The sequence below is a fragment of the Phacochoerus africanus genome, chromosome 1 (assembly GCF_016906955.1).
Source record: "Phacochoerus africanus isolate WHEZ1 chromosome 1, ROS_Pafr_v1, whole genome shotgun sequence".
Classification (NCBI taxonomy): Eukaryota; Metazoa; Chordata; class Mammalia; order Artiodactyla; family Suidae; genus Phacochoerus; species Phacochoerus africanus.
This window is the reverse complement of record NC_062544.1, coordinates 240,631,915-240,920,272: the sequence shown is the minus strand read 5'-3', so window position 1 is coordinate 240,920,272 and position 288,358 is coordinate 240,631,915. Positions and strand designations below refer to the sequence as shown.

The 288,358-nt window shown below is 38.3% G+C and overlaps 2 protein-coding genes across 12 annotated transcripts; one reads left to right on the top strand and one right to left on the bottom strand.

The window, feature by feature from the left end:
• Window positions 1-68,295: 68,295 nt before the first annotated feature.
• ST3GAL6 (ST3 beta-galactoside alpha-2,3-sialyltransferase 6) lies at window positions 68,296-139,735 on the top strand. Of its 9 annotated transcripts, none has more exons than XR_007136672.1 (14): window positions 68,296-68,431; window positions 87,975-88,120; window positions 93,930-94,075; window positions 100,398-100,497; window positions 102,849-102,926; window positions 109,557-109,660; window positions 110,677-110,740; window positions 123,012-123,107; window positions 126,267-126,453; window positions 126,560-126,697; window positions 126,869-126,934; window positions 130,073-130,225; window positions 131,224-132,350; window positions 138,899-139,735. XR_007136672.1 is itself a non-coding variant. In XM_047793940.1 (14 exons), exons 5-14 carry the CDS (start codon window positions 100,409-100,411, stop codon window positions 131,308-131,310), a joined length of 1,062 nt encoding a protein of 353 aa, XP_047649896.1. In that variant the 5' UTR covers window positions 68,371-68,431; window positions 87,582-87,689; window positions 87,975-88,120; window positions 93,930-94,075; window positions 100,398-100,408; the 3' UTR covers window positions 131,311-133,466. The 9 variants fall into 9 exon arrangements, 8 of the variants coding, with proteins under 8 accessions (XP_047649909.1, XP_047649923.1, XP_047649888.1 ...); XM_047793940.1 differs by lacking the exon at window positions 138,899-139,735 and adding an exon at window positions 87,582-87,689 and having other exon boundaries at window positions 68,371-68,431; window positions 131,224-133,466; XM_047793953.1 differs by lacking the exon at window positions 138,899-139,735 and having other exon boundaries at window positions 87,975-88,116; window positions 131,224-133,466.
• On the bottom strand, window positions 135,685-223,498 carry DCBLD2 (discoidin, CUB and LCCL domain containing 2). 3 transcript variants are annotated; one of them, XM_047793910.1, is made up of 17 exons: window positions 223,148-223,298; window positions 222,955-222,973; window positions 207,761-207,988; window positions 174,666-174,803; window positions 161,358-161,409; window positions 158,991-159,063; window positions 158,293-158,426; window positions 156,301-156,341; window positions 155,241-155,456; window positions 154,394-154,518; window positions 149,094-149,244; window positions 148,210-148,296; window positions 147,940-148,065; window positions 143,575-143,668; window positions 139,468-139,517; window positions 137,396-137,533; window positions 135,685-136,657 (listed from the first exon to the last, which is right to left on the bottom strand). In XM_047793910.1, exons 1-17 carry the CDS (start codon window positions 223,163-223,165, stop codon window positions 136,188-136,190), a joined length of 2,160 nt encoding a protein of 719 aa, XP_047649866.1. In that variant the 5' UTR covers window positions 223,166-223,298; the 3' UTR covers window positions 135,685-136,187. The 3 variants fall into 3 exon arrangements, with proteins under 3 accessions (XP_047649866.1, XP_047649861.1, XP_047649875.1); XM_047793919.1 differs by having other exon boundaries at window positions 136,217-136,444; window positions 136,573-136,657; window positions 222,955-223,301; XM_047793905.1 differs by having other exon boundaries at window positions 222,955-223,498.
• Between the last annotated feature and the right edge of the window lie 64,860 nt (window positions 223,499-288,358).

Below are 288,358 nucleotides of genomic sequence, written 5' to 3'. Positions count from 1 at the left end.
CTCACTCAGTGGGTAAGGATCTGGCATTGCTGCAAGCTGTGGCATAGGTCACAGAGATGGCTTGGATCCAGCATTGCTGTGGCTACAGTGTAGGCCAGCCACTGCAGCTCTGATTTGACCCCTAGCCCAGGAACTTCCATGTGTCACATCCATTAAAAGAAAAAAAAACTAAAAGAATGAGCAAACATTAAAAAAAAAAAAAAGAACAGTTGTAGATGCAGAGATCAGCAGGTGGTCACCAAAGAAATGTGGGAAGAGAAAAGAAATAGGGGAAAGAGATTTCAAGGTACAAACTTCTGGTTGCAAAACAAGTCACAGGTATGAAATGTAAAGAGTGGGGAACATAGTCAATAACTAAATGATATCTTTGTATGGTGACATCACAATTAGACTTAACATTGTGATCATTTTGAAATGTATAGAAAAAAATCACTACTTTTTGTAACAGAAACTAACGTAGTGTTATAGGTCAGTTATACTTTAAAAACATGCAAACTCATAGAAAAAAAGATCGAATCTGTGGTTACCAGAGGTCGGGGGTGCAGGGAGGGGAAGTTGGATGAATGCAGTGAAAAGGTACAAACTTCCAATTATAAGATAAATAAGTACTAGGGATATAATATACAACATGATAAATAGAATTAATGTGGCTTGTTAACATATGAATATTAAGAGTAAATCCTAAGAGTTCTTATCACACAGTTTTTTTTTTTACTGTTTAATTTTGTATCTATACCAGATGATGAATGTTCACTAAACTTATTGGATAATCATTTTATTATGTATATAAAGAAAAACATGGCTTACTCCTTAAGCTTATATGGTATTGTATGTCAATTATAATTTCAATACAACTGGAAGAAAAAAAGAATATTGGCCACAGTATAAAAAGTACTGAAAGCTGGAATAAATTACAGTGCCCTCTCTTCCAAAAACAAGGAAATGGAAAACTACAGCAACCCAATTTGGACAGGACTACTAATGGCCTCTGACCTTCAGGAATGAAGGTTTACGTCACCCATAGATAAAGAACAATAACTATCTGAGATGATTGCTGAAGGGAAAAAGAATACAGACAAGGTAGTAAAAGAAAGTCGTTATAAATACCAGGTACAGCTATGTGACTAGTCAGAAATGAAAGCTATACTAGCCATGAGTACGTACTCATTATTAAGGAGTATTAATAAGAAGCATTTCTTCCTATTGTTTTATTATGAATACATTTGCGTATATATACAGTTGACCCTTGAACAACTCGGGTTTGAACTGCACGGGTCTACTTATACATGAATTTTCTTCAATAGTAAATACTAGAGTACTACACAGCCTGTGGTTGTTTGAATCCACAGATGCAGAACTGCAGATGTAAACCTCAGATGCAGAGAGACAACATTAAGTTACACACAGATTTTCAACTGCAAGGAGGGTCAATGCCCTTAACTCCCTTGTTGTTCAAGAGTCAACTCTATATCTTTGTTTTCTTTTCTCTTTTATTCCCTTACCTTGTAACATAGATGTATTGACTTTATATAATTATCACTTTTTATTGCTTTTATATCTATATATATATATATTTTTTTTTTCTTTTTAGGGCCATACCTGCAGCATATGGAAGTTCCCAGGCTGGGGGTTGAATTTGGAGCTGCAGCTGCCAGCCTGTGCCACAGCCACAGCAACATGGAATCTAAGCCATGTCTGTGACCTATACCACAGCTCAGAGCAATGCCAGATCCTTAATCCACTGAGGGAGGCCAGGGATTAAACATGCATCCTCACGGATACTAGTTAGGTTCTTAACCCGCTGAGCCACAATGGGAACTCCAATTATATATAAACATTTATTTAATATAAGAGTATTTAAGTTAATAAGATTTCAAAGAAAAGAGTGAACATCACTAAAGTATATTATCTTCTCTTCTGGGGAAAGGGTTAACGCATTTTGGGTTGTATGCAGAGGAGTTATATCGCATTAAGAAGAATTATGACCTTGTCTTTATTTTGAGATTAGGTATGGTTGAAGGATATGGGTATGGGTGCCTCGTTGACACAGGTGGGACTTGTGATGGTTAATTTTATGTGTTAACTTGATTGGGTCATACAGTACCTAGATATTTAGCTAAACTTTTTTCAGGTGAATCTGTGAGGGTTTCTGTGAATCTCATTTCTAGATGAGATTTGCCTTGAATTGGTGGACTCAGTGAAACAGATTACCCTCTTCCCATGAGTGGGCATCTTCCAAATCATTGAAGGCCTGAGTAACACAGAAAGCATTCTGCCTGACCCCTGGAGCTGAACATTGGTCTTCTTCTACTGCCCTCAGATTTCTTGTGTTTCCAGCCCGCAGACAGCAAAGTATAGGACTTTTCAGCCTCCATAATCAAGTGAACCATTTTCTCAAAATAAATCTCAGATATATCTATACAGACATAGCTGATATTATTTACTCATTCATTCATTTATTCATTCAAGATTTACTATGAGGAACTGGTTCTTTTGATTATGAAAGGTGATAAGTCCCACAATCTAGAAGGATATATGTAATCCAATTGGTTCTGTTTTATTGGAGAACTCTACTATTCCAAAGTATTCCTTTCTTCATTTTTCTTACTTAATATGCCATATAGATACTTCACATAATACCTGGTCACATAAATTGTCATAACCCATAAACTCCAGATTAGAATAAAATTTGTCTATGCCTCAATTTTATTTGTCTTTTGGGTTGAACCAGCAACAACAAAAAAAGCTAGGGAATTCCTGTCGTGGCTCAGCAGTAACCCAGTTAGTATCCATGAGGATGCAGGTTTGATCCCTGGCCTCACTTAGTGGGTTAAAGATCAAGCATTGCCATGAGCTGTGGTGTAGGTTGCAGATGCTCCTCAGATCTCGAATTGGTGTGGCTGTGGTATAGGCCAGCAGCTGCAGTTCAGATGCAGCTCCTAGCCTGGGAACCTCCATATGCTGCAGATGTGGCCCTAAAAAGAAGAAAAAAAAATGTGATACCTAAATTTTTCAAATTATACTAAAGCAAAGGAAGTTACATTGAAATAGATACATGCATACCATACTGGTAGCATTTTAAATACATTCCATCTTTTTGGAAATAGTCTTGGTATCATATGTTTTTGTAGAATTTTCAATTATTTTACATGGCTTCAGAAGCTACCTATTGTTGGAATTAACCAGACATTTACTAATGGGACATGGTTTTTGTTCCAAGGTCCAGTTGGTTGGTTGATAATTTATCTCACCATTTTATATAAATAAAGCAATTTGGTTTTGAAAACTATCAGTAAATCTAAGCTTGATAATTTTTTTTTAATGGCCACAACTGCAGCATATGGAATTTTCTGGGCCAGGGGTTGAATTCGAGCCACAGCTGCAGCAAGGTTGGATCCTTTAACCCACTGTTCCCTAAGTCTGATAATTTTAAAATAAATTTTTCCTGTGAATTTTTCGACCTGTGTTTCTCTAACTTATTTTAAAGTTTACAAATGGTTTCAAGAAAAAAGGCCAGTCTTGGGAGTTCCCATTGTGGTTCAGCGGAAATGAATCTGACTAGGAACTATGAGGTTGAGGGTTCAATCCCTGTCACTGCTCAGTGGGTTAAGGATCTGGCATTGCCGTGAGCTGTAGTGTTGGTCACAGATGTGGCTCGGATCTGGCATTGCTGCGGCTATGGCGTAGGCCAGCAACTACAGCTCCAATTGGACCCCTAGCCTGGGAACCTCCAAATGCTGAGGGTGCAGCCCTAAAAAGACAAAAAAAGAAAAAAGGCCAATCTTATCTCCACAGGACTTAACCGAATTAGAAACCAAGTGGATATACAACAAGATTTCATGATATTGTATGATTGTGTTTTTTCAAATTAGCCCTGGAGAAAAAGGAAAAGATTTACCTCCACTTTTTGCCATTAGCTGTCCTCTCTCCCTACCCCTGATTGCATTCATGTCCTAGCCAGCAACCTGCAGTTCTGGCTTGAAGCCGGAAAAGGAAAAGTAGAAATTTGTAGTTCAGGGCTTACCCTTCTAAAATTTGTCTTCCTGTGCCTCTCAGCACCATATTCCCTTAAAAAGAGCATGTATAAAACTTCCTCAGGAGTTCCCGTCGTGGCGCAGTGGTTAACGAATCCGACTAGGAACCATGAGGTTGAGGGTTCAGTCCCTGCCCTTGCTCAGTGGGTTAACGATCCGGCGTTGCCGTGAGCTGTGGTGTAGGTTGCAGATGCGGCTCGGATCCCGTGTTGCTGTGGCTCTGGCATAGGCCGGCGGCTACAGCTCTGATTCGACCCCTAGCCTGGGAACCTCCATATGCCGCGGGAGCGGCCCAAGAAATAGCAACAACAACAACAAAAGACAAAAAACAAAAAACAAAAATTCCTCAAAAATCATGAACTTCATGATAACCCAGCATGGGGCAGATGAAATACTCAAAAATAAGATAGAAAATGATCACTTTGCCAGTGATTTTAGCAAGTCCAGGTCTTTTTAGCTTCAGAATTCTCATTTGTAAAATGAGGTCATCTGGGTTATCATTTCAGAACCCCTTTTTCTGCTCTAACACGCATCATGGATGATCATCTCATGAATAAAAAAACACTCACTGAGGAAACCCCCCAACATTTTCAGAGATACATAGCAAAGAGAAAGTAATATTTTAATCTCTCAGTTTTATTTTAACATAAGATGAGGGGCCATCATATGTCCACTGAGTGCCAGATAAGAGGTCAACAAATAAGTTTTATTCCCCTCTAGTAGAGTAACTGTTATAATGGTTTATGTAAGCCTATTCTAAAATATTATTATTTTCCATCATTGCCTGTCTCAGGAAATTGGCTATAGTTTCCTGTGCTATACAGTAGGAGAAGCCTGTTTGTTTTTAATATGACAGTCCTAAAAGCATTTACAAGCTTGTGAGTAAAGAAAATTGCCACTTATTTCACAAGAAAATTTGGAGTACATTTAAAAATATTTTTTTCTTCTTCAAAATGAAATTTGATATTGTTATGCTCTCTGCTTCAAGGTAAATTAAACTGAGTAGATCTTTTTATGCCTTGGTACATTTTGACTTCTGATGGGACTCTCTTAAAGGCTAACAGAGCAAAGAAAACCTTGTGCAATGATGGAAATCTAAGATTTAGAATGGGAGAACTTGGTCCTGATTATGCTGTCCACCATGTGATGTTAGGCAAATCATCTGACTTCTAAAGTTCCAGGTTCATCCCATGTAATCAGCTGTACCTCTAAAAACTATAGTAAAGACAAAAGAAGTGAGTAACTTCTTAACTAATATATTGTTGGATTGGGAAAGAAGCATATTCTTACTATAGATAGAAACAGCCTTCATGACACATCTAAAATTACTTCCTACTGATTCAGCCATGTGAATTTGCTCAGAACTGAACATTGAATCTTATTTAATAAGCACCCATTAAGTACCCACTGTGTACTTTGAAGAATTCAAGGTAAGAATGAGATATTGTTTTAGCCTTCAATTTTCTCATAATCTGATTGTCACAGTTTACTCTGGAAATTTAAACTCCTCAGTGTCAAACGCAGAAATCGCATTAATTTTGCCCTCCATTATTCCTTTTTTTAGCTAATTATTTTTCATCTATTTATTTTTTATTTCTTTTAGATAATGATTTATATTTTTTCCATTATAGCTGATTTACAATGTTCTGTTAATTTTCTACTGTACAGCAAGTGACCCAGTTACACATACATGTGTACATTCTTTTTTCTCACATTATTATGCTCTATCATAAGTGACTAGACATAGTTCCCAGTGCTACACAGCAGGATCCCATTGCTAATTCATTCCACAGGCAATAGTCTGCATCTATTAACCCCAAGCTCCCAATCCATCCCACTCCCTCTTCCTCTTCCTTGGCAACCACAAATCTATTCTCCAAGTACATGATTTTCTTTTCTGTAGAAAGGTTCATTTGTGGCATACATTAGATTCCAGACATAAGTGATATAATATGTTATTTGTCTTTCTCTTTCTGACTTACTTCACTCAGTATGAGAGTCTCTGGTTGCATCCATGTTGCTGCAAATGGCATTTTTCATTCTTTTTTATGACTGAATAGTATTCCATTGTGTATCTATACCACAGCTTTTTAATCCAATCCTCTGTCAATGGACATTTGGGGTGTTTCCATGTCTTGACTATTGCGAATAAAGCTGCAATGAACATGTGGGTGCATGTGTCTCTTTCAAGAAAGTTTTGTCCAGATATATGCCCAAGAGTTGTATGGCTGAGTCATATGGTGGTTCTATGGATAGTTTCCCAAGGTACCTCCATACTGTTCTCCAGAGTGGTTGTACCAATTTACATTCACACCAACAGTGTAGGATGGTTCCCTTTTCTCCACACATACCCCCCAGCATTTGTTATTTGTAGACTTATTAATGATGGCCATTCTGACTGGTGTGAGGTGGTACCTCATAGTTGTTTTGATTGGCATTTCTCCAATAATCAGTGATGTTGAGCATTTTTTCATGTGCTTGTTGGCCATCTGTATATCTTCTTTGGAGAAATGTCTATTCAGGTCTTTTGACCACTTTGCAATTGGGTCGTTGGCTTTTTTGCTGTTGAGTTGTATAGGTTGTTTGTTTATTTTAGAGATTAAGCCCTTGTCAGTTGCATCATTTGAAACAATTTTCTCCCATTCTGTAAGTTGTCTTTTTGTTTTCTTTTTGGTTTCCTTTGCTGTGCAAAAGCTTGTCAGTTTGATTAGGTCCCACGGGTTTATTTTTGCTTTTATTTCTGTTGCTTTGGGATATTGACCTGAGAAAACGTTCGTAAGGTTAATGTCAGAGAATGTTTTGCCTATGTTCTCTTCAAGGAGTTTGATGGTGTCTTGTCTTACATTTAAGTCTTTCAGCCATTTTGAGTTTATTTTTGTGCATGGTGTGAGGGTGTGTTCCAGTTTCAATGATTTGCATGCAGCTGTCCAGATTTCCCAGCAATGCTTGCCGAAAAGACTGTCTTTTCCCCATTTTATATTCTTGCCTCCTTTGTCAAAGATTAATTGACCATAGGTGTCTGGGTTTATTTCTGGGTTCTCTATTCTGTTTCATTAGTCTGTATGTCTGTTTTGGTACCACTACCACACTGTCTTGATTACTGTGACTTTGTAATATTGCCTGAAGTCTGGGAGAGTTATGCCTCCTACTTGGTTTTTGTTCCTTAGGATTCTTTTGGCAATCCTGGGTCTTTTGTGGTTCCATATAAATTTTTGGGTGGTTTCTTCTAGTTCTGTGAAAAATGTCATGGGTAATTTGATAGGTATTGCATTGAATTTATAGATTGCTTTTCTCTGCAGAAATACTACACGCCAGAAGGGAGTGCAAGATATATTTAAAGTGCTGAAAAGAAAAAAATTGCAACCTAGAATACTCTATCCAGCAAGACTATCATTTAAAATAGGAGGAGAAACAAAGAATTTCTCCAATAAACCAAAGCTAAAAGAGTACAGCAATACTAAACCCATACTAAAAGAAATACTGAAAGGGCTTCTGTAAATAAAATTTTTAAAAAGCAAGAAGGATTGTGATGGAGGAAATCACATTTGGAAAGCAATCACTTAAATAAGCCAGCATACAGATCTAAACATGAAGATGTAAAAAAAAAAAAAAGAGAGAGAGAGAGAGATCAATGTCATACAATGTGGGGAAGGAAAGTAAAAAAATATAAATTCTTTTTTTTTAATTTTAATGATGCTTTTTAGCCTATATAACCATCAGGCTACAGCCGGCAGATATAGAAAGGGGTTAACATTATTAAAAAACAGGGCAACCACAAATCAAAACCAAACATTCCATTCACAAAAACTGAAAAGTACTCAAGCAGAAAATAAGTGGAAAACATCCAACCAAAAAAAGAAAAGAAGAAAAGAGAAACATAGAATCAACTGGAAAATGAGGTTTAAAATGGCAATAAATACGTATCTATCAATAATTACCTTAAATGGCAATGGACTGAATGCTCCAATCAAAAGACACAGAGTGGCAGATTGGATAGAAAAGCAAAAACCTTCAATCTTCTGTCTACAAGAGACTCACCTTAAGGCAAAGGACACGTATAGATTGAAAGTGAGGGAATGGGAAAAGATATTTCATGCCAATGGACAAAATAGGAAAGCAGGAGTTGCAATATTCATTTCAGACAAAATAGACATTAAAATGGAAGCCATAAAGAAAGACAAAGAAGGACACTATTTAATGGTTAAAGGATCCACTCAAGAAGAGGTATTACTGTCATCAACATATATTCCCCAAATATAGGAGCACCCAGATACCTACAACAAAAAATAGCAGACATAAAAGGAGAAATTGATGGGAATACAATCATAGTAGGAGACTTTAACACCCCACTCACATCAATGGACAGATCCTCTAGACAGAACATCAATAAGGTTAATTGATAATTGAGAATCTAAATGATACAACAGAAAATTTAGACTTAATCAACATTTTCAGGACATTACATCAAAAAAATTAGAATATACATTCTTCTCAAGTGCACATGGAACATTCTCAAGTATTGATCACATACTGGGGCACAAAGCTAACTTCAACAAATTTAAGAGTCTAGAAATTATTTCAAGTATCTTCTCTGACCACAATGGCATGAAACTAGAAATCAACCACAGGAAAAGAAATGAGAAAAAACACACTACGTGGAGACTAAACAACCTGCTACCAAAAGACCAATGAGCCAATGAGGAAATCAGGAAGGAAATTTAAAAATATCTCAAGACAAATGATAATGAAGACAAAACCACTCAAAATCTATGGGATGTTGCAAAAGCAGTTCTCAAAAGGAAATGTATAGCAATATAAGCCTTCCTCAAAAGAACAAAAATCTCAAACTGACAACTTAACCCACCACCTAAATGAACTAGAAAAAGAAGATCAAATGAAACCTAAAGTCAGCAGAAGAAAGAAAGTCATAAAGATCAGAGAGGAAATCAATAAAATAGAGATTTAAAAAACAATAGAAAAAAGCAATAAAACCAAGATCTGGTTCTTTGAAAAAAATCTTTTTTTTTTTAATTTTCATGGCCACACCCATGACATATGGAAGTTCCTGGGCCAGGGATTGAATCTGAGCAACAGCTGTGACCTACACTAGAACTGCAGCAATGCCAGATCCTTTAACCCACTATACTAGGCCAGGGATGGAACCTTTACCTCTGCAGAGACACAAGCAACTACAGTCAAATTCTTAACCCACTATGCCACATGGAAATTCCTTTTTTAGTTAATTCTTACTTAAATACACAGAATAAAGGTAAGAGCTAAAAACAAGCATAGGTGGGCATTTGTACCAACATTCTACAAAATTTGTAACCTCATTTAGGAAGTGGATATGCATACTGTGAAAGTCTTCAATATTAATTGCTTGGAGATGATATAAATAGCTTTATAATAGCAAGGAAGAAGGGAATTGTTATGACCCAAGGGGTGAAAAGGATGGAAGAAATGCAAGAGGAGCAATTTATTATTTTTATCATTTTTTTTTATTTTAGGAAAGTTATAAAAATGTGCTTCATTTTGGCTTAACTGAGAGTTAGCATTACTTGATCTTTAAAATATTTACTTGCAAAAACTTCTTAGTATACAGGAGAGAAATAAGGAATACCAATTGAGCTTTTCCAAAATTATAGAATACACCATGACATTAGCCACTCAGATACTTGAATCAAACCAAAGAAGAGGCTGGAAAGACCGGCAAGATGTGTGTGAACTCCAAGTTGTTAGTAGCATTGAAATTGATGTACTATTTCTAGCAATATATAACAAGAACCGTAAAAAGAGTCACGGTTTTTGACCTAGTAATCTTACTATTGGGAGTATATTTTAAGGAATAAATGCTGTATATACCTTTGTAAAATAGTAGCGTTTGCAACAGCAAAGTACTGGAAACAATCCAATTGCGCAGCAGCTACACGACGGGTAAGAGAACCCGTGTAACCATTAACAATACAAATATGCAACTGCAGAAAAGTGAATGCAAATCTATCTTAAGTATAATCAATGTAACTATGACTGGATAAAATCAATGTATTCATATGTATATCTGAGGAAGCTATCCAAAGATTGTAAACAACTCTTCAATATGAAAGCATACTTTTTTCATTTTTTAAGTTTTATTGAAGTATAGTTAATTTACAAGGCTGTGATAATTTCTGCTGTACAACAAAGTGACCCAGTCATACATATACACATATCCATTCTCTCTCAGATTCTTTTCGGACATAGATCATCACAAAATACTGGGTGGAGTTTTCTGTGCTATACAGCAGGTCCTGGTCAGCCAATCATTGCACATACCTCAGTATGCATGTGCCAGTCCCAAAGGACATCCCTCCCATCACCCCCACCTGTCCCCTTGGTAACCATAAGTTTTTCAGTCTGTGAGGCTGTTTCTGTTTTGTGAAAAAGATCCTTTGTATCCTTTTTTTTTTAAGATTCCACATATAAGTGATATCATGTGATGTTTGTATCTCACTGCATGCAAATTTTTATATCTGACGATTTAGAGATATAATACATACAATACGAAGTGTACAATTCAAGGGTTTTAAATATATTTATAGAGTGCTTATTTTTTATAATTATTAAAAATTTTCTTTTTTTGAGATCAGTAGACCTAATTGCCTTCGACAAAGAAAAAGTCATATTTCGATTTGTTTAAGAACTATTGGAAAATTGTTGTTACTATACCCATGTGATGAGCATAATTTCCACTTAATATCCAGATAGATGTCCAGGAAGTCCATGAGACTTTATTATTTTTTTTTAATGGCTATACCCCTGGCATATGGAGGTTCCCAGGCCAGGGACTGAATCCAAGCTGCAGCTGTGGCAACAATGAATTCTTTAACCACTGCACTGGACCAGGGATTTAACTCATACCACTGCAGAGACCCAGACTGCTGCAGTCAGGTTTTTAACCCACTGTGTCATAGCAGGAACTCCCAACAAGACTTTAAAAGAAAATCCAAATCCATTGCTGACGGTAAATCACTTCTTTATTTTCTGGCTCACATAAGGTTTGTGCTGTCTGCTCCCAGCAAGTTTAAATTTACAATGTCCAACATCAATTCCAGGGCCCACAGTCTCTAGAGCATTCTGCTTTGGAAAGAAGAAAGGAATAACCTCACATACAAGGCTTTATTCTCAGGAATAAATGTGGTAAATGTGGCTTTGGATTTAGACTTGAATTTGAATTCCAGCTCTGTTATTTATTATCTATTCTTAGCTCTCTTACCCCAGTTACCTCATCTGTAGAATGGGGCTAATGACACTTACTTTCAGGGTAGTAACCAACATGATGAATACAAAGCCATTTAGCAGAGTAGCTGGAATGTTGGTGAGGTTTACTTACTGGTGTAATTACTATAATTACTAATCCTATTATATTAGTAAAGACCCAAATACACACAGTGCCTTGTTTCTCAGACCACACCAACCCTGAGCAAAACAATTAAGGGCCTGAGTTACATCTAAGGAAGTTTCTCAGCACCCCTCCCATTTTCCTTGGATGCTCTTTGTACCCCAACTCAGGCCATGTGCCATTTCAGAAAGAAGGGGAGTCCTACCACCTTGTCCTTCTGTGCATGTCTGCATGCACATCCACAGAGCTGTTCTGCAGCTACAACACTTCCACCACTAATCTTTCTCTAGCACTGATGACCTGCCCCTCAAAGTGCCACCACCTCATCCCAAACACCTGGTTCTGCTTTTCTTCCAACTTTTGGGAAATTCCCAAGGATGGTCCTGTTCTTTGGGGGAATAACCCAGCCTCACCAGCCTGTGACTATAGAATAAAGTGAAAGGTCTACTACCTTCGCAGGAGTCCCACCAACCTATTTGCGGGAAAATTCTGTACCCACACACACACAAATCTGCTTAAACTGTGTCCTAAATATTTTTGAAATTGTCCTAAAGTGCTGCCCAAAGTATTTTGGTTATAAATCCCTAGGATTCTTCCAACAGCATTCCTTTAACTCCATTTGTGTGTATGTGTGTGTGTGTGCCTGTGTGTTCTTAGATGTGGGCTCAGAAACATTTCTTCTTATTCTAAAGAGAACTGGCAAGGATTGGGATTTTGAGAGACTGAGCTTCACTTTTACCAAAAAAGAAGTTAAAGGCTTTGTTTTCAAAAACCTAGGCCAGAGTCTAGGAGCTGAGTTGGCTGAAAATTTCAGGATTCCAAAGTGGAAAGAGAATGGAGTGGCCTAGACTTGAAGGCTGAGGGTGGTGGATCCGAAGTGGTGGTGACTCTTCTCACAGGGGCTGCCTGCATGGCCACATGGCAGTGACGTTTCTGACAGTGAAGTATGGTGTGGGATACTCTATTTTGATTGGCTGATAAACAATTTTGACAGTGACAATAAGAGTCAAGACCAGAGTTTCTTCTCAAATTTGCAATAAGTTCCAGGATTCCTTATAGAATCTTGAGATAGGAAAGGGATTCCACCCACTCACTCCGTGAATAAAATTAGATTTTCTGCCAGATTAAAAAAGGATTGTTGGAGTCCCCATCGTGGCTCAGTGGTTAACGAGTCCAACTAGGAACCATGAGGTTGCAGGTTCGATCCCTGGCCTCACTCAGAGTTAATGATCCAGCTTTGCTGTGAGCTATGGTATAGGTGGCAGATGTGGCTTGGATCTCAGGTTGCTGTGGCTCTGGCATAGGCCAGCGGCTACAGCTCCAATTAGACCCCTAGCCTGGGAACCTCCATATGATGAGGGTGCGGACCTAGAAAAGACAAAAAAAAAAAAAAAAGGATTGTCTACATGAACCACATCTTAATCTATTCATCTGTCAGTGAACATTTGGGTTGTTTCCATGTCTTGGTTATTATGAACAGAGCTGCAATGAATAAGAGGTGGATGTTTCTTTTTCAATGAAAGTTTTGTCCAGATATACACCCAGGGGTGTGATACATACAAGGGACTACTATTCATCCATTAAAAAGGACAAAATAATGTCATTTGCACAAACATGGATGAAACTGGAGATTCTCATGCTAAGTGAAGTGAGTCAGAAAGAGAGGGAAAAATACCATATGATATCACATAAATATGGCACAAATGATCTATCTACAAAACAGAAACAGATCATGAACATGGAGGGCGGACTTGTGTTTGCCAGGGCAGAAGAGGAGAGAGAGGAGAAGAACGGGGGGGTTGGGGTTGGCAGATGCAGACTGTTACATTTAGAATGGATGGGCGATGGGGTCCTGCTGTACAGAGAATTGTGTCTGGTCTCTTGGGATAAAACACGAATGGAAAGTGAAAAAAAAAAAGAATGTGTGGCTGGGTCACTTTGCTGTACAGCAAAAATTGAAGGAACATTGTAAATCAACTATACTTTAATAAAAATAAAAATTAAAAAAAAATGAATTGTCTTCCAAGCTTGATGGAAGTGTGCAGGCAGAACAGATTGATTTGATTTAGGGACAAAAACTTTTATTTCTTTCATTTTGGATAAATGGAATAAATCATGTTGGTTACTCTGCTATTTCAGGTACGTTCAACTTGCAGGACTCTGGCAAGTATTCTCAAGCTAAGTGTTGTTCTATTAACTGTTTCCTTGAGAAATTGTATTCTTAAGGCAATATCTGAAAAGCAAAAACAGTTTTACATATTTATATATGAGATTATCTTTCTTTGGAATTTAATTTGCATAATTAAATTCAACCATCTAAATTATTTACATGAGATATTTTCTGTCAAGGCAATTTGTGAATTTTGAAAGAAACTGTGAGACAACATAAACACAGTACAGAACAGAAGCCTTGGAGACAGGAAGACAAGCTATGAGAACTTGAGCAAGTTGTTTACTTCCTCTCAGATTTCATACTTTCCTCTGTAAAATAAAGATATTACATATATTTTTCATCAGGTTATGGTGAAGAAGAAAATGAATACATAAAGTTATGAATTCTTCAGTAAATGCTCTTTTTATCTTTTATCATAACCACAACCATATCATATTTTGATCTCCTTTATTTTAAAATAAATTGTATTGGAGTTCCCATTGTGGCACAGTGGAAATGAACCCAACTAGTATCCATAAGGATATGGGTGGGTTTGATCAGTGGCCCTGCTCAGTGGGTTAAGAATCCAGTGTTGCCATGAGCTGTGGTGTAGGTTGTAGACGTGGCTTGGATCTGGCATTACTGTGTCTGTGACATAGGCCAGCAGCTGCAACTCTGATTTGACTCCTAGCCTAGGAACTTCTATATGCCACAGGTGCAGCCCTAAATTTTAAAAAAGCAATCAATAAATAAATTAATTAAATATATTGTATTAATGTATACCATACAGAAAAGTACCTCATAAGCATGAGCTTGATGGATTATCACAGCACAAACATACCCTTATAGTTATCATGATATCAAGAAGTAGAACCTATGTCATATGATCCTGCAATCCCACTACTGGGAATATATCCAGACTAAACTGTAATTCAAAAAGATTCATGCAAACCTATGTTCATAGGAGCACTATTCACAATAGTCAAGACATGGAAACAACCTAAGTGTCCACTGACAGAATGAATGAAAAAGATGAGGTGTGTATACACACACATGCACAATGGAGTACTACTTAGCAATTAAAAAAAAAATAAACAATGAAATAATGCCATTCGCAGCAACACAGATGGACCTAGAGATTATCATACTAAATAAAGTCAGAAAGAGAATACCATACAATATCATTTATATGTAGAACCTAAAATATTACACAAATGAACATTTATGAAATAGAATCAAGTGCACAGATGCATACAGAAGAGACTTGTGGTTGCAAAGGTGTGGGGGGACAGGTGAGGGACAAATTGGGAGTTTGGGTTAGCAGATGAAAAATGTTATAAATAGAATGGATAAAAAACAAAGTCCTACTTCATAGCACAGAGAACCATAGTCAAAATCCTGTTATAAACAAACCATAATGAAAAAGAATACAAAAAAGAACAACTATATATATATAACTGAATCATATTGCTATATAGTGGAAATTAATACAACATTATAAATTAACTATAATTCAATAAAGTTTTTTTTTAAAAAAAAGAAAGAAATAGAATATAACTAGTATCACGGAAACCCCTTCTTTCCTCTCCCAATTGTTACTCCCTTTACCTCCTCCCCTAATATAACCATTATCCTGACTTCTAACACCATCATTGTGTTGGGGAGATTTGCCTTTTTTTTTTAGATTTTATTGTGATAAGGACACAACATGAGATATGTCCTCTTAAATTTTAAGTGTGCATTGGTGTTGACTACAGGTACAATGTTCTAGAGCAGATCTCTAGAGCTTATTCATTTTACTTAATTTATACTTTATGTCTGTTGATTAATACCATCATCTAGCTTGGCCTGATTTTTAAATCTACACTGAATCATATAGTATGTATCAGTCTGTATCTGGCTTCTTTCAGTTTTTTCTTTTTTTTTTTTTTTAGGGCCACACCCACAGCATGTGGAGGTTCCCTGGCTAGAATTTGAATCAGAGCTACAGCTGCTGGCCTATACCACAGCCATGGCAACACCAGATCCAAGCCATGTCTGCGACCCACACCACAACTCAAGGCACTGCTGGATCCTTAACCCACTGAGCGAGGCCAGGGATCGAACCAGCAACCTCATGGTTCCTAGTGGGATTCGTTTCCACTGCGCCACAACAGGAACTCCTCTTTCAGTTGTTATGTTGATAAAATTCATTCACATTTTACATTGAATAGGATTTTATGCATATTCATTGCTGAAGAGTTCTTCCATTGTTTGAAAATACTGCAGTATATTTACCCATTATGTGGATGAGGATTTGTGTTGTTTCCAGTTTGGAGTCATTATGAGTAGTGCTATGACAATTTAAGCTCATGTGTATGCATTTGTTAGGAATATGCATAAGAACCAAACTGCTGTGTCACATGGTATGGGTACAAACAGCTTTTATATATTCTGCCAAACAATTTTCTAAAGTGCCTGTGCCAATTTTCTCTCTCACAAGCAGTATGAGAGTTCCTTTTCTACCTCTCTGCACTTGGTGTTGTCAATCCCTGGCTTCACTCAGTGGGTTAAGGATCCTGCATTGCTGTAAGCTGCAGCATAAGTTGCAGAGATGGCTCTGATCTAGTGTTGCTGTGGCTGTGGCATAGGTCCTAGCTGCAGCTCCAATTTGACCCCTGGCCCCAGGAACTTCCATATGCCACAAGTGCAGCCATAAAAAAAAAGAAAAAGAAAAAAGAGTCAGGTAGCATTATACAGAAAGTTTTATTTATGCCCTCAGAGAGAGCAGACAGCCCTGGGGTAGGGATTGGCCCCAGCTGTAACTGGATCTTTCCTTATATTCCTATATCCCAGATCTGTTTGGGGACACCTATTCTCTTGCCCCAGTCCCACTAATTTCCTGTCCCAACTCCTGTTGTTGTTTTGTTTTGTTTTTTGTTGTTGGGTATTGTTTTGATCTCTGTATGGCAGGGTGCATTGCATCTTTATTCTCTGATTGGTTCTGGGCAATGCCTTATTTGCATGCTGAACAGATTATGTAGAGGCCGGGTAAGGAATGGATGACATTCTTTCTCTAGCATGAAGTGAGCAGCCCAGGCTGATCAAGGTGGAGGAAGGGGCATTATAATGAGACATGGCCAGAGGCTTTCAGATTTACTCTCCTTGAAGGGGACTTGAAGCCTATAACATGTGTTTGAACTAAATCTACCTGAAACTGATTTTTTTAATGTGGTGTGCAAATGGGATTAGGATTCATTTTCTTCTACATATGAATATCCAATTGATTCGGTATCATTTATTTATAAAAAATCTTCTTTCCTCATTTCTCTGAAGAACCACCTTTCTCATTAATCCAGTATCCAGGTATATGTGTCTTTGGATGCTCTCATTCTGTTCCAGTATTCAATTGCTTATTCTTAACTATTGCAATGTAGTAATAAATATTGATATTTGGTATTATAAATGCTCCAACTCTTTTTCTTCAAGATTATCTTGGCTCTTCTTGGCCCTTGCTTTGCCATATGAGTTTTAGAATTAGCCTGTTAATTTTTTCACAAATCCTGCTTGGGCTTTCATTGGAATTGCTTTACAAGTATGGCTTCGTATAGGAAGTATTTTACATATGTAGTGTGTGAATCTTCCAACTGTTTCTTTCGCTACGCAAAAGCTGTTAAGTTGAATTAGGTTCCATTTGTTTATTTTTGCTTTTTTATCTATTTCCTTGGGAGACTGACCTAAGAAAACACTTATACAGCTTATGTCAATGAATGTTTTGCCTATATTTTCTTCTAGGAGTTTTATCGTATCATTGCCTATAATTAAGTCTTTAAGCCATTTGAGTTTTTGTTTGTGTATGGTGTTAGGGTGTGTTCTAACTTCATTGACTAACATGTGGCTGACCAACTTTCCCAACACCATTTGCTGAGGAGACTTTTTCCCATTTTATATTCTTCCTCCTTTGTAAGATTAACTGACCATAGGTGTGTGGGTTTATTTCTGGGTTCTCTTTTCTGTTCCATTGATCCATATGTCTGTTTTTGTGCCAGTAGTATGCTCTTTTGACTACTGTAGCTTGTAGTATAGTCTGAAGTCTGAACAGGTTATGCCTCCTGCTTTGCTCTTTTTCCTCAGAACTGCTTTGGCAATTCTGGATCTTTTATAATTCCATATATATTTTAGGATTATTTGTTCTAATTCTGTGAAAAATTTTATGGGTAATTTGATAGGCATTGCATTAAATCTGTAGATTGCAAAACCTGGTTCTTTGAAAAGATAAACAAAATTGATAAAACTTTAGCCAGAGTCATAAAGAAAAAAAGAGAGAGGGCACAAATATATAAAAATCAAAGGTGAAAAAGGATATCTTACAATCAATACCACAGACATACAAAAGATCAGTGGAGATTACTGAACAACTATGTGCCAATAAAATGGACAACCTAGAAAAATGAACAAATTCCAAGAAATGTATAGTCTCACAGTCTGAACTTGGAAGAAATAGAAATATGGACAGACTAATTTCCAGTAACTAAATTAAATCAATAATTTTAAAACTCTGAGGGAACAAAAGTCAAAGACCAGATAGCTGCACAGGTGAGTGTGTCAAACATGCATAAGAGTTAATATCTATCCTTCTCAAAATATTCCAAAATATTGCAGAGGAAGAAACACTCCAAACCTCATTCCATGAGGCCACCATCACCCTGACACCAAAACCAGACAAAGATATCACAAAAAAGAAAATTATAGGCCACTACTGATGAACATAGATTCAAAAATCCTCAACAAGATATCGGCAAATCAAATTCAATTATACATTAAAAGAGTCATACACCATAATCAATTGATATTTATCCCAGGGATGTAAGGATGCTTCAGTATCCCAAATCAATCAATGGGATACACCATATTCACAAATTGAAGAATAAAAATCATGATCCTCTCAATAGATACAGGAAAATCTTTCAACAAAATCCAACATCTATTCATGATAAATACTCTTAACAAAGTGGGTAGAGAAGGACCTCTTCTCAACATAATGAAGGCCACATATGACAAGCCCACAGCTAACATCATACTCAATGGTGAAAAGCTAAAAGCATTTCCTCTAGAATCAGCAACAAGATAAAGATGCGCACTCTCACTTTTATTCAACATAATATTGGAAGTCCTAGCGACAGCAATCAGACAGGATAAAGAAATAAAAGAATACAAATTGGAAAGAAGAGAAAAACTGTCACTGTTTACAGATGATATGGTATTGTACAAACAAAATCCTAAAGACATCACCAAAACACTGCTAGAACTCATCAGTAAATTCAGTAAAGTTATAGGATTCAAAATTAATATACAGAAATCTGTTGCCTTTTTATATACTAACAATGAACTATCAGAAAGGGAAATTAAGAAAACAATGACATGTAACATGGCATCAAATAGAGTAAAATATCTAGGAATAAATTTAACTAAGGAACTAAAATACCTATATTCAGATAACGAAAAGTCACTGCTTAAAGAAATTAAAGACAATGCAAACTGATGAAAAGATAGACTGTACTCATGGATTGGAAGTATTAACATTGTTAAAATGACCATATTATACAAAGCAATGAACAAACTCGATGCAATCACTATCAAAATACCAATGGCATTCACAGAACTAGAACAAATAATTTAAAATCATGATAGAAACACAAAACACCCCAACCAGCCAAAACACTCTTGAGAAAGAAGAACAAAGCTGAAGGTATCATGTTCCCTGATTTCAAACTATACTACAAAGCACCAGTCATGAAATAGTATGGAACTGGCACAAAAACAGATACTTAAATCAATGGAACAGAATAGGAAGCCCAGAAATGAATCCACACATGTATGGGAAATTAATCTATGAAAAAGGAACCAAGAATACACATGGGGGAAAGACATCCTCTTTAATAAGTGGTGTTGGGGAAACCTGGACAGCTAGATGCAAAAGAATCAAAATGGACTACTCTCATACAATGCACAAAAATAAACTCAAAATGCAGTAAAGACCTAAATGTGAGACCTAAAACCATAACACTTCTGGAAGAAAAAATAGGCAGTGCATTGGTCTTGGGAATATTTTTTTAGAAATGTCTCCTCAGGCAAGGGAAACAAAAGCAAAAATAACCAAATGTTACTACATCAAACTAAAAATCTCTTGCACAGCAAAGGAAACTATCAACAAAACAAAAAGGGCATCTACTGAGTGGAAGAAGATATTTGCAAACAATATATCTGACAAGGGTTTGATATCCAAAATAAACAAAAAACTCACACAACTCAACATCAAAAACACAAACAATATGATTCAAAAATAGGCAGAGGATCTAAACAGACATTTCTCCAAAGATGACATACAGATGGGCAACAGGAACAGGAAAAAGCACATCACTAATCATTAGTGAAATGTTAGTCAAAACCACTGTAAGATATCACCGCACACCTGTGAGAATGGCTATTATCAAAGAGGCAATAAGCAACAAGTGTTGGTGAGTATGTAGAGAAAAGAGAAACCTCGTGAACGTTGGCGGGAATATAAACTAGTATAGCCACTAGGTAAGACAATATGGATATTCCTCAAAAAATTATAAAAATAGAACTATCCAACAATTCCACTCCTGGGTATTTATCCAAAGAAAACAATGCACCCCTATGTTCATTGGAGCATTATGTGCAGTAACCAAATATGCAACCCAAGGTCCCACCAATAAATGAATGAATAAAGAAAATGTTATATATATATATATATATATATATATATATATATATATATATCTCAGAGTGTTATTAAACTATAATAAGTATATAATACATAAAGCAGAGTATTATTAAACCATAATAAAAGAATTAAATATTGCCAGTTGCAACAATATGGTTGGACTTGAGGGTATTACGCTAAGTGAAATAAGTCAGACAGAGAATGAAAAACACTGAGTTATTTCACTTACATATGAAATCTAAAAATCAAAACAAATGAAAAAATATAGTAAAATAGAAACAGTAATAGGTTGAGAGAAGAAATAGGTGGTTGCCAAAAGGGAGCAGGATGGAGGAAGTAAAGAAATAGATGAGGGAGATTAAAGATGTACCAAGATCAGTTGCAAAATAAATGAATCATGAGTATGAAATGTACAGTGTGGAGCATAGAGTCAATAATTATATAATAACTTGGTATGGTGACAGAACGGGAACTAGATTTAACATGGTCATCATTTTCAAATGTACAGAATTATCGAATCACTATGTTGTGTAACAGGAACTAACATTGTATTGTAGGTCAAGTATTCTTTGAAAACAGACAAACTAATAGAAGAACCATCAGATTTGTTGTTACCAGGGGCAGGGGGGAGGCTGGATGAAGGTAGTTAAAGGGTATGAATTTCTAGTTATAAATAAATAGTAGGGATGTAATGTAAGCATGATCAGTATAATTAACACTGCTGTATGTTATACATGAAAGTTATTAAGATACTAAATCCTCAGAGTTGTCATCACAAGTCAAAAAATGTTTTCCTATTTAATTTTGTATCTATATAAGATGAAGAATGCTCGCTAACTTGTGATAATAATTTTGTGATTTATGTAAATGAAATCATTATGCTGTATACCTTAAATTCATGCAGCACTATATGGTAATTATATCGCAATAAAACTGGGAAAAAAAGAAGACATAATAATGGTAGGAGATTACACTGAAAAAAAAAACCCTCAAAATAGCCATCCATAATACCAATTTAGTGAATGCTATTTATGTTTATTATCTTGTAAAATCTTTAAGATATGCCAAAACCACAATTTAGTCAAAATTGATAACTGCATGCATTTTACTGATTTGCATGGTAGCGATCAGAGTGGTGAGACACTAAGTATTCTGAGGGATCCTGGGGGTGTGGAGGAAGAGAGGAAATAATTATTCAAGAGCTCTTAGAAACCACTCTTCAACTAAGGTCAAATCACACCAATAAATTGCAATGTTATAATCAAATTACTATTTAAGATACTTTTTCCTAATTTAAAGATCCGGAAACCTTCAAAAGTGGAAAACTCGAGAAAAAAAAAAAACATAATTAAAATTTTAAATAGCTGAATATTTCAAATCACTTGGTGTGCATTCAGCTTCAAGCAGCAGAATGCACTACTAAAAGTGGTTTAGAAGACAGGAAATTTTTACTTTACATCCAAGAAGCTGGAGGAAAATGTTTCCAGGTTTCTTAGAGCCAGTCAACAATTCCATCAGGTGGCAGGAAGCTCTAAACATCACCCTTGGTGTTTGGCTCCATACCCTTAGGCTTGCATAATGGCTCTCCCTGTCCCAGGCATCCCACGTAAATACGACAATATTTGGATCTTCCCAGATGAATGGTTCTCCATATGTCACTTTTTTTTTTTTTTACGGTGGAAGTCCTGTTCTAGCCTTTTTATTTTCTACTGGCCAGACTTGAATCTCCTACCTGTTCCCTAGCTACGGGGGGTTTAGTAAAGCAGAACGTGACATTTCCAGCCTGTGTCATAGGAGCCATGCTCTGCCAAGAAGCAAAGGATGGCAAACACAGCAAACACGTTCACTTTTACATATTGGTATAGGTCCCACCAAACATTTCTTTCTTGTAGAGGTTTTATTTACTTTGTTTAAATTGTACTGCACATCAAATTTTGTAAACTACCTTTATACTCCATATTTTACCATAAGTATTTGTTCCATAATATAATAGTCTTTGGAAATTCTATTTTATTTTATTTTTATTTATTTGTTTTTTAGCTTATGCCCACAGTTTGTGGGAGTTCCCAGGCTAGGGATCAAACCTGCACCACAGTAGCAGCACAGGCCATAGCAGTGACAACACAGCTCCTTAACCTGCTATGCACAAGGGAACTCCTGGAAATTTTATTTTAAATAATGACATAATATTCCACACAAAAGAGCACATTCTAACTTATTTAAACTGATAAAAAGGAACATTCTTTTTATTCTCAGAAAACCTACTGGGTAATAAGTACTAATTACACAAGTACCTCTAATCCTTAGAACAACCCCACAAGGTAGGTATGATCATTCTAATGTTAGAAAAGGGGAGGCTGAAACTCAAAGCATTTAAAATTTAGTGGATATTCCTTCTGATATATTGTGGAACAGAGAATTTGATTCCCAAACCAGCAAACATAATATTTATTCAAGATTTTTGGAGGGAAATAAATTAAAACCCAAGTGAATGCCAATTAGTTGAGTTTATTATCAAGCAAAACCAAACAAACAAAACTCTGAATTTATGCAGGTAGCCAGCAAGTGACTACAAAACTATAATGATATTTAGCTATATTAAATGGAACTGAAGCTACAATTCATCATCTTGCTTTTAGTAAACCATCAGCAGCTACATCAATTTGCATCTGTAGTTAAATCAAGCTTACTCTGACATCCTGTTTTTTATAATTCTTAGTCAGGCTTACTCTGATACACTGTCCCTCATAATTCTTTATGGGTACTTCCTACAGTTGCCCCAACACTTTCTCTAGCACATACAATTAGTCACATTCTTCCACATTCTTCAGTAAACTTATGTTAGGTTCATTTTCTTATAGCACCAACAAGAAAAATGCCTCATTTAACTCCTTTTAGCAAAATAAATTTCCTTAGCCCATAGCAAATTCTGTGAACCAGATATATAGATACATATAGATGGTTATATATATATACAATAAAATTGATAAGTAAATTTTGTAAATCTATATATACAGATACTTCCTACAATAGACTTGGTCCATATCCTCAAACACGTTAGAGTCTTTTAGTTCTGGAAACACTGCATACAGCATCTGTAGGTGTCATCAGTTAAAGGTAATACATAAATTAAAGAGGGAAAATAAGAAGGAGAGAGAAAGCAGGGAAAGAAGAAAGAAAGAAAGGTATATATAGGGCAACAGAAGGGCAAAGTGGACAGTGCTATAATTACTGTCAGTTCTGCTGTTATAAAGTCTAAAACAGACCAGGTAGATAATATGAGAAAAAGAATATATGTATATGTATAACTGGGTCACTTTGCTGTACAGCAGAAATTGACAGCACATTGTAAATCAAATATAATAAAAAAAATTAAAAAGAAAAAAAGAGTCTCAGGAGAGGGGAAAGAGATGGAAGAGAGAAATAACAAAGAAACTTCCTTTTCTGACAGTATAGTGGACCAAATACTCAGACAAATCCTCCTTCAGCAACAATTAAAAATGCTGTATAAACCATTAAAAACTTTTATAAAAGCCTCCAAAAAAATAATAAAGCAGACTGGAAAAGAGCACAGGGTGTCTCTGGCCAGCCACTAGGACTAGCAGAGACTAAACTAAACTAACCCTGTCACCAACTGTGTCACCACAGTTTAGCTTCTCCAAGGACACAGCCCTCCTCTCCTCCCATCCAGGGACTTGGACTCTTTTTTTTTTTTTTAACTCAATGAATTTATTACATTTATAGTTGTACAATGCTCATCACAACCCAATTTTATAGGATTTCCCTCCCACACCCCCAGCGCATCCCCCCACCACCCCAAACTGTCTCCTTTGGAAACCTTAAGTTTTTCAAAATCTGTAAATCAGTGCCTGTTCTGCAAAGACGTTCATTGTGTGCTTTTTTCAGATTCCACATGTCAGTGATAGCATTTAATGTTTGGTGTCTCATTGTCTGACTGACTTCACTTAGCATGATTTATAGCAGGGACTTGGACTCTTGATTACAACAAACTCCCTGTCCAGTTTCAGGCACTTGGTTCAGTTTAGTTTATTTTCCTACCTCCTTCCAGGACATATGCCAAGGGGCTTTCCCAAATACCACCTCCTTTTAGTGTTCAGTCCCTGCCTCCCCTGGCTCCCCTTCCCATTTGCCATCTCTGCCTTTGATGTGGGTGGTTCCAGGACAAAGACAACATGAACATATCTCTACACAGCAGAGCCAAATAGGAAATGATACTGGCAGCTTTACCTGTGAGTCCAGACACTTACTGAACGGGGGGCAGACTCTCTGGCAGATGGGAAGTCAGTCCCTTAGAGAGCAAAGAACACTCACAGATCCTCCCAGACACTCTGCTCTGCCCTCTGTCCTTGTTAACAAGGCTGCCCTAGGGTCAGAAATATCTCCTCAGTCTGTCAGGCCAGACCAAGATAATGTTTTGGATTAAGCTTCATGGTGGTTCTTGGCCCCATCCAACTACAGGCCTCTGGGAGGGAGAAGGAAATTCATAAATGTACTGTAGTTTGATATCTGACTAACCAAGAAAGAAGTGTTGGTTTTCATCATTGCTTCATTTTAGATTACATATATTCTCTCTTAGTTTTATCCCCAAACTGAGTTCACCTCTTGGTGGATTTATAGCCTATAGACACAACCGATCTAGAAATTGGAAAAAGGAAGGATTTATTATTACTTGCAGCAAGTAGAAAAAAACACTAGAAACTTTCCCAAAGGATCGTCTCCCAAAACAGTAAAATTAGGGAGGTTTTAAGCTAAGGGTACATGCATATTCATAAAGGGACTTGAGCAGAGAATTCAGCATAGAATTTGGGCAAAAGTGGACAGAGTTCAAGGTTTAGTGGATTGAAATCAAGAGGTTCAACCTCATCCATTCCATCCTCCACTTGTGAGGGGACCTTGGTCCCTGCAGAACTCAAAGACATATCGTCATGGTTATCCCTTGAGAGAAACTTTATCAATGTATTATTGTTTGACTGCCTTCTCTCTATTGCTACATTCCCTTGTTTCCTTAAAAATTTGATTGCTGAAGCCTGTTCAAGGGCAAGCATTGTAGCCAGGCTTGAATCACAAAATGGCTTAAGCCAAAATGGGTTCTTTTATACCAAAAAAGCCATTCCTGTTCCTCTTTTTCTAGGGACCCCATAACCCATCTACTTACATTATATTTTGTTAATAACCCAGCTACAACTTTAGGGTTTATTTGAGACAAAAAAAAAAAAGATGAGTGAATGAAGACGTAAAAAATAAATCTTATTGATGCTTGTGAATACACACACACACACACACGTATACATATATATACATATATGTATATAAAGATTAATGAGTAAATTTTATAAAATTATAGAAAGAATAGGATTTGGATAAATTCAGATCTGGTTTTCATTCTGGTTTCTATGTGTCTGAGCAGAGTGACTTAGGGCAAGTTGGCTAACTCCTTCAAACATCACTCAATTTCTTCATCACTGAAATGAAGGCGACAGTTTCTACCTCAGAGGGATGTTAAGAATTATGAAAGAGGATGTCTACCAAGTGTAACACATAGAGTGATTGAATAGAAATATTAGTTTGCTTCCCCACTCTTTAACCGATCAGCCCAAAAGACTATAGTTTTTTTTTTTAAGTTTTTTAAATAATCAGCAAAGGCATTGAAGCATTAAAACAAATGCATCTTGAGTACAAAACACTTAAAGAGTTTATAATCTAGTTGGGGATATTAAGGCTTAGTTATGTGAAACAATAAGAGAATATTATAAGCTCATAATTTAATTACATGATCAATTGTGTGATTCTGGTTATTGAATTAGTGTTGTTAAGAAAAAAATGAGGAGTTCCCACTGTAGCTCAGCTGAAAAAAAACCATCTAGTATCCATGAGAATACAGGTTCAATCCATGGCCTTGCTCAGTGGGTTAGAATCCGGTGTTGCCATGATCTGTGGTGTAGTTCGCAGATGTGGTTCAAATCAGGTGTCGCTGTGGCTGTGGTATAGACCAGCAGATGTAGCTCCAGTTCTCCCTCTAGCCTGGGACCTTCCATATGCCACAGGTGCGGCCCTTAAAAAAAAAAGTAAAGAAAAATTGAAATAAAAATGGGCTAGGGTTTTCTGTTAGGTAGGTAGGCTTCCTCCCTTCTGGAATCTTCTAGGTCTCCTGGGGAGTAAGAAATAAGTCTGAGTTAACTATATAAAAGTATTAATTTATATTTTTCTCTACAAATATAGACTGACATATATTTGATGACACTTTTAAGGGTGCTTCAGACAAAGTCCTACTAATCCTCTGAGAATGAGCTCAGACTCTCTTTCAAAAACAAAACAAAAATCCTCTTAAGAGTTCATGTTAGAATTAACCTCTCCATTGAAGCCACTTATAAAAACACTTTGCTCCCACTCTATACCTATCATAATGATTACTAAAGTATTTTATGCAGGTGAATTTTCCCATGCTTATTCACATTTAATGAAAGATTCCATCAAAAATTTATGAAATAAGGAGTTTCCTGGTAGCTCAGCGGGTTAAGTATCTTGCATTGTCACTGCTATGGCATGGGTTCAGTTTCTGGCCTGGGAATTTTTGCATGCTATGGGTGCAGCCAAAAAAAAAAATTATGAAATAAGCAAAAATTCCCAAGCTCCTTCCTGCTCCTACTCACCAAAGAAGCAGATACTCTACCAAATACCAAGAATAATTTAAAAATGCACATTCCCCTCATGGAAACAAAACTCCATGGGGAAAAACTTCAAACCTGTTAGACTTTTCATCTTTGTGCATTACTTTTAGAAGCAGTTGATGAAAAACACTGGCAGTTTTTTTTTAAGTATCATCAAATGACTCATGAATCATGGTCCTTTTTGGCCATCTAATATGAATCCAGAGTGTTATTTACCATCACTCTACAAACTATTCTTCTACAGGTCTGTGGCCAATTCTTGCAGCCACATTCTAAGGAATTATGATACTTTTTCTCTCAAGAATCAGATAAAGTAATAAGTATAACAGAAAGACAAAAAGCATCATCTGGATAAGAACCAAATAAGCTTAGCCAAAATTAAAGAGAAAAAGAGAAGAACCTGCATGTTCTCACTCTACTATGTGCCAGACACTGATCAAAACATTTTATAATTAACTCACAGAATCCTTACAACAGTCCAATGGGATTGATAAAAATGTCTTCATTTTGTAGCTGAAAAAAGTGGGGCAAGAGAGATGAAGTCACTCAGCCAAGATCGAAGAGCTAGTAGAGAAAAAAATTTAAATAAACAAAAATTTCTTTATTTTAAAGAATTGACTCACAGAACTGTGGAGGCTGGCAAGTCCAAAATCTGTAGGTTGGGCCTGACAGGCCAAAGACCCAGAAAAGAATCTCTGTCACAGTTCATGTCTGAAGGCCAGTAGAATTTCCTGCTGCTCTGGGGATATCAGTCTTTTGTTCTTTTCAGGGCTTTAGCTAATTGGATGAGGCCCACTCACCATGGAGGGCAATCTGCCTTCCAACAAGTCAGCCAATGTAAATGTTAATTTCACTGAAAAACACCCTCTCAGAAACATCCAGAATAATGTTTCACTACCTCTACATATCTAGACACCCTGGCTTATCCAGGTTGACCCAAAACTGGCCATCATATGCAAATACATGCAGATGTTTTTTATAAAAGATGGAAGATATTCTTTAGTACCTTGGGGATGTAGGTACATTTGTGTAGGAATATCTGAAATCACTTCTTAAGGGCTAAAGATATACAATGCATTGGGCCAAATTTTATATTGACCTCTGGACGTAACTGAAAATTTGTTTACATAAGTAATTCTTGACTATTAGCTTTCTTTGGAGTTGACCTCTTTCTCCTAAAGCCTGAAAGCAAACCAAACAAAAATCGGATTGATCAAGATTTTTCAAGAAAGATGACTCATTTCTGCATATAAATATGCTCTCTGAGAGAACTGGAAATAGTTCTACATTCTACCTTAGCCTGAGCTGGAAATAGGGCAGACTGGACAAAGCATTCAAACTTCTTTGTTTTCCAAAGGGATGATGACAAGAACCAGCACCCTGTCCCCCAACACACACAAAGACACACACACATACTATGTACAAGTGATTTAAAGTTAAATTTGAACAAATTAAAAGTAAAATGGTGTGATTTCTCCCAGAATGTAATGTAATTTCTCTCTCCCTGGTGATGAGAAATTATCTAAAGTACTCATGCAAATACTGTCCAGGGGAATATACCAGACTATCCATTGGGATGCAGGTAGAAGATACCAGAACATATTCTCTTATGAGAATGAGTATATTATATATATGTGGTTTAGTTTAAAATAAATATTTTTTTAAAAAAATTCATGTTGACTTTTGTCCTTGTGATTGTCTACCAGTCACTCACTACATACAGTGTTAATGAGGTTCTAAGGGGTGAATGGAAGGTATGCAATGCCAAGGGCTGACAGTGGCACCCTTTGTCATTGGTTTTCTATGTGTTATGACCATGTGTGCCTGGTTGAATGGATTTATATATTCTAGTTCTGATTTCAACCTAACTAACCCTCACAAAATGAACAGGTGACTGAAAAAACATACTCTGGCAACTAATTGAAGAGGCAATTAATATCTACACAATGAACAATGGGAAGACTGCAGCGCTGACATTTCCTAGTTCTGACACAAACTCATTAGACACATCACCAAAAATATTATTGAAATATCAATTTATATACATTAGCATCATGGTGTATAGTTAATATAAAAATAAAGGCTACTATTTTTTAAATATTTTATTTTTATTTCACTATATCAGTAAATGGCAAAAGTGGCCACAAATTGTATTCATCCTGTATGTGTATCCTTTTTTACCATGACCTTGTATTTACTCTCATGAAGAGGTAAAGTCTACTCTTCTGTCCCTTAAATCTGGACTTGACCATGTGGACAAAGGGATGGTAGAAATAGTTACACAAGCAGAGACTCGAAAAGGGTTTTACATCGGGGCCTGCTTCCTTGCTGCTCTTGGGAACCCTGGAGCCACTGCCTAAAAATAAGCCTAAGTTAGCCTGCTGGATGGCAAGTGGCTCAGTACCCATAGGAGAGCCAGCTACCTGCCAGATATGTGAGTAAGGTCACTGACCACCAGCTGACCCAGAAATCATATACAAGACCACCTGGGACCAGCAGGAGGAATTTGCAGCTGAATCCAATCCAAAATGCTAACCCACAGTATAAGGAGCTAATAAATAGATGATTGTTGTTTGAGGCAACTTAGTTTTGGAATGGTGGGTTACACAGTAAAAACTAACTGATAAAGAAATTACTGCATAGAATTGGGTTGCTATAGAATTGGGTTGCTGTAGCAACAGAAACCTAAAATATATGTCTTGGGTCTTGAGCTGGGCAGAGACTGAAAGAATATTAAGAACCCAGCAGCAAAAACTACAAAAAGGGTGTGCAAACTATTACTGGTAGCTGGAAAAACAGTGAGGAAATTGCCATCGTTAGCCAGAAAAATGACGACATGGATCAGGCAGTTAAAAACAACTGGCACAAAATAAAAAAAAAAAAAAACACAACTGCCACAGTGATGGCCTGCAGGAACCTATAAGATTTTTTAAAATACATATTGCTAATGAATTTATGGATCTTGCAAAATGATGTCCTGGCAAAATGTTGAATGTGGTGATTGATTTCAGTTACCTGCCTAGGAAGAAAGAAAAGAGCTGAAGAAAGAATTTAGAGGGAGTATACAGGAAATAACACAATTTCTCATCCCTAATCCTTTCAGCCAGTAAAATCCCCCAAGTGGAAGAAGCCTGAAGCCAAAGATTGTATCAAAGTGTGGCTCTTAAAGCTTTAGTACAATATTTGAAAGAATTAAGGTGGCATGTAGTACAGCCTCTTGACTATAAAAAGATGATTGGGGGTGTCTGAGAATTTTAAGGCTATTATTCCCACAACAGAGTGGCATGCCCACAGAATCCTATCTCTAAACAATTGTGGGTGTGACATTTTTTTCAAATTTTATTGGGGTATAGTTGATTTAAAATGTCATATTAGCTTCAGGTTTACAGCCAAGTAAGTCAGTTATACATATGGGTTATTACAGAACATTGAGTAGACCTTCCTGTGCTATACAGTAGGTCCTTGTTTGTTGTCTATTTTATATATAGCAGTGTGAATGTGTTAATTCCACCCTCCCAATTTATCCCTCCCCCTTATGGTTTCATCTTTGGTAACCCTAAGTTTGATTTGAAAATCTTTGAGTTTGTTTCTGTTTTATACAGAAGTTCTTCTGTATTATTTTTTATTAGATTCCACATATAACTGACATCATATGTTGATTGTCTTTGTCTGACTTACTTCACTTAATATGATAATCTCTAGGTCCAGCCATGTTGCTACAAATGACATTATTTTGTTCATTTTAATGGCCAGGTAATATTTCATTGTATATAGGTACCACATCTTCTTTATCTAATCCTCTGTTGATGGACATTTAGGTTGCTTCCATGTCTTGGTTATTGTTAAATAGTGCTACAGTGAAAATTGGAGTGCATGTATCTTTTAGAATTATGGTTTTCTCTGGATAGATGCCCAGGAGTGGGATTGCTGGATCATACAGTACTTCTATATTTAGTTTTTTAAGCAACCTCCATACTGTTCTCCATAGTAGTTTAACCAGTTTACATTCCCACGAAAAGTGTAGGAGTGTTTCTTTTTCTCCACACCCTCTCCAGCATTTACTATTGTAGACTTTTTGATGATGGCCCTCTGACTGGCATGAGGTGGTACCTCATTGTAGTTTTGATTTGCATTTCTCTAATAATTAGTGATGTTGAGCATATTTTCATGTGCTTTTCAGCCATCTGTCTGTCTTCTTTACAGAAATGTCTGTTTAGATCTTCTGCTCATGTTTTGATTGGGCTCTGTGGTTTTGGTGTGTGTGTGTGTGTGTTTTTAAACATAGAGCTTGGGTGTGGCTTTTCTTGAATCAAGCAGACTCAAGTCAGATCCAGAGAAAAACCACAAAGTTTAAGAGTTACACTAATGAAAGCACACATGTACTGGGATTGAGAAACTAAATTGCTCAAATTACCAAAAAAAAAAAGGGGGGGGGGTCTTTCCTTATGGAAAAGGAACAATGTCTCAAAAGACAGCCAAGACTGACACAGTCTTGGAAAAGACAGTCTCCAAGACTCTCCAAGAGTTAAGAGTCTTTGAGAACAGTAAAGCAGGGAGATGAAGCTAGATCTAATCAGAACATATTTCCTGCTCCTAGAATGGGGAGATCTAGCAACAGATGTCCTACTGTTACAAACCATTGGCTGCTATGTGTTTCACATACTTTCCCTTTTTTTCTTTTTTAAAGTTTTATTGAAGCATAGTTGATTTACAATGTTGAGTTAATTTCTGCTATACAACAAAGTGATTCGGTTATACATGTACACATCCATTCTTTTTCAGATTCTTTCCCCATATAGATTATTACAGAATATTGGGTAGAGTTTTCTGTGCTATACAGTAGGTTCCTGTTGGCCAGTCGTTCCATGTATCCTCTTCCTGATGGCAGTATCTATTGTAATGATTCTGTCCCTACCCAATCATGTATATTATTGGGTGTGTTGAGGACAGTCAGTCTTTTTTAACAGGTTGCCAGAACAAGAGGAGCCCATCAGATCTGATTCAGATCACAAGATTCCACAGTGTCCTAATGCTATAGTTAAATAGAAATTTTGAGATCTTATGCATAGAAGGAATGGTAATTATTTTGTTCAAAGGATAGATTCCTAGATTGCAAAAATGGCTATAATACATTGCAGATTCTTCCATCAAGATATGTCTATTTCTCCATCCCTTGAATCTGGGGGGGCGGGGTCTTTTGACTTATCTCACCATTAGTACGAAGCACAAGTGATACTGTACAATTCCAGGCCCAGACCACCTTTGCTCTCTCCACTCACATCAATATACATAGGCTACTTATTACGTGATAACAGATGTGTGGCCCAGTCACCCTTGTCACTGCAGCCAACAGCAAACCAACACAAATGCACAGCTGCCTGACTGACTTTTTAGCTGCTCAGAGACACTTGAGCAAGCTGAACAAGCTAGCTGAGAAAACTCCCCATTGATCCTAGCCGGAATGGCTGACCTAAGAATGGTGAAATAAACAAATGGTTGTTATTTTAAGCATAGCAGTGGTAGGCAGGAAATGTTGTCATGTAGTAGTAGGTAAGTGACACAGACACCCAAATGTCACAGAATGAATTATTGATGTCCTGTGCTTTCTCCTCTGATCTTCAGTCCACTCTCTGCCATGAATCAAGAGTCCATAAATGAGTGGGTCTGCTTTGGGCACTGAGGCAGCTCCAGTAGTTATTTAACTGTGTCTGCATCAGCTCAACACCATGTTATTCAATATAGCTTAATAACCATCAAGGCAAGTCTCCCTCGACACACCTTTTTCTTCTTCACGAGAGATGTGGCTATTCTTAAACTTTTGTAAGACTCTGAAAATTTTGGATGAGTTTATCAAGTAGGGAAAAAACACCCTGTTGGGATTTTTTTATTGAAATGTTAGAAAATCCATATATAAACTTGGAAGAATCAATGTATTTTTTATAATGATTCTTCCTGTGTACAAACATCTCTTCATTATTTAGGTGTTCTTTGGTCTCTTCTAGTACATTTATATAATTTCCCACATAAATATAGTGTATATCTTTTTTAGATTTACATATATGTACTTTACATTTTTATTGTTGTATAAATTAGATTTTATAAATTTTCCCAACTGACTATATCAAAGTATAAATGACTCATTAATTATAATTTGTAGATATTCAAATATTTTCTATTTAGAGAATATTCTAAAGACAATAGCTCTTTCTCTCTACTCATTATTATCGACTGAAAGTGTCCAAAGCAGCAGCTGCAAATACAAGAAGAAACAGAGGGAAGAAAAAGAAATGAAGCAAAAAATGTTGCCTTCTTTTACTACAGATTTGCAATTCTGAAGCAGATTGAGTAGAAGAAAGAAATAACTACTTGGACAAGAGTTTATAGTTTTGCTACTACACTTGCTGGGAATGGAGGCAAATTATTATTAGACCAAACCAAACTTTTACTTTTTAAGAGCAACTCTAGGGATCTTGGCCCAACAAGACATTTGCTGTCTTCAATCTCCCAATCCATAAAAGCAATTTAAGCTTTATGAAATAAAGTATAACATATATTTCAACATCAAAATAAAGGTGGGAAAAATAGGAGGTAAGCAAGAACCAAAGCCAACATCTGTCTGAGGGCATCTCCAGACCCTTTGAGTTTTCATCTTGATGACTGCCAATTCTTTTTTTTTTTTCACCTTTTTTTTTAGGGCCTCACCTGTGGTATTTGGAAGTTCCCAGGCTAGGGGTCGAATAGTAGCTGCAGCTGCCAGCCTACAGCACACCCACAGCAACACCAGATCCAGGCTGTGTCTGTGACCTACATTGCAGTTCGAGGTTATGCCAAATCCTTAACCCACTGAGTGAGGTCAGGTATTGAACTGGCATCCTCATGGATACTAGTCAGGTTCATTTCTGCTGAGCCACAGTGGGAATTCCCATGACTCTCAATTCTGATTGGCAGAAGATAAAACTCAGGGACCTCCAAGGTTAGAGGTCTAGTTAGACCACCTCCTCTGTATCTGGGACCCTGTGGGGCAAATAATGGCCCTCCAAAGATGTGTCTGACATTATCTCCTGAACTTGAGAATATATCGTTACATAATAAAGGGAAACTAAGTTTGCAGATGGAGTTAAATTTGCTAATTCGTTGATTTGAAGATATATTATCTATTATCCAATGAATCCAATGTAACCATGGGGACCTTTTAACTGTGGAAGAGGGAAGCAGAAAGCCAGAGTCAGAAAGAATTTTGAAGATCATGTGTTTCTGTCTTCAAAGATGGAAAAAGGGCCGTGAATCAAGGGATGTATGGGACCTCTAGGAGCTGGAAAACGCAGGGAAACAGGTTCTCGCACAAAGACCTCAAGAAGCAGTACAGCTCTGCTAATATTTTGATTTGAGCCCAGTGAGATTCATTTCAAATTTGTGGCCTCCTGAACTATAAAATAATAAATTTGTATTTTTGCTTAAACCGTGAAGTCAGTGATTATTTGTTACAATAGCAATAGAAAAGTAATACAGACCCTAACGGGATAGTGCATTTCCAGAACATTTTCAATATAGCATTGTCTGGAAAAATTATGGCTATGGAGGTGACAGAATAATTTCTATAGTAAATGTTAAAATGAAACACAGATGTACTCAACCCACTCAGAAGTTTAACAAACACAAACTCTTATTGAATTAGATTTAATCAGATGAAAAATGTCTTCTGCCTCTGGGAAAGGCCAGGCAGGGCTCATTAACAATTACATTTACTGGAAAAGGAAGAGCTGAGTCACTATAAGACTGAATCATGAAAATGACTTCAGTTGTTCGGCATAATTCAAATCCATAAATAGGAATAGATGCCCTTGTTAGCAGTTAGTTCCTTCCTCATTTTTCAGATGCTTTGATTTTTTCACCCTAAGCAGAAGAAGCAATTTTTGTTAGTGAAGTGCAGTGGTCCCTTGATATCTGGGGAGATTGGTTCCAAGAGTCTGGGAGTTACCAAAGTCTGCAGATGTTCAGGTTCTTTATATAGAATGTTCCAGGGATTTTCCTTGTGGTGCAGCAGGTTAAGATCCAGCATTCTCACTGCAGTGGTTCAAGTTGCTGCTGTGGCGAGGGTTAAGTCCCCGGCCTAGAAATTTCCACATACCCTGAGAGCAAATTGTATTCCTCTTGAATGCCCTTACCCTTGATCTTGGGACTTTGCTAAGTACTCAGGAACCGACACTGAGCACTGGCAGCTACAACTACTCTGCAGAACCCTATCCTGGTGTATCTTCTTTTCCATCCTGACAGCCCATCAAAACTCAACTGTTACGATTTTTTCATTTATCTGCTTCTGCATTTAGCTCTTATTAGGAAGAAGCTCACAACTAATGCCTATGCAATATGACATGTACATGAATCTGGGATTTTCCTTCCCTCACAGAAGCGGATGATGAGTCAAGACTACTAATTTTTCTCCTCCAGTACCTGTCCAGCCACCCAGGGAGTGTCTTATCTGTCCTTGCCAAATCACTTCCTGGAATTTATTAGAAGGTGGTGATGGGAGTTCCTGTTGTGGATCACTGGTAACAAACCTGACAATTATCCATGAGGTTGCATGTTCGATCCCTGGCCTTGCTCAGTGGGTTAAGAATCCAATGTTGCCATGTTGCATGTTGGCTACATGTTGTGGTATAGGTTGCAGTTGTAGCCTAGATCCTGCATTGCTGTGGCTGTGGCATAGGCTGGCAGCTACAGTTCCCCCTAGCCTGGGACCTTCCATATGCTGTGACCCCTAGCCTGGGACCTTCCATATGCCGCAGGTGCAGCCCTAAAAAGAAGGAGAAGAAGAAGACAAAGAAGATGAAGGAGAAAGTGGTGGTGAAGGCAGAACCTGAGAGGTGGGAGGAGAAAGGAAAAAGATTGTTAATCTTTAAAATAAGGAGGTAAGAGAATTTTGGAAATTTAGAGCAAATGAAAGGTGCTAGAATAGTGCAGGTATAAGATAATGAGAAAAGAGAGGGGAAAGGTGAAAGAGTTGTTGCTGGGGAGGATTAGAGAATCAACTTTAATACATTTCTAAAAACATGAAAATGAGAATGTAATTCCATTTTTATTACTAATGGATAATTAGTAATAAATTATTATTAATTTATTACTAATAATTATATTAAAAATTAATAAGAAGTTAAAAGGGTTATACACTAAGTTTACAGTGACCAAACTCACTTTGGTTTGCCCAGGATTTCCCCAGATTTAGCACTAAAGTTTTAACACCCTAGAATTTCTTCACTCTTTTTCAAATGGACATGGCTGGTTGCCCCAAGTCATTAGTGACTAATAATGGCTTCATATGTGACATTTCCTAAGAGAATAGTAAACCCTCATCCTTCATGAGAATGGTTGCAGAGGATGAAGAGGAAACCATAATGGGTGTTTGATAGAAAAGGAAGAAGAAAGGAGAGAGGGAAAAGGAAGAAAGATGAAACAGAGTGTGTGTATATTCATAAAGGGGGAGTCTTGGTTTAAGGCAGTCATTCTCAATCAGAAATGAGTCTCTCTTCCAGGGGTTATTTGGCAATGTCTGAGATAGTGTGAGTTGTCCCAGCTGACATCTACTGGCATCTAGTGAATGGAAGGCAAGGATGCTGATACATATTCTGCAACGCACAGGATATTTCCCCACAATAAAGCATTGCCCAGCCCAAAATGTAACAAATGATGAAGTTGAGAAATCCTGAACCAAAGGAATGCATCATTAATAGTGGACCAGCACACAACACAAAAACGTGTAGGAGGGGGTTGGAGATGCAATCACAGCACGTATAGAGTAACCCTGAGAAGGTGACTTTCAAGTGTCTAAAATGGTAGACATGCTGCTTTTCCTGACAATAAATCTCATACTCACCCACCTATATCATGAACTTCCTAAAAGATGGACCAAATCTATATGGCTTTGTGTCCCCAAAGACTAGCAATCATAAGTACAGAATAAGTATTGGTGAGTTAATATTATTAAAACAAAACACTTTTGGATATGAACAAAATGGAAAAGGAAATTTAAGTATGAAACAATTTAGTGCTCTGTTTAAGGTTATTTTTCAGTTGGAAAGAGAAATTCTTCCAGACTGTGATTAGTAAAGATTTATGTATTTGCTATTTGGTTCATATTGGACACATTGTTTGTCTAATAGGTCAAATGTTGAATAAGATGTTTCAAATTGAGTTGATGTTAATGGTTCAATCTCTTCCTTCTATGGATCATTCCAGTTTTTACTTCAACATCCTATTCCTGTGCTTCTGGTCTCAATCCTTAAAAGAAATAATGAATGGCCCTGATACTCCCTCACGTGCCCCCAAAGGTACAGTCATGTTTGTACAGAGCTGCATTCCATTGTGGGCTAGGCAGCTGGCGTTCACACACTGGCTGTCACAGTCCTGCTTTCTTTAGAAGATTAGTGGAGGACAAGGTTGAATGGGCTGTGGGTTTCAGTCCTCTTTGAGAAAGAAATATGTGAGATGATATTTTGGACTTAATTTGGGCTTTTTACTGATGGCTAAGCCTGCAATGAGTTTTAACCAGAGTTACCAATAGAAAAGAATTTTAGAATCATAAAAACTTCAAGCTGGCAGAACACTCATAATATCATTTTGTGTAATCCCCTGATTCTTGGACATAATATGCATTCTTGTTTTATTTATTTATGTAAGGCACTTAGAGTTTATTTATTTTTATTGAAGTATACAATATTGTGAAAGTTTCTAGTGTACAGCAAAATGTTAAGTTTTATATATTGATATGCATTCTTTTTCATGTTATTTTTAATTACAGCTTACTATAAGATATTGAATATAGTTCCCTGTGCTATACAGTAAGTCCTTGTTGTTTATCTATCCAAATATATTAGCTCACATTGCTAATCCCTAACTTCTAATTTACTCTCCTCCAGGAGTTTAAATAATTTTCCCAAAATCACTTTCAAAAAGTGAGCATTTTCTAAAAAGTGTGAAAATTTCCCAACTAGCTACCCTAATTGAAATTAAGACTGGGAGTTCCTGTGGTAGCTCAGCAGAAACTCTCTTGGGATTTTATCTCCCATAAGAAATTGTTTAAAGAACATGTGCATCTCAAAAATAAGCCACAGTGTGGAAGCAGTCTAAATTCTAACTTGGAGCTATGACTGCCTACAGTGCAGAAAAACCATTACTTTAGGAAAAGGCAGTCTAGTTCTTTCAAGCAGAGCCCTGACTTCTCCATCACCTCCATTTCAGAGCAGGGTCTCAGCTATGTATTTGCATATATAAATAACTTTTGAGATTGTTTCTCCAGTATTGTGAGATTGCGAGTGCCTGGAACAGGAGTTCAAGTCTACCAGAAAGCTTATTTGCCACTTCTTAAATGATAGTGTCTCCTTATTCTGCTACCCTTGTCAAGGTTTCAGAGGTCTTAGTGGCTCAGTTGTTGTCAGGAACTGCATTTACTCTCCTTCCACAAGCTGGAGGGTGAAGGGAGGTAGGAAGGTTGAACTGGGGTTCAGCATGTTCTAAGGCATGAACATGTTGAAATATCTGTGTGGTGGGAGCTATATTTAAGACAACTGATGGGAAACAATTGCAGTATTATTAGAAACAGTGGGAAGTTCCCATCATGTCTCAGTGATTAACGAACCCGACTAGGATCCATGAGGATGTGGATTTGATCCCTGGCCTCGCTCAGTGGGTTAAGGATCCAGCATTGCCATTAGCTATGGTGTAGGTCACAGATGCAGCTCAGATCCCACATTGCTGTGGCTCTGGCATAAGGTGTCAGCTGCAGCTCTGATTCAACCCCTAGCCTGGGAATATCTATATGCCGCAGGTGGGGTGTGGCCCTAAAAAGACCAAATAAATAAATAGAAATTAAGACTGATGTTTTGTTTATGATTTTAATGTTTATCATGTAAGAAAACTGATAAAATTTTAAAACTTTTTCATATATTTATTAACTAAGAAAACCAAAAATAAGCCTTTTACCTGTTATCGTAATATAAAATTTTAAAAAATAACTATCCTTTCCGAAACAAACAAAAAAAGACAGTGAGAAGAATGGCATTGTTTTACATTTTTGTAACTCTCTTTAATGTTAGCTTAATAGACAACTGGATTCTCATATCTGTACTTTTATTCAATCTGTTTCTTTATACTGTTTTGGTTGTAATTAATGAAGAAACTCCAGTCATATATAGATGAATAACTGACAGAGAAAGAGGTATTTTAATATCCTTTTTCAGGTAATTGATATCACCACAGCAAAGCTTGACTCATCTTTAATAGTTGCAATGTGGGATCTGAGATGATCAGTTGAATCCATATGTGTTATATTTTGGGGTCTTTTGCCCCTTCTCATCTTTTATAACTCCTTATCTATGTATATCTCTTTATATATCATATGTATGTGTCACATATATATGTGTATATATACATACATATTTACTTCATACACACATGTACATGTAGCAAGCACCGTTCTAGCAAGCATCATAAAAAGCAAGCTCCTTACAGGTCCCACCTGATTTAATTCTCATACCAGATTTATAAAAGTAGGCATCCATATCTCCATTTTGTAAATAGAGAAAATAAGGTTCATAAAAGTAAAGTCCCTAGTTCCCTTGTGGCTAAGGATCTGACATTGTCACAACTGTGGTACAGGTGTGATCCCTGGCCCAGGAACTTCCTAATGCGGTGAATGCAGCCAAAACAAAGTCCCCTTTCAGAGTTTGCCTAGGTCACATAGCAAGTAGCTGTTAGACACAGAATATGAATCAGTTATGCGCTCGACCTCTACTATTCCCACTCAGTATGGACAGGCTAAAAATTAGAGATGAGTGGTTATATCAAGCACATGTCATCAACTCCATTTTGCACCTAAGGAAAGTGGGATTTAGACAAGCCAAGTGAGTAATCTAAGATCACATAGGTTGGTAGAGACCCAAACAGGGACTTCAGGCTTCTACAATTCAAGAAATCCACAACACAGTAGTCACATAAGAATGAGAATACCATTTCTTTGTTTATTTTAATTAGGAATAAAGTAGCTAGTATAAATAGGAAGGGTTTTCATTTTCTTGAGACAAATATATAGACGAGTTTTATTTTTTGTTTGCCATTTTGGCCCAAAGTCATTGGATAAAAATTCATATTTTAATAAGCACACACCTGTACACATAACATGCACATAGAAACTGGCACTTTAATCTTCAAAAACTTTTATTTAAAGGATTTAATAACAGTAAAAAAAATCTACCTCACTCAAGGTTTCTTTGTTAAAATAGACAGTCTGAAACAAGTTTCACATATGTGCTGCAGTCAGACCTTTGCAACTTGCTTTCATTGGTAAAGTCAGTTTTTCAGTCACAGTCTCTAAATGAAATCTGGTTCTATCTTGAGCTTTCAAACACAAAACCTCCTGGGAAGTGCCTTGTGTTAGGTGGCCAGAGTCTTTTCTGACACTATTTTACACATTCAAACCTTCCCCTGATGAGCCAGAGTTAGAGGCCAATTTATAAAGTTACTGAAAACAGATTAGAATAAACTACTTCCTTCACTACACACTTTAAAGCTATCATATTACCTAGAATCTCCAAATTCTCTATGCATTTTACATGGTCCTCAATATTCTGGGAAACCAATAATCTGCCTTCCTCTCCCTTCATAGACTCTGCCTTCCCTCTCCTGGGCCATACAAGGTGGCTCACCATTCTCTCTAGTGACCTTGTCATGCCACACTACTGGATTTTTGTCTTCTTTTCTTTTTTTCTTTTTAGGGCTACGCCTGAAGCATATGGAAGTTCCCAGGCTAGGGGTTGAATCCAAGCTACAGCTGCTGGCCTACGCCACAACCACAGCCATGCAGGATCCAAGGCTGCGACCTACACCACAGCTCACAGCAACGCCAGATCCTTAACCCACTGAATGAGACCAGGAATCAAACCCGCATCCTCACTGATGCCAGTCAGGTTCGTTGAGCCACAGAGGAACTCCTTGTCTTCTTTTCTTACTCTACTCCCAGGAGGCTTGCCTACTGGTAAATAATGCTCACCTCAGCATACCATGACCTCAGAAACTGCCCTCAAGCCCCTGATCTACCATTCTCTTTGCTGCATTTGTAGAGAAGATTTCTGGCCCTCTTTCATAGCTTTTATTACTATTAAATCTGCTTGTACGTCTGGAGCACAAGCTCTGTAATGGCAGAGATCTGTTATTCATCTCTGCCTCCCCTGCACTAAGATCAGGGTCTGACATGAAGTAGGTAGGTCTATAGAACTATTTGGTGAACACTGTGTTTTCTGGGCCCATACACTTTGTGATGTTACATTCCTTCTAAACTGATGCTTCTTAGTCTAATTGAAAGAGTGAAGCCTGGAGTCTATTCTCTGGTCTGATAGATATAGGACCTCAGGTAAATTATTTAATCTTTCAGAACCCTTTTTCTGCAAGAGTTTTGGAAAAGTAGTAAAGTTTTGGAGAGTATATTGAAAATATGTAAAGTACCTATCATTGTGACACATGGTAGGTGTTCAACAAAGTTTGGCTATTATTGTAATTTACTTTGTTCCTGTGGCCCCTGATGGTCATACTCCTACTACAGGCTATGAGGGTGCAAGTCACACACCTACCTGGAGAGAGCAGTTATGCACTCAGCAATCTCCTGGTCAGCACAACATGTTCTTTAGAAAATTTCCTGGCCCCAACTTCCCACAAGGATCATTTCACTAATCAATGTCACCATTTAATACTGCCTAATCCCTTGTGCCACTATTTTAATGATAGTCGTAAAAAATGGGGGTCGTTTTCTTTCTTCATCCAGAGATTTCTTGTTCCGACATGCTTGCTATTTTACACTGAAAATATTCTGTACATGTATAAAAGCATCAAACTTTAAAATATAGGAAATGTTGTCTTTTCAGAACCAGCTCTTAAGGGCAGACTAAATGCTGAAACTTATAATTTCTTATCATTAAAAAATGGTAGTACACCATATGTACATATATGTAAACACGTATATGTGTTATGTGTGTGTGTATATATATATATCTCCCAGATATAAAGAGTGAATGGGTTTCTTTGTTTTGTACTGACAGTTTTGGTTAAAAAGCTTCAGGTGGGGAGCTTCTGTCATGCCTCAGTGGAAATGAATCTGACTGGTATCCATGAGGACATGGATTCCATCTCTGGCTTTGCTCAGTGGGTTAAGGAGCCAGTGTTGACGTGAGCTGTGGTGTAGGTTGCAGACTTGGATCCTGTGTTGCACTGGCTATAGGTTGGCAGCTATAGCTCCGATTTGACCCCTAACCTGGAAACTTCCATATACCACAGGTATGGACCTAAAAAAAAAAAAAAAAAAAAAAAAGCAAAAAGTGTTAGCTATGAATAAACCTTACCTGCTTTCACAACACAAAGAACTATCTGAGCCTCCAGTAGTTCAGATGATCAAATAACTGATCGCAGGCTAAATCTTGATGGCAAGGGAATGACCATTTATTGCAGCTACCGGAGCAGAGAAGATACCTAGCAGGAAACAAATAAGAAAACTCTAAGAAGAGGGCATCTTGCTCCAGGACCCAGCTAGTACTGAGCCCCGTAGGAATCTGGACTATGGCCTGGCTGACCCCAGACCCAGGGATCCTTACTCTTGCCTCTCACCATCTAGGGAAGGCAGGATGCAGTGTGTGAGCAGCCCCTTCTAACATGTGGTCCAGCTGCCATCCCTCGTATCACAAAGTACTCCATCTAAAACCTATTCCCCTTCTCACTACAATACTGGTAATCTGATTTGTTACTCTACCAGAACTATACAAAGAAGGAACGGCTTAAAAGAGAGCATCTTTCGAAAGAAATCTCCACCATCTCATGTGTATATGGAGTTAACTGGAGACCAGACAGGTATCTATACATCTGCCAGATAACACTGACCCTGGTAAATCATTTCCTGAAAACAATTTTTTGGTGCTAATCTGAAACTGAGTGATCTTGTCTGGTCACATGGTTTGTGGTCGTTGGTTTACAACTGGATGATATTTATAGTAAAGGGGTTGTGGGGTGGGTGGGGGTGGGGGGCGAACACCACTGTCCTCCCCGCTCCTCAGGCTTGACAGACCATTTGGAAGGGATGAGCTTGTCAGTTGCTGGCAGCAGTTTTCAGGCTGCATGGACTGTAGAAGGGGTTTGAGTCAGTCTCTTATTTCCCATTCTTGAATTCCCTCTGCCAAACTTCTGACTAACTCTAATTTCCCCAGAGGTTTTCCTTTTTTTAAGGAGAAGACATTGTTTTGATTTATCTAGGACTAGGCCTGTATTTTAGGGAGGGAAAGACTTTAAGCAATTTGCATTTGAAATGAGGAAGTTGGAAAAAAAAAAAAAGCCAAAGAGAAGCAAAGTCAGCTGTTTCCTACAAATCCTTGACAACTTCGCAGCTGTTCACTGTTCTTTTGCTTCAATGGAAACTGGCTTCCGCCCTGACCTTATCCTCTTATGATTGCTTTTCCATTCTCCCTCACTGGTCCCAACAGCTGTAACCTCCTCACCGTCATTTTCCCCCCACAAGGTAAGAGTCTGTGTGTGAACTCTGGCACAACTCGGTCAGTTTTTACTCAGTTGTGAGAAAATCTACACTTTTCTTACAATAGCCTTAATAGATGACACTTAACAAATACCCCTTGTTTAATCCTCATACTTTCTCGATAAAGAGAACTGTATTATTCTCCTCGTTGAACAGATGAGAAAAGCGAGACTTTGAGTTTTGAGTCTATGTCGTTTTTCTGACTCCAAAGCCTGTTCTCTAATCCAAAGGATTCCAGGAGTTCCCATTATGGCTCAGTGGGTTAAGAACCCAACTACTATCCATGCGGATTTGTGTTTGATCCCTGGCCTTGTTCACTGGGTTAAGGATCTTGTGTTGCTGTGGCTGTGGTGTAGGCCTGCAGCTGCAGCTCTGATTCGACCCCAAGGCTGGGGACTTCCATGTGCCTCTGGTGTGGCCCTAAAGAGGAAGGATAATAATAATAAACTAAAGGATTCCAAAATATCTTCCCATCAGCAGAGGTTTGTTAGAACAGATATTTCCAGACAGCCAACTCAGAGATCCCAATTGTGTAAATGTGGAATGAAGGCCAGCAACCTGTTTTTTACAGATGTCTCTGGGGAAGGCAGGATTTAAATCTTCACATGCTGGTCCCCGTCGTTATCTTCCCTGCTTGGCACAGGCCCTGCACAATTCTCAATTCTGATTAATCACTCCTTCCTCTGCCTTCTCAGAGCACTCTGTTCTCAAGGCTAGTACAGTAGGAACTGCACTGTGTTAAAATTAGCTGTCTTATTTCTGTCTCCCTGACTAGCTGGGTGCTACTTGATGTCCAGGATACTGATTCTTTTTTATTTCCTCTTCTGAACTGCTCTTTCCACTGATCTTTACATAGCTGGGTTCTCCTTATTACTGAGGCTTCAACTTAAAGTACCCTCCTCAGAGAACCTTTTCTAAAGACCTCAAGAATTAATTCAGAACCCCACCACTCACTCACTGTATCACCCCATTTCATCATCTAGCGTAAAGCACAGAGCTTTGTAGAGTAGCTGCTCAATTAGAACTAGATTATCCAAAGGCAGGTTAAGTACATTCTTAGGGCACCAAAAAAACAGAGGTATTTTTTCTTTATAAAAGAATTTGACATAGGAGTTCCTGTTGAGGCTCAGTGGGTTAAGAACCTCGCATAGTGTCTGTGAGGATACAGGATCAATCCCTGGCCTTTCTGAGTGGGCTAAGAATCCAGCATTGCCACAGGCTGTGGCATAGGTGGCAGATGCAGCTTGGATTCAACCCCTCGCTTGGGAACCTCCATATGCCACAGGTGTGGCCCTAAATAAATAAATATGAAATTAAAAGAAAGCATATAATTATATTTCTAAATTGTAGAAGTCATGTGAAAAAAATTAGGATCTTGCTGGTCTCGCTTCCACTTAACATTATGGCTTCATATTATTTTTACATAGAATTACTTATTGAAAATGAGCTCCAGGGAGTTCCCATTGTGGCTCAGCAAAAATGAACCCAACTAGTATCCACGAAGACACAGGTTTTTATCCTTGGACTCAGTGAGTTGGGGATCCGGCATTGCCATGAGCTGTGGTGTAGGTCATAGATGTGGCTCAGATCTGGCCTTGCTGTGGCTGTGGTGTAGGCCGGCAGCTGTAGCTCTGATTTGACACCTAGTCTGAGAATTTCCACATGCTGCAGGTGTAGCCCTAAAATGAAGAAAGAAAGCAAGAAAGCAAGGAAGCAAGGAAAGAAAGAAAGAAAGAAAGAAAGAAAGAAAGAAAGAAAGAAAGAAAGAAAGAAAGATCAAGAAAGCAAAGAAAGAAAGAAAGAAAGAAAAGAAAGAAAGAAAAATCAAGAAAGCAAAGAAAGAAAGAAAGAAAGAAAAGAAAAGAAAGAAAGAAAGAAAGGAAGGAAGGAAGGAAGGAAGGAAGGAAGGAAGAAAGAAAGAAAGAAAGAAAGAGGGAGTTCCCATCTTGGCTAAGCAGAAAGGAAAGGAATTTGACTAGTATCCATGAGGACACAGGTTTGATTCCTGGCCTTGCTCAGTGGGTTAAGGATCTGGTGCTGCTGTGAGCTGTGGTGTGGAGCACAGAAGCAGCTCAGATCCCACATTGCTGTGGCTCTAGTATAGACTGGTGGCTACAGCTCTGATTAGACCCCTAACCTGGGAGCCTCCATGTGCTGCAGGTGTGGCCCTAAAAAAAAAAAAAAAAGAAAAGAATGAAAATGAGCTCCATGTGTGGGCTTTGAGTCTCTAAAAGTTTTCATCTGGCACTAGTATATGTTCCAAAACATTATGAAAATAGATTGGGCAGGTATTATCTAGTCCCATGTTGAGGAGGTTAAAAAAAAAGATGAGGACGAAGCACATAAAGAGGAAATAGCATCAGATCTCATAGGTTAAAGCTCAGACCTACAAGTCTGCCCCTCCCTCCCTGCTTCAGTCACCAAGTCCAGGCTGTCACCTAGGCTTCTGATCTACTGTCTATAAATTGGAGGTACCAATGACACCCTGCTTGGGTTTGGTTTATTTGCTAGAGCACCTCACAGAACTTAAAGAAACATTTTACTTACTTGATTGTGGTTCATTATAAAAGGATATATATAACTAAGGAACAGCCCGGTGGAAGAGATACAGTGGGCAAGGAATGGGGAAAAGGCACAGAGCTTCCAGGCCCCCTCCAAGCCCACTACTCTCCCCAAATCTACACATTCACCAACACCAAAACTCTCTGAATCCCTTCTTATTGGGTTTAACAGTAGGCACATGATTAAATAATTGGCCAATAGTGACTGGACTCAATCTCCAGCCCCCTCCCCTCCTGGGAGGTCTGACAGTGAATCTGAAAGTTGCATCCCTCTAATCACAGAGGCAGGTGGTTCCCCTGGCAACCATCCACCTTACTAAGGTTAGTTCCCAAAGTCAACACAACAAAGACACTTTTGTTACTCTCAGCGCTTAGGAAATTTGTGCCAGAAATGGGGACTGAGACCAAATATATATTTTTTATTATAAATCACAATATCATACCACTCATTGAGGCCCCAAATGCAACAGCATTGAAAGCACAGAAAATAAGAAGATACAGCATACACGGTTTAGTTCTGTAAAACTCCATAAAATGAATGACGTATAGCTGCAGACTTCCGAAATCATCACCTTCTAGCTAGAAGGGGCCCTGAAAGAAAGGGGAACACCTTGTCTTTTTCCGTTGTGTCTGACTTTGTAATTAAAATTTGACCTGATATTCTTTCCTAGACTTGGGGATGATAGATCAATTTTTTTTTCTCTGTCTAGTTTTAAAAGAAAGGATTCTGGAGTTCCCGTCGTGGCTCAGTCATTAACGAACCTGCATAGTATCCATGAGGGCTTGGTTTTTATCCCTGGCCTCGCTCCGTGGGTTAGGGATCCATCGATGCTGTTGCTGTGAGCTGTGGTGTAGGTCACAAACATGGCTGGGATCCTGCATTGCTGTGGCATAGGCCAGCAGCTACAGCTCCAATTCGACCCTTAGCCTGGGAACCTACATGTGTCATAGGTGTGGCCCTAAAAAGACAAAGGACCAAAAAAAAAAAAAAAAAAAAGATTCTTGTAAATGTGTTGTACTTTACCAATATTCTCAATGAACTTTGGCAAGGATGTGTCTTAGAGTCAAACTACTCTTTCCATAGGTCATGTAAAATCTTTAAAGAAGAGGGATGTGAGAAAAGCATGTCACTATAATCTCTGAGGAACTGTCCCTTTCCAGAACATAAACTGGGCCAGTAAACTGTTTTAACTCATCCTGTATGATAATGAGGAAGAGATGGAGGGGATAGAAGTGAAAATGAAGAAGTGAGAAGCTTGAGGAGATTGTAGGGGTATTAGGAATACATGGTCCTGGAGTTCCCATCGTGGCTCAGTGGTTAACGAATCCAACTAGGAACCATGAGGTTGTGGGTTTGATCCCTGGCCTTGCTCAGTGGGTTAAGGATCTGGCATTGCCATGAGCTGTGGTATAGGTTGTAGATTCGGCTCAGATCCCGCGTTGCTGTGGTGTAGGCCAGCAGCTACAGCTCCGATTGGACCCCTAGCCTGGGAACCTCCATGTGCCGAGGAAGCAGCCCTAGAAAAGGCAAAAAGACAAAAAAAAAAAAAAAAAAGGGAATACATCGTCCAAAAATGATGTTTAGCAGAAATCAGAGGTAGAGTTTTCTCCTCCATGAAAGGGGAGAAAGTTTGTTAATAATTTTTCTGCAACCTTTATTAATTTGTTATTGGTATTGACATATTTTCCTAGTTTGTTCTTGGTCGAATTTTTTTTTTTTTTTTTGGTCTTTTAAGGCCGTACCCATGGCATATGGAGGTTCCTAGGCTAGGGGTCTAATTGGAGCTACAGCCGCTGGCCTACGCCACAGCCAGAGCAATGCCAGATCCAAGCTGCATCTGTAGCCTACACCACAGCTCTTGGCAATGCCGGATCCTTAACCCACTGAGCAAGGCCAGTGAGGCCGGCAACCTCATGGTTCCTAGTTGGATTCGTTTCCACTGCACAACGATAGGAACTCCTTGGTTGAATTTTTTCAATAGGAAATGAATCTGTTTATCAATATGTAGTGGGTTTAATGCATTACTTAAAAATTCTGATATAATATTTTAGACTTGTAGAAATTTTAGGAATTAGAAAATTAATCCTTTACCTACACAGGAATTAATTCTGAAAAAGGATTAATATATATATTACATATAGTTAATACAAATAAGTTATTCCATCACTGGACACCTTATGGTGTAAATTTTAATAGTTGGATAAGTAACATAGCCTGTTAATGATATGGTTTGATCCAAAAGAGCCTGGATTGTCAGAGTTCTAGCCGGCTAGTTGTATTTGCAGGATGCTTTGGAGGCTGTAAGAGGAAAAATGTGACTGACTTTAGCATTGAGTGTGTCTTTTTTTTTTTTTTTTTTGTCTTTCTGCCTTTTTCTAGGGCTGCTCTTGTAGCATATGGATGTTCCCAGGCTAGGTGTCTAATTGGAGATGTAGCCAATGGCCTACACCAGAGCCACAGCAATGAGGGATCCGAGTCGTGTCTGTAACCTACACCACAGCTCACGGCAACGCCAGACCCTTAACCCACTGAGCAAGGCCAGGGATCGAACCCAAAACCTCATGGTTCCTAGTTAGGTTTGTTAACCACTGAGCCACGATGGGAACTCCCGAGTGTATTTTAATATATTGCACATTTATATAATAACTGCCATAGTTTACAATGATTCCAGGGTCACATATTTTATCAGGTAGTCCATTTCATCAAGGATCCAGACCCTTTCTGTCTTCTTGTTCTACCTTCCTCAGATATTGGCTTGACATCTTATAGCTGGAAGAGGAATGGAGAGCTCTCTTTTTCCCCATTTATCTTTTGAAGAGATGAGGAAAACTTTTCCAAAGACCTCCCTCTCCTGCTTCATTGGCAGGAATTGTATTGTATGCACTTTCCTAACCTCTTCAACCACAAAAGCAGTGGTTACCATGGTTGGCTCTAACCAATCCTGATTTACACTCTGGGACTGTATAAAGCTCAGTCTCCCTTAAAGTCTAGGGCCCACTGAGTCCTTAAAATACTTGACAAGGGTACAAGGGATAATGGATGTAAGACTATTCCATAAAGAAGGCAGTGTACCTGACAGTCAGAGGAACACAGAGAAATGTTTATTATCATTCCCCTCCTCGACCCAGTTAAAGGAAACCTTATTGTTCACAAGCTCTTTCAAATATTGAGGTGAATGTTGTTTTTGTCATTTCCATTTGTGCTTGGATCTTTTTTGGAATAGAAGTAAAATAAGTCTAATTTCTTTTTGATGTGTCAGCTGCCCAAACAACAGGATTTAAATGCAGTTCTCATGAAACTCCTAAACCTTTCCCTAAATCTCCTAAGCTAAAGTCCCCCAGTCTCCTCAGTCATTCCTCGGATTCTGTACTATGGCTTCTCACTGCCTATTCCTTCTTTCTCCTCAGTGATTCCCAGAAACTCAACTTTCGAGACCCTGCTCTGGAAGCCTTTCCAAATTCCCTGTGGCCCTTTTGCACTCTTACACTCCACTGTTGTTTTCTCGTTCCTCCTCAGTGCCAGCATACTGAATTCTACATGCCAGTCATTGTACCAAAGGCTTTATCAAGAGTCTCACTTAATCTTCACAAGAACCCTGTGGGGGACAGTTATAGTTTTATCTCAGTTTCATAAGTGGCAAAACTGAAGCACAGAGAGATTAAGTAATTTGTGTAGGTCACACAGTATATAAATGGTGAGGCAAGGATTCAAAACCAGATGATTAGACTCCAGGGTCCTGGCTCAGAAGCACTACACTCTATAGCCTCACATGCTCTATGAGTCCCCAGAGTTCTTCTTGCCCAGTGCCTGGCATGAATGAACACTTCACAAATGTTTGCTGAGTGAATGAATGATTCATGATTTTTCTCTTCTATGTAATATCATTTATCAATTTCTTACTGAAAATGTTATGCCAGTTTTGGAAACACTACTCCAAAGTGTTTTTTGACCAGAATGAAATAAATGGCATATGTGGGAAGCCAGATAATGACACCCCCTCCAAAAAAAAAAAAGCTGTCCACATCCTAATCCCAAGGAATTGTAAATATGTTACTTTAAATGGCAAAAGGAATGTTGCAGCTATAATTAAGGAGATGGAGATGGGAAGCTTATGAAGGTGGGCCCAATGTAGTAACAAGGTCCTCATGAGAGGAAGGCAGGAGGGCCATCATCAGAAAAGAATACTTATTGAGAGAAACAGGTGTCACAGTCAGAGAACGAGAGATTGGAAAATGCTATGCTGCTGGCCTTGAAGGTGGAGAAAGGGCCATGAGCCAAGGAGTGCAAGTGGTCTCTAGAAGCTAGAAAAGACAAGAAAACTAATTTCCCTCTGGAACCTCCAGAAGGAATGCAGCCTTGATGACATCTTGATTTTGGACTTCTGACCTCCAGAACTGTAAGAAAATAAATTGGTATTATTTTAAGTCAGTAAAGTATACTTTGCTCTAACATGGTTTAGTATCAGAAGGAAAGTAATATAGCATAGATACTTTTCTTAATGTGGTTATTATGTTTCTATTAATAACAGCCTAGCAGTGTAGCGCTCTTGATTTTAGTCACAATGAGTTTTCAGAATGCAGACAGATTAATCTAAAAATAAAGATTCTCTCATTGCAGTTTTAAAAAACCTGTTAAGCGGCATCTGCCCCCTCATGTAGCCTACACCTTTTGGCTTGTCACCTCTATCCTAGTGTCTGTGGTTTGATGCTGCCTTGAAGAGGCCCATTCATAAGAAATAACAACCCAGGTCAGTTAATCTTTGACAAAGGAGGCTAGAATATAAAATGGGAAAAAGTCTTTTCAGTAAGTAGTGCTGGGAAAACTGGACAGCCACATGTAAATCAATGAAATTGGAACACACTCTCACACCATGCACAAAAATAAACTCAAAATGGCTTAAAGGCTTAAATGTAAGTCAAGACACCATCAAACTCCTAGAAGAGAACATGGGCAAAACATTCTCTGACATCAACCGTACAAATGTTTTCTTAGGTCAGTCTCCCAAGACAACAGAAATAAAAGCAAAAATAAACCAATGGGACCTAATCAAATGTACAAGCTTTTGCACAGCAAAGAAACCATTAAAAAAAAAAAACAGAATGACAACCTATGGAATGGGAGAAATAGTTTCAAACAATGCAACTGACAAGGGCTTAATCTCTAAAATATACAAACAACTTATACAACTCAAAAGCAAAAAAAGCAAGCAACCCAATGGAAAAATGGGCAAAAGACCTGAATAGACGTTTCTCCAAAGAAGATATACAGATGGCCAATAAGCACATGAAAAATGCTCAACATCACTGATTATTAGAGAAATGCAAATCAAAACTACCATGAGGTACCACCTCACACCAGTCAGAATGGCCATCATTAATAAGTCCACAAATAACAAATGCTTGAGAAGGTGTGGAGAAAAGAGAACCCTCCTGCACTGTTAGTGGGAATGTAAATTGGTACAACCGCTAGGGAAAACAGTATGGGGGCATCTCAGAAAACTAAATATAGAACTACCGTATGACCTAGCAATCCCACTCTTGGGCATATATCCCAATGAAACATTCCTTGAAAGAGACTCATGCACCCATATGGTGGTACCATAGAACTACCATATGACCCAGCAATCCCACTCTTGGGCATATATCCAGACAAAACTTTCCTTGAAAAAGACACATGCATACGTTTGTTCATTGCAGCACTATTCACAATAGCCAAGACATGGAAACAACCTAAATGTCCATTGACAGATGAATGGATTAAGAAGATGTGGATAGATACATAATGGAATACTACTCAGACATATAAAAGAACAAAATAATGCCATTTGCAGCAATATGGATGGAACTAGAGACTCTCATACTAAGTGAAGAAAGAGAAAGAAAAATACTGAAGTGATATCACTTATATCTGGAATCTGATATATGGCACAAAAGAGACTTTGCACAGAAAAGAAACACATGAACTTGGAGAACAGACTTGTGATTGCTAAGGGAGAGGAGCAGGGAGTGGGATGGACTGGGAGTCTGTGGTTAATAGATGCAAACTGTTGCATTTGGAATGGATAAGCAATGAGGTCCTCCAGTATAGCACAGGGAACTATATCTAGTCACTTGTGATGGAACATGATGGAGGATAATATGAGAAAAAGAATGTACATATGTGTGTATGACTGGGTCACTTTGCTGTACAGTAGAAAATTGGCAGAATACTATAAACCAACTATAATAGAAAAAATAAAAATCATTATAAAAAAAGAAAAAAAAAGAAATGACAAATTCCCCCACATCCTTGGGATTGTGTTCTCATCACAAAAGCTAACATTGTACCACATTGGATGTAGTCAGATTAAAAAAAAAAATCTAAATTTCTAAAATACTGTCTATGGGAGAGGAAAAGAAGAGTTATTTCAAGTCAACCCATAAAGCATTTCAACTTCAAAGTATTGAATCCTGACAATCAGTGATAGAAGGAGGTTTCTGACTTCAAGTTAATAGATGGTTGCATTTAGGATATACAATTTTTATTGTTTTGTTTTTCCTACCTATTTAAATTTGTTTTTTATTAATAACCTGTGCCTTGCTATTCCTCCTATAAAACAAAGATATTGTCTACCCCACAGTCCTTTAAGATGACTTTAACTTGGGAAGTTGATATGTTTAATTTCACAAACCATGCTTATTAAAGTGCAATCCCTGGGCATGCAGCATCTGAAATTTCTGGGAACCTGTTAGAAATAAAAATTCCCAGGCCACACCCTAGTCATACAGAATTAGAAACCCTGGGGTGGGGCCAATAATCTGGAGCAATAGTTAGGGCTTGCAGCTATATTGGGTGATGGGGGTCAGAGTGTTAGACCTCTAAAGACCTGTTTGGAAAGGTCATTCATATCTCAGTGGCTAAGAATCCCTGGGTAAGGAGTTCCTGTTGTGGCGCAGTGGGATAAGAACCTGACTAGTATCCATGAAGATGCAGGTTCAATCCCTGGACTCGCTCAGTGGGTTAAGGATCTGGCATTGTCACAAGGTGTGGCATAGTTCACAGATGTGGCTTGGATCCCGCATTGCTGTGGCTATGTCATAGGCCAGCAGCTGCAGCTCTGATTCGACCCCTAGCCTGGGAATTCCATATGCAGCAGGCACGGCCCTAAAAAGAAAAAAAAGAAAAGAAAAAAAAAAAAGAATTTCTGGGTAAGATTTTCTTCTGGCAAATTCTAAGTACATGCATGTGTTATTTTAAGCAAATATAACCCTAGAAAAGGAACATCTTTAAGAAAAAAATAAAACAAGAAAGGTTATCTTCTGGAGGCTGAAGCTTATTCCCTAAAAACAAGAAATGGGGGACACAGAAAATCTTGTGTGCCCAGGAGCCCCATAGGTCCCTGCTCAGTTTCAAAATCATGAAGTATGTATATATCCAAATCCATTCCCACCCACTACTAACATGATCAATTTGCATTGTGATGTAGAATACAGTTGCACTAAGATTTTGATTGCAAAAATACTTGACTTTAGAGCATTTAGCAAAAATATTTGACTTTAGAGCATTTAGATTGCACAGGCTACCTCTGTAGAGATGAAGAAAAGCCAGCCAATAAAAAGACAGAAAATTATTTCAGAAATTGATCTGAATTTTGACTAGAATCCATTTTATTATATCTAAACCAAAACAGACATTATTTTTGGAATCCTATGAAGTACTAACAAAATATTAAGAAATCCTGATAACTATATATTTCCAAGAGTAATAGGGAGCAATTTTATACTAAATCTATCACTGCAAGTTTGCCATGAAAATTTTTTTCTAATTGTAATTCTCATGAAGTAAGTGATGCTCATGTCCACACTTTTATATTCATGGCAGATATTGTGAAAGGATCCCAGCCTTTAGTTTTTTAATTAGATACACGGAGAATCAGATCTACAGCTATTTTGTCTCTGTTTTAACTGGTTTGAGAGATAGAGGAGTAGATGATAATAGAATACTGAAAAAAAGAGTCTTTCTCCCATAAAGACAAACTTGGTTTATTTTATTTTATTTTATTTTGCCTTTTTAGGGCCACAACTGAGGCATAGGGAAATTCCCAGGCTAGGTGGAATGGGAGCTGTAGCTGTCAGCCTACGCCACAGCCACAGCAACACGGTATCTGGGCCACATCTTCAACCTACACCACAGCTCACGGAAATGCTGGATCCTTAACCCACTGAGCATGGACAGGGATGGAGCCCATGTCCTCATGGATACTAGTTGGGTTCATTACAGCTGAACCACAAAGGGAACTCCTAAAAACAAGTTGGTTTTAAATTTGTTTAGCCACTAAGAAAACTTAAACACCTTTCTTTATTGTTGGTTTAACTCATCTTTAATATGCTAGCATGTACTATATGTGGCTTGGAGGTGGGATTAGAACTGTTTTATTTGCCTAGGAATACTATATTCTTGAAACTCAGATTAGTATCTTCCAACAGAACACTGTTTGGGAAAGACTACTTAATTCCAAAAGCAAGTATTTAATTCATTGTGCAATAACATTTATAAAGAGAAAAACTAAAAAGGCCCAAAACACTGCATGAGACTCTGTTTTTACCTGTTAGGTCACTCTTGGATGGATCTTTGGTTTTAAGGACAGTAAGAAAAAGAGTTCTCATTGTGGCTCAACAGGTTTAGAACCTGACATATTACCCACAAGGATGTGGGTTCAATCCCTGGCCTCACTCAGTGGGTTAAGATCTGGTGTCTGGTGTTGCCAAAAGTTGCAGCATAAGTCACAGATGCAGCTCAGATCTGGCATGGGTGTGGCATAGGCTTCAGCTTTTGACCCCCTAGACCAGGAATTTCCATATGCCACAGGTGTATGGCCCTAAAAAGAAAAAAAAGAGTTACCAGATTTCTAGAAGACAATTCAAATATGTTTTTCAAAATTGAAGGAGGCAGAGAAGGTGGGGTCCATTCTCTTTTTCTGTTTGGGCAGGGTGGGGAGCTGGGGAGGCAGAGTGTTCTAGAGAGAGAAAAAAGAAGCCTAAGCAAAATTTGGGGGATTTGCTCAAGACTGGGAAGTGAAAGAGCACGTTGTGGGTCCCCAGGATATTGTCATGCAGAGGGCTGCTCTAGGTGATGGGACCTCTGGCTCTGGGAACCTAGGCCCTGGGAGAGTGATATAAACACCATGCAAGAAGAAAGCACAGGTGAAATGGAGAGGAACAGCTCAACAAGGTGATGTTTGAAGGCTCTTTCAGGATGCTGTTCATTATTAGAATATAAGCTCCAGGAGGATATTTCAAGAGTTTTTGTGTTTCCTCACTAGCAAAATGTATTCCTAGCACCTGGAACAGTGCCTGGCATATAGTAAACATTTAAAAATTACGTATTTAGGAGTTCCTGTTGTGGCTCAGCGGAAAAGAATATACTATCCATGCGGATGCAGGTTCGATCCCTGGCCTCACTCAGTGGGTAAGGATCTGGTATTGCTATGAGCTGTGGTGTAGGTCAAAGGCTCAGCTCAGACCTGGCATTGCTGTGGCTGTGGCTGTGACGTAGGCCAGCAGCTGCAGCTCAGATTCGACCCTTAGCCTGGGAACCACCATATGCTGTGGGTGTAGCCCTAAAATATATATATATATGTATTTGAGATATATACATATGTGTGTATATATATGTATTTGATGACTGGGTGTGGAATGTTAATCACATGAAGCACTGAAACTCAGGTGAGATGGGGGAAAGAAGGAGAGGTCAAGGATGACCTTAAGGTTTCCAAAATGGGAAGGTGGGAGAAAAACATTGTCTCTAATAACCATGAGTCAGCAAAAAGAAAAGCCTGGTTGGGGTGGAAGACTAAAACTTTCAGTTTTCTATTTGTTGACTCTCCTTTTTATAAAGTACTTTGCATACAGTGGGTATGGTAAATACATGTTGAACAGAATACTCAGCAAGCAGTTGCAGGTCCAAGACTGAGAATTAAGCAAGTAGTCAGAGCTAGAAATAGAAGAATCCCAAGACTCCCCACCCCCAGCCCCTGTGGACATGGTTCATGGATCTGGGAGAGATCTCAAATACCCAGTGAGTGTGTGTGGTGGAGAGAGGGGTGACTGAACTGTAAGATATGCATGTTTTCTGAAGTGATGTACAAAAAAAAATTTAGGAATCATTTTGGAGATAAGTACAATTTAGGGACAACTTCTAGGTATTTAGTATTGGATTTTTATTGTTTTCTAGCCTATGAATTAGAATTTTGTCTAAGAGAGTCTCAGTGGCAGGAATGTTAATGCTAAAGGGCCCAGGAAGTTTCAATGGTATTTGGCTTTTTACTCTATAGGCAGTAAAACGTTTACAAGTTTCACAAAATTTGGTGCATCCAATGTCTAGGATCTATTTGGCTTGGTTAAAATGCATTAATTTATCATATGATATGCACAGAGGCATGCAATTAAATCCTGCTTCCTCCCATCCCTCTCACCAAGCAAAACCAAAATTATCCACACTTTTTTTTAGTCCCTTAGGCAGGGATTCAGAAACCCTCAATTTTATGGAATAAACTAAAATGATGACAAAAATGAAATTTGTCAGAATTTGCCACTTTGAGGCACTGCAGATAGCTTCTTGAAATGGTCAGTATATCACCATGTGGTTAATAGGCTTGTAATATCCTCTATTTACATTGGTGGGAATGTAAATTGGTACAACCACTATGGAAAACAGTATGGAGGTACCTCAGAAAACTAAATATAGAACTAGCATATGACCCAGCAATCCCACTCTTGGGCATATATCCAGACAAAACTTTCATTTAAAAAGATACATGCACCCCAATGTTCATAGCAGCACTATTTACAGTAGCCAAGATGTGGAAACAACCTAAATGTCCATTGACAGATGAATGGATTAAGAAGATGTAGTACACATATACAGTGGAATATTACTCAACCATAAAAAAGACAAACTAATGCCATTTGCAACAACATGGATGGATCTGGAGACTCTCATACTAAATGAAGTAAGCCAGAAAGAAAAAGACATACCATATGATATCATTATTTGTAAAATATGGAAGAGATGATCCTATCTAAATAAACCAACAATCAGAAACAGTCATGGCCAAAGAGATCAGACTTGGGGTTCCCAAGGAGGAAAGGGGAGGGAGTAGGATGGATGGGCATTTGGGGCATTTTTTGGGTGCAAACTGTTATATTTGCAATGGATGGGCAATGGGACCCTATTGTACAGCACAGGGAAATGTGTGTGATTGGGTCACTTAGTGGTACAACAGAACTTGATGAAACATTGTAAATCAACTATACTTTAATAATTTTAAAAATAGGCTTGTAATAATCAAGTCATGAGCAGGATGAAGAAAAATTGCTGCCAATATGGCAATCTGAACACAAAAAAAAATGAATGCAAATGCTTACAAGAAGATTCAGTAAACAAAAACTGTAGTAATACAAAGTAGTAGTTTAAATCACTGGGAAATGATTGTCAGTTTTAATCCTTCATTTTATTTTGACTTCTGATGTTCATAAGTAGCTCCTGTATCTATAGGTCTTTACTACTGATACTGGTTCTCCCATATTCATAATATCCTGTAGTGTTCCTGTTGCCAAAATTTGGCCTCTGTCTACCAGTGCCAAATAGAGACATGGATACAGAATTTGGGGTGAAGGAGAGAAATATAGCTTTATTGCTTTGCCAAGCAAAGGGGGACAGAGCAGGCTAATGCCTTAAAGACTGTGCTACCCATTGGGAAGAATTGCAGGGAGTTTTATAGTAAAAAGCAAAAAAAAAACAGGTTTTCAGATAGGAATGAGGATTGGGGCAGACATGCATTCTTTCTTTGCATGGGGGATGGGGGAGTCAGTCATCAAAGCTGATATCAGGAGACCTCGAATGATCACAATGGTGGTCTTCTGGGTCATTGCTTAGAATAACAGCACTTGTGAATAGAGCATATTGATCAGAGATTAGAACAAACTAGGAAAGTTCCTCAAAAACATCATGTGCTAATAATCTTTAACCCACAGCCAATTGTGCTCAGGGTACCCAATCTTTAGCTTATAGGTGACTGTGTTCAGGGTGCAATCAAGTCAGGGAGAAGGACAAGGAGGGGTTCTAATTTTAAAGTATTCATTTCTAAAGAAGCATAAGGAATATAAATTTTCTCTGAGGTATAACTTTTCTATTAGGCATAAGATGCCTATATCATTATGTGTATTCCTTGAGAGGGAACCAGGATCCTGCTCCCAAGCCTGCACTGCTCTTTCTTGACTGTTTCCCCCTTGTCTTTGCTTCTCCTTCCTTCCTTCTAGGAACTCAGGGAATTTCATGAAGGATGAATGAGGCCCATTTCCTAAAAACAAGAAATGAGGCACACAGAAAGGCTTTTGCGCCCAGGAGACCTACAGGGCCTTGCTCAGTTACATTCCCAGCAAGGCATAGAAATAAAGAATTGAGGTACTGCATTTGCATGCTACCAGAAATCTGCTGAGCACATTTTCTCTGGGATGACTTCAATGTCATTATAGTTTCTGCTTCTGCTACTAACATGTTACTGCTTCTGAAAATGGGCTCTGTCCCCCAAAGTGAGTTCAGGTGTGAAAGAGAGCAGCCTGAGCTAGGACCAGTGATGTCTAGGGCTCTGAAGAAAAGTTTCCATAACTTACCTTCTATATATCCCTAGAGAAAACATTCTAGTTTTGGGGAACTGGTACCAGAACAATGGAAACTGAAAATGACTATAGTTCCATTTCAGTTGACTTTTGATACCCATACACAAAAGGTTAATTAAGGCTTCACAGAAAATTCCCACTCAATTAACCGTGGGAATCCTGTGGTTGTGAGTTTTTCCCCCAAAGGTCACACTGTAGAATAACAGTCATTATTTGTTTATATCTTTCATCTCTTGATTAGAAAGGTACTATGTAATGGGTATGAAGAATTTAAACTGGGTTCAAATTTTAGATTTGACACAAATTAGTTCTGGGCCCTTGGACAAACCCTGCAATTCTCCAAGTATTCAATTCCTTATGTAGAAAGTGGGAATGATGATATTTCGCTCACAGTGTTGCTATGTGTAATGAACAAGACAGTCTATAGGTTCACCTGGCATTTGGCAGAAGTATAGTAAATATGAGGTCACACCAGAGTTGTTAACTTTAATCATATGAAAGCCAGTTATTTTACAAGCAAAAGAGAGTTTCTTTGGGAATAGCCAGAGGAACTGTAATTCCAGATTTGTGAACTGTAGCAGACCATAAGCAAATCCAAAGAACAAGGAAAGGGGTTTGCTTTTATAGGGAAGGGTGAAGGGGATTGGGAAGGGCTGTAATAACCAAAGAGTCCATTGGAGGAAGCTGGGAGTCCAAAGTATAGTGGCTTCTCATTGGTTGGTCTGCTACAGTCTATATTGGCTGGACTATCCTTGGGCAAAGAGTTTTCTTCTTGCTGGATAGGGAAGTTGGCAGCAGCTTCCTGTTTGGAGTAATGGGAGCTTCAGATCATAAATGCTCCCTCTATAGGCCTGTCCTGATTCCAGTGTTAGCTGCAGTGTTTTTAATTAATTCCACTTAGCCCTTCTTTTATCTGCTACCCTCTTGATGACCCTGTGTTTATGTTAAGGTGTGACGGCAGGAAGCTGGGAGAATTCCTAGGTATGCATAGGCTAAGGTTCTTGGTGGACTTTCCAGAAACAACTCTGTCTTCCACCAGTGTCTTTCCACTTGATAAGTTAGTCTCTTACAAATATCCTTTGGTGACACAGAAATTCTCTGCAAGTTTGAAAGTAGACAAGTTCCTTTAATTCAAAGGTTGAGAATAACAGGAACCCAAAACACTGTCACAACCAAGGTTCTGCTGAAAACAGTGCACAATCACCCTTTTACAACACAGCTTTTAGAAAAGCTGTGTTTTACAACACACTTCTTAGAAAAACCATTAATGGATCCCCCAACTCTCCAACAAGTAAAGCTCAATTTAATATGTTCCTAAGCAACTGCAAGTACAAATTCCTAAAACATAAAATGTTTCGAAAATTATTTTGTTCAATTACAAATACCTAAACACCTATTGTTAAAATCAAACATTCAGAAATACATAATTTAGAAAGGAAAGTCTTTCCATGAAAGAATCCTCCAGAGGTAGCTGGGGTTTACAGCTCATGTGTAATCCATCAGATACTTTCTGTTTGTGTACTAATATAAGCTATAACTATCATTTCTATTATTTTAAACATATCTAACAATAACAGAATCCTAGTAGACAAGCTGTTTTACAACTTGCTGCTAAATTTAATCATATCTTGGACATTATTCCAAGTCATTGGACATAGGACTAACTCATGGTTTTAGTGACTATACAAAATTCTATAGTACACGTAAACCCTATAACTCCAGTCCCTTACCAATGGCTATTTGAGTCATCCTGGTGCTTCCCCATTATAAGCAAATATCTAAATAGCAATTCTTATACACAACTTTGTACACTTGTGCAAGGATATCTACAACAGAAGTTGCTATAGGTGGAATTTATGCAACAAAGTATATAATGTTTAAAATTATAATTCTTTTTGCTAAAATATCCTGCCAGTTTGTATTCCCACCAACTCACAGGAAAGTACATGTATTTCCACATTGAGTTTTAACAATCATGATTTTTACCAATAAGTGCTAGTGATACATAACTTTAAATTTGCTTCTTGAAGTCAAAACTTTTCCCAAATTTACTAGACTCTAAGCTCTATAGGGTCAGAAATTGCTGTCTGTTTCTCTCACTGCTATATACCTTCTTAGAACAGTGCTTGGCAATAATAGGCATACACATTTGTTTAATTAAGTAGTGTTTAATCTATTTTTCTCTTCAGAGAGCTGTTTGTCCATGCAGTTTGCCTATTTTTCCATTAAATTTTGGGGATTTTCAATTTTTTTTTCTCCTAAGAGCTCTTGGTATAATGGGAAAATTAACCATTTGCTATGTGCTGCAAGTATTTTTTTACCATCTTGTCTTTTTATTTTTTGGTATGTTTTGCCTTTAGATACCCTACATTTTTATTAGGTCAAATGTATTAACCTTTTTCTTCAAATTTCTCTCATGCCTAGTTTTTTCCCACTGCAAAATAAAAACAAGATTCACATTGGTTTTCTTATTCTCTCAGTGTGGATTTAAAGGTTTTGCTTTGTTTTCATCTGATATTTCTATTCAGTCTCTATCAACTAGAAAAATGCTTTGTATAGAATAAAAAGCACACAGGTAGTGAATCACCAAATTAGAAAGTTCAAATTTATACCTAAACAGAGATAACATTTTTATTTTGGACTTTTTACTTTCTTGCCCAAACATATAAAAATAACTTTGTTAGTGTCTTTTTAAAAATTTCAAAATTCATTCATGTACATTATAAAAAGTTCAGATTTAAAGTAAACAGCAAAGAATCCTCCCTCCCTTTCACTTTCTGCTCCTATAATTCTCTTTTTTTTTTTTTTTTGTCTTTTTTGCCATTTCTAGGGCCGCTCCTGCAGCATATGGAGGTTCCCAGGCTAGGGGTCCAATCAGAGCTGTAGCCGTTGGCCTACACCAGAGCCACAGCAACGTGGGATCCGAGCTGTGTCTGCAACCTATACCACAGCTCATAGCAACACCAGATCCTTAACCCACTGAGCAAGGCCAGGGATTGAACCTGAAACCTCGAGGTTCCTAGTCGGATTCGTTAACCACTGAGCCACGACGGGAACTCCTGCTCCTATAATTCTGGAAGAAATCTCTGTCAACATTTGGTATGTAGCCTTCAGAATTCTTTCTTATGTAGTCACAAATACATGCACACTTGTTAGCGGTCCTTTATTTTTCTGCTTGATATAAATGAATCACACTGTATGTGTTTTATGAATTTAGAGCTTCTAAAGCCAATAAATATACTGGAGCTGTCATCACACTGGTGTATGCAAACACACATTTATAACAACTTTGCAATAGCTATATATTCACTGCTAGAATATGCCAAAATCTAATTAGTCACCTTCTGTTTCTGGGCATTATTTTCCTGTTTTTAAACATAACAACAAATGTTGCTGTGACCATCCTTATACATATTTTTGTGTTTCCATGTAATTATCTCAACAGGATGAAGTCCTAAAAAAATGGAATTGCTGGTTTAAAACATACATGTATTTGCAACAGACTGGAATTTGGGAAACGCAGAGAAGCCTTTGTGCCACCCACAGCCCACTCTAATGATTCTATGTTGACTCTACTTCAGGAGTGCTGTGAGAAATAGTTGTGGTTTTTTTTAAGCATGAATTTTTGAACATGAAAATATAAAGTAGTAAATTATTTGAGTGTAAGTTCATGTACACATTGCTCAGCAATTCCACTTTTAAAGATCCCATCTTCTGTTAACACTCCTATGATGTGAAATAGCACAAGTTCAGCTCTGCAAGCCAGTTATGATGAGAGAAAGGTGTTAGTTAAAAATGTTAGGTATGATGAATGGGCTGAGTGCCCTGAGTAAAGTGACCTGTATAACAAAATTTTTAGTCCTGGGACAGGAAGTGAGGAAAGCATCTCCAGACAGATGGACAGATCCAGAGAAGGGGCATGTCAGCTGAGACAGTGGTCCAGGCTTCTGACACTTCTCAGGATTGAACACGAGCTCTAAGCAAGCTGCACCAAGATGCAGGAGCTTTGCACACCACCCCACACAACTCTGGGAGGCATCCCACCATGTGGGGTTCTATGCAGGAGCTGCTCAACAAGCAGAAGGCCCACTCTCTTCGTTGAGGCTAGGAGACAGCTAAGGGATCTCACATCCTTTCCATCCAGTCCTTTCTCCTAGGTCATGTGGCTTGAGGCCAAATTGTCTTCCAATGGGGGAAAGTCAAGGAACTTTAATTAGGGTTTTGAAATTCATGTCTAAAATAACCTTTTATACCAGGCAGCCATTGCCAAATTGCCCTTTAAAAAGAAAGTAGTACTTTATACTTCCTTGAATAATTTTCCTGACACCTTTGACTTGGAAACTCACTAATCTCATTAATGATTTTAGTTTTTGCCAAGCTGATTTCTCATTATTGTCTACATTTTCTTACACAATGTTATTATAAAAAATACACTACGTTTTGCACGCTTGTGGAGTATTCATCATTCTTCTGTGAATTGCTTGCTTATGATCTGCATCCTTTTTTTAAATGGGTTGTCTTTTTTTAAACTGACCCATAAGATTTCTTTATAAGGATACTAACCCTTTCTAATAATACTGCAATTGTTTCCCATCAGTTGTCTTAAATATGGCTCCCACCATACAGATATTTCAACATGTTCATGTCTTACAATATGCTGAACCCCATTTCCACCTTCCCACATCCCCTCACCCTCCAGCTTGTGGAAGGAGAGTAAATGCAGTTCCTGACAACAACTGAGCCACTAAGACTTCTGAAACCTTGACAAGGCTAGCAGAATAAGGAGACACTATAGTTTAAGAAGTGGCAAATGAGGAGTTCCCACTGTGGCTCATTGGAAACGAATCTGACTAGCACCCATGAGGACGCAGGTTCAATACCTGGCCTCGCTCAGTGGGTTAAGGATCTGAGGCTGTTGTGACCTGTGGTGTAGGTCGCACATGCAGCTCAGATACTGTGTTGCTGTGGCTATGGCGTAGGCCAGCGGCTACAGCTCAGATTCAACCCCTAGCCTGGGAACCTACATGTGCCATGGGTGTGGCCCTTAAAGGACAGGGGAAAAAAAAAGTGGCAAATAAGCTTTCTGGTAGACTCACAATCTCACAATGCTGGGGAAACCATCTCAAAAGTTATTTATATATGCAAATACATAGCTGAGACCCTGCTCTGAAATGGAGGTGATGGAGAAGTCAGGGCTCTGCTTGAAAGAACTAGACTGCTTTTTGCTAAAGTAATGGTTTTTCTGCACTGTAGGCAGTCATAGTTCCAAGTTAGAATTTAGACTGCTTCCACACTGTGGCTTATTTTTGAGATGCACATGTTCTTTAAACAATTGCTTATAGGAGATAAAACCCCAAGAAAGCTAGAAGACAGGATTACCAGGATCTTTACCTAGAGTTGCAGAAAGAATTATATGTAAAAAAGATTAGCTTGATCAAGCTCAGCCTTGAGCCAGATATTGTTTAGTACTGAACAACTGAGGCCTTGTGAATGTTTAGAAAACTTCTTTTTATTGTTAACTTATAAGGGGATATTGTACAAAAGCAGCTTCTTGGCTCTTGTGTGGGTGTCTCCAGTCCTGGGGTTCATTTTACTCTGACCTAACTGTGACCTGCTGAAAGCACTTACCTACAAGTAGGTCTCCTCACATAGAGCAGACAGTCCCACATCACTCATGCCAAGAAAGCTGGTACTTGAGACAAGGAATGAGAATTTGGAAGGCAAGCTCTACATTTAGGAAGAAATACTACTTTCTTTTTCTTTTTCTTTTTTTTTTTTTTTGGTCTTCTTTTGGGGCTACACCCACAGCATTTGGAGGTCGAGTTGGAACAGTAGCTGCTGGCCTATACCACAGCCACGGCAAGGTGGAATCCAAGCCAAGTCTGCAACCTACATCACAGCTCATGGCAATGCCACTTCCTTAACCCACTGAGCAAGGCCAGGGATCAAGCCTTCGTCCTCATGGATGCTAGTCAGATTCATTTCTGCTGAGCGACAAAGGGAACTCCAAAATACTACTTTCTTGAACCTTACTCTAGACTTGAGTCTAGGGGTGGTGAATGGCATTCCAAGGTAGTGGGAGAAAACTGGCATTCACCTGGGATACCCTGGGACCCACCTCATGAAAAAGGGTCATTTTAATTCAAAGAGACTGCACCATCCTTAATGGGAAACAAACAAACAAACAAACAAAAAACAAAAACCCTAGCACATAGGGCCAGCCCTATATGTACACTGCCAAAATACTATGATTAAGGGAACTTTAAAAGTCTGCATGTTCCAATAGCCTCTTACTTTCACAAAGGCTGAGTTAAAAATTTATATTGTGGAAAACACTCCCCTCTCATTACCAAAAACAGTATCCCAGAGAGGGCTACAAATTTATAATCTCATTATGCTGCTTAATTTCTTTTGTTTGTTTGTTTGTTTGGTTTTTTTTGTCTTTTTGTTGTTGTTGTTGTTGCTATTTCTTGGGCCGCTCCCTCGGCATATGGAGGTTCCCAGGCTAGGGGTCCAATCGGAGCTGTAGCCACCGGCCTACGCCAGAGCCACAGCAACTCGGGATCCGAGCTGCGTCTGCAACCTACACCACAGCTCACGGCAACACCGGATCGTTAACCCACTGAGCAAGGGCAGGGACCGATCCCGCAACCTCATGGTTCCTAGTCGGATTTGTTAACCACTGCGCCATGACGGGAACTCCTGCTTAATTCTTTATTACCTTCCACAAGAATTCAAACTTTTTACTTAGTTGCAATCATGTACCCATGTAATAATGTATCCTGAATTAAAATAAAAAAAATATTTTCACAGGTCAAAAGCCCCTGCCACAGATGGTTACATAGTTGTATGACATTCTGGAGAGAAAACTGATTTGGGTTCCAGGCACTTTCATATGAATCACACTGCAAAATAGGGAGTGTGACCTTAGGTACCTTACTTCACCTCCTGACTCCAGGATGGGTGAGAGGAACACATATGAATGCATGCAGGAGAGTTGACTCATGGTAGGAAATGACTGGTAGTTAATATTCTTTCTGAATTGATGGGTTTTGCGATAAGCATTGTACCGAGAATTCTTTCTATCACCATCTATTTTAATCCTCCTAACCACCCCTGAAAAGAGGATGTATTATCTCACTTTAGAGGAGACCAAAAAGAAGTCACTGGGGTAAGTCACTTGCTCAAGGTCACTCAGTGGGTCAGTGGAGGAGATGGAATTTCAACTAGGTTAGGGTGAACAGTGCCTTTTTGGACACTACGACTATGAAGAAGTGCAAATGTCACCTAAGAAAATTGGAGGGACTTTCCCCTTTGCGTATGACTGTACAGATCCAAAAGTCTTAGGAAAGCTAGAGGAGAGGAGGTTTAATTTGTGTTTAATTCTGAAAATCGTGAACTGGAGTTCCTGTCATGGCTCAGCAGAAATGAATCTGAGCATGAGGACACAGATTTGACAGCAGAAATGAATCTGAGCATGAGGACACAGATTCGATCCCTGGTCTTGCTGGTGGGTTAAGGATCTGGCATTGCTGTGGCTGTGGCATAGGCCAGCGGCTACAGCTCTGATTTGACCCCTAGCCTGGGAACCTCCATGTGCCTCGGGTGTGGCCCTAAAAGACAAAAAAAAAAAAAAAAAGAAAGAAAGAAAATCCTGAACAAGAGAAGAATAATAAACTTAGGAGAACCTAAAAGAGCAAAGTAAACTCAAGAAAAATGGGCCCAGATAGACAAATTCCATAAACATTTTTCACTACTCTGATGTCTCAGGAACCACGTTTAAAACTGCAAAATCTGTGTGGGTTCCATCAGAGGCAATTTGTAGAAAAGGAAATGATAGGAATTTCTGGACCCTCTGAATTTTTTGATAGTAGACCTGGGAAAATAACAAGTGCTCCTAGGGCTGTTGTCAAAATTAACACAAATACCACAAGGTCCATCACAGATGAAGGACTTTGTTGCAGTGGTGACACATTACTCACTTTTTTTTGGTCTTTTTTTTTTTTTTTTTTTTTTGTCTTTTTGCTATTTCTTTGGGCCGCTCCTGTGGCATATGGAGGTTCCCAGGCTAGGGGTCGAATTGGAGCTGTAGCTGCCGGCCTACACCAGAGCCACAGCAAAACCAGATCTGAGCCATGTCTGCAACCTACACCACAGCTCACAGCAATGCCGGATCCTTAACCCACTGAGCAAGGCCAGGGATCGAACCCGCATCCTCATGGATACTAGTTGGGTTTGTTACCTCTGCACCACGATGGGAACTCCCTTTTTTGGTCTTTTTAGGGTTGCACCCAGGGCATATGGAAATTCCCAGGATAGGTGTCTATTCGGAGCTACAGCTGCTGGCCTATGCCACAGCCACAGCAACACCAGATCCGAGCCACCTCTGTGACCTATACCACAGCTCACAGCAAGAGTCAGAGCCTTAACCCACTGAGTGAGGCCAGGGATCAAACCCACAACCTCATGTTCCTAGTCGGATTTGTTTCCGCTGCACCTCAAGGGGAACTCCACATTATTTACTTTGAATTGCACCCAAATCTGTGGCTCTTCTTCCTGGAGTCATCTGATAGAATGTGATGATGATGTTCAGTGCTCAAAGTCTGGAGTTACTAGTTGAATGTTACTAGACAGTGAGTTATTTCACAAACACTGAAATTTAAAAAGTATTCACAGCTATCCAAGTATGAAGTCATTATTAATATATGCTTTTATCAAGGAAGACCAACTTTAACAAGAGAAGAAAATGCACATCTCACCTTGGTTCTACTCCCTACAGTAATATTTCCGCCAAAAGAGAAAAAAGCACTAATACATTTGTCCTTGAAAGGGCAGATCCCAGAAACACGGGTCTCTCTGACCGCCCCGTCCCTTTCTGCTGGGGACCAAACCGCCTTGCCCCTCCTGGTGTCACCAAAGTCCACAGTGAGTCAAGCAAAAGTGTTTACTTGTGCTGCCTGCCAGCCGGGTGGGGCGGGGGGAGGTACCTGAGCCGCCCCTAGCTTTGGTCCCTGCAGCCTTCCAAACAAACCAAGGAAGGATGGCAGAGTCTCCTAGGCTGTGCAACTTGATCCTCCTACCTTGTCCTGAAGCCACCCGCCGCTTTTTCCCTGCCCTCCCCTCGTGGTGATTTTCCTGTACCGGACTCCAGGAGAGGGCGCGCGGCGGGTGTCTGCCCAGCCGGAAAGGTGGGAGCTTGGCCGCGCTCCTGCCTCGCCTGCCCCGGCGCCCCAACGCCTCCCTCCGCATTGCACCTTCCTCTGCCAACTTGCGGGCGGCCGCGGCCACCACGCATCTGGCGCCAGCCGCCCAGCAGCAGGAGGAGCTTCCCCGCGGCTCCCGAGGCTTTCCACGCTTTTGACTGGATCGAGAGCCAGGAGCTGCGGGCGAGCGCACGCGCTGGCGGGCGCCTCGGACTCCGGGCGGCGCTGCATCCTTCCCTGCTCCCCGGCAGGGTCCACGGAGACTGATTCCTCCCTGTGCCGCCCCTGAGCCGCGCGACCTTCCTCCAGTTCCGCCGGCCGTGGGCTTCGGCGGCCCGATGCTGCAGGCGCCGAGGGAGAGGCAGCAGCTGGCTGGAGAGAGCGGCGGCGGGCGCGTCGAAAGCAGAGGGCCCCTGGCCCGGGAGTCCGGGGCGTTTCTGTGGTCTTCGCGCCTAGGCCTCGGCGGGTAACTCTCTCCGGTCCTCTTTGATGCGGATTTGCATCTCCGGGGAAGGGAGGTTGGGGTGCGGGGAGACCCGCGGGCTTCGCAGCCTCTTCGATTGAGGGTCGGGGTGGAGGGCGCGCTGAGCTTACTGCCTCTCTAGGCACGCTTCCAATCCCAGGAGCCTGCGTGCGCTCGCCCCGCTGGCGCGGGTGCTCGCCCCGGAAGGGCTGGAGGGACACTGAGCGCTTGGGTGAGGCCCACGGGGGTGACGGGCTCCTCGCTCACTGTCGTTTCCGTGTAAAAGGGTCTGTACTCGAGCAGGGGCGACAGATATGGAAGTTTCTCTCGCTTTACCTTAAAATTTTTTCCAAGAAACCTTTCTTGCCGCTACGGTGGAACTAGACCTAGCAAAACCAGTTTCAAGGCATTTTGAAGGACAGGGCGGCGGTGAGAAAATTGCTGGAGCTGGGTTGCCGTTAGGTTTCAAGATCGAGGAAAAGAAACGCGGTTTTGAGGCCAACTGCTCCCGAGCTCCCTGGCGAGCCGCTTTTGTGCTACTATTTTGACTTAAAGGAAAATCTATAGAAAGAGATTATTTTCAGAAACTTAAAAACAAACCCAAAGCACCTTCGCGGGGGTGGGGAGACGGAGTCTTAAGTAGAAGTGCAGCGAGAGGGGTTAGGGACGGGCGTAGGGTAGCGGTTGTTCAAAGACGATGTTTTAAAACAGCCCTTGGGACTGGGGATGAGAAAAATATCTTGAGTGCCAACAAATCAGGAACTACATAAGGTGCAGATTCTAAACTCAAAAAAGTCACACTTGCTTTAAGAGGAACGCCGGCTGAGGACTATAATTAGGTAGATATTTAAGGAAACATAACCTGCCAGAAGCTCCTCGTCTTCTGGCCCCATGGTCACACTAATCTTCAGATCTCTGATGCCCCGCTTTTACAAGGCTAGCTTGGATATTTGACTTTCCAATCTTAAAACTTTTTCTCCCAGCTGCAGACCCAGAAATTATCTTTTTATTTACATGGGGATGTTAAATATTTGGGAGGATCTGGTCAGGCTGCTAGGCTATTTTCCATTTGAAAGCATGCTGATTTGATATTTGTAAATTGATTTGTTGTCGCTTCCTTTTCACCTCACCAACCACTGCTTTTCATACCGAGAACTGCAAAAGAACTACTCAGATTGTTGTCTAGGTTGTGTCTTGGAAAAAGGCTAATTGGCTCAGGGGCACTTTATTTTATTTTGTGTTTTTAGGGAGGCACCCATGGCATATGCAGATTCCCAGGCTAGGGGTCAAATCAGAGCTGTAGCTGCCAGCCTATGCCACAGGCACAGCAACTCAGAATGCTAACCGCTCCTTCAACCTACACCACAGCTCATGGCAAGGCCAGATCCTTAACTCACTAAGTGAGGCTAGGGATAGAACCTGCATCCTCGTGGATGCTAGTCAGATTAGTTTCCGCTGAGCCACGACAGGGCACGTTAGATAATGGCAACTTTGGTTTATGAGAAAGGAACTTTTCTGGAAACTATTTCCCTGTTCTGGCTTTGTAAGCTGTCCTTAATTGTGTGTGTGTTGGGGGAGGGGGGAGACCTTCACTGGTTGCTTGATGGGGCTTCTCTTGAGCAATATTTTTACCATAATCCCTGAATGTCACTGTCCCAGATTGTACCATGTCTCTGTGTTATGATGCCATAAAACGAGACTGTTATTTTGACTGTATTTCAGCAGATTGGTTGGAAATACCTCAATTTGTTCTTATGCCCCAAGTCAATACAAATCTTTGGGGCTCAGAAAGGAATAGACAGTATTGGCAGAAGAATGCCATTAAGAAACATAGCACTTAGGAGTTCCCATCGTGGCGCAGTGGTTAACGAATCCGACTAGGAACCATGAGGTTGTGGGTTCGGTCCCTGCCCTTGCTCAGTGGGTTAACGATCCGGCGTTGCCGTGAGCTGTGGTGTAGGTTGCAGACGCGGCTCGGATCTTGCGTTGCTGTGGCTCTGGCGTAGGCCGGAGACTACAACTCCGATTGGACCCCTAGCCTGGGAACCTCCATATGCCGAGGGAGCGGCCCAAGAAATAGCAAAAAGACAAAAAAAAAAAAAGAAACATAGCACTTAAAAAAATCAGTCTAATTGTTTGTGAACATTGTCCTTTTCAGCTTTTCTCATTCTAAAAATTAGTGGCAGCTGTTCTCTTTTGTTGGTGATATTTCTGTGCTTCAAGTCATATGGAATACAGTGGGAAAGAAGTGAAATAATGCCATGCTTCCCTTGTTTCTCTGATAAGCATCATCTGCTAACCATGCAGATCACCACTTGGCTTCCATAGAAATTATGATTCCATCCAGATTAGAGACCAGAGATCTGTTTAAGTGCATGCTAGAGGTTGCTTATCAAGGAGGTGAGGAAAGCACAAAGCTCAGGTGGCACCATTCTGATCTCCAGTGGGTTCCCATATGCTATTAAATCTTCCCAAGGACCCTATGAAATAGGAATGCTTAACTCTATTTTACAGTTTAAAAAACTGAGACTGCCCAAAGTTAATGACTTAGAATGGATCACATGAAGGTCAGTCACTTCACCTCTGTCTTACACCATTCCAGGAAGCCTCTGTAGCAAACATTCCTCACAAATTCTTCCCTTCATTTGCCTATCTTTCTCCTTTGCCTTCCACACTTGTTTATACACCCCCTGATCTGAATGCACTTTCTTAATTACCCCGCAGGGTGGTCTTCTTGAACAGGTGCTCTGCATACCTTGTCTTTCCTCCTGGTAGCTTCAGACTGTCATCAATTAGTTACCTTCTATCCTCTCCACATCTCTGACCTGCTCCTTGGGTGTGCTGTGTCTGGCCAAATTTCGCAAGGTTGTGTTATTGTCAATGGCTTTGTTCTGAAAGTTCTTTTCATTTCTGAATATATTTTCACTGAAATTCCTACTCATCCCTGTCTGGAAGAAGTCCTCCCAGGGCTACACGCCCACCCTCACAATTGAAATAAACCTCTCCTGTTTATCCCAACTACAGTAGATAACAGCACACACCACAATTTCCAATTGGACCCCGATAGGTTCAAAATAAAAAGTCTTTCATTTGGAGTGAGCTTACTGTGTGGAAGAGGATGTGGGTGTTGGACATTACAATGTTGCAGTAGAAAACTGTAGTATAGTCCCATGTCAGAGTTCCAGAAGCACAGTTCCCCAACCATGGTGGGAGAGCAGGTGTTCGCTCCCCTGGTAGTGACTCCCTGGCACTGCAATCCATGGGAATGCTCACACTTGGTCAGGAACTTGGCTGTCATACAGTTAGGGTAAGAAGAGATGAGATTCTGGGGTGAGGTTATGAGGGTAAAGTAAATTAAGGCGTAATAGGGTCTGAGTCACTCCATGTTCATATTTCATTTTTCTGGATATCTTTTCATCATCCACGGAGAAATGGCCAGCTTACCATTTGCTGCCACACCTTCTGCATTTGACCAGGTCTTGCTTCTTCTTGGATCATGGGGAAAAAGGGGAAGGAAAGCACCCAATCCTTAGATTTTCTTATCATTAGCACTGGAAAGCTCAGTGAAGAGGGTCTCTGCATTCTCTTCTTCCCCCTTACACCTGAGACACAGTGTGCCAATGGCATCATTTTGTCCAGTAGCATGTAGCAGTGTTGGTCTTTGAAGAAGCCTTTAAATGTTGATTTGACCTGATTAGGGATGGAAAGGTAAGGGGATGAGGAAATAGGCTTCTAGATGAGGAAACGGCAAGGAAGCTGAAGATTCCTCCCAGAGAAGGAAGGTTATTCTCACCTTCATGGGTTGTGGAAGCGGGCCCAGAGTTGGTATGGCTGTGGGTATTGGTCATTGTGCTTTGATGGGGAAACAAGGGAGCAGAGTGGTTTTACAGTGGCTCTTAGGTAACTTTCTGCAATCATCTATAAGTTGGGACTTGAGATTCAACCAATATCTACTGAGTGTGAACCATACAACAGAAAATGTTCTAGAGAGGAGTTCCCATCGTGGCGCAGTGGTTAATGGATCTGACTAGGAACCATGAGGTTGCAGGTTCGGTCCCTGCCCTTGCTCAGTGGGTTAACGATCCGGCGTTGCTGCGAGCTATGGTGTAGGTTGCAGACGCGGCTCGGATCCCGCGTTGCTGTGGCTCTGGCGTAGGCCGGTGGCTATAGCTCCAATTCAACCCCTAGCCTGGGAACCTCCATATGCCGCAGGAGCGGCCCAAGAAATGGCAAAAAGACAAAATAAATAAATAAATAAATAAATAAATAAATAAATAAGAAAATGTTCTAGATAGTTCATGCAGCTCGAACAAAGCAGATGAAACACCCATGACAGAGCTTATGTTTTTGTGGGAGATGGACTCAATAATTCAGATGCAAATAAATGGAAATACACTTTACAAAGACAATACAGTGTGGGGGTCTGCCCGAAGGGATGAGAGAAGCCGGTTTAGAGCAGTCAGCTTCTCTGAGGAGGGGATATTTGAAGTGATGTGTGAATATTGAGAAGGAGCCAGTCAAGTGAGGAGAAGAAGGAAGACCATTCTGGGCAGAGGGAACAGCCGCTGCAAAGGCCCTGAGGAATAAGAATTTGGGGTGTTTGGAAAACTTAGAGGTGGAAAAGAGTACAAAAGGGGAAGACAGGAGGAGATGAAGTCAGAGAGGAAGGTAGAAGACAGCTTATGTGAAGCCTTCGAGTCTTAGGCATTGGAATTGTGTTTTAATTAGAATGTGATGTCACTGGAGACTTTGATTTAGAGATTCTGTCTTCCCCTGGTGGTCGATGGGCTTTCCTGTTTCCCTCCCTACTCCCAACTCAGACACACACACACACACACACACACACACACACACACACACACACACACACACACACACACATCACATTTTCACTCTCAGTTGGTTTTTCTTCTCCCCTTTAATTGGCCATCACTGATTCCCCCTTCCTTGCCCTAGGTCAGGGCACAGGATGTCCACACAGAGAAGCAGGACTCAGAGTGTTCCTTTTATTCTCTGAAGTAAATCTAATATACTCACTCATTTTCAACTTTAAGCATGAAATTCTTCATCACTAACTGATTTCTCAGCCTCTCTCCAGACTGAATATCTAGTTGTCTCTAGATTGGCTGGTGACATATGAAACTAGACACTAAAATTAAGCTAATTATCTAGGCAAATCAATCACAGTGATTTTGCAAGATGATGGTTGTCCCAAGAGGGAATATTCTATGCAACAGAGGAAGGTCTTGCCTTGTCCAGGGTGCCCAATCTCTTTCCCCCAGAATATGCAGTCTGTTATGGAGGTACAGTTTCTGGGGAAATGTGCTAGACTCTTGTAACAGTTATCATGTGACTGTACTAAGCCTTAGAAATTTCTATTGTTCTTGTCAGTTTTAGAGAAGCACTTAAATCGTGAATGTTTCTGTTCAAGTCATTATCTCCTAGTAGCACTGGTTTACAGAAATGAACAGAAGCATTTTGTCAGTTATCCTTTGATTCTAGGATAGCCCATCATCTCCAGCATATAACTCTCTGGGGAAGCTTGGTACTCTTTAGAGATGAAGTTGTTTTTGAGATTCCTTAGCCAAATGCCCTTTTCATTTTTTAGATTTACATACTTAACTAAAATATATAATGTACTCATTCTCACTCTTTTTTCCACGTTTTTTCTGTTTCTTTCTGACTGATGTACCAGCATAAAATCTGGGATATGTTTCTGTTTGAAAGGGCAGTGATTATGTCTTGTCCTGTTCACCCTGTGTCCTCTGTACCTAAGGGGGTATCCAGAACATTATAGCCAGAGCAAACCTTCAGTGTGCATGGATTAACTCACAAGATGAATATATTGGCTCAGTTGTAACATCTTTATAACTCTTAGGTTCATCTTTATAGCTATTAGAATTATCAACTTGTCATCTCAAAAACGACCCATTGGAGAAGACAGGTGAAAGGTGAACTCATTCCTGTGTTATGTCTGTATTAATTAAAACCATTCCGGTTTTGAAATGCTTTTCTCTTTTTGGAAATAATATAGTTGTACATAGGCTAACAAGCAAGAAATTGGTATGTGGATATCATCAGATAGATAGTCTCAAATTTGTTTTCATGTACAGTCAACTTTCAGAACAGTTTCATAATTCATAATTTATGATAATTTGAAGTGTTAGTTTGGTTTGTGGTTACATTGCTGAAAAAATAAGTGTGCCAAGAATGTAGATAACAAAATCATTTTCCTCTTTAATAGCACAGCTATAATCTGACACCAGTGATTTCATTCATACCCCTTAGTAAGTAGGCAGAGGTTGGCACTGCTTAAGTTCCAGTGCTTATTATATTTCTAAGATTTCTGTTGGGTATCATTTAACCTAATTGGAGGCACAAACAAATACCATGGAGATAAACAGTTCTTCCCATCAAGACTGCCCGAGCTGGGAGGAGTTCCTGCCTGGCAGAGGAAATTGAGAGGTCCCAGCTGTGGGATCTTGCTGAGACTCACTGTGTCAATGTTTCTCACAAAGAATGGCATCTTCAGAGGGCATATTCCTGGCTAATAGAAATATTCTCTATACATATTTTTAAAGTTCTAAATATTTAAATGTTCTAACTTTTAGATTTTTTTCCCCCTATCCCTCAAGGACATGATGCTATTTAAATCCAGACCTCTTGTCTTCGAGCTGATTTTATGGAGCCTCTCCTCCCCCCATCCTATCGGATTTTACTCCTTTACTCAGAGGGGTTATCAGCCCACTGCTTCCTACAGTGTGGTGGACTTTTTTTTTTTAGGAAATATTCTATTGCAAATATTTAGGCCAGCACCATAGAAGATGTCAGGTTTTTTTGTTTTTTGTTTTTTGCTTTTTAGGGCCACACCTGCAGCATATAGAAATTCCTACGCTAGGGGTCAAATCAGAGCTGCAGCTGCCAGCCTGCACCACAGCCACAGCAACGCCAGATCCAAGCCTCGTCTGCCACCTATACCACAGCTTATGGCAATGCGAGACCCTTAATCCGCTGAGTGAGGCCAGGGATCTAATCTGCATCCTCATGGATACTAGTCAGGTTCTTAACCCACTGAGCCACAACAGGAGCACCTAGAAGGTGCTGCTTTTATTAAAATAATAAGATCAAACATAAGGTATAAAAAATAAAACATAAAATAATACAATATGAAATATAATAAATGAAATCCTTTCATTAAAATCTGTGCAACCCTTCAGTACATATAAGAGTCCTTCATGTGTTAAGGGATAGAAGAGGTAAAGGTAAGGGAATGTGTACATTTACTCTGTTCAGCATAGAGCTGAAGAATACATTTTTTTTTTTCTTTTCAGCTGGACCTACAGCATATAGAAGTTCCCAGGCCAGAAATCTAATCTGAGCTACATCTGTGACCTATGTCACAGCTGTGGCAATTCCAGCTCCTTAACCCACTGTGGGCCGGGGATCGAACCAGCAATGCCACAGAGACAAGCCAGATCATAACCCACTGTGCCACAGTGGGAACTCCCCAGGTTTTTTTAATTCCCTTACTTATTTTTAATGAATAAAATAAAGTTAATATAAAACAGATAATATATAATAATTATTATAATGTAATAAAGATAACATAAAGTTATAAGACTGCACTTAAAATTGGGAAATGGGTTATTCAGTTGCATTTAGATAAGAGCAATGAGATAATAATACAGGCATTTCAACTAGATTTCCAACTGCATTTCAGCAACAGCAACTAATTTAATTTATAAGTTGATTTAATTGACAGACTCTGAAAGTTAAAGGAACTTTTTGTTGTAAATGAGCTTTGTGAGATAAAGCACACTGCTGTCAAGATACCTTGATAGTTGGGGCCAGTATTTCAGGTAAATGTCAAAGCAAGTTAGCTAATCACTGTTGTTTGATCCCAGCTATGCTACATTTAAATGAAAAATAATTGGATTTTTTTTTTATAAGCAGGATGTTAGGGATATGTGCAATTTCTGATCATGAAGTACCTATGAATGTTTTGCAGGTCCTGAATTTTTTGGTAGAACAAATCTGGGCGCTTGTTGCAAAAAAACAAGAAAACCAAAACAAACAAAAAAAAACCTATTATTTTTACAGAGTTGGTGGGTCATATTCTTAGAAAAAGCTTCTATCCAAGTTCTCCAGCAATATTCCTATCCACACACCTTTTATAATAACATTCCTCAAGTGTGGTTTTCATTACGGAAATTTTTTTTGCTCAAAAATCCAGAGAATTTCTCCCACGGGTCTTTTGATTTTTTTCTGCCATCTCATGTTGCTAACTTTCTTTTTACTCTCCCATTTGAACCTGCGGTCACTGCAAACCTCTGAGTATTACAGTTTGGTCTTTTGACAGATACTCAGTGCTATCTCCTTCCACTCCACACTCCCCCATCCAAGCCAGATACTAACCAGCCTTCCTTTTCCAGTTTCATGACTATAATTGCATGAATACCTTGCCTAACTTCTCTGAGCATCACTTTCTTTATCTATAAACATGAAATAATGTCCACATTATGATAACTAAAAAGAAAACATATATCAATAGTTCAGCAGAGTGCCTGCCAAGTATCAAAGGGTTGACATTGTCATTATAGCTGTTGTTATAATTGTTCATCTTTAAATAGTTAAAAATCAACTTTCTCCATAAAGTCTTTCTGTTTGGCCTTCTCCAGTTCTAATTTTTTCTCCAGTCTGTTCCCTCTTAGAATCTGACTTCACTTTGGACTCTATTAATTACTCATGTTGTTGTATTCTTTAATTATTTTTCAGTGAACAGCAATAAATATTTGGGTACTATCATGTTCCAGGCACAGTGCTATTTATAATATAGTGCATGGGAGGGATGTGTGTGTGCACACACACACACGGGGTTCAGGTGCAGCTGGGATGAAAATCTGTTGGTTGAATAACACTGTGAGTTTGTAGAATGAACTAGAGTTAAGAAGTAAAAACTATTCAGATGTCCATTATAAAAATGAACATCTTTTTGTCATTTTTCTATAGTTTAAAAAAATGACAGTTTATCCATTTTCTTTTCTTTTTTTTTCTTTCCTTTTAGGGCTGCAGGTTTGGCACATGAAAGTCTCCAGGCTAGGGGTTGAATTGGAGCTACAGCTGCCAGCCTATGCCATAGTTGCAGCAGTGCAGGATCTGAGTGGCATCTGTGACCTACACAACAGCTCATGGCAATGCCAGATCCTTGACCCACTGAGCAAAGCCAGGGAATGAACCCTCATCCTCATGGATGCTAGTTGGATTCATTTCCGCTGTGCTACAATGGGAACTCCCTATCCATGCTCTTGAAACAGTTTTACATATGCTTTCTTTCTTAGAGGCTTCTCTGTCCTCATCCAAATATGGTGTGAGGGTGGAAAATGACATCTTCCTTGAAGAGCAGAATCCTAATAGATGATTCTGTTTATGGCAGGAAGGAAGAAGGATGGGAGAGAATGTTCCAGGCAGCAGGAACAGCATGCATTGAGACATGAAATAGTGTTGAGTAGGATTGAGAACTGTGCTCAAAGAGCAAAATGTTCAAAGTCAAGCATTTTGGGAGAAGACACAGAGAAAATGTAGGAGTCAACTGAATCACACCCAGAGACCTATGGCCTGTATGTTTACACCTCCCTATGAGGACGCAAACTTGGCCTGTGGGTCTATATAGATAATATATAACAGATTTTGCATGTTGCTTCTAAAGTTGGACTTGGATTTTTTTCATGTTGCATAGAATACATCTCCTCCATTTGCTGTATTTATAAGAAAATAATGAAAACATTAGAAGTGTTTGAAAGATAGAAATATGAAGTATTACTTGAGACTTCTGAAGCATGGGTTCCCATATGAAATCTGAGAGTTGAGAAGAGCTTCAAAGGACAGGGACATCCAAGAAGAACAGTCAAGAGGACCATTACAAATGTACAGTCTTGAAACTTTCAGTACCTCCCTAACACATGTCACACCAAGGAAATTACAGCTTCATCTTCTATAATTGTGTGCTTGATATTTTGTATGTAAAATTTGAGCAGTATTTTGTTTTTATTTCTTTGCATTGCAGTTAAGTTTCAGCTTCCCTTTCCACCCTCTCTTCTCTCCCCCCACCTTTTTTTACCCCCTCCTCTCCTCCCTATTCCCATTTTTAAGACATCATTCATTTTTTAATACATCATTGTTTTTCAGAGCTTAGACAATATCTGATGTTAAATGTCTGAATTATATTTAATTCTAGAAAAGCTTTTGTGTTTTAATTCCAGAAATATGTTTTCTACCAAGTCTGAGTAGTGTCACTGTATTTTAACTCTTCGTCTTTTGCTGTTGGTTTCTCTTGCTTAGAAATTAAGCAATAGGATCCAGAACTCCCTAACCACAAGAGCTTAAAATTCCCAGGGGAGAATTAGATGTGAAAGAAAAAACACTGGAACTTACTTGAGCTGTAATTAGCCTGAAAATGGAATGTGTAGGACAGGTCCGCAAGGAGGCTAGGAAAACAGAGGGCAGGGTGAAAAGCGTCTTAGTGCATATCCAGCACTGCTGAGGGAGGAATGTACCCTTACTATGGGTCTGTGGTTTTTAAACAATTTTTTATCACCCAGGGATTTGACTCTAGAAGTTGTCAATCTGCCAGTTCAAATATATGTACTCCTTGGCATTTCCTTTTTTCTTATCATAAGTGAATTACTTTGGCATTTCTGTTTATACAGCAGCTCCTAACACTTGAACATCTTAGGTAAACTGACCACTTGAGTGTCTTAACTAGCAGGGCTGAGAGGCTAACTCTTGGGTTTGGGCTTCTCCCAGATGATGTCCCTTTCATTCAGAGGTTCTGCCTAGGCTGCCAAGACCTCTATGTCTCGGACAGCTCCAACTTCTCTAATGCTTTTTAGAGTAAAGTTCTTATGGAAATGTATGCAACATACAGAGGAGTACACCAGCCAGGTCAATACATTTCCTCTCAGTAAATACTCCTGTGGAACCTGCCTTCAGATGAAGAACTAGAACGTTAACCTGCTGTCACCTAGTCACCTCCTTAAGCAGAACCACTCTTATGACTTTCACAACCACGGGGTAATTTTTTCTCTTTCCTTTTAACTTGAATGAGCACTCAGGTATCCTAAATGGCTGTACAGGATCAGAGTTCTGGCTGAGGGTTAGGACTGGGAAGCCCCTGAGTGTTTTAAAGGTGCATCATGTCCCTCTAAAAAGACATGTTGAAGTCCTAACTCCCAAAACCTCAGATTGTGACCTCATTCAAAAATAGCGTTGTTGCAGATGAAGTCAAGATGAAGATGACCTCATCTATAGACTTGCATCATTATAAGAAGACAGAGACAAGGGAGATCACTTTGTGAAGACAGTGGATTGGAGTTATCCATCTGCAAGCTGGAGAATGCCAAGGAATGCCAGCAAACACCAGAGACTAGAAAGAGGCCAGGGAGGATTCTTCCCTGCAGGTTTCAGGGGAAGCATGGCCTTGCCAGCTGAGACTTGGATTTGGGGCTTCTAGCACCCAGAATTATGGCCCATGTCTGGACTGGCTCACAGAGTGCCCTGCCTTACCTCTGTTGCTCCATGTCTGTGATGGAGCATAGGAAGACAGAGGCTTCATTACTGTTGTGTGGCGTTGTCTTCATTTCTTCACTCTGCTCTTCACTAGTGTTTTCTGAATGAACAAGTTTGGTTTCCTGACATACCCTAGACCATGCTTTGCAGATCAGCCCTCCATGTTTTCCCACTACTGCCTATCTGGCTCTCTGCTGAGGCATCTTTAAGCCATTTCTAAGACCCAGGCTGGGCTACATCCTCCATCTGGTTTTCGCCAGTTCCTCTGATCTAGAGTCATCTTTAAAAGAAAAAAAGAAAATAGAACTTTTTTTATAAAAATGAAATTCCCTGTTTTCAATTAGTATGGCATGCTGTAAATTCATTTTGCTGCAATTAGGCATATCAAATATTATTTATCCTTTCAGAAAATAAAAAAACCCTCTGATCAAAAGGCAGCCCAACCATTAGACTTTAGTTAGTAAAAAGGAACTATGCAGAGCTTATTAGATGACAGAGTACTTTCTTCAGGAAAGGATTGGATTTAGACTACCTTATGACATATTTCCTATTCTGGACTGAGTGTCTAGTGTGAGAAAAAAAATAAGGACTCTACTCTTGTGAAATCCTGAGGGTGACTCAACAGAGTCAGGCCACTTCCTTTGTCCTTCTTTTGTAGCCTTGCTTCAGAACCCAGGGACTTTCTGGTGGCTTTTGTCTTAAACGCTCTTAGCACATACTCTGTCCCTTTGCCTCTGCCTAAAGTGGCTGCAGAATGGATATGCCTCTGAACTGCCCCTGACTTTCTGTCCAGAAGCCATTGCTTACTGCTAGTAACTACTGGAGAGGTCTTAAGACATTTAAAAACACAGACATGGGGAAGTTTCAAAAGTTTAAGCAGTTCTACTTTTGGTTCTTGGTTTGTTGGTGAGTGCTTATTCTCTTGCTAAGAATCTTTCAACTTCGAGTTTCTGCTCTTCATACAATATATTTTGCCCTTTGAGGGAGAATGCAAAAAAGTTGCATGTTTTAGGCTAATAATCATGTATTCTATATAACATGAATGCTATGTAATAAAAAATAACAATATAGTGCACTTTGAAGCTATAGTTAGCATGAGATAAAAAGTTATGTTTGGTATATTTAGTTATCTATGTTTATATGGACTTGCCTTAGTACTCAGTGCTTAGTACCTAGTGCTTAGTGAGTGCTCTCAGTTCAGACACTTCTTGTACCCTGAGATTTTGGTCCCATGGGATGAATGGATGATAATGTATCTCTTTTGGCTAAATGGATGGAGAGTTGGACAAATGGATGATGAAGCTTGGCCAGTTATTCCACTGAACTATTAGTAGGATAAATTTCAGCTGAGTTCAGAGCTGCCACCTGAAACCTGGGTAGGTTTTTCTAAATTCAAGGGGCTTTCTTGGGCTGGAGACCAGGGGTCTAGAAGAAGTGATATCTCCTTGGCTCATCTGTGGTCTATGCTAAAACATTTAGCTGATTGTGAAAATGGGGCTGAACAGTCTGACTCCATTGTGATCCCCAAGATGCTGAGGTTACTTCTTTCATGGAGAAACCCAGATTTCTTTTTTATTTACCTTCTTAGGGATGGTGTACACTTTGAAAATCTGCTAGAAGAAGAGACTTTTCTGCCCCCTCCTTTCAAGGGAATGCTCTTTTTCAAATTTCCTTTTGCATTTTCTAGATTAGGTTATTTTATTGTGTAAAGGATACAGCCATTAGTAAACACACATCCATATTTTAAAACATCTTCTTTTTGAGGTTTTTTTCAGATTTTTCTTTATATGATATTAAAGTATAGGAATCCATAGATGAGTCTTCACTTGTTTGTAGACTTGACTTCAGTTTACATTGGATAATAAACCTTGTTACAATGTCCATGAGCTAAAAATTTCCGATAATGTAAATAAAACATTGTTTGTGGTCACACTGTTTATATGTCTAACCACTTCAAGGTAAAAAACCTGGCATTTTATTGCTTTGCCTTATTGTCCCCTTTATCCAACATAAATTCTGGCACATAGTTAGTATTTACCAATTCCTCAATTCTGAAGAGAAACATGGTTATCTTTCTGTGGGGTTGTAGCTTGTATTATTTTCTGGCCAAATCACTGAATAAATCATTCCAGAGAAACCTTTAGTTTGTTCATCTATTTGCTCAAATACTCTGACTTTTCTGCCTGGTCAGTGTGGTTATCAGAAAAAGTGGTAAGAAGACTATTTTCTGTATCCACTTTCTCTTCAATATATTTTATTCTCAGCAGGATGATTATAGGTTCATCCTACCTAGGAATGTATTTTCTCATGTAAAATACTATTAACTTTCCATTTTCAGAGGGTCATCATATTTTAAACATCTGGGTATTTTCTATGACTTGAATTATCTAAGATTTATTTTTTTATTATTTTTTAATAGTTATTTCACGAATACAGTTTTTTTCTACTGTACAGCATGGTGACCCAGTTACACATACATGTACACATTCTATTTTTGCACATTATCATGCTCCATCTTAAGTGACTAGACATAGTTCCAAGTACTACACAGCAGGATCTTATTGCTAATCCATTACAAAAGCAATAGTTTGCATCTATTAACCCCAAGTACCCTATCCATCCCACTCCCTCCCCCTCCCCCTTGGCAACCACAAGTCTATTCTGCAAGTCCATGATTTTCTTTTCTGTGGAAAGGTTGATTTGTGGTGTATATTAGATTCCAGATATAAGTGATATCATATGGTATTTGTCTTTCTCTTTCTGACTTACTTCACTCAGTATGAGAATCTCTAGTTCCATCCATGTTGCTGCAAATGGCATTATTTCATTCTTTTTTATGGCCGAGTAGGTTTATGTTTTTTTAAAAAAGACTATGTAAATGTGAAATTTCAATTTTAAAGTATTTCTAGCAATTTGTAAGATTCACCCTATTTATAAACTGTGTGTGCGTGTTTTTGTTTTTTTTTTTTCTCTAGGTTGGAAAAAAAGAGATTTAGCTTCAAAATGATGTTTAGGTCAGCAATTCTCTGAAAACAACCTAAATATCTGCTAGTAGGAAATGGACAGCTTTGCGAGGTATTTGGTTGATAGGATGCTCCACAGAACTTCAGAAGAATGAACCAGACCTTTATACATCAATATCAGTAGACCTCAAAACAGAAAGTGTAGAGTGAAAAACTCAAATCTCAGGATATTAGATATTCGTTTTATAGATGTTACACCATTTAAAACATATTATATACCAGATCACATTTATAAATGTGTGTGTGAATAAAATTAGACAAATTCGTGATAAGATTGCCTCTCAGAGAAGTGGAACAGGATAGGGAGAGGAACATTAATCTCCATTAAAAAAATCCCTGACATGATGTGGTTATTTTGGTTAATGGGCTCAAGGGCACTTGCTATATTAACACTTGGACTTTTTTTTTTTAACATTTCTGTAATGAAAAAATTCCATGTAATATTTCCTATTAAAATAGGAAATGTATGGTTCCACCTAGGAACCATACATTTATCAAGACTCTGAGTAAGAGACTGAAGCTATTCTAATATATCTGTATTTCACAATATCATTCTGTGGAAAAGCAAAAATTGACAGGATGAATCTTGAAGATGAGGAAAACTCCATGTTGATCTGGCTCCTGGGACGTTAGAATTGCTAATGGGTTCAGAATAAAGATCCTGGCAGCAGACCTTCTATTGAGACCTTGGGCAAGTTCTCTAAGCCTCTCCGTTTCCTTATTTATAGAATTGGAATAACTGACCCATCTCAGCACTGTTGTGAGGGTTCTTTGAGTTCCTCCATGTAGTAGGCATGCACCAAAGATTAGCTGATGTTTTCATCCTTACTCCTATTATCAGCAGCCTCAATTCTTCCAGTGAGCTATTTTCATTTTCTCATTAGACTAGAAAAAGAATAACGCTGTTTTCCCTGCATGGAAGGCTTTTCATTTCCACCCTGATGTCATCTGGTTAACTCCTTCTCAGAGGAGTTCTCTGTGAATTGTCAAATTCTTACAAGAAACTCCCTCTCCTTTCCCACGTGGGTCAGTTCCTAGTCATACCACAAATGTAATTTAATAATTACTTGAATAGTAATAACACTAAATAGTATTACCTAATAGTAATAACAACTATTTGCTAATTCCTGACTTTCCTCTGGATTGTAAACTGTTTTTCTTCTTCACTACAATATCTTCAGTGCCTAGAACAATGTCTAGCATTGGGGAATTAATTACTGACTAAATCAGTAAATATAGTAAAGGTGAAAACTTTTAGAGTTAATTTTAACAGGAAATGAATTGACTCTCTCCTCCTCAAGGATTAACTAAGCTAATATCTAGGATTATTTGATTTCATAAAAATACATATTATATGTACTGATTTATTTATAATAATAATTATAAGATACCCCAAATTAAGATTTATTTGTAATTTGGCTTTAGCAGATCACCTAATGGTTAGTAATGTAAATATCATCACATACTTTCAGTTACTGTGGAAAGCAGGAAAATTTCCAAAATTTTATCTTATGATACATGCTCACCTGATTGTTTACCCTCAAACTCACTCACTTTTTTTTCTTTTAAAAATAGCAAAAGAGGAATTAACACACAGGAAATGATACTTCTCCAGGAGCAGAATAAGGTTCATTCACAATAAACTAAATTAATAAGTAGTTTGATAAAAAAGGGCTTTTGTAAATCAGATGGAATGTTACTTATGACTTTAAAGCAAACCATAAAACAGTAAGCCCTTTGGAAGGGGACCTAACAGAGGAAAGACAGGAAACTGGTTTTCTCTTAGTTGTGGGTTTATTTACTCTGGGAAAGAAACTCAAGAATGCTTTAAAATTTGAGGAAGGTCTGTGTGTTCTGATATTAGCATATTTCTCTAGGAAAAACATCATATAGGATTTTGAACTGATTGAAAGCCCACATTTATTAGATAAGTAAGGAGCTGAGCAAAATATGAGCAAGAAAGAAATGGGGACTTTCAAAGCATTAAAGGAATTTTTATGACTCAGATGGGGTGGCGAAATTTCAGGGCAAGAAAAATAATGCAAAACCCTACATTGAAAAAGAATAATAGGAATTGTAGCTTTGGGAGTCTCCCCCATCACTTTTGGAGACAAATGGTTTTATAACACAAATCACTGGGAACCATTATAGCTATATTTTGCTTGTGCTACTTTTCTATGAATTGTCCTATTCTGAAATCATAAGTAAGTGCAGTTTCTAATGCTGAGCATATATTTATTCATTTATTCATTCATTCATCAGAACACACTTATTTGGTTTCAATTATTTGCCAAGCTTGGAGTGAGATTGTCATTTTAAAATTATCTTTTAATGGAAGTCAAATAGGTATTTTTAAAAATTGCATAAAATTGCATAGTTATTGCTCAAAAGTATCACCTGGGGAGGTACAGGAAGATAACTTTTTTGTTGTTGTTGAAACGTGAAGGTGTGTGCTTGCCAAATTCTGCCCACGTAACAATTTAATCTACGTATTAGTCATCTGCCCCCACATTGGGGTTGGAGAACACTTTTAAAGTCATATGGTTAGAAAACTGCTCTTGGGGAAACACTGGTTCAAATAACATTCTGATGCTTGTAAGCAAGCTACATCCACAGCATTGGCAGCACCTGGGAGCTTGCTAGAAATGCAGATTCTCAGGACCCACACACTCCACTGAAGAAGAATCAACAAGAAGGTCAGGTGATGCTAGTGGACATTAACATTTGTTAGGTACTGTTAGCCAAATCCCTCCTAGGTGGTTTTTAGAACAGAATATCTTCAGTAATGGGTGATTCATTCTTCAACAATGCAACCTGTATTATTTTTAGGCAGCCTAAACTTTAGCAAGTTCTTCCTTGCCTGGTTCAAAGCTCAAAGGACTCAAAGTCCTTGAATATTGCATTTACTGGCCTTGGTTTACCCCTCCCCCACACCACCCTGCCCCTCTGCCTTCAGAACCAGGCTTATGTTTCTTTTTGTTTTGCTTTTTTTTTTAGGAGGTTCCCAGGTTAGGAGTCGAATCGGAGCTACACCTGCCAGCCTATGCCACAGCCACAGCAACGTGGGATCTGAGCCGCATCTGTGACCTACACCATAGCTCATGGCAATGCCAGATCTTTAACCCACTGAGCAAGGCCAGGGATTGAACCCATAACCTCATGGTTACTAGTTGGATTTGTTTCCCCTGGGCCACAGTGGGAACTCCGCTAATGCCTCTTTTTAATGAAGATCATTCACGCATGAGAATGGATCATCATGTTCTTCTTTCTGTATTTAAGCTCTTCCAGGTGTAACTAAATCCCCATCTGCCTAGCTGTTCCTTTACCAGTCTATTCTCAGTGGGTAATTTTAAAGGACTTCCAACTTCCAATCTGTGATGGCTCCTTTACTCCAGCTGGTAGTAACTAGCAGTGGGTAAGAAGATGATAGGAACCCAGGAGTCGTACTTCCAGCCATTTAGGGAGAATGATTCTGAGGCACAGACTTATAATTATCCATAATTTCCTTAGGTTCAAAATTCTGGCTCATGGTGGAAACTTCTATTATTATAATTGCCCTAAAGAGCACTGCTTTGCCTTTCTTCTAATTTTAAATGCACCAACTATTTAGCACTTAAAAAGTGAAAAATGCATATAGAAATATATTAAAATAAGAATTTTCTGTTTCTCTATAAATTTTAAAGTTTTAAGGAAAAAATCCCTTGTAATCCACAACTGAGCACATCCACTGATTTTGTTTTTGTCTTTTATTGAAGTGTCAAATGTACAAACATCTAATATATGGACATAATCATAATGACCTCAGTTTTTTAAAACTTCCTTTTCTAGGTAGAATATTTTTTCATGTTACTCTATGATTTTCGTAGTTAAGCATAATCATTTTCTCATTGTAGGAATTTGAGTTCATAAGTGTATTGTGAAATAAAATATGAAGTAAAATATGTGCCATTTTTGGGTTGGTTTTGTTTTTTGATATCTGTTTCCTAAGTTTTTTTTTTTTTTTTTTTGGTCTTTTTATCTTTTTCAGGGCCTCACCCACGGCACACGGAAGTTCCCAGGCTAGGGGTCTAATTGGAGCTGTAGCCGCTGGCCTACACCAAAGCCACAGCAACGCCAGATCCAAGCCGCATCTGCGACCAACACCACAGCTCACGGCAATGCCCGGATCCTGAACCCACTGAGCAAGGCCAGGGATCACACCCATCAACCTCATGGTTCCTAGTCAGATTCGTTAACCACTGAGCCACAACGAGAACTCCCATGTTTCCTACGAATTTTTTTTTTTAAAAAATAACATTTTCTAACACAGAAATACAGAGCATGAAGTTTTTGTTTTGTTTGTTTTTGTATCAGGGTTATTGAGTCTTGGGTAAGAAAATCTGTAGCAAGAGTAGCTTGAGATTTTTTTTTTTCAAAATTTTTTGGAGAAAGTGGCCCACAGTACATTCTTAGACTAGTTGCTCTTCTCACCAACTTCCCACACTTTCTCTCCCCACACTTCCTTCTAGATGTTTTCGTTCTTCTTGACTCTTCCTCATTCTGTCTCCCTCTCTTCCCTTCTTCAGAGTGTTTTCCAAAGCAGCTGCTGCTCTCACCTCTGCGTTGAACAACAAAGCTGTGTGTATGTGTGGGGAGAAGCTGGAAAAGAAGACAGATGGTTCTTTCATTACCAGGTTGCTTTGGATTAGTTGTACTGGATGTAATTTTTTTTCAAGGAGACTGGGCTGGGTCCTGTGGATAACCAGTCATGAGCTACAGTCATTTAATATATGCAGCTGGTTTTGCTGCTGGACTTTTTGTTTTGTTTTTGGTAATTACATCATCCTGTCAAGCATGTTGGGAGGTATCATTAGTGAGTTGACTAAAATAGGGTTTTCATTTAAAAATTTTTTTAGTGGCTTTTTTCTTGGGTAGCCAAACTATTCTTATAAGCATGCAATCTTTGTGTTTTCTTTCAGCACTTCCGAGTGAAGAAGCAGCACAGCATTTTGTCTTGGATAACTTTTAGTGGGGAGGCTCCAACAACTTAGCAGCCAGCCTCCTTTCGGCATTCTGCACCCTCAGACACCTAGGGCCTTTGGGAACCAGATTCCTAAAAGTGTAGGTAAGCATGACTCTTTTCTTAGATGTAAGTTTGAACACTTGAAAAGATATAGTGTTTCCCTTCTGGCAGGTGACTTAAAAATACCCTTTCCTTTTATGTAGCTGCTTGTTAATTTATCTCTTAATAGTTTAACATGTGGTCAGAGGGCCTATGAAACTATGTTATTATGTACCAAGGGCCCTTCAGCATATCCCCAAACTGAAGGATGAAAGTTTTAATTGTTAGTTTTAATTCTCAATGTGAATGGGACCTCTTTGGGATTGTTCTAAATCTATGAGGAAGTAAAAGAGTAACAAGTTAAAATTAGAATATTACATACATCACAACTATTGTAGAAAGCGCTGTTGAGTAGCTGTGTTAGAATGAATTCTAGTTCCCTCTCTGGCTTTAAAAGCTACAATTAATAATAATTTCATTGGAGTACTTTAGTTTGTAGACATTCTTCTTACTATTCCTGGAAAGCCATTTGTAAATATAAGACACCAGTTTATAAATCTATTCTGAGAAAAGTCTGGAGCTCAGATGTCTACCAGGAATTAGCTCCATATTTTACCCATGAATCCATAGGCTTTTTGGTTTGTTGAGGTTCATCAGAGAATAATTATTCTACTAGTAAATTTGTTACTGTTTTGTTTGAAGATCATTTTGTGAAGGACACATTGACTGACAGCATTATGCTTTAGTGGTACTGGTGAGTTTGGATATTTACAATGGTTTTGGGATTTAGTCCTTGGAACCTCTTGAGCTCTTCATTGCTCATGCCAAGATTATTCAAGAGTGGATCCAGGAGTTCCCATTGTGGTTCAGCAGTAATGAACCTGACTAGTATCCATGAGAATGCAGGTTCAATTCGTGGCCTCACTCAGTGAGTTAGGGATCCAGTGTTGCCATGTGCTGTGGTGTAGGTTGCAGTGCCACTCGGATCCTGTGTTGTGGTGAAGGCCAGCAGCTGCAGCTCTGATTTGACCCCTAGCCTGGGAACTTCCATATGCTGCAAGTGTGGCCCTAAAAAGCAAAAAAAAAAAAAAAAAAGGGGGGGGATTCAAAGTCCTTCCCTAGTCTCCTGAGCCACTGGTTTGCAGAACTCTTGAGCACTGTGAACGTAGGCTGAAGAAAGGGTTGTAGGTTTCTTGCTGCCAGAAACATCTTAATTTAATGAAATCTGGGTTGTAATCATCTTGGGGATGTGTGGAACTGCCTTTTCCTGGCAATCCTCCATCTCCTGGCATCAAAAAATGGAAATATTTTAAGTTTTTATAGCCTAATGATGAAAAGTATGGATTCTGGTGTGTGCCTCGGTTCAAATCCCAGCTCTGCCACTTACTGCTTGGTTATCCTTTTGTACATTATAAATTCTCTGTTTAGTGTCTTCTTCTGTATGCTAGGAATGACAATAGCACCTTTCTTAAAGGGTGATTTTGAAGATTAAAAGAATTATGCATCTGTCACTTTAAGCGTTCAGAAAATTTAAACTACTTTTATTGGCATCTGTTGCCTTGTTTATTCTTCTTCCTCCATTTTCAAGTTTAGGTCTGACAGGTAGCTCCTCATCCTTACCTTGTTACATGTTGCTGATTGAACTGGGCATTTGCTTCTGAGCCTAGAACACAATAGTTAATCCCTTTCAACATTGTAATGGATCCAAATCAGAATGTAAGATGAAAGCTATTTGCCAATTCAGATTATTTGTAAAGTTCTTGACTTTATTTCTTGCTTCAAGATGTAAATTTTATATTCTGATTACTAATCTGGGTTATTTATTTGGTTTTACTAAGATTCAGAGCAGTTTTATTAGGAAAAGCATAAAAAGGTATGGCTTCTATAGCAGAGATGGTGTCTAAGATGAGTTTTCCAAATGAATTGCTATTATCTTGAATGTCTTTTGTTTATATTTAGAAGTAGATCAGTAGGTCTTCCTACCACAGATATTTGAAATATTTAAATAATTGTGGAGAAATAATAGCTAGTCTAGTAATGGAAGCTTAATCTTTTGAGGCTATTATTATACAATGTCATTAGTTGTTTAGGATCTTTACCAATAGGTTATGAAGGCAAGCCTTTGTATATGAATGGCTAATAAATACTTCATTAGTTTTAAAAGAATTAAAAACAAGATTAGGCGAGTACTAACCATGTGCTGAATATTTTTCTAAGTGTTTTATGTTTATGGCTTATATAGCTCTATTAGGTAGTATATTTATTCCCATTTCATAGCTGGGGTGTAAAGGGGTTAAGACATATCTGAGGGTCATACCGTTAGACAGAAGCAGGGCTAAGATTCAAACCCAGGATATCAGATTGCCCAGAAGACAACAGTAACACCTAATTGTACTGTTTCAAAGAATAAATTGCATGAAGAAGTAAGATGGAAGGATCAAATTAAAGAAGTCTTAAATGTCAGGCTAAGTGATTTTCCGTGTATTTGGCAGACAATGGGAAGCCACTCACAGTTTTCCTTCAGGGTGGGTGACAAAATGAGAACTGGCCTTTGAGCATTTTATGCTGGTAGAGCCTGTGGGTTGGTTTAGGGGGAAGAGAGATTAGAGATCATTGTTAGTAGCTGAGGAGTAATGAGACCATTGGTGAAGGAAAGCAGATTCAGATAAGAGCTTGAGAACACCTGTTTTTAGGTGTGCCTGCCAAGGAGGAAGAGGAGAGTTAGAAGCTCAGGCAGCAGGAGTGAGACCCAGGGCCATCTATGGGAGGTGTTTCAGGAATATGAAATCGTAGAGATTGGAAAGGATTGGAATGAACCAAAGACTCGTAGTGGGTTATCATTGTGCACCCATGATGAGAGCGGAATCATGCTGGAGGAAAACCCACATCAGAATATTTTCCTGCACTGCTGATGCCACCACAGACTCTGCTACTTATGGGTGAAGTCGCCTTGGGCAAGTTTTGGCTTTTTTCTAAATCCTGTCTGCCTCTTATGTAATATGGTGACATAAGACATTACTCTGTCTAAATGCCCTGGACTCTCTGCAGTCTTTCCAGGTCTTTCTAAGGTCTGTGGTTCCTAGGTCCTAGTTGTGAATAGCACTACTTGGACATGTTGTGAATGTTTGGTGAATCAGTAGGCCCCTTTGAGGTGAATCAGAACGTGATGCAAATGAAGTGTGTGTCCTATAGGGGTAATCTGAGAGGAGTCCTATGTGTTTTCCTTTAGAAATAACAGTAGTGACACTGGTAGCAGATGGAAGGATGAGGCTGTAAACAATATAGGAATTAAAATGTCCAGGGAGTTTACAACGAGACCACAAACACCCTCCATAATGAGGAGGGAAATTTTTCTCAAAGCCGCTTCTTTTCAAAGAGAGTCACACTAGTTTCTTCAGAAAAAATTCTGTTGATTGGAAATTTTAAAAGGTCAAGCCCAAAAGAGTTTTAAAAGAGGTAGCATGGAACTTAGGATGAGCTTCCACTTCCTCTCAAAAATTTTTTGTGAGCCCTGATCCTCTCCACAGGCTGTACTGCTTCTTTCCTCTGGCCTTCTCCTGCAGTGCTTCTCAGACACACAGATCACCTGGGGATTTTGTTAAAACTCAAGAGTTCTGTTGTGGCTCAGGGGGCTAAGAACCCAACATGGTATTGATGAGGATGTGGGTTCTATCCCTGGCCTCGTTCAGTGGGTTAAGGATCTGGTGTTGCTGCAAGCTTCGATGTTGGCCACAGGTGTGGCTCAGATCTAGTATTGACATTGCCGTGGCTGTGGCATAGCCAGCAGCTGCAGCTCCGATTTGACCCCTAGCCTGGGAGCTTCCACATGCCTCAGGTGAGGCCCTACAAAAAACAAAAACAAAGAAAACACACGTTTGACTCAGCACATCAAGGGGTGGAGCTGAGATGCTACAGTTCTACCAAGTTCCCAGGTGACGCTGATATGACTGGTTTGTGGCCCACACTCTGAGAAGCAGGGATCTGAAATATTTATTTTATTTCTCACAACAGAGTAATTGTGCTCGTCTTGAAATAGTGTAACTCACTTTCCCCACCAAACTGTGAGCTCTGTTCCCCATGTCCTAGTAGAGTACACACCTGTAGTGAGTGTTCAGTAGTAAGAGATTAATCCAGTCTTACTTCTGTCAGTGATTTGTAGTATTCATTGGCATCAATAATTTGAATTGTTATAGATGGGGGCTTTATTCTTTTAACTGAGTGATTTAAGCAAATGTGTTTTTCAGATATGGGCACTGGAATGTAATATAAAATTTTCATATAAAGTTAAATAAACATTTACCATATGACCCATGAAAACATGATCACCCAAAGATTTGTGCTTGAATCTTCAATGTAGCCTTATTTATAATAACCAAAATCAAAAGTTAACCAAATATCTATTAGCTTGTGAATTGATAAACCGATTGTGTAATAACATACTACTTAGCAATGTCAACTGATCCTAAAAAGAGCCTAAGAGTTGAGAATCATGTTTTATTCAATGACCCTTCTGAAAACTATAGCCTAAGACACAGCCCCTCATATAACTCCGTGGAACTGTCCCAAAGAGGTAAGAGAGTCAGGAAATAGAGGAGTTTTTGCTGAGAACAACAACAAACAAACATGTTGAACATCAAACAATTACTGTTAATCACAAAAAACAGACATCTGAAATTAATGATTTTAGTGCTTTTCTATGTGTGGGAAGATGCAAGAGTCTCCTTTGATGTACATCTTGACTCTTCCAAGCCTATATCCTGTTTTTCTCCACCTCAGAGTACACTGTTGGGGTTTGGGGAGGACTGGAAGATTGGCTACAGTGGCTGATGGTTTGATGGCAGGCAATGTTGTTGTTTACTGGAATGACAGGCAACTTTTTATTATTTTCTTTTGTACACAGCAATAAAAAGGAAAAAAAAAGAATGAGTTCCTGGTAGAGGTAATAACATGGCCATTTTTTTCAGAAGCATTATACTAATTGAAATATGCCAGAAATAAGATACACACTGTATGATTCCATCAATACAAACTTTGAGAAGGCCAAACTAGAGTGGTAAACAGATCAGGGGCTGCCAGGAAGTGAAGGAAGAGAGTTGCCTACAAAGAGGGACACAGGAACTTTTGAGTTAGATGGAAATGTTCAGTAAAATTTAGGGGTTGTTACACAACCTTATATATTTGTCAAAAGTCATGAAATTGCACACTTAAAAGAGGTGAATTTTATTATTAAAAATTTTTCCCTCAAAAAAGTTAACTTTAAAAGTTGGGAGTTCCCATTGTGGCTTAGCAGTAATGAACCCAATGCAACCCCTGGCTTTGTTCAGTGGGTTAAGGATCCAGTGTTACCATGAGTAGTGGTGTGTGTCACAAACTCGACTCAGATCGTATGTTGCTGTGGCTGTGGTGTAGGCCAGTGCCTGCAGCTCCCATTAGACCACTAGCCTGGGAACTTCCATATGCTATAGATGCACCCCTAAAAAGACAAAAAAAAAACCCAAAAAAACAAAAACAGCACTTTAAAAGTTGGCCACCATCATTAACCTGTTAATAATATCTAATACTCCTTAGAGGCTGTCTTATCAGTGGGACATTAAGAAACAGAGTAAATTTCCACCCTGGGAGAAGAAATGGGTCACTGGGAGAAAATATGAATAAACAGTAGGAACATAAGAAGTTCCCTTAAAAGCGTCTTTGTGTATTTTCAATGGAGCTGAGTCTACAGGGAGAGATCTTGAAAACAGGAACTTCAGTTCATTTATTTTTAGCATCTAATACAGTGTGCTATTAGCTGAATGATTTTTGTATGTCCTGCTGGGCTACTAAATAAAATTCTGCTGAAAGGTCATTTCTCTCCTTTTTATATTCTTTACAGTGAGCACACCCCATTTTCAGGACAGGATTTGGTCATCTGCTTCTGCAGTGAGGGCTCAGCTTTTATTAGATGAAAAGATCTGTCTGTATATACTAAGGAGGAAATCTGGCAAAAGCATTGGCTTTCCTGAAATATTGGAAAAAGAGGTATGTGCATACTTGTAGGAACTAGGTGCCTAGAATTGTATTAAAAGAATTGAGGGAAGAAGAGAGAAATTGTTAGTGATAATTTAGAAATCAACCAGCATGTGTACACTTGGTCCAATTTGTTGAAACTATGTAAGTGGCATTTATGAAAGAGGAAGTGTAAAGGTCAAATTATAATTTTCTGTAAACTTAGTGATATCAGATGTTTTTCCCTTAATAAGTATTAAATAGCAGTGGCTTAGAACTTCAGATTTAAATTTAGCTTTTTTTTAGGTGGTGTAATATTGCATACTACTTAATTTTAAATGTGCTATTCTTTGTCTCTAAACTATGGCCTCTTCACAATTTTCAGCTCCTTTTAGCAGAAGACTACTAATTCCTTAAGATTTATCTCTTTAATTGTGAAATGAACAGTTTTTTATATTATAATGTTACTAAGTAAGTGTATTTTAATAAATGCATACATTTAATGTGTATTATCCCCTTGCTTTAAAAAGGTATTGAGTGGGAGTTCCCTTGTGGTGAAGCAGTATAAGGTTCTGGCATTGTCAATCCTGCCAGAACCTTATCCTTGGTCGGGAACTTCCACATGACATGGGCGTGACCAAAAAAAGGGTATTAAGTGAATATATTAAATGTATGCTGTTACAGTAAAAAATACAGTAACTAAAATTTTCCAGAATGTACAATTTTAAAGTTTTCCATAGGAGCTCCCTGGTGGCTCAGCAGGTTAAAGATCCAGTGTTGTCACTGCTGTGACTCTGGTTACTGCTGTGGCACAAGTTCGATCCTTGGCCTGGGAACTTTCCCATTCTATGGGTGCAGCTAAACAAAAAGGTTTCCCATAATGTACAATTAAAAAATCCATAAATCTCTCTTGCGGTGAAGATTCTAACACCCTTGCTTTCATTGTTGTGTGTGAAAAGGCTTAGGGTAGTGCTGAGGATTTTGTAAGTACTTAATGAGTGGAGCTATTATTTACATGATGATCAGCAACAGAGGGTGGAGGTTGTTGGTATATAAATGAGGCGACTGAACACATTTGGATCATGCCATTAATAATAAGGACCACTACTTGAAAGAGGGAGTTAAAGAGGACTGAGACCCTTCCATCCATCACTGTGAGGTCCTGTGTTTCTCCTTTAAGACTTGGGCTTCACAGAGATGGCTCAGGAGACCCATGGGGCTGGACTTGAAAACCTAGATGTGAATGCATAGCTCAAGCTGCAGTTCATGCTCACCAGGGCATGTGATTGCAGAGAAGGGTCGTACACTGAGGATAAATACAAAGAGGAAGGATGGCAGGTTGTAAGATTTATTGCCAGGTTCAGACCATCTCAGGTGTGTGTCATTGTGAACAGAGCACTGGCAGAGACCTGAGTGGAGAAGGGCCTCTTCCAGGGCTGAATGGACACAGGCTGTCAGCAGGGCCACCTGGTAAGACTGTAGAGGTGAGCCTTGAAGTGGGGGGCACCTGGCTAAGGGGAAAGTTGTGACTGGAATCCTGCCCATGCCAAGATATGTGCCCACAGGGCTATGTGGAGTCGGAAGGGATGTCCTTTTCTAATTTGCACAAAGATACAAGTTAATGAGCATTTTTGTGGCGTAGCAGCACACTGGGTGAACAGAGAGAACAGCAGCAGAGCAAGGCATCTGTCGCCGGGAAAGCAGAGGGTATCAGGACAGAGCGGATGGGGACCTAGTTTACAATCCCAGTGACTAAGGAATTGGAAGCTGGGTTGCAGAGCTGCTGGAGTGACTGAGAGAAGAATGCAGACCTTGGAAAACTTGGATGTAATTCAGGGACCTGGCAACACTCGGGCTGGTCAATGAGATGTCCAAGGTCAGCGTGGGATCAGCATCAACCTGACCAAGCTACTGTGCTGCTCCTCCCAGGCTTCTCAGGCTCCTTTTCTTTGGATCAGGATCAGTCCCAGAGGTTGGGGTGGCACTGAACCTATGATGCAAACTGAGCATAGCGAGGCCAGGCAGCTTGGGTCCATCCATGTGTGTTTCCTCTTTGCAGTTACATGATATTGATTGAGATGCCCACAGGGTTTTTGTGCTTGACAAATAGAACAATGTTTCTGGAATTTTTGCTGAACATGCTTTTTTCTAACAAGCCCTCAGCCATACTGACCCTCAGACCTGCCGTGTCTCTTTGGCTGCCCTTTAGCTCTCTTCCCTGCACCCACATCTGAATTTGCCAAGTTGCTAACAGGAAGTTGTTGGTTCAGATTTTCTCCTTTTTAGCTCCCCACCCCCATGCCTTTTGTCTGGATAGGCAGGGTGACACCAGGAATAGAACTGTAAGAAATAGTCACACTTGAGTCTGTTTCTGCTTCTCACACTGTGTGAGCTGGGACAACTCAACCCTAGAAACTTTAAGTTCCCTCTTTCCTCAAGAAGATCATACCTACACCTCCATTGATCAAGCTCGTTTTGAGCCTTAAATGAAGTGATGGATGTACAAGAATTTTATGAACTTATATAATATACTTTTATTATTAAAAAGAAGAAAAAACTATTGCCAGGATTGAGCTTGCTTTGGCACATGTAGATTATTCATATATTGGGTTAGGTATCATGATTTGAGAAGAAATAGGCATTTGATCTCTGTCAATCCATCCTATTCTCCCTTGATACCCTCTACCCACACTTCAGATGAATAATAGCTTTATGACTTCGACTTTGTAAAGGAGGTTTTATGGACCTTGGCCTTAGCAGCTGCTGCCAAGATGCTGGTATGTTTCGTTTAATGTCAAGATCTGGAAACTGGTTGTTTTGGTGGTTGAAACTATACTGAGGAGGCTTTTTCCCCCCCTTAGAGCAAGACCCTGTGTTAAATTCTAACTGGTTTTCTTTTGAAATCTTTTTGCTCAAAGCAAATTAGTGGTTTTATTCATGGAATTATAACTAGAAGATTCATTTATTTGTGGATATTTTTCCTGTGAGCAAGCAGAGGAACTCCACGTGTTCATCACAAGGATATCCTTTGCAGCTTTGAATTGTCCATGACATGTGAGTGAGTGGTGAAACTTGTGAAATTTTTCCCAGGTGCTGGCTATATGCAGTGGCTCTTCACAAGTAGGTTCATCTTATTTTTTGAAGGAAAATGTTTTTCCTTCCAAAAAAAAAATGTTTTATACTTCTCTGTTTTCAGCTAAACTACATATTGGTGAACGAAAAACAGCAATTTCACTTGCCCATACTTATGTGCTCTGTAAGATAATGTATAAATTTCCCAAGGAATGTGTTTTGAGGGGCCGATAAGCAAATTGAATTGCAAATACTTAGTTCTTTCTTTAGACCTTCATATGCTATCTTAGATGTAAATATGTTTTCAAAAAATTGCTGATATTGATAATTGGCATCCTTGTTGGGTGTTTGCATAATCTAACATTACTCTGGGCGGAATCTTTTATATTTAACTTGAGTATTCAAGCAGGTTGTATGGTGATTCTTTTGGCTTATGCCAAATGCCCTACAGGATGGTCTGAAGCCTGGTAACAGTAATTTCTAACACTGTCTTGGTCCAAATCTAACTTGTGGATTCTAGGACTTAATAGAGCTGCCTAATACCCTCTGATGTCTGAGACTGTCAGATGTACAACACAAAAGGCTTAATTACAGTGTATTTTCACAGTAATCACAGAGTATATAAAGACTTCCATTGTGGTCTTTGGAGTCTTTTGTATTTATGTTCATGTTTGAGTGGCACTTGCATGAAAAAAACCCAAATCAAACATTTTGCTGAGGCCCATTCAGTCAAAGGGATGAGCCACGCCCAGTCCACAACAGCTCCCTATATCCTGTTATCATGAAGCATGGCTCATGGCCTCTGGCCAAATATTATCACTTCTCTCACACATGAAGAGGAATAAGCAAAGCTAGCATTTTTTGAACATCATAGGGACCAGGCTCTGGGCCAGCTATCTTGCTGCCTTGTTTCCTCAGTTAACCACCTCAGCGATGTATCTAATATTTCCAGTGCCTTTTTTACTCTGGTCATTTCAAACCTTAATCTTCTCTATTATGTGGATTTTATCAATTTCTCAAGAAACACAGAACCATACTTTAAAAAAACAAAACAAACAAACAAAAAAACATTAATGATCATGCAGATGCAGTTTATTTCGGTTACCAACAAGAATTTAAGGTGATTTTAAAAATCACAGTACATCAAGATGTACCTTATAGATGGGGGAAGAAAACAGAATAAAGTGGAAAGGGAGGCACAGACCTGACGTGACCTATGCATCCCTTCCCTGCACTACTTCCTTAGCCAGTAGGGAATGCTGGTCTTTCTGCCAAAGCCAAGGCTATTCAGTTCTGTGAGGCCCCTAAGAATACAGTGCAGGCTTCATTAAGCATAGGCCAAGTCTCCCTTTGTCTTTCTCCAAACCTATGCACTATACTGTGTAGGGAAAAGGCACAGCTGGCTTTAGTTTCAGATAACAACCAACCATAAAATATACAGATTTACTCAGCACATAGTTTTGTGTCATAGGTTGTGCCAGACGCCCATCATTTTGGCTAATCTATCTAATAGTCCAGAGAGGTGTGTTGTGTGCCCTCACTTCTCAACATGGGAGGACAGTCAGGTTGCAGGAGGTAAACTGATTTCCCAAAGGCCCCTCCAGCCAGGAGTTATGTGGAGTTGGGCCATGAGTCAGTTCTTCTGATTTCTACCAGTGTTGGTTTGCCGGGGATTATGTCCACTGAATTAGAAGTATGTGTAAACTGAAGTTTGCTTATTTAACGCATTCATTTGCTTCCTTCTGACATAGTCTTCACTTCTAATTAGTTTATAATAGTGGCATGTGGGGGTGGTGGCTGCCTTAATAGCGGTGAGAAGCAACAGCTGACAGCACAGGAGGAGCAACCAGCAGTCCCCACGGGATAATTGCCATCATCTAGCATTACCTCCAGACAGCCCCACACCTTTATGAGCTCCAAAGGGTCTCCACTCTGATGGATCCCAGAACAATGATGACTTTTGTTAGGACGGCCTCACATTATCAAGAACAGCTTCATTCACGTTCAGCAGATTCTACTTGAAGGCAATAGAGTGCTGTAAGACTCTAAGCAGACTCACACCTTCTGCTCTGCCTCACTCCAATCAAGGCTAACAGATCTGGACAGGAATGGGCGGAGGGGTACATTCAAGGATCTGGATGGACCAGAAACTTGAGAAGAGAGGCAAAGAAATAGTACATCTTTTTAAGTGACACACATTGAAGTAGATCTAGTTTAGAAACCTAGGATGTATTAAATTTGTTCTTTCGAATTCTTTAATTAAGTTCTTTAATTCCATGTAAAAGTGAGAACAGACTCATTTCTGCCTTTGAAGCAGAAGTGGGAACTTAAAATGTTTTAGGCTTTAAAAATGCCTTTTATGTTGTAAGGGGAAGTTTTTTTGGGGGTATTTATATTCTAGAGAGGATCGTGTCCAGGTTTTGTTAATGTGCAGTGTACTATACTGTACATTTAGTATACAAACCAGCAAATAACTAGCTAAATTTCCCTGTGTTGTTTTATGGTACATCTAAAACTGTGTAAAAATTGAGGATATGGGAAATATTTTTTAGTAGTTCTTTTCCCCCAGTTTTTTTTTTTTAGGGCCACACCTATAGCATATAGGGGTTCCCAGGCTAGGGGTCAGATGGGAGCTGCAGCTCCTGGCCTACAGTGCAGCCACACCTGCAATCTATACCACAGCTCATGGTAATGCCAGATTCTTAACCTACTGAGTGAGGCCGGGGATGGAACCTGCATCCTCATGGATGCTAGCTGGGTTCGTTTCCACTGAGCCACAACGGGAAGTCCTCCCCTAATTTTTTTAAATGATAAGAAGGACTTTTAGCATATACGGCACTTAAAAGTCATTTAGATCACTGGTGAAGTAAAATGTCTTTTACATCTTTAGGCATACCTTCACTTTCTTTTGAGAGAGGGAAAAAAATAGGCATTTTTTAATTTCTGAAAAAAATTTTGATTTTGAGCAGGTGTATAACATTCGGTTCTGAATGGATTTTTTTTTCTTATCCAATGTAGGAAAGTAGTATGGAAGCCACTAGCTTTGAAACCATGGAAGTGTTTTATTGGTCTAAACATGAATCCTGTTATATTAATAAGAGGATGAGAGACAGGAAAAATATTCTTTCTGCAAATTTAATGGGTGTTTCCAAAATAATGGGCTTACCTCAGTTTCTTCTACTCTTCTCTCTGTTTATTCCATAATGCATATATGTAAGGCATTGTGTCCATCCACCTGTATACCAATCTTGCCTTTTCTTTGGCATCACTCCTTGTGTTTCAGGTGGGCCAGCCATGAGAGGGTACCTTGTAGCCATATTCCTGAGTGCTGTCTTCCTCTATTATGTGCTGCATTGTATATTGTGGGGAACAAATGTCTATTGGTAAGTTTTATTTTTGCTGTTTGAAAATGACTCCCAAACTGGTCTTTCACTTGATACACCAGTGATATTAGAAGGATCTATTTTAAAACAAAACAAAACCCTGTAACATGTTAAGCCTCTTCTAGCCTTTCCATTAAAAATTGGAGTTTTACCATTCTAGTATCCTGTACATTGCATCTAACAGTTTAAATGCTGGTAAGCAACACCTTTTTCTTGACTTTTCAGTGCAGCAGTGGTGTCGTCCATCTTTGGGACATAACATTCTTATTTATAATAACTCATCTTGAATTGATGGAGTAATTCTTGGACTCACTGATACTAGATTCTTAGAGCCTAAAATCCTTGTATTAAAGATTGTTGATAAAATATAGATACTACATATGGTTTCATTTGTTTAAAAATATTTTGGTAAATAATGATATATGTACATTTATAACGATATATGACTTTAACTTGAATTGTCACGTATGAAATTTGAGGAGGCACGGGTAGCTTTATTGCAGAGAAAACTTGTGTAATAAGCTTTTTATTCTTTTCCCTATTGTTGGTCCTTTGGTGAAGAATGAAGTCTTGATGACTTTTAAATGCTTGAATGGGTTGTAGTATATGATATGGAAATAAACCACATAACAACTTCTTGTCTTAGGCAAAAGTTCGGTACTTTTTGCCAGTGTTTCAATAGTAGATCCTAGATCATGTTTCTATTTTTTGTTTGGTTTGGTTTTTACTAGATAAAAAAATAAATTGAAGCTTCTGCATTTGCTTTCATCACTGGTTGATTGAAAAATCATTGTAATGCTCATTATGGATGGAATTTAGGCAAATCATTGTAATGTTCTTTATGGCCACTGGAAAAACCCAGGGCTAGGTGAGTGGGTTTGGCCCTGAGTTTTGAGGCTTTGGATTTAAATACTGAGCCAGAGATCTTAGAAGTAAGATTATACACTGCATGAGGATCCTGGATCTTCCTCTGTCTCTGCCCCATACTTAGTAGTAGAAGACAAGGACAGAAAAGACAGCATGAAGTTTACTAGACTGCAACTTCCCTATAAATCCTATTCTTGATAAAGATTACAATGAAAAGGGCCTGAATTCAGCACGTTTTTTTCCCCTAAGCTAATCCATAACTCCAATTATGGAAAGTACTGTGAAATTACCTCAGATGCATGTTTTGCTGTGAACTTGCTTCCTTAAAAAATTATTTAAGACAAATAATTGTCTTTTTTAAAAAAATAAAACCACCCAAAGCTTATCTTCACAATATCCCGCAACAGCATTTTTTCTGTTTTAATAACCTAAGAAACCAAGTAATGTTGTGTGTGTGTGTGTGTGTGTGTGTGTGTGTATATATATATATATATATATATATATATATACACACACTTCATTTTGTTCTGTGACTATAATTTGGCTTTTGTGGCTTGGTGTGCTGTCCACCGTATTTATGGACCTTTCTTACATGTACATCAAGAGATCTTTGCGTTTGGGGTGGTTATGAAAGATTTTTCTTGGCACACTAGCCTCATAGTTCAGAAACCTAGCTGTTCTAACCATGGGAATTTTGCATCAAAAAAAAAATTAAAGAATGGTTCAGGCTATTTCTTTCAGTTTGAATCATGTGATTTTAGAGAAAACTGATTAGCTTTCTTTCTTAGACTAATTCTTCACGCAATTACTGATCATCATTAATTTCTTCTATTAAGCTGTTCTCCTCTTTCCTGGCTGAGTCTGGATCCTGCCGGCTCATCTCCATCATTGATTTTCATTGTTGTGCTCTGTCTTGTTTCACAATGCCCTTTTAAAATGTGGAGACAGTGCCCCATTCAGGAGACGCACAAGTGCCTAACCTGTGCCAAGAATGGAGGAGAGTTAGGGCTGTAAATATGGGACTTGTGGGGTCCCCAGGTCACAGGAGCTGTGGAACCTGCTCAGCACAGAGTCTCTGTAGGGTTTGCTGCCTGTAGGTATCCCATATGTGGCGTGGAGGACCCAGATAGCCCTGTGCATTTGGGCTGGGTTGCATTTCACGGGCTTCCAGGACTTCTGCAATGTGGGCCTGGTTGTGGCTTCCACAGTGTGGTGATTCTGATTCTCAAAGGGTTCTTTGAGTCACTTCTGGGTCACTTGGCACTTTAGCTTTTTGCAGTTTCTCTTGCTTTGCATCTATAACACCTCAAATGTGTCCAGGACTTGGAGAAGTTTCTCTCATAGTTCAGGGGCTGCTATGATTGCTGTTCCTGGCCCAAGAAGCCTCTCAGTGGTGGGCCCCCCAGGGGTTCCCAGCGCTTTTGCTTTCCGGTGGCCTGGTTCTCTGGTTCTGGTTTCTGACTGACACTATTTTTGTCTCATAGGGTACCACCTGTGGAAATGAAGCGGAGAAATAAGATCCAGCCTTGTTTATCAAAGCCAGCTTTTGCCTCTCTCTTGAGGTAAAAATGCAAAAGAAACTGTGGCACACAAAATGTTCAAAATGTGTTTGGAGTCATTCTCTACACTGGTTTGCTTTTTTCATGCAAATCTTAGCAGTTATAAAGTGGATACCCAATAATTAAGGAAAATGAATATCCTGTGTCTTTGGGGGCTTTTAGTCAGAACTCTGGTTTATATTTTAAGTGAAGGCAGTGAAGAACTCAGTCAGACCAGTATTCTTTCGCACAGGTGAGATGAGAGAGATTTGTTTATGTTTGATCATAAAAAAGTGCACTGTTGGGAGTTCCCATAGTGGCTCATCAGTGGTAACAAACCTGACTAGTATCCATGAGGATGTGGGTTTGATCCCTGGCCTTATTCAGTGTGTTAAGGATCTGGTGTTGCCGTGAGCTGTGGTGTAGGTCGCAGACACAGCTTGGATCCCACTTTGCTGTGGCTGTGGCATAGACCAGCAGCTGTAGCTCAGATTTGATCCCTAGCCTGGAACTTCCATATGCTGTTCCTGGGGCCCTAAAAAGCCAAAAAAAAAAAAAAAAAAGCGCACTGTCCTTGAGGGTTTTGTTTTCCCCCTTTGCTTCCTTGTTATTTTGTGGTTCCTTCTTCCTTCCCTCTACATTAAACTTTATAGTAGACATTTTCCTTTCATAGATGTTTAATCAACTTCATAGAATATAAATAATTTATTGTTCATTATGGTTGTCGGGACTTGTAGAGAATTTACTTTCCCAGCCATAAATATTCTTTTCCTCTGTCACCTCAGCTTTGATAGAGTGCTGGTCAAAATGCTTCCAGATAAATGGAAATAAACGACAGTCTGGTCTGGGCATGTTGACTTGTATAAAACAAATACAAGCTTTTCAGCATTTTATCTTGAGTCAAAAAATTCACATTTTCTTTTTCTTTTATGGTGTTATTGCACCTTTCCATTACTGGTTCTTAGCCTTTTGATGCTACAGGTCCCTTTATTTATTTATTTATTTATTTGGTGCGGGGGGTGGGGAGGGGACAACAAAGAGATTTTATCTGGTTTTATTGTTTAAAGTTTTATTTAAGTATAGTTGATTTACAATGTTGTTATAATTTCTGTTGTACAACAGAGTGATTTAGTTATGCATATACACACATCATTCTTTTTCAGATTCTTTTCCCTTATGGGCTGTCACAATTCTGTGATATGGGTAGATATCACTATCATATCTGTGATATGGGTAGTGATATTTGGGCAGAGTTTCCTGTGCTATACAGCAGATCCCTGTTGGCCAGTCATTCCATATACCTCAGTATGCCTATGTACAGGTCCCTTTAAAATCAGACCAATTATCTGGGAAACTACAGATATATAAAGTATTTTTATATATGACTATAGGTCTATCCATGGGTGTGTGCCCTCTTAGGACCACTGCAAAACTAGAAGAGTGATTTTAAACTTTTTTTAAAAAAGCATGACCCATATAGTAAGAAAGTTTACTTTGGAACTTAGTATTCATATTCATACATATTTATAATAAAAAAGAATTTTTACCCTTCCTACTGCAGACACTTTTATTCTGTTCTATTCACTTTTTAAAAATGTGCTGATCATGACTCGAAAAATGAGTTCATGAACCAAGTATGGGTTGCAGACTGTAGGTTTAATATGCTACTGTAGGAGTTCCCATTGTGGCTCAGTGGGTATCCGTGAGGATGCAGGTTCAATCCCTGGTCTCCCTCAAAGTGTTAAGGATCTGGTGTTGCTGTGGTTGTGGCATAGGCTGGCAGCTGTAGCTCTGATTTGACCCCTAGCCTGGGAACTTACATATGCCACAAAGGGGGGCCCTAAAAAGAGAAAGAAAAATGCTGCTGTAGAATCTAGGTACTCTTCAGCTTCAGAGAAAAAAGATAGTTCCTTTTTGAGAAAACCCAAAGGGGTTAAAGTAGTCATGTCAGTTAGTTCAGAAGGTGTGTAAGTCTGCAGAGGAAGTGACTAGCAGATGCCCATTTGTCATGTAGATAGCCTCCCTTGGAGGCAGGCTGTCTCACTTCCCAGTAACTATGGGGAGGGGCTGTGCTGAGAAGACACCTGCCTTAGCATTAAGCTTGGGTGTGGTTTCAGCTTTGCTGGGCATGGGTTCCTGACTCCAAATAATAGTTCCTTCATGTTTTATAGCTTCAGTTTGTCTTATCAACTGAAAACAAAACAAAACAGCACAACCTGGAAGTTGAGAATTATGTTTTATTTGGGGAGTTTATGGAGACTAGAGCCTGGCATGGCCACCTCTCAGATAGCTCTGAAAGACTGTTCCAAAGAGTGAGGGAGGAGGCAGGATAAATACGAGTTTTTGCTGAAACAAACAGGTAGTCAGACATCAAAAAAATGACAGCTATTCACAAAAATGAACATCTCAAGTTAATGATTTTGATGCTTTTCCATGAAAAGGAAGAAGTAGGTATTAGTGAAATAATTCCCTCGATATGCACTTTACCTAAAGCCAGTATCCTGTTTTTCTCCATCCTGAATTCCCCTGGGGTGCACTGTCTGGGGCAGCTGCAGGGGCTCAGGGGCTGAAGGCCTGATGGCAGCAACATCCTTTGTTTACTGAAATAGCAGATGACATTTTTTATCCACAGTCTAAATTGATTAGTAGGATTTACCTTCCTTTCTGGGCTTTTACTCTGCTCTGAGTAACAACAGCAGAGAAGTCATGCGATATGATCACTATCATGTAATATAACACACTGTAACATACTGCAATATAATGTATGATAATTACACCTAAGGCTGATAACTTGAGCCCCTGCTATGCAGAAGACATGAAGTTGTTGACCAAAAAAAAAAAAAAAAAACCCCACAATCTAAAAGTTAAGAATTGTTTTATTTGGGGCATTACTGAGGACTTTAGCCTAGGATAGGCCTCTGAGATACCTCTGAGGTATTGTTCCAAAGAGGTAAGGGAGGAACCAGGTTATAGAGGAGTTTTTACCCCCCAAGACCCTCCAGGTGTGATCAAAAGATTATTGCTAATGAAAGAAAAACCAGACATCTCAAGTTAACAAATTTAGCACTTTTCTGTGAATGGAGAGATGCAAGAGACTGGACTTAATGAAATCATTCCTTTGATATGCACTTTAACTGTCTAGGGCTAGAATCCTGTTTTTCTCCTCCTGGATTTCCCTCAGGGTAAACAGTTGGGGGCAGCAGCCACTGCTGAAGGCTTGATGGTTTCAACATCCTTTGTTTATTTATTGAAATAGCGGGGGACATTCTTTGGCCACAGTGCTTAACAATTCTTTCTTTCTTTTTTTTTTTTTTTTTTTGTCTTTTTGTCTTTTTAGGGCCACACCTGTGGCTTATGGAGGTTCCCAGGCTAGGGGTCTAATTAGAGCTATAGCCCCTGGCCTACTTCAGAGCCACAGCAACATCAGATCTAAGCCTTGTCTGTGACCTACACCACAGCTCACAGCAGCACTGGATCCTTAACCCACTGAGCGAGGCCAGGCATCGAACCCGCAACTTCGTGGTTCCTAGCCAGATTCGTTTCTGCTGTGCCACAATTATCCAACAATTATCTCATTTACAGAGGAAATGTAAGTCACTTAGCCCAAGGTCGGACTGGCAATAGACTTTAGTCATTAGTCACTATCATTATCACCTCCACCAACTCTGAAGAATAGAGTCTTTTATGCCTTTATCTCCAGGTGCACAGTCCTTTATGGTGTACTTTCCCAAGGAAGCCTGGGAAGATGTTGAATCTCCTCTCAACTTGAAGTCAGGGGACTGACTAGTAAAGCCAGGATGGCACTGAAGTTAATTTGCCCCTACTCTCCTGCCGTTTGTTCCATTTTGTCATGCAGCCTCTTGAAACCCCAGAGGCACTCCACCTGCAGTTATACTAAGGAAGAGCAAAACTGATAAGGCAGGAAAGAAGGGGCCATGTGTAAGAGGTTGAGTAAAAATTAGCTGGATTTGCTCAGTAGAACCTGGACTTCTGGTAGGTGAAATATGGCTCCCTCCTCTCTTTCTTTCTGTCTTTATTTCTTTTGCTTGTCTTTCTTTTCTTTTTTCCTATGGTCTTTCAGTCTTACAATATGTGTTTTACTTATACCTTTTCTTTAATTAAAAAAAAACCACTTTTATTTCTTCCTACTTCATAGTGGTTCCATAAAGAATTAATATGGATTGTTATTAATTAATATGGATGAATTAATATGGATGTTAATTAATATGGATATTAATTAATTAATTAATATGGATGTTCCTGGATTGGAAAAATCAATATTGTAAAAATGGCCATGCTACCCAAAGCAATCTACAGATTCAGTGCAATCCCTATCAAATCACCCATGACATTTTTCACAGAACTAGAACAAACAATCCAAAAATTTATACGGAACCACAAAAGACCCAGAATTGCCGAAGCAATCCTGAGAAACAAAAACCTAAAAGGAGACATAACTCTCCCAGATCTCAAGCAACATTACAAAGCCACAGTCATCAAAACAGCGTGGTGCTGGTATCAAAACAGACAGACAGACCAATGGAACAGAATAGAGAACCCGGATATAAACCCTGACACCTATGGTCAATTAATCTTTGACAAGGGAGGCAAGAACATCAAATGGGAAAAAGAAAGTCTATTCAGCAAGCATTGCTGGGAAACCTGGACAGCTGCATGCAAATCACTGTAACTAGAACATACCCTCACACCATGCACAAAAATAAACTCAAAATGGCTGAGAGACTTAAATATAAGACAAGACACCATCAAACTCCTAGAAGAAAACATAGGCAAAACACTCTCTGACATCAACCTCATGAATATTTTCTCAGGTCAGTCTCCCAAAGCAATAGAAATAAGAGCAAAAATAAACCCATGGGACCTAATCAAACTGACAAGCTTTTGCACAGCAAAGGACACCAAAAAGAAAACAAAAAGACAACTTACAGAATGGGAGAAAATAGTTTCAAATGATGCAACGGACAAGGGTTTAATATATAGAATATATAAGCAACTTCTACAACTCAAACAGCAAAAAAGCCAATATACAATTCAATGGAAAAATGGGCGGAAGACCTGAATAGACTGTTCTCCATGGAAGATATACAGATGGCCAGCAAGCACCTAAAAAAATGCTCAACATCGCTGATTATAAGAGAAATGCAAGTCAAAACTACTATGAGATACCACCTCACACCAGTCAGAATGGCCATCATTAAGAAGTCCACAAATAACAAGTGCTGGAGGGGGTGTGGAGAAAAGGGAACCCTCCTGCACTGTTGGTGGAAATGTAAGCTAGTACAGCCACTATGGAGAACAGTCTGGAGATACCTTAGAAATCTATACATAGACCTTCCATATGACCCAGCAATCCCACTCTTGGGCATATACTTAAAAGAGACAAAACTGTACTTAAAAGAGACACATGCACCCGCATGTTCATTGCAGCACTATTCACAATAGCCAGGACATGGAAACAACCTAAATGTCCATCAACAGGTGATTGGAATCGGAAGATGTGGTATATATACACCATGGAATACTACTCAGCCATAAAAAAGAGTGACATAATGCCATTTGCAGCAACATGAATGGAACTAGAGACTCTCATGCTGAGTGAAATGAGTCAGAAAGACAAAGGCAAATACCATATGATATCACTTATCACTGGAATCTAAAATCCAGCACAAATGAACATTTCCACAGAAAAAAAAATCATGGACTTGGAGAATAGACTTGTGGGTGCCCGACGGGAGAGGGAGGGAGTGGGAGGGATTATTGGATACAACTTGGAATGGATTTACAATGAGATCCTGCTGAGTAGCATTGAGAACTATGTCTAGATACTTATATTGTAACAGAACAAAGGGTGGGGAAAAAAAATGTATACATGTAAGTGTATCTTGGCCCCCATGTTGTACAGTGGAAAAATTAATTAATTAACTAATAAAAAAAGAATTAATCTGGAGTTGAAATTCATCCAATCATTTCTTAAACGTGTGTTGTCTGACTACTCTGTGCCAGGACATAAAAGTGAGAAAAAAAGCAGAATAAAACTGAGGCGCTTCATCAAGTTTTCTTCTCTGTGAGAGTACCTGAGGCCGAACAGGAGCAGAGCAGGCAAAAGAAGACAAATACCCGTAGTTCTTGTTCTTGAGTGAATTTTAATTTAATGACGTCAGGAAAGAATTCAGTTCTAGATGCATCTAACTTTTAGTGTATTTTTATTTTCATAGCTAACTCCAACTTTACACATATAGGACCTTTTCATTTGGGAGTAGATTAGTATCAGGATTTTTATTTCTCCTCATTACTTCATTTCTTCCTGTATATGCCTAGCATTGGTGTTGGCTTGTTTTTAAATTCTGTGTAGTCTCCCTCTCACCCCACCCCACCCCACCCCAAAACTATTATGTAATTTTGGTTCTACTTACTTGGAAAGCATTTACATGCCAAGTATGTAGTTCCATTCTGTATCCCATTCTATGTAATGAATAAATAGTGTTTAACATGATTTTTAAAGAATTTTAAAAATAATTATGTGATCATATATAGTCAATATAACAATAGGAATAACAGAGTTATTTTCAGTTGGGATTTTAATGCAAATATTATAGGCATTTTGGAAAATCACTCTTTATCCTTTTCTTCCAGGTTCGATCAGTTTCACCCTTTTCTCTGTGCAGCAGATTTTAAAAATATTGCTTCCTTCTATGGCAGCGATAAGTTTGATTTGCCCTATGGGATAAGAACATCAGGTCAGTAATAATAATCTTACCCTGCCCTGTTAAATATGAGTGGTGTTTGATGTGAATCACGTTTATATAATTTTAAGGCCTTTTAATCTTTCCACTTCATAATGATATGATTTTGGGATCGGATAAAAGGAATTAAATTTTAACATATAAATCCCCACTCCTTTCGAGGCAGTGTAGAATAAAAGAATAAAAATGGTAGATTTTGTTGTTGTTAAGAAACTGCTTTTTAACTTATGTTTTGCCACTGTATTATTCACCAATTCTGATGTCTTACCTTATATCAGTTTAGAATTAACAGGACAATCCTGCGGGTTAACTTCTCTATCTCCCATTTCAAGTCTCTACCTATGAATTTTATTTTATTTCATTAGAAAGTTCTAGGTTCTTGATCAATCTTTTAATTTAATCAGATGATTATTATTTTTGCTAACTTTAAAGAGAATTACTCCATCTACTAATGGTGAAACAATTTTCTCTCTGCTTATTGACAATTGCTTTGCCTTACACAGCGTTATATTCTAGATTTTTAAGAGACCCTGAAATCCTAGGAGTGACAAGCCTATAGTTTCCTGAATTAGATTCTGCTTATTCAACCAATCCTCTGTGTGGGTGTTGAGTGGGGAAGTGTCAGGGAAGGGTTTGTGTTGCAAATGTATTACAGAGAATTAGATAATCTCTGTGGGTTTTAAACTTGCAAAATATTGATTATACCAATGTCAGCTTCAGAATCATCTGATATAGAATATTTTTGGTTGTTTTTATGATCATTTTCAGATTAAGCTTCTTATTCTTCTGAGGGTTTTAGAATGTATCCTTAAGAGTATTTACCATTTTGAGTGTACCTGTTAAGTAGTGCTGGCTAATGGTAGTTGTAGCATGAATTTTCAGGGCAGAATGAGTTACAGGGGCCTACATCAGTTTGAAATGGGGTTGGGGGAGGGGAGAGGATAAGGTGCTTACTATGTACCTAAGAAGTCATGATTGCTTTTATTCATAATACTTCATTTGCTTTCTAGCCTCATATTTTCGACTCGCTCTTTCAAAACTGCAGAGTTGTGATCTCTTTGATGAGTTTGACAAGTAAGTTTGTTTCCTTGCTTCTGTTTTACTTTCAGTTTTAGCTAAGGAGATTCAAAATATGTACCCTAATGTAAAATATATTCACTCAGGAAGATTCCATAGCTTTTGTGCATAAGTAGAATGCCTAGGAGTTATTTCTATGACACTCGAAATAAACAAACTACAAAAATAATTTAGAAGTTGAGTAATTGGTTGGCTCAGAAGTTTGATGATGTGCCATGCTAATCCCAAGCGAGGACATTTTTTTAACCTGGGTTCATCCTTTTTAGTTGTTGTTAATTGAAGAATTAATTCATACTCCCTATCAGTCAGCTCATAGCCTCTACCATATGTTGGTTCCCATACCGTCCCATATGTCTTCCAAACTGCTCACTCTTGAGGATCTTTTCTGTTTCACTTGAATATTGTATTTCAGAAGCAGATCTCTTCCTTTTACTGAGTTATATTTGAAGGAAGTGAATAGCTTTCTCAGATATACATTTTTTGACTACAGAAGGCAATTGAGTTTTTAGAAAATTTTGGGGTCAGGTTAACCCCCTGGGAATTGAGTTGCCATAGATAGACTTATTAGCAGGTGGATGTATTTTATAGAGGTGGACTTATTTCACAAAGTTTTAAGCTACGCTTTAGAATTTGGCCTGTTGTCCAGTGGGATGGATGATAAGGTTGATGTGCCAGATGTAAGACCATCATTAAAAAGGACAATGGCAGAATGTCCCCTCCTGTCCAAGAGAATAGAGATACTTTTTAGTGAGTGCATAAATGGAAGAGGTGGATAGAAGTGTAAAAAAGTGGAGATAGTTTGCAGAACAGAGCTGGATAGATTTTATCTGAGTCTATCTCATTTTTCTAGAGGCCTAGATTATTGAAGTATAGATTATGTAATAATGTTGGTTCATTTTATTATTTATTTATTATTTTAAAATATTTTTATTTTTTCTATTATACTTGGTTTACAGTGTTCTGTCAGTTTTCTCCTGTACAGCAAAGTGAACAGTCACACACACACAGACACACACACACATATATATATACACACATTCTTTTTCTCACATTATCCTCCATTATGTTCCATCACAAGTGACTAGACATAGTTCCCTGTGCTCTACAGCAGGATTTCATTGCTTATATGCTCCAAATGCAGTAATTTACATCTATTAACCCCAAGCTCCCAGTCCGTTCCACTCCCTCCCCCTTGGCAACCACACGTCTGTTCTTCAAGCCCATGAGTTTTTTTCCTATGGGAAGGTTCATTGTGCCATGTATTAGATTCCAGATATAAGTGATATTATATGGTATTTGTCTTTGTCCTTATGACTTACTTCATTTAGAATGAGAGTCTCTAGTTCCATCCATGTTGCTGCAAATGGCATTATTTTGTTCTTTTTTATGGATGAGTAGTATTCCATTGTGTACATATACCACATCTTAATCCACTCATCTTCAATGGACATTTAGGTTGTTTCCATGTCTTGACTATTGTGAATAGTGCTGCAATGATCATATGGGTGCATGTATCTTTTTCAAGGAAAGTTTTGTCTGGAAATTGCCCAAGAGTGGGATTTCTGGGTCATATGGTAGTTCTATATTTAGTTTTCTGAGGTTCCTCCGTACAGTTTTCCATAGCAGTTGTACCAATTTACATTCCCACCAAGAGTGTAGGAGGGTACCCTTTTCTCCACACCCTCTCCAGCATTTGTTATTTGTTGACTTGTTAATAATGGTCATTCTGACAGGTGTGAGGTGGTACCTTATAGTAGTTTTGACTTATAGTTCTCTAATAAATTTGTGATGTTGTGCATTTTTTTCATGCACCTGTTGGCCATCTGCATATCTTCTTTGGAGAAACATCTATTCAGGTCTTTTGCCCATTTTTCAATTGGGTTATTGGTTTTTTTGCTCTTGAGTTGTATAAGTTATTTGTATATTTTAGAGATTAAGCCCTTGTCAGTTGCATTGTTTGAAACTGTTTTCTCCCACTCCATAGGTTGTCTTTTTTTTTTTTTTATGGTTTCTTTGCTGTGCAAAAGCTTGTCTGTTTGATTAGGTCCCATTGGTTTATTTTTGCTTTTATTTCTGTTGCCTTGGGAGACTGACCTAAGAAAACATTTGTGCAGTTGATGTCAGAGAATGTTTTGCCTATGTTCTCTTCCAGGAGTTTGATGTTGTTTTGTCTTACGCTTAAGTCTTTAAGCCATTTTGAGTTTATTTTTGTGCATGGATGTGAGGGTGTGTTCCAGTTTTGTTGATTTACGTGTGGCTATCTAGTTTTCCCAAAACTATTTACTGAAAAGACTATCTTTTTCCCATTTTATATTCTTGCCTCCTTCGTCGAAGATTAATTGACCATAGGTGTCTGGGTTTATTTCTGGGTTCTCTATTCTGTTCCTTTGGACTGTCTGTCTGTTTTGGTACCAATACCACACTGTCTTGATGACTGTGGCTTTGTAATATTGCCTAAAGTCTGGGGTAGTTATGCCTCCTACTTGGTTTTTGTTCCTCAGGATTGCTTTGGCAATTCTGGGTCTTTTGTGGTTCCATATAAATGTTTGGATTGTTGGTTCTAGTTCTATGAAAAATGTTGTGTGGAATTTGATAGGGATTGCACTGAATCTGTAGATTGCTTTGGGTAGTATGGCCATTTTTACAATATTAATTTTTCCAATCCAGGAGCATTGAATATCTTTCCAACTTTTTATAATTTAAAACTATGCCATCAACCTAGTCAATTTCAGTTTGTGATTGCATATCCACAGCAACCATACATTTTCTAATCTAAAGTGTATATAGCTTTCATCTGTAGAATATTCCTTTGTGCGGACCTTTGGCATATATGCTTTATGTCAGTTCTCTCTAATTTGTACAACCACCCTGTAAATTATCCTTGCTGATCTCCATTTTTGAAATTGAGAAGCCAAGACTAGGCAAACATACACAGTTTGTTATGGCTGGTAAATGCCAGAGCCAGGATGTGATCCTGGCTGGGTCTATCCAGTGCCTGGATGTTTGCTTTAAGAGTGATATTGGTTATACCTTAAATATTTGCAGAAAGCATCTGCAAATATTTGAAAAAATCCTTGGCCCTGTAAATGTGAGTTACTTAGGATTCTCGATGGTATGTGATTAGAAGTTTCATTCTTGGCTGGTTTTTATCTTAGAACTGGCCTGTGCTTTATTTACTTGCTTTCAGAGCCCTTTCCTCCACATGTATTCATCATCTGTATGTGCCTCAGCCAGACTGTCTCCCCTCTTCTTGCTGACTTAGTCTGGTGACTCCCCACCCTTTCTCACTTTGTCACCGAGAATGCTACACTCACACCATCAACCCAGGTCAGGTTCTTCGCATCAGTAGCGTTGGGAGGGAGATAGGTGTGGGTGCTGAGCAGGGATTGAAAATCATGCTGATTGCACAAGGGTTCTTTGGTCTGAAGTTGTCAAGAGATGCAAATAACATCACTGTACAGTCAGAAATTCCTCGGGTATAGAGTGAATGGAGGATACCTGTGTAGGATCCTCCCAGCGTGAGCACAGTGAGGCACTAGACACTCAGCATTGCCAAATTGCTTGTTTGACGTGTTCAGACTTGGCTCCTAGAGACTTCAGAAAGAGTATTTTGTTTGTTTATTTATTTATTTATCTTTTTGTCTTTTAGGGCCACACTCGTGGCATATAGAGGTTCCCAGGCCTACGCCAGAGCCACAGCAACACGGGATCCAAGCCGCATCTGTGACCTACACCACAGCTCATGGCAATAACAGATCCTTAACCCACTAGGTGAGGACAGGGATCCAACCCGCATCCTCATGGATGCTAGTCAGGTTCGTTAACCGCTGAGCCACGACAGGAACTCCAGGAGTATTTTGAAAGTAGGTAAGAGTATATTTATGACAATGCTATTTTCATTTATATATTAACTTTTAGGAGGAATTCACATAATAAATTTTATCTACATTCTACATTTGCCTGAAACCCATGATACAACCCAAAGATAATACCAGGCCAGCTCATGCCTGAGCAATACATTTTAAGTAAATCCCAGAAAGGCAGAATACACTCAACTGCCTGTTGCTATCTCATGGCAACTCAGTCTGTTCCCCAAGTAATTTTTTTTTTTAATGGCTGCATCTGCAGCATATGTAAGTTCCCAGGCTGGGGGTTGAATAGCCTACATCATGCCACAGGAACACCAGATCTGAGCTATGTCTGCAACCTACACTAAGCTCACTGCAACGCTGGATCCCCAACCCACTGATTGAGGCCAGGGATCAAACTCACATCCTCATGGATACTAGTTGGATTCATTTCTGCTGTGCCACAATATGCACTCCCATTTTTGGTTGTTTCAAATCAGAATCCTTTACTTGAATCATGCCCTCAGTGGGATAGATACCATTGTGAATGAAAAAATCTCCAAGTATCCATTGCATTTACAAGATATGACTTTTCCTCTTTCTCACAATTGTCATGTAAATGAAGCCTATGGGTAAGCATTCTCAGGGACCAAGCTTTCTCTTTTGTGACTCTGCTGTTCCTCCCTGTGGCCTTCTTTATAATTCTGCCTGTGAGTCAGCATATCCCAAGTATGGGAAAGAGAAAAATCTCAATGAAATGTTAACCATTTTTTGGTTGTTAAGGCAAAATTCACATAACATAAAGTGAACCATTTTAACAAGAATAATTCAGTGGCATTTAGTACATTCACAATTGTGCAACCACCACTTCTAGATAGTCCCCAAAAGACAAACCACTTTAAAATAATTATTAAAGTAACCTTTTTGTGTTTGTTCTTTTCATGTTCCTCCTTTTACGGAAATACTCAAACTAGCTTTCAGAGGAGTTCCCATTGTGGCTCAGCGGTAATGAACCCGGCTAGTATTCATGAGGATACAGGTTTGATCTCTGACCCCTCTCAGTGGGTTAAGGATCCAGCCTTGCCATGAGCTGTGGTGTAGGTTGAAGATGTGGCTCAGATCCCGAGTTGCTTTAGCTGTGATGTAGGCCAGCATCTGCAGCTCTGATTCGACTCCTACCCTGGAAACTAACATATGCTGTGAGTGCAGCCCTTAACAGCAAAAAACAAACAAACATACTAGCTCCCAGAACTTTGGCAGCAGAGGAATGATTATAATGATAGAAAAGGATAGCTTAATAAAAAAAACAGGTTGGTTTTATTCTTTTGTGGGGAGAGGAGGGGAGTGGGCATGGGCCATCTAAATAGAGTGGTCAGCACTTGTGAAAAATCACTAGAGCCAGCAGGTCAGTTGTAACTGCTCTGTGACCTTGGGTGAGTTTCCGAGTGTCTGAACCTTGGTTTCTTATGAAAGAGGAGGTAGACTGGCACATTATACCATGGCCAATTTTAATAGTTAATCATTAAGTAGGTGTAACCTTTATTCAATAGTTAAGTCAATGAAACCATTGGAAGAAAGTGGATGAAGTACTTCTCAGTATTATTTTTGCAACTTCCTTGGAATTCAGAGTTATTTCAAAGTAGAAGCTTAAGTTGAAAACATATGACCCTAAGAAACTTGTGCATGTGGGTTCATAGCAGCATTGCTCATAATAGCCCCAGAGTGGAAACAACCCAAATATCTAACACCTGCTGAATGGATAAATTCAATGTCTGTTTATACAATGGAATATTATTCAGCCATGAAAAAGAATGCAGTATTGATTCATGCTGTAGCACGAATGAACCTTGAAAACACTGTACCACATGGAAGAAGCCAGTCACAAAAGACCCTATTGTATGACTCCATTTATGTGAACTGTCCAGAATAGACAAATCATAGAGCTTGAAAGATTAGTTGGTGCCAAAGATGGGGATGGGAGTGGAAATTGAGAGTGGCTGCTACTGGCCATGGGGTATCCTGGTGATGAAAATGTTGTGAATTAGTGGGGACTATGTTGCACAGCTTTGTAAATATGCTAAAATCCTCTTTTATTATTTAAAAGGGTGAGTTTTTTGGCATGTGAATTGTATTTCAGTACAACAAATAAAAATCTTTTAAAATGGAGCAGGGAGGATTGAGGTGCCCTCTAGATTCCTTTCTAGCCGCTTTGTTTGGAAGGCACCATGATGCCATCCCTAGAACAAAGGGTATGGAGGGACACAACTCCAGCTCTCTTGGGCATCTTTTCAAATATGTTGCTGCTGTTGATTTCTCAGGACCCGGGTTCCTTGCTATTCTCCAAAAGCACAGCTCACACAAGGTGGTCATGCTTCTTATAAACTTCACTAGTCATTGAGGATATTTTAAGGGAATTACATCTCAGGAAAGCAGTACTTCAAATGTTCCTCTGTTATGAGGTCCTGACCCTTCCTGGCTGTCTGTGGAACTCTTTAGCACCATTTTGCACCCTGGTTCTGAGGACTGTTGCTTTCTCCTCCGTGGGAGCACATCCTTCCATAGCCAGAGCAGCAGAAACCCTGAGTCACAAAATCTCAGTTCCCACTTTAAAAGTACAGGAACCAGTTCTTCACCCCCAGCCACCTCCGTTGCATTCTGCGAGCACACCAGATTCTGTGAAGGGTGCTTGAATACTGCATAGGTAGTTATAGAGTAACTAAACATAAATATCTTACTTAATGGAAGCACCTGTTAAGTCATTTGCTTGCTAAATGGATGGGGATTTAGGAAAGTGGCCTGGTTGCTCACCCAGGCAGAATCCATTATGTCAGCATCAGCAGAACTGGGCTAGACTGGCAACCAGCCAGAGCAGGAACATGGCCTTAGATAACGTAAGACGTCAGCAATGTATTTATTAAAAAGGGCCCAAGCTCTGTAAGTAACAGCAATGTCTGCTTCAATGGACATCCTCTTGTTTTGCATGTCTTTAGGTGACAGCATTTTCAGCCAAGAGGAGGAATGAGGGTGATGGGAGGTTGTGATTCTATATCAACCAAGTGAGTCATATGTGGTGAAGAGAAACACATGTGTGTTCTGTAGCAACTGCTGTAGTCAGAAATTGGATAGAGAGAGAAATAGAAACTGGAACACAGGCTGGAGAAAATGGCCCCATGCAAACACAGAACAACAACATGTGAGAGCTCAGTGATTCCCTTACTTTGTGAAGGGCGTATTGAGATCCCAGAGGTTAGGTCATGAGGCCAAGGTCCCAGAGGTGCTGAATGGGGAAGCCAGAACTACCAGTGAGCTCTCCACCCCCAGGCTGCTGCACAGGGTTTTGGGATCTTTGAGTTGCAAGTAATACTCTTCCTAAGAGTGGTTTGAACAGAGCAAACATTTATTATCTTCCATAACACAGAGATATGTGGTTTGGGTCTGCAGGTCTGTAGTTATAGGTTATAGGGCAGGCCGCCCAGAGCTGCACAGCCTCGATTACACCAACCCAGGGAGTACCCGTTCACACGTGTAGTTATCTGAGGGGCACCCCTCTGGGTGGACTGTGTACGACCTGCTTATCTGGATGGAGTGGCTCTGGTGATAGTATTGAATTAGTGGCTCAGTGATGTCAGAGCAGCTTCTTGGTGGCTCTGTCTTTCCCTTTTAGGTGCAAGATGACTTTAGCTGCCCTAACCTTGTTATCATGTGTCAGTATCTAAGCAGAAAGGAAGGGTGGATAAAAGGAAAGTATTCTGCTCAAATCATCCTCTTGCTAAGAGTAAAATCTTGCCCAGAGCATCTAATGGACCTCCCTAAAATTTATTTCCCAGGGATGGGTCACATGGCCACATCTAACCAACCATTGGCAGAGGAATCCACTCACCACAGCTAGGTTTGTGAATGCAGGGCTCTGACAGCAAGGCAGGAGGGCTGGTGGGTAATGGGAATATGACCAGTGGGATCTGCCAGAGGTTGTTACACTGAAGATGGAGTGAAACACTTTCATGTATATGATGCTGCTGAAGGGAAACCTGAAAGTCAGAAAGCCTTCAGAAAAGCAGACAGACCACAGACCATTTGAAATGGGCAGTTTAGGTTTACTTTCTCTCCATAGTTGGTGTGGATGTTTCACCCCACTTAAGTTAGTAACTTGTCTAGATTTGCCTGACTTGATGAGAGCTATGCCTTTCACCTGGGGAAGTGTAAGTTCTTACCATTCCTTTTTCAGCAGCTTCCCAGATTTTCCATTAACAGGTTCAAGTACTCTGGAATGATTTTGTTTTCTGGGTGAATGATTTGAAGCACATGTATTTCTCTGTTTCCAGGGTGGAGGAATGAAGAACAGGTACCTGCTTCCCCAGACACAAGGTCACACTTAATGTGACAACAAACCAATTTCTAAATTGCACAGCCTGTGAATTAGAAGTTTTAGATTAGCAGATACAAAAATATAAAGGATAATATATTTCCCTTTTAGGGTTCACCATTCACTGCAACTATTTGTGCATGAATGTTGTGTAGATTAAATATGGTTTAGTTATACAGTCACCCAAAGGACACTGGAAGTTACTGATTCACACCTAAGGGAACAGGGGAACCAGGAGCACAGGCCAGGTGGGTGAGGCCAAGGACGGGATGAACCTCTCCTTTGGTAACATGGGGGTACTTGCTGGGGAGGAAGGGAAGCGAGAGATTATAGGGTGTGTGGTTCAGACTGCTTATCTGTTCTATTACACATTTCCTAGAGTCACAGGGGCACCAGCTGTGGGGAAGACATTATTGCCAAAGAATAGGCTTAGGCACACTCATAAGAGAGTTTCAAGTGTTAGGTATGATTTTCAGAAAAATGTCTGGGTCTTTGTAATATCCCTTGCCAGGAGGAAAGTATTTCATTGACAAGATTTCCTTTTAAAGGCATCAGTGAACTTTTCCAATGGTGAGAGGCTTTCCCTACTTCCACCTGCCCCCTACAATGCTGATGGGAAGAAAATAGAAAGGGAAATTCCTCAAATGTGGAATTGAACTGAAAAGCATCTTTTTGTTTTTCCTTCTTAGGGCTGCACCTGTGGCATATGGAAATTCCCAGGCTAGGGGTCGAATCGAAGCCTACGCTAAAGCCAGGCCGGATTCCAAGCTATGTCTGTGAATAGCTCATGACGACACCAGATCCCCAACCCACTATCAAGGCCAGGGATCAAACCCGCATCCTCATGGATGCTAGATGGATTCATTTCCACTGGGCCGCAATGGGAACTCCGGAAAGCATCTTTGGAACTGGAACTGTCTTAAGTGAGGCAGTGTCCATATGGTTGCTTTCTTTTTTCCCCACTAGATGGAGGTTGGAGCGACTGGGGAGAAGGAATGACCCTCTCTCTGGAACTAAGCCTTGGGGCTCCCATAAAAGAGATCTGCTTGCTCCCTCAACACTCCTTTTCTTTTGGTTGGAAGGCTTGGTAGGGTTTGTGAGAGAGATGCAGACCTTGAGTCTGAGAGGAGACCAGAGATGAGACGTGTGAGTTGGACAGATGGTAGCTTCTCTTACTGTGATGCTTTTTGGCCACACATGATCTGGGGTTTGATGACCAACTGTAGTGCCGCCTGATGCAGGTGACACTGAGGGAAACTTCTGGTTTAGTGATTATCAAACTGGCTGTGTGTGGCACTGAGCCGAGTTCCCGCTTTCTGAGGTCAGCTTCAGAGATTATGCCTGTGGGGCAGGAGTCCTTTGTTGAGGCTCCAGGACAAGACCCTTAGGGACACGGTGGTGGCTTGTGCTCCTGGCTCTGCCATGGACATTTGGTGGTGTTGGAGTCAGACAGCCTGGTTCAGGCTGGGGACCCCAGGGCAGGATGGTTGCTGGGAGGGGTGTATCCTCTAGCCTTCTTTCCAGGGTGGAGGGTTAGTCTAGATGCCAAATTATAGATATTCCTCCTTTACCTCCGCACAGGTTACTTCAAAGGAACAGAGCAGTTATTTCCACCCTGCCCATTCCTAACCACTCCCTCCCCAGTGCCCAGCCTCATTTAGCATTCCTGTAGGGAGATAGAGCCAGCCTCTGATTTGCATTAAACTGGCTTGGGGTTATGGAAAGAAAAGCAGCAAGCTGGGGCAGGGGAATTGCTCCTTGCTGTAGAGCATTCCTGGGAGTGTCTGGTGAGGGTGATGGCTATAGACCCAGAGAGGAAAGGGTTTGGAACTTGACCAGTGTGCCCATCTTCTTCAAGCCACCTGGCTGCAGGGCACCTTGGACAGAGTGGCTTCCTACAATTGGGATTTATGTCAAATCTGTATAGAAAGAGCATCTGGAAATGTAACTTTTGTAGTTAAAGACAATCAGATTTTAAAAAGAAGCACCTCTAGAACAGTCGTGACATGTCCATCATGGGAGATTTTAGGGTGTACCCTCCAGGAGGGCTTGCTGGACAGTTGCCCCCCCCCCCCCATCCCTGCCATCTGTGAAACTCAGGATCTTTTTGTAACAGACGTTGATTATTCACGACTTTTTATTTATTTTTATTTTTTATTTTTGTCTTTTTGCCATTTCCTGGGTTGCTCCCACAGCATATGGAGGTTCCCAGGCTAGGGGTCTAATTGGAGTCGTAGCTGCTGGCCTATGCCAGAGCCACAGCAACGCGGGATCCAAGCCACGTCTGCAACCTACACCACAGCTCAGAGCAACACCGGATTCTTAACCCACTGAGCAAGGCCAGGGACCGAACCCGCAACCTCATGGTTCCTAGTCAGATTCGTTAACCTCTGAGCCACGATGGGAACTCCCCAATTCACGACTTTTTAATATTGGAAGCTAAGAGTCTCAAAACATGTAAAAAAGTATTTTTAAGAAGTTTAAGTAGGAGTTCCCTGATGGCTCAGGGGATTAGGGTCCTGCATTGTCATTGCTATGGTGTGGGTTGCTGCTGTTGCGTGGGTATCATCTCTGGCCTGGGAACTTCTGCATGGCACAGGCATGCCCCACCCCACCCCCAAAAGTTTGAAGTGTAAAAACTTATCAAATAACTGGATGAATTAAACAAATTGTAATAAAATAGGTAAATTTACACATGTAGGAATGTGTATTTTGTCTCAACCTGACAGGGCCAACACCTGTCTCCTTTCAATGATTTGGGTATTCCTATGTTCTCTGTGTTTAAATATTCTCCAGCATTTGTGAAATTGTGCTACTCATTAATTTCCCAAGAGGCTTACGGTCTGGAGTTCATCGGGTCTGCTTGATTTCATGGTTCTTAGAAGAAACGCTTTTTCCCTCCTACCTCCGTGTCATGAGGAAAGACAGCTCAGTAGACTTCCCCTCTGTAATTTCGTCACTTAAAGGAGAAGGACATGAGGTGTTTGTCACTCCTTCAGCTTGGCCGGGTGGTGGTGAGAGGTTGGAGTTGGATAGGCCAGCCGTTGTTTGCTGAAAGCTAAACGGACCCAATCCACTGGCCCAGCCTGATGGCGGCCAGCAGCAGGAAGTCTTACTTCACGTCCTACTTTAAAGCTCTTTGTCAGGAATATAGAGTGAACTTTTCATTTGTATTGGTTAAGTTTTAAGGACCAGTACACATTTGGGGAATTGAAGTGAGCCTGGGCAAGTACAAGGAAGCTGCACTTTCCCCACTGCATTCTGAGCTGTCTGTCGCTACACTTAAAAGATGCAGCAATAACCCAGAGCTAGACTATCAGGGGAATGGGTAATGCTGATGAAAAGTAAACACACCTGTAATATAAAACATTTTTTATCAATATTAACAGGCAGACTCCTATGTCAAGGGAGGTTCTTGTAGTCCAAAGTTCTGGACTCAATCCTAGTTCTACCTCTTTGGAGTATGTATTGACTTTGAAATGTTACCTAAGTTTTGTTGTTGTTTTGTTTTGTTTTGTTTTTATGGCCACACCTGTGGCATATGGAAATTCCTGGGTCAGGGATTGAATCTGATCCACAACTGCAGGCAATGCCACAGCTGTGGCAGTGCTGGATCCTTTAGTCCACTGTGCTGCTGCACTGGGGATCGAACCCCATGCCGCTGCAGCGACCCCAGATGCTGCAGTCAAATTCTTTACCCATTGCAGCACAGTGGGAACTCCACCTAACAGCTTTTTTTGAATCTCTTTCTTTATTTGTAAAATGGAAATATCAGGCTTACTTATCTCAGTGGGTGATTATGAAAATCAGAAGAGGATATGTGTTTGAACTGCTAAGAGATTAGTAGGCTAACAATGATGTACTTCCTATGGGGTGCTTTTTCTTCAGTCATATCTTTCTAATACATCCCTAGACCTATAAGTCATAACTGGGTCTTTTTCTATTTGCACAACAAGTTAAATTTGGTCTTGGGTCCCTCAAAGTATGAATGGGTTCTTGGAATCATCCGGTTTTGTAAAAGATGGCTCAGTCTCTCACTCGTCTATTTGCCCAACAGTGTGCCATGTAAGAAGTGCGTGGTGGTTGGTAATGGAGGAGTTTTGAAGAATAAGACATTGGGAGAGAAAATTGACTCCTATGATGTAATAATAAGGTAAAAATATTTTCTCTTTGCTCACTTGGAGTTGTTTCAAAAGGATATAGTTTCCTATTTTAATACAGCTGAGTTTTGAAAGTAAGTGGCGTTGCTTTAATTTGTTTAAGCACATGAAACATTACTCAGGTTGTGGGTGGAGTAGGCTTAGATTTCAAGTCGTTCATTTAGAAAATATCCATGAAGTCCCCTCACTGTGCCAGGCACAGTTCTAGCCTCAGGAGGATATGGCCTCAGGAGGATATAGCAGTAAATAAGAACAATGTCCTTGCTCCCCATGAGGAGCAATGAGGGGAAGAAAACAGTCATTAAATAAATAAGGAAATATAATAATAAATGCCAGTAAATAAGAACAATGTCCTTGCTCCCCATGAGGAGCAATGAGGGGAAGAAAACAGTCATTAAATAAATAAGGAAATATAATAATAAATGCCAGTAAATAAGAACAATGTCCTTGCTCCCCATGAGGAGCAATGAGGGGAAGAAAACAGTCATTAAATAAATAAGGAAATATAATAATAAATGCCATGCAAACAATTGAAACATTTGTGATAGAGGATGATTGAGTGGCTGCTTTAGAATGGATGATCATGTCAAGGGGGAGACATTTAAGCTGGACATCTAAGAGACCACACAGTACCAGCTCTCTGAAGAACAGGAAAGAGTGACACGGGCAGAGATGATATTTCCTGTGGGGCCTCAGGCAGATAGGATGCTGGGTTTGAGAGCAGCAGCAAGAAAAGCAGTGATGTAGATAGGCAGGGAACAGGTTCCTGGCAAGTGGTTTTACTGGGAGTTGAAGAGGTAGGTAAGGAGCAGGCTCTGTAGGTCTTTGTACATTAGGATTCGAGACTGAATTTTAAGTGTAACAGAAAATGTTTGAAAATTTTCAAGCAAGAGAGCAACTCTGGTTATTTCTTTGAAATAGTCTGCCTGTGGCATGGACAATGAACCAGGAAGGACAAGGATGGGAATGAAGAAGCCAGTTAGGTTGCTGCATTTGGGTGTAGAATGGTAGCTTGAAACAGGATTGTCACAGCAGGGAAGGAGCTAAGTGGCTAGACTGAGGCATGTTTTAGAGGTGAAGTTATCAGGATTTGTTGATGTATTAGATGTGAGCAGAGATGGGAATGAAGGAATCCAAGATACCTCCTCCTAGGTTTTCAGTTTGAGATTGGCTGGATAGTGGTACCATTCATTGAGTTGGGGAAGACCAGGGTTCGGAACAGGTTCAGTGGAGAATCAGGGTCTCTGTATGAGAAACCAGGTTTGATATGCTAGTTAGATTTGCAGTGGGTAAGTCAAGTGGGCAGTTAAATAAACAGGTTAAAATTTTCACAGTGAATAGCCTGTAAGCTGTGTTTAAACCATGGACTGGATGAAATTTTCCAGGGAGAGACAGAGAAGAGGGCCCAGGACTGAGCTCTGAAGTACTCAAAACTTAACAGCTGAGCAAATAAAAAAAAAAAGAGTAAAGGAGTTGGAGAGCATCTACCATCAAAGCAGGAAGAATGTCAGGTGATCACAAAAGCCAAGAGAGCACAGCATTTTAAGATAGAGGGAGGTTTCAACCATGACCCATACTGTTAGGAGGTCATGTAAGATAAGGACAGAGGGTTCTCCATGGGGTTGGCAACCTGATGCTCACAGATGCTCTTGACAAAGAAGACTAGGAGGCATGATGTGGGGTAGAAGCCCAGCTGGAGTGGTTTGAGAGAATGACAGGTGAGAAAGTGGAAAAACCAGTATAAGCAACTCTTTTGAGAAACTTCACTGTAGAGTTGAGAAATGAGATGGTAGTGGGAGATGATTATGGACTCAAAGGGGGATCTTGTTTTTATAAAAATAGGAGATTTATTTCTTTCTATAGAGATAGGAGATTCTAGAGCATATTAGTAATCTGATGGCAATGAGTAAAGAGATTGGCGTGAGGTAAAAAGAGAGAGGGGATGGGGTCTAGAGTATAAGAGTGGGTGATCTCTACAATGGAAGGGAAAACCAGGATTGTGGTTATAATTACCCCGAGTCCCATAGGTGCAGTGATGGGAAAATGAAAACATTTCCATTTCTGTTTCTTCATTGAAAGGTTGAAGTAAGGTCATTATTCGGGGTGAGTTTGTGTGTGTTGGGAATGGCTATGAATAGTCTTCTGTAGAGTGGGAAAGCGTCCTGCTGGGCACTGCATCAGGCTGGCCTGGCAATGATTGGGGGTTTTGCTGGTTACAAGTGCCAAGGGTTTCTGTATGGTTACCCTGGTCTCTGTTGATTATTCATTTTGAGCAACTGTGAAAATTTATCCACAAGACGATACTGAAGCACTCACAAATTTCTTTATAATTGTCTAAAATCGTTCACCTAGAACCACAGCAAGCCCTGTGGGAAAAAGGCATGGGCACATTGTGAGAGTCATTTCAAGTGTTATTAAGACTGTTTTATATCGCAGAGTCACTGGCAAAGGGTAAACAGTATTTCTCTTCTAGGGGACACTGTTTTGGAAACAAAGCATTCCTTTTCATAGCATGCCTTCATGGTGTGTGCATAAATAGTGCATGTCTAACCTTGGCTTTGAACATCCACAAACCCAACACTGGATCCTTTGTGATTCTTTGGTTCACACCAGCAATAGTCATTCATTTGGATGTGCTTAGGTATAAATATGGCAATTTTATATTGGTACTTTGTTTCAGAGCAAGACAACTTTGATGGGTCTTCAAATCACCTTAAATGTGACTCTTGCTTGTCAGTCACTTAGACACACGTCCATGTGCTATGTGATTGTGTAACCCTGAGCAAGTAACTATTTCTGTGGATGCTGGGCTTGTCTGGATGTCCTTCAAGGTCTCTCTTAACTTGAATATTCTGTGGTTTTATGTTCCTGTTTTATTCTTTAGTTTTTTCCTGGAGGTAAGAATTATCAGTGGCCCCACAGTTTATTTTCGAGCATAAAAAAGAATGTTTCTCCCTTTGATCAAGTAGCAGTTTCATGAAAGGGAGTTATTTCCTCGGCTGTTACATGTGAAGGACTGGTGGATTGCTGTGTGGCCTTAGAGCAGTGGCTGCACAGCTGCCGGTTTGTCTCGCTCTGAGAGCTCCGAGTACTGTGATGCAAATGACTGGCACTGCACTTGGTTTACATGTGTTGTGTTTTACTACCCACAGAATGAATAATGGTCCTATTTTAGGACACGAAGAGGATGTTGGGAGAAGGACTACCTTCCGACTTTTTTATCCAGAATCTGTTTTTTCAGATCCCAGTCACAATGATCCTAATACTACAGTGATTCTCACTGCTTTTAAGCCTCTTGATTTAAAGTGGCTGTGGGAATTGTTGACAGGTGGAAAAATCGTAAGTTGACACAATTGACCTGCCTTCTGATTACCTTAAGGTTTTTGTTGTTTTTTCCTTTTTAAAAGACAATCACCAGTTGTAATTTCTATGTTCTTTATTTCAGAACACTAATGGTTTTTGGAAGAAACCAGCCTTAAATCTGATCTATAAGCCTTATCAAATCAGAATATTAGATCCTTTCATCATCAGAACAGCAGCTTACGAACTACTTCACTTCCCAAAGGTGTTTCCAAAAAATCAGGTATGTATTTTCCTTTGCACAGTTTCAAGCTAAAGATCTGCCTGGGGTGGGATAGTGGGCCCCAGGGGCTGTTGGAAACTGTATGAGAACCATGACTCATGAGCTGGCCTCTATGGGCCACATCCGAGTTAGTGAAATTAGATACCTGTGGATTTTATCATTGTTTTTTAGATTGCAAGGAAAAGAACCATAAATGGAGGTTTTTTTCTGCCCTTGAGGGATCTCCTGCATGTACAGGTAGCTCATCCGCCACCACCTCCTCTCTAGTGCTCTCAGGGGAGGAGTGTCTGGACCTGTGGGGGTGGTGGGTGGGGAGGTGGGGTGGTGGAGGGTGCAGCTGGTGGGCAGGCTTTGTGCAGAGAAGCCCATCTGGTTTCTTTAATTTTTTCATTGAAAGGAATCTCATTGACTTTGACTCTTGCAGCCCTGCTTGTCTACATTCCCTAGGAAAAAATATTCCAGACCCAAACAGCGGCAGGCTGTGTTTTTCACTGGAAGCTTGAGTAACTGTGTAATGTGATCTCAGCTGAAATGAGGTTTTCCCTTTTGTAATCAGGAAATAAACACACATTATATATCTTTAGCATGATTAAAAAATCTTAAGTATTACATACTTAAAATCAAATAACTTTTATTAAAGAATATTTTTAAAAGAGGAAATCATCCTTTTCTCTTCCCTTCATAACTCAGATGATCTCCCAAGCCTTTTTACCTTTTATATTTTTCTAGACTATTTCCTAGAAAGCACAAACACTTTAATAGTTGTTATTATACCATAGGTATTATTGTTTCCCTTCTCCATTTAATTAACTCTTCTCCTATTCATAGACTTTCAGTTTTGTATCTAGATTTTTCTTCTATATGTAGAAATGCATATGCTTATAGGGATTTTCTGCACACTGTGTGATTTATATAGGAATGACACCTAGAAGTGGAATCCCCAAGTCAAAAAGCATAGTTTAAACTTAAACCCTATTTCATAGTAATTTTGAGGAGAAAGGACAGCTTCCTAGTAATTTCTTTTTGAGGGGAAATGACAGCTTCTTGAATGTATACTTCGTGATTTTTCACTTCTTATTTTCATAAGTGAGGCAAGATCAGATTTATTCCTTGCTTTTCATTGTAGGTAGTGTCCTTAACAACTCAAGCACAAGACGACACTGGTCTTACTTAGAGATGATATGAGAACTAGTTGTAAGTAGGTTGAAGTTCCAGTAGGACCCAGTGTCCCAGGAGCTAAGTGAGGACCCAGCTGTATTAGCAGAGGTCAGCTATGTCAGATGCTGTCCTGGAAACATGGATGTCATATTGATATGGATGAGGATAAGAAAGTCGAAGAAAGCCTGTTTGAATCACATTAAAGAGAACATGAGACATGAGTGAGCCAAGGAAAATTTTTAATGGAGTTTTGCTGGAAAAGGAAGCAGAGAAATGTTTGGAAGAACATAGGATCAAACAAAGGGAGTTTTGGTTGTTTTTTTAAAAAAGACAGATGATAGATGTTTGTGTGCTGAAAGCAGCGATTCCAAGAGGGAAATATTGATGATGAAGAGAGAAAGAAGATAGTTGTGGAAGCAAAGTTGTTGAGAAAAGAGATGGTGTAAAAAAGCATGTACTAGAGGAGAGATTGGCTGTAGGTAGAACAGAGACATCCCGTACACATGGGACTGAACACTGAAAATATGCGGAAAGATGAAGGTAGATTTGGAATTGGGAGGAAAATATAGCTCTTGTCTGATTCTGTTTTCTAAGAAAGGTAAGGATTACATTGCCAATAAGAAGTAGGAAGAAAGGCAGAGCTGATGGGTAGAAAAGTATGAACTTGTCACCATGGAGAGTAGGAATGGAAATTCACTAGGGGTCTGTAAGTGGACTGTTGGACCCTGAATGCCCACTTGAGACTGTAGTCATACATGGAACTTGCGACCAGGAAAGGACGTTTTCTCTTGCCTTGCTCTGCTGCCGGGGTGTGGGTTTAACCAGGGTGAAGATCCTGTCAGGTGATAATATAGGTTCTGTCGGTAATCGGTGCCGAAGGAAATTGAAGGTCTGTGTAAGGGGATGATTAAGGTGGATGAAAGGAAGAAGAGAACTTGAAGAGGGACAGGAGAGGGAAAATGTGACAGGGTCAGTGGTGCTGGATGACTGCTGGGTTTTTAACCTGACCATTAATTTCCTTTTCCTAGCAGTTGGTGAGGGCTGTGATGGGTCACAGAAGTGCATAGGTTTTGGGCTTTCAGACAGATTTGCTTCTTGCAGTTTGATTTTATTGTGTTGCTTTGATTTTTTTCTTTTCCTCAGAATCATAACTTACCATATGTAATTTCCATGAGACCTGTAAGAAATATTTAATCAAAAGGAAATCTTGAATTTTCGTGTTAACAAATTTGATATATTTTGGTTTTGCCTTGGAAGGCCGAGAATTAAAACTTTGAATCCCAAGATCCTTCTGTCAAATCTATCACAGTATTTTTCAGGATATATGTACATGTAAAGAGGATGATTAGTTTCTTTCTAGTTTTTTTTTATCAATTTAAAAACAAAAGAGAGACTTTACTGTGCATATGTACATTTGGAGTCTTCATTTTCTAATAAGATTCTTACCATGGCAATTTGTCATTGTAGTTCCTTGATTAAAACCGTTTTTCCAGAGTTCCCATCATGGCACAGCGGTAATGAATCTGACTAGGAACCATGAGGTTGCGGGTTTGATCTCTGGCCTTGCTCAGTGAGTTAAGGGTCCAGCGTTGCCGCGAGCTGTGGTGTTGGTTGCAGACGCGGCTTAGATCTGGCATTGCTGTGGCTGTGGTGTAGGCTGGCAGGCAGCTCCAATTAGACCCCTAACCTAGGAACCTCCATATGCTACAGGTGCGGCCCTAAAAAGACAAAAAAAAAATATTTAAAATAAAATAAAACCATTTTTCCCTAGAGCAAGTTAAATCATCAGCATTCTAAAATATAACTGTTTTAAGGCTAATTTATATGAAGCCTTTCAGCATGATTCTATCCACTAGTGCATTAAGCTGTCCTTATGTTTCAAACATGGGTTCAACATTCTCAGGCTTTGCGTTTTCCACAAGAAGCGTGTTTCTGAAAACAAGGCAGCAGCATCCTTTTCGATAAGCCTCATACTATTAATGTGATAGGTTGTCTTCTGGGCTGGTACTGCAGTTTTATTTAAAAGACTTTATATTCAGAGTTAAGGTGTTAACTGTTTGGGGCTTGATCCTTAGCACATGTTGAGGGTTTAATTAAAGTGTTTCTGTCCTGATTAAATGTTCAGAACACCCTGTTTTATGAGATTAGGTCACCCAAATATGCTTTGTAAACAAATACCATGTTTTGAATTTTTAAAATTTTCATTTCCTCCCCCAGAAACCCAAACACCCAACAACAGGAATTATTGCCATTACACTGGCATTTCACATATGTCATGAAGTTCACATTGCTGGTTTTAAGTACAACTTTTCTGACCTCAAGAGTCCTTTGCACTACTATGGGAATGCCACCATGTCTTTGATGAATAAGGTAACCTATGTACACTTTGGTGTAATCTTTGATCTTCAGATTTGGAAAGCTTCTATTCTCCCTTCTCACCCTGTCATTTTAATGAGGGAACAGGTTTTGGAGGTCATTGATGGCTTGATAAGTGTTTAAAGAGATACCACATGCTGAAATTAGCATTTAAGTCTATAGAGTTTTTACTACAGCAGACCCTTGGGAAAAATCTCATCAAACCTACACAGGGACCAAGCCTTATTCTAGAAATTGTATCATTACTTGTACTATTTGACTATATAGAAATCTGTTATCTGAGATATGACAGATTCACCTAAAAGCATAGCTGTACTCATACTAATTATTTTCATGTAGTTTTTTTCAGTTAAGTAGATTAGAAGGTCTATAATATGTGAATCCCAGGAAAGAATCTTCCAGAAAAGTTATAAACCTTTATACTAGATAATTCTTCTCTGGAACAGAGATTAATGGTGGTTGATTTGATGTTTAAGATTTTTACTTTCATTGAATAAATGGGAATTTTCTGTTTTCCTAATTACAACTTAGATTGGTGACACCTCGCAAATGACAGGATGAAAATGTTATCTATAGGTTTTCAGTACTGAACTGTGAGTGATTTGCTGTTAAGTATATGGCTATAGCCCATGAAATGAAGCCAGTCCTCTTAAACCCTCATCCCGCAAAGACTATGTGAGCTGAAGGAATGGTATTACTCAGGTTAGAGCGTAACATCGTCAGTTGTGGTTTCTAGATTTATACCATAATTGAGTAGACCAGAGGATGATGTGAGGGAACTTCTTACTGATGGGATGGTTTCAGTGGAAAGAGTGGGCTTTAGGGAAAGCTCTGGCACAACAGTGCGCAATGAAAAAAGAAATTAAAAAGGAAAGACAAGTCCATGACCTATGTCATCTATGGAGCTTTTTAGAGCCAGCACATTCCATTGCTGCTGCTGTTAATTATCTTGAAATTGGGACAGACGGTGATTTTATTTCATTTTTCTTTAGAATGCATATCACAATGTGACTGCAGAGCAGCTCTTTCTGAAGGACATTATAGAGAAAAACTTTGTAATCAACTTGACTCAAGATTGACCCTACAGACTCAGAAGATGATGCTAACAATATTAGTTTTATTTTTATACTGCAATTTTTAGTTTGTTTTTAAAATATGTTGGATGAACTTGTCAAGAAATTATGTATATTAAGTCTGTTGCTGCCTGGTGATTCATAACCACCAGCTTAATTTCTGTGAATATATTTAATTTATGGAAACCAAGATTATGTTTAGTTAAGATATCAGGGAAATAGAAGGTTTCATTGCCTTGTTTTAAAAATAAGCTAGTTTTCTGAAGTGTTTTTAAACATCTTTTTATAGTTACTTCATCCTAGACTTTTAAAGAGATGGGACTTCCTAATAAGTAAGGGGATTGGTTTACCACAACAAAATTTTAATACAACTTGACATTTTGAGAGGTTTATCTGGCCACTGTAAATTGATGGGTAACGGTCATGTGGCAGTGCTCTGACATGGCATACTGGAACCACTTCAGGTCTCTATCTGGATGACTATTTGGCTCCTTTTTGTGGAACCTGATTGATTGGAATCTTAAACCAGGTTTGAAGGGGTGGGTGGCTTTGGAACTCTTAAGATCATATTGGTGTAACTGAGCATTGTTCCCTGCAGTGAAGTAAACCATGATTATGATGAGTAGTTGGGTAGCAGGAAGATTTTTTTTGTTTTTAAGTCCAAAGAAATAGCATAAATATGAATTCTGGATAAGTAAATAACCAAAGAATGCAATTACTAAAGGCTGGTAGCTGCATTATTTTAAAGAAATACAATTTATACAAAGAAGCTGAACTAGGCAAGCTCAAGGAGAAAACTGTTACACATTATTTTTTTTCCTGGCTTAATTTATTCATTAAATTTTTGGAAGTTTATTGCAAGGAAAAACAGAAGATGTAAATGAGTAAACCTTTAAGAAAAGCCAAGCTGTTTCTGGATTTAAATGGTATTCTCATGAAAAATCAACTGTCCGCATGTATAAACTGCGTCTTCAAATGGAAAGCTTACCTAGCATGCAGCAAAGAAGAATCTTGTGGGATGCAAACAAGCCAACTGGACAAAAGTGGTGAGCTAGTCTCCCATTTCATTTTAATGAATATAAGCAATGTTACCATCATTCTATAATATTGGCCATAAAAATTTCTGACTAATCTTAAAATTGAGGAATGTGGCATTTTATATAGTATGAGAAACGACTATAAACCTCAAGGTGGTATATTTAAAAAAATATCTGAGCACGACACATATACAATTTATTAAAAACACATGAACACATTAAAATCTCACTATTTATACAATCTAAATTCTAGCAACATATACAAATACTGAGTGACTACAGTACATGCCGAGGTAAGAAAAGTACATTCTGGGAGAATATAACTGACACTCAAGCCATTTTTACCTATTTCATTACATGATTTGTTTCTACCTTTCCCAGTGCCAAAAAAAAGAAGAGATGAGAAGAAACGAGTCACAATTTGGACTAAATGAGAATTAGTGCCATGGTTGACCTAAAAATATCCAACTCTTATTTAGATCTTGCAGTTTAGGGACTTCAAGTTCAGAGCTGAAAGGCAGAGCTCATAGGTAACTTTAATAAGTAGAGCTTCACTGATTTCTTTTGGGGGGGTTGAAAAGTTTTTGTAGTCCCACCTAAACATATTCATTCCTTCTAACTAACTGTATCGTCTGACATTGTGTTTACATAACCTTTTTGGTCTCCAGGTTGACCGTGTGGAGCCCAGGAAAAGAAATTCAAGGTTTATCACATTCCATAGAATTACGGCCACATTCATATTTAAATGAGCTTATTTTCTACTTTGTGTGGGGGGTGGGGAGAAGGACATGTGTATACATACCATAATTTCAGTTAGTGTATAAATCCTCTACTCATCAGCAAATAAAACCCATTGTTCAATGCAAAGTGCAAATATTTAAGCGAAACTTAAATAACTGGACTAGACCCTACACAATAGTATCTATTTAGATTTTACAGCTTTTAAAATCAGCATTCACAATATCTTATCTTTAACTGTACTGGTTCCTAAGATCAAGTAACAGGGAAGTCAGTGTAATTTTATGAAAGGACCACATTTCCTGCATCCATTGTCTGATTCTATTTTTATAATTGCATTAACAGGAAAAAAATATAATCCAATAAACAACAGTGACTTAAATCTTTTTACATGTTTCAAGCAAAGATAAAAATACAAGGGAATTTTGTAAAAAATGGTTACTTTCACATTTTCAGTTGTTACTTGATTGTCTCCAAAACTGTATATATATCAGAGATATTAATGTTAAAAAAAAAAAAATCCCCAAACAGGAGTTCCTGCTGTGGTGCAGCAGATCAGTGGTGTCTCTGCACTATCTGGATGCACAGTGGGTTAAAGGATCCGGTGCTGCTGCAACTGCGGCTCGGATCTGATCCATGGCCCGGGAGATCCACAGACCATGGGGCAGCCAAAAAAGAAATAAAACAAAAAAACCCTTTAATATGAAAACAAATGAATTAAAAAGTACAAAACCAGAACTTTGTATCCGGCTCAGCTCTTCATATGGAAAGTAAAATATATAATAGCAGTAAAAACTAAATATTTTATAAAAACCATTGGTAGTTCAAGGACAGCACAGTGGCGATAAAAGAATCAAGTCTTAAAACATACATAAGAAAACATCTTCTCAAAAAAAGTTCCGTGGGAAAACAATTAGGTGCACACAATTACACAAAATAGTAAGCATTTGTGGAAAAACGAAAGTTACTGAAGTTACTTCTCTTAAAGCTTCAAACAGGCGTATGATTTGAGAAAAAGTATATTTTTGTGTACTAAGGATGAATAAAAAATAAAGCAACTGGTTTACTCTTCCCACCTGAAAAGGGATGACTGCATTAATATATGTGCTTTACACATTCATATCTGTTTTTATAAAGATATGCATATCGGTTTTTCAGTGAATTATGCCTCAAAGTTTGTCAGAAAAAGGAAAAGCAAACAAAAATGTAAGACCAACAAAATCATACAACCACAAGGCAGGGAGGCTATGGAAATAAGCAGTTCTATTTTGAAGCAATGTTTTATCATAGTGGAGCACACTCATGGAAGTAAAATGAACACTGTAGATCTGCAGTCAAATTTAGCCACTTCTGGCAACATCGCCTGGTGGTGCATGCTACAGGAAATGACTAGAACCTGATGGGGAAGTACATTTCAACGTTTAAGTCTACAAAATAAGGTTGATAGAAGAACGGATGCCAAATTCATATATTTTAATCATATGATTTCTCATATTAACTTACCAGTCTAAAGACTTACTTATTATTTTATTTTGGTCTTTTGTCTTTTTAGGGCTGCACCTGAGGCATATGGAGGTTCCCAGGCTAGGGGGTGAATCAGAGCTATAGCTGCTGGCCTATGCTACAGTAACAGCAATGCCAGATCTGAGCCACCTCTGTGACCTACACCACAGCTCATGGCAACGCCAGATCCTTAACCCACTGAGCAAGGCCAGGGATTGAACCTGGGTCCTCATGGATACTAGTTGAGTTTGTTAACCACTGAGACACGATGGGAACTCCTAAAGGCTTTTAAAGATGGTTTTTTACACTAAGGCTAGTAAACTGCAGACACTTTCTATTTCAGCCATCTGAAACTAGTTCTGGGCAAAAAGTGACAAAGAAGTTGCCCAGGGGCATCAAAAACAAGACAGGAATTTTCCATGGCTAGGATGCTCAAACATTTGTTCCTCAGGTATAATGTAAAGGATGACTCCTGCCTCCACAGAGCTGAAGAATACATGCTAGGTTTATATTTACATTAGTTTACTGTGGAAAACAAATGTTTTCTTCATTTGACTAAAAACAACACCTTGAGATTCGAAGAAAAATCTGTAAATGTAAAACCAAAGAGGGCAAATTCTGGCTACCTTTTTTTGCGGGGGAAGGTAATTTATAGGACTTCTCAGGAATGACTTTGCCTTTCACCACGATATTTTAAGTGTGTATTGTTTACAGTGTTCAGTTAGAAGCCCTCAGCGTTCCACAACCCTCTCTGGAAAAATTCCCTTGCAAATAAAGTTGGGGGTGGAGAATCTCCTGTATAGCTTTTTTTTTTTTTTTTTAATTTGTAGAGTTGTTCTGTTTCCCCTCAGAAACATTAGGGGATCTGAAATAATGAGGCTGATAAAGCAAGGATCACCCATGGAAACAACACTCAAGCATTTATAAACAGAAGAGTGGGGCTGGCCACCACGGGCCCCAGGTGAAACAAGCAGGGATGAGACCAGGTCATGGATGATGAAGGGTTAAAGCTCTCAGCCATGTCAGAAAGTGAAAAACCACCCTCCTCATTAGAGGTCAGTTTCCTAGTACAGATCTTCCTAAGCAAAGATGGCTAAGTGTATACGACTGTAATCAAAACAATGATTGTATTGCTGATTTTTTAATCCAGAATGCAATATGGGAAGAGAAGAAGAAATCATGATAGTACCCACCTTTCACAAAGAGCAGAATTTCAAGCCATTAGACATTTTACGAAGAGTACCATGCTTATTGCCAGAAAGGCTTACAGAGCCATCTTGAGTTCATAATGTACCTGCAGCATTGGTAATAAATACTCAGTGATTTTTAATTCTCTTGAAGTGCATAGTAGGGAGCTTTTTCTGTATTAAAATCATGTTTTACAGTAGTAACAAACAGGAAGTTTGAAATTTAACAAGCAAGTGGTAACTGTGCCATGATGACACTTTTAAAGCAAGATGAGTAGCTTCCTGTACCTCGGTCCTCACGCTTCCCCCAAGCACATCCGTGACAGATCATGTAACACGTTCTATATATTACTACCACTAACACAATAAAAAAGGCCATGTGCTTTAAAATGATGCTTTGTAAAAAGCAGCATCACCTTCAAAGGATTTCCTTAAAGACATCACATTCACCATCCCTCCCCGCTCCTGCCACCTCCTGTGTGCTCTGTGGTACCTGGTACACCAATTCGTCGGGGGCACTTGGGCCTGGCTTCCCACCTTTTGGGGTATCATACTGGGCCCGGGCTGAAGAGCAGCTATCAGTCCTGGAGAGAAGAGTGTTGTATGTTCCCACTAAAGCAGGAGGCTGGTTCCCTGTGGCTTTGAAAGTGGACGTTGAGGGCAGACCAAGTGAACCTGTGGGGTGCCCAGACATATCCATGACGATTGGGGTGGCATACTCAGGCCCAGTGATTGGGAGTGGTTCAGCATAGGCATGATAAACTTCTTGCACAGGAGAGCTGTAAGGATCTAGGTCAGCATACCCGGCTTCTTTTCCTTCTTCTGGTTTAAAGGTGGATCTCTGATGGAGTGTGCCAACAATTCCTCCCACAAGTGGCTGTGCATACTCTGGAAGTCACAAAACACAGACAACAGAAATGTCACGTCATTAACTCAGGGATCTTACAATTGAGGATGGCAGCTGAAGGCTTATACCAAAGCAAACACTTTACGGAGTGTTTGCTATCAACAGAGACCTATGGATTTTCCAGTAAGAACCAACTTCAAAAATTAAAATGAAAGATGTTATCTTGTAGATGTGCCGGAAAGCGTCATTCATGTGGTTTTGCATAAAGAGTGTTTGCCTATGTTCTTCAGATAATATTTCATTGGAAAATAAATATTCTAATACACACTAGTATTAGAATAGTAGTAAATATTCAAATACTAGTATTTGGAATAATGCTTAGAAAATCATTTCACAGATTTTTTTTTTTCCTTTTCAAATACTAGAAAATACTTAAAAATATATATTTAATAGGGAATTCCCTAGAGTCAATAGGGAATTATTGTAAGGCCCACTGTGTCTTTCCTGCTGCCTTTTTAATACCCCCAATTCCCCCCCAAAAACATGAAATTCCAGGTAAACAAAGTGCCCTAAGTTTTTAGAAATTAATATCCCAAATTTATGGATAGAGTATCTAAAACACAAATGACTCTCTTGATGAGCTTTTAAAAAGTGGTTCTACCTTTGGAAAACTAGCTCATCATGAAAAAGATGAAAGATACTGTTAAATCCCAAAGCACTTATAGCAAGTATAGCATTTTCCTCCCTCCACCCGTGGCTCCAGAGCTGCCACTCATTACCTGCAGAGTCCGTCTGCAGCACTGTGGTGACTTCCCTTGGACTCAAGTGATTCACTTCACTACTGCTGTAGCGGACTGGGGTTTCCTCATGCTCCACTGATCTGGCAGGGAGAAACTGCTTCATTCCTTTCCACCAGCCTTCATTGTGATCATAAGCAAAAGAGAATTAATGAAAAGCTATGTCTGAAACAGCAATAGTATATGAGGGGAGAAATCTGGTTGTGTTTAAGCCATTTCTATAACAAATGTCTACACAAACCAGCCTTTATGTTCAAGCTTTTTTTTTTTAATTGTGGTAAAATACACCTGATATAAAATCCATCTTTTATGAGCAAATAGTTCAGTGATATCAATTATATTAATACTGTTGTGCAGGCATCACCAACATCCATCTCATAACTCTTCTTGTAGAACTAAAATCCATACCTAGTACTCCTGATTCTCTTTTTTGCCAGCCCCTGGAACTCACCATTCTACTTTCTGTGTTTATAATTTTGAATACTCTGGAGTTTCTGTCCTGGCACAGTGAAAATGAATCCGACTAGGAACCATAAGGTTGCGGGTTCGATCCCTGGCCTTGTTCAGTGGGTTAAAGATCCGGCCGGCATTGCCGTGAGCTGTGGTATAGGTCGCAGACGTGGCTTGGATCTGGTGTTCCTGTGTTGTGGCCTAGGCAGGCAGTGTAGCTCCAATTCGACCCCTAGACTGGGAACCTCCGTATGCTGTGGGTACGGCGTGAAAAAGCAAAAAAAAAAAAAAAAAAATTGAGGTATTCTAAGTACCTCATACTAATGGAATCATATAATATTCTTCTTTTTGTGACTGGCTTATTTATTTCACTTAGCATGTGCTTAAGGTACATCCACACTGTGGTATACTGCAGAATTCCCTTCTTTTTTAAGGCTTGATATTCCATTTTATGTATATCCCACACTTTGCTTATCTATTCAGTAGCTGACGGACACTTAGGTTGCTTCCATGTTTCAACTATTGTGAATAATGTGGCTATGAACATGGGTATAAAAATATCTCTGTTTCAATTCTTTTGGGTCTATACCTAGAAGTGGAATTGCTGGATCATATGGCAATTCTATTTTCAATTTTTTGAGGAGTCACCAAAAAATTCTGTTTCCCACAGAAGCTGTACTATTTTACATTCTCACCAACAGTGCACAAGGGTTAAATTTCCCCACATCCTTGCCGACGCTTGCTGTTTTCTGTTTTTTCCTGTTTTCTTTTGTTTCCTTCTTTCCAGTAACTTTGGGTTTAATTTGTTCTTTTTCTAGTTCCTTAAGTTGTTCAAGTCTATATTTTGCTTTGATAGAATATCCAGTTCAAAGCAGAACACAATAGAAATCTCTATCAAAAGTGTATACTAGGGCAAATCACTACTATTACAGTATAGCCAGATTCAGTCTGTTACAGCAGTGGTTTTTAATAAATTTAATTACGTTCAAAAATTCTTCCGAAGATCAACTCTGGGATGGTCTGTCCCCACCACAGGTCTTTTCAACCCTAGTCACAGTGGACTGGCTCCTATTAGTCACTCTGGGAGCGAGAAGTGGGAAGGATAAGACCCGGAGAAGGCCCCCAGTGTAACCTGTGGCAACCTACCACCTACCACAGAATAGAAATTCATAAGATATAACTCATGGAAGATTTCACTGACTCGTAAACTGCTGGACTCCACGTGGTAAATATCCACAGCAGAGTGACACACACACACTGTGTCACCGGGACCGCAATCCTCTGCTTCTTACCCAGTGTTCACGTTCACCACACAGAAACCTGGTCTCAAGCTAGACACATGCATGGGGCAAACCAGACAAATTCTCCAGAAGAAAAAGAACAGAATATGTGTTATGGGAAATTCTTACGTTTCATTTCATTACTTATCAGCTAGAAGCGAATTTAGAGAAAAGTAAAAACAATCAGAAGAAGAATGCCCTTTTTCTAATAGTACTGGGGAGTTCACGTGGGCCTGCAAAGGACACTCCTCTGTCACTACTGCCACCTGGAGGGCAGGGGCTTCCCTCTGATGGAAAGAGATGCAAAAGCCATGCATGAAGTACCTGCTCGGTCCCAATAAGGTAAGTCATATGTGCCTTCAGTTTTTTTCTTCCTGGAAAAATACAAGAAAAAAAAATAGCAAATAGAGTGAATTCACTAGCAAGAAAACTCTGAAACTGCAGGATAAACACCAAAGTTAATAATTAGTCAAGAGTACACATTTCTACTTGCTGATCTACCTGGGGGAGGCTTCATTTTCATTTGACTTTCAAAGTTGCCACTGCTGAAGTTCATAAATTCCGGACTTTCAATAAATATTAAACAACTATCTCCTGAGATATCTTATTAGCCAACTATTTGCCACAAAAAAATGGATAAAGGAATTTAAAAAAAGACTAAGTGTGCAGATTAAAAGGCTGAATCAAATCAAGGCCCAACCCTGACATGTGGGTTACTATGGGGAAATCATGTTAGATTTTAGTTTCAAATATGAATTTCACAAATTAGTTGATTCACAAAGTTCACAGAAAAAGCCCTACATTTTCTTCTACATTGTTATTAACATGTTGGTTTTTTCTACAGTCCTTTGCCCCAGAGAAGTTTAAAGTATCACATAATACGGTAATTGCATAATCTTGATTTCTCCATCCTGTACAGGGTAAGCCAACGCTCTCACTAATAATGAGAACAGGATTTTCCATGCCTGGCGGCCAAGGGCCACATGCGCAGTAACAAAGGTTCTCCCCACCTCCTCCTCAGAATTCCAACATATCCTCCCCTGGAGAAACCTCTACCCCTTCCTAACATTAATTGCTATCTACCAAAAGCCTTTTACAAAGAAAAAACTAAGCACACAAAAGGACATTTTCTGATGCTGGCATGTAAAACCAATGAAAATAATGCCCTGCGAGCTAAAGATAAAGAGGCTGATCTATTGTTATCAATGAGGACAAGACAGTTAGGTGATTTGATCAAGATTGCAAATGTGGCTTTCTCAAAGAGCGTGAGCTATGTGCATTTCCTACTTGGAAGCATTCTTTTCCAGTGTAAGACTATGTTTTTATTATCGATACAAAAAGCTGTCTCGTTTTAAAAATACACTACTTCATTATTTCGAAGTAAGGTATAATGTAAAATTCGTGGAAAAGACAGTAGGTCCTGAAGCTATCCAGGGACTGAATTATAAAGAATTTCATGTGCTCCATCTCAGTGTCAAAGCTTTATTTTAGGTTATTCATTACATGTGAAGTACTTAGAACCGTGCCTGGGATGGGTCAGGGATTCAACATATGTAGCTGTTTTATTATTACTTTTCTCCTATTTTCCACAGCCCCTTAATGGTACTTCTTTTATTCCTTGTCACAAAGCCACATATCAGCAATTTCATCTACTGTGTTCTTACAAGTAACTTCATGCCTGCAGCTCAGACCTTCTGTCCTTAATAGGCTCATATTCCACGTGCCTCTCAGGAGTCTGAATGTCCATAGGGTCCTTTGAACACTCTCCCAAACTCATCTCAGGTTGTGCCTCCTGCCTCCCTATCAAAGCTCTACTCCCAGTCCTCACCTCCACACCCCTGGGCTTTACCCACAGAGGATTGGACTTGATCAACAGATGGGTCAGAGGTAGCAGCCTCTGGGTTAAGGGCACAGCTTCTGATGCCTGCACCAAATCTCTACTCTGTGCTGACCAGGGGACCTCAGAAAAGTTACTTATGCTCTCTTGGTCTCACTTTCTTCTATAAAATGGAATTTATAACAATACCTGCTTCACAGGTTGTTTTGAGAAGGAAATGAGTTAAAACATGTAAGGTATTTAGAATAATGTGTAAAATAAGCATTTAATTTTACCCTTTATAAAAATTTGCTGCTGCTGCTATTCTCATCACTATTATTGTTGCTGTCCAGTTACTTGCAAGCATGGTGACCCTTCTTTCCTGGACTCTCCTAGAACCCTTTCCCCCTGCCCCTCCCTCCTGCTCTTAAACTAAGTTTCTGGTTCTGCACAGACAGCATCCCCAGCACCAGAACCCAGACTCCACGCACTCCTCCAGCTTTTTCCCTCCCCTGGAACACACTGTTAGGATGTGGTTTCTTTTTTTTCCTTTCTTTTTTTTTTTTTGGTCTTTTTGTCTTTTCTAGGGCTGCACCTGCAGCATATGGAGGTTCCCAGGCTAGAGGTCTAATCGGAGCCGTAGCTGCCGGCTTACACCAGAGCCACAGCAATGCCAGATCCAAGCCACGTCTGCGACCTACACCACAGGTCATGGCAACGCCGGATCCTTAACCCACTGAGCGAGGCCAGGGATCAAAGCCGCAACCTCATGGTTCCTAGTCTGATTCGTTAACCATTGAACCATGACAGGAACTCCCTAAGATGTGGTTTCTTTTGAGTTGTGATTCCTACTCATCTTATGTGAAACTTACAGGATTTAAGCGATGTTAAGACATGTTACATAGTTAAAATAGAGTCCCAGTGGCGCATGCAAACTTCCCTATGAATTGTTTTGAAACACCTGCTATAGGACTGCCAGTAACTTAAGTGATAAACTCAGAATATTACTTAGATAAGAAGTCCGATGGGCCATATGTGTCAAGGGAACAGACAGAGCAATTGAGCAATTGAGACAGAGCAGTTGAGACTCCTCCCCTGGGTAACAGTTATTCCTTAAAAGGAGGCCACTGAGCCAAGTGACCTGAGCACTTTTTTCTGGAGGCTGGTACTTTTGGGGCTGAGAGCTGTTCCAGATGGATGCTGCTGGAGGACCTGTGGAGATGAGAGGGACTTCCCACTCAACATGTATAAAAGGACCCATGGCTGGACAGAGAACTACTGCTGGTACTGAAACGCCTCCTTCTAGGCATCTCCTAGGAGTGGTCTGTCACCCACTTTCCTACTTTGATTAACGTGCGCTGTGTGCTAATTATGAGTAATAAGCTGAGTGAGTCGTGAATTGAATATTGGCTACTGTTTTATCTATCTACAATCCCATGATTCCTACCTGCTGGGCCCAGGAGCAAACAGGTTCCATGGTGGATGGTCCACAGACTTTGGGGTTCACCACTGGACACCCAGCACATGGCTCAATACTTACTTGGCAGGGAGTAGGAGTTCAAATATTTGTTGAATGGCTAAATAAATTAAGTCCCTCCAAACTGCCAGCCACCAGACCTGACCCTCCTTCTCTCAACTCCTGACATCTTTACTGGTCTAATTGCACAAGCCAGAAACTTTAGAAAACCCTAGCACCTCCTCCTTTCTGAACAAATAGCCAGTCACATGCCCCTAACCGACCCAGTGGGAAACCTCACCCCATCCATCTCTCTCCCTTCCGTATAACTGCTGTTATGTTCCTGCATGGCCTTAGTAGTTTCCTAACTCATCTTGATGCCTCTTCTAGTCTTTCACTCCTCTTCAATCTAGCCTCTCAAACTCCTGCCATTCCTCCTACAATCATCTGATAATATCACCTGTCTGCTGGATACTGCTCAGTGATTTCCCCATCTATAGACTGAAATCTACATCTCTGTCTCCAGAAAGCCCTTCCTGGTCCAGGTGCATGCTGCATCTCGATGGATCTCTCTCAGTGCTCCCCCATGCCAGTGAGATGACTCATGATTCTGCCTACAGTCCATATCCCTGTACCTTCGTCCAAGCTATCCCCTCAGACTAGACCATCCTCCCTTCCTCTAGCCAAATCCAACTCCTCCTTTAAGGCAAAACATGCCAAATTTGAGGATTACACTCTCCTGAAAAGAAGTTTTCAACTAACTCTCATAGTACTTGCATCTGTGTCCCTAGCACTCCATACACAGACCATCAAGCCACAGTATAAGAGTCAGCCCTGCTAAACAATCTGGCGATGAGAACTACACCTCATTCTTTTGGTAAATATTACTACGTACCTATTATGTGTTTCACTAATGTGTTTAGCCCAGTGTACAATGCAGTATTTGATATAATAAAAGTGTTCAGTAACTGATTATGGAATTGAACTTATTCATTTTTTATGGGAATAAAAGAGAAATGTATATATTTTTATTCTAATGACTATCTTAACTCTCTCTCTCACAAAGAAATTGTAGTTCATCTTCTATATTTAGTTTCTATTTCACATTTGGAAATACCCCCACTAGGATAGGCAGGCGAATCAGCCTATCTGTTCTAACCTGTTTCTCCAGTGCCAAGCACACACCAGTATGAGGATGAGAGTGGTGAGGACCATGACCAGCACAGGGACAAGCACCGCGGCCAAGGCTACGTCTGAAAAACAAACAAAATACACATTAATACCAAAGGCAGAAATCACTACAAGAAAAACAGTAAAGATTACCCCATCTTATTCAAACTTAATACCCCAACTTATTCAAAGTTTCCTATCTCAAAAAAAAAAAAACATAATTTATGTAGTAAGACTGAAAATGAGTGGCTTTCGTGAACACACGGAAGTTTGTCACACTGTTTGCTCCACCTTTGTATGTTTTGAAATCACAAAGACAAATGATAAAATGGAAAAATGTATTTTCCGCATGTGTGATAAAGGGTTAATGTGATTACTACAAAATTACAAGTAAAAAATCAACAACAGAAACATCAGCAGATGAATAAGCAACACATTAAGAGCACAGGTGACCATTAAACATGTTCACCTCACTAGTTTTCAGAGAAACAGAAGCTCAAACAAGATGCTATTTTTGCTTATCAAATTGGCAAATATTTAAAAGAACAACTAATTGTTGAAAAGGATATTAGGAAACAGGTTATTTCTATGGGACTATAAATAGACATTATCTTTCTGATTGGCATTTTGGGGCAATATCTATAAAAACCTATACTGGGCAATTCTTTATTAGAATTTCTTCCTAGGAAAAAATTAAGATAGCCTTTAAAGATGTACCTTTTAAAGATGTTTGCTTCTGCATCTGCAGAAGAGTGAAAAACTAGAAGTAATCAAATGCCCAACAATGAAAGGGAGTAAGTAAATCATGGTATCCTTTTTCTAATAAAATATTATTTACCATTTGGAAGTGATGGTGAAATATTTATAGAGATGGGAAGATAAATATATATATAGTGTTAAGGACAGAAACCAAACCTGTGTCTAAACAAGGCAGAAACCAACCCAATGCTGGAGCCTGCAGGGACCTGGCAAACACTTAATTTCCTTTCTCACTCCACAGCTAGGGAATCCTGGTCTGCTTAAGGCCATCAGGAGGCCAGTCTCTTCCTTCACCTAACCTAAAGCTCCTCCTGGCCAGAAGGGTGATGATTAGCAACAACAGCTGATATTTACTGTGTGCTATGTGTCAGACCTGCAATCTACTCCCTATACCTGTACCCAAAGACAGAAAGAGGGTGGTATACAGGGAGGAGACAATAATCAGTGACACCAGGCTTCTGAGCAGCTAGATGGTGGGAACCAGGGCTCAGGGGAATATGCAGGCTCCACAAAAGGGAGTGTCCTAATGGCTTCCACTTTGTGAAGTTGAGAACATAACCGAGAGTGAGTGAAGACCTCTGGGTCAAGGATTTGAAAAATATGGAGAATGTTTCAAATCTGTTCTAGTGCTGAGAACAGACTGAAGAGCTGACCAGGGAAACAGAAAGATCTCCAGATGGTGCTGAGGCCCCCACTGAGGGAGGATCTGGATGTTACAGTGGCACACGTGTGACCATGACATGATTTTCGTCAGTATCATTCTCAGACTGGATGTAAAAATAGAGAAAGAAGTGCATAAAACAGAAAACGTGACTCAGGATAGAAAGCACTAAGAAATTATAAAGGTAAATATGCTTTATCCCTAAAATTTGTGAAACTGTAGAGAGAACAATCAAGCTCAGATGCATATAGTTTGATTTAACTAGAGACATTAAAATATATGCTTAGGTTCAAATAATAATAAAAAGTCTATATACTACCATTCCAAAGAAAAGGAGACAAAAGACAAAAGATCTTCAATCAAAAAGATCTGTACATTGCTACTCTTTTAAAGATTACAGGGATCCTAGTACTGGAAGAAAAGGCTTTAAGGACACTTTTAGTCTTGAGATTTTAAAATTCTATAGATTTTAAGATGAACAACACTTTTAAACGACTGTTCTTCCATCTGGGCATGTGGTCTGGGATTCCGAATGCGTGGTTTCTATAAATTGTGGGATGCTAAAATTGCTTGTCTTTGTCAACTCTTGCTTCTCTCTAGAGTGGACAAAATAAATGTTGCCATCAAGTCATCAGCCACTACAGGCCTCCCCCCGCTGCCCCAACCTGATGTTAACCCTGAGTGAAGTTCAGGATGGGAGAAAACAGAATACTGGCTCTGAAGAGTTCAGACACATATCAAGGGAATAATTTCAATGAGCCCAGATGCTTATATCTTCCCAAACATAGAAAAGCACTAAAATCACTAACTTAAGAAGTCTGCTTTTTGTGATTGGCAGAATCATGATGTTTAACTCCATTTTTTTTTTTGGTATTGAGTCAAGTGTCAGAGATTATTTCTAATTTTTTAAATTGAAATACAGTTGACTTACAAAGTTCTATTAGTTTCAGGTATAAAGCAAAGTGATTCAGACACACACATATACATATATATACACACATATATATATTTTCTTTTTCAGATTCTTTTCCCATATAGGTTATTACAAAACAAAGAGTATAGTTCCCTGTGCTATACAGTAAATCCTTGTTGATTATCTATTGTATGTATAGTAGTGTGTATATGTTATTCCTAAATTCCTATTTATCCTTCCCCTTTGGTAACCAACTGTAAGTTTGTTTTCTATATCTGTGTGTCTGTTTCTGTTTTGTAAATAAGTTCATTTGTATCATTTTTTTTTTAGATTCCACATATAAGTGATATCATAAGACCTTTCTCTGTCTGACTTACATCACTTAGTATGATAACCACTAGGTCCATCCATGTTGAGGCAAATGTCATTATTTCATTTTAATGGCTGAGTTAATACTCCATTATAAATATGCACCACAACTTCTTCATCCATTCCTCTGTTGATAGACATTTAGTTTGCTTCCATCTCATGGCTATTCTAAATAGTGCTGCAATGAATATTGGGGTGCATGTATCTTTTCCAATTACAGTTTTTCTCTGGACAGACGCCCAGGATGGGATTGCTGGATCCTATGGTAGCTCTATTTTTAGTTTTTTAAGGAACCTCCATACCGTTCTCCACAATGGCTACACAAATTCACCATTCTCACCAACACTGTAGGAGGGTTCCCTACATTCTCCTGACCACTCCCAGCAAAAACTCATATATGTCCTGGCTCTCCCTTACCTCATAGGAACGGTTTCTCAGAGTTGAGATGCTGAGAAGTGCTCAGTAAGGCCACCAAATAAAATCTAATTCTTAACTTTCAGGTTGTGCTTCTTTTTTTTTTTTTCTCCCCCCAGTCAACACTAGCTTTTTCTTCAGCATGAGAAAGAAAGTGGTTTGTTTGGGAATACTTTAGAAGATAGAAAGGAAACTGACATGTGGAAAGTTGTAGAGTTATTTGAATCCAGGCAAATTTTCAGAAAATGAGAATGATTAAAGTTCTGTTGTGATACAAGTTACTCTGAATAAACTGTTTTCTCTCCTCTGCACTGTCCCAAAAATTTGTACGCTTTGTTAATCTGCCAGTACTGAAATTAATTCCTCTATGCCACTAATGCTTTTTGTTCCCGATTTCAACTTACATTTTGTTTTCAACAAGTAAAATCAAAGTACTGTGTTTTAGGAGTTCCCGTTGTGGTGCAGCGGAAATAAATCCAACTAGTAACCATGAGGTTGCAGGTTCGATCCCTGGCCTCACTCAGTGGGTTAAGGATACAGCGTTGCTGTGAGCTGTAGTGTAGGCCGGCAGCTACAACTCCGTTAGACCCCTAGCCTGGGAACTTCCATATGCTGCAGGTGCAGCCCTAAAAAGACAAAAAAAAAAAAAAAGGTACTACATTTTTATATATTTAACTCTTATTTGTCTTTAATAATAAAATTTGAAGTAAATTAAGAACAGTATTAATAATCTGAAAAAGTAACCATAAACATCACAGACTAAATTTTTAAAATAAATGTTAACAAAGTATCTTTTAAAAAAAAATATAATTTTCACCCAAACTTGTTTTTTTCTTTCATCCCTTTTTGTTACCAAGTTATTCATAAAATTAATATATAATCAGAAAAGAGTTTGTTTCCTGCTATTGTTAACAGTTATTTCTAGAAAAATTATCTTTCTTAGCCTGAGATGCCATGTGTTTAGCTACCAAGGGAAAAAAAAACCAAAAGAGGAAGCGTGGAATATAGCAGCCATCTCTAAATATTTGAAGAACCACTTTACATGGCACCAGAGAACAGAACTTAGAGCAATGCAGCAAGTTTTTTCCATAAGGAATGGAATCACATTTTTTGCTATACTTAAAAACCACAGAGGGGAAAATACCCTGAGGGTTTAAAAAATGAAATGCTTTTGAAAATTCAGTTAAAAACAAAAACCCCACTACTCTGAACAGGTATTAATTTTCGAATTTGCATACCTTTGGTTACGTTTGGCGTTATAGTAGTATTTTTGATTTCAGGAGTGGCAGTTGTTTGCTCTGTGTGTACAGGAAATTCATTGCTACTTCGAGGTTGTAGTGGTTGAGTAAATTTGGGGGCATGACCTTGAAAAAAGTTATAAAAACTCTTTATTCTTTTATCTATACCAGATTGCTCAAAATAGTTATTTTGTAATGCTTTAGCATATTTATAGAAAATTATACCATAAATCCAGGGAATATCAAATGTCACATTTAAAGCAGGCATACCTTTGGCTATTTTTGGAAGGGCTGTAGTGTTTTTGAGGTCTTTGTTGCTCCGAGGAGGTGGAGGTTGAGTAAGTTTTGGAGAACGACCTTGAAAAATGGTTTAGAAAAATTTATACATTTTGCTTATAAAAATCATAATTAAAAATAGTGATTTTAAATGTCTTTAACATTTCCCAGCATACTTATTTCTGCAAGGTAATTTTAATTCTCAGAAATATGTCAGAAGGATAAATACACTCTGCATTAAATGCACATATATACTGAGAGTTCTGAATTTTTAAATAGTTAAACTGTCTGAAAATAATCTTAGGAAGGAAAATAACAGGGAGGCAGATGCCGTTGAATGGTAAAGCCATAAGAATGTCACAATATGATATACGACTTACTCAATTCCTTTAATAACTATTTATAGAGGGCCCACTATGTGTCAGCACTGTGGTAGTTTTGAGGGACACAACAGCAAAGTACTAAAATATTATATAATTTCAAAGGAAGTTATTCCCACTTTTGATTTATTCAAAGTAAAAGGCACTTAGACTAAGGTGACTGTTACAGTCATCAGCGCTTATGGGATACAAATATTATACTATATAGAACTTGATTAAAAACTGTCAAGATTGAGACTCTGTTTGGAAAGCAATCTCATTGCATTGTCTCATCAGAGATGCCCTCTTTCTTCTTCCACCTGCAATTGTGGAAACCAGTTAGATATCTAAAATTATATTCAATAGGGATAACTATTTCTTTTTAAAAATACCTTTTCAAAGATACTGAATCTAGAGGATAAACACTTACACCCTTACTAATTAATTTCTCTGAGAAGAACCAGGTAATTTTAATTAATCCAGTGAAAACAACATGTCTTAAACACACTGTTGCTTTACCTTTAGGAATAAACTGACATCCAAGCAGTTCCATTTTCATGGCAATTTTCTGCTGCCATTGGGTAGGATTCACTCTAATAAAACGTGCAATAATTGGTGGCAAAAAGTTATTACGCACATCTTGATGATAATCTTTGTTTCCTTGAAATATCTTTAAAAAACAACAAAAAATTGGTACTTTACATCAACAGAGGCCAGGGCTAAACTGCTCCACTGAAACCTGTTTTTGGGTTTTCCTCTGGGCCTTAAATGAGCTCTGCAAAGTATGACAATAAGCATTAATCACTAAGAAAATAAATTATCATAATTTGGAAAAACTATTAAGAAGCTGCACATTCTTCATCAAAAATCTATAAGAGTAAAATATTGAATATAAAAATGACTTTAAGGTGACTTAAACATGACAGAAGTGCTAACCTGGCAATTTGGGAAGAGGGTTTCAATGGCAGTGCACAGTATATTATATTAATAAATTAGTAACTCAAGTCCTGTGGAATCACCAACTATTTAAATATATTAATTTTATTTTCAAAGCAAAGTATAATTGAATTTATGAGGCCGTAGAGAAAATGCTTTACTGTGTCCTTTTCATAATTTTTCTCTCATTAAATACACTGAAAGTGAACACATACTCACAATCACATAACAGATGTATATCTCCATCTACTGGATACACTATGTAAACACAGTTTCCATTTTCATTTCTTATTGCTATTTGAACCAGAAAAGTGACATTGTTTATTGCCTAATTTAATGATAACTAAATAGCCACATTTGCATTATATGAATTAATCATTAGGTAAAAATAGAATTTCAAGCAACTACTTCATTCCCTCCACTATTTCAAGCAAATAATAATAATAGTATTTCACATTCAAACAGCTCTTAATTATTTACAAAGCACTTCATGCAATTAACTTATATGTTCTTCAAGACAAGCCTAGAAAACGGGCAGAACCCAGAAAACTGCTGCTTGGAGAAGGTAAATGGACTTCATAGCCAGTCAATTTAGAGCAGTGATTTCAATTTGTATCTTCTGACTTGAACAGAGGGCTCCACTAAGCAAAAAAGAGCCCTCATTGTTCCTTTAGGCCCTATCATTTAGGTAATTTCTAATAAAGATCATTAATAAATAGATACCTACCTAAAATCAAAGTGGATTTTTATCTGTTAATGTGAGAATGAGTAAATGTTTAACTCCTCAATCCAGTCATTTCCAAGTATCATAACTATTTCTTTTCTGGCTGACTCAAATGGCATTAAGTTATAAACTTCTAAGATGTGTTAATACCATTCATTTTTTAAGAGGTTTGAAGTTACAATAATCTTTCAACAGTTAAGTTTCCATAATTTACTTAGTAACTCTCAAATGAAAGCAATTATTTGCAGTCTATTATATCGGTGGAATGGGAATAGTAGAACATTTTAGGACATAAAAACTATCCCTGAAATCTAACTCCATACTGCAGTCTCATTTTTTCTTCTTTTTCTTTTTGTCTTTTCGTCTTTTAAGGTCTGCAGCTGCAGCATATGAAGGTTGTCAGCCTAGGGGTTGAATCAGAGCTGTAGCCACTGGCCACAGAAATAAGAGATCAGAGCCTCGCCTTCGGCCTACACCACAGCTCACAGCAACGTTGGATCCTTAACCCACTGAGTGAGGCCAGGGGTTGAACCCGCATCCCTTGTGGATGCTAGTTGGGTTCATTAACCACTGAGTCACGATGAGAACTCCTGCAGTCTCATTTTCAAACAAATGTAATGAAAAACATTTTAATTCAAACAGAAAGATTTCATAAAAATTAAGTTAAAAAGATTTGCTATATTTAACTTATGAGCCCCTGTGTAACATGGAGGTTCACAAGGTGCCATGAGGGTAAAACAGAAAAGGAAGTCAAAGCTCTCACTCCCAAGGAACTAGAATTTTATTGGATATTACCAAATATAAATATGGTATCCTATTAAAAAGTAATATATTATAAAAACAACTTGTGGAGTTCCCGTCGTGGCTCAGTGGTTAACGAATCCGACTAGGAACCATGAGGTTGCGGGTTCAGTCCCTGCCCTTGCTCAGTGGGTTAACGATCCAGCGTTGGCGTGAGCTGTGGTGTGGGTTGCAGACACGGCTCGGATCTCGCGTTGCTGTGGCTCTGGCGTAGGCCGGTGGCTACAGCTCCGATTTGACCCCTAGCCTGGGAACCTCCATATGCCAAGGGAGCGGCCCAAGAAATAGCAAAAAGACAAGAAAACCCCAAAAAACTTGCATACACATTCCCATTTTCTGAAAACAAAACCAAAAGTGGTCTCAATCTTTGTGTGTGTGCTCATGCATGTGTGCATGGTTAGAAAGTGTATGAAAATGAAAATACCAACTAACCTTGAGCTGGGAGTAGATGAGGAAGCAGATGCACAAACAGAAGCGAGGCAAAAGATTGTAATTTCATATAACTCAGTGTAAGGGCTTCCACTGCTTCCCATTCATATAATTCAATATAAGAATTTTCCCTTCTACCCATGATAGACTGAAAGGACTAAACTTACCCTTCTCCCTTAAACATATGGAAAATCAGATAAAATATATGAAACAATGGTTTTCAGAGGCTGAACAATAGGCAGCAGAGGGCAACAATCCCAAGAGAAGGCAAACAAATGAGGTGAGCCCTTCTATTTCCAGATATTGCCTGGAGAGAGCCTGGTAGTCTCACAGATGGAGAGGCTATGGTGGCTGGAATGTGCAGGACAGAGTGTGGGAGAGACACAAACCACACAGAGACTTCTAGGATCTGTAGGGGTTTCCCCTTAAACCTTTAAACTACCTGTGGACAGGAACAAAAGCACTGCAAGGGACCAGCAGAACAACTGTCAGAGCTCTATAAGGACAGGCCGGCTCACAACAGAGAGCAGAAAAACTTTATAACAAGGGACAATGGGTTGCATTCTTAGAAGGGTACTGTCTCAGTAGCGGAGAAAAACTAGAACTAAAGCTGCTCAGGTCTTGCCTAATGAAGTTAAAAATGTAAGCCTTGAAAAGATCAAATGATTTCCAAGTAACGTAACTGTATCCCAGAATAAAGCACAGAAATATTTTAAGGAGTATTAAATCTGGCACTAAACAATATAAAATTCACAATGTCTGGTAATCAATCAAAAGTTACCAGGCATGTAAAATAGAACCCGTAATATCAATTAATATAAAAACACCCAAATATAACACACTAGTAGACAGAATTAGTAGACAAGGGCATTAAAAGGGTTATTATACACTCCATGTGTTTTAGAGATAAAGGAAAGCATGAACACGTTAAGGAGAGACATGGAAAAAACTTTAAAAGCCAAAAACTGAAAATCTAGAAATGAAAATACAATATTGGAGACAAAATACACTGGACAGGATTAACAGCATATTAAACACTGAAGAATAGATTACAATATGACACAGATTTTCCAAACAAGACATGGAGAGAAAAAGACAGAAAAAACAAAACAAAAACAGAGCCTTAGTGAACTGTGATACATCTTCAAGATGTGTAATATTCATGTATCCAGAACTGAGGAGGCAACATATATGAAGAAAAAAATTTTTCCAAGGCTGATAAACAGATAGAGGTTACTATAAAAAGGTACATCATAAACAAATTGCTTAAAGTGTTAAAAATAAAATCTTTTTTTTTTTTTGCTATTTCTTGGGCTGCTCCCGTGGCATACGGAGGTTCCCAGGCTAGGGGTCAAATCGGAGCTGTAGCCACCGGCCTACGCCAGAGCCACAGCAAGGACAGGTCTGAGCCGCATCTGCGATCTACACCACAGCTCATGGCAATGCCGGATCCTTAGCCTACTGAGCAAGGGCAGGGACCGAACCTGCAACCTCATGGTTCCTAGTCAGATTCGTTAACCACTGCGCCACAACAGGAACTCCTAAAAAGAAAATCTTAAAAGTAACCAAGGGAAAAAAAGAAACATTACATATTGAGGAACAAAGAGAAGAATGACAGTGGAATTCTTGCCCCAAAAATGCAAACTGGAAAGAAATGCTCCAGCATAATTAAAGCATTTAAGAAAAAACTGACAACCTAGAATTCTATACTCAGTGAAATCACCTTTCAAAAAAGAAGCCAAAAAAGATTCTCAGAAATCTAATTCAATGTTAAGTGTTTTTTAATAATATATAAGCATGATTAACTTGAAATTTCAAAAAATTATATTCTACAAGTGTAACAAATATTATTATAGAAGTAAATACAGACATGCTAATACCAAAAAGTGGTCAAATTTGGGGGCATTAAGCAGAAGTAGGTTAGAGACAGAGACAGTATTGTTATCTGCATCAAGAGGTGAAGACTCACCCAAGACAAAGTTCATATGATGACAAACAGAAGAGAAGAAAGAAAGCCTGAATAACAGCTGAAGAGTTTAGATACATATAAAATATTAAAGGGAGACCCTAGAACTTTTTGAACAGAGATGAGAAAGTGGCAACTGAAAATATCGTAGCAGATCAGATATATGATATGGAACTGATAGTATCATGTAATTGAAATAAAACTCAGGGATGTTGCAAAAAAATGTGCTCATAATTTCCATTTGGGGAGAGGGACTGTTCCAGTTACAAGATCCTTGCGGTGGATGGATCAAGAGCCAGGAGCCCGGATGGAAGTAACACACATGCAGCTGAAATCCAGCTCTGCCCACTCTCTCTTTACCCCTTATCATTTGTTCTGGCACAGTCCATCATTATCATTTTTTTTTTTTTTTGCTAATGAAAACATAGTTCAGGAAATTCTTCAAGTAGAAAAAAAAAAAAAACCAATTGTTTTCTAAGACAAAAGTTGGGGAGGTGATCTTGAAATGCCCTTTCGAGTCTGTAATATCCTATAATTCTATGCCCTTCTGCCTTTAGCTCTTCTGTCTTTTGTCCCCCAGTTGCCTACAGGGTAGAAATCTAGAAACAAATTAAGCTCTCCATCACTCTCTGGATTGATAAGAAAAGCTTTTTAAAGAAAATAAAGTTCCTTTTTGTAATTTCTTAATAAAGTATTTAAACAACTGAATTTAAAATGCAGAGGGGGAAAAAAAATCAGGAAAGTACTTAGTCTTAGAATCATCAAAAAGGACAAGCACTGAGAATTTCCTAACCATAGGCCAATAACTAACACTACCTAAAATAACCAGAAGAGGGCAGAATAAGCCCAAATGACATCTAATTTTCATATCACTCAGAAGAGCTTCTAGGGCTTTTGGCAAAGGCCTCCCCACCCACCCCCCTTTTAAAATGCTCTTTAAAAATACTTTGGTAATCATTTTACCTTATCCTGCTCCACACCAGGCTCTCTGTACACAGTCCATCTCTGCCCATCATCACTGTACAGAACTCTGTAGGCCGACACGTAGTAATTATGCTCCACCATTGTGGAGCCAGTGGTTACAATGCCTGAGAATGGAGAGGTCCTTTTATTAGTGTTCAGTCTGACCCTCGAAGTTTGCTCATCACCGAAGCATAAACACCTAATACGCACTGTTCAATGTCTAAGTGCAGTTTCATCCTAACAATAACTAAATCTTTGGCTTTGTTCCCTTGCAGAGACAGGAAGAATTATAGGCACACATAATTGTATTTTGGCAGCTTGTGTTCATGTCACTGCAAAATATATTTCACCTATTGAGTAAGAATGACTTCCTGAGAATGAATAAAGATTACCGGTATTACCATTACTTTAGTACCAAAGCAAAATAAATCTTTAAAAAAATTATCTAAACCAATCCTAATCAATTATTCTGACCATTTGTTAAATTGCTGTCAATAATATTTATACTTGGCACATGTGGATTATCTGTAGAACTTAAAATGGATTACTTGAACACAAATTTACTTCTCTTCATGACTGTAGATGTTTATTTCAGATGTCTCAAGATCCCTTTACTAAAAATACCTTAAAAGAATCTTATTACAATAAGAAGAAAATAAGAATCAAATACCAAGTTCTCTCCTTTGCCATGCTTTATAAAACCATTTCAATAGTATTATCACAAGGAAAAAAAAACCCATATAATTAAATCTGCAGTGACCTAATTTTCTACAAAACTCTTAGATGTCACCAGGTTTCCAAATGAAATCAGTATTATAAATCATCTACAGTATTATGTCTCTTTAACCTGTAATCTTCTTTTCCTTATTGAGGTCTATTTGTAACCACTGGTATTCATCAGTGGCAAAAGCAGCCCAAGGAGGTCCAGGTTTTTTGAGTCTGGCCTTTTCAGGTTTCCAGCTGTTTTCCTGCCCTGTGTGGTCTGTCCACTCCAGCACAGATGATGCTGTTATCTGAGCATCGGCAATTACGCCAGATTCCATGCCTAGTGTTCCATAACAACCTGAAACAAAGATGAAAGTAATTTGCTTTTCAGGTAGAGACTCAAAATCTATAAACACTTGTTCATGGAAACTGAATTGTACCTCTAATTTAACATACATTATGCTAATTACATACTGTAATAGAGGATTTCAAAATGAGGTAAGTGTTCCTCGGGTCTATGTCTTTGCGTCTCACCAGGAACACACATATTTATTCACAGCCATAACTGAGCACTTAATGGTGGCATGCTACCCTCTCCCTGGGACATCCCCCAGATCAGGGGCAGCTCGCCCCTTTACCTCCTTCAGGTGTTGGCTCAGACGTCACCTTCTCCGTGAGGCCCACCAAAGCCCACTTTAAATGTCTTTTAACCAGTCCCTCCTGAACTGCCTGGCCTCCTCCCTTGCCTTATTTTCTACATCTTTTATGACAATAAACATTCCTTTACGCAATAACTATTTATTGCTAATCTCTTACTACCAGAATGTAAGCTCCAAGAAAGCAGAGCTTTATTCTGCTCTCCAGCATCTGAACAATGCCTGGCAAATGAAAAAGGGTGCTCCACACATATCTTCTGTTGACTGGGAATTACTTTAGACGTATTCAAAAATCCCTTTTTCTATGGAATCTTCCATGCTTACATGATCATCTTCCTATTAATATAAAGCCTCCAGTTTACACCATTCATTAAATTATTAAGTACCTATTTTACCTTATAGTTACTGTGATGACTAAATGGAAAAAGTACAAAAAAACCCACCCCAAACCCCAACAATTGGAAAAATGCCTGACATACAGTATTCAAAAAATAAGTAACTGTTATACAAGTTATAATAAGTTATAAAAATCCATGAGAAGCTTACCACTTGTCTTAAATGTAAAAAGACTTGTAGATAAGTGTCCCCTGAAAGAGAGAAAGGTTTTTTTTTTTTTTTGGTGACACTCATGTAACATGATTTTTCTATATCTTAGTAAAACATTTTAGCTTTTATTTTACTGTATAAAGAACTAAGACTATACTACAACTATACATTAGACAACTGATACTGTTCTTAACAAAAAAAGAAGTCTCATATCTTTTTTTCTTCTTTTTATGGCCACAGCCACGGCATATGGAAGTTCCCAGGCCAGGGAATGGAATGAATCCAAGCTGCAGCAGCAGCAATGCTGGATCCTTTAACCCACTGTGCTGGGCTGAGGATAGAACCCAAGCCACTGCAGGTCTCATTTCTAATTAAGGAGAACAACTTCTGAAATTAGCATGAACAATTTTCTCTATAGGTACCCAGTGTCTAGTTTCATACATGACTATGCAAGTACATCCATGTAACCTTTAATTTGTACTTATTTCTTTTTCATTAAATAGATTGATTTCTGAAACATTTCTGTGGCAAATGCTTTTGGTGAATATATACTAAATGATGTAATTCTCAGAGAAAGAGGCTCAAAGTTCTTGGGGCAAACAGAAAAAAGCTGACTACTAATAAGGGAGATTGCGTTTGTTACAGGAAGTCAAAGGATCTAAGAACAAGAAGTTTCAGTGTCAACGCAGAACTGTATTTGGATTTCAAAGTAACTGGGAGAACAGGTGCTTAGGGAGATAGTTCATCAAACCATAGGTCAAAGGGCCCTAAGGAAATGAGGAATAAAATCACTGAAATCATCAGTGTGTGCTCCGCCTTGGCACAACATTACAACCATTACAAATGGATGCAATCTACTCTTTTCTTTTTTTTTTTTTTTTGGAGTATGAAAAAAACTCTTTCTGGGACTTCCCGTTGGGGTGTAGCACCTCAGATCCCTCATTGCTGTGGCTGAGGTGGAGGCTGGCAGCTGCAGCTCCAATTCGACCGCTTGCCTGGAAACTTCCATATGCTGCTGGTGTGGCCCTAAAAAGGAAAAAAGAAAAAAATCTTTCTAAGGGTCAAACAGTGGAAAAGAATGCAATGATCCGCATAAAACCATCGAGAAGAAACTAGAAGGAAAGACAGCTGACTCTATACCAAGGATGGGCAAACGAGGGCCCATGCATGGCTTGTTTTGTATGGCCAAGAGCTTAGAATGGTTTCCACGTGGTTAAGAGATATGCATGTAGCCCTTAAAGCCTAAATATCTGTTGGCTGGCCTTCTACAGGAAAAGTGTGCTGCTCCTGCTTTATACTATCCTTAGCATGGATCACACTCTTGGCTTCTGAATGAAACTGGCCTAGGATCTGAAGAGAAGCTGCTTTCAATTATGCTTAGTATTGTCTGTAGGACCAAACATATCTAAGATGCAATATTGACAAAAACAGGTCACATGTACTGTTTCCATTTAATGTTTCAACAGCTCTTGCTTTTGATGCCTAATCTATGTTGTATAAAACAGTAGAACATCATAAATACCATGAAAATACATTCTTAAAATAGTCTCTTGGGATAAGAGACATTCAAAATGCTACCTCTGATTTACGTCAAAATGTGATTTCTATTAAAAGTGTTTCAATTATCCTAATCCATTCTGGGTCACAAAGGCTACAGGGAACAGAGTAGTTAGTTGTACCTTCTGATCTTCAAAATGAAGTAAGGATCTGGCAATAAACTTCTAGACTCACTCCAAGCTCTTTCGACACTTAGAAAAGAAGGAAGAAATCACTCCTCCAAATGACTTCCTACCTTTCTGATGAAGAACAAGCCAAGGTAGTACGACCTTGCCTGAGCTCACCAAAACACTCAGACATGGAGCGCACACAACGTGAGTCCTTGTCACACAAACGTTATTTCATCAATGACATCAACAGTGATATTGCTGAGGTCTAACTCGGCCCTGTCCCACCCCCGTGCAACATGCTTATTATAAAGAGCACTATACTTACACCACAGACGTGACGTTGTTAGCCAAAGAACTTTCATAGTACGGGATGCCTTTGCTAATTACAACACTGATCTGGCCACCCAAAATGTTTGACACTACGCCTGCATGCACACCAGCCATGCACAATGGCGAGGACTTCAGGAAGGAAAGGGAAAAGATTACTTTTAAATTTTCTTTTGATAATTCATAAACAAGACACTTATACTTCCTCTAGAAATTAATTGATCTGAGCTGTTTTTTTCTTAACATGGGATTATTAATGTCATAACATAAAACAGATTTCCGCAGGAAAAAAAGAATAAAATGTTACCTATTACTAAAAAAAAGTAATTACTAGAAAATAATCAAGACAAAGATATACAACAGGGGAGTTCCCATTGTGGCTCAGCGGTAATGAACCTGACTAGTATCCATGAGGATGTGGATTTGATCCCTGGCTTTGCTCAGTGGGTTAGGTATCCAGTATTGCCATGAGCTGTGGTACAGGTTGCAGACATGGCTCAGATCCCGCATGGCTGTGGCTGGCAGCTGCAGCTCCGATTTGACGCCCTAGCCTGGGAACTTCCATAAGCTGCAACTGTGGCCCTTTAAAAAAAAAAAAAAGATATACAATAGGTTACATATCTACCTATGAAGAAGTTAAAAAAAATTAAGTTTTATCACAACTTTACCAAGTCTATATGTTTATATCCAACTCACATCTCTGTATCCATGAGGGATTGTTCCAGATATCTCACCGAAAGGAAGCAGACAACCAGCTGGGCAGTACTTGCTATGAAATAAAGACAAGTTAGAGGGTATATAGTGCTGTACTTTCTGGGGAAAAAAACCAAAAAAGTCACTTACCTACTTTTCAGTTCAATGTAAATATAATCTCACCGCTCTGAGAGAACCATCACTTCTAAAAAGCCCTTAAAGACTTCCTTCGATCCACCTATACATATATAACATGTCTTCACCCACATATTTACAAAAATTATCCCTTATTTTACATACTGCTGATTATTTTACTTCACAATGAATGGCAGACATATTTCTACTGTAAGAGCTATTCAGAACATTTAACAGCTAATATCAGATTTTATGGATGAAACATAATTTGTTTTACCATCTTCTACTGATGAAATTTAAGTTTTTAAAAATGTTTGGCATTTATTCACTCGCTCACTCATTCACCTACCCACTCAACACATTTATGCAAAGGTCTATTACATTGTACACTAAGTACTAGGCTACGCTAGGAACTGAGTTTACAAAGGTTAACCAACCAAACATAGAGCTGTCCTCACTGGGTTTACAGTCCCATGGTGGGAGAAGACATTAAATTGATACTCAGTTGAGTAATTAGATTATGATTCCACTCTAAAGAAAAGGCACTCGATAACAATGTAAATCAATTATACCTTAAATTTTTTTTTAAAAAAAGGGAAAAACAAATAAAAGGCACTCTGTGAAATAAATGGGAGGAACTTATCTTAACAAAAATAATACAAACATTCAATGAACTTAACATGTGCCAGGCGGCAGTCTAAGTACACACTTCAGGTAATCCACATAAGAACTCTACGTGGTAGGTGCATTACAGATGAGGAAACGGATGAACTGTGTGCTCGCCCAGGTCACAGAGTGGTGACATGTTCATATTCAGGGTCCTTCCCTGCCTCAGGGGATGGATGGGGCTCTCAGGAAGTGAAGCCTCAGCAGAGTCCCACCAGCTGTCACTGGAGCAACATGCACCCCACTCAGAAGGAACAGGATGGCTTGTGTGTGTCTGGAACTGAGGACGACCAGTGCAGACGAAGTGCAGCGGGAAAGGTAAGGTCATTGTGAGAGAAACTTAGAACAAGGAACAGGGATCAGACCACACAGAAGCCATGGGGGCTGTGTGTGGTAAGGAGTCTTGGAGTATATTTCTAAGTAAAAAGAGGAAGTCAATAAAGGATTTTGTTGGTATATACATAAAATTTGATTTATGCTTTTTTAAAAAAAGGTTATTCTGGCTCCTGGACATAAACGAGACTGGAAGGCCCATGAGTGAAGATGGGACATCATTAGATAGAGAGTGCAGTAGTCCAGATGGGAGATGGTGGTGGCACCACCATGTGGATGGTGACGACAGAGCCGGAGAGTAGAGGGTCTAAGAGAGTAGAGGGCTCTCTGGCAGGGCCGTGTGCCAAACACTCATGACAGGGTGACCTCTGCAAACCAGGATGCCCCGAGTGGAAGAGCTCGCTGATCCACAAAGAGAGAACCATTATTGAAAATAACAGGAAGAGTCTTTGGGGAGTGGTAGCAAGTTGGGGGAGGCGAGTGAGATGGGTCTTAGAAGATGAGAATGAATTTGTTAAGCAGAGAAGAATAAAATGATAAAAGTTAGAAGTTAGATAAAAGTTCTGAGAGCTCAGAGCAGTTTAAACAAGACAGAGACGTTTCAACATGAGTATGTTAACATGAGCCTAGAAAAATGGCCCAAAGACTACCTTGAAGGATCCTGAAGACCAGGCTAAGGAAAGTGGATGACATTTTGTCATAATAAGGAGCTGTTAAGATTTTAAAACAGGGGAGGGATCGAATAGATTTCAGAAAATAACTCAGCAGAATGTGAATGGCAGAAAAAAAGACAGCAAAGGTTAGAAATGGGAAATCAATTATAAGTTAATCCATTCCAGGCAAGAGACAAAGGCATAAAGCAGGAAAGTGGTGGTAAAAATGTCCCCTGGGTAAGAACGCTGAGGAATTCTCCAACAGCCCAGACTGTCCTCTAACTTCTTTTTGAGCAAACATAAATAGCTTGTCTACCTTTATTAGGAGTTCTGCCAGGTTTCAAAGAGTAATTAGTTCTACTTTTAAGTATACTCAAATTCTGCTTTCATATGAAGATTCAAATGCTACAAGCAAGGCAAAATTTATACATGGCAACTCAACGGCTTTAAATAAGTTGATTTACTGATGTCTTAGAACAATATTTATGTGTCACACTATATACATTAATGTGAGGTGCATAAGATGAGGATGAAGTAGATGAAGAATAACATTTAAGAAAAAGAAAGACAAATATGGTCATACCTGAACTCGGGTTCCAAAAAACTGGATGCAGTGTCTAAACAAGTAATTAGATCTAGAAAAACAAAAATAAAAAAACTGATTCAATAATAGTAGATTTACTCTTGTCGAAACACCAACTGTTTCCAAACCTAAATCATATTGTTCTAAATTTCAAAATCTTAACAGCTATCAAGGTAGAACTTTGTGTAAGTTTTTGTTAATCACAATTTCTTTCTGATTTGAAGTATCCTGGTTTCTGGGGCTATGTCTTCCCAATACTGAACACTACCACATCACATGAAGGTATACAGACTAGTGCAATTTATAGACTTGAAGTAGCATCTATAATATATAGCTCCTGAAACAAAAAAATTCTTAGTTATTACACAACTAAAAATGATCCTTTGCTGGATACACATGAGGAAAATAACCCAAGAAAAGTGTGTTAATTCTGTTGCTCTAAATAACTTCTATTCAAAATCTGGTCCACAGACAGGACCAGCAGCAGCAAGTAGCAGCTTCTGGGAAGTCACTAGAAATCCAAATTTTTGAACACCACCAAACCAAAGAATCTCTGGGAGTGGGGCTCCAAAATCTGTTTTAACAAGTCCTCCAGGTAATTCTAAAGCACACCATATATAAGACAGAATTTTAAAAGTGCTAACTTTTTCTATCTCAAAATCAACAAATCTGAGTAAGAGCTAAACTTGACAAAATAAGACCAAGTTCACAGGCTGTATCAAAGGTGGCTTCTGGTTCAAACATTTCAATGGTTTCCTTCTACTTTTAGGACAGGGGGGCAAAGTCCTCAACATGGCCCACAAGGTACCACCTCAGACTGATTTTTTTTTTTGCTTTTTAGGGCTGCACCCATAGCACATGGTAGTTCCCAGGTTAGGGGTCGAATCAGAACTACAGCTGCAGGCCTACGCCACAGCCACAGCCACAACAATGAGGGATCCAGAGCCGCATTTGCAACCTACACCAAAGCTCATGGCAACACTGGATCACTGAGCCACAGAGAGAGGCCAGGGATCGAACACGCATCCTCATGGATCCTAGTCAGGTTCGTTAACTGCTGAGCCACAAAGGGAATTCCCCTCAGACTGGTTTTTGACCCTGTCCTGGCTTTTTGCCATACGAGTCTTTCTGGTTCTCTGCTCTCTAGGCCAGGAGGGAATTTCTACCATCCCTGCATTTGGCTGAGTCCTCTTCAGATCTCAGCTTAACTGTCACAACCACTCAGAAGCCATCCCTGATCTTCACAAGTCAAACTGTGATAGCACACGGTGGGCACTTTTTAAATGAATGGATGACTATTTTATGTTCTCACGGTATCACGGGTCATGTAAGAATGATTTGTTGCAGTTACAGATTATTAGCAATATCATTTTATGATGCCCAGTTTATGGGCAGCAAAGGAGGGTGTGATTGGTCCTTACCTTTGAATCATTAGCATCAATCACCTACGGCATGGCATAAAGGAGGCTTTTGATCAACATTTATTAAATAAATGGATGAATAATAGTTCCTGATTGTTAGCATGTTTGGCTAAGTCCAGTCATGTCCTAACCTGCAGGGGGAAACCTGGAAGAAGGTCCTAAGGTAACCAAAAGGTGATATAAAGGCTAAACCAAGCACTGTGCTGTTACCCAACACACTGATGGAGATGACACCTCCCATGCTTCCTGGCACACTGATGGTACACAAATATTTATTAAGTCAATGGTAAGCATAGGCTGATTATTCTATTCTATAATTCCAAAGAAAAATTATGTGTTTATTATTCAACTGGAATGTGTCAAAAAAAATTAGAGCATGATAACTGTTAAACCAATAGGAAAGTGGTATTTTGAGAGTGATTACATGGATTAATATATACATACCATAGGCACTTGAATGATGATTAAGTTAAATCTATGTTTAGGAGTTTAAGAGGATACATGCCTGTACAGAGGTTCACTACCACCTGGTTGACTGGGAAAAGCAGACAAACTAATTACCTATATTCTATACTTACTCTTGAAATCTTTACACAGAAGCACCAAGAACTGATTTTCCACTTTCCTCTTTTGCCAAAAGAGTTTCCAACTTCTAAGACTAGAAACTGAACTTCTAAGATTAATAGCCTGGGATGAAAAGGTACCTGTGTGGTCCAACATGGCATTCGAACCACAAGGAGACTGCCAGCTGGCCCTGTTACCTTCAGGCCACAGGCCAGAATGCTAGTCAACTGTGGATACACTTGGTCAGAAAAGATCTTTGCTATAACCAAGTCCATGCAGTGCTGAAACTCCAGATTATGCACAAATGTATGTAACTCACAAGAACTTTGCTCTCAAATTCCATGGGGATTAAAAAGAGCTCCCAAGGAGGAAAATATGAACACAAAATTGACAGCTTTAAGGAGAGCCAAGAAGATGAAAGACAGAGAAAGAAAGTCATGATTTCAGACTAACCATTACAACTCCACAAAGACAAAGAAAACATCAATTAAGCAGGGAATAAAGAAGCTTTAAAATGTGTAAATAGACTTCCAGAAAATCACTATTACTATAAAGCTCCCAACTAATAACAACAGTCTAGGCGATATGAAAACAGCTCAAAGGAGACCACCTGACTCAAAGACTTCTCATAGCAATGTATAAGAAGCTATTTTAATGAATGGAATGGAGCTAAGAGTCCAGAAATAAATCCTCAAATTTATAGCCTGTTGATTTCAACAAGGGTGCCAAGAAAATACAATGGAGGTAAAACAGTTTTTTTAAACAAATGGTCCTGAGACAACTGGATATCCATAGGCAAAAAACCGAAACTGAACCCCTGCCTCGGATCATATATAAAAGTTAACTCAGAGTGAATCTAAATTCAAGAGCTAAAACTATAAAACATGTAGAATGAAATATAGGTATAACTCTGGACCTTGGATTAAGCAATGGTTTCTTAAATATGACAGAAAAAGCAACCACATAAAAATATATAAATTGATTTCAACAAAATCTAAAACTGCTGTGCCTCAAAGAATGCAACAATGAAAGAGGAAGATAAACCAAAGAATGACAGAAAACATTTGTGAATCATACATCTGATAAGGTCTAGTATTCAGAATACATGAAGAATTATTACAATCAGACAAATAATCCAATTGAAAATGAGCAAAGGGAGTTCCTCAGGTTAAAAACCTGACAGTGTCCATAAGGATGTGGCTTTGATCCATGGCTTCACTCCGTGTGTTAAGAATCCAGCAGTACCACAAGCTGCAGTGTAGGCTGCAGATGTGGCTCAGATCCAGTGTTGCTATGACCATGGCATAGGCCGGGAGCGGCAGCTCTGATTCAACTCCTACCCCCAGAACTTCCATATGCTGCAGGTGAAGGCCTCAAAAGAAAAAAAAAAAAAAGATAGAAGTGAGCAAAGGATCTAAACAGACATTTCTCTAGTGAAGACATAGAAATGGCCAATAAGATACTCAACATCATTAGCTATCAGGGAAATAAAAATAAAAGTCACAATGAGATACTACTTTTTACCCATTATGATGGCTGAATCAAAATAATACAGATAACCAGTGCTGGCAAGGATATGGAGAAACTGGAACACTCATACACTGCTAGTGGAATTGTGAAATGATGGAACTACTTTGGAAAATGGTATGGCAGTGCCTTTAAAAGCGTAAACACAGAGGTACCATATGACCCAGCAGTTCCACCACTAGGTGTATATTCATCAAAGTTAAAAATATGTGTCCATATTTTATACACAGATGTTTATCAACTGACGAATGAGTAAACAAAATATGAAAAAAATGGTATATTCATAAAATGAAATACTATTTGGCCATAGAAAGGAATGAAATACTCATATATGCTACAACATGGGTCAACTTTGAAAACATGCTAAGTGAAAGAAGCTAGTCATGGGAGTTACCGTTGTGGCGGAGCAGAAACAAATATATGACTAGTATCCATGAGGATACAGGTTCGATCCCTGGCCTCACTCAGTGGGTCAGGGATCTGGGGTTGCCACGAGCTGTGCTGTAGGTTGCAGACGTGGCTCGGATCTGGCACTGCTGTAGCTGTGGCGTAGGCCGGCAGCTGTAAATCTGATTCCACCCCTTGCCTGGGAACTTTCATATACCATGGGTGCAGCCCTAAAAAGCAAAAAAAAAAAAGAAAAAGAAGCCAGTCGCAAAATACCACATACTATTTATATGTGATTTCATTTTTATGAAATATCCAGAATAGACAAATCTATAGAAAAAAAAAGTAGATTAGTGGTAACCTAGGACAGGAAGGATTAAAGGCTAGGGAATGGGGAGTGATTATTACTGACTACGGGGTTTCTTTTGGGTGATGAAAATGTTCCAAAATTGATTGTGGTAATAACAGCACAACTGAATATACTGAAAATCAATGAACTTTATATTTTAAGTAGATGAATTATTTGGTATATAAATCAATTTTAATAAAACTATTAAATATTTTAAAAAGAAAAACAAGCTATTATAAAGTAGTAATCATTTCCTTCCATATGCCACGCATCTCATTGATGGGATAGAATAAGGCTTAGTAAAAGACAGAACCAGGATTGGCAATTCATTTGTTTATTTATTTGTTCATTCACTCGACACATATTTAATGGGTAGGTATTATGATTAAGTTTTCACTGAGGTGCTAGAGATAGAGCAAAGAACAATCAGACAAAAATCCCTGCACATATGAAGTATACCGCCTGTGGCAGTGAGAGAAAACACACAATGTAAGAAAAACATACTGTGTTAGCAGATAATAAATGCTCCAGAAAAATAAAGAAAGGACTGCAGTTAGGGAAAGTTAATGGGTTGCAATTTTAAGCAGAGGGGTCAGAGTAGGCCTTACTGAGAAGGAGCCAGTTGAATAAAACTCCAAAATAGGTGAGGGAATGAGGGATCAGGTTAACTGAGAAGAGGAAAAGAGAATCACAAAGGCCCTGAGGAGGGAGCATGCCTGGATGTCTGAGGCCAGAGTGAAAAGGGACAGATAAGTAAGAGATGATGCCAAATGAGTAAGGAGGAGCCATATCCTGTACCTTCTTGGAGGTAAGGACACTACCCAAGAGATGGGACTGTTGATTTAACAGGATAATACCAATCACTGGGTTGAGAGTAGACTGAAATGGAGAAAGGTCAGCGAGGAACCCCTTACCATAACCGAGGAAAGAGCTAATGGTAACTTGAACTAGAGCATAGCAGTGGAGGCAATGAGACGCAGTCAGACTCTGGTATACTTACATCCATACTTAGAAAAGTGGCTGAGATGGAGTCAAAGGTAACTCAAAGGTTTCTGACATGAGCAAATTAAAAGTACCTAATACGTGTAAAGTGCTCAGAGCAGTGATTATAATAATAAATACAGATTAAGTACTCATTGTCAGCTCAACTCTCAAGCTGGGTCCACTTTAACATGTCTGACTATACCAGAAAGTCAGTGATGTGTTCAAAGTAAAGAGTGGTATATAATTTACTCCATTCCCAAATAAGGGTTTCTGCATGGGAATTTTTTTGGTAATTTTAACCAAATAATTAATACATACAAAAAAATATAACATATATATTTCTATACAAAACACCAAATACACAGTATACTTCATTTGGGTCTCTGGACAATTGAGTGGCAGCAGCTGGAAGCAGAATGCCCTCAGGGGTTCTGCTGAGGCCAAATTCTATTCCCGCATTCAATTCCCTCTTTTCCTGGCACAGCCCAAAGGAAAGTTGGCATCTACAGTGCAGACTGTACACTAGTCTTAGTAGCAGAGTCTAACCCAAAGTGAGTGTGATCATAATTCCTATAAAAAGAGCTGCTCTAACATCTGCCTTCCTTAACCTTAGAAGGCTTTACAGAGAAGGCATGTCTTGGTGGAGTTTTGAAAGCAGGATAATGTGATTGTCAGGAAGAGCATGAGAGAATATCCATATTCAGAAAAGTGGCTGATGATGTTAAGTCTGAGATGGAGTCAAAGGTGAGCCAATAATCAACAACAGGATGAAAGATTTCAGAGTTTTCTTAATAAACATATCAACATCAGATTTTCTAAGACAGCTTTAACTTAGTAATATTATCATGAGCCATAATTAATATCCTATATACAGGCTTTTTTAAAAAAGTGTAGCTCAAGAATGTCCCAATATATAATAACTGCATAGGCTTAGGAACTTCGTAACTGTTCCGCAAAATATTCTTATAAACATGATACCTCATGTTAACCTACATGTAATACCATGAATATATGATAAATATTTTATAAAGTCACAAATCAATCAAATATATCAGCATATTGGTTACTATCTTAGAAATTTTTTTTTTGCCTTTTGTCTTTTCAGGGCTGCACCTGCAGCATGGAGGTTCCCAGGCTAGGGGTCTAATCGGAGCTCTTGCTGCCAGCCTACACCAGAGCCACAGCAACGTCAGATACGAGCTGCATCTGCGACCTACACTACAGCTCACGGCAATGCCGGATCCTTAACCCTCTGAGCAAGGCCAGGGATTGAACCTGCAACCTCATGGTTCCTAGTCAGATTCGTTAACCACTGCGTCACAACAGGAACTCCACTATCTTGGAAATATTTTTGATTGACAGCATCGGCTATTTCTGAGATTGCAGGATTGTAAAAGAAATTTAGATTTTTGCCAATTAATACTCTTGGTTTTGTGTTCTTGAATAAATTGAAAAAAAAAAAAGACTCTCAGTGGTATTAGTACCATCACTCAAGAGTATAAAACTAACCATATTACCTGTAGGGTGTAATTTTTGTCCAGCTGAAGCCATTTATGTCTGAAGGAAGGGGATGCCTGAGTGCCTGTACTTATTCTAATTCAAGAAAGCCTAAAGCACTATAATTAGGTTATTGTACTTATTTATCGGAAAGAAGAAAATACATGAAGCAAGACACTGTATACCTACAATTTCTTTTCCTTTGTTTGCTCTAAATTCTTCAAAATAACAAATTTCCCAGACCCTGAAGGGACATGAAGTTGGGCTTTTCTAATTCACACTTTGTCAGATGACTTGCATAATAAGTGTATGGACAGCTACTCTGTTCAAGCTCTAGAGGATGTGAGACAAGGCTCATCATGTTGCTAAGTTCTCATCAATTTTATTATGTGACCTTGGGCATAATTCCTCATTTCCACCACAGGAATCTGGCATTGATTTGTACCATCTGCAGTCTAGTGAAGGGATATTTACATATATATAATAAAACAGAATTTATTGTTATTCAGAGCCAACTAACATTTACTAAGTGGCAGGTAATTTATGTGGTATTTTACATCTAATCTCGTTTTATGCACGGAGGGTAGAGATTAAATCTTATATTTCTCTTAGAAATATTAAAATGCCATCTATGGAAGCTGAGTCCACAATAGGAGCTCAGGAAAAATTTTCTCAGATGAAAATAGTCAAATTTTTTTTTTAACAGATGATGTAGGCAAGGCTCAGCTGCCTAAGCAGTAAGTAATGTAAGACAGCTTTAACTTAGTTAGCAATATTATCCAAGCAGTTACATAGTTTGGATAGGCTACAAGCTACATATGGATAAATCACCCCCCGACACACACACAACTAAATTCCTATGTACTAAGAAATGAATATAAGACCTATTAAAAGACATTATAAGACATATTAAAATAACATGACATTGTATATTAAAATATAAAAGATATTAAGACATATTAAAGAGTATAATTCTTTAAAATTCTTTTGTAACCTAGCACTGAGAACATTAATAATATCTTAGTAAGTATAACAGTGAATAAATATGTCCCCAGACAGCACAAACACATACCCAGCCCCTTCACAGAATTTCTAACTAAAAAAAAAAAAAAAAAAAAGCATAGAAAACACTAAAGGTGCTCTTCAGGTTATCTGTGAGCTTGAAATAGACCATTTCATAAAATAAATTGCCTCTTTGGGTTACATCACCTTAACAAATTAATTCTATTTATAAATGTTCTTTCCTTGTAAGACTGGTAACATTTTATTCATCAGTACTTTTTTCTACAAACTGATGTCAGATTACAGATATTTTTCTGCATGCATACACACAAATGCTATAAATATTCACTTGCGTATAAATAAGGACAAACAAGGACAAACCTAAAAATATGCATGTAAACTGAGACTTTATTAATACAATCTTACTAAATAGTTCAAAACTTTTTAAATGTTTGCCAGATACAACAATAACAAAAATTAGGGTCACAACAGAAAAGCTAAAAATAGAAATATAGCTAAGTATTAATACTGAGAACAAAAAGGATTCTATAAAACTACTGTACAATTAAGGTAGTAAACAATATAAGGAATTCATGCCCTATTTTCAAAACCAAAAACCACCCACACAGAAAAAAAACAACTAGTATAGAAATCTGGACTCTATTAGAAAGGAGTTCTCTATTCCACCCTATGTTTCATTTACAAGTTAATATAATCTGATGTAAATCGGAAGAAATGGAAAATATTTGCATAAAAATGTGGTTAAAGAATGCAGCAATCAGAAAGTATTTATACTATTGGTGTTAATTCTAAAAATAATCTAACATATAGCAACCATAACCCTGTCAGAGGAGAATATTTCCAGGCTCAGCTGTTCCCAAGTCTTAAGTACAATGTCATCAGATTCTAACAGGTCAGCAGGCAATGAATAAACAAGTGTTTATGAGTTCCAATTAGGGAGTATGCTAATACACCTACACTGGATCATTTTATTTCACAAAAAATTTTAAACTACTTCCCATTTTTTCCTACAAAAATAAAGGTCAACTTTAGACTCCACTACAAAATTTTGGATTCATTAAATCTGAAGTAATGAGGTTTAACATCACTTTTTAAGTGATCATTTCATGTTCTAAAAAAAGGAACATCAGGGCTATCACTTTTCAGCTGGTCATGTACATACACACATGTGTATACACATGGACACACAAATGCCAAATTGATGGCCCATAACAAATAGAGGCTGCACTTTAGAGGACCTGAAGGTTTCAAAGCAAATGCAGGTATGTCTTCTGAGCTCACTGTTCTAGAACTAAAATTACCTTAAAAATTATTGTCCAAAGTCATCCTAGAAATGTTGAGCTTTTTGCAGAAACTGGCTAATCTAGATGCAAAAACAGGAGTTTGGAGCGCTTACTTATAAAACTTATTTTATTTTTCAAGTTCAGTGGTAAATGATGTTTTTACATTTACGTTTTAGAATGAAAACATCAGTATCATTTATTATTCTGGATTAAAGGATCTAAGTTTCCAAGTCTGGACCTGTGAGTGGTTGGTTCTGTCTCTCTTGCTAAGACCCACAGTAACTTAGGAGTTTCTCTCTATAGAACTTCTAAACAGTAGTTGCCAATATGATGCACAGGATATTTCTAGGATCCACATACATCAATTTCAATGAAAAAAATTTTTTTTTCTTTTTAGGGCTGCATGTGCAGCATATGGAAGTTCTCAGGCTAGGGGTCGAATCGAAGATGCAACTGCTGGCACACGCCATAGCCACCAAATCCGTGTCTGCAACCCACACCAAAGCTCACAGCAATGCCAGATACTTAACCCACTGAGCGATGCCAAGGACTGAATCAGCATCCTCATGGATACAGTCCACTGAGCCACAATGGGAACTCCTCAATGAAAATTTAAATTTCAGAGAGTCTAGCTGGAATCTGATGACATTATGACAACTTACCAATCCTCTAAATATTACTAAAGTGCTGAATAATACTATTTTCTGTCTTTTCCTGCTACTCAATTGAAATAGGAAAAGTTCCTTTCATTGGTAGATAAAATCTTTCAAAAATGATGTTTATAGGTGAAAATGAAAAGAAACAGAATGGAAAAGACTAAAAACCACAGCTCAAAGATCATTAAGAATAAAACCACAAACTCAGGTAGGATGAATCCCAATTCTTTGAAATGTTTCCTTGTAGAAGATGTGTTTGGTTCAAAAGTCTTTAAAAGGAATTAAGTCAGAATCTGGCCTAATTCTGGAATCCCTTTTATACAAAGACCTCTTAATTCAACTGAAAGTTTCTTCTAAACAGCCTCTTAACTGGCCTCCCTACAATTTTTCTTCTCTTTCTTTAGCCCATTCTTCAAAGAGCAAGAAATTATAAGAGACAAACATAAACATAAATCCAGTTGTATCACTACTCTGCTCTAACAGCTTCAGTGCACTCTTTTTTCGGGATAAAACTCCAACCCTTACATTTTCTACAAGGCCTTGAATAATGAAGACTTAACCATGCATTGACTTCACCCCAGCTGTGCTGGCTTCTTTTCCAGTTCTCACAAAGCTCCTCCCCACAGTAAGGTCTTTCCACCTGTGCTTCTCTTCTCTAGAATGTTCTTCCTTATTTGTCTAGAAACCTCCAATTCATCCTTCAGTTCTGGGCTCAGAAGTAACTTTTTAGGAGAGCTCTGTTCTTCATTAATCTACTCCTCAAACCCCTCTGGCCTCCTATTGTTTGAAAATTTCTCCATCATACTTAACATACCTGCAATTAAGTAACCATGTTTTTAATGCTTTTTTCCAACCCCATCAGTGTAAGGCCTGACTGCATCTATCTCATTTACTGCTGTTTTCCCAGTATCAGGCATATTGTAGGAAATAAAGCACTGAAGGGAATCTAATTTTGCAATGGGCTCTTGTACAAAGTAATGAAAATCTGTCTGTCTTACACAAAATCATGACTCTATCAACAGCATGCCACACTATAACACTAAGGAGTCTTTGTGACAGTTTAACAAATGAAGAAGCCACTGAAGCAAGATTTTTCACAACCTATTCATTCCCATATACTCTAAGCTTTCAACTAGGATGTTAAGCTGGAGACATGTAGTGATGTTCCTTGAAAATATTAATGGAATTCAGTGTGGCAGCTAAGTTTCCTGGATGGAAACAAACTGAGACTCTCAACCAAAGCCAACCAGCCTTCAAATGAATGAGTCATTACAAGAAATTGTGTCTGAAAGGCCACCCAAGAAGACGTAATACGAAATCCAACCAATGTTCTCTCGAATTTAGCCAATTCACTTTGAATAAAACAAATGCTTGATAAATGGGCAAAAACACTCAAAAAACACTAAGAAAAACTTCAGGAGCGAGCAGTGAAATAAGGATTTCACAAGCTGATCATGATTATGACTTTGGAAACATTACTATAAAGAAGTTTCTGATTATGGCGGATACTTCAAAAAATGTTTGGAAGCTACAGGTCATCTAAAATAGTGACACAGCCATCTGAAATTTGGCAAAGATGTATGTAAGCCTACAATATACAGATTCTATCATCTGAAATGACTGTCAATTCTTAGGAAATTTTAACACAGGACATTTAGGTTTCTGTGGATCAAAAGCTCCATAATTTAAATATCCAATGTAAGAAACTTTTTTTTGAAGAGGAGATACTTAATTTCCAGAGAACTTTAACTCAATAAATAACAAAAAGAGAAAGGAGAAAATATGAAAATGAAAAATAAATCATTTAACCTGATATAGAGACCAAGAAACTTGAGAGAAAAAAAAAAAAGAAACAAGAGTAAAAAGCAAATTATTTTTTATCCTCTCACCCATCAATCCAAGACTTTCAGAAAGTAAAACTGAAAGGATGAAAATCTATCATTTCACTGTGTTTTCTCGCTTATTCTATTGATGGTGGGGGAGGGGTGAGATATGTGTGCATGTACAGTGGTGAAAGCAGGGAAATGAACATCTGCTTTCTGCTCACTGTGTCATATGACTGCAGACACCATATGTGTATTATTAGACTTAGTCCTGACAACTGAACCATTTACAGATGAAGCTCAGAGAGGTCAAATAACTGGTCAGAGGTCATCTGGCTAGTACACGGCAGAGGCGGGCTTTGATTCCAGGGCTATTTGTGCCCCTTCCACAACACCACACTGCCTTAGTTTTCCTAGTTCTGTCAAAAACATTAATTGTACATTTAGCATGTTTCCACCTTTTTTCTTTTTATTGTTCCATCTAAATGAGTTTCCTTTTTCACTCTCCCTGAGAGATTTTATTAGCCTTCACAACCTGTTCCATAGTGTAGTCATTAAGGAAAAGTAGATCTTTCTTCACACAGAACAGCTTTCCTCCTCTTTCTTTCACACTCTTGATGAAACTTCTAATGAGACATATAGTGTTTATCTCAAACCCACCACCATGAGAAGAAACAGCTCGCACTGCCCTTAATCAGTCCCAGTGCCTGGCACTCCCACACCTAGGAGGTTCTTAATTTTCTCATTTGTACAACATAAAGTAGGAGCTAGTTTTTCTTGTCCTTTTTAGTGTGTGTGTTTTTAGGGCTGCACCTGCAGCATATGGAAGTTCCCAGGCTAGGAGCTGAATCAGAGCTGCAGCTGCCGGCCTACACCACAGCCACAGCAACTCAGGATCCAAGCCACCTCTGTCCTACACCACAGCTCACGGCAATGTCGGATCCTTAACCCACCGGGCGAGGCCAGGAATCGAACCTGCATTCTCATTGTTGCTAGTCAGATTCGTTTCTGCTGAGCCATGAAGGGAACTCCTAATTTTTCATTTTAAATGGTCAACTTAGTTAAATCATTGTTGACTATCAAAATAATCATCTATTTTCTACTTTAAATGATTGTTTCCATATATCTTTGTATAAGCAACATTTGAAAAAATTTTTTCATCACAGTACCCCTAATAGCAGAGGGGAATGAATATAAATGCACAGCAGCCAAAACTCAGAAGAGATTCCATTTAAGGCTTGCATTTTAGCTCAGAGATTCAAGAAAATTCTGCATTCTTTTCCACTAATAGCTTTTTCTTTTTTTTTAAATTTCCCCTCTTCAGATTCTAAATGTTAACAATCTAGAAAATACCTAATCTTATTTTGTGAGGTCTCAGAGAGCACTCCCCAGGTTACTCCTGGTGGCAAACAACTCCCTTCTTTGAAGACAATGGTAATTAGGTCTTTAACACAGTATGATAAAGTAGATAATAAAGCTTTAAATTGAAACATTTCATTAATTGATAGATTTTTAAGTTATTATCATTTGTGTTCCAATCTTATAAAGGTAGAAAAATCAGTACTTCCTCTACTAAGGAAAGTTAGGTATATAAAAGGACTTTATATACAGCTAATATACTTAATTTTTAAAATTCTGAAAGTGATCTATTTTTGTCAAAATTATGTATGTATTATTAAGTATTTGGTCTTCCTCTTCTATTCCAATCTCAGATAACAGGTACTCAAAAAAATACTGCAATTGTGCTTTTAGAAACTGTAAAATGTGGGAGTCATGATTTAAAGTGAAAATTACCTTGCTTATCTATAACCGAGTATGAGGCCAAGAATCCTCGTCCAGAAACATGAATTCCACTCATGAACAGCACTGTAATTTCATTGCTTTTTGACTCAATCGAATCATTCATTTGCAATCCCAGACCACAGTATTTGCCTAGGAATGAAAGAAAAGAAGATTATCTGGTATGACTCATGAAGTCAATAATATTTACGGTATAGATAACAGAATCATAATAGCACACCAAATTCGGTACTAAATTAATCTAAAATGATGACTAGGATGTTTAATGATTAAAAACACATTACTCTGGAGAGAAAAAAATCAAAGCCTGGTAATAACTGTTCAAATGATTCAAAAGGAAAAACAGTGTACACAGGCATCACTGACCTTATGATGACTTAATTTCCTGTAAAAGATGTGAATACTCTTTAGAACAGTAACAAGGAATTTTTAAAAAATTAAAGTATTTCATGCAGGCAAGTAGCTTACAAATGAAGTGATGGTCAATCATCATCAGTAGCCTTAACATACTCCCCCACAAGGTACCCCAAGATTCATGGGCCCAGGACACTCCTCAAATCTTTTTCAGAACTTTATGAGTTTCTTCCAAGGATTGCTGTACTTTCGCCAACTCCTTTAGATGATCATATCCAGTTCCACAGCTTCAACTATGATATGACAATTCACATTTTCACCTCTACACACAGCGATTTCTTTGAACTTTAGATGCGTATATAGAACTGCCCACTAACTTTTATGCTTTAATGTCTAAAATACATGTAAAATATTCCTTCTCAATACAGATCTAAGTTTATTAAGAGAAAAGGAAAGAAGAAAAAAGAATTAGAGCAAGATATCCAGCCAATAACTAATACAAATGGGTTTCTTTGTGTGCATGGTAACTTATCTAACAAAATCTGAATAAAAAGTTCCAAAAGTATTTTAAGCTGATCAACATCATTTGAATAAGAGGAATACGTACTTCCACAGACACCATTATTCAAAGACTATATATGATTGTGTGAATAGAAAATCCTAAATAATCAACCAAACCTCCTAACAGAACTGGTAAAGGAAGTATAGTCACAGGGCTAATGTACCAAAATCAATTGTAAACACAACAACCCACTCAAAAAATGGGCAGAAGACCTAAACAGACAAACTCACCAAAGAAGAAATACAGATGGGCAACAGGCACATAAAAAAGATGCTCAAGAATGCTAATTACTAAAGAAATGCAAATCAAAACTATAATGAAGTATCACCTCACCTTGGTCAGAATGGCCATCATCAAACAGTCTACAAATAATAAATGCTGGAAAGTGTGTGGGGACAAGGGAACCCTCTCACACTGTTGGTGGGAATGTAAACTGGTACAGCCACTATTAAAAACAATACAGAGTTTCCTTAAAAAATGAGAAACAGACCTACCTACCATATGATTAAGCAATCATACTCCTGGGTATATATCCAGAAAAGATGAAAATTCTAATTAAAAAAAAAAAACAAAAACATGTGCATACCAGTTCAGAACAGCACTTTTTACAAAGGCCAAGACTTGGAAACATGGAAGTAACCAAAGTTTTATTTTATTTTTTTCCCACTGTACAACATGGGGATCAATTTACTCTTACATGTATACATTTTTTCCCCACCCTTTGTTGTTACAATATGAGTATCTAGACATAGTTCTCAATGCTACTCAGCAAGATCTCCTTGTAAATCTATTCTAAGTTGTGTCTGATAACCCCAAGCTCCTGATCCCTCCCACTCCCTCCCTCTCCCGTCGGGCACCCACAGGTCTATTCTCCAAGTTCATGATTTTTTCTTCTGTGGAAATGTTCATTTGTGCTGGATTTTAGAATCCAGTTATAAGTGATATCATATGGTATTTGTCTTTGTCTTTCTGGCTCATTTCACTCAGTATGAGAGTCTCTAGTTCCATCCATGTTGCTGCAAATGGCATTACGTCACTCTTTTTTTATGGCTGAGTAGTATTCCATGGTGTATATATACCACTTCTTCCAAATCCAATCATCTGTTGATGGACTTTTGGGTTGTTTCCATGTCCTGGCTATTGTGAATAGTGAGTGCTGCAAGAACATGCGGGTACATGTGTCTCTTTTAAGTAGAGTTTTGTCCGGATAGATGCCCAAGAGTGGGCTTGTGGGGTCATATGGAAGTTCTATGTATAGATTTCTAAGGTATCTCCAAACTGTTCCCCATAGTGGCTGTACCATTTTACATTCCCACCAACAGTGTAGGAGGGTTCCCTTTTCTCCACAGCCCCTCCAGCACTTGTTATTTGTGGATTTATTAATGATGGCCATTCTGACTGGTGTAAGGTGATATCTCATGGTAGTTTTGACTTGCATTTCTCCTATAATCAGCGATGTTGAGCATTTTTTCAGGTGCTTGTTGGCCATCTGTGTATCTTCCATGGAGAACAGTCTATTCAGGTCTTCCGCCCATTTTTCCATTGAATTATATATTGGCTTTTTTGCTGTTGAGTTGTAGAAGTTGCTTATATATTCTGGAGATTAAGCCCTTGTCCATTGCATCATTCGAAACTATTTTCTCCCATTCTGTAAGTTGTCTTTTTATTTTCTTTTTGGTGTCCTTTGCTGTGCAAAAGCTTGTCAGTTTGATTAGGTCTCATGGGTTTATTTTTGCTCTTATTTCTATTGCTTTGGGAGACTGACCTGAGAAAATATTCATGAGGTTGATGTCAGAGAGTGTTTTGCCTATGTTTTCTTCTAGGAGTTTGATGGTGTCTTGTCTTATATTTAAGTCTCTCAGCCATTTTGAGTTTATTTTGGTGCATGGTGTGAGGGTGTGTTCTAATTTCATTGCTTTGCATGCAGCTGTCCAGGTTTCCCAGAAATGCTTGCTGAATAGATTGTCTTTTTCCCATTTTATATTCTTGCCTCCCTTGTCAAAGATTAATTGACCATAGGTGTCAGGGTTTATTTCCAGATTCTCTGTTCTGTTCCATTGGTCTGTCTGTCTGTTCTGATACCAGTACCACACTGTTTTGATGACTGTGGCTTTGTAGTATTTCTTGGAAGTCTGGGAGAGTTATGTCTCCTTTTAGGTTTTTGTTTCTCAGGATTGCTTTGGCGATTCTGGGTCTTTTGTGGTTCCATATAAATGTTTGGATTGTTTGTTCTAGTTCTGTGAAAAATGTCATGGGTAATTTGATAGGGATTGCATTGAATCTGTAGATTGCTTTGGGTACTATGGCCATTTTTACAATGTTGATTTTTCCAATCCATGAACATGGAATATCTTTCCATTTCTTTACATCTTCTTTGATTTCTTTGATTAAAGTTTTATAGTTCTCATCATATAAGTCCTTTACCTCCTTGGTCAGGTGTATTCCGAAGTATTTGACTTTGTGAGGTGCAATTTTAAAAGGTATCGTATTTTTGTATTCCTTTTCTAATATTTCATTGCTGGGATACAGAAATGCAACTGACTTCTGAATGTTAATCTTATATCCTGCTACTTTGCTGAATTTGTTGATCAATTCAAGTAGTTTTGGGGTTGAGTCCTTAGGGTTTTCTATGTATAGTATCATGTCATCTGCATACAGTGACAGTTTGATCTCTTCTCTTCCTATATGGATGCCTTTTATTTCTTTTGTTTGTCTGATTGCTGTGGCTAGGACTTCCAAAACTATGTTGAAGAGCAGTGGTGAGAGTGGGCATCCCTGTCTTGTTCCAGAGTTGAGTGAGATGGCTTTCAGTTTTTCTCCATTGAGTATTATATTTGCTGTGGGTTTGTCATAAATGGCTTTATGTTATGGAATGTTCCCTCTATACCCACTTTGGCGAGGGTCTTGATCATGAATGGATGTTGGATTTTGTCAAATGCTTTTTCTGTATCTATTGAGATGATCATATGATTTTTGACTTTTCTTTTGTTAATGTGGTGTTTGATGTTGATTGATTTGTGTATGTTGAACCATCCTTGTGAACCTGGGATGAACCCAACCTGGTCATGGTGTATAATTTTTTTGATATGTTGTTGGATTCGGTTGGCTAAGATTGTGTTGAGAATTTTTGCATCTATATTCATCAATGATATTGGGAGATAGTTTTCTTTTTTGGTGGTATCTCTGTCTGGTTTTGGATTAGGGTGATGGTGGCATCATAGAATGTGTTCGGGAGTATTCCTTCTTCTTCAAACTTTTGAAAAAGTTTAAGGAGGATGGGCACCAGATCCTCTTTATATGTTTGATAGAATTCGCCTATGAAGCCATCTGGTCCTGGACTTTTATTTGTAGGGAGTGTTTTTATGACTTCTTCAATTTCATTTCTAGTGATCGGTCTGTTCAGTTGGTCTGTTTCTTCTTGATTCAGCTTTGGTAGGCTGTAAGATTCTAGAAAATTGTCCATTTCTTCCAGATTGTCAAATTTGTTGGCATATAGTTGTTCATAGCATTCTCTTATGGTTTTTTGTATTTCTGCACTATCTGTTGTGATTTCTCCTATTTCATTTATTATTTTGTTTGAGTTCTTTCTCTCCTCTTCTTAGTGAGTCTAGCCAGAGGTTTGTCAATTTTGTTTACTTTTCAAAGAACCAGCTCTTAGTTTTATTAATTTTCTCTATTGTTTTTTGAATCTCTATTTTATTGATTTCTTCTTTGATCTTTATAATTTCCTTCCTTCTGCTGACTTTATGTCTTTTTTGTTCTTCTTTTTCTAATTCGTTTAGGTGGAGGGTTAAGCTGTCAATTTGGGATCTTTCTTCTTTTTTGAGGAAGGCTTGTATCGCTATAAATTTCCCTCTGAGCACTGCTTTTGCAGCATCCCATAGATTTTGAGAGGTTGTGTCTTCATTATCATTTGTTTCAAGGTATTTTTTAATTTTCTTCTTGATTTCCTCATTGACGCATTGGTTTTTTAGTATCATGTTGTTTAGTCTCCATGTAGTAGGTTTTTTCTCATTTCTTTTCCTGTAGTTGATTTCTAGTTTCATGGCATTGTGGTCAGAGAAGATACTTGAAATAATTTCTATGCTCCTAAATTTGTTGAGGTTAGCTTTGTGTCCCAATATGTGGTCGGCAACCAAAGTTTTTATCAACAGATGAATGGATAAAGATGTGTGTATGTGTATGTGTGTGTAAGAGAGAGAGATAAATGTGTATGGAATATTACCCAGCCATAAAAAAGAATGAAATATTGCCATCTGCAGCAACATGGATTGTCCCAAGGATTACCATACTATGTCAGACAGAAAAAGACAAATTATGTCTGTTATATGTGGAATCTAAAAAAATGATACAGGGAGTTCCCACTGTGTCTAGTGGAAGCAAATCCAACTGGTATCCATGAAGATGTGGGGTTTGATCCCTGACCTCACTCAGTGGGTTGGGGATCCAGCATTGCCGTGAACTGTGGTTTAAGTCGCAGATGTGGCTCAGATTCTGCATTCCTGCGACAGTGGTGTAGGCTGGCAGCTCTAACTCCAATTCAACCCCTAGCCTGGGAACTTCCAGATACCACCGTTGTTGCCCAAAAAGCAAAAAGAAAAAAAAACTATTAATTTTAAAATGATACAAATGAACCTATTTACAAAACAGACTCACAGACTTTGAAAACAAACTTATGGTTACCAAAGAGAAGAGAAAGAGATGAGGAGGGAGAAATTATGAGTATGGGATTACCACATACAAACTACTAAACATGAAATAGATAAGCAACAAATATTTACTATATAGCACAGGGAATTATACTCAAAATCTTATGTAATGCCTATAATGGAATATAATCTGCAAAAAACAAAACTGAGTCACTATGCTTAGACCTGAAACTAACATAGTATTGTAAATCGACCACATTTTTTTAAAAAATCAATTGTATTCCCATACACTAGTGACAACAACCTGAAATTTTTAAAATTTAATTTATAATAGCAACAAAGATTAAAATATTTAAATATACATTTTTTAAAAAAAGTAATTCAAAACTAGTACACTAACAAATATAAAACACTGCTGAGGAAAACTAAAGAACTGCATAAGGAGACATAACCAAATTCATGACTAGAAGACTCAATTATTGTTAAGATGTCAGTTTCCAAACTGATCTCCTGATTCAATGAAATTCATATTAAAACCCTAGTAGGTTTATCTTTTTTATAAATTAACAAGATCAGCTTAAAATGTATGTCTATGGAGATGTAAAGGACACAGAACAGCCAAAACAATTTTAGTAAAGACAGTAGAAAGAGTTAACATCACCTGATTTTTATGTTTTCTGTATAAAACTACAGTAATCAAGAGAATGTGACATCATTTTAAGGACAAATATCTATAATAACCTCAAAGGAGCAGAACAGAGTCCAGACATAAACTCAAATATTCAGTCAACTGATTCTGACAAAAGTGTCAACAGGGAAAGGACAGTCCTTTCAACAAATGTACTAAGCCATTTGGCTATCAGTAAGCAAAATGAACTCATAATTTCACAATATAGATAAAAGTAAGTTAAAATGGATCACAGATCTAACTCTAAGAGCTCAACTTACAAAACTCTTGCACAAGGAAATAAAAAATCTTTGTGGCCATTTGCAGCAACATGGATGGAACTAGAGACTCTCATACTGAGTGAAATGAGTCAGAAGGACAAAGACAAATACCATACGATATCACTTATAACTGGAATCTAATATCCAGCACAAATGAACATCTCCACAGAAAAGAAAATCATGGACTTGGAAAATAGACTTGTGGCTGCTTGATGGGAGAGGGAGGGAGTGGGAGGGATCAGGAGCTTGGGGTTATCAGACACAACTTAGAATAGATTTACAAGGGGATCCTGCTGAGTAGCATTGAGAACTATGTCTAGATACTCATATTGCAACAGAACAAAGGGTGGGGGGAAAAACGTATACATGTAAGGATAACTTGATCCCCTTGTTGCACAGTGGGAAAAAAACTAAAAAAAAAAAAACAAAACGAAACAAAATCTTTGTGACTTTGGGTTAGGCAAGGATTTCTCAGATTTGACGCCAAAAGTATAATCCATTAAAGAAAAATATTAATAATTCAGATTTCATCAAAATCTAAAATGTCTGCTCTTCAAAAGACAACATTAAGAAAAGGAAAATACAGAGCTCCTGCTGTTGGCACAGCAGGTTAGGGACCTGGCATTGTCTCTGAGGCAGCACGGGTTCTATCCCCAGCCTGTGGGTTAAGGATCCGGTGTTGCTGCAGCTGTGGCACAGTTTGCAGCTGCAGCTCAGATTCGACCCCTGGCCCGGGAACTTCCATATGCTGTTGGTGTGGGGGGAAAAAAAGGCAATCAATGGGCTAGAAGAAAAATATCTGCAAAACATTAATCTGATAAAGACTTCATATCTGAAATATGTAAAGAGGTCCTGCAACTCAATCAATCCAATTTTTTTAATGGGCAAAAGATTTAAACAGACACTTTAACAAAGAAGACATACCAATGGCAAATAAGCCCATGAAAAGATGCTCAACAGCATTAGTCTAGAGAAACGAATATTAAAACAATGCAATACTACTACATATCCATTAGAATACCTATAATAAAAAAATCTGACAATGCCAAGTATTAGTAAGAATATGGAGACACTGAAATCTTCATATATACTGATGATGGAACTGTGAAAGGCACAGCCATTTTTGGAAAACAACTTGGCAGCTTCTTAAAATGTTAAACATAAACATACATATTATATAAGCCAACAATTCCTCTTTATCTATCCAAGAGGAAAAAAAACTCTATGTCCACAAAAAATGGTCGTAGTGCATTCCTTTTATTTGCCCAAAACAAAACAATCTTAAATGCAGTATATAGCCATGCAAAGGAATACTGCTCACCAATAAACAGGAACAAACTAATAACACATGCAACAACACAGATGAACTTTAGAAACATTATGCTAAATAGAAAAAGCCATTTATAGTATATTTCTAGGAAAGGCAAGGGAAAAAAAAAAAGAGATAAAATGCATATCAGGCTGCCTAGGACCAGGGGTGAAGTGGGAATTGACTTCATAAGGGTACAAGGGAACTTTTTCGTGTGATGGAAATTTCTAAATCTGGATTTTAGTGATGTTCGCCCAGCTAAATACATTGATTAAAACTCACCAAATTATACTTTTAAAATAGGTGACTTTGGAATATATAAATTATACCTTAATAAAGTTCTCAAAAGAAATAGACACTGAAATAATTTTTATTGTGAAGTGTTTTGTACAAAGAAAAAATAGGTCATAGAATCACACACAGTGGAACAAGTCTTTCAGAGATCTAGTCCAAGCCCCTTGATACAGGTTTTACCCATTAGACAAGTAATACAAGCACCTGTCAAAATACTTTGGGAAAGGAAGAAAAATATTAATCCTTAATCTGGGCCAATATACTAGTTAATTATTTAATTACATTTCCTCAGTTGGTCATTCAAAGGTACTAAATCAGCATGAAGCATTTACTTGCCAACAATTACAGATTCTGCAAGTGGCTCTCAAAACCAGCCAAATTTTTAGAAATTTTTCATGGATAAATAAAAGAGGAATTTCAAAAGTTTTTCTATATGGATACATATAGAAAAGTAAAGTTAATTAAATATTAATCACCATAAAACCCATGTAACATTTATTTTCTAAAACAATCTATGCTCCAGGCAAATAAAAATGTTTAAAAATCACCAGCCCTTAGAAAACTAGAAAAAGCAAAGCAAAATAAATTCAAACTAAGCAGAAGAAAAGAAATAATTTGAATTACAAATCAATGAAATTGAAAACAGGAAACAGGTAGTTAATGAAACTAAAAGCTGCCTCCTTGAAAAGAAAATCAACAAGCCTCTAGTGAGACTAAGAGGAGACAAATCATTAATATCAGAAACGCAAGTGGGCCATAAAAAAAATGAAAAGACAACCTACGAATGGGAGAAAATATTTGTAAACTATGCAACTGACAAGGGGTTAATCTTCAAAATATACAAATTACTCAACAACAAAAAAACAACAACCCAAATGAAAAATGGGCAGACCTAAATAGACATTTCTCCAAAGAAGATATATGGATGGCCAGTAGGCACATGAAAATATGCTCAACATCACTAATTATTAGAGAAATGCAAATTAAAACTTCAATCAGGTGCCACCTGACACTAGTTAGAGTGGCCAAAATTAACAAGTCAACAAATAAAAAATGCTGGAGAAGGTGTGGAGAAAAGGGAACCCTCTTTCACTGTTGGTAGGAATTTAAGTTGGCACAACCACTATGGAAAACAGTATGGAGGTCCCTCAAAAAAACAAAATATAGAACTTTCATATTATCTAGCAATCCTACTTCCAGGCATATATCCAGACAAAACTACAATTCAAAAAGATACCTGCCCCTCCCAATGTTTATTGCAGCACTATTCACAATAGCCAAGGCATGAAAATAACCTAAATGCCCATTGACAGGTATGTGGTACATATATACAATGGAATATGACTCAGCCATAAAAAAGAATGAAATACCATTTACAGCAACATGAATGCAACTAGAGATTATCATACTAAGCAGATGAGAGAGACAAAATATCACGTATATGTGAACTCTAAAAGATGGCACAAATGAATCTATCTGCAAAACAGAAACAGACTCACAGACAGAGAGAACACACTTGTGGTTGCCAAGTGGGAGGAGTGAGGGAGTGGGATGGACTGGAAGTTTGGGTTCAGTAGATGAAAATTATTACATTTAGAGTGGATAAACAACAAGGTCCTATTCTTTAGCACAAGGAATTATATCCAATCTCCTGGGACAGGCCAGATGGAAAAGAATAAAAAAAAGAATGTGTGTGTGTGTGTGTGTGTGTGTGTGTGTATCTGAGTCACTTTGCTATATAGCAGAAATGGGCACAATGTAAATCAACCATATTTTAGTAATAAAAAATGAAAGTGGGGACATCATAATATTAAAAAGGATAATCAAAGAATACCACGAACAACTCTATGCCCACAAATTTGATAATCCAGATAAAGTACACAGGTTTCTTAAAACACACAATTTGCCAGAACTCAAACAAAAAGAAACAGACAATCTGAATAGACCTCTATTTAAGAAACTGAATAAATAGTTAATAATCTTTTAAAAGAGAAGACAATAGGAACAGATGGGTTCACCGGTGAATTTTATCCAACATTTAAGAAAGAAATTATACCAATTCTCTACAATCCCTTTCAGAGGACAGAAGCAGAGGGAATACTTTCTAACTCATCCTATGAGGCCAGCATTACCCTAAAACCAAAATCAAAACCAAAGACATTACAAGATAACTACAAACCAATATTTCACATAAAAATAGATGTAAAAATCCTTAATAGAATATAAAGAAACAGAATTCAATAATGTACAAAAAGAATTACACACCATGACCAACTGTGATTTCTCCTAGGTATGCAAGTTTGGTTCAACAAATGAAAATCAATTAATGTAAACTCATCACCTCAATAGGCTAAAAAACAAAAATCACATCAAATTGATAGAAGCAGGAAAAGCATTTGATAAAAGCTAACATCCATTCAAGATTTAAAAAAATGATCAGTAAACTAGGAATAGAAAGGGAATTTCATCAATTGATAAAGGATATTCACTAAAAGCCTACAGCTAACATCATACTTAATAGTAAGAAATTAAAAGCTTTCCCAACAAGGTCAAGAACAAGGCAAAAATGTCCTTCTTCACCACTCATTTTTAACATTATACTGTAAGTACTAGCTATCACAATGAGACAAAAATGGGGGGAAGATACAAAGGAAAAAATAAAAATATCTTTGTTCAAAGATGACATGATCATCTGTGTAGAAAATCCCAAAGAATTGACCAAGAAACACTCCTTTACATGGAAAGTGATTACAGCAAGGTTAATACGCAAAAGTCACTTGCCTTCCTATATATACCAACAATAGGTAAGTGGAATCAAACTAAAAACACAATACCATTTACATTAGCTACCCCCAAAATGAAATATGTATAAGTATAAATTGAAAAAAATATGGACAAGATCTACACGAGCAAAACCACTAAACTCTGAAGAACAAAATCCTAGAACTAAGTAAATGAAGAGATGTACCATGCTAATGGATAGGAAGGTTAAAAATGTCATGATGTCATCAGTTCTTTCCAACTTGATTTACAGATTCCAAAAAAAAAAAGCACCAGCACATTGCAATAATTAGATATTCACATGTTAAAGAATGAAACTGAACCCAAATCTTACACTACTCATAAAAATTAACTCAAAGTAGATCAAAGACTAAAATGTGAGACCTGAAACCATGAAACTCCTAGAAGAAAACATAGGCATAAGAAGCTCCTTGACATGGGTCTTGGTAATGATTTTTTGGACACAACACATAAAACACAAGCAATAAAATAAAAGTAAACAAGTGAGACTCAATCAAATTAAAAAGCTTCTCTAGAGCAGAAGAAACCATCAATCAAGTGAAAAGACAACCTACAGAAATGGAAAAATATCTGCAAACCATATATCTGATAAGGGTTTAATATCCAAAATATATAAAGAACTTATACAACTTAATACTAAAATAAAACAAACAAAAGTCAATTACAAAATGGGCAAAGGACCTGAATAGACATTTTTCCAAAGAAAATATATGAAAGGCCAAAAAAGTACATAAGAAGATGCTCAACATAGCTAGTCATAAGGGAAATGCAAATTAAAACTACAATAAGATATTACCTCCCACCTCTCAAAATGGCCATCATCAAAAAGACAAGAGATAACAAATGTTGGCAAGGATATGGAGAAAATGGAATCCTTGTGTACTACTGATGGGATTGTAAATTGGTGGGAAACACTAGGGAGGATCCTCCAAGAATTAAAGACAGAACTACCATATAATCCAGAAATTCCACTTGTGGGAATATATCCAAAAGGAAACAAAAACACTAACTCAGGGAGCTCCTGTTGTAGTTTAGCAGGTTAAGAACCCAAAGTAGTTCAATCCCTGGCCTTGATCAGTGGGTTAAAGATCCAGGATTGCTACAAGCTATGGCACAGGTTGCAAATGCAGCCCAGATGTGGCATTGCTGAGGCTGTGGCTGTGGCCTGCAACTACAGCTCCAATTCAACCCCTAGCCTGGGAACTTCCATATGCTACAGGTACAGCCATAAAAAGAAACAAACCACAAAAACAAATAAACAAAAAACCACTAACGCAAAAAGATATCTGCACTGTCATGTTCACAGCAGCACCGTTTATATTAACTAACACATGGAAACAACCTAAGTGCCCATAGATGGATGAATGAATAAAGAAATTGTGGTATATACATATATACACAATAGACTATTACCCAGCCACAAATGATGAGGAAATCCTACCATTTCCAACAATACTGATGGATCCTGAGGGCATTATGCTGAGTGAAATGTCAGATAGAGAAAGACAAATTACAAAGGACATTTTTCACAGAACTAGAACAAAATATTTTAAAGTTTGTTTGGAAGCACAAAAGACCCAGAATAGCCAAAGACATCCAGAACAAGAAAAATGGAGCTGGAGGAATCAGGCTCCCTGATTTCACACTATACACAAAGCTACAGTCATCAAAACTGTATGGTACTGGCACAAAAACAGAAATATAGATCAGTGGAACAGGATAGAAAGCCCAGAATTAAACCCACGCACTTACAGTCAACTAATCTATGACAAAGAAGGCAAGAATGTACAATGGAGAAAAGACAGCCCCTTCAATAAGTGGTGCTGGCAAAGCTGGACAGCCACATGTAAAAGAATGAAATTAGAACACTTCCTAACACCATACACAAAAATAAACTCGAAATAGATTAAAGACCTAGATATAAGACCAGATATTATAAAACTCTTAGAGGAAAACATAGGCCAAACACTCTCTGACATAAACGACAGCAACATCTCATATCCACCTCTTAGAGCAATGACAATAAAAACAAAAATAAACAAATGGGACTTAATTAAACTTAAAGGTTTCTGCACAGCAAAGGAAACCCTAAACAAAATGAAAAGACAACCCACAGAATGGCAGAAAATATTTGCAAATGAAGCGGCTGACAAGGGATTCATCTCCAAAATTTATAAACACCTTCTGCAGTTCAATACCAAAAAAAATGAACAACCCCATCAAAAAATAGGCAGAAGATCTAAACAGACAATTCTCCAAAGAAGACATGCAGATGGCCAAAAAATACATGAGAAGATGTTCAACAACACTAATTATCAGAGAAATACAAATCAAAACCACTATGAGGTACCACCTCACACCAGCCAGAATGGCCATCATCAAAACGTCTACAAACAATAAGTGCTGGAGAGGGTGTGGAGAAAAAGGAACCACATTACACTGTTGATGGGAATGTAAACTGGTGCAACCACTGTGGAAAACAGTATGGAGATTCCTCAGAAAACCAAAAATAGAATTAGCAATTGCTCCAGCAATCCCACTCCTGAGCATCTATCCAGAGAAAGCCATGACTTGAAAAGACACATGTACTCCAATGTTCATTGCAGCACTATTTGCAATAGCCAAGACACAGAAACAACCTAAATGTCTGTTGACAGAGGAGTGGATAAAGAAGATGTGGTACATATACACAATGGAATATTACTCAGCCATTAAAAGGAAAGAACAGCATTTGCAGCAACATGGATGGACCTAGAAATTATCATGCTAAGTGAAGCCAGTCAGACAATGAGACACCAACATCAAATGCTATCAGTTACATGTGGAATCTAAAAAAAGGACAGAATGAACTTCTTTGCAGAAGAGATACTGATTCACAGACTTTGAAAAACTTATGGTTTCCAAATGAGACAGTTTGGGCATTGGAGGGATGCACTAAGGGTTTGGGATGGAAATGCTATGAAATTTGGTTGTGATGACTGTTGTACAACTACAAATGTAATAAAATTCATTGAGTAATTAAAACAAATATTGCGAAAAAAATAAAGTTAAGGTAACTAATAAAAAAAAAGAAGATGGATGTTAGCTGAGCCTACTGTGGTTATCATTTCACAATGTATGCAAATCAAATCATTATGCTGTATGCCTTACACTTATACAGTGATGCATGTCAATTATTTCTCAATAAAACTAGAAAAAAATCCCAGCAAGTTACTTTGTGGATATTGACAAACCAATTCTAAAGTTTCTATAGAGACAAAAGACCAAGAACAGACAATACAATATTGATGGAGAACAACAAAGTTGGAGAACTGACACAATGTGTCTTCAAGACTTAGTATAACTACCATAATCAAGCAGTGTGGTATCGGTCAAAGGACAAACAGATCAATGGAAAAGAACAGAGCCCAGAAATTGATTCATATAAATATAGTCAACTGATCTCTGATAAAGCAGCAAAAGCAACAGACTAGAGCAAAGACAGTCTTTTCAACAATTAGACATCCATAAGCCAAAAAATAAATAAATAAAGCTATATAGACCTTATACTCATCACAAATTAACTCTAAATGGAGACCTAAAGTAAAATGCAAAACTATAACACTCCTAGAAGATGACACAGGAGAAAATCTGGATGATCATGGGTATGGTTATGATTTCTTAGATACAATACAAAAGGCAGAATCCGTGAAATATATATATGATAAGCTGAACTTCATCAAAATAAAAACTTCTGCTCTGCAAAAACCAATGTCTAGAGAAAGAGAAGACAAGCCACAAACTGGGAGAAATCATATGCAAAAGATACCTGGGGTAAAGGGACCTGTCTAATAGAGAACATACAAACATCTCTTAAAACACAACAGTAAGAAAACAAACTAAATTTAAAATGAATCAAGGAAGATATACAGAAGGCAAACAGGCATATTAAAAGATGCTCTACATTAAGTATCATCAGGGAAATGCAAACTAAAAAACGAGTTATTACTGTGCATCTATCAGAATGGCCAAAGTCCAAAAACACTGACAATACCAAATGCTGGTGAAAATGTGGAGCAAGAGTAACTCTCATTCATTGATAATGGGAAAAGAAAATGATACCACCACTTTGGAAGAACGTTTGGGGATTTCTTACAAAGCTTAACAGTCTTAACATAAAATACAGCCATCACACTCTTGGGTATTTACCCCAAGGAGTTGAAAATTTATGTCCACAAAAAAATCTGAACATGGGTATTCACAGCAGCTTTATTCATAACTGCCAAAACTTGGAAGCAACCAAGATGTCCATTAGTAGGTAAATGGATAAACAAATGGTGGTACATCCAGACTATGGAACATCAGTCAGTACTAAAAAGAAATGAGCTATCAAGCCATGAAAAGACAGGAAGGAATTTTCATTGCATATTACTAAGTGAAAGAAGGTAATCTGAAAAGGCTACATATTGTTTGATTTCAACTAAAAGCCATTCTGGAAAGGAAAACCTATAGAGACAATAAAAAGATGAATGGTTGCCCAGAGGTTGTGGGGAGAGGGATAAATAAGCAGAGCACAGAAGACTTTTAGGACAATGAAAATACTCTGCACACTACAATGGCGGATATATGTCACTGTTCAAGAACAAAGAATATTTAACACCAAAAAAGAAAAAAATCTTTATCCAGTAAGGAAATGCAAGTTGAACTCACTATAAAATACCACTTCACACCTACTAGGATGGCAAGAATCAAAAAAGATAGGTAATAACGAGTGTTGACAAGCATAAAGACTGGAAGCCCCATACACTGCTGGTAAATGGTGCAGTCATTTTGGGAAACAGTCTGGTGGTTCTTCAAAAGGGTGAACACAGAGTTGTTACCACATGACTCTGCAGTGCTACTTCTAGGTATGTACCCACAAGAAGTGCAAACATACATCCACATAAAAACCTGTACATGATAGCTCATGGCAGCATTATTCGTAATAGCTATAAAGTACAAGCTAGCCAGCATCTTGAGGTTTCTAGGACAGAATGACATGGAGAGATGGTGATAAATCTGAGAAAAAGAATGATGTGATCTCTTGGAAACAGAAGGAACTGTGAGAATTGAAATGAGTCTACCACATGAGAGAAGAAATGTCTTTTGCTTTTTGGGAGAAGGAAAAGCCGTAATCTCAATGGGAAGCAATGTAAGATGTAAGTGGGTCTTCTCTGTGGAGGCCTGGATGCTGGAAGGTGTCAGATGCATGGTTGTTAACACCACAGGAAAGAGTTGAGTATGAAGAAGGCTTTGAGGAGAAAATAGCTAAGAACTCCATGAAAACCCTGAAAGGAAATAGAGTTAAGGGACCCAGGAAAATGTGGCAGGAGCTAAAGCCAATAATCTCTTTGTAATAATTCTAAATGGAAAAGCTAATAGAACTATAGCTTCTATTTCCTTTATCACAGAAGTTTAGGTTTCTATTTTTTCCATATTTTGGATAATGATGCAATAGATTTGTTCGTATGTACAGCCTTTTGTTTCCATATTTAAAATGACTGTTGAGGCCAGATTTTTTTTTTTTTTTAAGAAATTACAGGGTCATGTTCCTTTCCATAAGAAATATATATATATATATATATATATATATATATATATATATACACACACACACTTTTTTTTTTTGTCTTTTCTAGGGCCGCTTCCCATGGCACATGGAGGTTCCCAGGCTAGGGGTCTAATTGGAGCTGCAGGCACCGACCTACACCAGAGCCACAGCAACTTGGGATCCGAGCCCTGTCTGCGACCTACACCACAGCTCATGGCAACGCTGGATCCTTAACCCACTGAGCAAGGCCAGGGATCGAACCTGCATTAGTAGGATTGGTTAACCACTGGGCCACCATGGGAACTCCCATCATAAGAATTATATTAATTTACATCACTACCTTTACCTTCCATAAGAGTTAACACTAATGTACATCACTACCTTTGAAAGTTTATTTCACGGCAGCCTCATGACCACTTTTTCCCTGTTTATAAGCACTTTTTTTAGGGCCACAGCTGGTATATGTGAGTCCCCAGGCTAGGGCTCAGATTGGCTGGCCTACCCCACAGCCACAGCAACTAGGGATCTGAGCCGCATCTGCGACCTACACCACAGCTCACCACAACGCCGGATCCCCAACCCACTGAGCGAGGCCAGGGATTGAACCCACATCCTCATGGAGGCTAGATGGATTAGTTTCCGCTGTGCCACAACAGGGACTCCCTATAAGTGCTTTGAAAAATTCTATAAACTTCACAAAAATTTACCTTATAATGAAAAAACAATAATCATTCATATATAACCCTATTACACTGAGATAATCACTAGTAATACTTAGAAGGGTACCTCTCCATGCTTTGGCTTTCTCCACCTATTAAATGAAAATAAGATTATTTATCTCATAGGGTTATAATGATCATTAAATGAACATAGATGTATATGTATGTGTATGCATACACACACACACAGTACTGTTTATGTCTTTATTCATCAATTCACATACTCACTCTCTTACTTTAACATTAATTACTACTTAACTGCTTTGTAAAAAGGCTCTAACAATTTATTCTCCCCTCTATCTTTATTAGATAGAGACAAAAGAGACTTGGTAATTTGCTATTTTCTTGATTAATTAGTGAAGCTGAATTTTTCTAATGTATTCTTACTTTTATTTATTTATTTATTGCCTTTTGTCTTTTTTTAGGGCCACACCCATGGCATATGGAAGTTCCCAGGCTAAGGTTTGAATCGGAGCTGTAGCTGCCAGCCTATGCCACAGCCACAGCAATGCAGGATCTGAGCCGTGTCTGCGACCTACACCATAGCTCACAGTCATGCTGGATCTTTAACCCACTGAGTGAAGCCAGGGATCTAACCTGCATTCTCATGGATACTAGTTGGGTTTGTTAACCACCAAGCCATGACGGGAACTCCTCCTCTTACTTTTAGAATTTCCTCTGGTATATGATCCTTTTATGCTACCCCTCACCAATGCCATTTAGAAAAAAAAACAAAAGAAAACTATGGCTATGTTACAAATATGACAAGAGGGAGATTTTTCTGGGTGGACCTGACTTAATCAGGTAGGCCCTTTGAAAGCCAAGTGTTTTCTCTGGTTAATCGCAGAACGGGAAATCTAACAGGCACATGTCAGCTGGCCTAGAAGAAACCAAACATCCATGTGGTGAACTCTCACTTCACGTGGCCGCTAGGAACTGAAAGCAGTTCCTGGCCAAAGGGCAGCAGGAAAATGAGCACCACAGTTTTACAAGTGCAAGGAAGTGAATTCTACCAACAACCAGTGGGCTAGGAAGAGAAGCCTGAGGCAAAGCAGAACTGCATCCCCAGCTGCTATCTTGATTTCAGCCAGGCAAGACCTTGAGCAGAGAATCCATTCATGCCAAGCCCAGACTTCTGACCTACAGAAACTGAGATAAGAAACTGTGTTGTTTTAAGCTGCTAACTTTGTGGTAATGTTATGAAACCACAGAAAACTAATACAATGCGAAATCTGGTGTAAAGTTAAGAATAACTTGCTTTTGGATGATCAATGCTGGAAGAAGTACTATAGCATGCAAGTTGGGATCTACAGCTTAGGGCCTGAATTAGCAGACAGACGTATTTTACTTGACCTTTTGGTCAGTATAGTTTTGTTTTGGTTTTTTTTTTGTTTTGTATAGTTTTGAGCTTAAACTATTCTAAAAATGTTTGAACTACCTACCAAGATTTTCTTAAAAAATAGGGAAACTCCACATACATTCTCAATTTCTGGCTTCTCTTAAAAAAAATCATAAGGAAAAGGAAAAAAAAAAAAGAGAGAGAGACCTGGGCCAGTTTTCAGAATGGTTTTTTCAGAGTGGCTGCCCCCTTTGAAAGAGGAATTGACTCTCTAGTTTGCCATAGGCTCCACCATTCCCTAATGTCCTCAATCTATAGGTCACTTATCATTTATCATTGGGGCAAAGAGCCTAGTCTATTTCACTGTTTATTTTACCTGTCTAGCCCCTGTTGGCAGTGAATTTGCACTCACTTGCATAGAGCTCAGAGATCTTAAAGTTATCATGCCTTTTCTAATACTTATACCAATTAGACTTAAGGCGGATGATGAACAGCAACAAATTAAACTCTGGGGATGGTACATGAAATATTATGTGTTCAAAAGAGAAGAGAGATTCATCTGACATCAGATAGACCAGAGGTGAGGATAATACTGTCACAGAATTTAGGAAACGTGATTTCAATTCTCAACTAAATGAGGATCATTTAATCTAATGAGAGGTGTGGCATGGAACAAGGCTCCTTCTAGGAAGTTATGACTTAGAAAGATAAGGTGGAGAATGGGGAATTATTTGCCAGAGCAAAAGCACCATCAATTGTCTGCCTCTTATAGGTTAAAATAGAACTTGCTTAGAGAACATCATTCTTAATTTACTAACAAACTGATTTAGGGACAGCTTTTTAGTGCCGATGTACAGAAGCACATCTAATCTCAAAAACAAGACTTGGAATTCCCAAATAAAGGCATTTACTGAACATGTATTATTGAGCCCTTGAATATCCAGGCACAAAGCTAGGTATGTGCTAGGGATTCAGTGATGAAACTAGACAGGCGGAGTGCCACCCTCAGAAAACGTAGTGCAGTCAGACAACACAAATGTACAAATGCTGAAGCCTAGTAGATGCAAACTATTGCAAAAAAAAAAAAAAAAAAAAAAAAAAAAAAAAAAAAAAACAAATGCTGAAGCCTGTAAAGTACAGAAGAAGCCACTGAAGTACCAGGAAAATGTTTAGAGAAAATGCTATCATTAAATAATATCCATCAGTATATACATACTTTTTTGTCTCTTTAGGGCCACACCAGCAGCATATGGAGGTTCCCAGGCTGGGGGTCAAATTTGAACTGTAGCCACCACCCTATGCCACAGCAACATGGGATCCAAGCCATATCTGTGACCTACACAACAACTCAGGGCAACACGGGATCCTTAATCCACTGAGTGAGGCCAGAAATCAAACCCGCGTTCTCATAGATACTAGTCTGTTTTGTTAACCACTGAGCCACAATGAACTCCCATCAATATATTACTAAGATTCATCCATCCAATCTCTTTAAAGAGTCTTGTTTCAAGGATCACTGCCTTGTGCTTGCTGGGCCAAATCGAATTGGAGTTGTAAAATTTAGGTACCCGACTTAAGAGTGACTTTGTGTTCTCTTTCTGAATACCTAGGATGTCTTTTCATAATTATTTCTCTTACGCTGTGACCAACAAGTAAGTTGTTTGGGGCTGGATTTAGCATGAGTTTACCTGTTTTAACAAAAATTCACCTGCAGAGGATAATGATAGAAAGGTAGATTTAATTTCCTTTTAAACGATTTAAATATTGGGTATATATTTAAAAAAAAAGTAACAAATATTTACTATGTTTTAAATGAATGCAGTAGTATCACTAAGAATGGATTTGCCTTTCCTTCTAAAATACAGTGGTGACTACTTTAAAGTCTTTTTCTCCAACATCAAGTCATAGGGCATTCTGATTTCAGGGAAGGTGGCTGCTTAGCTGTTATTTTTCATGAATAAATGACAGGTCCAGTATTTGTACATTTTAAAATGAAAAAGGTCCACATGGGAAAATGTACCTTGACACTTTTACTCCTATTTCCCACATACGCAAAGATCAATTCTTGATGGACTGAGGATATAAATGGAAAACAAAGCATTTAAAGGACAATCTTTAGAATATCTTGATCATCTACAAGTGGGAAAAGATTTTAAAAGAGAACACAAAAAATACTAACCATAAAAGAAAAAAAGGAGTTCCTACTGTGGCTCATCAGGTTAAGAATTTCAACTAGTATGCATGAGGATGTGGGTAAGATCCCTGGCCTTACTCAGCAGGTTAAGGATCTGGTGTTGCTGCAAGCTGCAGCACAGGTCATAACTCTGGCTCAGATCTGGCATTGCTGTGGCTGTGGCATAGGCCGGCAGCTGCAACTCAAATTCAACCCATAGAATGGGAACTTCCATATGCCATAGGTATAGCCATAAAGAAAAAAAAAAGAAAAGAAAAAAAGAAAGAATTAATTTGAAAATTAAAATTAAGTTAAAATTAATGTCTTGCATTTACTACACTCACAGAAGAGGGCTATCGTGAACCTACTATGAACTACAAAGCTTGTAAACCACTGAAAACTGACAGCACTGTCCACAGAAATACTGAGCACAGTCTTTATCTACTTAAAAATACAGGATAAAAAGAAAACAAAAAATGAAAATCTTAACAATTCAGTTTATGGAAACCCTTCATCTCCTGAAACAACGGTAAAACAGAAAGAAGCCAGAACACAACACTAAGCTTAAGTAAATGTCCTCTAAACAAGCAATGGGGATATGATAAAACATCTTGAAACAGAAACCTAAAAACTAAGAACAGAATGGACAAATGGTAGGGGAAAAAAAAGTTGGCTGAGCCCAGAAAATAAATAAATACCAAAAAATGACAAAATTATGGCAGAAATGAAGACCATATTACAACATGCACAAGGAAAAATAGATTCTAATGAAAACATGATAATAAATATGGAAGAAGAAAACAAACTGAATGAAAAGGAAATTTAAAAAGTAAAAAGGATTAATGAGAACATGATTGAAGTGAATGTGGTTGAAATGGTTGAAATGGCAAAGAAGGTCCAGTTTTCCTACAGTTAAGGTGTCTAAAAAAGATAACCCAAGACAATGGAGCAGAAATAATATTAAAAGTATAATCCAAGAAAACTTGCTAGAAATAAAAGAAGATCTGAATCTACACACTGAAAGAACTCACTGGATACAGTGAAAACTAACCCACAATGATAAATTTCAATACATATCCTTATAAAACTATTTTACTTTAAATACAGATAATCCTTATAGCCTCTACACAAAGATCAAATACCTTATAAGAGCAAGAGAATTCAACTGCTATCAAACTTATCAAAAAAATAAAAAGTCTGGCAATAATGAAAGAGCATTTTTTAAAAACTCAAAGAATGAACACATGTATCAAGAACTTATATATAAAAGCTGACCCTCAAGTTTCAAGGTAAAAAATTAATAAATAAGCAATTTAAAAGATGCAAGACCTTCTGAACCCATAAGCATTTCTTAAGGAATTAATCTATTCAAAGACAAACTTTACTCAAGATATAACTGGAAGAACTTGAGCAAAAGACTGCCAGTGATTTAATATATTAAATATTTAATATGTTTAAACACTAATCTGAAAAAGTTAGAGATTGAAGAACAAGACATGATATAAGGTTTACGTTATGAATTTATGTTCTGTTAAGAGTAAAAAAGGAGGAAAGAAGGCAAAGGAAAAGAGGCAAGTAGATAGTACACTGAATGTTATATGAATAATAGGAGTGACAGGCAATTAGTATAAAAAATACCATTAAAATAGACAAATCAGACAGCAAAAGCTTAAGACAAGAAGGGATTAGAGGTATTTAAGAAAGTAAAATTGAAAGCAAAACTTAGAACTACAAAATGTATTCAACTCCAGAAGAAAATTAAACAAATAAAAAAAGAAAACAACATAAGGAAATAAGTACAGCAATTATAATGCACATTAATTATAACCTAAAATAATGACAGAGTTGAGACAAAAACATTTTGGTTTTATAAACAACACAAATGGGCTTAACTCAGTTATTTAAAAAAATATTTTCAGTGTGATTCACAAAGTGAGACCTCAAAAGAGATTATATACAAGAAATACACCCAAAACAAAATGATTCAGCAAAACTAAAAATAATGAGCAATGACAGATATATCAAGCAAATGAACACAGGAAGAGACAAGGAGGAGAGTGTGTGTGTGACACCTATGTCAGAGAAGAATGCAAACTAAAAAGTACTAAACATGACAAAGGTGAAACTTTTTAAGGCTATTAGTCATAATTTAAAATGAAGACATTACAATTATGAAGAGCTATGCAACAACTCTTGAATCACCTTTATAAAGGCAAACACCCAAAGAAAGTAAAAAAGAAAAGACACACTAATAAGAGATCAAGTGGATAAAAATAAACATATAGAAAACCTTAATAGCATAATAAGATCTTTTGGATGCATATCTAACTTTATGTCTTGATATTAGAGAATAAAACTTCTCAAGCATACATGGGACATTCACAAAAAAAAAGATTATATATTAGGTTATACAGAAAATATAAGCAAGTTACATAAAGAAATATTACAAATAATATTTTTCAACCACAATGCAATAAAATTAAAAATTATTAATAGTAACAAAGAAAGGTACCTCCGACTGGAAATAAATCTGTTTGTTTTTGTATTATCACGCCAATAATAAACTAAAATAATTATTAGTTAAAAGGGAAACACAAAATTAAAGAATTTCTAAAAAATAATGACAATCCATCTTAAATATACGACCAAAGTAAAACCCACAGCTTTGGATAATTTTATCAGTAAAAATGAAAGGATAAATATAAATTCCTTGCTAAAAGCTAGGAAATAAAATAAGCCAAAAAGTAAGCATAATAAAATAACAGAAGGAAATGAAATCCTAATGGAACTAGAAATAGAGATTAATGAGGCAGACAACAGAAAAAGATTTAACTATAATTAATAAATCAAAATATATTTTGTGAAGAAAAAATTAACATAGGCAAACCACTAACAATCAAAGTGCTAAAAAAGAGAGAAAGCACAAATATACAAAACAAGAAATGATAGAAATAATCAGTGAAAAACACTGAAATAACCACCAGGAAAAACATCATAAGAATCTATTTTGCAGACATGATGACAAATAAACTTGAAGACCTAAGTGAAACTGGTAATTTGCCTGGGAAATAGTTTAAGAAAGTTAAACTCCTTAGGGACAGAAAACTGAAACAGATCATTCTTCTTAATAGAAATAAAGCCTTTGTTAAGGACCTACCCTACCAAAAAAGCACCAGGCCCAGACAGCTTGACAGAGTAAAATATTCAAAGACTAGCTTGTTCAAATGCTCTCTGAATTTTTCCAGAGAAGTAAAGAGGAAGGAAACCTTTTTTTTTTTTTTTTGTCTTTTTGTCTTACTAGGGCCGCACCCACAGCATATGGAGGTTCCCAGGCTAGGGGTCCAATTGGAGCTGTAGCTGCCAGCCCACACCACAGCCACGGCAACACCATATCCTTAACGCACTGAGCGAGCTCAGGGATTGAATCCGCAACCTCATGGTTCCTAGTTGGATTCCTTTCCACTGAGCCATGACAGGAGCTCCAAAAACTTTAAGTTTAATATATAACATCAATACCTAAGCCTGATAAAGAAAATCACAATAAATTGTACACTAATTATCATTTATCAATATTTATGTTAAAATACTAAACAATATAAAGAAATAGAATCCAATACCCTATTGAAAGAACGACACATCATAATCACATGGTATTTATTTCAGGAATGCAAAACTGGCTCAATATTAGGGAATCCATTAATATAACACACTGTGTTAATAGATTCTAGAGGGAAAATCACATAATCTTCTTCATAGATGCTAAAAAAGCCTTCCAGCCAAATTCAGCACTCTTTCCTAATGAAAAACACTACAGAAAAGAGAAATGAAGAGATATTTCCTGGAATTCCGATCGTCCCTCAGTGGTTAACGAATCTGACTAGCAACCATGAGGTTTGTGGGTTCGATCCCTGGCCTTGCTCAGTGGGTTAAGGATCCAGTGTTGCCGTTAGCTGTGGTGTAGGTTGCAGACGCAGCTCAGATCCTGTGTTGATGTGGCTCTGGTGAAGGCCGGAGGCTACAGCTCCGATTAGACCCCTATCCTGGGAACCTCAATATGCTGTGGGTGCAGCCCTAGAAAAAGACAAAAAAAAAAAAAAATTCTGTGTGTACTTAGGATCTGCTTCTGGACTTTCTACTGTGTTCCACTGATTTACTTAGTCACATACCAGAACCCCAGAGTTTTAATTATAGAAGCTTTTATTATGTGTTTTGTTTTTGTTTTGTTTTTTGTCTTTTTGCTATTTCTTGGGCCGCTCCCTTGGCATATGGAGGTTCCCAGGCTAGGGGTCGAATCGGAGCTGTAGCCACCGGCCTACGCCAGAGCCACAGCAACGCAGGATCCGAGCCGCGTCTGCAACCTACACCACAGCTCACGGCAACGCCGGATCGTTAACCCACTGAGCAAGGGCAGGGACCGAACCCGCAACCTCATGGTTCCTAGTCGGATTCGTTAACCACTGCGCCATGACGGGAACTCCTATTATGTGTTTTAAGGTCTGATTGGGCTAGTCTCCCTTTGTAGATGTTTATTTTTAGCATTTTTCTAGGCCTGTTAAGACTGAATGTATCCCCCCAAAAAGTCCCAACCCCTAATGCAACTGTACTGAGAGACAGGGCCTTTACGGGGGTAATTAAGGTTAAATGAGGTCGTATGGGTGGGGTACTAATCTGATAAAACTAGTTCACTCTTGCTCTCTCTCCCTCTCTTTGGGACTTCTAACCTTCAGAAACTGTGAGAAAATAAACTTGTGTTGAAGCCATCCAGTCTGTGGTCTTTTGCTACAGCAGCCTAAGCAGACTAAGACGCTTACTTAATATTTCCACTAAGACCAGAAACAAAGAACGAATGCCACCATCTCCAGTACTGACTGGTGGTGTTAACCAATGTAATTAGATGAATCAATCACAGGCATAAGAATTGGGAAAAAAAGTAGAAAAACTATTCCTATTTGCAGATATGACTGTGTACCTAGAAATCCCTAGAAAATGAGTGATAAAATTAATTGAAACAATAAAAACTCTGTAAAGTAGCAGGATACAAAACCAACAAACAGAAATCAATAGTTTTCATATAATTAGACATTAGAGGACATAATGGCAAAATAAAATGGAACAAAAACACCTCTATTTGCAACTGCAACAAAGAAGACATATAATATTCAGGAATAACTTCCTCAAAAAATATGTAAAAGCTACATGAGAAGAAGTTTAAAATATCCCTGAAAGACAAGAAAATTAAATTTGAACACATGGAAAAAAAGTAGCTCTTGTTCTTGAACAGGATCACTCAACATCATAAAGACAACTTACAAACAACATAATCCCAATAAAAATACCAACAAACATTTTTATGAAGTTGGAGAAATTGACAGATAAAGTTAACAGGCCTAGGAAAATGCTAAAAGTAAACATCTACAAAGGGAGACTAGCCCAATCAGACATTAAAACACATAATAAAAGCCTCCATAATTAAAACTCTGGGGTTCTGGTATGTGACTAAGTAAATAAATCAATGGAACACAATAGAAAGTCCAGAAGCAGATCCTAAGTACATACAAAATGTGAGTGTATGATAAAAGTAGTATTTCAACCTACTGAGGCAAAGGTAGACTTTTAAATGTCTGGGGTAGGACAAGTGGCTAGTTATATGGGAAGAAAAACACAATTAGATGTACACTTCATATTATAACAAGCAAATATCACCAAATGGACCAAGGATCTAAACATAAAAAAAAATGAAACAACATAAATGTACTGATAAGTAAATAAATGTACTAGGAGAAAACACAGGTAAATTTATATTTAACAGAGATTTAGGGAGAGGCTTTCCAATTATAACTCAAAATTCAGATACAAAAGACAAATTTACTACATTAAAAAAATTTACATGGCAAAAAACTCCACTATAAATAAGCTTCATAAACAGTGTCCAAGGATAACTGACAAACTAAGAGAAGTTGTTTGTAGCATTTATCACATAGAGGCTAATAATCACTAAAAGATAATGAAAGAATTTCTAATACCTGAGAAAAACAAAGACCCAAAATTTCACATAATGAGCAAACAACAGGAACAAAGTTATTTTTAAAAAACTGACCTTTAACATATAAATAAATGGTTCAACTTTCCTCAAAATAAGAGAAACTGGGATACAATTATACTGGGATATCACTTCTCACCTATCAACTGATGAAACTTAAAGAGGATGACCACACTCTGTTGGCAAGGCTGTGGAAGGCAAGCCATTTCTATGCGTTGAGGGTAGAAATGCAAATAGGCACAACCCTTGTAGAGGGGAATTTGGCAATAGCTAACAAATCTATATATATTTACCTTCTGAACCAATAATTACACTTCAGGAACTTACTCTGAACTACACCTCCAAGAATACAAAAACACATATGTAGTAAGTTATATATCGCAACACGATTTATAACCATAAAATACTGGAAGCAATCTATATATCCACACATAAATGAGTGGTTAAATAAACCAAAGTGCATTCACACCATGGAGTTGTCTGTGGCTATAAAAAGAATGAGGACTATCTCTATGAACTGAGATGGAATGGTTTCCAGGATACATTGTTAAGTAGGAGAAAAAGCAAAGTAGGAAAGAATGTCAACAGTATATCAGGTTTTACACAAGAAAGGGAAATAAGAAAATCTAAATATATCATGTGTCAAGAGAGAAAGCAGAAAAGATAAAACAAGACTAATGCAACTGGTTAGGTACAGGGAGTGGGTGGAGATGGTGTGGAAAGGACAAAAAAAATGCAGTGCAGTGGGGAAGAATGTCACTTATCTAAGCATATCTTTCTGTACATTTCTGAGAACCATGTTAATGTTTCACATACTCAACAAAAGAAAAACAAGAGAAGGAAAAAACCTAAAATGGAACATGAACAGAAGTAAATGAGTCAAACCATATTACAAATGGATAACATAACCACATTGGAGGGCGGGGGGGACCCAGCCCTGGCAATTTTGAACACAGTATTTAGACTAAATGTCCTGAGGTTAAGCAAGTATGAATTCTAGGTAGCAGCCTTCTTTGATTAGAAGCATAGAGTAGCAATTCTGAAGCTATTTTCTGTGTATTACAGCACTAAACAAATAAGTAAAACAAGTATCTATGCTGTAGACAACATGAGCTAGATATCTGTCAGAGAAGTGATTACCACTACAAAAAGGGAAGGGGTAGAATGAACCCTGTGATATTGGATCAGGATTAAAGCATTAGGAACTCATGCTTTTTAACAAATATTGGAAGGTAAAAATAGGTATAATGTATGAAAATATTTAAGTACATATATACATACACTTATCTACTAATTCTATCTGCTGATAAGGTGTGGCAGCCAACTGGCCTAAACTCAGAGACCAGATCTTGATTTCTAATACTATTTTTCACTAAAAAGAAACAGGATTCCTTCAAGAAATGGCTGATTTTAGGGCTGGGGCAGGACAAGTACAAGATAAATCTACAACATCCTGTGCCAGACTGTAAGAAAATACTTAAAAAGAATGATGAGGACATCACAAAAAGATATACAAGCTAGCTTGAAGAGGATCCCAGTGGAAATCTGGGACAATCTGAATCAAAATAATGATAGTAAACGATGGTAAACAATAGACTAACATAAGAATCCATGAGTCCATACTGACATAAACAAATAAGAGAGATGGAAAAATTCACTTTCTCCGTAGGAAAAAACCTGATAAACATAGAAGGAATGATGACATTAGAAAATCACTACTTGACAATTATTATACATAATAACTGATTCAGATAAAAATCAGTGGGTTAAGAATCTGATTGCAGTGGCTTGGGTCACTGCAGAGGTGTGGGTTTGACCCCAGGCCCTGTACAGTGGGTTAAAGAATCTGACATTGCTGCAGCTGCAGCATATATCACAGCTGGTGCTTGGGTTTAATTCCTGGCCTAGGAATTTCCATATATCATGGGTGTGGCCAAAAAAAAAAAAAATTCCCAGCTCTGCTCATGTGACTTTGGCCAAGTTGCTTCTCTTTGCTGCTCTTCTATTTATCTGCTTTAAGGGAATGTGTAGGATTTAATGGAATCAAGCATGTCAAGGGCTTACAGTAAGAGACACCAATTCTGGAGCCATATTGCTTGGGTTTGAATCCCACTTAGCAATGTGCTAGCTGTGTCACCTTAGGCAAGTTACTCAACCTCTCTGTGCCTCAGTTCTCTCAGTAAATGGGGATGAGGGAGCTCCTGTTGTGGCTCAGTGGGATAAGAACCTGACTAGTATCCATGAGGATACAGGTTTGATCCCTGGCCTTGATCAGTGGGTTGGGGATCGGATGTTGCTGTGAGCTGAGGTGTAAACTGCAGAAGAGGCTCAGATCCCATGTCGCTGTGGCTGGGGCTCTGGCAGGCAGCTGCAGCTCTGATTTGATCCCTAGTCTGGGAACTTTCATATATGCTGCAGGTGTGGCCTTAAAAAGAAAAAAAAAAAAAATGAATGGAGGTGATAAAAGTATGTATCTCAGACTTCCCTAGTAGCTCAGCAAGTTAAGGATCCGGCGTTGTCACTGCTGTGGCTCAGGTTCACTCCCTGGCCCGGGAACTTCTGCATGCCATGTATATCTATCCCAAGGGTTCTTGCAAAGACTAAATAAGTTAATGGATAAAAGTAATTTGAACAGTACATAGTACCTGGCACACAGAGCACTGCATGCATGGTGGTTATTTTCATAATAACCTAAGCCTTACAGAATAAGTATTCCAAAAATGCTAGCAATCATTATCATCATGAAATATCCAATAGTGGCATCACTGCAGCTTTCTTCAAGAGATTTGGTGGTAAAGAGAAAAAAAATTTTTTCTCTTTTTTTTTTGTCTTTTTTTTTTGCTATTTCTTGGGCCGCCCCTGCGGCATATGGAGGTTCCCAGGCTAGGGGTCGAATCGGAGCCATAGCCACCGGCCTATGTCAGAGCCACAGCAACACGGGATCCGAGCCTCGTCTGCAACCTACACCACAGCTCAAGGCAACGCCGGATCGTTAACCCACTAAGCAAGGGCAGGGACCGAACCTGCAACCTCATGGTTCCTAGTCGGATTCGTTAACCACTGCGCCACAACGGGAACTCCTTTTCTCTTAAACTAAGTAATAAGACCTAAGAGAAAGAGATCTACAGAAATAGAAATTTTTCTGAAAACACAAGACATAGGATCATTTATGAAATGAAGCCCTGAGGACCCCAGTTTCTCTTTTTGTAAATACCAATCCTAAGATTTAAGAGTTGTAATTTTAAAAGGCACTTGGAGGAAGGTGTAAGACAGAATGTGTGTCTTTAAATATAACTTTGAACACATAGATACACATTTACATTTATTCTACAGAATGCATTTTTCTTTAATAGCTACTAGGCTTTAAAATACTTAGCTTCTCTTTTAGAGATCCACCCACGATCTCCTCATCCCCCCCCAAATGTTCATTTAAAGTGGAAATCTTAAGCAAAATCCATGAAAAAAATAGATACAATAGAGTGGGAAAAGGTTCCAAATGAGTGGGGATTTTCTTTTTTTTCAGCTGCACCTGCAGTATGCAGAATTTCCCAGGCCAGGGATCAAATCCGAGTCACAGTGGTAATCTGAGCCATAGCTGTTACAACGCTGGGTCCTTAACCACTAGGCCACAAAGGAACTCCTTTGATATTTGTTTTTAAATTTCATTTTTGGACTAATTATCAACAATAACCATCAGAAAAATTATGCCAGCAGATGTCTATGGACCAATATGAAAGGCTGTCTAAATATCACAAGAGAAAAAAAAAACAAGGTGCAAAATAGTTTGGAGATACATATTTATATATGTATAGAAAACGTTAAAATTGAGAATAAAATGTTTACTTTTACTGTTAGAGAGCAACTACTATGTCTTAGACACCAGGGACTAAAGAAAAAGCAAAATGGAAAAGTAAAAATTTAACCCACAATGGAGTTTTCTCATTTTAATATACTCTGCCTAAAAAAAGGGACCAATCTAGAGAACCAATCTTAATCATTAAATACCCCTTATTGATCAGTGAAATGAGTACCATTAAACTAATTTCACAAAGACTTCTGGACAGTTTAGCAATTTAGAAAGTTGTTACATAAAATCATAATAAACTCCTGTATTTAAACAACATTACACATGATTGCTGTTCTAAGAAAACAGAAAATACTTGCTCAACTGCTTTATCAGTCAAAACACATTCTAATGAACTTATGATTTAGAAAACGATGCCATGAGAAACCATTCTTCATTTTCTTTTCTTGATTAATCCATAATACCATCCCTCAGAAGGGAAAAAAAAATCCCTCAAATTAATACCTTTTAAAAATATATAAGCTTTATATCAAAATAGCAACCATTTCTATAGGAAAATTAAGCTCGTTTGAACCTGCTTTTTTTTCAAAAGAGACACTGAGAAAAGATAAAGGAAAAAAGGGATTCTTTACCATTATCACTGGAATCTTGATGTCATGTATTTGTTTCTATCCTACAATTCTCAGAATATCTATCTTAACCAGAACATGCTATTTTTTAAAAATTTTTTATTAGAGTATAGTTGATTTTCAATGTTGTGCCAATTTTTGCTGTATAGCAAAGTGACCCAGTCATACGTATACACATTCCCTTTTTTATATTATCTTCCATCGTGGTCTATCTCAAGAGACTGGATATAGCTCCCTGTGCTGTACAGCAGGACCTCATTGCTCATCTAACCTAAGTGTAATTAAACAATTTTTTTTTAGGGCCGCACCTGTGGGACAAGGAAGTTCCAAGGGCTAGTGGTCAAATTGGAGCTGCAGCTGCCAGCCTATGCCACAGCCACAGCAATGCCAATCCGAGCTGCATTTGTGACCTATGCTGCAGCTTACGGCAACACCAGATTCTTAACCCACTGAGTGAGGCCAGGGATGCTCATTAGCATCCCCAAGGATACTGGTGGGTTCTTAACCTGCTAAACCACAACAAGAACTCCCCCTTTCCTTTTTCAAAAAATCCCACTTAAATATAGTCCTTACAGCTGATAAAATGTGTTTCTCTAGCTCCTTTATTTCCTGTAAACTGCTAAGGGCTTGTGGTGCACTTTTTTCACTATCATTGACTGCTCAGGTGGTACTGTTTACTCCCTCCTATATCACTGCAGGAGGTATTTAACATCCAGTTGTCTTCTCTTAATGTTATAGTAACAGTGTTTTCTAGATCTTAGTCAATTTGAGTTCCTAAGAGCTTATACAAGATCATATATTCATAGCAATATGCATGTGGTGATTAAGCACCCAGGTTAATCAAGAGCTGACTGGGAGACAACAGAAGCTATCAATCAGCAGCCAGGGAAGCAGACCAGGAATTGTTCCTCTCCTAGATAAGAGGCCAGAAAGTAGAGAAGAGATGAAGGATTTGACTGAAGATGGAGAGGGGGCAGAAGATGAACATGATACTTAAAGAACAAGATACTGGGTTCTAATTATAGTTCTAAAAGATGTTCTACACACTTGCACCAATAAATCTTTCCAAATAAACCCACAGAAAATTTTAGAGTTATTTTATGATGTTAGCTCACCAGGACAGACTAACAAAATGTTTTTACCTTTCCTGCTTAATAGACAAGTTCTGATCTCTAAGCCAAAGGCTCTCAACTTGACCTCAAAGTATAAAATACTGAGGTGTGGATCCTACCCAATCAATTCTGATTTACCTCTCTAGGCTGGGGATCAGATGTAGGTATTTTTTAAGTCTTTCCAGGTGACTCTAATATGCAGCCATAACAGAGAGCCACTGTTCTTAGCTAAGCATAAAGACAACAGCAGCTAATATTTACTAAGCATTTATTATGTGTTAGGTACTGTTCTAAGCACTTTACATGTACTACTTTATTTCCTATTTTACAAGTGAAGAAACAGACAGATCAAGTAACTTGATCAAGGTCACACAGAAAGCTAACAGCAGAGTTAGCATTTAACAACAGGAAGTTTTGAGCCAAAGCCCAGGTTCTTAATCACCATTATACACACACTCCTAAGCATGAATTATACTTGTATGCTTTAACTACAAATAAAATGATCAAAGAAAACAAACAAAAAGGAGATAATTAACTTCCTCTTTCTTAGAAGCAGTAGAGTGGGACTTTGCTGCAAAGGTACCAATAGAGGCTTATTAGAAGAGTAAACAGACAGGAATTTTCCCAAAAGAAGATAAAATTTGATATTAATTTCAATAATTTTCAATAATTTCCCTTACATTCTATACAGCATCGTCACTCAATGTTAAATGGCAAATAATGCTTCAGTTTTAGAACACAGGGCACTGATGTATTACATGTACATATACAAGAAAACTTCCTACCTATTTCAGTTCTGCTAACTCCAATTCCGTTATAAATTCTCACGTAATTAAAGTGACAAGAATGAGAATCTTCAATGTCAAAGTCACCAAATTTGATGCGCACTCTCTCTCCCATCTTTACACGGATCTCCCATTCGCAAACGGTGCTGTTAGGATAGGTGTGTGGGTAGTTTATGGATGTAAGGGTTCCACTTTCAGGGCCTAGTACAGTATGTCCACATCCATCACCTTAAAAAAAAAAATTAAAAAAATGATGAATTGTTCTTTAAATCTTTAATTATAAATAATCAAGATTTTTTTGTAAAGACTGTTTTTTTTGTCTTTTTTTTTTTTTGCCATTTCTTGGGCCGTTCCCGCGGCATATGGAGGTTCCCAGTCTAGGGGTTGAATCGGAGCTGCAGCCGCTGGCCTACACCAGAGCCACAGCAACGCGGGATCCGAGCCGCGTCTGCAACCCACACCACAGCTCATGGCAAGGCCGGATCCCCAACCCACTGAGCAAGGCCAGGGATCAAACCCGCAACCCCATGGTTCCTAGTCAGATTCGTTAACCACTGCGCCACGACGGGAACTCCTGTAAAGACTTTTTTAAAATATGTATGACAGAAGACACTTTGTATCACCAACGCCTTCTTTACACTAGGCAACATAGATGACTCAGTTCCTGGTGTATCTACTCACAAGAGACAGGTTAAGTCAACATAGTCAGTAATCACCTTTATGAGTTCAAGGAACTTTCCAATCTGAACTTGGTAATAAATACATATACATGTCATAATAAATTCAGTCTTAAAGGAGTACACCAACTCATAGTAACTGTTCAAAATAAATGTAAACTATAAAAGTGAAAGTATATGATCAGCTTCATCTATTTCCTTACAAGTAACACACTTTCCCTTCTAAAGTCTCTGTGAGAATTTGAGTGATTTCTAAAAACACTCAACATTAAAGATCATGCAGATTACTGACCAATTGCTAAACACTGCCCACTACTTCTTAAAGGCCCTAAAGTAATATTTAATAAAGTTTAATTTTACATACTACTTAAATTTGACTTTTTAGTAGTCCCTCTCCAAAAGCTTCATTTTTCCCTATATAATAATTGGAAGAAATATTACATTTTAATGGTTATTAAAGATTAGTAAAATGACCTTCCTATCTTAGTGGCAGCATTATTTGCTCCATGAATTTCTTCAGCAACTGAATATGGAAACCCAGAAAACTTAACATACTATTTGTAAAAATCAAATATCTGCCTTTTTCCCTTTATCAACAAATTTGTTATTTTACTGAGCACCTGGAAAGAAGCATGCAACACTAGTTAAGAAGTTTAAACTGATGCTCCAATTGCACTGTTTAGCATTCCTTAATGATGGGATTCAAATGAGTATCTTTCTAATAGGAAAATGAATACATCCTTTCACAATAATAGTATTTCCTCCTTCAAAAGAGCTTTTTATAAACACCTTTTGGAAGAGTTCAGAGATTAAAACAAAAAAAAAATTAAAAGGGACACTTCTGAGTTTTAACTTCAATATGGATACAGATGGATCTAACAGAATTTTCTATTATCTTCATTATTTTTAAGAACAATGTAGTGCTGATATCATTTACTAGGACAGATGAAAGTTTTAAAAGCCTACGAATAAGAACTTAGTTTCTAGAAAGTAGTAAATGCAAAATAAATGTTTATAAATTAAATGAATAAAGATACTGCACATTAACCTGATGTTATCTCAAACTAGTCTCAAAACTAGCTTTAATGAACAAACAAAACTTTGTACTTAAGATTCTGATGACAATACTTCATACCTTTTGCTGAAAAATTTTATTCTCAAATCCCTACTAGTACTGTTACTTACTCTACTTTTAAAAGTTAGTCCCAGCAATCTGGCTTCTTAAACAACTCTCTCTCATATAAAGCTTAGCTTTAAACCAACATTAATATCTATCTTCTAAACTTGCATTCACTCTACACAAAAGAACTAGGAATAGCAGTTCAATACCGTAATACATAAAGGCATCATTAAATAAATCTGTGAGTTTCTGTGTGATACACCCACTGATCTTTTGCAAATATAAAACTTAGAATGTTATACAACTCAGAGGAATAAAAATAACCACAAATTTCCCCTGAAACTACCATGAAAATACCTTGAATATCTCTACTGGATGACATCTAAATTAAAAACACAGGGATATAAAAACCTCCCTTGTGAAAATAAATAGATTGCAATATAAATAACTTTTGAATAATCATTAACATTTTTCCTTAAAGAAAACAACAACTATCCTAAGACAGAGTTTCTAACAATATGAAACCAGTCAGAAATGTTCTCTTACTATTGAAAAGATGGAAATGATTTTTCTGGAAGTGTTTCAATCTTTAAAAAGTAGCCACTGAATAAATGAACTAAAAATATAAATGTATTTTCTTTAGTAAATATAAAACTAACGCACTTTTTAAGTGATTAGAAGTGTTGATGGATTTCAGAAAGCCAAGAATTTGCTATTAACAGCTGAATTCAGGACTTAGTAATGGCAGACTGTTGCATTTAATGTATCCTCCACAGGCTATTATTTAACTTAAGGCTGTCATATTAAAATGAATTTTACAAAAAGAGTACAGGCAGAGTGTTAGAGGAGTAATTTTTAAATATCTTTATGATCATATTTATGTTTGATTCTCAATAAATATAAAAATGTTTCTTGTCCTTTCCTCCATAAAGCATGGTTTCTACAGAAGTTAACAAAATAAATAGTAACTGATGAAAAACAGGGCCTTTGCGTGCATGCTAATGAAGAAAACAATTAAAACGGAGCTCTCTTTTTTTCAGTATCTTCTGTAGGGGGAGGACATGAACAGCCCAGATGTAACGTGCCAAGAATGTTCTAAAATATGTGATGGAGTTCAGAGCTTCCTCCTCTTGCAAACAAGATGATATGCACCAGAAATCCAAGTTAAACGAAAGTCTCAAATCTACTGCAATGAACAAGCTTAAATGTTTCATATTTCCAAGACTTCGGATAAGTTTAACCTGACCAGATAAACAGCTTGGCTGGCCTGGCCAAATATCTACTGCTATGAATGACATGTTTAGAATATTCCCGTTGGAAAGGGAAACTAGGCCCGCAGTTTCCAAGTGTTTTTCTCTGTTATTCCAAAGTAAGAAATACATTTAACACTGCGACTCTATATATCTTAAATATATATACTCCTGACCTGGTGTAGGGTCCCTGCCTGCACAATAAAAAACACGGTTTAGGCAACCAAAGGTTGCAATGTTGAATTAAATCAGAGGAAGACCTTGTCTTCACTTTTACCCAAAGCTTCCAGTTTATTTCTACAGTTCTTAACAGCAAAGCTTATTCTACACCAAAATACTTGAAATAGGATGAAATACTTAAAGTAACACTAAAATCTGGAAAATATTATCAACAAATCGCCTAATACACTGAGAGCAGAGGTTTTCAAATGGAGGTAGAGGGCACTAGAGCAATTCTACCACCCATTTGGCAATGCCCAGAGGCATGTCACTACTGGAGGGGGTGAGGTGCTATGGTAGAGGCCAGGAATGCTACTAAAGTATCTTATACTGCACAAGACTGCTCCCCAGAATAAAGAATAATGGATCCTAAACGTCAGATAGTGTCAAGTTTGAGTCCGGCTGACTTAGAGCAAAGGCTAGGACATCTCTAATAGAAGATTTGGGTTAGTTCTTAGCTGGGTTTCCCCTGACCCAAAGGGTTAATGCCATTCTTTTGCTAAGGGTGCCACCTGGGAGAAAGTTTTCCCCACTAGGTCAGCAGTCATATTAAAGAGTTTTATGTTCCCACTTCACTTGTTTTGTTTTGTTTTGTTTGCTTTTTAGTGCTGCACCCGCCACATATGGAGGTTCCCAGGCCATGGGTTGAATTGGAGCTGCAGCTGCCGGCCTACACCACAGCCACAGCAATGAGGGATGTGAGCCAAGTCTGAGACCTGCACCACAGCTCACAGCAATGCCAGATGCTTAACCCACTGAGCAAGGCCAGGGATTGAACCTCCATCCTCATGGATCCTAGTTGGGTTCGTTAACCCCTGAGCCACAAAGGGAACTCCCCCCACTTCCCAATTTTTAAAAGAAGTAAATATAATGCTCTCTTTTTCTTTAGGTTAAAGTGGGGGAAAAAAATTCTTATTAGTCTACAACCCTTAAATATTTTTCTGGGTCAAGAGCCCTTACAGTTAGCATTAGGGTTTGAAAAGGGATGCTAATAGTGTCAGGAATAAGAGTGTCCAGATTTTCTGCTTAACTTTGTAAATGGAAAGAATAATAATCTGTGACTCGGTTATATCACCTACTATTTATTCATTTTCACAAGGCAGAATTGATAATATAACCACTACTGAATAAATAATTTTCAAACTGGATATCATAGAACCAATCCATACACTCACGCTCACCAACAACCCCACACTTCTCCATCACCACCACTGTCAGCTGCCTCTTCTCCTCCTCCCCTTGTTGGTGTCTACCAACTCAACCCTTAACTGACCATAACGGGTAGAGGCTTGTTAATGTAATTTCTGAATTTTAATTTTATTTTAGTAAAGAAAATTAAAAACACTGGAATTCGATTTCATTGCTCCTTTGTTTGGCTGTAGATTTATCTAGGGGATTACTCATAGAACATGTGTTCACTTCCTCTGAAGACTGCCAGATCAAATGTGTTAGGCCAGATACAAATTTTGATACTGTTCCAGGAAAATGGCTGAATATTTTTTTTTTTTTTTTTACAATTTATCCCTTGAGAAAACAGAAAGAACACTAAACATCTATATAACAATGAATTCATACAAAAAAGAACACAAGCTAATTTTAGGCTGCTTTTTAAACTTCAAATCAAGTTTGTTTTTTTGGAAAAATATGTGCTCGTGATGCTGGTTTTATGTGACCCTCCAACTAATCCTTTATGTTGGTCATATCGCTACTAAAAATAATATAATTTACCTTAATTATTTAATTTTATTAATATGAACATTGCATGATTTCTAAAATTACTTTAACAAGAACACAAATAAATGAAGGAAACTTGCATAAAAATGCCAAAAATATAGAGGAAAGTAACTTTGATTACAAACATTATAAATAGGAAAGGTTTATACTTTTCCAGTAAGCTTTCGAGGATTTGTTTTTTGTCACTGTGAACAAGGGAGTCTGACCATATAATTCCTCCAAATAAGTGTCACTTCTGTCACATCTGTAATACATCTGTGAGGACTTCCCATATGGCTCACAGCATAACTACTTGGGGTTGCAACACATCTGTGAGATCTTACAGCAAACTGAAAAAAAGGCTTTTGGAGAGTAAAAAGTGTTCAAAAGGATAACTTGTGAGTGTTAAGCAGTAAATCCTATTTCATTTAATAACAATGAACATGTTTTAATGTATCATTTAGCATTGTGAATTTTTAGACTAAAAAGTATGATATAAGTCCTGTTAATGTAAGATTTCTAAAGTTGTTTAACTACAATCTCAGTAAGTCAATTCAAAATCGTACTTTAATTTTACTCATTTTTTTTAATACTGCATAAGATGGATATGCACAGAAAGTGTAAAGAGGGTCACTGCAGCAATTTTTTGGAAAAGAGAGAGCTCCCAGCTCAATCTTTATTAAGCCCAAACTCATCTCTGCATGCGTGATAATTTACAAAATTGAATTACATGAAGGAATATGAGCTATACAAATCTTCTTCAATCCCCACCAAGGATATACTCTTCTTAAAACATAATGGTTAAGCAAATGGGCTCTAGAGTCATACAATGAATTTGAATGCCCTATCTACCACCCACTGTGACCTTGAGAAGATTGTGTACTGCTGCCAAAGCTGAGTTTTGTAAAATGGGGATACTTACATATCAAACAATGTAGGGTATGAATCAAATGAGATATTGTATGAAAACACCTACTGATGAGGGCCTAATCCATAATAATGTGCTCAATATATTTGAGAGAATTATTACAGTCATAAAAGACTAGAAAGACTTTTGCTTATCTATGTAGATTCAGAACATCTGGCCACAAAGCAGCTGAAGTATCAGAACAATGGCTCACTACTTTAGAAAATTCACAGCAGGTTTAAAGCTTCAAGTACAGTGTCTTATGAGAAGTATAAACCATGAGAATGTAATACTCACTAATCTTCTCCCCCAAGACTTCTACTTCATTTCAGTAACTCATGAAACCACAACCTACACTTTGTTTTCACCATTACTGGAGATTACTCCCACCTGTGAAATCTCAAAAACTTTAATGTCTCACTCTTTTGGTCAGATTCCTGACCCTTGAGCATTCCCACACCCACTGTACTCTTTCTGTGAACTTCTCTTCTTGCTCCCCATCTATTATCTTGCCCTTGCCTCCTTCCTTTCCCCACCCAGCCTGGACCTTGCGTCCAGTGCATGAACTATACCCTTCCCAGTACCTTCACTTCCTGCACTATGTCCTTCTTGAGGATCTGCCTGGCAAGTCCTCCACCCTGGATCAAATGGTCTCTCTCTGTCCAGGAGCTGAGCACTACTGGGGAAAAAAACACTTTTTTTTTTAAATCACGAAATCCAGGGAAGAGTTGTTAGAGTAATCTCAGGCACTCGAAACCACATCTTATCCTCTTATTCAGTGCTTCTCAAAATTTAGTCAACGTTAGAATCACGTAAGGGCTAATAAAGGTTCTCAAGCCTCCATCTCTAGCTCCATAGATTCTAATAAACATGTCAGAAAAATTATCTGAAACTTGGAAATAGGTTTTTTAAAAAAAGTAGGCAACGGATCCTTTAAACGTCATAGAGGCAAAAAGCTTATAAGCAAAATAATGGATTTTTATCATCCATTAAAAGTTCCAGTCTTGGTTACACGTAAATCTACAGATTGTTGTCTGGTAGAGACGCAAATAATTTCCGTGCAGTTGAAAAAATAATCCTAAGTATTATAGTTTATTGTGCTATTGGTCTTTAGCCAGTTTTAGCAGCAACCATAGCCTAAGATTGCCTATAAACTCCTAGTTTCTCAAATATTCTTTGGACACATTTTAATATCTTACTGGTTCCTTCATTAATTGATGAGCTGAAGAAAATCTCTGACATGTGTTCACTTTATATCTGCATGACAGGCATGATTTTGCTTCTTTTTTTTTTGCCAATTTTATCCTGTAAGGTAGCTCTTCAATAGCGCCTAGGAAGGATCTTCACTTTAACAAATTTTAAAACCCTAATGGTTAAGATAACAACAAAAACAACAAATTCTTTCTCCACCCAGTGTTCCCCATTATCTACCATCTTCTTTCTCACTTTTCCTCCCCTCCCCTTTTTCCTTTTTCAGATTATTTTCCCCATAGATTATCACAGAATACTGAGTAGAGTTCGCTGTGCTATAGAGCAGGTCCCCAATGACCAGTCCTTCCATATACCACAGCATGCATATGCCATTTTTTCAGTTCTATACACTTAATGCCTTACTTCTTTGCCTGTTTTAGGTTTAAAATACTGCTTTCAGCTTCCAGGAGGTTGTGGGTTGGACTGTGTCCCTCCTACCCCAACCAAATTATATGTTCCTAATTTCTGATACCTATGAATGTAGCCACATTTGGAAACAGGCTCTTAGCAGATACAATCAAGTTAAAATAAGGTCACACTGGATTTTGGTAGACCCTAATGCAATGATTGGTATCCTTATAAAAAGAGGAAAATCTGGACAGATACAGACACAGGGAAAATACCACATAACTAGAGCCAGAGACTGGCATGATGCAAATTCCAAAGATTGCTACTACCAGAAGGCAGGAAGAGGCAAGGAAGGACCCTCGCCTAAAACCTTTTGAGAGTGCATGGCCCTGTCAATACCCTAATTTCAGAATTTTAGCCTCTAGAACTTTAAGACAATACATTTCTGTTGTTTTAAGCCATCTAAATGTGTGGTAATCTGTCATGGCAGCTCTAGAATATGCAGACCTACCTCTCCAATGAAACTATTCACTAAGTCAGCTTCTGAGCTGCCAAAAGTCAATGGATACTTTTCCATCCTTATCACTTGTGACTTTTCCACAGCATCTGACATTGCTGGCCCCTCTTTCCTTCTTATCTTCCCTCCCTCCTTTTTAAAAGTCTCCTTCCCCATCTTGATTCTTCTTTAACTCTCTAACTGCAACTTCTCCAGAATCTCAGTTGACTCATCTTCTCACTACTGACTGCTGATGCTGCTGGTCTCCAGAGCTTTCTCCACTCTCTGCATGGGGCCTCCCTACCCAGAGACTTCAGTTACCACCACAGAGGAGAGCCCTCCAGTCTCCAGCTTTTCTCCAAATCCTCAAACCTGTCATCTGCTTCTACACTAAGCACTTCCACTCAGAAATTCCACAGCATTTCAAGTTCAAGGTGTCCCAAGCATTCGACAAACATCTTCCACGTACCAAGCACTGAACCAGGTACGAGGAACAAGAACAGACATGACAGAGAGAATTTACAATATAGTAAGATCGATTTAGTAAATAATTTTAGGGACAATGAATACAGGGAAATAATGGGTGTTTTATGGTGTGTGTGCAGGGTATACAGCAATTAATCAGGCAGAAATATTGGTGGGAGAGAGGGAGGTGGAGAGTAAGGAGAATTGCATAAAGAAAAAAAAAACAGCATTTTTAACTGATCTTTGTTCTCTCGAATTTAACTGGTCATTAAGTTCTACACTGTTTCCTTAATATCTCTAAATTTAGTCCCCCTGAACTAGTGCAGGTCCTTGCCCTACTTCTCCAACAGGCTTCCCCACTTTCTATCTTACCTCCCTCTGATTCACTGCCCACACTCCTGTCAGGATTTTTTAGACACCAATTGCATTACAAAGGTCCAGCATTTAAAAATCCTTCAACTGTTCTCCACCCCATGATACAATAAAACTCAAACACTTCAGCAAGGATACAAAGTCCATTATAATCTATCCCCTGACTTCCTTTCCCATCTCATTTCTTGACTTTTCCCACAACCTCTTTGCTCCAGCTCTGGAACTACGGCGACTCCTGCCATGTTCCAACACTCTCTCTCCTCTGCCACTGAACGTGCTACTCTGTTCTGCCAAGAATAACATCCATCCTCCTCATAGCCACCTGGCAAATACCCACTCAATGTGAAACCTTTCTGAAAGCCCTGGTTTTTCTATTTCCATTATCAAAATCTCTACTGTACTTAACATGCTTAATTATGGATATTTATGTCAGTTTCCCATACTAAGCTGTAACACCTTTTGGCAGGCAATGCGTTCTGTTCACCTCAGTAGCCAGAGACGTAGAAATAGGGCATACTAGGCTCTTAACACGTGCTGTTGAATTTAGAAAATAATAAACCCAAACCAAGCCAGTGGTAGATACCTGGTAGGCAAGTGATACAGTATAAAGTACATAGGCTTAGGAATCGGACTTTCCAATTTAAATTCTAGCAGTGCCAACTTTTGATATGATCCTGGCCCTTAACCTCTCTATCCTCAATTGTACATGAGAATAATACCATATACCTCCCAAGGTAATTTTGAGGGTTTAGTAAGAAGGTATGTAAAATGTAGTGGACTCTACAAATGGGAACACTCTCTTTGAAGATGATGCCTGTGTGTGCCATTCTTTCCCTTTGGCACCTACTCTGCAGTTTGTAACACTTTTTATATGACCTCATGCCCCCGGTTAGATCTGATTGGTCATGTGAGGTTGGATTGGTCATCCTTGTCTGAAGCAGATCTAGTCCAGTGGCCACATGACTTTCTCCAGCAACCTTGAGCTATCCAGAACCAGAGAAAGCACAGATGGTGGGGACTGGCATGTGGGCCAGGTTTGGGATCTGTTAAAGACATGGGAAAAAGCATCAGTGGGACGATGGACCTGGGCTGAGACGATCGAACCCAGAGATGGACAAACAGACTGGGTAGAAGCAAACATACCTAAGGATGATGCCACTGCTGATATCTCAGGTACAAACTATTCAGTCTGCCCCTCAATCAAAATCCTCTACAATCTTGTCCCCACTGATCTTCCCAGCCTGTTTCTCATTACTCTTTGACACCAGATTACTGAAGCCATGGGAATGTTCTCCTCTAAGCTAATATTTTGAACTAACATACTTTCTCAAAGATCCTATCCTGATTGAAGAATTTACTCAAATGGAATAAAGAAAATAATGTAATAGCAATTCTGAACAATACAGTAATTACTTCATAAAAAATAAATGTGAAAATTTTTTACATTTTGAAATTTTTGTCTTGTATTTTTTTTTTTTTTCCTCTTTAGGGCTACACCCATGGCATAATGGAGGTTCCCAGGGTAGGAGTTAAATCAGAGCTACAGCTGCCGGCTTACACCACAGGCACAGTAACATTAGATACAAGTGGTGTCTGAGACCTACACCACAGTTCACAGCAACAGTGGATCCTTAACACTGGTTGCCAGGGACCGAACCCGTAACCTGATGGTTCCTAGTCATATTCGTTTCCACTGCACCACAACAGGAACTCCTGTCTTGTGTATTCTAAAAGCATGTTTATGTGTGCTACAATATACTACACTATTAAAATTACAACAAAAATTATGCAGGTGCGTGAATATGGAATTGAAAGGGAGATAAAAATTACAGACTGATAAAGTAGGGGTAATACTATAGATAATAAGTTTTTAGTTTTGAGTAATTGTTATCTTTTTTTTTTTTTTTTGGTCTTGCGCTTTTAGGGCCGCACCTGCAGCATATGGAAGTTCTCCATCTAGGGGTCTAATCAGAGCTGTTGCTACCGGCCTATGCCAGAGCCACAGCAATGTCAGATCCAAGCCGAGTCTGTGACCTACACCACAGCTCACAGTGACACCGGATCCTTAACCCACTGAGCCAGGCCAGGGATGGAACCCGCAACCTCATCGTTTCTAGTCAGATTCATTTCTGATGTGCCAAGATGGGAACCCCATATTTTTAAAATAAATAAAGTGCTAAGGCCATGAGGTTGTTCTGGAGTAAACTGAATTCATGACCCACACAAGAAAAACTGCCAAGTTATCTCACTTCATATTTCATTTAGCAAATATCGCTGGCTCTATAAAGCTTTTCCTGATCCTTATAATTTTATATCATCATTCCACATCCTTCCAGCTAATCAAGATGTGGAAGTAGAAACTATCTATTTGCTTGAAATCAGTTACTATCCAGTGTCACCACCTGAGCTTTCACATTCTAGGTTCATTTTGCGAAGTATAGTCCTAAATTTAAAACCTAACTCTGTAAATTTAGCCTTTCCTCATCATACTATAATCTAATTATTTCCTTCTGGAAATTAATTCATTTGTCTTTTAATTCTAGTACTGGCACTTTCACTGAAAACAATTTCACTATTTTTTTTTTAATGTTGGTCTTCTAGAACAAACTTCTGATGTTCAAACAGTACTATTAACGATCTCCAGAGGGAAATACTGTTTCCTCTTTGCTTATAGCACTGCGAATTTACCTAAAAATCACTAACTTGTAATTTTACAAGTTTTTATAATGTGGATTTTAAATCTGATCATTAACACATATGGAATGTGTACTAAATTTCTAACACCAACCATGCAAAATTAATCAGAAATCAGAGAAAGTATGCTCTGATTTTTGCCTCTGAACAAAAACTACATATAAGAACCCTAATGTTTTATCCCACCAAAAAAAACCAAAAAAAACCCAAAAAACAAAATTCTAAACTAACCTAATATCAATATTGGGTATTACAAATGTTCTTAGCAGAGGGAGATGTGTTCTACATTTCAGACAATTCACAAATATAGTTCAAAAACTATTCCCCTGAATCACAAGCAAATAAAGGCATTATTTAACAGGATGTAAATTTTTTTCACACATTAATTCAAATATCATTGTGAAATTGATGATTAATGATTCTTTTTAAGAATTACTCTTTTTAAGAACCTGATTTGTTATACAGATTTATTAGTCAAGAAAAATCACTACTTTCACAAACATTTCATATTAAGAGGCAGGAACAAGTTAGCCTTAACGGGTTTTTAAAATTAATTACCTGATATTTTACAGCATTCAAATAATATTATAACTTAGAAGGTAGGCAAGCCCTCTGACACAAATAAGGAAGCTGAGGTGAGATGAGGTGACACAAATTACTACAGTCATAAGGTAAACCAGAGACATAAATTCATTCACTGTAGACCCTCAACTTCCTATTAAGTAAATTTATTATAGCAACAAATATGCAATTGGTATAATAAATTTCACCAATTTAAGTTTTCTGGAAAGACATACGTTTTACAGGGGAAAATGCTTTCAATAAAGAAAAGACTGACGGTGAACTTACATCAAACTCAGAACTCAAAATACACAAATATAAGCCATACCTAAAACACCACCATAGTTAAAGAGATGTGAATAAACAGAATTTATAAATTTATTAATGAAATAAGATTGCTTAAAATACATCTGTGCTGTGAAAGGCTGACAAATTTTCAGACTAATGATAACTTTTATTCTGAGCCAAATAAAAAGAAAAATCACTCAGTCAGCAGAAAATCTGCTGAGGAATAGCTACGTATGGCATTAACTGGAATGAGAGGATTATCTTCTGCTACTTCAAAATATCTGAAGGAGTAAAAAAAGTCCTGAAGCACAGTTCTACCTTAACATGCACATTAAATGCATTTCTACCTAGGCTGGCTAAGAAAAAAAAAATCTATGTATCACAAAACATTTTTTCACAGCTTATTTTTTATTCTGACTATATATAAATTGCAGAACATTTGGAAAAGCATAAAGAAATTACCTACAACTCTACCATCAAAAGATAACTGTTATCATTTTGTTATTTTCTTCCAGCCTCCTCACACAGTCTTTTCACAGAGTAAAAACTCCAGATTGTAACTTACAACACGATAGACATTCCCACTACGGAAAATTCTATAGGCATGTTTTAAAGTACTGCTTCTCATTTTGAAATCAGACTTCTTTTTAGGTTATGTGAGGAATCCCAGTGGATACTAAAGCACATCTGTTAGACTAGCAAGACTAAAAACAATTCCACTGCAGACTGCATCAGGGTCTTTGGGTAAGAAATACAATTTTTAAAAATTAGGGAATTCAAATTCCATACAATTCCTGAGTTCAGGTGATATATACCTAACTGGCTCTTACTTTATCAATTTAGTAAGCTCAAGATTAACAATGATAATCAGTTACAGCTATATTATGCATTTCCCTTTGCAAAACTCCAGTGTTTCAACATTTCACTTTCATTAAACTAGGAAATAAATAGATATTCTTTTATCACTGATGTAGAAAACTGAGGTAAAATGAAATGATTTAACAAAATTTACCCAATCAATTTAGGAGAATTAGAAATCAGGTCTTTTTAATTACCAGCATCATTTCTATTTGTGTTAATCTACATTGATTTTTATACAACATGACACTATGAAAGAGAACCAGGTACTCTATTTGCTAAAATGCTTTGGTAAAAACTGAAATTACACTTAAGAAAATATGGTAATGTTGCATGTTTAATTACATCAGGCTGAAGAAATTCTAAAAAACAGTGTCTCATTTCAGGGGTTAGGGTTGGGAGAGACATAGAACTGTTTCTGTACTGTTAAAAGATTTATTTAAACATGATAGAAACATTTTCAGATCTAGAAATACTCTATACAGAGTAACGTTTATATCATTATATTTCTATTTCCAGGTACCTTAATTTCTACGTGTCTGAGTTTCCTTAAGTTTGAAATGGGATAACAATACTTAACTCAGAGGGCTGTGGTAAGGATTAAGTTAACAGACATAACTCACTTAAAACTGTGCCTGTCACAAAAGTAAGACCCAATCAATCAGCGTTAGTCATATAGAAGCCTGTTTTGTTTTTTCTTTTTACCGGGAGGAAAATACATTCACAGGCTCTAAAACTTCAATGGAAGAAAAGATTTCACATTCTGATTTATTAAGTGTTGATGGCCAAGAATTCATTGAAGATGCTCTAACTAAAACCTGAATGCTGAAGCATCTAAATTTTAAGTTACACTGCAGAAATGTGCCTAAATCTGAAAGAGGTCAGTATATCAAATTCATTTTTATCCTTATAGTTAGATTATATTTCCACATTCCTGTCAAAGTTTCAGCATCTTCACGATGACAGGCTTTTATGGCCATGATTCCATACTTCACTGAAAACCATATAAAAGCAACATTAAACTGAACTTAAACATGGAGATCAATCTAAAAACAAATACAAAAAAAAAAAAAAGCCTTCCCAGCAATAAGTAACAATCCAATCCTTATCTTTCCCACTGCAACAAAATGGAAAAATGTGTTCAATAACTGATGCCAAAATGTTTCAAAACTGCTGTTTGCTGCCTGAAAAAGGTACTAAAAAGGGGAGGAAATCAGCCCTGCGTTCTCTTTTCATTATGATGACATTCAGTAAATCATGCACGCTTCTGGAACAGGTTTTTCAAGGATTGTTGCTGGAAAAAAAAGTTTTGTCACTTTCTGTAAGGGCTTGCTTGCACTTTTTAACATGGAACGCTCCATTTGGGCAACACAGCATGCTGCCTTGGGTCTAAGACCCAGTGTCTGACCCAGGCAATCAAGACCACCACCCTGAATATGTAGGGACTGCAAAGGTCATGTTCTAAAGCCAAGACTCCAAGACACCAGAATCAACTTCAGTCACTTTTGAACCTAAGCACTTTCACAAAAGATAATTATCACCACCTGCCCTTCCTGGGTTTAAGATGCTATTTAAGTACCTTCCCTTTCTACTCTGCCCATCTATCCATTTAGCTTAACTTGGGAGGTGCTACATCTCCAAAACTTCTCCTTTTCCTCCCAAAGATGTTCCTCAGAAGAACCCAAACCCAAAAGCAGGACTTCACAGCGGACAGAGTTTCACCTCCTTTTCAGAAAAATGAATGGGCTTCCCAAAAAGTAAAGCCACGCCAACTTGGGGGACACAGACAGCCCACCTTTGCAACTCAGTTAAGCGGGTGCCAAACCAGGTCTGGCCACTCACCGAAGCGCACCGCACCTCCCCAGCGCGCCTGCATATTCTGCTAAAGGCCGGACACATAGCGCCCCGAGGCTCCCCCCGAGTGCCCCCCACCCCCCGCCCCTGTTGCTCCGCGCAATAGTCGGGAACCGCTCACCTTGCTGGGCTCCGGCGTCCTCGAGGAGCAGGAGCAGGATAAGTAAGAGGAGGAGGAAAAGAGGCATGGGGAAGGAGGAGGAGTTGGACCGGGGAGGGAGGGGGTAGGAGCGGGAGAGGGGGAGCGCGGCCCGGGCGGGGGCGGCGGCCGCGGCCCGGACTAGGAAAAGAAGAGGGCTATGCCCGGCTCTCACCATCGCCCGGCTCGCCATCCGCCTGCATAGTGCGGGCGCCCCGGAGCCGCGGCACCGGGAGAAGAGTCAAAAGCAGCAGCGGGAGAGCAAGAGGCTGCGCGCGCTTCGCCCCGCGCCGGGAACCCCCTCCGCCCCTCACTCTCCGAAACCTCCTCCTCCTTCGTCCCTTCCCTCCACTCCCCGCCCCAAGACCCCAGGCCGGAGCGCGAGGGAGGGGAGGGAAGGAAGCGGAGTGCTCGAGTCGCAGAAGGCGGCGGCGGCTGCGGCAGCTGAGCTGGGGTACGCGCCTCCCGCGCAGCTTTCCTCAACCCGACTCCTGCCCGCCGCACTAGCCCGGGGCTCCGGCTAGCTGGCTGGCAGACAAGCCGCCAGCTCCCTCGCGCTCCCTCTCGCGCTCGCTGGCCACGCCTGCACAGCCCGCCACGGCCAATCCGCAGTCGGCTCTGGTCCGTCTCCCTCTGCGTTACCCAATCAACGCGCTCTCTCCTTGGTCGACCCGTTAGCTCCCCAGCCCACTCCTAGAGCTCCACCGCCCCTCATCTCTCTCCTCCAATCCCTTGCGGCCTTGGGAAGCGTCCCAACCGCCTCCCCCAATCCGGGTTCCGCCCCCAAGTTTGGGCCCCCGGCGGCCCCCACCCGGCCCGCGCGCCTGTTATTGTTGGGACTGCAGCCCGAGCTGATCCCGCTGAGGCTGCCGCTTGCTCTGGTCAATGACTTCCGGGACGTCCCCCATCCCGCTCCCCCTGCTCCTCCACCCTAGCTTGCTCTTTGCTCCTCCCCCGCCGCACATCAGGCCACTGGAAGGGGTGGGAAACCTGAATCCTGGCTGGTTTTTGCTGGGAGCTGAGTCTAAGGGACTTATTTATTTATTTATTTATTTATTTATTTATTTATGTAAATAGCAGAATATGTTATTAAAGCTGTAGCTAATTGTTACATCAACTCCGAGTTAGAACAGATAACGTGTTCGATTTTTAAAATATATGTATTTTCTGTTTCTTGTGCATTTTACTGTATTTACTATATGAGAGGGGCAAAAAGTACATTAACAAGAACCAAACCCCTAAAGCAATTTAAACCTAACATCCTAACATCCACTGAGCCATTCTACCAAGATTGAACACCTGCTGTCTACCTACAAACCCTGTGTAGCCCTAATGAGGAAATCTTCCAGGATCTTGTATTGGGACAGAGATGGAAAAGATCATGAAAGTCAGAATAAAATAAATACTAGTTAGAGTCACAAGTAATTTGATGGAAACTGTAAAGACATGCAGTGACAAAAAGAACTGGTCTTGGCAAAGGGGAATCCACAGGATTTGTTTGTTTTAAGAGAAATGTGCCATCCTGGATATTCTTAGCATGGCCCTCTGAGAGGAGGTTAGTGTTATTAACAAATAAAAACTGGAATGGTGGGTCAAGTTGTGTGAGCAACTGAGTTATTTTGGACATCCTGAGTTTGGAATGTCCTTCACAGCTATAGCTATGTGAAGTTATATAATAGGCAGGTGGACATTTTAGTCTAAAGCTCAGGCTGAAGAGTACCTTGAAGTTATGGGTAAGGCTCATAAGCAGATGTCATTTCAAGACTATGGAAGAGGCTGATATCCTCAAATGAAAATCTCAGCATTCAAAAGGACTTTGGAGGTCATCACTTTCAACTCCCCTGCTGACTCCTTATGCATTAAACACTTCTACCAGATTTATTCAAAAAGCATTTATTGGATGCTTATTTAACCTACTATGCTTTAGGCCTAAAGGAGACAGTAGGTACATGCAGTTCAATCAGAGGAGCCTACATTTTGCAGGAGGGGCAAACATGTAAACATCCATTGTTGTCAGTGCCGTGTTGGAGGTATGGGCTGATGTCAAATACCAGAGTGGAAGGAGTTCAAGGAACGGGTCATGGACAGGATGAAACTCCAGCTGAGTCCTGAGCGAGGGCACAAAGTGAGGAAGGTGATCTCAGACCCGAGGCAAAGTAGGCTGCCTCACCAGCACCACGGTGAATGATGTACATGTAGCTGATGGGGTTAACTATTGCTGACTGTAACAGGAGTAACTGAAGACTAGAGTGAAAAAAATGAGTAGGCACAAGATCTAAGACAAGTTAAGAGGTCAGGATTTTATTTTGTAACATTGAGAAACAACCAGAAGGCTCATTATCAAAGAAAGAGTGACATTATCAAAGTTTTATTTTAGAAAACTCAACCAGTCAGATAGGTGAGGAATGAATTGGAATAAGAGCAATCCTGGAGGCTAAGAAGAGCTGGTCTGGAATCTGATCCAGGGCTTTGTATAGTTAAAGGGATGATGGTGAGTCTGAAATGGACTAGCAATGGGCTGGGAAAGGGGAGACTTTCCAAGGAATTTTTTTTTTCTTTTTTTGCTTTTTTTAGGGCTGCACCCATAGCGTATGTAAGTTCCCAGACTAGGGGTCGAATTGGAGCTACAGCTGCCAGCCTACACCACAACCACAGCAACACCAGATCCAAGTCAAGTCTGCATCCTACACCACAGTTCACAGCCATGCTGGATCCTTAACCCACTGAGAGAGGCCAAGGATCAAACCTGAATCCTCATGGATCCTAATCAGGTTCGTTAATGGCTGAGCCACAAAGGGAATTCCCCAAAGAATATTTATGAATGCAGTACTGGTTAAATGTGGGAAGTAAGGAAGAGTCAGGGAAAATACTCAGGTTTCTTGGCAAAAGCAGAGCCTATCACATAGCAAGGGGATATGAGAAAGGAAGCTCTTTGGATGAGTAGGAGTGAAAGACAAGACCATGAGTCCAGTACTGGGCCCACTGACGTGATGTCCAGATGTGGCAGGCAGGCAGTCATGCACTAAGACATCTGGGGACAAGTAGTCTTTCTGAGACAACTCATCTTGTTTGTTGGACAACTCCTTTCTTCCAGGACTGAGGGATAACCTTGAAGTCACAGAGTTGCTGGACAGAGCAAGGTATTATAGATCTCAGGATGACATTCTACTGACCATACAGAACTGCTCCAGGGGAAGAGGAGTCATCTCTGGATTATGGAAGCCTTCCAGGAACAGGCAAAACTGGGCTGTAGGCACCTCTACTCCTTGTTAACCCAGGATGAAAAGATCAGACTGCATATATCTAAAAGAAGAGGTAGGAACACATACCTTTTCATCCCTGTTTTCATCCTTTTTTTTGCTGACTGTCTGGTCTTTTAAAGGCTTATTAAAGAGGAGAATAGAGAGGTGAAAAGGTTCTAAATGAAGTCAGCAGCAGGAAGGGGATGAGGAAGGGGCTAATTAGGGTTGTGGAGGTAAAATCAAAAGTTCTTGGTGACTGATACCATTTGACAATTTCTATTTGTATTCTTATGTTTCAGTTTCCTAGGTTTTACTGGAAAAGATGGAGTATGAATCTCTGGCTAGAGAACACCTGTGGAGGCCCTATTTCTGTCTGTGTGCTACAGCCAGAATGTAGGAGAGTATTAAAGGTCTTTCTGCCTCTATTCTGTCCCTACTTCTGATCATTGTCACTCTGAGTTGCAAAAACTATGACAGAAGACTGCTCTGAGATGACCAAAATCCTGTAAGACTTCACACCAGTAGAATATAACAGTCCCTCATTTCTAGGACCGTGCCTGGGTAGAGTGGAATTCAAGTTTATGTGATCTTTCTCACTGGCTGCATGCTGCCAACTTTGTCATCTCCTGTGTTTCTGGGACTTGGTGTGGTTGGGGGTTGAAATCTGCTGAGGCAGTGGGAGAAGTACTTGTCCAGGACTTTTAACCCATATGACTCACATGACTGGGCCAGCTCAGGACTAAGGATTCTAATCAGGACCAAAGTGGTTAAGTCTGGAGGAGGCCATCACCATAGCAGCCAGAGACACTCAGAGGCTAAAGTGCTTCCACAGGGAAAGCCTGGGTCCCAGCTCCTTCCTACAGAGTCAGAAAGATAGGTGCTTTAGAGATTCCCTTGGGGATAATACCAACAAAGAAAACCAAACTGAGCAGTGTCTTCACTGCCCAGGAGTTCACTGACATGCACTAGAACTTGTAGCAATCACGGTGGACTCTGTTCATTGACTGGTAAATGAATTAGTGCTTTGGATGAAGTCTCTGGGGAAGATAAGCTTAGGAAAGTAATATGTGGGTAGTTATATACAAAATACAATAAAATTAAGATGTGTATCATTTTAATGTGTTTGTCTGTTTACTCCTATTAAGGAATTTAGAAATAGATTCTCAACTTACATATTAATTCTCAGACCTTCCTCCTCCTTTTATCCTCTCTTCCTCTTTTTCTCATTCTTTCTTCTCTTAATCGAGTGGAGGAATAGAGAAAATGGAATTGATCTGTAGAGAAAAGGAGAACTATGAAAAGAATGGTTATATCCCACTCTTTCTGTTTCCAAATGAATCCCAGCTCAGCCACTCTAAGGAAATAAGATGCAGGAAAAGAACCTGGGGGCTGGTGCCCTTGCTTCTGTCGGTACAGAAACATCTGGGTTTTAATGGACTGATACAGAAAGCATCATTGGCACCATCATTGCTATTAAATGTCTGTTAAGCATTAATAAAGCAGAAGAGGCTCATTTAATATGGCACTTATACTGGAAACCTTGGGATGATGTTATGGAATGAATCACTGGTGGGTTTTATCAGTGAGTGTATGTCTTTGGCAGGATAACAGAAAGAGGGAACAAACGAGAATTTACTTTTGTGATGGTCCAGTGGAATGGGAGAAAGAAGAATGTGGCAATTCTGGGGAAATATTTCAAACTTCAAAGACCAGAGCCCTAAGATCTGGTTACTGTTCTTACAGAAGCATTTTCTTTGTCCTGTTGACTGTTTGGACAAATGTTTACAAGCAAGATTGTTGCTAAATGTCTGAATTCTGCTGAGGAGACTTTCTTCTTTTCCATTAATAGAAGTGTTTTGGGTATATTTTTCTCTTTATCTAGTAAGCTTCTTTTAGTGAGTCATATTGGTCAAATCTAGCCCTCAGGTTTATTACTCATATTTCCTATGAATTTTCTTTTCAGGTATTTGTTATAACAAATTTAAGACAGATGTGTTAGGAACCTAATTTATTATGAAAGCTATTGTATTTCTACTAATGGATAATGATGTTAAATATTTTTCTTGGTATATTTCAGCAACATGGCTGACTGATCACTTTTTATTTGACTTTTCCTCCATTACAACCATCTCTCTGTCATTCTCTTTCTACCTCTCTTTCCCACCTCACCGCCTTGATTTTTCTAGGAATGTAAGAAATTTGACCAATTCACTTTCTTGGGGGTCAGAACCAGAAGGCTTCAGCTTGGTATTTTATCTCTGATGGAGGCTGAAAATGATTTAGTAAAAATGTGAAAACTGCTCTCCATAACATCCACATCATGCCTAGAAATTAGAGGATTAATTACACATGAGTGGCTAACATGAGTGACTAGAGTGAACACACCAGAGTCTTGCAGTGATGTGATTTAGATGTGCAGTAGCTACACGCCTCCCGTGCTCTACATGCCTGTATTCTTTCTTCTGGGACATTTGCTGGCAACACAGTCCAGTATTAAATATTCAGAGATGAAATGCAGTTTGGCTTCTGAGAAATTGAGTTGTTTCATGAGCTCATGGAAACAGCCCTGGACTAAATAGTTATCTCCAGCTTGCACTTCAAAGGGCCGTATAACCTCCAGCAAAGCTCCTCACCTCTTTTGGCCTCAGCTGCCTTGTCTGGAACAGAGGGTAGTTAGATTGCATTATATGCTTAAAGTTTGACAGTTCTTCCAAATTCTCATTGTTTGCTGCTCCCTTTTATTTTACAGCCAAATTCTAAGTCCTTAATCCCTAAATCACTTCCTAATAGAGGAGGGAGAGGAAGCTAAAGCTGATGACTCCAGAAATCCTCTCTGGGAAAGCAGTGTCTGTGCTGAGCAGTAGTTGCTTCACACACAACCCCCTCCCTGGTCCAGCCCAGCAATGCCTTTATGTATTGGGGCTGGATAAAGAGCCCCAGTTCTGTTCAGTGAAAGAAGCAAATGGGATCTTGGAGGGGGAGGGGACCTTATCATGAAGGAAGTGGGGGAGGTCAGAGGAGATAAAGCTGGTCAGTGAGGTGAACCAAAGTGAATGGAAGCTGGAGATGAGGAGATGTGAGAAATGGTGAAACTTCGTCAGTGGTTGGAATGCAAAGATGATTTGAAAGATAGAGATAGTCTGATAAAGAATTCTAGTCCCTTGCAACATATGCCACCTCGCCCCACCCCCTTTCTCCCAAATTCTTCATTAAGTTTCTTATAGTCACAGCCTAGATTGGGAGAAACTGTGGGGAAAGGGGGATTGCACACAAGTTGGGCAGAAGACAGATTGTACAGCTTATTGATTCTACATAGAAAAGGGAGGCGAAATGACAGCAGAGATAAAAAATTCAGAGAAAGCTGGAGACTCCTAAAACCAGAGGTCTGGAGAAAACTAAACCTCCATGCCATTCCCCACTTCCTGACAAGAAGCTAGTCTTCCATCCCTACACAAGTCAGGATATTTGAACAATTTTATTTAAGTATTAAAGGTGGTTGCAGCATGCTAGAAGATTTGGAATCATCCTGGCAGCTGAATCTATTACACTAGAACAAGATAATGATAATGTCATAATTCTACTATTATTTTCTAAGAACGAAGAGAATAGAAATAGGAATTTTTTAATGTGCAGATTACTTCTTTCAACGATTCCTTTTGGATACTTTAAATTTTAATTTAGGTCCTTTAATATGTCAATAAAATAGGAATTAATATTTTAAATAAAAGCAAGCTTTAGGAAATTCAGTATTTTAAAGAAATGTCTAAGGTTTTTAAAACAAAGTATATCATCTCCTTAATATTGCATTCACAAACTAGCTAATATTAGCCTGTCTTTCAACACAATAAGATATAAATGAGATGCAGAATATATTATACATTTTCATTTAAACAGATCTTTTTATTTGGGGCATTCTATTAACCATGGTCTGTGAAATAACAGATTGTGGACTGAAAGGAAATGATATATTGTTCAGATTAACCTGATACTTTCCATGAGCTTCTGCATTAATCGCCAGGTTTTAATACTAATAGAAGAGAAGCTTTACATTTGACTGACATACACTATCATTTTGCTCATAGTTAACATACTGCACAAAAATAAAATATGAGGGATTTTTCTGAAGGATTGATTGCAGACCAAGATAACTCCTAGGAGAGAAACAAAGGAGAATATAATTTCCCTGACCTAGCTAATTCTTTTTTTTTTTTTTTAAATCTTAAAGAACAGAACATGCCTAGTGCCCATAGAATTTTAAATAAATAGGACTATTTTCTAACCATGCACCTGGCATTATTTACTGGTGGTCCCTTAAATCTAAACTTAGTTCCCATTTGTAGATCTGAGACTATGCAGATTGATTTTTGATAAATATAATTAGTATATTTGATACTACTGATTTTATTAAAATGGAGAGTGAGAGAAGGCCTTGGTAAAAGATATAAATTAAGCCATAAAAGTGATATAGTAAGAAAAAAATATGGTTTCCTGTTTACCTGGGTCTCATTTGGAAGATGGTCAGATATTAACATCCTCATCTCATGGTGAAATTTAACCATTTGTTTGATTTGAAACAGTGAAAGTGTTTTTATTTCCCCCAAATCTATTACTAAACATAAGATAATTCAGGATTCAATTTAGGTTTTTTGTCATTTGCTATTATTAACATATATAACCTTAAAAAATCTATTACTAAACATAAGATAATTCAGGATTCAATTTAGGTTTTTTTGTCATTTGCTATTATTAACATATATAACCTTAAAAAATCTATTACTAAACATAAGATAATTCAGGATTCAATTTAGGTTTTTTGTCATTTGCTATTATTAACATATATAACCTTAAAAAATTTCTCCCTATCATAGTTATATTCCTCCTATCATAATAGATATTGTTAGATAATCACATATGCATGGAATTAATTAGATCACATACAAAAATAATATCCCCAGCAGAGAGCCACGCTGAATCAGCCCCCTAGATTTTATTTTAATAATAACTGCAACAGTGTATATAATTCAATTGAAATTCTCTCCAAATGAAAAAACTCTTAACAGCCATTCATGCATGCTTATGGCAGCTGTCCATTTAGAGAAATTATAGTTATACATGGCCTAGAACGAAAATTTTAACACCATCTGTGTCCTAATGGAAAACAAAATGAAGCAAATGAGCCATGTTTAAAGATATGTTAAAATATTACACTCAAATCCCATCTGTAATCATGTATTCTCTTCTGAGAGTTCCTTCCCAGTATTTATGTTTATATATTCTGTGTGTAGAAAAGTTAAGCTCTTCTTTACCTATCAAGATCTTTTTTCCTGGTCCTGGAATCATTTTCATAATTGTGAATCTCATTCCATTCTATCATATGAAATAAACTCCACTTTTATTTTCTCAAACCAAATTAATACAAGAAGTGGCTAACTTTCATGAAAGGTAGAGTAAATAACCTCTAAATATCTTTTTTTTTTTTTCTCTCCTCATGGCCACACTTTTGGCATATGGAAGTTCCTGGGCTAGGGATTGAATTGGAGCTGCAGCTGCCAACCTATGCCACAGCCACAACAATGCCAGATCCGAGCTGCATTTGCAGTCTGCACTGCAGCTCACAGTAATGCCAGATCCTTAACCCTCTGAGTGAGGCTAGGGATTGAACCCCAATTCTCACAGAGACAACACTGTGTCCTTAACCCACTGAGCCGCAGTGGGAATACCATCTAAGTTTTTTTGTATTCATGGACTTGACATAGCTAATAAATGATAAGAAAATTGGATTCAGAAGATACTATGAACTGTCACTGATGATATCTTGAGAATGTAAAATGTCTTCGAAAAAAAAAATGTAAAGAAAACTCAGAATTCTTAGGAGTTCCCTCCCATTGTGGCTCAGTGGTAATGAATCTGACTAGTATCCATGAGGATTTGGGTTCAATTTCTGGCCTCATTCAATGGGTTGAGTGTCCAGCATTGCCGTGGGCTGTGGTATAGTTCACAGACGTGGTTCGGATCCAGCATTGCTGTGGCTGTGGCATAGGCCAGCAGCTGCAGCTCCAATTTGACCCCTAGCCTGGTAACTTTCATATGCTGTGGGTGCAGCCCTAAAAAGGAAAAAGCAAAGAGAAAAAAAACAACAACATGAAATTAGGAAATCTACACCTTACGCAATGAATGTCAATTTTTTCTCCATCAGGTTTCCAAATTGATTTAAAAACAAGCCACATAAAAATTATGACATAATTTTACAGACTACAGAATGAATGATCTACTCTACTGAGATGGTAGTTACCAACAGAATCGCCTGATGGGTCTTCATACGTTCCAAGACCTTATGGAAACCTCTGGCATGCTTTGAGCCGTGATGGGGAAAACACTGAGAATCACTGGATTAGAAGATTTAATTCCGACAACCATGTATGTGTGTTCATTAGGGCCTTCAGTTTTTAGAGATTTACATTTAAAAATCCTTGCTTGTCTGTTTCTGCCAGGTTTATGTCCATTCTAAGCTGTATATCTTCGAAGCTGTATATCTTCCATAGTCCTTCTCCTTTGCTATAAGATTCTAAAAGAAACATTTTGATCCATTAATGGAATGTAGTTGACCCAGTGCCCTCTCTGTCACAATGTTGATTCACAGCCACCAGGAGCAATGGGCAGCAAGCCAGGCTGCAGATAGTGTCTAAACACCAGCAACAGGTCAGATGTGGTGCTTGCTTAATGGGCCCCTCTGTCTTGAGCAAGCAGCTTGCCTGTAACAGTGGGTACAGCTTTCTCATGGTAGGAATTAATTGCACAAAATTTCCTGTCACCAGGATTCGTCAGAAGGCTGTTTGTGACCAGGATGAGGTTTTCTCCTATAGCAGCTGGAGAATCATGTGCTCTAACGCTGGGTTACTTCACATGCTCAGGGACCCCAGCCAGAAGAGGAAGGGAAGGGCACTCACATTTAGTCAGCATCTACCTCTGCTAGGCATTTTACATGTCATAATTGATGGCTCGTGTCATCTCAGTGAAGTATAATTACTCACACACAGACACACTAATTCAGCGATGAGGTCAGGACTCAGCTGGATTGAGACTCCAAGTCCGCCTAATGTGAGCGATCGTGGCCTTTCCGCTTGACTACATTGCCTCCATATTTTTCTGAGAATTTTTCTCATAACACTTGGTGGCCCAGATTTTTTGCAAAGCCTGCTACCAACAGGCAACAAGTACCTAATAAAAGTGCATTTTTTATTGTTACAAAATTATAATTTGATACAAATGGCTATTTTAAAAACCGTGCTAGTAAATGTCTGTTTTATATCTTGCATTTTCTAAAAGTTCATTAAGAAATTTGTCTTGAATATCTTGAAAGGTGCACAAGCCTGGGTTCTGGAGTTGCACAGGGTTGAATTTATTTTTCAGAGAATGTACTGGCATTGCTCATCTTTGCTACATTCAAAGATCTTCAAATAAGACTTTGCTACCATAATCCTCAAAAGGGACAGTTTCTCTGTCAAAGGTCATGCTTGTGTCTCTCGTTTGTCCAATCTCCTTTTCTTCTCCATGCTTTTAGCTAGTCTGCTACATCAGGAGTCCCACAGGGGATTGAAGAATCTGAGAGATTAATTTCCAGTTAAAAATAGTGGACTGGAGTTCCCGTCATGGCGCAGTGGTTAACGAATCCGACTAGGAACCATGAGGTTGTGGGTTCGATCCCTGCCCTTGCTCAGTGGGTTAACGATCCGGCGTTGCTGTGAGCTGTGGTGTAGGTTGCAGACGCGGCTCGGATCCCGCGTTGCTGTGGCTCCGGCGTAGGCTGGCAGCTACAGCTCCGATTCGACCCCTAGCCTGGGAACCTCCATATGCCGCAGGAGCGGCCCAAAGAAATAGCAAAAAGACAAAAAAAAAAAAAAAATAGTGGACTGACCACAGTTGTTCATTCCCTCCCTAGAATGATGTTAAAATGACATTAGGAGAATTAGGTATGTACCAATAAGGCCAGGGCTAGAGTTTTGTAAATTGAGGGACTAATAGGCAGAAGGGCTAGAATTTAAGAATCAGAGATGAAAATGGAGTGGGGAGGTGGTAAATAAATGAATGCCTACATATTGAATTCAGAACTCTAGTGCCCTTTCACCCACCTGCTTTCACAATTCCAAAGACAGAGCCACAATGGGTATCTATAAAATAAAATGAAATGTTCTGAAATTTACTGAGGTTCTACAACATCTTCCCATGCCAGTACCATGCTGCTCGAATTTTGTCGTGGGCCTGTTGTGGGTCTCAGCGAAGCCGGCTTGGTCAGTGGATACTTTCATCCCATATCCCTGGAGTCCCAATGCCCTATTTGCATTTTAACAGTCACTTCCTAGGTGAGTGAGAGCAGGTACTGACTTGGTGTCAATCTAAGTGGCAGGCTCTTTTTCATGAGCAATTTGGCAGCATAAAACTGTGAAATTTTCTAATGAAACATATAAGAATTTTGTGATAAATTAAACTGGGTCCTGGTGTCATTTCTTTTTCTTCTTATATAAAGTATAGTCAATTTACAACATTCTGTCAATATATATTAGCATTTCATTTAAGCCACTGGTAGATCTTAGAATAACACTTCCCTACCATAACCCCAAAAGGGACAATTTCTCTATCAAAAGTCATGCTGTGTCTCTCCTCTGCTCCACTTCCTCCCCTCCTTCATACTCTCAGCTGGTTTGCTATATCCAATGGCATGACGTCTATCCACGCTTTCCCAAAGTGTAAATGAAAGTCATGAAACAAACTAAGGAGAGTTATTGTAAATCACAAATATTGCTTTACACTGTTGAATTCTCTTAGCATAAGTTAAAGGTTTTAGAGAATCCCTTCTGGGAGCTTGGTTTTTTTTCTCCTTAAATCCTACTATGAATGATCCATAGATCATTCCTTTAAGATCATGTTATCTTATGATTCAGGCCTGTCATAACTGTGAATGTCATCCTACATACATACTTACATCCTGAGTTTCTGAATCATTTGCTGCCAGAGATCACAGATTATTTCGCATTAATTTTAGTGTCTCCTGCTAGTAGATGCTACCATAGTAAGTTTTCAATAAAAGTTTGCTGAATCAATAATGTATAGATGAAAAACTTGTGACTCTTTAAAGATCTAATATTTGAAAAATTAAAAATTTTAGACTTTTAAACATTTGATGAATCAATAATATATGGATGAAAAAATTGTGACTCTTTAGATTGAGAGATCTAAAATTTGAAAAATTGTCTTCTTTAGAGTCTAAGCATCACCCTTCTACTTCCAAGTTTTGCAAATACTTTCTGTCCTAAAACCCATGTTACAGGATAAAAATAAAAATAAACTCCTATTTAATAAAGCCTACATATTCAGTTTTCTCTTATTTGCAGCCAAATGCAATCCTAACTGATGTGTATGTATGGGGGGAGGGAAGTACCACAATCCTGCTGAAATAAAACAAGGCAGGTCCACAATGAACATACTCTAAGAGGACTTTGTATTGAGAAGACTATGTTGTAAATTGGCATGCCAGCCCTTTTCATGGATGCTGAGGAGTTACAGTGAGACTGTTATTCCCTATTTCCTTATATAATTAAATAAATATAAGTAATTTCTAATATGTTTAACATACTTTTCTCGACACTAAAGTAAGATATAAATATGAGTAAAGATGGCTCTCTCATTCATTCAGAAAATTTATTTGCGATGATTGGACAAGCACACAAACATGTGATACACAGTGGAATCCAGTGCATACCACAAAATAGGTATAGATGTAGAGGGTGCAGATGTTGCATTTTGTTGGAGAGACCTGGAAGGCTTCATAGAGGAGGGCTGACGATGGACAGGATTTCAGTAAGTTGAAAGGTTAGGGCACTCTCAGAGAAGATAATGTCACAGACAAAGGCATAGAGGTAGGAACATGTAAGTTATGATCTTAAGAGTTACTAGCTACCGTATAAACTATACTTTTTTTTTCTGACAACTGCCAAAACATCATTTTAGATCATTGCAATCCCTCATTTACATTTTAATTCAGAGACACCTGACCTTTCTGTCAGAGAAATGTATTTCTCCATTTAATTCTAACAACAAAAGAGGGACTTGAAGACATTGTAATCTGGAGCATTAATGTAAATGAATTCCTAATTTGTACCCACTGTCTGTGAGAGCATTTGGAATATACTACTACATATTTATTTACCCTGATGATTTGAAAGATGCCTGTTTTAACAATATCAGGATTCTAATAAATGCAATCTCCTTGACTATCCTTGCCCACCATATTACGTGTGATAATCTTTAATTGCACAAGGATCCTTGTCAAGCAAAAGAATGTTATACAAAGGAACTGATAGGGCCTGTAAACTGATAAGAATGTGTATTTTGTGAATTTTTCCATAGTGTGGGAGAATCCCTAATGAATCTTTGTTCACCACTTTATCTCCCTTATTTTTTCATTGCAGTCTATGATATACTTTGTTCCTTGATGATAGAATGGAGAGATTACCTTTCTTCACAGTTGCTAAGTAATTGATATCGTGGAAGTGTTGGCACATAACCTGAACAAACCATTTGAATTATTGAACAGACTGTATGGGTTTTAGAAAATCCCATGTTAAAATATACTAAAAATGATATTCCCTGTGGGCACAGAGAAGCTGGATAATACTACTCTTGAGGCATGTAGACTGTGTACTGTCCAATCTAGAGAGTAGCACTGGCATCATAGACTGTGGGAATGGCACCCTTGTTTCTGGGTGGTGCACAGTTGCCAAGGCCCAACAAAGCAGCCCAGGCCATTCTTTGGGTTGCTTTTGTTTTGCTTATTGTAGCTGAAGATGTTCCCTTGCCAAGTTTCCCCTTGTAGTTTGTCTTTCTCCCAGCTCTTAATTTTCCTGGAGTCTTGGCAATGGGAACTGCTGGCAGCTCTGTTATCCTGGGCTGTCTTTGGCTGTGTCCTTGACTCCCTTGAGTCCAGAAGACTGGCATCCATATAGCTACAGTCTTTGCTGAGCCATGAGTGAGAATATTTTCTCTGTGTTACCATTTTTTTCCTTCCTACTGGATGTCAGCACATTCCTTTGCCTGAAATTTTATGAAGAACTATATTTTGTCTTTGTGTCCTTTTATCAGGATGACCATAGGGACTTTAAAATATATCATATAGGAGTTCCTGTCGTGGCTCAGCAGTTAACGAACCCGACTAGGATCCATGAGGATGCAGGTTCAATCCCTGGCCTTGCCCTATAGGTTAAGGATCCGTCCTTGAGCTGTAGTGTGGGTCACAGATGTGGCTTGGATCCCACCTTGCTGTGGCTGTAGTGTAGACCAGCATTTGCAGCTCTGATTTGACCCCTAGCCTGGGAACTTCCATATGCTGCAGGTGTAGCCCTAAAGAGCAAATATATATATATTTGCTGATCCTAATACAAGGACACAAAGACCAAATGTGATTCTCTAAGAAGGAACTATTGATAATGACACTTGGAATGACAAGTATACACTGGGACTGTCCTGGGTACCTTGGGGTATCTGATCACCTACCAATTATACATTTAAGGGTAGAAGTTGTGTATGAGATATTTCTATCCAGTAGATAAGTAGCCAGTGCACCCTCACCACTGTGGCACTTCCCCCACAGCTCTCCAGACCTCCCTACTCTCCAGCATCTAAACAGGAGGCCCTTGGCTTGGCTGTAGGCTTCTAGGGCCCTGTATCAGGCCTAAGGATTGCATCTGCTCTGACAGTTGCAACTACCATGCCAGTTGCTAAATTCTTTTGATATTATCCCAGTCCTTTCCCTATTTACCTGCCAATTCTCTTAGTTGTCATTCCAACAATCTAGTCTCAAGACTGTGAAGATACTCAAGCTTCAGTTTTCTGTTCCAGCCCTACATACATTGTGTCACATTCAATTTTGTGGCTGCTATTTTTACACATTGTAAAGAGCAAGGTTTTTTTCTGACTCAAGAAAAGGAAGGTTATTTGATTTTGTTATCAGCATCACAGAACTGCAGTGTGAAAGCAAGGGGCTTTGAAAGGAGAGCTCTGTCTCTCTTCATAATCACAGCATTGTAGAAAGATTGTTTCTGTCTATGAATCCACTCCCCTGACTGGAATGTGGAGAAGATGGCTGGTCTCCATGAATGAGGTTAGAAAAGCTAAAGGAGAGTTTCAGAGAGAGCTAAAAAAAGGACAGAAAATGATTGTGTTTTTTGCTTAAAAATCACACATGCCACATATTTCAGGCTACTAGGTCAGATTAAGACCTTTTGAGAAGTAGAGGAAATGAAAAAAGATTAAATTTTATGATTGGTGGGGGAAAAAAAAGGCCCCTTTTTTGAGAGCATCCATTATGAAGCTAGGACGAAATTCCTCCCTCCCATACAACAATTGTAAATTTGAAGAGTGAACTCTGGATCAAGAACTGATATTTTCATGGTTTAATGTAAATGTGAGACTAAATATTTAAAACGCTAAGAGGTACTTAACAAAGACTCCTTTGGCAATTTGGAGTCTTTTTTGTCATGTCCCCAAACTGAGGTTGAAACAGGTGTAAGAATAGCATAGAAAGTCTAGGAATGTGAGGAAGCTATGGAAAGAATGTATGACCTAGAGTTAAATGAAAATCTGTGTTCAGATCCCAACTCTGCCCTTTGCTAACTAACCTTTCTGTACAGTGACTTCCTCACCTTAAAATAAGGCATATAATGCTTTTTCTATAAAGTTGTTGTCAAGAGATTATGTAATTTAATGTACACAAGTGCATATTGGTAGGCCTGCTCCACCTTAAATGTTTAATCAGTTTGAACTTTACGAGGTGTGATATTTTAATGCAGAATGTAGGCACTAAGAAAATAATTTTTAAGAAGGAATTTAAGGCAAAAAGATGGGAAGGGTAAATGTGACCTTAAAACTGGATGGGCCTCCATGCTTGGGGATCTATGGAGTGTGTGGAGAGGAGGAAGAAAAGCAGATGTGAAAGGAAGGAGAAAGAATGAAGCTGGCATACCTGGAGGAGTTGATTTCCTACATCAGGTTAAGTCCAACAAGCATCCTGGCATGTACATGATGCCCTTGCTTCTCTGGAGACCAAAGGGAGAATGGTGGCAATTTTGGGCCCCAGAGTAAGAAGAAGAAAAGCAGATTCTTAGAAGGGCTGCACTTGGGTCAGTGCTGAGTTTATAACCTTGAGGTTCCTAGACTCCTAGAGGAGGTGTAAGTGTGCTTCAGGAGGCCCTGAGACCCCTGAAATGGCATGAAAACTTAGATATAATTTGTGCTTTCTGGCAACAGGCTCCACTGTGTACTTCAGATTCAGCAAAAGCAGTCCTGGTAGTCAACTCCCCCATTCTATGGCTCCCCCCGCCGTGTAGCAGCAATATGGTTTGGGGAATTAATACCTGCTCTAGGGAGGTGTGCTTGATCTAAGGATAACTCCACAACTCTGTGCAATAATTGGTTTAAAATTAGAGAGAATAGAAAAAATAAACCTGATGTACCCATCACTGAGCATTTTTCCTGACTCTTGAGAGAGAAAACTGCTCTTCCTCTAAATGCACGTATCTGAGGAAGCATGTGGCCCATACTGGAAACAAGTCTGCAACTGCGAAAGGATGAGTCTGACACTGTGGAGGGAAGAGTGGAGAGATGGAAAGAACTGGAGTCCCCATGACATTGCTGAGCCCCTGGTTCCACCACGTCCTGAAGCCTGGCTTCCATCTGGACTTCCCTTCCTGTGACTAACACATATTATTTACACAAATTTGGATAGGGTTACTTTTAAACAATCATATCTGAATGGATATGGTGACCCCCAAAGATGAGAGTCAGTGGTTTATACCACATTAAAAGGATAAAGATCATAGGGAATGATTAAGCAAACTGTTTCATGTTTAAAGGCATTTCAGTAGAACTGGATAACATGATGTCTTTGTGTATGTCACCTCATCTACAGCGGTTAAATAATTTGTGCTTTTCACTCTAATACTAGGAGGACACTTGAACCATTTTATGGTGGTAAGGGGATCAAGGAGCACTATCACATTAAAAGAGGTGGTGGTAGGAAACATGGAGTGTGTGTGGGGGGTCTTTAGTTATGCAGTGTATATATTTATGGTTTCACAATGCTTTAGAAAAAGTCATATATACAAGAAATGTAATCAGGAAAGTCTATCTTGCAAAAGCCTCAAGGCATCACTGGGCAGGGAGCTTTTAGGTCTTGATTTACAGTTCCCCTTACTAGCCTTTTGCTCTAGAAGTAAATCTTCTGACATGGTGCTGCCACAGCATCGGCAATGAGATGGTCTGTAGCCACCAACCCAGCTTGTACTCTGCCCCTGCCTTTACAATCCATAGAGAAACAGCTAAATCCTAACTTTAGTGGCAGACTATCAACACTGTATCTTTCTGATAGTCATCCCTTATCCACACTGAGGCATCCTGGATAGGTGCACATCTTGCTTTCTCTCTAGCGCACTCTGAACCACATTCCACTCAGAGCCTATGGAAACTCTCAACTGTTCTCTGTACCACCTTAGGTCATGGAAGTCTTGGGAAGATGAGGAGGGTAATTTATGGCCCCCTCATTGCTGGATCTGCTGTGCTGCTATCACTATAATCTATAATTTTAGGAAGTTGCTTCTTCCAATATTCAACACAGAAAGCTACGCAATGTCTATTCTACTCTAGAACTCAAAACTTAAAGGAAAATCTGAGGGGAATTCTGTGGGTCTCCTTGCTGCTCTCCTATTGGTATTTTTATCAGTTACTTGATTTAACGAATAGAAATTATGGTATTCTAGTCTCCAGATGAGACAATGCTGGGGGAAACAGCTAAACATAGAATAATAGCTGCAAACCCTTGCCTAATGCTTACTCTATCCATTCTTTTATGTACTTAATATATATTAGCTCATTTAATTCTTTTTTCATAGATGGGGAACTTCAAGTCTCCTGCCCAAGGCCACTTAGCAAGGAAAGGATAGATTTAAGGTTTGAATTCAGGTAGATTGGGTCAAAAGTACATGCTCCTAGCCATTATGTTTTGATGCCCTGAGCATGGTGTAAGAGTTAAGCCAATAGAATAGATTTTCAGATTTGCTAAAACAAAGGGTAGAATAGAATAGGTAAGGAGGAGTTCCCATTGTGGCACGGTGGTTAACGAATCCGACTAGGAACCATGAGGTTTCGGGTTTGATCCCTGCCCTTGCTCAGTGGGTTAAGGATCTGGCATTGCCGTGAGCTGTGGTGTAGGTCGCTGATGCGGCTCGGATCCCCCGTTGCTGTGGCCCTGGTGTAGGCCGGTGGCTACAGCTCCGATTCGACCCCTAGCCTGGGAACCTACATATGCTGTGGGAGCGGCCCTAGAAAAGGCAAAAAGACAAAAAAAAAAAAAAAAAGAATAGGTAAGGAAGGGACTGATTTTAATAATTGTTTATATGAAAAAGTACAAGTGTTTTTAGTTGGTAATAATCTGGCTATGAATGTGAATAAAACTGCTTCTAAAAAGCTTAATACAACCCCAGGATTTTGGCAAAGAAAAATATGATTCAGCAGAGAGGAGGTAAATGGTCCACTGTATTCTAACTACTCTGACTGATAGATTATGCTGATATATTTCATCTATCTGGTGTCAGAGTTCACAAGCAACACTACCAGGCTCAAGATGTCTACGATATTAGCCAAAATGATGTCCAGTCCAGTGACCATTCCACATGAAATGAGACAGAAGCTTGCCAAAGAGGGCATATAATAATAGCAGGTTTCAGATATTCCAAGAATATTCACAAGGAAGAGGTATGGTCTATGGTATCATTCACATTCCAGTTCAAGAACAAAAGGAATCATCTACATGTTCAAAGTCTTCTACAATAGCAGCAAGCTCCCAGGTAAGGAAAGTTTCAAGAAGTGTGTGGATGGCCATTTGTTGAACACCTCATTTTTTGGAAAATAATATTAATTGGAATTCCATTCTAACAAAGATGTTTTAGGAATTTGACTTTTCTTTTTTTGTTTTTATTTTTTATTTTATTTTATTTTTTGTCTTTTTGCCTTTTCTTGAGCTGCTCCCGCGGCATATGGTGGTTCCTGGGCTAGGGGTCGAATCAGAGCTGTAGCCACCGGCCTATGCCAGAGCCACAGCTCATGGCAACGCCAGATCCTTAACCCACTGAGCAAGGGCAGGGATCGAACCCGCAACCTCGTGGTTCCCAGTTGGATTTGTTAACCACTGCACCACGACAGGAACTCCAGGAATTTGGCTTCTCAAAGGTAGTTTTTAGCCAAAAACTAGTTTCCCATGCACTTGTTAACTGAAAAACATAAAATTGGTATAGCTTTTCAAAACTTCTATTAGCATAATGATAAGCCACATTACCATTAAATTTGAAAGAATAATACTTAAATGAAACTCCTAAACTCATTATCATTGCAAAAATATTGAGAGCCCAGTTTCAGACGGATGTTTTCCTGCCACTTTAGTGTTTTTAAGTGCTTTGTCTTTGGGAAAATGTTGCAATAAATAAAGGTGGGAGAGTTAAGTGGCTGAACGCCCTGTCAAGATGCCCTATACAGCGAGGGCACATGTGATGAGTGAGGAAGGGAGAAAAGGTTAATGTAATTAGAGAAATGAATTCTGGGTAACTCCAAAGAACATGTCTTGTGAGTCATCTAAGCTCACATTTCTTTGAACTTTGTCTATCCTAAGGGAGATGAAGCAATTACATAGACATAATGTGTTACCCTTTCAATACAATGCAACCCAGATTCCTCCATCCATTCATCATCATCAGTGGTATTTGTGTTCAGTGCTGTCACGCGAGCTAGTTGCCAACAATTATTTAAAAGAAAGCCAAAGGTTATGCATTTAGGAGACAAAGCAAAACCATTTTCACAATGTGTCCTATGAAGACATCAATCCATTAAGGGGAAAAATTACTAAGGAGCTCCTCAAAGATACTTTTGCATCAAGAACTATCTCCGGAGACCCAAGAAGCAAATGAAGTGATTATCTGTCACTCACAATTTCTCTTCTCTGAAATGGAATCCACAATGTCTATGACATACCTGCACAGCAGCCTCTGCTCTCCATTCTCATTTAGTGACTGTGGAAAGCCCTTTTCTCTGGGCATTTCTTCATTACCTGCTTTTTTCCTTCAAAAACATACAAAAATACTCTAGATTTCATTAACAGAGACATATTATGTAGAAAGTATCCTGTTTGGCAGTGTTAATACTATTCCTCCCCACTTCTTAGAAAAAAGAAAGAGAATATTTTATTTTATTTTTTATCATTTATTTATACATACATATTTTCGACTGTACAGCACGGTGACCCAGTTACACTTACATGTATACATTCTTTTTTCTCACATTACCTGTTGCATCATAATTGACTAGACAGAGTTCCCAGTGCTACACAGCAAGATCCCATTGCTCATCCATCCCGAAGGCTACATTCTGCATCTATTTACTCCAAGCTCCCACTGCTCCCATTCGCTCCCCTTCCCCCTTGGCAACCCCAAGTCTATTCTCCAAGTCCATGATTTTCTTTTCTTTGGAAAGGTTCGAAAGGGAATATTTTAAATGTATTTTTTCCTCCTCTTATTTCCTCTCCTCTTCTCTTCCTCCCTTCCTCTTCTTTCTTTTATTCTGTCTTCACCCCCTCCTGTCCTTCTGCTCCCTTCCTCTTACTCCTCCTCCTCATCTCCCTCCTCCCTTTCCTTTCCCTTCCACCTCTGAAACTCATGTTTCCCTTCAAAATGAGTTTTCTTCTATCCCAATTAATTTTCCCAAAGTACTAATAAATAGCATTCATATAGTGCTTGCTATGTGCCAGGAAGAATACTAAACACATTTCCTGTGTTGGCTCATTGAATCTCAACAACTTGAGCAGGTATGAAATATTGTTACATCTTTTATAGAAAGAAAAATAAGGGGTGGAGAGGTTATACGATTTACCAACAGTCATACAGCAATGAAGTCTGAATATAGGTATTTTTGTTCCAAAGCCCATGCTTAAACCAGTGACAAATACCACTTCCCTAACTCTAGGGTTTTTCAGAGCATGACTTCCTTAGAAACTGATTAGAAGGCAACTAAAATATATTGGGCCCCTAATTTGTGCCAGGTACTAAATATATGTTAGATCTCTGCAACAACACTACAAATTAGGGATTGTGATGCCTGCTTTACAGACATGGTTAAAAAATTGCAGATGTGCCTAAAGTCACACTGTAGGAGTTCCCACCGTGGTTCAGTGGTTAACGAATCCGACTAGGAACCATGAGGTTGCGAGTTCAATCCCTGGCCTTGCTCAGTGGATTAAGGATCCAGCGTTGCCATGAGCTGTGGTGTAGGTCGCAGACGCGGCTCAGATCCCACGTTGCTGTGGCTCTGGCATAGGCCACCGGCTACAGCTTCGATTCCACCCCTAGCCTGGGGACCTCCATATGCCACAAGCGGCCCAAGAAATGGCAAAAAGACAAAAAAAAAAAAAAGAAGAAGAAGTCACACTGTAAGCCACAGAAAAAGATTTCTATCTAGCTAATTCTATACATTACCCTATTTAGGACTTACTAAATTGTCACCTGTAACCGAAAATGGAGCAAGTAGCCTTTATCTGAGACCTCATCTTTTTTTTTGTTTTGTTTTCTTTTTATGGCCACATCTGCAGCATATGGAAGTTCCCAGGTTGGGGGTCGAATTGGAGCTGCAGCTGCAGCCTATACCACAGCCAGAGCAACACCAAATCTGAATTGCAGCTTGTGGCAACTCCAGATCCTAAACCCACTGAGCAAGGCCAGGGACTGAATCCGCATCTTCATGGATACTACGTCAGGCTCTTAACCCCTGAGCCACAATGAGAACTCCTGAGACCTCATCTTTGGCATCATCTTCTTATTCTGGCATCCTGACCTCCTGGATGTTCTAGAAAACTTAAGTTAACCAGACAAGACTTCATCTTTCTCTTGTAATCACCTCTCAAGAATTTATTCTCTTATCTGGGAGACTTAGGGGACTTACAGCCTCAGCTTTTTCTGAGTCATACTGCAAACTCTGATGTGCAGCACATATTTTTTTCTTCTTTGTTATCCTAAATCCTGAAATAGGATATTGAGAAGCAATGATTAAGAAAAACTGTATGCATCACTTTATAAGAATTATTAGGTTGAACCACATGAAACACTGTTTCATATTTTTTATATAAAAAAACTAATGTTTTTATAGGTTAAATAAGTCAAATAGTAACATTTAATATGAGTCAACATATTGTGAGTTTTTGTAATACCCATTTTTACTTCAATAATTTGTATGAAAATAATTACAGAAAATAGACCATTTTTTAAGAAAAGCATAAACCATTTTGAAAAAATAATTGTCAGTATGTTTTATGTAATTTTATTTCTTGTCAAAATCATTATAAATGGACCAAGCAGCCCTGGAAGCCTAGAATTTTCCATGCTGCTAAATCTCAAAGAAGCTTAAAAAATATATTGAGTTCCATGAAAATGAAAATATAGCATATGTAACTTTGTGGGGTCCAGTTACCTTAGAAAAGAAGAAAAGTCTCAAATCAATAATCTTACTTCCCATTTTAGGAAACTAGAAAAAGAGTTGTAAGATAACCCCTAAGCAAATATAGGAAGGAAATAGTAAAGACATAAATAAATGAACTTGAGTACAGAAAAACAATAGAGAAAATCAATGAAACAAAGAATTGGTCCTCTGAAAAGATTAACAAAATTAATGAACCTCTAATAAGATTAACATAAAAAAAGAAGATACAAGTTCCCTATTATCAGGAATGAATCAGGAGATAACACTATAGACCCTGCAGATATGAAGAAGGATAACAAGGGAATACTGTAGACAATTCTACATGAAAAAATTTGACAGCTTAGTTAAATGGACCAATTCTTCAAAAAACACAAACTACCACAATTCGCCCAATGTGAAACAGATTATTTGAATAGCTCTTAAAGATATTGAATTCATAATTTAGACTAGCTCCCCATCCCCAGGTCCAGATGGATTCACTGATGAATTCTTCCAAACATTTAAAGAACTATTGTCAATTCTACAAAATCTTTTCCTGAAAATAGATGAAGAGGAAAAATTTTCCCATTCATTTTATGTGGTCAGCACTAATCTGATGGCAAAACCTGGTCAAGACATTACAAGGTTAAAAATGATGATCAAAAAAAAAAATTACTGACAATATCACACATGAACATATGCACAAAAATACTCAATAAAATATTAGGAAATTTAATCCAGCAATATGTAAAAGGGAGTAACATACTCTTCATGGGGAATTAATTATATGAATTTTAATTAAGTGGGATAAACTATAACTATGAAATATTGGTTCGATTTTTGAAAATTAATATAATCTATTACATTAACAGGCTTAAGAAGAAAAATCACAAGACTATATCAATTGTTGCAGAAAAATATTTGATAAATTCAATATTCATTTATTATAAAAACTCAGCAAACTCAGAACAGAAGGAAACTTCCTTAACTCAATAAAGAGGTGTTTGTGAAAATGCCACAGCTAACTTAATACTTAATAATAAAAGACTGAATGCTTTCAAAAACCAAGGTAAAGCTATTTACTTTCAGCTCTTCTATTCAACATTGTACTAAAAGTTCCAGCCAGTACAACAGGTAAGTAAAATAAATAAAAAGCATATAATTGGAAATGAAGACAAAAAAATCCCCTTATTTATAGAGATGTGATTATCATATAGAAAATCCTGAGGAAAATACAAAAAAGATCCTAGGATAAATAAGTGAATTTAGCAAGGTAACAGGTTATAAAGACAACATATAAATATCAATTGTATTTCTATGCACTAGCAATAAACAATTAGAAATAAATTAAAAAGCAAAATCACATGTGACAGCTCTATTGAAAAAGAACTACTTAGGTACAAATCTAATAAGTCATACTGGAACTATACACTGAAAACTACAAAATTATGATGAAAGAGTTTTTAAAAATACCTTAATAAATAAATGTCTAAGAGACATTCTGTATTTGTAGATTGAAAGACTCAGTATGGTTAAGATGTTCATTCTCCTTAAATTGACCTATAGATTTAGAACAGTTGCAATAAAAGTTTTAGCAGGATTTTTGTAGATCTTGAAAAGCTGATTTCATTTTTTTTCTTTTTCTTTTTAAGGCTAAACCTGCGGTATATGGAATTTCCCAGGCTAGGGATCAAATCAGAGCTGCAGCTCTGTGTCTCTGCCACAGCCGAAACAATGCAGGATCCCAGTTGTGTTTGCGACCTACACCACAGCTCACGGCAAGACCTTAACCCACTGACTGAGGCCGCAAATATAACCAACATCCTCATGTATACTAGCCGGGTTTATTTCCCCTGAGCCACAAGGGGAATTCCCTGATTTCAAAATTTATGTGGAGGAGTTTCTGTGGTGGCTCAGTGGGTTAAGAACCCAACCCTTTAGTATCCATAAGGATGTGGGTTCGACCCCTGGCCTCACTCAGTGGGTTAAAGATCTGGCATTGCTGTAAGCTGCAGTGTAGTTTGCAGCCACAGCTTGGATATGTGGCGTAGGCCAGCAGCTGCAGTTTGGATTTGACCCCTAGCCTGGGAACTTCCAAATGCCATATGTGTGGCCCTAAAAACAAAACAAAAAAAACAACAAAAAATTTATACATAAAGGCAAAGGAACTAAAATATCTCAAACAAACAAACAAACAAATAAATAAAGGAAAGAAAAAAGTGGAAGAGCTCACTATCTTATTTTAGGGCTTACAATAAAGTTAAAGCAATTAACATAGTATGATATTAACAAAGGGATAGACACATTGATCAATGGAATAGAACAAAGAGCCCAGAAAATGACCCACGCAAACATGGCTCATTGATTTTTAATAAAGATGCAAAGCAACTACTTGGAATAAGCATAACCTTTTCAACAACTGGTTAGGACAATTGGATAGCCATAGGTGAAGAAGTGGACTTTGGCCTACATCTCATCCTTACATAAAAAAAATCTCAAAAAGGATCATATATCTGAATGTAAAACAAGAAACTATAAAACTTTCATAAGAACACATAAGAGAAAATCTTAATGATCTTGGTTAAGCCAATAATTCTTAGCTATAACACCAAAAGCATGATCTCTAAAAGAAAATATTAATAAATTGAACTTCACAAAATTAAAAATTTTGATCTGTGAAAGACACTGTAAAGCGAATAAGAAAACAAGCTGGAGAAAATATTTGCAAATCATCTATCCAACATCCAGAATATATAAAGAACTTGAAAAACTTGACAATAAGAAAATAAATGACCCAATTTAAAAATGGGCATAAGGTTTAAAAAAGACATTTTAACAAAGAAGACATATGGATGCTGAAATACACATGAAAAATGCTCCACATTGTTAGCCATTAGGGAATCCAAATTAAATCTACAATGAGATACTAAAATTAAAAAATAAAATCCAAAAGAACTGACATTATCAAGCACTGGAAAAGATGCGTAACGACTAGAAATTTCATACATGTTGATGGAAATGCAAACTGATATAGCCTCTGTGGAAGACAGTTTTTCAGTTTCTTATAAAGTAAAATATGTGTTTACCATATGATTTAAGCATTTCACTCCTAGGGCTTTGAGAAATGTAAACATGTTCACACAAAAACACTGCAAAATAAAAACTTAACATTCGCACTAAAAATGTGTACATCAGTGTTTATAGCAGTTGTATTCATAATAACACCAAATTGGAAAAAACCCAGATATTAAATTCATTTTTATCTTCAAATTAGTATCTTTATATTTATTTATTTAGTCTTTTTAGGGCCACACTTGTGGCATGTGGAGGTTCCCAGGCTGGGGGATGAATCAGGGCTGAAGCCAACGGCCTAAGCCATAGCCACAGCAATGCCAGATCCGAGCCGCGTCTGCACCTACACCACAGCTCACAGCAACGTCTGATACTTAACCTACTGTGCAAGGCCAGGGATCAAACTTGCGTCCTCATGGATGCTAGTCAGATTCATTTCTGCTGAGTCACGACGGGAACTCTGGTATCTTTATCTTTAAAATGAGTTAAAAGTTCTGGTTTACTTTCAAAATCATTTTCAACTCTAATATTGTATGACTTCTGTGCTCAGATCAGCTTTAGCTTTCTATGAGAAGTCTTTTCATAAGTAGGGATCACAAGTTGAAGTTTATTTTATCCAATGCTTTGCAAGACATAAATTCTTCTATACATTCTTGAGAGGATGCTGACAGATATGATTTACCAAATGTGTCTCAGATAGCAACGTCATTAAGCAAAATGACTAGTCTTAGGTTGACGATCAGAGAATGAATTCAATAAATGAATATTGTTAAGTTCTAAGTATATGTTGCTATAACAATAACAAAAGTTATATTGTTATAGCAACATATACTACCATCAATAGTAGTATGAACAAAAACTGTGCTCTTAAAATCACTAAGGTAAAAAAAAAATTGCTGTGTTTACATGTCCATGTTCATAGCAGCATTATTCATAACGTCCAAAATGTGGACATAACCCAAGGGTCCACTGATAGAATAAATGGATAAACAAAAGGTGGCCTATATAAACAATGGAGTATTATTCAGCCTTAAATATAAGGAAATTCTGACACATGCTACAACATGGATGAAACATAAGGGCATTACACTAAGTGAAATAAGGCAGACACAAAAAGATATTGTATTATATTTCTTATATGAAGTACCTAGAGTAGTCAAATTTATAGGGACATAAACTAGAATGATGGTTGCCAGGCACTGGGGGCAGAGTAAGAGGAAAAGGAAAGCAGGAAATGAATAGTTGCAGTTTAATGGGCATTGAGTTTTAGTTTTGAAAAATGAAAAGCATTCTGGAGATTTGTTGCACAACAGTGTAAAAGTAATTGATACTACTGAATTGTACACTTACAAATGGTAAAGATAGTAAATTTTAATGTCTATTTTACCACAACTAGAAAAAAAATCACTAAAGTAAAAATTATAGTAATTTGTATCCTTTTAAAAAAATTAGGATAACTTCTTTAGCATATTGAAGTCATGTTTTAAAGTGTTTGAAGCATATTTCCAATTTGTTCTTAGAAACATGGCATCAGTTTATATATCTACCAGCAATGTTTTTTCTAAAAAAGCCAAAATTTCCCACACTGTTGCTAGCACTGGATATTATCATTTGTGGCAGAGTCTCAGTGGCCATTTTCCTCAGTCTTTTTTTCTATTTAGAAGGACACAAGGCTATTTAGAACAAAGATTTCTTCTTCCAGCCTCCCTTGTGGGCTAGATGTGGCACTATAACTAAGGTCAGGTAGTGGGATCTAAAAAAGAATGCTATGTATAAATACACAATGGGATCTAAAAAGAATGGAATGTTCAGTCTCTGAAATGTTTTCTTTAAGTAAAAGACATGTCTTCTTTCCCCTTCACACCTGCTGCTCAGAATATAGACACGACTAATGGATCAACCACTGTTTTGGATCATGATTTCCACGTGAAAGCCACATGTGGTACAGCAAGAAGATAGAAATGATTTGAGTCTCTAACACCTGGAGCTGTACTATGAGCTCAGGCTCCAGACTGTTAGCTTGGAGACAAATACCCTTCTAACCTTTTAAGTGTATTTGCAGCTGAATTTGTCCTTCAGCTTTTTAGTCTTCATTCGCATAGGTGAAAATAATATCCTAGCTTTGTTATACATAGCTCTTGGTCCACTGAGAAAGTTTCCAGAGGTATTGTTACTTTTAGTGAAGCAAAGGAAAGAACACAGGAAGAGCTTTTCATTCCTTTCTTATCTGAGATGGCATATTGCTAGGGTTCTTCTCAATATGAAAGAGTAAATTCATTATCATCACCTTTCTCTTTAATTCAAAGACTCTCTGGAAGATAAGGTTGCTAAGATAAACAGATATTTATTAAACTATTCTATTCAATTGATACTTGGAAAGAATGCTTAGATTTTGATAGTGATGCTTTTTAAAAATGATTAAAAAACCCAAGGTGTCAGATCTTTCTGATTCTTTTAATAAAATTGAACTGAAATTAGAAACTGGATCTAATATCTCTAGTCAATTTAAGCCTTGCTACCCTTGTGGGGTGGGTGTGGGGAGGAAGCATGATGAAATGACGAAATCTGTGTTGATGTTTTCAAACTTGAGTGTGTATTACAGTCACATGGAGAGCTTTTTGTGTGTGTGTGTGTGTGTGTGTGTCTTTTTGCTATTTCTTTGGGCCGCTCTTGCGGCATATGGAGGTTCCCAGGCTAGGGGTCTAATCGGAGCTGTAGCCACTGGCCTACGGCAGAGCCACAGCAACGCTGGATCAGAGCCTCGTCTGCGACCTACATCACAGCTCACGGCAATGCCAGATCATTAACCCACTGAGCAAGGGCAGGGACTGAACCCGCAACCTCATGGTTCCTAGTCGGATTCGTTAACCACTGTGCCACGACAGGAACTCCTTTTTTTTTTTTGTCTTTTTGGAGAGCTTTTTTAGAACACAGATTGCTAGGCCCCATACCTCTAGGATTGACTGGCCACATTCTTTTTGGGAAAGCAGAACAGCAGAATGAACAATTCTGGTGTACAGTTGCCTCATTCCAGGCTTTTCGGCACCATTTTAGGATAACTATACCAATTCAAGTGACCAGGCAAAACATTTAGAAGGACATAGGAATGGCAAGAAGCAGAGTGCATTGGACTTATTCAAGGTCACTGCTTGGTTTTCTTCAGGACTTTGGACTAATTTCCATCAAATAGACTGATTTCTGTCAACTTTGAACCTTTGCTTATTCCCAAGTAGATGCATCATATAAAACCCAATCTCTGCTTCAGTGCATCCAGCGAATTTTCTCCTTTATCCTTTTAGGAAGCAGAGCCGCATACCCTCAACCAGTCTTCCTATAGATTAATTGATGCAACAGAATTTATGTCACAGTGTTTCTGGAGAACACCCAACCACTACAGTCGATATTCTTGGCTACATTTCAGTAACATGAGAATTGCTTTAACTACTCTTCCAGACTGCATCAATTTTTTCCCCTTTTACTGTATTTAGCATTACTCTGAATGAGGATGTATATGGTTGAAAATACATTTTTAGCCACAGGATAAATTTATAGATGTGGTTACATAATTATTGTTTCTCTTGAAGAGGGTTTTGCACATTATCAATATTTAACCTGGTGCTTATCCATTCTGAGTATTTTACTCACAATTATCAAGTTGTTATGCTTATTGTCATTTCTATTAAGTAAATTTTTACCCAATAAAACACATCTGAGTGGAAAGTTTGCACTCACCTCAAACTGCAGTCAGGGCAACTGCAAAAGGATAGATGAGACATAATTGCAATTTACAGATGTGATTTTTTTATTATTATATGAGTTGGAGATCTTATGAAAAATAGGAAAATAAACTTAGAAGTTATTTCAAAATTGTTCAATGTAGTGATTTTTGTCAAAGAGCTTAGGTAATTTGCTCAAGATTACATGATTAAACTAAGCCAGTACTAAAAATGGGCCTCCTAGTGCACTGTAAAGTCAATATTAAATGAAATGAACTGAATCCTAGCATTTCAAAAGTTATATAAATCATTATAATTCTCTTAAGTCTATTTGATGAGGGTTTTTTAAAAAAAACTAATAATTCAGGTACATTTTGGGGGAAAAAAGCACTGAAGGATTTAAATACTGATGGCCTTCCAAGAAGTTCATTAAAATGTTTGATTTAGACTGAGTGAAACCTATCATTCATGATGTATTTCTGCTAACTTATGAAGAACTATAAGTAAGTGATAAGTAAATGGTACAGGAAGAATCTTGGAGAATATATGAAGATGCTAAGGAGAATCCATAGGGGTGAGAAATGGTCCAGTTGGAATGTTTGGAATGTTTGGAGTGTTTGGAATGAACCTTTCCTTAATAACTTTCTCAACATTCAATATACTCAATATCTTAACATCTACATTTATTGTTCAGATTTATATTTTTATTCTTTCTATATTGTTTCTGTGGTTGCTTCAGACACCTGGAAAAATGCTAGCACTGATGACAATTATAAATTTTCATGGCAAATTAGTATTATTTTAATTGAATGTATAATTTAAAAAATAACTGTGATTTCAAAAACACTTAAAATGTTAAATATGTATTCTTTGGGGAATTATAAAGAATAATTGCATTGCTAAAACAAGGGAAATTTTGAATGAAATTTGGCTTTAAATGACCAATTTTCATCTTGACAAGTTCTGTTGCCATACAAATACATGGCTGAATGAACTTAGGACAAAAGCAACCAATGAGTTGTGCCAAATTCATTAAATACACCTAACCCACAGGCCAATTTAGTTAGCTAAAACACAATCAAGTCAGATAATTGGAGTAAGAAATTTTTTTTTTTTTTTTGGTCTTTTTGCCATTTCTTTGGGCCGCTCCTGTGGCATATGGAGGTTCCCAGGCTAGGGGTCGAATCAGAGCTACAGCCGCTGGCCTACACCAGAGCCACAGCAACAGGGGATCTGAGCCGTGTCTGCAATCTACTCCACAGCTCACGGCAATGCCAGATCCTTAACCCACTGAGCAAGGCCAGGGATCGAACCTGCAACCTCATGGTTCCTAGTCAGATTCCTTAACCACTGAGCCACAACGGGAACTCCCTGGAGTAAGAAATGTTGATGTTTTAAATCTAGCCCATTCTTTGTCTTAACCCAACAATGACCAGAACAACAATTTTGAAAGTCATTTGAATTTCTTGGTACTTTTTTCAACAAGTATTTACTTGTTAGTATTAAGCAGTTTGAAGAATTTTAAGATACAGTTTTTATCTTCCTGGAACTTATCACTAGGAAGGCTGGTCATTCACATTATGCATTAGATGGCCATTTGTAAAAACATAGGGAAATTCCATATAGTTAAGCTATAGTTAAGTATCACAATGAATACTACAGACGACATACCATTTGCCAGATATATTCAGGTAGGGGTAGAGCAATGTGGACCAGTCATGAGAAGTTTAATGAAGGAACTAAGCTTGAACTAGGACCTGAATGCTAGATAAGATTAAGAGAGTGGTGAAGTGGATATACTAAGTGGGAGGTAGGATGAGCTTGGTTTGCTCTGGAGACAGTGAGGAGACACCTGTTTTTGGAACAAAGGAATGTAGAGAGCCTTTGATTGGCTAGGGTAGTTCTTAGGCTTAGGAATTTGGGATAGATCTTAAAACAGCATGGAACTATGAAAGGCTTTAAGGAGATGTTGAAGTGTTTTAAGATGACAATGGCAAATATATGGAGGAAAGATTGGAAAACATCAAGTTAGGAGAATAGTTAAGGGACCGGAACACATATTCTATCATGGTACAGGAGATGTGAGATAGGATAGATTCTTTACGCCTCCTGAAGGTTTGTAAGTCAAGCTGATGTAAGAGCTATTCCCCGGGGTGGTAAGATAAGATTGAGCTTTGACAAACCGTATCAGAAGAGATAAGAGTCCCAGAGCTCAAAGTTCAAGAGGGCAAATCTATTCTCAAGTTATAGGGGCAACCATGGGGCTGAGAATGAGAGATGAAATGAAAGGATCTAGATGAAATGAAAGGTAAAGGCAAAATCTGACCAGGAGGTGAGGAGATAGTTTGGGACAAAGTGAGAAGATTGTGAGAAGTCTAGTTTTTTTTTTTTTTTTTTTTTCTCTAGAAAGTTGTCTAAAGCTCTTTGTAGGAGGTGCCAGTATCATGGCCTAATAGTCATTCTCAGCAGAGAATGGACAGACAACCATTACTCTGGCTTATGAAACATTAGGAAGTGTATTGTAGTTGACAGTAGCTTTGTTGGGCATTGACCGGTCACAGTTTTAAGGACCTTGGGAAACCTAAATGGGCTCTAGTAGCTTTCCCAGAAATTAATATTTCTCTGAAATGACAGAATATTTTGGATCACCACAAATTTTGCATGATCCAAGTTCTGAACCATGCAGAAGATTGCAAGATGGGAAGGAATTCATGAAATTTGCAAAGCCAGAGCTCCCTTCATGTCTTAGCGGTAAACAAACCTGACTAGCCTCCACGAGGACATGGGTTCCTCTTGCTCAGTGGGTTAAGGATCTAGTGTTGCCGTGAGCTGTGGTGTAGGTCTCAGACGTGGCTTGGATCTTGCTTTGCTGTGGCTCTGGCATAGACTGGCACCTATAAGCTCCGATTGGACCCCTAGCCTGGGAACCTCCATATGCAGTGGGTGCAGCCATAAAAAGAAAAAAAAAAAAATGAAACTTGCGAAGCTGAATCAAAAGTTTTTTTAAATGGAGTAAAATCTAAAATTAAAATAATATAATCTTAGAGTAGAAAGGGACCTTAGAAATTTTTTATACTTTGCCACCCTATAGTCTAATTTGAAATCTCAAAAATAACATCCACTATTGTCTTAAGTGTTTTTAAATCATCAAAATCATTTTGTTTTTTTCTTTTTACAGGTACACCTGTGGCATATGGAAGTTCCCAGGCTAGGGGCTGAATTGAAGCTGCAGCTGCCAGCCTATGGCCTATGCCATGGCCACAGCAACGCGGGATCTGAGCCACATCTGTGACAATGCTGGATCCTTAACCCACTGAGTGAGGCCAGGGATTGAACATGCATCCTCATGGATACTAGTCAGGTTCTTAACCCACTGACCAACAATGGGAACTACAGTCAAAAATATTTCTATATACTTTATAGTATTTAAATTTATTTTTATAGAAATAACAACAACAACAACAACAAAAAAGACAAAAAAAAACAAAAAAAAACAAACTGGAAGGAGTTCCCATCGTGGCGCAGTGGTTAACGAATCCGACTAGGAACCATGAGGTTGCGGGTTCGGTCCCTGCCCTTGCTCAGTGGGTTAACGATCTGGCGTTGCCGTGAGCTGTGGTGTAGGCTGCAGATGCGGCTCGGATCCCGCGTTGCTGTGGCTCTGGCGTAGGCCGGTGGCTACAGCTCCGATTCGACCCCTAGCCTGGGAACCTCCATATGCCGCGGGGAGCGGCCCAAGAAATAGCAACAACAACAACAACAACAAAGACAAAAAGACAAAAAAAAAAATAAATAAATAAATTTATTTTTATAGAAATAGATTTGACTCACAGACAAATATTAACATGTTCAGGAATAACCTACTATGTACTTTATTACAAATTCTATTACTGTGATCACATTCATTAAAGGATAAAATAGGAGTTCCCCATTGTGGCACAGTGGAAATGAAACCCACTAGGAACCATGAGGTCGCAGGTTCGATCCCTGGCCTTGCTCAGTGGTTTAAGGACTCTGCGTTACCATGAGCTGTTGTGTAGGTCACAGACACGGCTCAGATCCTGCGTTACTGTGGCTGTGGCATAGGATGGCAGCTGTAGTTCTGATTGGACCCCTAGCCTGGGAACCTCCATATGCTGTGGGTGCGGCTTTAAAAAGCAAATAAATAAATAAATAAAGGATAAAATAATAATTGGGACATTTAGATGCAGATGATTTTTTTTTTAAAATCTCGGTCAATTGCCTAAAAATACAAAAAGTTGTTTTAAATGATGTCTTGGAGAATTGCAAGGAGACATTTCTAGCCTAGTTAGAAACACTACCTTTAGTTGTATCCTACATTTAAGTAGGCATGAAATATTTAGAGTTAACATCTCATCTGTGCTGCCAGGGAGAATAGCTGACAGGGCTACAGGAAGTCATATAGAGTGAGCCATGTCTGTCCCAGGTGGGAGACATTTTCAGGAGGCATTGAGAATAAATTTTTTACTTCAAATTTGCACATTGACCACATGCAGAGAAGGTCAGGGATATCCTGCTATGACATGTTCAGTTTAATATGAGAAAGTAAACAGCCATCTAAATTAGGATGATAAGATAGAGAGATTCAAGAAGGATCAGGATATGTTTTCTATAGCTACGCTTTTGTCAGATCTCTAGAGAGGAAGTCACACAAACACAAAGACCAAAGAAACTTATTGCATCAGTTCGTATACATGCATTTATGCTTATAAATTAATAGAATTATAATCTATTGTCATTTTGAGAGAGGTAGTAATTTTTAAAAAGGTCTTTTTCTCTCCCTTTCTTCTTTTGTTCTCCTCACTTGTGATGTGCTGACTATATTTAGTGTTACATGAGAGAGGTAGCATGAGCTGAAGACATTGGATTTGTCTTCGTAACAGGCTTTTCTTTACCAAGGTGAATATCTCCTGGCTCCTTTGCCTTGCTGTTTTTTCTTACTAGTTTAGGAATAAGGAATATTCTTAACACCATATTACAGAAGCAGTTGTAGAGATATAATCTGAAATAAAATTATATATTTCTCTCTATAAAAAAGGACCAAAGCAATATCAACACATCCTAAACAATCTGTTTTCTCTGGAGAATAAATTTTCTGCTCACAAAATAGCTGTGTATCCATCTTGTTCTTATTATGGCTTAAGTCATATAATGAGCTGTGAAAAGAATGTTACATGCCAGCGTACCCTGTCCTCATATGAAATAGCTTCAGAGCACATTGCAGTAAAGGTTAGTTCATCGTTCCTTGTTTAAAATGTGATTCCTGTGGTTACTTCGGGGGTAGCCAACTACCACTTCAATGCTATTAAGTCATTCTTTGTTTCCTCTTTTAGCAGCTGTTGGGTGACTTCAAGTGTGGCTCACTTTTCAATATAAGGCTAGTATATTATAAATTTATAGACGCATGCTTTGCTTTTTTATAATAAAAATATAGAAGTGAATTTATGAATCCTCTGATCACTTTACAAAGGAGAATGACACATTTCAACTGTGCTGACATCAGTGACTAACTTGTTAGTAAGGTGCAAAGCTGATGTAAGAAATTTTCTAAAAAAAAAAACATCTGGATCTGGATGTGTCTGTGCTGGTGAATTAGCTAATTTACAGAAATGGCTCCAAGAAAGTCAGATGAGTAACATGCATGCCCAAGATGACAGAAATATGTGAATCATTTCTATAAAAGTGGAGCCTATCCCTCTAGTCTTACAAACATTCAAGGCTGATTTTACATGGGATGAATGAAAACATTTGTTCTTTGCTGTTTCAAAGTAAGAGCTGCAGATTGCAATGGCGAGCTCAGCACTACAAGGTTTCCTCATTAGAAAATTTCACTTATTGAACAATTCAGCTACACACAGACTTGAGTTAGACTCCTGGGGGCTGAGTTACATGCAATAATTAGTCGGGATGAACTCTCATATGAGATGTCTATGGACCATTTGAATTTGTAGGAATGAGAAAAAAATAACCCAGGCTAAAAATTAGTGGTGAAGAGGACTATGCAAAGGAGGGTGTCTTCTGGTGAATGAGAGGCAAGCTGGGGATATTTGGTCTTCCTGCCTCTGGACTTCATTAAAATTGGTCATACCTCCTATATAAGTTAAATCTCTTTGAAGAAAATAAATTAAATTAAGCCTGAAAATCAATTATTACACATCTCTAGCAAGGTGGAAGGAATTAACTGATATTGATGGTGCTCGCATTTGTCCAGTTGTAACACCTTTGTTTGTTTGTTTGTTTCAGCTACAGCTGAGGCCTATGCCACAACCATGGCAACACTGGATCTGAGCTGCATCTTTGATCTTTGCTATGGCTTAAGGCATCTTTGAATCCTTAATCCTTAATCCTTAACCACTGAGTGAGGCCAGGGATTGAACCCTCATCCTTGAAGAGACTATGTGGGGTTCTGACCTACTGAGCCACAATGGAACTCCCAGTTGTGACTCCTTGAATTTGTGTGTATCCACCTTATTATAATGATTGGTGCCTGAAACAGAAACACCAGCAACTAAAATGCATAGAAAAGTAGGAAAAGGAAATTTGAAACATTTCTGTACAGAGTGAATGACACTTTACCAATGATGTTTTTTTCTAAAGTCTTTTTGATTACAGATGTAAATGTTCTGGAAATCCCACACTGCATTGACCATCTCTCTTTACTAACTGTCTAGGAATGTAAAAGTTTGGAGTTTATGAACATTCTGGTTTTGATTTTATGCCATATGGAGATTGCTCACAAGAATTTTTTTTTGCACACATTTCACTTATTCTTCCACACATTCATCTGAAGTTCTGCTTAGTATACTACATGATATTCAGAAGTAAAGAAACAGAAGCTTAGGGAGATCGGACTTTTCACAATTACATACAAAACAAAGAAAGATTATTTTTCAGTTTTGGCTCATCATAAGCAAATATGATTTTGTACTTTTTAAAAATAAAAAAGTTAATAAATCCTTTGAAAACCAATCAGTAACCAGCAGCTAAATCAAGAAGAGTGGGACACTTTTGGTGAATCTATACAGCATCATATGAAAACTTTATTCTTCGGTGGAAATAGCTCAATAAAATAGTCCCACATGAAGTTATGATTTCATCATTAGACTCCCCCCTCCCACCCAAAAGATGAAGATTAGGAAGCAATAGGCTTGGGGGACACAGTTTTGAGGACATTAGCCCATGGTGATCCCTCTTTGCTTGGCAAAGCAATAAAGCTATTCTTTTTTACTGGCCCCTCCTGGCAGAAAGCAATGGCCAAAAAAGAAAGAAATGGCCTTCTGGGGAAATCTAGATGTGATGGATAGTTTTTTAAGTAACTCAAAAGAGTTTAATAATATACATTATCTATGGAGTGTTTTCTATGTGCCAGACACAGTGCCCAGCGTTTAACACGCTGTGTACCAGGCTCTATGCCAAATGCTTCTCATTTAATGATCAGTGCGGTTATTACTATGTCCATTTTGCAGGTGAAGAAACTGAGACTATAAATATTAGATTAATTTGCTATGCATATAGCGACATTCCCTTGATTTCTTCTACTTTCTCTTCTCACACTCATGTCACTATCCTCATCAACATTATGTATTCTTGGTTTTAAGAATCAAGTAGTTCAACACTTTCCTGAAGTTTCAATTCTCTTTCCAACTTTCCCACCTAGTGCTTGAATACCTCCCATAAGGGAAAGCTTTTCTTTACTAGTACTGTCATTTATATTTTCATACTGCTCTGACAATGAGAAAGTTTCTCTTATATTAAAGTTAAAATTATCTTTCTATGAGTTCCACCCATTATTCCCAGTATAAGCCCATGGCCTCACGGAATAAGTCATTCTCAAGATACATTTGCTAAGTAGACCAAGTTTCATTCATATAGAGTTAGGTGCTTGTTAAGTAAATATGGTAAAAACCCCATGATTTTTGTATTATTGGTAAATGGGAAGTTCAGAAGGGAAGGCAGAGAGGAGAGAAAAGGAAAAAAAGCTTTAAAACTTTTTAATAGCCTTTCCAACTGGGACTGTATCAATTACAGTAAGGCAATAGTCATCTATTCTTACTTTATTGAATTGTTTTAAATTCATGAATGGCAATGAATACTGTCAAGTGTTTTTTCACCTTTCTATAAAAATGACCACCTAATCTTTTATCTCTTTAAACTTATTGCTAAGATGAATTACATTAAAAGATTTTTCTCATTTATTTTGTTCTTTGTAACTTTTTGATCTACATTTTCATGTTTCTTTATTGTTATATAATAAATCTTCCAATTTTCTCCAAAAAAAGAAGTTTTTGATAGACTACTTTCAGCAAACAAGTGGCTAACACTAGAAGTCCAAAAAATTCCTCAGATACATGAAAAAGTCTAAAATCTTCAACTAGTAGTTTTTGCAAATGATGCTACCACGTGCTTGCTTAAAGTCAGCTTTCCCAAGAGGCTACTCGTTTTCCGTGCTAGATTCTTGTTAACATTAATTTGCTTGGCAAACTTTTCTTTCATAGATATTGCACACAGAACATTGGCCAATTTTAGGATTGAATATTGCCAAATTCTGTGTTAAATGGGATCTGATATTTCACAGATATTTTAAAAAAAATTCTCATGCTGTTATTTTTCCCTCTAAGGTATATTAATTCTCCATAACCTAGCTTCAGTAAAGTTGTCTCAGTTTTTAAAACATTATATTACTAATGCTCACATTTAAAGTATCAGTATCTAACACAAAGTACATACTAAATATCCACTAATACTCATTTAATGCATTTAGGCTGAATTAAATCAGGTAATAGATTAAATTCTATTTGGATTAGTGGACCTAATAGGGTTGAAGAAAAATGTTTCAAAGTCTGAATTATATTCTACTTTGTTAGCCATCTCACAAGGACATAAAAGGAACACAGAAGATTTGAATACTTCAGTGGATACCACTGCTTCAACAAGAAACAAGTCATGTCAAAAGGTAATATGGTTGTATAACTGAATCCCTGGGCTGTATACCTGAAACTAACGTGATATTGTAAATCAACTATACTTCAATAAAAAGTGAAAAAAACTTTTTACTGAAGCTCAGTGGGTTGAGAATTCGACTGCAGTGGCCTGGGTTGCTGTAGAGACACAGTTTGATCCCTGTGTTAAAGGATCCAGCATAGGTTGCAGCTGCAGCTCTGATTCAATCCCTGGCCTAGGAATTTCCATGTGCTGCAGGTAAAGCTGTAAAAAACAACCAACCAACCAAATACCAAAATTAAAACATTTTTAAAAAGGTAATATTGAAATTACCAATTCAATTACATACTGTACCAGGCCAGGGATCAAAACCTGTGCCTCCACAGTGACCCAGGTCACTGCAGTCAAGTTCTCAACCCACTGCTAAAAGTCAAACAGGTAGTAAGTAAGTTGACTTCTCTGAGCCTACAATTTTTTCATTTATAAAAATATGATGAAAATATTTTAATCCAGTGATTAGTGGGCTGCTTAAATTAATTAGGGAAAATTATCAAACAGTGTATACCATTATATTATTTTGCGGAATTAAAATACGTGCATAGAAAAAAAATAAAATAAATAAATAAGTGCACAGAAACAGTTCTGGAAGAACCCACAGTACACCAGAGTGGGTAACAGTGGATGCCTCTGGTCAGGTGTGTGCTTAGATTAGCCCTACATCAAATAAATATTTATTGCATTTATACATTGTGGCTCTTTGGACACTAATGTTCCAACTTTCCACTACTAAAAACAGTTTAAAGCAGGAGTAATTATCTGAAAGTCAATTAGAAATTAAAAAACAGGGAATTCCCGTTGTGGCTCAGTGGAAACAAATCTGACTAATATTCATGAGGACACAGGTTAGATCCCTGGCCTTGCTCAGTGGATTAAGGATCTGGCATTGCTGTGAGCTGTGGTGTAGGTCGCAGTGTGGATCAGATTCTGCATTGCTGTGGCTGTGCCCTAGGCTGGCAGCTATGGTTCCAAATAGACCCCTAGCCTGGGAATCTCCACATGCTATGGGTGTGGCCCTAAAAAGATGAAGGAAAGAAGGAAAGAAGGAAAGAAGGAAAGAAGGAAAGAAGGAAAGAAAGAAAGAAAGAAGAAAGAAAGAAGAAAGAAAGAAAGAAAGAAAGAAAGAAATAAAGAAAGAAAGAAAGCATGAAAGAAAGAATAGAAAGAAGAAAGAAAGAAAGAAAGAAAGAAAGAAAGAAAGAAAGAAAGAAAGAAAGAAAGAAAAAGAAAAGAAAAGAAAAAACCCAAAAAAGTGAGAACCCTACCACTTCCCACTTCCAGATTCTGAAAAGCAAACAAAAATGAGTAATGGAGGGCAAATCCCCTGTAATTTACAATCCACAAGATGCCTAACACTGAAAATATCCATTTCTTTTTATAAGTCATTACTAAGAGCAAATTATAATGTTAACCAACTTGCATGTACTTAACATGTTTGGGGAAAAAATATTTTTCTAGCTGAATTATCTAGGGTGTTTGTCAAAAGTTGTCTAGTGTTTATCTTTTCTGACCTAAAAGTTTAGCAATCATAAATGCTCTTGGTTAGACTCTGGAAAGATGGTTATTGTAATTGTAGGGAATGTAAGAATCTCTAGGATTGATAACAGACCTTTGAGTCAGAGGCAGCAGAGTACAGAAATATGTAGAAGCATTTAACACTGCTCTCAGGAAATACCCGAAAGTCTCTTTTCCTGATTAGATTGTAGCATGCAGAATCTTCTCTCTCCACAGGTAGAAAAATTGGTGCTTGGATGGATGATACTATATGATGGTATCTCAGTCTAGGCCTTTGGGAACCTTTGGTCTGGGGGCTATTTTGCCAGAAGACCTCACATACCAATGACATCAAAAGTGGGGTATTTTACAAACAGTTACATTAGCTTGCTGGTTAATTTTACTGTATTAGAGGTTTATTTTTATTTTTACAAAAAATTTCCAATTTGATCATTTACATTAACAAGTTAACAGTGACTGCCCATAGATGGGTGGTTTGTTAATGCAGAAGATGCAAAAAAGCGACATTTGATAAACTAGTAGGTACTATTGGGAATATCAAGGACAAAAAAAAGAAAGAGATTTTTTCAGAGAAAAGGCGGTACTTAACAGAAAGACCAACTGACATCAAGACCCCATAATGAAATCAGAGAGAGAACATGAAGTTGTGGTAAAGGGAGCTGTGGGGTGTCAGAAATCCTGAGATTTGAGGCTAGGCCATCCCTTACTAGTGTTGTGACCTTAGATGGGTCATTTAACCTCCGTCACCCAAGGTTTTCTTATTTAAGTATGATTGTTAATAACAGATGTTTCTCCTACCCATGGTAGGACTGAATAAGATAAGGTTCTTACAAGATAAAAATGTCACATTCTGAGACAAGAAATAACATGGGTACTGGAACACAAAAGAGGGATATTTCCACTTTCAGAATTAGGTTATGAGGTGGAAAAGAGCAGGTGGTATGGGCCTGTGCAGTGGAAATTTCTTTGGAGAAGACACCCTGGGAGTACAGATTTGCAGTAAGGACAAACTCTGGAGTATCAGTTAAAAGAGCTTTGGGAACTAAGTTGTGGAAACATTGAGAGTCCCAAACTTTAGTAGCATTAGTTTGATTGTAATACTCAAGAAGCACTTCTTTCACTCCAAACCTGGAGAATCTACTTCTAAGACCTCTGTGTTCCAAAAACAAAAGTAGAAAACAGTGAAACTCTTCAGTTATCTAAAAATATTTTTTGATTGCTCTTTTTTAGATGATAGTAACCAAGTTGCTTGATTTCTTAAATTGCAAAAAAATACATCCCTTGCAGTTATCCCAGGAAAGGGGACCCTGGGAAAAGAAAAGAGATGTTCTTGCAAGAAATGGGATAGGAATTCAGGATCATTTTATTGGAATATGAAAGCAAGCAGACCCTCTTTGATGTTATAAATATATATGTGTATTGTGTGTGTGTGTGTGTGTGTGTGTGTATTTTGTGTATGTGCACAGATGTGTTGTGCTTTGGAAACTTTAAAGCACATGAAAACTCTAAGGCACATGAAAACTATACACAGTCTTTGGACTGTATTATTCCAAAAGGTGAAAAGCTTGGAAGTTGGGAGTAACATATAGAGGATATAAAAGACGAAAATAGTGTTGAAGTATAGGCCAGGAGGAGACCTGAAATAGAGGGATTTTGTTTATTTTAAGAAAGAATATTTGGTAGAAAGAAGCTATTATGAACTGAACTGGGTTCTTTTCTCCCCAAATGCATATGTTGAAGCCTTAACCCCTAACATGACTGTATTTGGAAATAGGGACTCTCAAGAGGTAATTAAGGATAAATGATATCATTAGACTGGGACCCTAATCCTCTATGAGGAAGAGACATCAGATCTCTCTTTCTCTCCGTGGTTGCACAGAAAAAAGACCATGTGAGGACACAGCAAGGAGGCAGCCATCTATAAAGCAGGAAGAGAACTCTCATCAGAGACCAACCCTAATGGTACCTTGATCTTGGACTTCTGGCTTTCAGAACTGTAAGAAAATACATTTCTGTTGTTTAAGCCACTCAGTCTGTGGTATTTTGGTATGGCAGCCAAAATGGACAATACAGAGCCCTTCTTGTTTGGACAGCCAAGACCAGTTTGTGATAATCATGGCCAAAGGAGAAGCAGCACACCTGACCAGTCCTTGATTAAATATCAGTGGCGTGATGGACTGACTTGCAGAAGCAGAGCACAGTGATTCATGGATACAATGAATTATGGAGGCAGTGAAAGTATCTGCAAAAGTGTCACTGGCATAGAGAGGCTGTCCAGCAGTGTGGGTAAGTGTATGGTGTCTGGTGTCAGATGGTCTGGGTTCAAAGCCTGCCTCTGACACTTGCTAGTTGTACAACCTTGGGCAAGTCACTTGAAGAAACTTTGTTTCTTCATCTATAAGATGGGATAATTATAGCGTACCCACTGTGAAGGTTTATTGCAAGAATTCACTGTTTCAACACATGTAAAATGCTTAGATTAATAACAGAGCATTATCATTATTTTTATTAATAAGAATAAAATATTATAATAGACTATTTATCAGAGCTAGGTGTTTCTCTCCTCTCTGTCAGAGATTGACCACTGGAGTCATAACTACTAACTACCCTCGAAAATACTTTATCCCTAAATCATATAGTTCTCACTTTCATGTAATAAACTGGAAATCCTACAACTAGGTTTACATATTACATAAATAAACTTTTCACTTTTGTTTTCAAATTAAAACCATTAAACCCATTGTTCTTTTTGTAAGGGCACAGAATAGCAGGTTTGCTCCCTAGATGCCCAACAAAAAAAAAAGTCCAGTGAAAAAGGATGTAATGACTTATCTTCCCTATAAATTGACACAAAGGCATATTATTTGCACTCTGGAGGATGCCTTCTTCCTGATGTTGCAATTTCTTTTGCCTTAGTGACATAAAACCTGTGTCCCATCTCCAATATTGCATTTTTTTGTCTCAGTGTCATAAAACCTTATGGCTTAACCAAAAAGTAATTTGGGCAATATCAGGGAAAATTACATTATCTGACACCCCCAAACTGAGGTGGACTTAGAAAGGAAATGATCAGACATGAATCCCATACTTAAGGGGTGATTTATGCCTTTTCTTTGACACTCATCCAATCAGTCTCTCTAGAATCCTTGGAGTTATAATTCCTGAAAAGTTTAATGTAATAGGTGTATGTACTGGGGAATGGTGGAATTTCTACACCAATACATATATAGTATGAGCTTCCAGAAAAATTTAAAGCCAAAGTATTATAATCTGGTTACAAAGCAGGGCCAAATGATGGAGAACCAGTTTTGGTTCTCTTCATTCAGAACACTTTTCACATTAGCACTTGAGTTATTAAGAATGGTTAGCTTGCTGCCAACTGCTAAACTATACTGTTTCAAGATGAATGTCCTAGTAAAACTTTTCATGTTGGTCATTACAGAGTGAAAATGGTTTTGGTATCATCCTAATATACTTATAAAGAAAGCCCTCTTGGACACCTTGCTGTTGCCAGGCTAATGGAACTGCCTGAATTTATGGTCACAAATAACCTATGGTTAGCCCTGTTGGTTTTGGCACATAAAATACTCCCATTAAAAACCCTCTTACTTTTTTTCTAAGTCTCAATCAGTGGGTTTGACAAAGACTTGGTTCATGATTCTATCCTAAAACACCTATCCTGTGCCTGGCACTTAGAGGTGTCCAGTGAATAATAATAATAATTTTTATTTAAGATATGTATTTAAACAAATGTATAATCTTTAAATAAATTACTTATTATTTGAAATATTAATAAAATATATACTAATTTTATTTTAAATAAGTTAAAAGTTATTTATAATGCAGGCTTATTTTGGAAAAGGGTTTTTTTTCCCTTGGGGAAAAAGGCATCTTCTCCAATTGGGCAGTATACCAGAAACATCATCATTTTGATCAGTAGGAAAGGAAATTAACAATGATTTTTGAGAAATTAATTTACATATTAAAATAATGCAAAGGAAAAAGGAACTCTGACAAACAACCATGACCTTTATATTTTTAATTTCTTAATCTTTGCTCCCTAAAATATTTTCAGCTCCTTAATGTGTTGTTCCATTTGGTTAATTCATAATGTCTGAGCAAAATTCAATGTCCCATGTGCTGAGTCTGGATTCTATGTAGTTTTTGATGAACTGTCATCCTCCTAGTCAGTCATATTTGAAGATTTACCAATATCTTTGATCACTTTCTCAATTTTGGCTCAAATTATTAAAAAATTCAGTGATATAGACTTATTCTTTCTTTGAAATAACATATCTATTCATTATGACTACCCCTGCCCTTCCCTTCTTTTGCTATATCACTACCCTGGGCCAATCATCTTCTTCACATGTGTATAACTCTGCTGATTCCTACCACCAACTCCCACTCATCTTAAGCTGTCATTTTCACATACATTTTCCTTACTCATTTAGGATGCTTTTTTTCCCTCAATCCCTTTCCACTGTTACATCCTCTAGACTGCAAGTAAGCCTCTTGAATTGATGATTTACCATACTTGCGAGTCTAAGGGCTCATTGTTTAATAAGATTTATTCAGGGAAAAAAATATATAGCTGAACGGTTAAGATAAATTCTATAAATTCTAATTTCAGTACTATTAAAATTTGCGGGGAAACATGCATCCAGAAGCCAAAGAAATAAATATAACACTTCCTTCATCTCTGTAACTCTAGAAACTAGCCCAGTGCCTATTATACAGTAAATATCACTATTTGTTTTCATTATTACTTTTTAATGTTACTGCTTTTAATAGTACCAAGTAAATATTAATTGATGAAAAATAAAACACAATTATTTCAAATTTGTATGTCACATCTATGATTCTCAGCTTTATTCTGCCCCATTTTTAAGCCCATATGCTCTTCAGTGTCTTTAGTTTCTTTATTTTCCTGATCATGTAAATTTCCTTCTCCAAGACTTTTTCCCCCCCTTCTTTCTTTTAGGTGATCTTTGCTTTCCAAACTGAAATAATGTCCCACCCATCCTTCTGGCCTCTCAGTTCTGAAATCTTACATTTGATTATCAGTAGTTTGGCACTTGGTTCTGCTTTTAAGATGTAACCAGATAAAAAACAACAATTATCCTAACAGCTGGTGCCAGAACTGCACTTACTGAAGGTATATAACTGCGTATGTTTATGAAAATACTCTAATGAATATGAAAATAAGGACTCCTGAGAAGAGTCTGGAGGAAAAGGCAAGATAAGAAGAAGGTGAAAATGCCCTATATAAGAAAACACTAACAGTATGAACTTGACTTTTTTTATTTTTATTTTTATTGGCTTTGAGAAGGAAGTTGTTAAAGCAGAGAAAGAGTAAGTAAGCAAGAAGCTGAAGCGAAGATGAGAGGTTAGAGAGGGAACCAAAATTGATGGAGATAGCCAAGGGACTTTTAAAAACACTAATGTATCTAATATTCAATTATTTCCTTTTAGCTTCTCTGTCACCTTAACCCATTAGTATACTTTGCAATGGGCACAAAGACATCATGTGTATGGGGGAGAGTTAATTTTGTCAAACTCACATAGATATGATGCCTGGGTTATCTGGTGTGGAATAGAGACAACACATGTAAAACCCCAAATGGTCCATAAATTGAAATAGTAGAAAAAGGAGCTTGAAGCAGACAGAACCAGGAAAGAGCCCGTCCTTATGCTGCCATGGATATGAGTTACCTCTGACTCTTTTGTGCCCTATAAGAGCCTTTCTAGCAGATACCTTCACTTTATTCGTTTTGTACTTCCTGCTTTGACAGTAGAGTATGAAACTCATAGTACATATTAAAAACAAAACATTGATTTGAACAATTTGGCCACTTTCATTGCTGCAGAAAGACAGTCCCACTACAGAGTGTCTGAGGTTCAGTATGATTTTACTTGTCTGTCCAACCTCTATCACCAGAGATTATCTCTCAGGTACCTGATTTCCTAACATGTAATGAAAGCTTTGTTCACAATTAATATTTCTTGCCACTTGTTCATGCAAACGAGTAAGACAGATGCGAGTGATTGGCTAAGAATATAGTTGAGAGAATAGAGTGAGTAGTGATCCTGGTGAGAAATGCAGGAAAAAACATTTGCCTTGAGAAAAATCCAGATGGGTGTTTTTGCTTAATACCCCTCCTCAGGTCTTCTTTAACATAGTTTAATATCATTTTTCACTAGTTTGATACCATCTAGCCTCTAGTCACTCTTTTTTTTTTTTTTTTTTTAAGGATCATGTGGGTGTTGTTTTGCTGAATTTCTCCAAGGAACAGTTTATAAGAAAAGCTATAAGGTTAATGAATAAGAACTTCCTGCAGTGATATGAGTAGATAGGAACTGTGGGAAACTGATCTATAAGGAATGCAATGCTGGTTAATCTAAGCCCAGACTCTCCCAATGCTTGTAGAGAGAATTCAAGGGACACTTGTAAATCTATGAAGCAATTTAGGCCAGAGTTCCATCATTTACTCAGTTACTAGTATTAGTTATCTGCTATATGGAAGGCATGGTTTTGAGTGCTGAGTAGGAAACAAATATGAAGGAAATGTGATCTTGTATCTAAGGATTTTACAGTGTAAAATTAAAATCTAGTTTATAATCTAGGCATTGAATGAACAGTATCACAAGGTGCCCTAAGAGAAGGCGAAATCATGAATTACCAGGGCTCAAAGTAGTACACGTCATTTTGTGGAGTTTTTGGCTGCACCTGTGGCATGTGGGAATTCCCAGGCCAGGAACTGAACCCACGTCACAGCAGCAACCTGAGCCATTGCAATGACAATGCCAGATCCTTAACCTGCTGCACCACAAGGGAACTCCTATCATTTTGAACTGAACATTGAGGTTGGGTTGGATTTAATGGGTGAGCACAGGGAGGAAGAGAAAGTGGAGGGATTTCCAGGTAGAGTGAATGGCATCTGTTTATCTCCAAAATTTTCTCTTCAACTTGTCTCTAAACATCCCTGTCACTGTATTTGTTAATATTATTGTTGCCCCTCACTTAATCTATGCAGTTGCTCTTTGATAGATCTTCCTGTCCCCAGTCTAGCCTCTTCTAATTTATCCTCTGAAATACATTGCCACATATATTATTTTACTACTAAAAAACATTAAATATTTCTCATTGCATACCTAAAAAATAAGTCCATACACAAGGCCCTTTATAATATGGCCTAATTCAACCAGTCATGATTTTGTACACTTAACAATGTGTGGAGATATTTTTAGCTATCATCATTCATGGGAGGGTGCTCCTGGCATCTGCTGGTGTGGCCAGGGATGCTGTTAAAAATCCTACAGAGCATAGGATATTCTCCCATTGGAAAGAATTGTCTGGCTCAAAATGTCCATAGTATGAGGTTGAAAACCTCTAGTATACATAACACTTAACTCGATTGTGTTATTATAATAACAAGTAAAACAGATTTCGGATAAAGGACCACAGACTCTTAATAAATATAAAACTCAACCAGCACCTATAGAATTCCATGGGTGAATATGAGAGTACACTATTAACCTGTAATTATTTAGCATGTTCTATGCAACAGCCAGTGTGTTTACACAAGCAAATCAGTGCACTGCTTAATCTCCAGTGCTGTTTTAGTGGACTTTAGTTAAGGAAGCTTCTACTAAACATGTATGTTCCTGAACAAGCTACATATCAGCCTATTGTTAGACTTTTGCCTGCGTTCTTCTCTATGCCTAGAATTCTCTTTCTTATTCCTCCCTCTGGCAAACATGCACCTGTCTTTCAAGTCCCAGATTAAATATCATAGTCAAGGAGAAACTTTTCATAATTCTTCATACAATTGGCTGGCCTATCAGTTTCCTCATGCCTCACCTACAATATGTTTCACAGAGAATTATAATTATTTAAAATACACGTTTCTTCAAAGGAGTGTGACCCCTTTGAAGATGGGATTCATGCTTCATTCATCTTTGCATCTCTGGTACTTATCACACAATACTTAGCACATAAGAAAGAAACCAACATATGTCAATTTCATAAACAAATGAAGAGGCTGAAAAAATATCTGTACAGTAGAAATAGGGAATAGCCTATTTTGCATGGAAAGAAGGGCATGAATCAAAGACTAGTAAAAGGTCAGACTGCAAAGATATTTAAGGCTTAGATTATAGAGTACTTTGAAAGCCTGGAGTTTGTGGTTTATTTGAGATGGTTTAGAAAAACTAGAATTTTGTGTGTGTGTGTGATGGGTGACACAAAGTGGCACTAGAAATGTTTTCTGGTGGAGGTATTAGAAAGTATTTGGTAATTAGAAACCACTTAATCATTTAATCATAATGTATGTGTGGGTTATGTAAATAGTGTGGATTTTAGTGCTGAAGAGAACAAGTGAACTTCATCTGGGGTCACTCCCAAACCTGGAAGAGTGATGAGAAGGAGGCAGAACATCGCTATAATCATCTTACTTGTCCCAAGGGATCAGTGTATTCTACTGAAGAGTGGGAGTGGAGAACAGTGGGGAAAATTGACAGAGAGCCTGAACAACCAATAGAACTTCCCTGTATGGAAGTGTGCACTTTTCTCTCCTTGTAGGTATGCTTTCTCAGTATATTCCATGGCAGGCATTGCTACTGATATCTAGGTTATGTTAGAGGAATTTGGCAGCTCTTGTTTCTGCTCACTTATCTTTCCATCTTCCTTTCTTTTTTTTAAAAAAAAATTTTATATTTACAGCATTTCTTATCCTCTTTACATGGTCTGGTATACTGATGATCATGGCGCTCCTATTCTCTACTTTTCTAGGCACGTTTGAAGATGTGATTCAGGCTGAGCACAGTTATTCAGAGGGTCACAGATCAATCAAACAAGGTCACATGGAATTATTCCCCAGAATTTTACATTTGGATGTGGAGAGGGGTCACTTTCTTCCACTTAGTAAACTGTAAGGATATGGACCTAGACTGTCAGTGGTCATCCCCTCCAATTCATGGAGAGACCTTATACAGAGTAGGCAATAAAAAAGACAACAAACTAAGAGAAGCAGAGCACAACAGAAATAAAACTGGATGGAGATAAGGTCCCCCATCCAATCTCTGAATGACTGGTTTCTGTGGTGTCCCTTCTAAGTTCACGACCTATCTCAGTATACTTCCTAACAGAGGAGTTAACTCACTTCCTTTTTTGCTTCAGTTAATGTTTGTTGGGTTGTGATCATATGTAACCAAAGGAATCTTAACTAATAGAGTTTTCCCTTACTTAATGCATGCCTGTATTATTAGTAGCATCAGGGATCCAAAATATCAGCTCTTATTGTTATACAAAATTTCCCTCATTCTTGATTAGAGAAACAAAATAGGGATATTCCACCTTGATTCTCTGCCATATACAAATTCCTCTTCAACCCAACAAAATTATTAAAAATCAAAACAAAAAAGTTTTATGGTACAACCACTATGGAAAACAGCACAGAGATTCCTCAGAAAACTAAAATAGAATTACCATATGATCCAGTAATCCCACTCCTGGATATATATCAGGATAAAACTATAATTCAAAAAGATAAATTTCCCCCCCATGTTCACAGCAGCACTATTCACAATAGCCAAGGCAGGAAAACAAGCTAAATGTCCATTGACAGATGAATGGATTAAGAAGATGTGGTACATATACAAAATGGAATGTTACTTGGCCATATGAAAGAATGGAATAATACCCTTTACAGCAACATGGATGCATCTAGAGATTATCAGACTAAGTGAAGTAAGTCAGAAAGAGAAAGACAAATACTATATAATAACACTTATATATGGAATCTAGAATAAGGCACAAATGAACCTATCTACAAAAGAGAGACAGACTCACAGACATAGAGAACAGATTTGTGGCTGCCAAGTGGGAGGAGGAAGGGAGTGGGATGGCCTGGAGGGTTAGTAGACACAAACTACTGCATTTAGAATGGATAAACAATGAAGTCCTGCTGTATAGCACAGGGAACTACACTCAATCTCCTGGCATAAACCATGATAGAAAAGAATATTAAAAAAGAATGTATATATGTACATGACTGAATCAATTTGCCATATAGCAGAAACTGGCACAAAACTGTAAATCAACTATACTTTAAAAAGTAAAAATAAAAATAAGTGCAATTTCACAGAATTAAAAAAAATTCAAAATAATAAAAAATCCCCTATTTGCTTAAAAGACACAAATGTTTTAAGTTTTAGCAGAAGAATAACTCAGAACACTTGAAACATGAAGAGGAATTGTACTCTCTCTTTGTACTACTGCGGCAGTGACTGAGTGAGTGTCATCAGGGTTAGGTCCACCATGGGGTCCAGATGTGGCTCCTCTCCTTTGGAGAATTAAGAACCACAAAGACAGGTTTTTGCCCTCTCTCCCTACTCTCTAGTAAATAACACTGGGGAAAAAAGGACACACTGAGTTGGGGAGGGAGAGATAGAGACAGCCAGCAGTCACCTGGCTCTGGAGGTTCTGAAATCCCACTGAATGAACACTGGATCTGGACTGAGAGAGATTCCTTAACTCATTGGGCTGTGGTATTGCTCTCTAGAGGAATCTTTCTATATGTCTCTGCAGGATATGTCTTTTTCTCTTGAAAATTTAGTGGATCTGAAGTGAGCAATGGGAGCATATTCTGTCCGTGCGGGTTGAATAACTTCCTCAGCCCTTTCTCATAAAGCAATTTTGGAGGCTTAAAGTCAAATGCTTTTCTGGTTAAAGTTCCTGTTTCTTTGGCAATTTATTTCCTTTAGAATCAGCTTCTGATCTATTTCATGTACTGGTAACCTCACACTTTTGAAACCTGGATCTCAGATCTGCTTTATTTCTGTGCTTTCCTATAATCCCAGGCTTGCCTTATCTGGACTACCTTAGGGCTATCAAGTTTAATGGGAAGATTATACTTTTAACCTGACTTTGCCTAAGAAGCACTTTGATCAACAATGAATGTTCATTAGGTATTGTCATTCAAAGTTTTCTTACTCGTGTTTCTTCCTTTTGAGGTATAGAAGCAGCTGACTTTCCAACCCGGGAGGAACCACATTTCTGGTCTTCTCCCACAATTCCCTTCCAGCCTGCTTTCAAATGGTTAGTTTATTCTGAGTTCATTTCTTTATGGCAACACCTTGCTAAATGCAACAAAAAGCCACGGAGACATAGCACAAAAAATATATTTTCTATAATTTTTACTCTGAATCTTCTGGCCGAATACTCATGTGAGCTGACTTCCAAGTCATTGCATGTGGTAGTTATACTGAATATTTTACCACTGCAAAACACATATCATTATCTTTTTAGCTTCTGATATCAGTTTCCTTGATGTTCATTACTCATTAAGCAAATTCACATATTTTAGGTTTTGTTACCCCAACATCCCACATTCAGGTGTAAGTTTCCTATTGGGATAATTAATGCTAGGTGAGAAGATAACTATGCTGAAATCTCAGCACTTATCTTAACAAGGTTTCATTTCAGTTGCATTATGTGTCCAGAAAGAGTTGGTAGATGGGTTATGAGGGAAGTTTCCCTCTACGCAGTCACTCTAGAAACCAGGCTAATAGAGGCTCTAATACTTTGTATCTATACCACCAGGAAAACTTGGCTTTTGAGATTTCCCAGGCACAGGAAAAGAAGGATGGAGTGGCACACCAATTCTTAACTCCTCAGGCCCAGAAGTTATAAATATCATTTATGCTCAATGACTCTTTTGCCTTAACTCATCAATCAGCCCCAACCTAATTGCAAGGGAGTCTGAGAAACATAAGGACACATGTGGAATAGTTGGTGAGCCTTGTCTCTGTTCCTGGAAGCTACTGAATAAGCCTTCCTATGTGAGAAGACTAGGCATTAGGTGGCAAGGTCTTGGCAGAAAAGTGTCTGGTAGTCATTAGTTCTGTTCAACAAATATTTCTAGTTCTTTTTCCCAGCCAATTGTACTTCTCTGTTTCCCTGGAGTTAGAGTAGTCATGTGCTTTGGTCTTTTCTTGCTTTGGGTCATGAAATGTGAAGAGAAGGATATGTGTTTCTTCCAGATGGACTCTTTAATAAGAGTCATGTGCAATTTGTTATGTATTCTCTTTTCATCTGCCATGATGATCAGCAGTGTTCTCTTCACTAGCCTAGGTCCCAGAGTGAGGATGGCTTGAAGCAGAGACCACCAGGCCAAATCATGCAGTGAGACACGCAGTGAGAGCAGAGAACAAATCCTAATTTTGAGTGGGTAATGGGTGGTTGTTTATTGCTGAAATATATTTCATTCCATTCCGACTGATATTGTGCTTCCTCATCTTTATTTCTTTAATGCTAGAGACTCAACCAATGCCTGTTGAAGGTTTTTGTTTGTTTGTTTTTTAGTTTTTGTCTTTTGAGGGCTGCACCTACAGCATATAGAAATTCCCAGGCTAGGGGTTGAATTGGAGCTGTAGCCACTGGCCTACGCCACAGCCACAGCAATGCAGGATCCAAGCCGTGTCTTTGACCTACACCACAGCTCAGGGCAACGCCTGATCCTTTAACCTACTTAGCGAGGTCAGGGATCAAACCTGTGTCCTCATGGATACTAGTCAGATTCATTTCCACTGAGCCACGACAGGAACTCCTGTTAAAGGAATTTTTAAGTAACTCTTCTGTTTGTGCTTACTACTATTTCTTCTGGTACATGTCCATCGCTTATTAGCAACGATGTTCCCAGTAGAACCAAATTTTCTAATGCTCACTTGAGTAGTATTCAAGCAAGTTGCCATTCAAGGGTTGGGACTATATTAAAGGATATGAAAAAAGACCCCCATTGGTCCTTAGTCTTGCTTTCAAAGTGAAAGCAAATGAATTTGCTTTCCCTCCGCAAGTGAATTTTAGCAGGATGTCCTTAAAATACAAACCGATACACATGTTCCCTTTCTTTATCATTATTTCTCTCTCCCTTCCTCCTTGCCTCATTTTGTTGGAGGAAATTTTTTTCTTCATTATGCTAACTGTACGATAAATGTTAAAATGATCATAGAAAATAGATGATGTGACTTGATTGTAATTTCTGAGTTTAATTGTAGGTAGAATTATATAATGGGAAAATCATTAGATTTGTTCAGAAAATTTGGATTTGAATCCTGTCTCTGTTGCTTACTAGTTAAATTTTAGTTAATTTCTTCATCTGTAAAATGTCTTTCACAGTGTTGCTAAGAAAATAAAAATATTATAATGAAGATATATATTTGTTGTAAAGGCTCTGCTAAGATCACCATACAGAAGAAAGATACTATTATCATAAAAGCCTTTTTTTTTTCCCTTCTGACTTTTTCTTATTTGCATTAAGTGCTTTTAAATGTGAGGAAATCTATGAGACAGATTTACCTGATTTCAAACTGTTCTAGTTCTCTACACCTGTCTGCACTGTAAAGAATGTTTGGCATAATCAACCAGGAAGAAAGCTTAACTTGAAGTTAAACACTTCATTTTTGAGAACAGCACTTCCAAATCCTGCCAATTTGGAATTAAAAAAACTAACAACAACAAAACGATTGACTGCAGTTAAAATATGGGATTTACCTAATTCAGATGTATATATCTGGAGAGGTTTTGGCTTTTGGACTTAATATAGCAAGAAAAAGATTAGATGGAAAGGATTGAATCTACACAAAGTTGTGAAAACTCTATGCAGTTTACCAAAACAGGTAATTTAAGCAAAATTGTGTCTACAGATAATTTTGATATTTATTTTCAATTCTTCTCATTAGGGAGCTGGTAAAATTTAAAGGCAGTTGTGCTTATAGAATATGTGGCTAAGAGTTCCTTCCCATTGCTTTCCAGATTCTCTTTTCTTTCACCTGTACTTCTCTGTACAATGCTGAATCATCTAGTGATTTTTGAGTCCCTTGATGTTGACGACCCCTCTAAAACTACTGGAGTGGTTGTTTTACTTGCAATCGATGAATTCTCAGTCTCTCTATCTGAAATTTTAATAAAATGTTATACAGAGCCTTATTAATAGTTATTTCTACAGAGATAAATATTGTTGGTCTTGATTTCATGTATTTAAGGTTGGCAGGCCAGATCTCTTCCATTGACCCCCATCAGACTGACGCTCAACTGTTCCGGACCTGCCTTCTGCCCAGACAGGGTGACGTCTTACACAGCCCATCAGTGGGTGCTCATGCCTCCTGGTTTCTGGTTGAGTTTTGCCAGTGGAAAGCCCTGGCAGTAGACTGGGGGTAGGAAAAGGAGTGAGGGTCTGGCACCCTTCTTGCAAGGTCTCCCCCAGCTAGCTATGTCTATCCAGCAGTCACTGATTCTCTCAAAGCAGCAGGCATGACTCTTTCCCTGGGTTCCTGTACCACCTCCACCCCTCTTAATAGCTTAAGTATTAGGTTATTACTAAGTCTTGGATGTATGTTTACCCTGGCCCACAACATTGTAAATGTCCCTTTGTAAATAAACCCTCATTAAATTATTCTATTGTGACACACCATCTTTTTCCTCTTGGGACACTGAGTAATTTGGTGGATGTCTCTATTTGAATCTACTCCCCATATTCCTACTTTCTCTCTCATATTGCTGTTGCTGTTGTTGTTGGCACTTAACCTGTGTATGATGTCTTCTCTGCATGCCCTTTCTGTGCATTTCTATTTAGTATTATGTGTCTCTGAATTGCCTTTATATTCTCTGCCAAATGAAGGCTTTAATTTTCAGATCTGTAGTGTATGTCTTTTTTTTCCCTTTTCTTTTGAAATCATTAAAAACCTACAAAAAGTAGCAAGGATGGTTTGAAGAGCTTTTTCATTCTGAACCATTTGAGCAAGTGCTTAATATGATTATTTATAACCTTCAAATACTTTAGTGTATATTTTCTACAAATAAGTAAATCTGCATAACCACAGTAGCACTATCAAAGTCAGAATATATTGATACATTGCTGTGAGCTAAATCACCGATATCTTTCAAGTTTTGCTATTTGTCCCCTAAATCTTTCCTATAACAAAAAGAATTTAGTCCAGGATCACATATTGCATTTACCTATTTCATCTCTATGGTCCACTTTTAATTGGGAACAATTCCTTAGTCTTTACTTTTATGACTTTGACAATTTTTTTCAAGTTAATTTATGAACTATTTTTAAATCTAAGCTTATCTAGTCTAGTCTAAGTTTATTCAAGTCGTGCTTCCTCTAGGGCTAGTATATCATAGTAATGATTTTGTGTTCTTTCTATTACAACCAATTACTGGTATATGTTTTCAATTTATCCCCTTACTGGTGATGTTAATTTTACTAATTTGTTTAGGTGGTGTCTGCCAAATTTCTCCACTGAAAAGTCATTCTTTCCTTCTCTGCAATTAATAAGCCTTTTGTGGATAGCTGAGACTATGTAAATATTCCATTCCTAATCAAACTTGTACTCACTAATTGTAGCATCTATTGATATTTCTTGGATGAATTCATTATTACTATGATGGTTGCCAAATTGTTATTTTCTCATTAGACCATTTCTCCTGCATTTATGTGTTGGAATTCTACTGTGAGGAATTTATTCTTTCAACTTTTACTAATTTGTTTGTATCAGTATGAACTTATGAATTCCTTAGAGATGAATTCCTTAGAGATGGCCTCTATAATTATTTGAACATTTCCTTATTAATACAATATTCAGGCTCATCTTTAATTTTTCCTTGCTTTAGCCCTGAAGTCAGCTATTTCTCCAAGGAGCCCTGGTTTCCTTTAGTGGAGAATCGTATTTAAAAACTGAGATATGGGCATTTGGTATGCTCAGTGGTTTCAAAGCGTCATTGTACCCAGACCTTGTCAATGGATAGAACAATAGAATATATGTATGTGCTCTCTAGGCGCATATTCACAACTGTGTTATTTATTGCTACATAACAAACTTAGTAGCTTAAAACAGTGGACATTTGTTATGTCACAGCTTAATCTAGAAATTGAAAGTGGTTTAGCTGGGTGATTTTTGGCTCCATGCCTCTCAGGAGGTTGCAGCCAGGACAGTAGTCTTCCTAAGCCCTAACTGGGGCTGAAGAATATACTTTCAAGGTGTCTCACTCACATGTCTGGAAAGCCAAGACTGGTTGTTGGCACGAGGCCTCATTTCCTCATGTCATTGATTTCTCTATAGGGCTGCTTGGATGTCATCTGTTGGACTATATATATATTTGTATTTGCTTTTTAGGGCCACACCTGAGGTATATGCATGCTGGGGCTACAGGTAGAATCAGAGCTGCAGCTGCCGGCCTACACCACAGCCATAGCAATGCAGGATCCAAGCCGCATCTGTGACCTACACCACAGCTCATGGTAATGCTGGATCCTTAACCCACTGAGTGAGGCCTGGGGTCAAACTCGCAAAATCATAGTTCCTAGTTGGATTTGTTTCTGCTGCACCATGATGGGAATGCCTGGAATATATGTTTTTATACCAATACATCCAAGTTCAGTCCAGCACCACAGGATTCATCCTAACTTGTCCTTTCTAGGACAGCAAAAATGCTGACCCTCATTGTTCTCATTTAAATTTAATTTTTGATTAATTCTCATAGATGTAATCAATCTCCTGGCTCCATGCCAAGCTGTGAATAAATGTTCCCTTCATTGGGTATTTGGGCTTTTACTCTTTGCCAGGCGACTGCAGCCCCTCCTTCTACCCACCCCACATGAACTACTGGCTTGATAAGACCCCACATAATGGTTTTTGAACTGAGCTATTGAGGAAGTTATTCTTTCCTATTCAGGAAGGAAGATAAGTAGGTGTGACTCTAGTTTTTTGTTGTGAATTGCAATGTGACACTGGAAAGAATTTATGATACTTTGATTTGGCCTAGAGAAATGAATCTCTGGATTTTGTCTAAACTGAATAAGGCTCCCATATTTATACGGATGTCCAAGAACTATGTCACATTTCCTGTGCGTATGGGTCAGGCACTCCCTCCCTCTGTGAACAGTTTGCTTGTTTAATCTTCCAAGTATACTTTTACGTAGGTTACATTTATCATCTTTTATCATCATTTATCATCTTTTATTTTTGGCCTCTTTCCCTTTCACTACTTTTCCTTTCCTTTCATTCTCTTCCCTTCATCTGCCTTCCCTTCTTTTTCCGCTTCACTTCCCACAGCATTCATCCTTGCCCTTTTTTCCCCTAAATTGTCTTTGCTTCAGGTTTGTCACTGACCTCTCACTGGGACACTCAAAGACACTGTTTTCCACATAATTGCCCTAAAGGTATTAACTGAGTGGTGCAAAAAAAGCAAACCTCCACTGAAACTTGATTTAAAAAGATGAATGTATTATAATTTTTTAAAAACATTTTAAACTTCCATGTCATATAAGAATGCTTACTTTAAGAACATGGCAATAGAATTTTCAAAGTCACTATCATTCCTGAGCTCCTGCATAAGAGATGGGAAGAGGCAAGGCAGGATTTCCAGCCTGAAGTCAATGTTTATTCTAACAATTTACTTTCTCTAAATAACATGCTGAAGAAGCACACAGAACATCATTCCAATCACAGTCTTTTTGTTTCTCTAGACGGTTATGGTGATTTACTAGATGAGGTGTTTCCTGAGGGTTATGAGAAAGAGGTTTCAGACACATGGAAGGGATGAAACCAAGGCTGAACAAGCTCTTAAACATTATGCTCTTTAACAAAAAGTGGTCTAACAGACCCCCCCCCCCAACCCTCCACCTCCCCATCCCAAGATCTGGAATTGGAGGTTGGGCTTAGTTAAATCACCCATAGAAGTGCATGAGGGTTGGGGAATTTTTTTTTTTTTTTAAGACTGCACCCACGGCATATGGAGGTTCCCAGGTTAGAGGTTCAATCCGAGCTGCAGCCACTGGCCTACATCAAAGTCACAGCAACTTGGGATCCAAGCTGCATCTGTGACCTACACCGCAGCTCATGGCAACACTAGGTCCTTAACCCACTGAGTGAGGCCAGGGATCGAACCTCGTCCTCATGGATGCTTGTCAGGTTTGTTAAATGCTGAGCCACAGTGGGAAATCCAGAGGTTTGGGGAATTTGGATGTGAGTTTTTTCCGCTATTCATAGAAACATTTCAACATATTCCTGCCTGTGGAAAGATGCCTGGTTGGGGAGATAACACACACAACATGTCAGAGCCAGGGAACTTACACCTCTGAGCTCAACACTCCTTACACCTCACTTGAGAATAAGGCGGGGAGGTCAAAGGAAGGACTACTACCAAGTGTGCATGCGGGAATGCAGCCCCATCAGGGAGCTGCCTTAGGGAGCCAGGGAAATGTGAGTAGATTCAGGTTTTGTACATTCTGTGGGCTCTGAGATTATCACTATGCAAAGCTAATGTGTCATGCCAGTTTTATGCTGTGAACAGTTCACTATGGCTTGTTAGATGGCCTGCATTTTTTAAAATAAGACCAATGCCAAATTTTATTTAAAGTAACTCTTTAGAAATGTCATTCCAGTGACTTAGGAAAAGCAGGAAGTAAACAAATGTGGAAGATAAACATTTTAAAATGTGACGATTGAGACTTGAGAGGAGCACAGAAGAATTCCTAGATAAGACATTATGACAGCATTAACCACATTATAGAATATAGGGACTTTCCATACACTACTTTTATCTTGTGTTTCTGTTTAACTATACTAAGAGTTCATTAAATGAAACTAAGATTGGTTTTTGTCACTGTTCCTTTTGATTTTAAGAAGATAAAATAGTAACATTAATATGAACTTTGACATTAAACTTTGTGTATTCATTCTAACTCCAGTTTTTTTCTGCATATATTTAATGTGCTCCTTTGAGTAGAAAGAGGTCATTAATGTAAAGAAAATGTATAAGGACAGAATAAGCTATGATCTCACTCCAGGGTGGAAAGGTTGGGAAGGAATATAAATCTCAGTGATTCTTTTCTAGAAGTCATCACAGAAAAATTAAAAAACAGAACAAAAAACTTACTGCACTTTCAAAGGTCAGTACAACGTCTCATACTTTCCTTGGGTTTATATTTCATTTGTCTTTATAAATGAACTAAAGGAACAAAGCTAATGGAATTTTCAATATGATTTGCAAATGTTTAACAAAATTAAAAAGTGAAAACAAATATTAAAAATTTTCTGTTTACGAAGGCATTATTCTTCTCAGCAGGGGAAAAGCTCCGTAGGAACAAAATCATTAGAGTTTCTTAAACTTGGCATACGAGTTTGTCATTATTTTTCAAAATATGCAAATAAGTTTTTTATTTCCCAATGCAATTTTTGTGGCACAAAAAAAAAATATCATTGGACTTTATGGTAGAGGTTTGTTGTCTTGTCTCTCTAGCATTGGTTATCCCTTCTCATAACTGCATCTACATTTTCCTTAAGATAAAAGCCTTCCCTGCCCTCCATTCATGTAGTATGGGTGAGGGCAATCAGCACATTAAATTCCTTGACCACAGTGTGCAGGGATGGGTCTCAGGGTCATCGTGTGACCCAGTTCATGCCAATAAGAGTCAATTCTAGACTTAGTTGAACAATTGGTAATAAAAATATTTTTTCACTGGGATTTTTAGCTGTAGGATAAAACAGGAAACCTGTGGGTATTAGGAACAACCTCAGAGAGAGAAACAACCTGAGAAGAGAGGCGAACTGAGAAGAAAGCCTGGTGAGGACAAGGACTGAGCACTGATGACCATATTTGAGTTCCTTTACAGAGTTTTTTTTTTTTTTTTTTAAAGCTAAGTTGGCTTTTTAGATCAAATATCTGATTAAAAAGTTCACAAAGGGCAAATGTGGGCTATAGTCAGTATTGATTGCTAAGCTGTTGCTTAATATGTAGCCAATTGTAGGTAATTCATCCTAGAGTTTGAACACTTTTTGCCTTAACCTATTCAAATTAAAAAATATATATATATATTTAACCAAAACAATTTAGTGCTTATTAGGTGCCAACCAGTGTCTTAACCACTTTACCAATAGCAATTCACTTAATTCTAATAACAAACTCGTGGTTTAGGAATTATTGACATCCTCATTTTACCATGGAAGAAGAAGAGGCACAAAGAGGTTATGTAGCTTGCCTAAGATCACCAGATAGCAAGAAGCAGACTAGACCTAGGAACTGAATTCCTTCAGTCTGACTTCAGATTAACCCTAACTACTACACTACCTTGCCTTTTCAGAATGGTGATCTGCCTTGCCCAAGCTCATAAACCAACACAAATAATGTGTTACTGTGCATTTTATGAAAATAAAATTGAGGAAGATGGATATTGTCATATAGCTTATTTTAAAAAAAGAGACTGAGGCAATATGATGTTGTGATTGAAAGCATAGGCTCTGCATTCAAACAGTCTGTGTTTGAACTCCAGCTATACTAATTACCAGCTGTGTGGGTAAATTACTTTACCTCTGCATGTCTTTATTTCCTTGTTTATGAAATGGAAACAATATCTACCTCTCCAGGTTACTGTGAAGGTTAAAAGTTATAGTACTTGAATAGCATTTAGTGGAGATCAATAATTTAGCTATTCTTATTATTAATGTCTCATCCTTTTTGTTACACCATTCTTGTGCATGATTTTTTTCTTTTTCATTTATTTTCTTCAATACATATGCCTATTCTGCTCTCTTTGGGTTAGCACTTTTATTATTTTCTTACAAGTCCATTTCATTTAATTAATTTCAGTCTTCTAATAATTTCTGAACTTGCCCTAATTATATTTTCCAGTTCTAATTGGATTTTCTTTTGGCACAATGAGGAAAGGGGTGGGATACAGAAAGGGTCAAGTCACCGACCCTACCTTTCTGCTTCTGTCGTTCGAAAACCAACAAGGTACTCAGTCAGTTCCTGTTCCTGTATAAATTGAGAGATATTGGTGTTATTTGTTTGTTCAGCCCTTCAAATCATTTTTTTTTGGAGAGGAACTCTCAACTACTTGTTAGGGAGTTGCCTCTGACCCCCAAGATTCCACACAGAAAGGCAGTGTGCATGTTAGCTCGATTTTCTTTCCTTTTTTTTTTGTCTTTCTTGCTATTTCTTGGGCTGCTCCCGCAGCATATGGAGGTTCCCAGGCTAGGGGTCGAATCAGAGCTGTAGCTGCCGGCCTACGCCAGAGACACAGCAACGCGGGATCCGAGCCACGTCTGCGACCTACACCACAGCTCACGGCAAAGCCGGATCTTTAACCCACTGAGCAAGGGCAGGGACCGAACCTGCAACCTCATGGTTCCTAGTCGGATTCGTTAACCACTGCACCACCATGGGAACTCCATGTTAGCTCGATTTTCAAAGGTAAAGGCCAAGGATTAATCTGTAGGTGAATTTTAAAATTTTGCTGTTTTGAATGGCCAGTATGAAAGTATTTAAAAATATGTGATGTGATACTATTGGAAATCTACCCAAAGTATCATCAATTGTGGTGGTTTTGTTCCTGTGCCTCATGTGTCCCTGGCAGCCACAAATAAGTGCTGCAGAACAGTCTCTCAACCCAGCCCAGTGAAGAACACTTTGCACTTACAAAAAAAAGGGCAAAAGAGGCTTTTTCCTCCTCTACATCTGAGAAAAAGGCATACTCTACTACACTCAGAAACATTATGGCAATTAAAAGCAATCAAACGACTTGCACTACATCCATCTTTCTCCTCATGACTTTCTACATTAATCAGCCATGGAGATAAATTTAAATGTAATTATCATATTTTACCATAATTGCATGAAAACTCAATGCACAGTTTACTTCCCCTGGACTTTAAATCAAGGTAATGGGAAAGTCTGACCTCCGTAAAATGATCCCTTTCTAACACTTTGGGACCTAGTTAGATTTTGAAGTTGAAGGAAAGGATGATAGTATTTTAATGTCCTTTTATCCTTAAATGTTAGATCTAATCTCCTATATTTTCTCATGTGGTGAAGACATGTTAAAGAAAATATTTTCACTTGAGTGTTTTATCTCACTATTAACAAGAATGATTATGAAATGAACATCATTCTTTCCTCTGAGGAATTCTCTCCTTGGACATTGCTGGCTGCAGGATGTGGCCTTAGATGGACAAATATGACCTTGTGATCCTTCTGCTAATGGGGACCTTTGAGGAAGATTAAGCAGATTTTTCCAAACAACTGGTTTAAAGACATTGAGGTAAATAAAATGGACTCACTGCTCTGCCTTAACCTTGGCACCAACTTGTCTTTGAAACCATGAGTCAGCTTCCTCTTAGCAAGTGAAAATGCTCTTAAAACAACTCATTACTCAATGACTCAGAAAGAATTCTAAACTGGTGGCAGTGTTTTTCAATATTTTGTGAAGGTGACAAGTTTCTCTGATTTTCCCCAAGTTCTAGGGAACTTTACTAATTATTCATCTTATTGTTCATAGGTAGTGGTCTGGCACAGGTTTTTTGTTTTTTTGTTTTTTGTTTTTTTTGGTGGTGTGATGTTGTGTTAGAGGTGAGTTTCTAGTGATCAAGGCCAAGCCACATGGGTCTCAGATTCCTTGATGAATTGAATCATTGGTCGAATTTAAAACAAAGGAACTCCCCAAACTCTGATTTGCTTTAGCTCATTAGATTTTTTTAAAAATTTTATTGGAAATAAGATGAAGCAAGAATTTAGTACTAAAACTTTCAATATGAGGAAATGTGTTGACTGACCTGTTATTTAAACTGGAAAGAGGAGTTCCCGTCATGGCGCAGTGGTTAACAAATCCAACTAGGAAGCATGAAATTCGATATCTGGCCTTGCTCAGTGGGTTAAGGATCCACCATGAGCTGTGGTGTAGGTCGCAAATGCGGCTTGGATCTGGCGTTGCTGTGGCTCTGGTGTAGGCTGGCAACTGCAGCTCCGATTAGACCCCTAGCCTGGGAACCTCCTTGTGCCGCACATGAGGCCCTAGAAAGGACAAAAAGACAAAAAGCCAAACAAACAAACAAACAAAAACTTGGAAAGAAATATAAATGGTAGAGACAGTTCAACTCACTAAACCCCCACCTCCCCACACACATAGGCACATACACAAAGGCACATACAAACAACTTTCCTAAGGAAAATAAGAGGTTTCGAGGTGATGTAATTATTCTGTGTGGATAAGTAAAATTTATTTTGCCTATCTCGTTTTTTGCATTTAACAGATTATTTCATTGGAATCCTGATATAATTTGGATAGTTATAGGTTTTATAGGCAAGTGGAATAGGTGGTGGTAAGATGTAAATCATTTCACTTTTATAAAAATAAGTAACTTTGCTAATCAATTTTTATGCATACACATAATTGATAAGCAAAAGACGTCTGGTATTATATGTTACACTCATCAAAATTATAGTCTAGGCAAAGACAACCCCCAGGAGATTCTATAAAGGTGATGCAGTGTCCCAGCAAGTCACAAAGTCAGAGTGATGTTGGAGTTAGGGAGTGGTGGCATTTGGCAATCCAGTAAGCTAAGTGAACTGTACCACCGTCAAAAATTTGCAGTAGGATGCTCAAGGACAGGAATTAACATCTATGAATGAATTTCCAAGAGTGAAAAAGGGAGGGCCCTGAGTCCTAGAAGAGCTACAATACTGGGAAGGTAACCAACAGGGATCAGAGCAGGGACAAAGTCATGAAAATAGTGGTGACTGGGTTTCAGGAAGAAGGCAGAAGTTCAGTTCACTTAGTCAGCCGGTCAGTCAGCAAACATGTTTTGAATGACTACTGTACTGTTTGTTCTGAGGGTACAAAGGAAGATAAGACATGGTTGCTGTCCTCTAATTCCTTACAGTTAGAGATGGGAATGCAAGTGTATGACCCAGCTAAGAGCAAGTATCACAGGATGATGGGTGCTAAAACAGAACTGGCATTATTTATGTCTTTTCTGCCGTATGTCAGGATTGGTCTCTTATATTGGGAGTAAGGGGCGGAGTCTTCAGGTAGGGATCAAGTAATTCTATCTCTAAGGAAAAGTAAGCTATAGAGGTCAGGAAGGGTCAGGCCTGCCTCTCCTGAGACAGGAACATAAAGATGGATCAAAAAGAGCAGATAGTGAGCTGTGAATGGAGTTAGAGTTTTCCTTTACTCTCAGCAAATGTTGGGCTTCACACATTTTAGTTAATCTGAATATCAAAGAGTTTCAAGGAGGAAATTACGTAGGAATAAAACAATTCATTTGAGGAATTCCTACTGTGGCACGGTGGGTTAAGAATCTGACTGCAGCAGTTCTGGTTGCTGTGGAGGCATGGGTTCAAATCCAACCCGATGTAGTGGGCTAAAGAATCTGGTGTTGGTGCAACTACAATGAATGGTTGCAGCTGAGGCTTAGAGTCAGTCCCTGGCCAGGGATATGCCACAGGTGCAGCCATTTAAAGAAAGAAGGAAGGAAAGAAAGAAAGAAAAAGTCATTTGAATTTGAGGGGAAGAGATCCAAAGAAAGATAGGTATGATAAATCATGTTTTCCCTCTGTTTGCTCATTCCTCTAGAAAGGGAAATCTTGATGATTTATTTTATCACCTAAGTGATCCTTTAATAATTAACATCCACATGTAATTTCTTTGTGTATTTCTTCACACTACTTTGTTGACATCTACTGTTTACATTAACCCTAAGGGTGCAACCAAAACAAATTTGTCATTTCACATGTGACAGGATCCTATAACAAAACAATGTAACAAATATAAACAAATTTCTCTATTCCAGTCTGCCAAATATTGAGCTTAGTTCTTTGGCAAGAGGTCTGTTAGGTTACCTGTGATGATAGGAATCAACCCTGGCCTAGGAATCAGGAAATTAAGGATCAGTTCTGCCTTCCCCCATTTTTTTGCAGGGTGACCTTATCTACTTTGCCTTCCTCATCTGTAAAATGCTTAGGTCATGCATATGTTACAAGTTTTAAATGAAATGAGGATGGCATAAATAGAAATGCTTCAGCTTGTGATCTATTACCTCCTTCAAACCTCATTCCTACACCATTCCTCTGAGTACCCTCACCTTCAGCAAAACGAACAAAATGAATGGAATTTTCTCTCTTACATTGCAGAAAGGAGCCCTTCTGTTTTCATTCAGAATCTCTTAGGTTGTCTCCTACTATGCAGAAACCAGTAAATGAAGATAAAAAGTGTTCTCTTCTTTCTTGTTTCCTTGATTAGTGTGCTTCAGGCTGGTTGAGCTGGTTGCCTCTTTCCAGCATGTAGCCTTAGCCAAAATTCAACAGTATGTGAGGTTGCTGTTGGTTTGTCTGTTTCCTAGCAGTTTGGACAGATCAGAGAGAGGTGGTTCTAGTAGAATACCTTCCTTTTGAGTCAGTAACTTATTGGGGGGCTTCTATGCTGAAATTAGTGC

Bases quoted from the DNA above. Each gene is read 5' to 3' on its own strand.
- ST3GAL6 (XM_047793953.1), top strand. From the start codon at position 100,409: ATGAGAGGGTACCTTGTAGCCATATTCCTGAGTGCTGTCTTCCTCTAT. The intron at 126,454-126,559 runs GTAAGTTGACAC...TCTTTATTTCAG, and splicing joins TGTTGACAGGTGGAAAAATC to AACACTAATGGTTTTTGGAA. The intron at 126,935-130,072 runs GTAGCTCATCCG...TTCCTCCCCCAG, and splicing joins GGGATCTCCTGCATGTACAG to AAACCCAAACACCCAACAAC.
- DCBLD2 (XM_047793905.1), bottom strand. From the start codon at position 223,165: ATGGCGAGCCGGGCGATGGTGAGAGCCGGGCATAGCCCTCTTCTTTTC. The intron at 174,804-207,760 runs GTAGGAAGTTTT...TTTCATTCCTAG, and splicing joins AGTTAGCAGAACTGAAATAG to GCAAATACTGTGGTCTGGGA. The intron at 149,245-154,393 runs GTAAAATGATTA...TGTTTTTTAAAG, and splicing joins CTGGTGTGGAGCAGGATAAG to ATATTTCAAGGAAACAAAGA.